The sequence below is a fragment of the Haemaphysalis longicornis genome, unplaced genomic scaffold (assembly GCF_048455015.1).
Source record: "Haemaphysalis longicornis isolate Haplotype H1 unplaced genomic scaffold, Haemaphysalis longicornis Haplotype H1 scaffold_13, whole genome shotgun sequence".
Taxonomy (NCBI): Eukaryota; Metazoa; Arthropoda; class Arachnida; order Ixodida; family Ixodidae; genus Haemaphysalis; species Haemaphysalis longicornis.
Window position 1 is genome coordinate 101,599,225 of NW_027526233.1, and position 249,534 is coordinate 101,848,758.

General features: G+C 48.3%; 3 protein-coding genes, 1 long non-coding RNA gene, 2 other non-coding genes and 1 pseudogene across 13 annotated transcripts; 5 read left to right on the top strand and 2 right to left on the bottom strand.

Moving 5' to 3' along the window:
• Positions 1 to 810: 810 nt before the first annotated feature.
• Positions 811 to 106,289, top strand: LOC144164439 (uncharacterized). Of its 3 annotated transcripts, none has more exons than XM_077694973.1 (4): positions 811 to 861; positions 86,746 to 86,925; positions 93,414 to 93,499; positions 104,166 to 106,289. In XM_077694973.1, the coding sequence occupies exon 4, from the start codon at positions 104,181 to 104,183 to the stop codon at positions 106,266 to 106,268; it is 2,088 nt and encodes a 695-aa protein (XP_077551099.1). In that variant the 5' UTR covers positions 811 to 861; positions 86,746 to 86,925; positions 93,414 to 93,499; positions 104,166 to 104,180; the 3' UTR covers positions 106,269 to 106,289. The 3 variants fall into 3 exon arrangements, with proteins under 3 accessions (XP_077551099.1, XP_077551098.1, XP_077551100.1); XM_077694972.1 differs by lacking the exon at positions 811 to 861 and adding an exon at positions 82,245 to 82,460; XM_077694974.1 differs by lacking the exons at positions 811 to 861; positions 86,746 to 86,925 and adding an exon at positions 82,245 to 82,460.
• LOC144163972 (uncharacterized) lies at positions 49,415 to 51,482 on the top strand (annotated as a pseudogene).
• LOC144164163 (uncharacterized) lies at positions 75,356 to 79,690 on the bottom strand. The gene is made up of 5 exons (XR_013321089.1): positions 79,452 to 79,690; positions 78,057 to 78,116; positions 75,717 to 75,785; positions 75,616 to 75,663; positions 75,356 to 75,533 (listed from the first exon to the last, which is right to left on the bottom strand). It is a non-coding gene; the product is annotated as an uncharacterized LOC144164163 (long non-coding RNA).
• A 6,795-nt stretch (positions 106,290 to 113,084) lies between the features above and the next one.
• Positions 113,085 to 116,771, bottom strand: LOC144164440 (uncharacterized). Its single transcript, XM_077694975.1, has 3 exons — positions 116,359 to 116,771; positions 115,766 to 115,888; positions 113,085 to 114,246 (listed from the first exon to the last, which is right to left on the bottom strand). The coding sequence occupies exons 2-3, from the start codon at positions 115,779 to 115,781 to the stop codon at positions 113,513 to 113,515; spliced, it is 750 nt and encodes a 249-aa protein (XP_077551101.1). The 5' UTR covers positions 115,782 to 115,888; positions 116,359 to 116,771; the 3' UTR covers positions 113,085 to 113,512.
• A 144-nt stretch (positions 116,772 to 116,915) lies between these two features.
• On the top strand, positions 116,916 to 116,999 carry Trnal-cag (transfer RNA leucine (anticodon CAG)). Its single transcript has one exon. It is a non-coding gene; the product is annotated as a tRNA-Leu (tRNA).
• A 3,306-nt stretch (positions 117,000 to 120,305) lies between these two features.
• On the top strand, positions 120,306 to 237,880 carry LOC144164441 (kinesin light chain-like). Of its 6 annotated transcripts, none has more exons than XM_077694977.1 (12): positions 120,306 to 120,665; positions 183,705 to 183,984; positions 187,303 to 187,570; positions 191,186 to 191,519; positions 193,875 to 194,148; positions 197,054 to 197,361; positions 200,836 to 200,944; positions 204,613 to 204,771; positions 215,985 to 216,038; positions 221,381 to 221,520; positions 230,308 to 230,353; positions 235,477 to 237,880. In XM_077694977.1, the coding sequence occupies exons 2-12, from the start codon at positions 183,730 to 183,732 to the stop codon at positions 235,555 to 235,557; spliced, it is 2,028 nt and encodes a 675-aa protein (XP_077551103.1). In that variant the 5' UTR covers positions 120,306 to 120,665; positions 183,705 to 183,729; the 3' UTR covers positions 235,558 to 237,880. The 6 variants fall into 6 exon arrangements, with proteins under 6 accessions (XP_077551103.1, XP_077551102.1, XP_077551106.1 ...); XM_077694976.1 differs by lacking the exon at positions 120,306 to 120,665 and adding an exon at positions 176,960 to 177,217; XM_077694978.1 differs by lacking the exons at positions 120,306 to 120,665; positions 215,985 to 216,038 and adding an exon at positions 176,962 to 177,217.
• Positions 158,151 to 158,315, top strand: LOC144164457 (U1 spliceosomal RNA). Its single transcript, XR_013321205.1, has one exon. It is a non-coding gene; the product is annotated as a U1 spliceosomal RNA (small nuclear RNA).
• Positions 237,881 to 249,534: the final 11,654 nt, after the last annotated feature.

Consider the following 249,534-nt stretch of genomic DNA (forward strand, 5'->3'; position numbering starts at 1 on the left):
TTTACTAAATCATTGAATTCCTACCTTCGCTTTGAACGCCACGCAGACATAGCCCAGCCGGTGCGGAACTGATGCCGAGACTGAGGAAACACGCACGGGCAAAGTAGCGTGTGTGTTTTTGTGTGTATCGTGTGTAAACTCAGTGTTTTCATATATCAGTCTTTCAACGTCTCGCATCGTCACTTGACACCCCATCGGTGTAGCTGTGAAAAAGTGAAGCAATTAGTAAGGCGCAGCTTGTGCGCCGGCGGCTGGTCCTTGCTACGCAACGAGTGACCTTCAAAAATGTGGCGTAGTCTATTTTTCGCTCTAAAAGCACCTTGCAAAGCATTGTGACTTCATTACAGTACTTCGTGCGGCGACCGCGAATGTCTCACGGTGCTTCCTCTTCTGCTCCACTCAGGGTATTGACTTTCGCGAATACTAAGCAATAGATTAGCATGGGTTACGCAATGCAGCCGCAATATACTTTTCCATGAATGTATTTCACCGAACACTTATAGAACACTCGGGGTTACGGAATGGCCACCGAGAGATAATACTAGAAGTATGAAAGGCAATAAATTCATAAAAGGATAATTCTAGGACATTTGGTGACAAAAAGAATCAATTGTAAAGCCATGGCGCACGCCTATTCAACGAACGCCTCCGCTTGACGCCAGACGAGTACGCTTGTCCTGAGATGATTGCTCGAGGTCCTCCTTCCCACTTCCGCCGCGAAGGTCGCCCACGCGTAGGTGGGACAGTAACACGGCGTTTATCGGGAAGCTATCGCACGTATACCAGCCGTTTCCTGCCACGTCCCATGCTCGCCGCAAACCAAGCCGTTGCTGCAAGCTGACGGCGCATCGCTCTTGAGAGGTATGTTCTTGCCATGCGACGGAAAACTCCCTAGGGGCGGATACAGCTGTGTACCGAAGTGGGAAGTCTGAAACAGAACTGGTGTTCCATTTAACTTTCTTCTATAGTTAGTTTCTCGATAAATATACATCTTTGAGACACAACGAGGCTTTTGTGCCTTCCTGTGCCCAGTCGCACGCAGGATCTTTCTAAGCCGCACAGCGCCAGTGTGGGCCGCAAAATATGACTACCGGAATTGCGATATGTCTGCTGTCTATCACGGCGTTGCTTTTAGGGCGAGAATCATTTTGTTGGATTTGTACCCGTGCCACAGGCACACGAAAAATGAAATTAAGTGTTAATGGCTTAAGTTTCAATGTCATTAATTCGCTGCTGCACTCAAAATGTAATGTCATCCGCTTTAATGTCATTTTTGGTTAAGGGAGTTCCGCACAACTCATTTACCTTTACGAAAGCCTCAAATCTGCCTACTCTCGGTCGCGATGAGGACCAAATAAAACCAACGAAACGCTCAGCACCAGAGTGTTGACGGGGAAGCGTAGAGGCACTCCGAAATAAGACGATTTTTTGTGCGCTTTTGGAGGCGAATAGACCAAGTGCATTAAAACAGCGGCAAAAGGCAAAACATCGTGTTACGTCGTCGTGTAAAATTTTTCCGATTTGACTACCGCTGGCAGGCGACGGCAGCTGCTGAAGTCACTTTTAGAAATTAATGGCTCACACCATTTTTAAGAAAACACAAATTTTTGTAACGTTTTCTTTCACATAAAACATTTTTAAGCCTTGTAAGACATTTTTCTGTACGTTAAAGGTGTTGTGCCACCAAATTTTAAGTCTTTAAAAAGCCTCCTGTAGGCTTTCTCTGTATGCAAGGACCCTCAACACGAAGTGCCGGGTACAGCAAGCGCTTAATATATATTTTCATTCGCTTCTAAAAAGTACCTAAAAGCTCTTCTGGAAATCGGGACCCCTCGCTAGCACCACTAACCATGACGTCAGTGAATTGCCAGCATAACAAAGTTTGTGACGTCACACCACGTGAGCGACTCGAGCGACGTCAACGTGAACTCCAGTTACCACAGTTTGTTTGGTCGCTTGGTCGTATCAGACATATCCCCAGTGCACTTCCTTTCCTTTTCACCCGAATCACCTAGTAGTAGTAGCAGACACACTAGGCCGACACGACGGCGACGACAGCGCGACGGCGACGCCGACGAGCCGCCAAACGATCGCCCAACTGCTGAATTGCCAGACCGCGTTGTCACACTACGCCGACGGCGACACAAACACGTCGGCCGGTGGAAAGTCGCCGTAGTTTGACAGACTCGCCGACCGAAGACGCCAACAAAACCGGTCGCCCGACTGGTCGCGCAACGCGTCGCCGGGAATCGACTGAGAAGCGAAAACTGCGTCCCGCAACATTCGTGCCGCAATGAATGTGGCTCTATTTTGTTAGTTTCTGGAGTGTAATAAACTCAGTAAAGTCCATGAAGCTCATACAACTCAACACTAGCGCTAATGCGATCCGTATTTGGCGTTCGACGCTTCGGACGTAGTTAAATTTCGCCTCTCCGTCTTCTCGGCGAACTGATGGAGACGAAATAGTGATGTTCTTTTGATGCGCGAGCCGAGAGGACGATCTCGACTCGCTCCGATGACCGACGACCGATCCTTGGAGCGGGTGGAGGATGAGGACTGCCTTCCTTGCTGGATATTAGGTTTATTTACACTATTTACATTACTCCAAGTTTACATCAGATCAGAGTGGCGGTTACATTGTCACTCTGACAGCAGCAGCCTGTTCGGCCGAGATCTATACTGAACTAGATCCCCTCTCGACCGACCCCGAGAAAACCCAACACTCCGGTTTTGATAGCAAACACCCCGCCTCCAAAAAGGGGGCGTACAAGAAAGAGAGAAAAACCCTTGAAACAATTATTAGAAACCCATTGATTGGCCACAGGGACCAGCCAATCACGCATGTGTCCCCACCTGCGGTCACGTGACCCAACCCTCTCTCTTATGCACTCAAAGTGCGTTTCCCACGCACGCTGTTGCACCCGGCCAGCAAATGCAGGACATCTGCGGCCTAAACTGGACCAACCATTACGTTCAGCGGGCGGCATCCGCTAAAAGCCAAGCCGAGGGCTTGGAGCGGTATTCGCGCGGCTGACCTCCCTCCGCGCGACGCCTCCCGCGACGCCGTGCGTCGGCACGCGCGGCGGGACAATGAGGGTTGCTAATCGCCTCCCAGACGAAGGGCGCCGCCGCCTGCCGCCAGTCCCACCGGAAGACGCGCTTCAGGTCCACTCGGTCGTCTCCGAGGCGATTGACCCGTCAACGACCAACGCCGCCGCCGGAGTCGAATATTCTCCAAACTTACACCGCGCGCGCTTTCAACAGTAAGAGATACGACAATCTGGCTTCCCGTCAGCTTGTTATGACGAACGACCCAGCCACCTCCGACGCGACAGAGATACTCAGGCTAAACGCCCCCGTCCTTTGACACACAAAAGGACGGGCCCAACACACGCTCTCCGCGTCTCCGAACTTGGCGTCCGTGCGGCTACATGAAAGGGACACGGGAAAGCAGCTACCAGCGGAGGCGACGCGGATACATAAGCCCCCGGCGGCCTTAATTAATTACATGCGGAGCCCGAACTTAACACCTCCGCACTAAGAATGTTGTCCGTACACTAGCTGTACGTACAACATTAACTCTCCTGCACGTTATGTCTTACTGCAGAGCCAGAACTAAAAAAACACACTCAAGCCGTTACACGAGTACACTACAACGCGAGTACAATACAACATACAACACAATACAACAATCCAAAATTACCCCGGCACAGACCAACCTAACCAGCACAACGCGCCGGCCAACTGCACCAGAATCGGATACAACACGGCATGCTTAGTGCCCTGGCCTGGCCGTACCTTCCGCAACCTCAAACAATAAACGAAAGCGCTCATCTACCGGGCCCGTGAGAACAAACTCGTGAAACCCTCTACCATTAAAGGCAACCAACCCCACGAAGGGTGTAAATGTTCAAACTTGACAACTGAATGAATGACACCATCCACTCTTAAACGTTAAGCGCATGCAGGAACATTCTTTCACTCTAAGGAAAGAAAAAAAACACCCGAACAAAACCCAAACGCACAAAATGAGGCTAGTCCTGTACAAATAAAAAAAACGTTTAAGGAAGTTCAGCGTCTCTTCACGCACTTGCGGACGCCGGTTCTTTCGTAATGCGACACAGATTGTTCGTCCCGGTTGCGGTCCACTTGCTGTCCACATGCGATTCACTGAAAGTTCATTTTTCAGCACTTCAGACACTCGTTCGCCCACAAGCGCCACAAGGGGGCCCTACTTGCACATTCCATGGCCCACCATGACCACATGCCAACGAGCACAAATAAAGAAAGGCACTCGCCATTGTACCCAGAGGTAAACTCCCTACCGTGCTGTAACAGCGGCTCTAGTCCTCAAGAAGACAGCGTTCTGCCAAGCTGGCCTACTCGCAAATCACACGCCTTACGACAGCTGAACACAACCAAACACATGCACAAACACACAAAAAAAAACTAACAAGGGGAGAACGACAGTACAGGTAAAACTAACAGTAATCCTCATCTGAGCGATCCCTGCACACCTAGAGAAAAAAAATACGCTAACAACTAAGTGTGCGACAAACAACACTGAACCATTCCTGTCTAGCACTGCACACTATTCAGCACAAACGCCCCTTTCCACGGCGGCACACACCGACCGTCGCACGGAAGCCGATTCCGTTTCATACGCCACCAGCTGATTCTACACAAACCCTGGTTCGGCACGCGGCGCCCTGTGCTCCCGGGAGAAAAGGAACGTCCTACGCGGCGGTAACGCGTTGTCGCACCTGCGCCGCCACACCTGCCCCCGCCTTCCGCGTTCTTGGGCCCGTCGGAATCGACCTACGCGCAAGACGCCGCGGGCCGCCTGCACCTTCATGCTTTGCGCACGGAAGCTCAACAATTAGGCACGCCGTTCCGCTGCCCTTGCATGCCCCTTGTGCTGCCTCGGCGACAGACGCCTGTTCATTGTCCGCCTCCACAGAAAGAAGTTCGGCAGCTAAGACATCTGCCTCGCGAGATTCTACGATCTCATCTGTAGCAGTGGGAACGCTACCGTGTTGCTCAACAACTGGGGTGGCTTCGGCCCCCTCCACAGCATTCCCACTCTCCTTATCCCGTGGCGTCCGAAGTGCCTACGAAGGAACGAACACTGTAAAAACATTGGTGTCGTCGTCGAGTCTACCAATCCTGCGAAGCTTCGCTTTTTCGTAAGCGATCTCCGCTCGCCCTTCGGCTAATTGAGCGCTAAGCTCTTCAGCTGTCCATTCGGACCAGCTACCCACGCCCCTGCTACCCGCTAGCCTTGCTTTTTCGAAAGCGTGCTGCGCATTCTTGAGGGCTATCTCCGCTCTCAACTCCTCAATCTCGAGCATAATGGCACTAACCTTTCGGTGCCGCGACATCCCGTTAGCATAGTGGCCATGGTGAACCCGGAGAAAACAAATCAGGGCCCACCTGCGCTCACTCCGAGTTCGGCCGGGTCGCAGTGTCGCTGATGCAGCAGCTCGTGGACCCGATGCGCCGCTCTCGTCGCTGGGATGGGGCCGTGCTCCCTGGGCCGGAGCCCACGAGGCCTCCCGCTGAGGTGTCGCCCCGTTGAACCACGGCTCACGCCGCCCCGGGCCGGAGCCCACGAGCTTTCCGCTGAGGTGGCGCCCCGTTGCACCACGGCTTACGCCACCCTGGGCCTGAGCCCACGAGGCCTCCCGCTGAGGTGTCGCCCCGTTGAACCACGGCTCACGCCGCCCCGGGCCGGAGCCCACGAGCCTCCCTCTGAGGTGTTGCCCCGTTGAACCACGGCTTACGCCACCTTGGGCCGGAGCTCACGAGGCCTCCCGCTGAGGTGTTGCCCCGTTAAACCACGGCTTACGCCGCCCTAGGGCCGGAGCCCACGAGCCTCCCGCTGAGGTTTCGCCCCGTTGAACCACGGCTTACGCCACCCTGGGCCCGAGCCCACGAGGCTTCCCGCTGAGGTGTTGCCCCGTTGAACCACGGCTTACGCCACCCTGGGCCGGAGCCCACGAGGCCTCCCGCTGGGGTGTCGCCCCGTTGAAACACGGCTGACGCCGCCCCGGGCCCGAGCCCACGACGCCTCCCACTGAGGTGTTGCCCCGTTGAACCACGGCTTACGCCACCCTGGACCGGGGCCCACGAGGCCTCCCGCTGAGGTGTCGCCCCGTTGAACCACGGCTGACGCCGCCCCGGGCCCGAGCCCACGAGGCCTCCCGCTGAGGTGTCGCCCCGGAGCCCACGAGGCCTCCCGCTGAGGTGTTGCCCCGCTGAACCACGGCTGACGCCGCCCCGGGCCCGAGCCCACGAGGCCTCCTGCTGAGGTGTTGCCCCGTTGAACCACGGCTAACGCCACCCTGGCCGGAGCCCACGAAGTCTGCCGCTGAGGTGCGCCCCGTTGAACCACGGCTCACGCCGTCGTGGGCCGGAGCTCACGAGCCTCCCGCTGAGGTGTCGCCCCGTTGAACCACGGCTTACGCCACCCTGGGCCGGAGCCCACGAGGCTTCCCGCTGGGGTGTCGCCCCGTTGAACCACGGCTGACGCTGCCCCGGGCCCGAGCCCATGAGGCCTCCCGCTGAGGTGTTGCCCCGTTGAACCACGGCTTACGCCACCCTGGGCCGGAGCCCACGAGGCCTCCCGCTGAGGTGTCACCCCGTTGAACCATGGCTAACGCCACCCCGGGCCCGAGCCCACGAGGCCTCCCGCTGAGGTGTCGCCCCGGAGCCCACGAGGCCTCCCGCTGAGGTGTCGTCCCGTTGAACCACGGCTTATGCCGCCCTGGGCTGGAGCTCACGAGGCCTCCCGCTGAGGTGTCGCCCCGTTGCCGTTGAATCGCGGCTGCTGCCGCACTGAGCCGGAGCTCCCGAGGCCTCCCGCTGAGGTGCCGCCTCGGCAATGCTTGGAGTCGGGCTCGTTGTTGGTCGGGGCCGAACCTTGCGTCGAAGGAGTCTCTCCGGAATGCCCCACCAGCTCCAGCCCATGGTCGTGGTCATCCTGTCTACTGCGCCAGTTAAATTTCGCCTCTGCATCTTCTCGGCGAGCTGATGGAGACGAAATAGTGATGTTCTTTTGATGCGCGAGCCGAGAGGACGATCTCGACTCGCTCCGATGACCGACGACCGATGCTTGGAGCGGGTGAGGGATGAGGACTGCTTTCCTTGCTGGATATTAGGTTTATTTACACTATTTACATTACTCCAAGTTTACATCAGATCAGAGTGACGGTTACATTGTCACTCTGAAAGCAGCAGCCTGTTCGGCCGAGATCTATACTGACCTAGATCCCCTCTCTACCGACCCCGAGAAAACCCAACACTCCGGTTTTGATAACAAAAACCCCGCCTCCAAAAAGGGGGCGTACAAGAAAGAGAGAAAAACCCTTTAAACAATTATTAGAAACCCATTGATTTGCCACAGGAACCAGCCAATCACGCATGTGTACCCACCTGCGGTCACGTGACCCAACCCTCTCTCTTATGCACTCAAAGTGCATTTCCCCCGCACGCTGTTGCACCCGGCCAGCAAATACAGGACATCGGCGGCTTAAGTGGACCAACCATTACGTTCAGCGGGCGGCATCCGCTAAAAGCCAAGCCGAGGATTTGGAGCAGTATTCGCGCGGCGGACCTCCCTCCGCGCGACGCCTCCCGCGACGCCGTGCGTCTGCACGCGCGACGGGACAATGAGGGTTGCTAATCGCCTCCCAGACGAAGGGCGCCGCCGCCTGCCGCCAGTCCCACCGGAAGACGCGCTTCAGGTCCACTCGGTCGTCTCCGAGGCGATTGACCCGTCAACGACCAACGCCGCCACCGGAGTCGAATATTCTCCAAACTTACACCGCGCGTATTTCAACACTAAGGGATACGACAATCTGGCATCCCTTCAGCTTGTTATGATGAACGACCCAGCCACCTCCGACGCGACAGAGATACTCAGGCTAAACGCCCCCGTCCTTTGACACACAAAAGGACGGGCACAACACACGCTCTCCGCGTCTCCGAACTTGGCGTCCGTGCGGCTACATGAAAGGGACACGGGAAAGCAGCTACCAGCAGAGGCGAAGCGGATACATGAGCCTCCGGCGGCCTTACTTAATTACATGCGGAGCCCGAACTTAACAGCCGTGCTCTTCGGCAACGCCGCTACCCCTGAACTGCAAACTGCATATGCGTGTGCGATCGGCTCACCTGTAGAAAATATAAGGTCAGTTTTGTGCAGAAGAAGAGATACGTAGGGTAATTTGGGTAATAAGAGATCAATATCGGCCAGCGTTTTTCACGTAAAACGTAAAACCATAGTATGGCAAGCACTGTTCCTACAGTGCAAAATAGGCTTGGCAGCCGGGCACACTTATTTTTGTGAGCGCTTTCGCGAAGGAGCAGAGTTGATGGCGACAAGCTATTGTGGGGGCTTCGCGGAACCTTGATGCGCAAGCGCTATTTAAAAAATTCCCCGCATTTCCCCGAGGGGAAGGATGTGAAAGTGCGAATGCACGAGTTGAATTTGCGCGGTTCGGTAATGTTCGCGAAAGAGAGATCACACACACACACACAACTACAAAGAAAGAGAGATGCATTTATTCACAGACACCTATTTGTGTTGTCGTTGTACTTGATTGCTAGAGCGGATCTCAGCTTTGAAATTTCGTGTCAGTACTCCTTTAAGCAGGTGCATTAGCCCTTCTCACGCCCAATTCTTGGCCAATCCCCCACGTGGGTATGTGCCATGTCAGCGGCCAGGCAGCGCGCGCCCATCTCCCCCCCGTTGCCAAGGAAGACGAGGAGATTCCTGGCCAATCCCCTACGTTTGTATGTGCTATGTCAGCGGCCAGGCTGCGCGCGCCCATCTCCACGTGCGCGGACATCGCCGGTGGACGCAGGTTCAGGGTCGCTTAAGAAGTGCATTGCACTTAAAAATTTCAGTTTCCCAGCCAGGAATTCTGTACACTAGCTAGTAAACACCGACGTACTACTCGAAGGATGTGTCTCCATCTATTACACCGGCTATTTCGAGACGCCGTACCATTTGTCCGGTGGTGCAGTGGTCTCGCGCGTCGCGCCCGTTCGGTCAGCGTTGCGGGTTCGATTCACGGCGTTGGAAGATTTTTTTTTAATGCAGAGCATTTCAGTAACTCACGATGTCACCCGCGTTGACGTCCGTAGTCGTAGTCCGCACCCCTCCCCCTACACTATATAAAAAAAAATACTATCCGGCGCCTGGTTTCGATCCCTCGACCCTGCGGGCGGAACGCAATGTACATGGTGCTCTACCCACTGCGCCACAAAGCCGACACAGAATGGGAGGCTACGAACACGCCTTATATCCTTGACTCATTCAAACTACGTCAAAAAGCTGCTGATACAACGCATTCACTACCACCAACTCCCCAAACACTAAACGTTAACGCAATACACCCACCCCCTATGCGACGCATTTACTCGAGTCCCCCTGGCGGGGAGATGGGCCCGATTTTTTTGCGGTTTTTTAAGGGGCATGGTTTGCATATCCAATTGCACTTCCATGGTTTGCGCATCCATAATTTTCATTTGTCTGCATCCGAGGATGCAGACAAATAGTCTGTGACGGAGCTGTCGCGGCTTGACATGACGAGTCGGCGTGTTTACTTCCGTGGTGAAGCACGTGTGTGCGGGAGCAGACGCCCCAGTAGAGTCGCAGCGTACCGCAACGCCGCATGGTATATACACGTGGCAGAGCGTCCTCCCAACACTGTGACGTCACTGCTTGAATCGGCGCCCAGAAACCGAAACCGAATCCTGTTCACATGAATCGTGCAATAATACATTTTTTACTCAGGATATGTGCATGTGAGAACACGTATCATGCTTTCTAAAGAAATATAAAACGTTTGCAACAAAGAATGCACAAGCAACCAATTTGTTGGCACAACACCTTTAAGCCCTTCTAAAATATGACTGCATTTCTCTTTTTGGTCATGATCACCATCATACCTAACATTTAATGCCTTTCATTTTTGCGTGTAGCACGGCCCACCCAGTTAATGTCATTTGGTATCTTAAGGCCTGAAACAGTTAATGTCATTTTTCGTATGCGTGTTGCACAGGTATTAGTTGTTCCAGTAATTTCCCCTCTTTGCACGTGGTCATTTCTGCCCGGCAGAAAGCTGCATTTCTTTAGTCGCATTTAAAAAGAATGTTCTGTCCCTATAACAATAATGCAAATGCTATCGCTAACTTCAAACAAAATTTCCAGGTAATATGGAAAACATGACGCAGCGCCTACTCCCCAGCCACTTTCTGGCAAATTTTCTATGACGTCACGTAATCTTGCTTGTGCGATCGGGCAAACAAGATTCCGTGACGGTGGCCGCCGACCAAAGGCATAGCCAAGAGACATGACTAGGAGATTATGAAGCCCCTAGTTGCCGTTTGGTAGCATCACTTTTATGCTAATGTGTGTAGTTAACACGGTGATAATTATTCTTTTAGTGGTAACCCATAATGCGTCACTACTGCCAATACTACGTCACTGTACTGCGACTTTTCAAATTTTTTACCTTTCTTGCGTGTTTTTTATTTGGTTAAAAAATGAAGGAAGCTCGCACTAACGCGTAAGACTTGAAGGTAGCGAAGCTCTACGCAATCTTCACTACCATAACGAAGTTTTAAGTCCGCGATTGCAGCCGAGTTGAGTTTTCGTTTCTGCAGCGACACTTACTCCATCGTTGTTGCTTTACAAGTGTGAGCTACTTTCATTTTTTTAGGTGAGAATCATTGGACATCACATTTGAATACACTATGACGTGTATTTCTCGTTTCGAGGGAGTGTTGCCAGGATTTCAGCGAACGCTGGAGATTTTTTTTTTCATTTTGGCCACTATTGGTCAGTATCCCTACGGGGGTGTTTGGCTTGTCAAACGCACGAACACAAGAGCGCTGGGATTTTTTTTTAGTTTTTTAACTGATGGGTGGTCGCCGCAGTCTTGGCCAATCTCTCTAGGTGGGTGCTCTTCGCTTGACAAACGTGCGCTGGGGGCGCTGGGCGGTCGCCCCAAGGCCCGCGCTTACGTGCGCGCGCTCGGCAATTTCTTGGTAGTTTTAACTGCGGACACGAATAATTGAGATTTGCTAAACAGCTTCGCTGTTAAAAAACGCCCTTAATAGTTGGAATGGAGCTAAGTCAGTTAGCAAAGACTACTTCCTTCGAAATGGACACAGCTGCATTTTGTCTTCATGACAGCTTAATGGAAAGGGAATCCTCCCAAGTATCAGTTCTAGCTACATTGTACAGTTTCGCCCCTGAAATCCACTATTTGACTATTCACAAAGTCCTAGATCCTTAGGCCATGTGCATGTCCTCCAGATTAACGAGTGTTTTGTGCGCAGTACAACTGCAACTTGGCGTTTTCTTTTCGGCCCTCTGACTTAAATCATATCGTGAAAACAACGAACAAAAAGGCTAGAGAATATCGTTCCTACTTTGCGGCCCTCACTGGCTGACGTCGGTGAAAAAAAATGATGCCGTGTGTGACACACTGAGGTGGACCAACTACAATTATATGCAACACCATGTGTTTAACGTTCTCGCCCGCCCGCCCGCCCGCCGCGTACTGCCGGCCGCGGTGTTTCAGTGGCCAAAAAGTTGCGTTGCTGCGCCCAAGGACGCGGTTTAGATTCCTGCCCCTGGGGACGGTCTTGTGAGGGAGGCGACTAACGAAAACGGTCGTCTGTCCAAACTTAGCGCACGTGAAAGGTCGCCAAATGATCTAAATAATTCTCTTCACCTTTGGTATAGGGTGTATTCACAGGGCCTTGGACCGCGCGGCGGAGCTACCTGCGCGGCGGCGGCGACGCCATACTTGAGGTTGCACTCCGCCGCGCGGGCAGCGCGTTTCCCGACGCGAAACGTTGTTTGCGGCGTGGTGCTGGCAAGAACGTTCGTGTGGACGGTGTTTTTTCTGCGTGATTCGTGGGTTTGCGAATGCCTCGTCGTAACGAGTAGCTAGCATTGTTCTCGCTTCGAAAATTCGATCTGCGCTGGACTCCTACAACCGCAGACCCGAAGCAGGCCGCACGACAAAATTAAAGCGCCGTGTTTTTTTTTTTCTTATGCTGTTTCGAAGCGACGGCTAGGGCAGTGCTTGAAGGCTGTCTGTCTTCATTCGACGAATTCCCAAAGAAGTTATCGATAATATGGCTAATCAGTACCGAATCTGTTGAAGCCCGTTTCATTCAGGTGGGCCCCAGGACGATGGGCGTCGGAGCTTTCACCTCGCCCCTCGTCACATGTTTGAAACATTCGCACGCTTAAAATGTTCACAAATTAATGTAGCCGGCGTACTTTATGGATGAGACGAACCATACTGGGCTCCCAGCCTCAACATGGGCTACTTCGAGTGTTGAGGTGAACGCACGCGTACATGCAATTTCGCTTCCCAGGTAATTGCGGGCATCCAAATTGATGCAATTCTTCTTCGGCGCCTTCGACTGTTCTCTAATGACCAAGCGCGCGTTACGTGATCGGGCACTAAAGCTTGACGATGGGTCTGACTACTTCAAAAACAGCGTAGAGACTAACGTTAATGTATGCAGGGACAAACTAGAGCAGCCTTTATCACTTGCCTCTGCGCTGATTTCGAAGTAGCAAGACTTGTTCTGCTTATAATTTCTGCTTTGTCTTTACCGAAAGAAAAAAGACTTGAAATTCATCAGTGGGATCTTTGTCACCGCCACCATACGTCATTTTATCACGTACTTACCCCGCGATGGTTTCCACCCAGACCCTGTGCGTAATCGTTCCGCTTCATTAGGAGCTCAAATGGACGACCTTTGTGCTTTCAACGCACAGAACACTGTCGCCAGAGAACCTCGCCGTCTCTCATACTCCTCAAGAAGCGCGCAACATGCCTGGGTGGCACGGTAAAACCAGCTCCTCATCTCACACGCCACCACATCAAATATCCTCGCAGCCTTGGGTGAAGAAATTTTCTAACTCGTGCCACGGTCGCTTCAAGCAACGGAGCAAATAAGGAAATCGGCGCACGGGAATGACATGTACCCCAATCGAGATAGCGCGAAATCGCCAAAACGGACAGGGCTATGCACGCCGCTGTCCGCGCCTGTCAAACCATCGGACAGTTGCATTCGTCGCGCGAAATCATACCGTCTTCAAGCACTGCCCTGGCCTTCGCTTCGAAACAACAACAACAACAAAAACGGCGCGCTTGCTTTCGTCATTCGGCCTGCTTCGGGTCTGCGGTTGCAGGAGACGTGAACAGCGCATCCGTAATTTCGCAGCGAAAACAATGCTGGCTACTCGTTACGACGAGGCATTCTCAAACACACGAATCACACAGAGAAAAACACCGTCCACACGAACGTTCTTGCCAGCAGCGCGCCGCAAACAACGTTTCGCGTCGGGAAACGCGCTGCCCGCGCGGCGGAGTGCAACCTCAAGTATGGCGTCGCCGCCGCCGCGCAGGTAGCGCCGCCGCGCGGTCCAAGGCCCTGTGAATACACCCTATACAGCACGCCCCGTAACCCATCTATACCGAAAAAATTGAATTTGAAATGGACGTCAGTTATGATGTGCGCAAAATGAAGTCGTTTCCTCGTAACAGCTTGAAAAAACTACGGTCATTCTTACCTATGGTGACCTAATAAACGGCCATTTGCCCTTTTAAAGGGGCCGTAAAGGCAAAAAGCAGGTCTGCATCATTCAAAAGATTGCGCCGTTAGAATAACACTGACACCACTTTCAACGCAAACTTTACTGAAATAAGCTATGTCATTAGGAAAAAAGCGAATGACCATGCGATCCGCTCGCTCATTTCCCACACTAGATCCAATGACGTATTATGGGCAGCTCGTTGCAACGGGCTGAGGGCGACAAAATCCAACACAAATTTAAAAGGGTATATAAGTTTGCATAACGAGATATTTGCGCTTAAATTTCTGTAATTTTTTTTTTCATAGCAGTAAGAATGTAGGGGTAAACAAAAGTTACGAAGGAACACAAAAACATGCAAGCACGCAGTAAATGTTGGTTCTTTGTTGTTGATGCTGATCTGCGTTGGTGTCTGATGGTTGCGGCACTGATGACAAAACGACGATGGTTGATGGAGGGTTTTTCAAAACTGTTTATATACACGGAAGACATATACAGAATATTTACTGACTGAGGATAGACAAAACAAAGTAAGAAGTAAAGTGAGTCTTAGTCAACTTAAACTTTGTGCTCGCGGCGAGTAATGATGGGTACTTGGTCTTCATCTTACCTTTATATAAGATCTCCCAGAGGCAAGAACAGCCCCGTAGAGTATAGGCGCTGAGTGGACGTATTAATTGGAACGTTGAGGGCGGTCTTATACAGTGTATGAAGTGCAACCTCAATCTGATGTCTTTGGTGACAAGTCAGAGAAAGATATGGAATTGTATAAAGAAGTTTACTTAAAGCTAAGGCATGTACTAGCTGCCTAACTTGACCCTCATGTAGCCCCGCGTGCTTGTTGACAATGCGGCGCACTAAATGGGTAAGCTGATGGCAAACTTTAACTGTAAAGACCGGCAAATGGCGCGTCTTTCTAGCACAAAACAAGGACACTGGATCCTTCACCAAGTTGCTCTCAAGCCTATTGACTTGCCTGTCATCACCCCTCCTGCGCCGCTCCCAGATAACCTCAGGATAGCTCCCATCCCAAAGAACGTTGCAGCTGATACCAATCCAGGGAGACGATGTGCCCGCGTTGTCAATCATGTCCATCCAATTGATTCTACGATAGTCTACACGGATGCATCACGGACGCACGTCGGAGCAGCCGCATATTCCATCGCAAGTGGCAATGAAGTAGTGACACACACCCTTGGTCCTTTCACTAATCCCCCACCTACAGCGACTCTAGAGACTCTCCCAATAATCACCAGTATCCAGGACCTCTCATTACGGCCCCCTAACCCCTCAGGATATACCATATACACTGATTCAATGCAAGCTATTCGCGCCATTCACATGGGTAGGATTCCTGAAGAACTGCAGTATGATCTACGCAAAGCCTTAACAAAGCTACGTCCCCACACTGTCACACTGAGGTGGATTCCTGGTCACGCTGGAATCCCAGGCAATGAGGTTGTGCATAACCTCGCCCGCGAACTTCTGCACCGGGCGCCTGGGATTCCCTGGCCTTATCCACCGACGTGGGACACTACTCTCCACTACAAACAAGAAATAAAGCTTCACTACAAGAACATCAGAGAAACTCTTCGTACACTTCCTGTTCCAGACAAATCTCTAACAACCACGCAACTACGCATTCTTCGACGCGTACAGTTAAATACCATCCTTACACCTGCTCGTTCCTTCCTCTATCGTATCCGACACTCACCAGCATGTCCCAATTGTCCCGAACCATACGCTAATTTAGAACACTGCATTTTCGCCTGCCCCATTGCAATTCAATCCCCACATTTTCCCCACCCACCTCCTTCAACGTGGCGGACTTGGCTAGCCTCGGACCAGCTCTCGGACCAGTTGGCGTTGGTGAACCTGGCCCGGGACATTCTCGACGCTTAATGTTGCGTTTGAATAAAGTTTTTTCCTCCTCCTCTTACCTTTATATGTGTAATACAGTGAAATCAGCCGAGCATAAATTCTGACTGCATTGTGAAGTTTCACCCCTGAAATGCCCTATCTGACTGCTCACGATGTTATGGTGTATTAGTTAATCTGTAATAGTCGGTAGAAGACAACAGGGCATGCGCCGCTCGCGGCCACAGCATCTACTACCGTGACGGCGGCACACTGCTTTGCGAAGTGTCTGCATGGTATTTGATGCATCAAAACTGGCATTTGTTTCAATGCTCTGGTTAATATCTACTTTTTTGTATGTTCACGACACTTATAGAGGCTCAACTAGTTGTTTAACTACACTAAATATTTTTATGTCCTTATGGGTGCTGAAACAGTGTACTCAATATTCAAGCACACAAATTTCCCCCCGCCACCCTAACATGAGGGCGCTACTGAATAATGGGTGTAAGCAAGTTTGTCAGGTGCCGCAACAACAGCTATTAAAAGTCTGGTACAGAATTTACAGCCGATTGGGGTTTTAACACAACACCCTATTGCTTGGGTATTAAAACAAACATGCTAGAATGTGCAAAATTGTGCACAAGCGTGTTGAATGTTCAAATTACACACCGTACTATGTTACTTCGGTGAGTGTATTCCAACGTTTTATTTCCATGTTTTTGTATACAAGAGGAAAAAAGGTCTGAAATGCCTCTTGTACCCCTATAAATGAAATTATGCAAGCCATTGATGACTCAAACCAAAAATAAAATTTGCGTAACAATTTTTTCTTGTATTATATTATTCAGTGACAGTGTTGAAGCGAAGCTACGCAGTCTTTGAATGGGGGTTTCGCATTTTATTATAAACAAACAAGCACCGAATAGTTTTTAAAATCATTTATCCAAATATAGCTGCAGGAAGGAAAAAAGAAACACGAAGAAAAACTAAACAGTACAATCGAAACTGAAGGCGTTTGCGATGAAATCCTTCTTTGCCAAACCCAAACTTAAGCGTCGGTGAAACCGACGAGGAAACAGAAAAAAAAATCATCCCTTGCCTATTACTAGGGCTTCTGGTTTTCGGAGTAAATTCTTCGTAAAATCCGTAGGGTGTTTGGGGGCGTTTATTTTTTAGAGACATTCCGTGTTTTTCGCAGTTTATACGTTGTAAATATCCCATTCTCCGAAATTTAGATTTCACTACGCTTTATTTTAAATACTCCAAATCACAGGTGAAACAACATCTGAACACGAACACCTCTGAACGCTCGGAGCAAATTTTTATTGTCTCAACGTTTTGAATGACCGACGCACATTAGTACAATCTTGACTGGTTGATTGATTGATTGTAGGGTTTAACGCACCGACGCAACGCAGGCGATGAGGCGGGCCGTAGTGGCGGGCTCCAGGTTAATTTTGACGACCTGGGGATCATTAACATGCACCGAAATCTCGTACACACGGGTGTTCTTGCTTTTCGCCTCCGTAAGAAAAGCGACCGCCGTGGCCGTAATCGAACCCGCGTCCTCTTGTTCAGCAGCACAACGCCTTAGCGACTGAGCCACCGTAGCAGGTCACGAACAGTTTAACACGAAACATGTACGTGTTTCCTATTACAACCTCAGAGCTTGTTTTAAAAATTAGCAGTGTCTCAGCTCGACTATGCCAGGATATACACCATTTTCTTTGCTAGAGGTGGGCGCCGCCATTGGCTTTTTCTGACCAGACACTAGCGCCGTCTATGAAGCGACTGCCGAAACCGCCGCACTGGGCCGTGGCCTCCGCGATCGGCTAACGGCGGCTCGCCGTTGCTCCGGCTAGGGTGCCACCCTACTCCGGCCGTTCCAATCATAGAGTTTCTCACTAGCTTATGGTTCCAATCACCCGGAGAGAGCGTAATTCCGAAGAGGCTGTTTCGCCGTTTTCCGCCGCACCGCGGCGCGCGTAGCCTAAGGTCGTTTTCGCTGGCGCGGGCGGGTGCAGAGCACGAAAACTCGGCCTTTGCAGTCTGTGTGCGACGTTTAATAAAAAAGTTACCGCACACCAATGCAGGTGAAAGGTAGTAGTAGTTACTGGTGCCAAGGGTAGTTACTGGTGCTTTGAATTTTTTACGTAGACTATGCCCGGGGTGATGCATAAGTGAATTCATTGCACAGCAGTATTCTTTTTTGTAGTCACGCATGGTTCCAAAACACAACACGTTTTCCGGTTTTGTTTCTAAAAATCTCGTACATGTTGTTTGGAACGCACGGAACGCATATTCCGTGCGTTCCAAGCAAGAACCAAATTATGGGAATTCAACCGACCGAAATCCAACCATTAGTAAACACGAAAATACCCCCTATGTCGTTTCCTTTTTTCTCCTTTAAACGTGCGGTCTTTGACAGATAAAGTAGATGACATGGCAACACTACTTGAAACGTTTGGCGTAACTTTTACCGCGATACTATTAACAGAGACGTCGTATACTTAAGCATCTGTTCAGTGTATACTGTCCAAATGGCTATCGGTATTTCTTCCGCAATAGGCAGGGTAAACGTGCTGGCGCCGTTTATTGGCATGCATGCTTGCATATGCAAACGTACAGAGAGACTTCCAGTCTACCATAAATGGACGTGGTCTAAGTAATGTAATAAAAATCTTTACCCGAGTTACGATTGTTATAGTTCTCCACTTGATGTGTTTATTCACTAATATCCCGAACAACTTACTTACAGCCGATGTTGTGCATACAGATATTAGTGATCAGCTTAACTGCTCACCGAAAAAAATATTTCCCTTAATATGTCATGACCACAAATTAGCAAATCTAGAAATTCAGAAACAGTCTTTCGAAAAAATACGTATGTAGAGTCGAAGGCATCGCGGAATATAATGACTTTTTCACTCACGGCCAATAATTTGGTAGCGTGATTGCAGTAGGTACTTGAAACCCCTAAGCATATTAAATAAAACACAAAAATATGATTGATTCGTACCCGTGGAAGCCTAACACATTATTTGACTATCGTAGTCGCCTGCCTATAAACAATACACGAGAGCTTATCGGTATTACGCTGTTTTCGCGCACGCACGCACGCACACACGCACACACACACACACACACACACACACGCGCGCGCGCACGCACGCACGCACACACACACACACACAACGGATACCCAGAGCGTTCGAAACAACTTAAAAGGCAAAAAAAGCATATTTTCGCGCAGCGATATCGCGCGAAAATGATGTAACAGCGAAAAAAGCACGCTGGCATTCACTCTGCCCGAGATGACAGAACCCTTCTCGGCATTCGCCTTTGAAGCAAACGACCACTAAAGCTGCGTGCAAAGGCAATCGTGGGTGTTAAACAACGTACGTTAAACAACTTTGTACTTGTGGGATCGAGTCAAAATACATAGGCCATAAATTCAAGTTTTCTATCCCGAAGACGCGACAACGAAGGCTGATTTACAACTCAAAGCGCAGGCAGCGTAGGCCAGACGAGCCTGGCTTCATGATGATGATGATTAGTGGCTTTCCCTTTGAATCGGGGCGTCGGTTGTCAGCAATCGACTTGCCTGTTTTATTACGTTTACATGCCCTACTCCCAGGTTAACCTATAGATTTGCTTCCTCCCTCCCATTTCTCCCTCTTTTCTGTTTTAAACTCCTCGCCCCCACCCCCCTTTTTTCTCCCCTCGCTGTTCTAAATTCTCGTCCGCATGATTACTCAACCTGCGTACCCATCCCTTCCCTGCTTTTCCTCCACCACCACTCCAGTCGCCTCTTCGCCACCTCTATGGCCTTGAAGTTGAGGTTCCCCCTCGCCCCAAATCCCAAAGCCTCCGCCAGCGTCGTTTCCCCCTCACCCCACGGTGGCCGTATCTCTGTGCAGCTCCTGACAATATGTTCTATAGTTTCTCGATCACTGCCGCAGCATGCACACGTTTCATCCTGCTGCCTGTAGCTACCCGTGTATGCCCGGGTTCTCAGGCACCCTGCCCGTGCCTCGAAGAGCAACGCACTGCCTCTCGTATTGCCATAGAATCCCTCCTTCTTAATTTCCCGTTTCTCTGTCCTATAAGTCTCCAGGGTTTTTTTCGCTTCCATTCTCTCTGCCCACTTCGTCGTCTCTGCTGCCTTTACCTGCTTTTTAACTGTTGTGTAAACCCCGCTTTCCCCTACCGACTTTCCGTACCGCTTGGTCAGCTGTCTGGTCCTCCGTCTCCACCGCGTGTCCACGCTCCTCAAATACAGGTACTTAAACACCCTCGCGGCCCATCTTTCGTCCTCCATGTCACGAAGTCGCTCCTCAAACTTTATCTTGCTCTGCGCCTCCCTCGCCTCGAAAGACGACCAGCCCATATCCCCTTGTACCGCTTCATTTGTAGTTTTGCTGTGGGCCCCTAGGGCCAATCTGCCTACCGCCCTCTGATTTACTTCCAGGCCCACTTGGGTCTCTGACTTCATGCACAGAACCGAATTAGCGAAAGTTAATCCTGGTACCATGACCCCTTTCCAGACTCCCCTTACCACCTCGTATTTGCTGTATCCCCAGAGGGCTCTATGCTTGATTATAGCCGCGTTCCGTCTTCCTTTCGTCTTAAGGTGAGCCTCATGCGCCTGCGTGTAATCTTCGCTGTTGTTCAGCCATACTCCTAAATATTTATACTCTTTCACCAATGGTATTTCTACTTGCTGCACTGATACTGTTTTGTGCTCCTCGCCGTCATTAGGCTAACCTTACCTTAGGCTAACCTTAGGCTAACAGCGCCGCCTCGCGGCGTGTGTAGGAGTTAGCCAAATTACACCGCTCCCCTTGCTTCCGCGCCGAATGGGACGGCCGGAGCAACGGCGCGCCGCCGGCAGCAAATCGCGGAGGCCACGGCTGGGCTGTTAAAGGGACCCAGAAAAGCCTTCTGTAAAAGTTACAAAAGGCCTGTATTGTCACGTAGCACCAATATAGCGATGCAATGCCGTTGGAATTATTGATCTACATTCAGTATTAGCTGCGCCAGAAGCAATTAAATGCACCTCTCCCCACTTGCCGATCGACTCCTCCTCCCTCTCTGCCTCCTTCAAAGCAGCTAGCTACATTCCTGCGCCTAGGCTCGCGTCAATCACTGCGGACCCGCCTTTGCCGCTCTGCCTTGGGATCGCGCAGGAAGGAGGAAGAGCAGCCGGAAGCCAATGACAGTGACGCCGCCGGCGGCCGACCTTGCCGGCGAATGGGCGAATCGGGGGGCGCCTTCGCCGTTTCGTCAGCAGCGATCGCCGTTGCGTCACCCGCGGTCGCCGTTGCGTCACCCGCGGTCGGCTCGCTGCGGCGTCGCGCTCATCGGCTGAGAAAGGCGATCTTCAAAACTTGTTTACAAATTATCTGTACAATGTATGGGGCTCCCACTTGGCTCAAAAATCCCCCGTTATGTGTTCTACGACCTGAATGCATTTGATTGCCACCTTCATAAAGCTTTTCGGGGTCCCTTTAAGTGCTCCGTTCTTTACGTGCGGACCCGTGCTAAGGTACCTTACCCATGCATTACCGAATGAACCGTAATGGTTTGGTGTTAAGTCAGCGGTCGCAGTGCTTGTGTGGGTGTGTGTTCTGTTTTGTTTTCGTCATCTGCGGACGGATTTTAGGTCCTAATTTGCTGCCAGAGCGGAAAATGCCGACCCCGGCTGTGCGAGCAGCAGTAGCACTGGTGGTGGTGGGGCCGGTGGTGCTCCGCAGTTTCGCGATGCAAACGTACCCGGATGGCACCGACTGTCATAGAAATCGATATCGGGGAGTAAATACGTGTTTTCAATACCACCATGCTTGTTATGTTCACCGATTAGTCATGTTTACGGAAGCGCCGACGTCGAATGCGGAGCGCGCACAGCATATGTGGTTCACGCTGATCCGCGCTCGCGATGGACTTTCGACGAAGCGATTGCTACGCTGTTGACATTGCAATATGCAATATAATCTTTCTTAAAGGGACACTGAAGTGAATTTTTCAAGCTCCCGTTTTTGCTTGCACTGCGTAGACTGGCTCAAATTAGCACACTTTTCATCGTTTATCCGGTTGACTAATCGATAATTATTTTACAAAGCGCGAAAGAAGAAAAACTACCATGCGCGGTTTGCGGCGGCCGCACCAACTAAGCTGTGACGTTGGGAGGAGGGGGCACCGTGATTGGACGGTGCCCAAGGTAAGCAATCAAACAAGTTTCGGTTTCGTTTCTGTAAAACAACATGTTTGACATCCGATGGCATCGTTGGATGGGCATTCTCAATATCACAGTAATCGTAGTACCGCGCTTCTGCCATGTTGTCGACTGTAAAATGCATAAGATAAGCCTCCCAGGACGACTTGGAATCGTAGCATTCATTGGCTGAGCCCTACGCCGTGCATGAACGCCCTCCGCGTCCCCGCAGACGCTCAAATGCATGCGCTTTCCCCCCTTATTTGGAGCTTGCTTCACTCATGCCTGTATCGTAAAAAGCGTGTTCGCACCAGTCCAAGGGTCTGTTGATTCTGGCCTGGGCCCACTGCCTGCATGCAATCGGTGCATATGGCAACAGCACGCCAACGAGAACTCGCTAGCGCACCAGTGCCAGCCTGCGCGAGTTCTGTGGACTAGTTCATGGAGCAATGAACGTTGCGGCCCCAAAAAAGGTGAACCCAGTATAGAAAACATCGGCGAGAAACGAAAAAGTGAACTTATAAAAAGAAGCATGTACGCGCGGGGATTCGAACTTTGGAAAGGCAACACAATTCGGGTGACATACCTAGCGCTCCAGACCACTAGACCACGGGGGCTTTTTTTTCTTTATTGCTAGACCACGGGGGCGGCGATGCTGATGATGGAAAGGGAAGCATTTTTTTTTTTTGCGCTGGGCGAACAAGCACAGCGGTCAGCAGCACGACTACGCATCTGCGAACGCTTTTCCGTCTACGAAATGCAATTGCTAGACGTGAGCTATTGTGGAAACTCGGGGGACGCTTGCTGCACGAGCGCAATACAACGGATAGTCACCTAAGCTGCTTGAAATACTAAAACTAAATAAAGTGTAAACTGGTTATACATTATATAGCTTATATTTCCATCATCGGCATCGGCGACCACGGCGACCACGGGTCTAGCAATTGCATTTCGTAGACGGAAAAGCGTTCGCAGATGCGTAGTCGTGCTGGTGACCGCTGTGCTTGTTCGCCCAGCGCAAAAAAGTGCTTCCCGCACCCTAGTTTTACGCTGTACGATAAAAATATCAGTTGATTTTATTTCCTTAGTACCTATATTGACTTCGCTGACTCATCTACCCCTTCAAGAGGCCTTATATTTTCCTACGGGGGTACCAGTCAGCGAAGCGTCGCATGTGCTCTTGGGCAGCGCTTGTGTGAAGCGACCTTGACTTGGAGCTAGATACAGTGTACAAACTAACGAAGTAAAGAAAGGCACATTCGTCCATTCTCAAACGTGTTGTGGTTTAGTTTCAACTGATCGAGCGAATTGCGACGACCCGTCGGCGGCCGGCGGACTAAACGCGTGGCCGACTGACTCTGTCTGAAGGCCGGGGAGCCGTGCAGATAGCTCAGCCAATTGCGAGCTCGGCTCCTCTCGACGTCACACGAAAACGCCACAGAAAATGGGCGAGCGTAAAGAGAGGAGGACAGCATTTTCGAATTGATTTTTCTACTAAATAAATTCGCGTAAACGCGCTCAGAGTGGTCGAAACAGGGCCTAGGGACTCCGGACTATAATTTGCGCTCGTAATCCCCGCATTGTTTACAAATCACTTCAGTGTCCCTTTAACTGGACTCATGATGGTTACTGACGAAACGAAATTAAATGGGCGGAAAAATAACACGACCGCACAACCAGTCAAATTACTATTCGAAGGGTCAGTAGAAGGATCGACATTTGGGTGAGTTCATATTGTTTGATCATGATCGTGATCATGATTGTTCTAACTCTGCGCAGCGCCTGTGGCCTGTCGCTCGGAGCCCACCTTTGTGAAACCGCTGCTTCACAAATGCTTTACGCGACCAGCAGTGACTGTTTTGTAATTGTAGTACTTCAGATTCCGTGACAACTCAAAAGAATTAGAAGCTTTTCCGTGGACCGCGTTGTGAACAGGTTGAGCTATTTTCGAAATGAAGCGTTCACGTATCTCGAGCTGCGTTTCCACATTTGGCTGCCTGCTTATCCTGCTATCGACCAGCAGTGTGCTTTCATATCGTTTGGCAGGGTAATGCGTTGGCCTGAAAAAAAGTAAACAATACACCGTGATTTTAAAGGTTTGATTAGATGAAAAGGGGATTGTTTAATGCCAATCGAATATAATGACCAAACGATATATGGTATTTTTAATTGACTATACAAAGAACCAGAAGTTATTGTAATGTATTGTATCGGCGCTCGTGAAAGATCCCCGGGCGCCTCATCACCTATGAAGCGTCGGCGCGATAAATCAATCAATTAATTTATCAACCAATCAATCAATGTTGCATGTATTGTAAAGGATAAAGTTACTTCTAACATTTCAGGGGGTTCCGTTCCCTGTCGCAGCAAGTGCGTGTGATTAATGGATTTTGTTCCGTCTACTTTCCGTCCAAGTGCACCCAACAAACTCTAGAGTTGCTCGTTGGTACAAAGTCGTTGCGATTTATCAACGGCGTCCACCGATATCTCAACTCGGTGTCCGTTGGGAAGCGATGCAGCAAAAACACGCCGCAACCGCATTGCATTTTCTCCAGGTAGTGTCAGGCAGATACGCGCTGTCGGCGACTTTTTCTCGCTTTCTCTGGTTGTTCGATAACCCAGCACCCCACAGTGCTGACCAAGCGACGTTTGCGCCTTGAACGGCATCGCAGCATTGGCTAAAAGAGTTAAAAATTCTGCAAAAACTAAGCACACGGTGCGAAACACTCCTGAATTACGCAGCGGAGGACACCGCGCCGAGCAATGTTAGCAGCTCAGCGCGCACAGGCAACGCTGGTCGACCGCCGAGAGAACTGGTTTCCGAGTATATTTTCCTCCTTTCCCGGCTGCTTATGGAAAATGGTGTATACGAAGCGTGAGCAAAGGTTCAGCAATCCAATCCAATACAATTCAATCCAGTTCAGTCTAATCCAATCCAGTCCGGTCCAGTCCAGTCGAGTCACTGCTCCTCGCGCATGCGCAGCACGGCTCTCCAGGAGCCACGCGAAACGGCTACCAAGCGGCTCCGGCACAGAGTCAGACTTGGCTACTGCGCAACGGAGGCGCACAGCTGGGCACGCACCGTCTGCCGCGATTATGACGTCACTCCTCTGGAATGCGCAGACCGGCGAATGTGCAGACTACAGTGATTCTAGTTCACTATAGTGCAGACCCAATTCTCTGCACATCCGTACTCCAATCGGATTGGATTGGATACAATCCAATTTAATCCAATCCAAATCCGATCAAATAAAATCCAAGCCAATCCAATGCTCCCCGCGCTTGCGCAGCACGGTCCTTCAGGGTCCACGCGAAACTGCTCAACCTCGGCCAATGTAGCTCACGCTACAGTACACGCTAGCATACTTCACGAAATTTTTGTCGCTGGTGGAAGCCTGCTCCTTTCGATTTGTCATTCTCAGCATATAAAGAGGAGGAGGAGGAAAAAAGCGAAATGCGCTTTCAACCTTTGCTCTAGAAATACGTAGAGCAAGAAGCCTCAGCGTGCGGCGAGAAAGCACTGGCCGCTGCTCAGTGTGGACTCTCCAAAACCAAGGGGGGTTAACAATGTTACCAACTTCATCGCGCTGGCAGTTTGCAAAATCTTACATGAGCTGGCGAGATACTGTTGGCCCTTGGTGAAGTTTATACCGGCTAAACGGACCGATGTTTAAATGACCCCTTTCTTGAATATGCCGTTCTGATAACGAGCGCAAAACTGTCGCATTTTTCGTTTTAAAGGAAACATTGTGAGTGTGAACCGCACTTGAGAAACCCAAAAATAATTAAAAAGCAGGTATACGGCACGTGATGTCGTAGAAGCTTTTTTATCCAATCAAATCAGGGTAGATAATTCCCTTATTTAGATAAGTGTACTGGTCTTGAAAGAGGATAAATGAGCCTCCTTGACCAGTGGCCCTTCGTACTTGTAACTGAAAAGTGCGAACGGCTAGGGGTGTCTTGCCGGACATCCCGAAGGCCGAACTTCGATCGTCATTTTTTGCCATTGTTTGCTCTGAGATCGGTGTTCATAGGATAAACCCGAATTGTTTAAAATTTCACCGGCAAGCGTTTTTCGGATATTTCGGGATTCATCCGAAAACCAGGGGCTCTACTCAGTACGTACATCGCGACAAAAATACTCCCCCCTCACCCTTTTTCTTATACGCCTCGAGCTTCGCGATCGCTGCGCCGCCTGCCGCCGCTTCTCCGCGGCGTTGACGGGATTTGCGCTGCGTGACTGATAGGGGCTCGTGCAGTGTTTTGGTTCTATTTCGCTTCTTTTCGCCTTTCCGCGCCCTAAAAAAACTTGTTACGGTGACGACTACAGGCAAAGAGTACGTTTAGGTCACTTAAAAAGCAGCTGCGTCTTCGTAGAGTATACGATCGCCTGCAAGAGCTACCCGGGGACGCGGTTCTGCGCGCTTCGTCGCCGCTCTTCCGGGCGTCGGCAACGGCAGCAACATATCACCCATGTCACCTCCAAAACATCAGGCACAAATGGATTCTACTGACGCCTCGTTTAGACCTGATACTGGCACAATGAGAGGTTGGCTTCATTTTGCAGCGTGGAAAACGAACGCGGCTTCGTTTCGCATATATACGCTGCAGCAAAATATGTTTCGCTGATGTGATTACCCAATCCCGGACAATAATTTATGCCTTTTATAAGAATATAAACCATACGAAAATGTAAAGTATATTCCAAGCCTGTGCGTCGTTAAACATGTGCCCACAAACGACATATAGCAAAAACCAAGGAAATGAAACCACAGAAAAATAAATGCTGTGCCAATGCGGAATTTAGAAACATAATAGCTCTAACGGAAATGAAAAAAAAAATAAAAACAGTGCGGCTTCTGGCATGCTAAAGACGTTCGTCTAAACTTAAGCCAGGTAGGTTTCACTAGACCAACTATACGCGAAATGCACTGCTATTTCGCGAGAAATCGGTGAGGGGGCGGGGAGGGGGACGCCGTGTACAAATGCGGAGCGGAATCAAGCAATGAACGTTTTAGTAATCCCACACATAAATCTCGCGTTCACTTTCCTTTTGTTTTTCTACTTCAACAAAGAGCTGATCGTACGGCGGACGCAGTTTTGGAAGTATACAGGGTAGGCTGTTCAACAAGCGATGAAATGTGTCGTTGGAAGAGTGTGGTATGTGATAAGGCCCTCTGATTTCAGTTTCTGGTTTATTCTGCAGGCTCCCTGTGCCATATGACGATATTTCGAAGAAGCATTTAGTCGCGGACGCGGATTATATTGTAAGCCTGTCTCCGCGCTGCTCGCAGAGGATATATGTAGCAAATGAAGTTCTGCGGGCGCGCACCTCACGACAAGACGACTCTGTCGTGTGCTGATCCCCGAGTATAATTATGCATTATCCATCGTACTTTTGTTGAATATTCCCGAAATTAACACAGGCTGGCTTGTAAGGTGGTGATCATATCTGAGGTATAATATTGGCAAACGTAACTGGTGTGCTGTCAGGTATGAGTGCTCCGCTGATTATGTATGCGCACAAAACCGATTTAAATCGTAGTGTATAGCCGTAGCATGAACATCTGAGGAACCGGTGGTTATGGAGACATGGCTATTGAATTCAGGTCAGTGTAACTACAATCGGCTCCATCATACTCGGGTTCCGCGACGCTGGCCTGTGGCACACACCTGGCGCTTATACACACCGAAAATACAACACTAAGATCGCGTCGGAAACAATTACTTTCTCGTAAACACACCCCATTTGCGAACAGGGCGACTGCTCCACACAAACATGAATTTCAAACGCCCACAAACGGTAAATCTCAGTCGTGAATGTGTCGTAAAAGCAGCGGCGGCACTGGGGAGCGGGGCGCGGACTCCCGCGCCTGCTTTCGAAACGGGCCGCTAGGGGGATTTCAGTGGCGCCCCTACAGGCCGCGCTCGAGGCGTATACAGCCTCCCAAGGACCACAACATAACCTTGAACTGTGACATCACTATCACCATTCCCTCGTTTTCTGTTCCACCCCTGCCCCACCAGCGCAGTCATGCCCCCTTATCACAGTAGTCATTCTCTCCACGCAGTTAAGCAACCACATAGCAACCATCATCATCATCATCATCACCAGCCTATCTATGCCCACTGCAGGGCAAAGGCATATCCCATTATTCTCCAATTACCCCGGTCCTGAGCCAACTGTGACCAATTTATCCCTGCAAACTTCTTGATCTCATCCGCCCATCTAACTTTCTGCCGCCCCCTGCTATGCTTGCCTTCTCTAGGGATCCACTCTGTTACCCTTAATGACCAACGGTTATCTTGCCTGCGCATTACATGCCCTGCCAACGTTCATTTCTTCTTAATTTCTACTAGTATGTCCTTAGCACGCGTTTGTTCCCTGACCCAGTCCGCTCTCTTCTTGTCCCTTAATGTTACACCTATCATTTTCCGCTCCATTGCCCGCTGAGTCGTTCTCAATTTAAGTTGAACCCTCTTAGTGAGCCTCCAAGTTTCTGCCCCGCAGGTGAGTACCGGTAAGATGCAGCTGTCATACACTTTCTTCTTCAGCGACAATGATAGGCTGCTATTCATTATCTGAGAATGTCTGCCATATGCACCCCACCCCATTCTGATCTTTCTAATTATCTTTGCCTCATGGTTGGGATCCGGGGTCACAACTTGGCCTGAGTAGACATATTCGCTTACCACTTCCACTACCTCGCCCCCTATCCCAAACTGCTGTGCTGTCCCGATGTTATTCATCATTACTTTAGTTTTCTGCATATTAATTTTCAGGCCCACGGTTCTACTCTGTTCGCCAGTGTGGAAAGCATGCTTTGCAATTCGTCCCCCGAGTTACTTAGCAAGGCAACGTCATTAGCAAATCTGAGGTTACTGAGGTATTCTCCATTAACCCTTACTCCCACCTGTTCCCAATCCAATGTTCTAAATACTTCTTGTAAACATGATGTGAATAACATTGGAGAGATTGTGTCTCCTTGTCTGACGCCCTTCCTTATAGGTATTTTACTGCGCTCCTTATGGAGGATGATGGTAGCTGTAAACCCATTGTAGATATTCTCTAGTATTTTTACATAATGCTCATCTACCGCCTGGTTCCGTAATGCCTGAATAACTGCTAGGGTTTCGACCGAGTCAAATGCTTTCTCAGAATCTATGAAGGCTATATATAGGGGTTCAGAATACTCAGAGCACTTCTCTTTCACCTGATTGATCGTGTGAATATGGTCCATTGTTAATAACTTTTACGGAACCCTGCTTGTTCTTTAGGTTGTCTGAAATCTAAGGTTGCAGAAATTTTGTTAGCGATTACCTTGGTAAGTACCTTGTAGACGACTGACAGTAAGCTGATCGGCCTGTAATTTTTCAGGTCCTTCATGCCACCTTTCTTATGGATTAGGATGATGTTCGCGTTCTTCCAAGATTCCGGTACCATTGCGGTCATTAGGCATTGCGTATACAGGTTTGCCAGTTTTTCAAGTACAATTTCTCCGCCATCCTTCAAGAGGTCTGCTGTTATCTGATCCTCACCAGGTGCTTTGCCCCCTTTCATTTCTTTCAAAGCCTTCCTTACTTCTTCGGTCGTTACTGGTGGGATGTCTATCTCCAGTGAACTACTGTCTCGTTCGGCATTATCCTGTATGTCCCGGCTACTGTACAGATCCCTATAGAACTCCTCGGCCACTGTGACTATTTTATCCCTATTTGTGATGACATTGCCTTTCTTATCCTTAAGTGCATACATCTGATTTTTCCCCACGCCAAGACGTTTCTTCACTGCTTTCAGGCTACCTCCGTTCTTTACAGCGTATTCGATCCTCTCCAAATAATACTTCCGTTTGTCAGCTGTCTTACGCTTATTGATTAACTTCGAGAGCTCCGCTAGTTGTATTCTGTCAGCTGCGATAGAGATTGTCATGGTTTGTCGTTTTCTGATTAGATCTTTCGTCTCCTGTGAAGGTTTACCAGTATCGTGTCTAGCCATAGTGCCCCCGACTTCTACTGCACACTCCGTGATAATGCGTGTAAGGTTGTCGCTGGCTTCCTGTGTCGTAAGCTCGGCTTCCTCGGTAAGAGCTGAGTATCGGTTCTGCAGCGGGATCCTGAATTATTCTACTTTACGCCTTACTGTTAGCTCATTAATCGGCTCCTTTCGTACTAGCTTGTTATGGTCCGTATACTGAAATCTAGCTTAATTCGAGATCTTACCATACGATGATCACTACACCTTGCCCTTCCAAGCAATTCCACATCCTTCACAATGTCAGGATTATCACATAATATGAAGTCTATTTCATTTTTATGGTCCCCATTCGGGCTCCTCCACGTCCACTTCCGGCTCTCCCGTTTACAGACGACGGTATTCATTATGCGTAGGTTATTCCGTTCTGCAAACTCAACTAGTAGGTCCCCCCTGCTATTTCTACACCCCAGACCATAGTTGCAAACTGCCTTGTCTCAAGCCTGATGCTTGCCTACTTTAGCATTGGAATCTCCCATAACTACGGTATACTGTGTTTTTACTTCAGCCATTGCTGATTCCACATCTTCATAGAAGCGTTCGACTACCTGGTCGTCATGTCTGGATGTGGGGGCATAGCCCTGTACCACCTTGTGCTTGTACCCTTAATGAGCCCAATTACAAGACCTGCTACCCTTTAGTTAATGCTATAGTATTTTTCTATGTTGCCAGCTATGCTTTTATTGACTAGAAATCCCACGCTCAGTTCTCTTCTGTCCTCTAGACCACGGTAACATAGAACGTGTCCATTTTTCAGCACCGTAAAGGCTTCACCTGTTCTCCTAACCTCACTAAGCCCTATGACATTCCATTTGATGCCCTTTAATTCCTCGAACAACACCTCTAGACTCGCTTCACTAGATAAGGTTCTCGTGTTAAACGTTGCCAGGTTCAGATTCCAATGGGGGCCTGTCCGGGTCCAGGTATTCTTAGCAACCCCTGCTGCGTCACAGGTCTGACCGCCGCCGTGGTCAGTTGTTTCGCAGCCACTGGAGACTGAGGGCTGTGGGTTAATTGGCGTATTCATGGGAGGTATCAACCACAATCTTATTACATTATTATTGTTAGAGATCGTGTGCGATTAGTACAAATCCAATAAACAGTAAACGGTCTCTGCTGCGCAAAAAACACTAGAGAACAAGGCAGTTATGGAAAAAAAAAGGGGGGGGGATAGAAACAAGACATCGGACGCCAAATAAACAGAGTTCTGCTGCAATTACTTACACTAAAACACAAAGGAGTACTGGTAAACATTATAATTGAGCCATCTGCAGCTTTTTTCTCGTTCAAATCGAGCGCTAAAAATGTTTTGTTTTTGTGAAGTTTGCTTTTGTGCTCGTCAACTTAACACATTTGACATTCATTATTGTAATACCCACAGTAAATAAGAAAATTGACCGATGTTTTTTTTTTTAGTAAAAGTTGTATTTATTTCTACAGTTACTATTTTAATTAGTTTACGAAAATCAGTTTCAACGGCCGAAACCGTGATGATTACGGCGATTACGGCTTGGGTACAGTGCCTAGAATATACTGGCTAGTGTGCTGAGGGCGGGCGCGGAGGTGGCCCCGACCGTGATGACTGGCGGCGGCGCCCGCTTGAGGCGCTGCTGTGCGAGAGGGTGCATGTGCGCGCCGTCCGCGCAGCGTTCCGCGTGCTCCCCAAGCGCTGGGAAGCTTCAAGTTAGCCGAGTAGCGCGAAGCGGGCGTTTACTTTTTTCGTGTGTTTGGAGCGTTCGTTACAAAACGCCATGCTATATAAGAACTACGTGAGTACTTTTAGAATGCACGCATTTTGCTAAACCCAATGTAGATAAATGTGTGGCGTAAACTTCGCCGTCTCCTCCCGCCCTAAAAAAACTTTACTTGTCAGTAACCACCCAACCAATTTTTTATTTACTTTGCTTCTGAGAGCAGAAATATCACAGGAAGTTTGAAACCCCTTACCACATGGCCTGCATTCTGCCAGAGATGAAGTGAAAACAAAATAGTAATGGCAAGTATGTCAAGCAAATAACCGGACACTAAAGCAACGTTTGAGATTCTGCGCTGCGCTGCTTATTCTGGGCTGGTGACGTTAGTTTGCGACACTCTCTCAATCAAAGGAGATAAGATAACATGTGCGGCAATATCTGAGGTGAAATAGAAAACATTATGGCAGCGACATTTAAAGCGACACTAATTCGATTTGTTTAAAATGAACATGGATATTTGAAATGTCTCCAAAGGCTGCAGTCGTTGCCGAAGACATAATTAACAACCTACAATTCACCTATTGCGGCATTAAATAACTACACAGAACATGAATTATATTTCAGAACTCCTGTCGTAATGACAATAATATTGCCGTTCGAAGTCTCAAAGCAGCTATTGTGCTTCACCAGGCAGTAAATTAAAAACATTGTTATATCTGCTACTTTAAATTATCTTTCACAAAGGGCCTGACCAACAATATAAACCACGATTTATTACACGTTAACCAATTCCAGAAGTTTCCTCGTGATTCAACTAACCTACTTAGCAGGTAGCTCAGTGTGATGTTAAGAACTGAAGCACTGTGTTCAATGCAGCATGTAGAGGCTGGTGTATGCCAAAACAGGTCAACTATTTAACCTGTTTGTCTTTTTGCATCCTAAAAAACAAGCTTTTTCAACCAAAGCCTTTTTTTCACACCACTGTTTAAGTGCTCTGTCTCAATGAGTCGGGCCACTGGCAAGTGTATGAATTAGATCTAGGCAATCTGGAAACTATAAAAATGACAAAAAATATGAAAACAAAAATCTGTGCAAATGTGCAATAAATTTACTGCAGACATGAAACGAAGTACTTTATTTACAGAACACTGAACACAATAATTGAAAATAGAACATTAAAAAAAACCTCCGTCAGGCACAGATGGCCTGACGGAGGTCCTCAGCCCTCTAAACACTCAGCAACGTAAATTTCAGCACTCTTGTCTATGCATGCAATCGCACAGAGCAAATAGTTCTTACAAATATGGGAATATGAAAAAAATTATAAAGCAATTAGGAAGGGAGTATGAGAAATGTTGTGAGCAAAAAAAAAAGAACAACAAAGAATTACAGCACAATTGAGAGAACTCTCTGTCGTCGGAAAATAAACAAAAATAAATATATTTGTCTACGCATACATATACACACTTATACATAGTTCTACACAGAAAGAGACGCGCTCAACTACTAACTGCAAGGCAAAGAACGGTAATATGAAAAAAGTGTGGGTATCTCGAACAAACAAATTAGGTATACTCAAGGAAGGAGTCAAATGAGAACTATACACACTTCACACTACTGGCAGCGTTTCAACTTTAGGTGTTTTTGTCGCTGCCTTTGACCTTCTCTTTCCTTGTTCAGGCCCTTAACATAAAACCAATCGGGCTGGAAGCTTTTCGAGGACATCTCAAGTCTTCTGGCGGCGTTCTCATTGATGTAACGTTTAATCCAGGCCCGCCTTCACTTGCTAGTTGCGTGCGTGCGTGCGTGTGCGTGCGTGCGTGTGCGTGTGCGTGTGCGTGTGCGTGTGCGTGTGCGTGTGCGCGTGCGTGCGTGCGTGCGTGTGTGTGTGTGTGTGTGTGTGTGTGTGTGTGTGTGTGTGCGCGTGCGTGCGTGCGTGCGTGCGTGCGTGCGCGCGCGCGCAAGCAATACATTACTTAAACCATTGTAGCAACTTCGTTCAAATGTCGTACACCGAAGTATCCTCGCAGTTTGCTGTAAAGATTGGAACTGCTTTTCCCCAGTTCGAGGAGCCTGCAGGCACTGGACATGGAAATTGCAAAAAGTATCCGTCTGAGTCTGGCTGGCACATATTTTCCGATAAGCTTGGGCAGTTTATTTCATATGCGAGCAACGAAGGCTGCTCTTCTGTGACAGACATGGCGAAACTTCAAATCCGTGAAAACTTTGAAGGTTCATTCCCAGATGTTTATGTTGCTGTTGCATTTTTTTGTGCTTGTCGGTAATGAATTTCACTTGCGAAGGTCATTCAGCCAGCTGAAATTGATCAAAAACCGCTTTTATCAGTGGTGACTGACAGCTGCCTCGGCGATTTGTCGCTGCTCAGCGTGGGGACAGAGATTCTTAAAAGCGTCAATGGTGAGGATATCATCATCAAACTAGCAAGTGAAACGGAAACGCTTGTAGGAACGTGCAGAACTTTTTATCTATTCCTAAAACACGAATAAAAACAGAAAGCATGCTAATACGTACACATGCCCGATGTCAAGGTTGGATTTCGTCGAAACGCGCGTAAGGTATAGAAAATTTTGTTTATTTATTTAGTCATTTAAGAGGAAAAGAGCCGCATGCAATAGGAATGTGTTTTTTTTCTGTTATAAATATATATAGTGCCTGCAAAAATGTAAATCTGTTACCTGTTTAACAGTGAACTATGTTTCATTATTAAAATATTTTTGTGATGTTCGTATCCATCTCATTTCCTGAAAGCGCCACTTTTTCTAACAGATTTAGCTCCCCGCAGGTTCAGAATATTTTATTAATAAACCATTCAAATTAAATTTCCCGCTCAGTCGGCATATACCATATACTGCCTTAGGAGAGCTTAAATTTGGGTTTCTGGATGAAATCACAAAATAGCCAGGCGATTGGTAGCTCATTTACAGTAAGGATGGGCGAACAGTTTCTGAAAAAGGACTACCTGTTTACTTCGGCAGTGCTTACACGCCGCCGACCAAAGCGTGGGCTGCCGAATACGCCGCCGCGACAGAGGAGCTTGGCGGCTTTCATGCACCCTCTCGCCGAGCAGCGCCCCTTGCGGCCTCTGAGCGCAGTCATCGCAGGCGGAGCCACCCTCTCCCGTAGAGAATGCGCGCGCTCCGCACACTAGCCAGTATATTCCAGGCACTACAGAGCCAGAGCCTTCGAGTTCGGTCAGGGGGAGGAGCCTGTCGAGCTGTGACGTAACGATTACGAAAAGCATCACGCAAAACTGCTGTCATATCGCCATATTTACGCACAACGTCATCAAAAATTGTTTGTTCCGCCATTATTACGCCGCGCCCATAGAGAAAGCATGCCTCCGCCTCCCCCATAGAGAAAGCTCCTGGAGCGCAGCGTAAACATGGCGGCGGCCAGGTGTGTCACGAAGCCCGCTCGACGCCGCCGCAAGAAAACGAAGCGGTGAGAAGTTAATTGCGCGCCGGTAACCGATGCCTGCCGTTAATAATCAGCGCCTAGGCTACTAACCTAAGTGCGAAAAGTACTACCGGTCTCTGTAGGTGATAATTTATGTTTTCGCGAGCTCAGTATGGGCCGAAGTGTTCATCAGGAATACTTTATCCAGTGACTGGGGCTGCTATTCAAGACCGTTTTGCTCGGCTTTGTTAGACCAGGTGTTAGGTCAGAAGGTTTTGAAGGTGAAAAAAAAGCATTTGCGCGTGGAAACCAGTGTTTGGAAGTAGCACCGTGTATCCGGCCCGGGCGGCCCGGCTTCGAATCGTGCAACCGCACCAGCTGTGGAGTCGTTCAGCTGATGCAGAGCCTTCTATACTACTAGAAGGCTCTGAGAGCTGATGCTGCAAAAAGAGGCGCCTGGTGCGTGGGCTTGCTTTGTGGGGAAGAAATTGTGTTAAATGGTTACGCAGTGAACCAGTTAAGCACTGCGCTCGTAGCGTTTAAGTAATAATGCTTGGGTTCATTACGTATGCAGTTCAAATAATTTACTCACGAAACGTTCGGTGACCTGCGCGCACGTAACATTCAGGCCGTATTCGTGGTATCTGCTTGATTGCGGTAAGTTGATCATCGCAAAGTGTAGTTTGCGCCCAAACTATCGGTTGGGCCATAGTGAAGTACCTGCCTAAGCGTGCACTTGTAAATAGGAGTGCAAACGTTTTCGCGCAGAATTTCAAATGTTTTGGAAGTTACCTGTGAAACAGACGAAGCCCATGTGGGATTTTTAAGTTATCGTTGTCGACAGTATGTAGTATGCACAATTATTTTGGTAGTTCGTGTGAATGGCAAGCTGGGGTAATTTTTTTCGTTTACATTTAGTTCCGCTTGCTGTGGGTCTTGTTTTGCATGCAATAAAAATGTGTACCTTTGCTGCAGTGTTCGTATTCTTCTATATTCAATTGGTAGTTGCTGCAAAAGGTCTTAGTTATATAGATACATACGAGAAAACAACTAGTGTGTGTAAGACGATTCGTATGCCTTGCAAACATATTTGCCTTCCAAGTGCACACGTTCCGGCATTATTTTTTGGCAATGAGCTCGGCGCGAAGGGCCGTAAGTGTAGGCCTTGCAAAAGCCCACACGAAAGCGTTTTTTTTAGCACAGGCTTTTAAAATCTATCAATCTATGCTTACCTGAGATGGAACATGATGAGGTGCGTCTGCTGAAAAATATAAGTGGTGGTACAGGTCGAATGCAATCGGTGATTGCGTAGGCTTCAGAGCACGTTTTGATACGCCACCACCTAGAGCATTGTCGTAGCATGCCTGGAGATGTTGCACTTGTCCGCATAAGCAGTTAGATGGGATGATGATTACGTTGGCAGCCTCGAATTGCTGCTTTCAACAAAGAAAGGGGGGTCATTGCAAAAGAAGTGCCTTGAAAAAGTAATGTATGAACATCTTTTATTAAGGTGGGTTTTTCGTCCAGAAGCTTGTCCACTTTATCTTTGCAACAGCGACTGCAACATTAATGGCACACAGTTCTCATTGCCGTAAAGTTGTCCCAATTTGTTCCCAAGTAATTCAATTTTTGTTTTACAGATTGCGTTCTCATGAACACAGTGCATACGGGATAATTTTGCACACTGCCATTCCCACACGGATTACGAATGTTAGCCATGATGACATGTAGGCGCATTGATGTGAAACTGCAACAGCGTGTGGGAATATAGCTTTCGGTATCAACGTGTGTGCCCGTCAAGTTAGCATAACCGATGAAATGATGCCATGAAACGGAGTAGTCACAAGCATGCCTTCCATTTAACTGTGCATTTTTTATTATGCTTATCTGTTAATAAATCACATTTTGGTGACTATGCACTCGCAAACCCTGCAGAAGGAGTTTGAGAGGTAGGCATTAGTTAATTTTAAGTGGTTCTTGATCCGAATTACTATTTATGACCATAACATACGGGGTTGTGTGGATTGTCAAGTTCTGCATGGGCTCCACCACCTAAAGCTAGTGCAAACGAAATTGCGAACATGATGGCATACACGTGCAGCAAACGAAATAACATGTTTAGAGAACTCGCACATTGCAAATGCAATGCAGTTACGCTGAATTGTGTTACTCTTGCTTGTGCGTTTAGTGCACAACATTATCATCTAAGAACGCACAAATTCTCCTCCAAGGAGGCGAGGCACAATCTGTTATTTTATGCAAGCAAAGAATTGTTCATTTTCATTAACACGTATTCATGTACAAAGGTCGTTTTATAAGAAATTAAGATGAGCAATTAGAAGTGTTATCAATATTGCAATTTTTATCAGCTTCAATCTACAAGATGCTTTCTTTCCTTATAAGTTGATTTAAAAGCAAGGTTTTTATTTCCGTGGCATATTTCTTAGTCTGCACAAATGTTGGGATGTCATGGGTAAGACACTAGTCGAGGCAGAAATTGTATAAGCTGTTTTTTCAAGTGGGGCTGGATATATTGGGACAGGCAAAAGCTTGGGTCAATGCTTGTCACCGCTGGCTGCAAAGTAAGCTGATTCACTTGGCGATGTGAGACCACTCTTGGGGCACATGTAATATTCAGGAGAGGGTATGCCAGATTGAACTTCTTATTCTCCAGTTTCGCAGAGGATTCCACCATATACACAAGCTTATTTTAACTTTTTACTGTGGCCAGATCTGAGATGCCAACAGAATAGAACACTACATGGGGCCAAGGGCACCCATGGAGTGAAGGACATTCACACGGAAGCTTTGTTGTAATGTTTTATTTGCAGAGGTCACAAATGAAACATAAACTGAGAAAAACCGAAAGAAGCACGTGAGTTACATGCACGAATGTAGAATGCAGGCAGTACTAAATTAAATTACTCAATAACTACAAGAATTAATAGGACATCAATTCACCTAAAATCATTCCACAGGCATACGACAGACACTAGCTTGTATATTAATAACAGGTGTCTTGCTCCATCACAAACACTATATTTTTTTATGCGAAAACTATGCAAAACACAGTATTTAAAAAGTTTCAACAGGATTTAAATCCAGCATGCCTGTACTGGATGCTGCTAGACCATGGAAAGTGCCCCTCACCTTCTCTCTACACTTTTTGTGCACTTTGAGAAAGGGCGCCCCTTTGTTACATACGTTGCATACACAGAAGGGCTCATGGCAGCAGTGCATGTTTAAGTAAAGTGGAGCAATTCAGAAGCAGTGAAACTTGCCTAGCGAATAATGTCCTAGTATAAATGCAGCTGTTGTATGAAGTCCCAGCAGCAGTCCACACGCTTTCTAGCATACCTATTGTGTGCACCTCTGTATCCCTCAAATACACACATTCAGCAGTTCACATATGCAATCCATCTCCAGTCACAACGTGGTGCTAAAATAGCCTGCAATACAAAGTGACTTACCTGGAGATACTCCTGCAGTTGTCATGCATACGCACAAGTGAGTCAGGAACCAATTTTTTTTAGAAATACAGTTTACTGTAGCACACTGTAGTCACACTTAATGCACATTAGGTGCTTGACACACAAAAGCAGCATATATAAGTGGCTACACAAATTACTAATGTGTAGTCATGGACAAATGAAACACAATCACGAAAATATGAACCAGAACACACAACGCGATTTTCTTTCCATTGCACTGATATAGATGTGTGGCATAATTACGGTAACAAAGTTGGGTACTGTGGCTTTCCAAATTTGCCATTAGTGCGGCATTAATTACCATACAAGAATAGTGTTTTTTAGGTTTACATGTTCTGGTTCACATTTTTGTGTTCACATTTCACTGGCCCATCAGTGTGCACATAAACACTCAGATGGGCTTTGGAAATGCATTAAAAACTCACCACTCAATAAGAATAAAGAACATAAACAACCATGCACTACAGCAGTATACAGGGCAAGTGCTCAACAAGTAAGTGCTTCAGATTAGATGCTAACAACAAAATGCAGGAACCAGGGTGCTAAAGATACCAAGTTACCCAAAATGGTGAACTTACAACTGCACACTAGAAGTAAGCAAAAAAAAATTACCCACCTTTGCAATTGAGATGTGAAGACTGAGGAAACAGCGGAGCTGGTGGTCTTCTCCATGCAAATTGAGTAAAATCAAAGCCCAAAATCGATATTGCCGAAGTCGTAAGGCGAAGTCCCGAATACACCCTCCTAAAGTTCAAAATCTAAACTACCACAGCCCACTTCAGCTCAGCCAAAGTCCAAAGCTAACAGCCATGTTACATCCCCTAAACAAATGCTGTGTACTGCGACTGTGATGACAGTGCAATTAAATAGACTCCAGCTTCATAACACAAGGGACTTAGTTGCAATTCCCACCAAAGAAACGTTTTTTTTTGTGCCCCCACACCTGCTCCTGGGCTCCTTGTCTCCTCGCCACTACCCCTCATACTTCTTGGGCTAGCATCTCCCTGTCTCCACTTTGCTGCGCCAAGTTTTGTGCCAATCATCCGCACGGACAGAGGTCAAGCTTACACAGCTCCACAGCTACGTCTCACAAAAAACCTGATGGTCATATTCACATAAAAGAGAGTGGCCTGCAATAAACAAGTCATACCATTTGTATGATGCCATAAAAATAGGTGGCATGGCTCACTAAGCTAGAATGGACACAACACAGGGAATGAAGCCAGTGAACATGGAAATAGCTGGCAGCCACAGCTGTGGTAGGTCTTGTTATTCATACACCATATATGCACTGCAGATGTGACCATGGATGTGGGTGCGATCGACGTGTGACCTACAACTTTGCATGTGGGCAATGCAACTTCGAGGCAGTAAGGTCTCGCCACTGAACAGATTAACCGTAGCACTTAGCATCAAAGCGTGCAAGATAGCCCCTTTGCTGCCCTGGATAAGCTCTCCACACAACTAGCACAAGGGCAAGCATGCTGATATGGGAAAATTCCAGCAACAGCACGACGCAAAGGCAACCTGATCCAGTGACAGCTTTACTTATGACAAAAGGTACTAAGATACACAGCAAGTGGAGGGTTAGACATGCCAGCAATATCTGAAGTTCATTCCAGTTGCCCATCAATGGTTGGCAAACACAAAAAGAACCTTTGCTATTTATATGGAAACCATTACTAAACCCAAAACAGACATCAATGTGCTACCGCTAACCGCCAAGAGCCTCTCCACATCCAAAAAACATGCAAAGAGCTGGTGCTTCCATTAAAAAAGTCGTCTTTGCACCGATCAGCCACGACCCGGAGGCCTGCTGCCTTGCTTCCCCTGCTGCAACATTTAGTGACAAGAAACTCGCGATGGCGACGAGGGGCCGACCAGGCAAGCAGTGAGGATGCCAAGGCAAGTAAGACTCAAGATTCGCTCACCGCTGTCTCGCCCCAAACCAGCTGGCACCACAGCTCTGCGGGGCCGAACTGCATACCTTCTTGAGGACAGCCACACCACTACTGGCGCATGTACCGTTTTTCTCAAGGGTAGCAGAACTACCCACACTCAACTTACATGCACTGACATTGCCAATGCAATGACAACGACCGCAACTTCCACTTCGACACAGGCACACCACATGATCCACAATGTCTGGGATGAACCCTAGCGCTACTGAACATTACAGTGGTCAGCTGGCCGTTGTACGCTCAGTGGGAATTCCTTTGAGGATTTATTATTTTTTTGGCAGCATTAGCTGAAATGCAAAAATAAAGTGGTATTCAATTTCAATTAGTGCTACATTACCCACTGTCTCCAAACTTGAAATCTGGAATGAAGATGTTATACCAAAGCTAAATAATTTGGATTCGGTTACAATACACGACCTTGCCAAAAAATTTTGGTGAAAGCAGAGAATGCTGCGTCGCAGTGAGACATGATACCAGACCGTACTTGGGCTTCTCCCAACCTTCGAGGTATTTGGAAGACTACATCAGACACACTCAGAAGTGACCACCTGCCACTATGAATAACACCTCAAGCATTGCAATTGATACTAGAGAAACAACAGATCAATTTCGAAAAATGGGATAAGTTTCGCACCATCCTAAATGAAACAGATCCTGCAGATCCTATCTACACACGCATTGGTATTGCTCTGCGGGAAGCCATAAAATTGGTCACAGTCGAAGACTACACATCGGTGACATTTACAACTGCATTACAACTACCCGACCTACATTTGCTAAATCTATGGACAGCCGTCTGCAAGCGTTCGTTCCAGCAATTTCGCAAAGGAGGGCACACCCCTGCTTCGATCGCGCCTTAACCAAGCAACTGCAAGCGCACGTCAGTACTCCTTGCAGCTCTCCCAGGATAACTGGAATCGGAACTGCACCGCCTTCAATGCACAGACCAGGCACGGCAAAGTGTGGACGACATTTCCTTGCACGCAGGGCAAAAAAGAACAAAACGGCGGGCCAGAACATCTTTGACTGGGCATCACAGAGAGCAAAGTTGCGATCCAGGCTGGCCAACTTATTTCCACAACTCCCACTTGGGGTGAAGCCAAGAGCGCCCGTTCTCGCACGCATGACGCCTACAGAAATGAACACCAGTCTAAATGACCCATTTAGAATGGCTGCACTTAGATCAGCTTTTCAGAAAACCAAAACAATGAGCGCTCCTGGTCCAGATGAGATCACTTATGCGGCCCTTTGCAAGTTGCCTGAAGCGCACAAGGAGCAACTTTTCGACTGGCTTAATGCTATCTGGGAATCTTCTGTGCTGCCTAATGAGTTCCGACATTCCAACATTGTGGGTAAAGCGACCACATGTCCCGATTTAGGCGGGACACGTCCAGGTTTAGCCGCTGTGGTCCCGCTGCCCCGCAGCCTGCTTATAGGACGGTCTTCGGCCAGAGATATGGAAAACGGGTATCAAGCTCAGTGCCACTAATGAGAAGCTGGAGGAATGAAACAGCCAAAAGAAACCGTCTGAGCAAATTCAATAAAAGAGAACACACGACAGGAGTAGGCAAGAAATTGTTGTGTTTCTTGCTTAGTCCCAATGCCTGAGCTGTTTTCTTGAAGTTACAGTGTACCAACAAACCGTTCAGTACACCCTTCTATGTTTGATGAACGGCAGGTGGACGCGCCTCAGTACTTATTTACTTATTCAGACAATAACGTATCGTTGCTCGTCGAACAAAGGCTGAGAGAACTACAAAACACTCACTTTAATCGTGGACGATACCCATTCCAAAGCCTGGGAAGCCACTCACGGAAATAGAGAATCGGAGACCCATTTTTGGATTTGTAATATGATGAAAGTTATGTAGAGACTGGTTCTAGCAAGAATTCAGTGGCAACAGCCGAACTGCACCCATGTCAAACGGGGTTCCGGAGGCACCTTTCTACTCTAGACAGCTTAACAGTGCTGTCCAAAGATGTTATAACTAACACCCCATCATGTGACCCCCGTCTAGAGGTAAAACGCCCGTGTGTACGAGATTTCGGCGCACGTTAAAGATCCCCAGGTGGTCTAAATTAATCCGGAGCCCTCCACTACGGCGCGCCTCATCGCCTGCGTTGCGTCGGCGCGTTAAACCCTACAATCAATCAATCAACCGTCTAGAGGTAGCCATCGATGTTAAAAAAGCATTTCACTCAGTATTTCATGAGGCAGTTATCAAAGACGCACGCAGCTAAGGACTGGATGGAAAGCCATGCGCCTTTGTGCAAGATTTACTGCGAGACCGCCACTATCAAGTACGTGTTGGTGACACACTAGCCCCCAAAACAGCAAACTGGGTCGGAGCACCTCAAGGTTCAGTCTTATCGCCAACGCTGTTTAATGTCGTCATGGCTGACCTTCCGCCACTCCTGGACGAGATTGACGGCTTACATTGCACGATGTATGGAGATGACATCATGCTTTGGCCGAAGGTGGGCTCGATAGGTGAACAAGAACAAGCAATGCAGCAATGTGTAAACACAGTCTCTCTTTCTTAGCCGAGGTAAGAATCGCTCCATCTCCACAGAAGAGTGTTTTTTTAGTAGTGGCAAACGGCTACAAAAACAGAACATAAAGAGCCCGTTTTAAGCACACCATGAATGGAGTACAAATCCAAGAGTGACCTACTGTCTGTATTCTCGGTTTTGCCATAGACGAGGAAAGGGAACCACCACGTAGCTCAAGAAATTGACCGCTACGTGGAAAAGCACCCTAACCCTGATTCGGTGGGTTACTTCAAAACAGTGGGGTTGGGATGAACGCGTTCTTTGCATTTTGGTAAATGGCTTGTTGGTTTCAAAGGCGGCGTACGGGTATACCTTTTATACTCACAAAAAAAACCAACGAGAGTTGACCGTGAAGACATGCGACTTGTGTCGGGTCTTCCTCGCTTTGCAATTCTTTATAATCTCCACCTTCACTCAGGGATGAACACCGTAGAAGACAGAGCTGAAAGCTTGGAAGCCTCACAACTACTATGATTCGTAAGCATTCAAGCTGGCAGGGCCATTCTTCGTCACATTGGCCACTCGCTGGACACAAAGCCTCCAATCTACCAACCACCTGAACCATGGGAACAAATAGCCATCGTTGACCACCGGCCCATGCCCAAAAACACAAGCACAGCACATCCGACATGCCACCAATGAGCAGCAACGACACACCTGAAAGAGCTCCAGCATACCGGCCAAGATGAAGGGGTGCGCAGGATTTACACTGACGCAGCTCTTCAAGATGATCAGGTCGCCATAGCATGGTACTGCGACCAGACCAAAACTAAAGTAGCCAAGACTCTCCGCGGTACCCCATCTGTGACGGAAGCAGAACTGAGGGACTTACTACTAGCGACGGAAGAAGTGCACAGAGGTGACGGCACAATCCCCACCGAGGCACCAACCACTTTCCTGCTCTATAAGGACTCCAAGAAAGCCGTGAGAGAACGCGGAAAAAATAACACACGCAGTCGGACGGCCGCAAGAATTCGTGCAGTCGCAAGAGACCTTCGACAAGTCGGCCGCACAATTGCAATTTGCTGGGTCCCTGGCCTTAATGGGATACCGGGCAACAGGAGGCACACAAGGCAGCACGGTAGATTCTTTCGAACCCCAATAACAGCCAAAAGCCTCCGTCGCGATTGACAGACATCTTCCCCGCTCGCCAAGCGTCGACACCTCCATTTTTGGAGCTTCTGCCCGACGAATTGGAAAAGGAAGGGAATGACGAAGAGTATGACTATGAGGAAGCTATTGCCAAAGCACATGCTGAGCGACATGCAGTGCTTCGACTTTGTCTACCTGAAGACCTGAAGAGGATGACCCTATTCCATCCCGTTATAACTGGTGGGCAAGTCACACTTCAACGTATTCGGACGAACACTGCTGTAACGCCGCACATCATAGCCCGCTTTCGTCAACACCCCGACTCACCTGACAGCCAACAAGTCGCCGACCTTAACCACCTGCTATGGAGCTGCCCTGCCTTGAAGCACCAGAGAAACCAAGCACATGCTCTCATTCCTCCACAAGTCAGGCCACAACCACAGCAGGAGTGGACCCATCCAGAAGGGTCTACAGAACACAGGAAGGTGGTCCTCGGTTCTTTTCGCGTATACGTTCGAGAAGCCGTTGTACAGGTCCACATTTAGTCGGGACACTTCCTTCCCCCATCTCCCCCTCCGGTGATGACAAAGGTCAAGGCACATATCGTAATTAGGCTTAATAAATACATATTACAACAACACAGAATGCTGAATTAAACACCGCCTGCTTTTGCCAGCAAGATCATTTCTTACACATTGCACAGCTTGCTGCAAGAAAGGAGTGTGGCCCAGAGTCAAAGTTCACTAAAAGGCCTAGGTAATCGTCAAACTTGGCTATCAGTTGACCAGTTCACAGATGAGAATTTCAGACGCAAGTTTTAGTGAGACATAAACGTGCCTCACTACCAAGCAAGCAAATGGAGCCTGTTAGAAGGAGCCGCACGAACTTCTCAACAGCCGTGGAGTTTGGGGAAACACAAACGCCTCCTGTGGCCTTGAACGTAGTGCAAGGTCCCGAAGAAATACACACTAATGCACCACTGCATGAGGTCGAGTACATGTTTGTCGCATACTTCACGAAATGTACAGTGTTGCCTGAACTCGCTGAAACTGCACCGGCACATGCATACTTACTACCTACCACCAGCATGTACTGTTTCAAGTATCTCCACTCACCATAATAGCCCAGAAACCACCGCACGCCTGAAGCCTGGTCACGCAAACATTCCGACATACAGGCAGAACACGTCTCAGTGAGGAAGTCATGGGCCTAGAGCCACCCATAAATTAAATTTCAGCAATGTTATGCCCCCATTGAAAATTATTCACCAAAGTGAAATACACCCACAAACCTGCAATCTGCTGACACGTACAGGTGGCGCCTAACACTGCACACAACCCACGGAGCAAGAAGGTTCACTAAGGGGAAAATTGGAAGGCGGTGTTTTCACCTCAGAGATGTGCACCGCAAGCGCAGAACACACGAAAACCTGCAGTCTAACCATCTGGATGATTATGAACACTCTGCTGTTTGTGTCGCCGTTACAATGCTCTGCATCACGGAAGCTGTGATGCAGGTTGAAGCACCGCTGGAGGTACAAGAAATGGCTGCATCTGACGACTGTATGGAAGGATTGACGGCAATCACTGCAAACCTAAATGGTAGGAAGGCAAACGCGTTCGTCCCCACATAGTAAAACGTGACAAGCCTGCCTGACCTCACGACCTCACGAAGGGTTCAGCAACTGCCTGTGCAATGCAGCACCATCACTGGTGCTATGTGTGCATGCACACCAACACCACAGCTAATGGTTGATTCCAGCTACTAGGCCACAAAACCAAATAATGGCCTACTAATCAACGTTCACTGACAAACAGGACCTGCTATAGAAATCGACGGAAGTTGAGAAAAAAAAAAGAAGCGAAGACTTCTCGAATGTGCACTGTCACTGCCAGAGTGAGCAAGCACCATTGCACAAGTGAGCAAGAAGCGATCACCGAGATGTCACTGGGGTAATCTGAACAGAAGGCGACACCAATACAGGATAATACAGTAAATGTGTCTGATGACCTCAACAAAAAACCAAAAGAAATCGTTTTGCCCTTGTCATGGTCCATTTGCGAGGCACAGAAACAGACATTGCACCACCAAGCAAAGCAACAGCATGGCGAGGTGCTCGAAAAAAATTCCTTTGTGCTTGCCACCTACATGTACATAATGAGCACCACAAAGGGGAGCTGCAACTCAACGTAGGAAGACGCACCAGAGAAGCACATCAGAACATAACACCAGGAGTAGCCCAAGCAGCCGCCTAAGGTCCCAAAACTACGTAAAAAGAATGGCTACAAGTCTGCAGTGCCAGCCCATGATCAAGATGTGCAGCCAGGAAAACAAATGTCAAACTACCAGCAAGTTCGGTGTGGGCATGCAGTTTGTGCTGATACTAGTTAGTTGCAGATGCGCATATTGTGATGTGCTGAGTGCATTGCATCCCTTGCTGGGATATCTGCTATCGGTATTGCCATCACACTACCACTGCCACTAAAGCTGTTATTCCTGTACCTGTCAGCCACGAACCAGAACCAAGCTGTCTCTCTCCTCCTGCAATAACAGCAAGTTTCAGTGATGTGCATTCAATAAAATTTGTTTCCCGTGATTGTAGTGCCCCCCACCACATGCAGCCGACTTGTGACTATGGGGCTCTCCAATTAACTTCCTCGCACTTGCCCCAGACACTCAGCGGGTAGTCCAAGGGATCCCCACATCGCAGGAATATCGTCGAAAAATCAGTGCCAGATTGATTCTCAGGGAGTCGCCCGTGAAACCAAGATGGATAATCGAAGAGTCCCAGTAAGTAAACGATTCCGACAACTGTGAAAAGCTGTGCACAGCACGACGTGGCAATCTCCATATACGGAACAGGAGTGGACGCGTGCATGTGAGAAGAAATTGTGTTGAAGGGAAACAGCATTCTCACACTTAAGTGGTCTATCTGCTTTCCCCAGTTGGAGACTTCGATGGCATCGGCTGGATAAACCCATCAGCTGAATAAACCCAACCAGGAGCGCGCAGAAATGAGGTGCCAGCACAAGGCACTGCAATTAAGCACCCGAATGTACCGGCCGAGATGAGCAGGGGAAAAGAGAGTGACCAAATATAAAGATGACAACCAGCGCTCAGCTCCTCTGAGTAATGATAATTAGTGGACGTCATTGCAAACATATGAGCAATGCATACCTGTGAAGTTTTGTATTGTTATAAACACCTGTTCTTGTTTTTTAGTTAGCAGTTGTAAGTTTATTGCTTGGGTTCCTTCATGTCTTGTAGCCCTTGTTCCTTTATTGTGCACTTTTATATGTAGACACTGATATGCAGTAGCAGCTAAATAGATAAAACTTGTGATACTACAGATATCGTGTCAACAATAACAAAAGCACATTGTAGCAATACAACAACAGACGGCATAGCGTTTCCATTCAAGCATGCATCAACATACAGTCGCCGCTACATACAGTTACATGAAGCACGTAACAGCACGAAGCACGTCATACATGATTAACCCCGCACAAGCATATGCACTGTTCATGTCCCTGGAACATAGCAAGAACACAACTGTTGCAATGAAATGTTTTGTTGGTCTAGTTGGTGCATTATGAATAATGAAATTTGCACTAACTGGACATGCAAGAAAGCAGTTGTGAGGTGTGTGTCTTCCTTTCTCTGTACGTCCAGTTAGCGCATATTTCGTAATTCATAATTTTCGCAGTGCACTTAGTGCGGTAAAACATGCATGCTGGCATCCTAGCAGGCACTTGTTGCTATCATTGCTCACGTTGCACATGGACTTGCTCATGCATGCAACCACAACAAAGCTGACAGGACAATGTAGCGCAGCATCCATGCAGTGATTGCATCCTGAACTATGTGCAGGACAGTGAGATCACCATTCCAATTTCTTTGCTGGCAACATGCTGCTCTTTGGTGCATGGGCCAAGGTATCAAGCGCACACAATTGATTGGCATAACGTGTTCTGAAGTGTGAATTTCGCTACTGTACGCGTGACTGCCCAAACCTTAGACTGATCTTGGATATGGTACGGCTAGGAAAGAAGCACACTGATAAAGGAACCATGAAGACTTACAATTTAGCTCCAGTCCAAAGGGTGTCATGCCAGAAGAACAATCATGTCAATACAGAAGGAAAAATCAAGTACATTCATTCCGTGTTGAGGGAAACACGAAATTGGAGGTGATTCCCTAACTCCTCCCATTTTCAACTTCCATTACTGGCTGGCAGAGGTTTGCTAGTAGAGTTTTTTGGTTTTGCAGCAGATATGAAGGGAGAAATGGCTTTGTTGGAATAGTTGTGAACTGAAGCCAATATTCAGTGCTTCGTAATAAAGGAACTGAAATCTGCAATATCTAAAGCATTCATTACTAACTATAGCTTGTAGAAAAATGAAAGGCTCGTCTAAAAGGCTTTGCAATTTTCTATGACATCAAAAGTGCAGAAGCTGTTTCCGCAGCTTTCAGCTTCATTTATGCTACCACATATTTTGCATCGGGTAAACTTTCACCTCATGCAGCCTTTAAGCAATAGTACATTGCAGGTACTCATTATGTCGAGTTGAGATTAGCATATGTGTCGTTAAAAAAACCACAAGCATTACTTTCTTTCATGTTCTCGTCAGTTCTTAACGAAACTTTTCAGCTCTCGTGTAATGGCAGCATCCCTGCCTTGAGCTAGCTTATGGGTCCCTTTTCCCAGTGCTAGCAGCCCATAAACACGCACGCACATTATAGGTTCCACAAAAAAACAAGTTTTGAGGGAAGGGCATGGTAAGAATAATATGAAGATATAAAAACAGTTGATGAGGAAGTAAAAGCACATGCCTGTAACAGACTGAAGTGGACAACACCACATGCGCAGGGAGGGCGAGAAGCTTCAAAAAGGTCACAGTGCAAACGCCTTCGCCTCAGAAAAACCATTGGCTCGCTGTCTGGAAGTGCGAAGCTAGTCCACTTTATTGTTTTTTTACGTCCCGTAATGAAGACAACAGGAAGCAAAGCAAGTAAAAAAAAAGATCAAAACAGGGGACTGAGCTAGTATGTCAGTATGCAGCTGAGCTCTCTTGTCTAGGAAGTGTGGACTAGGGCAGCAGGAGTGCAACAAAGTTGTCAAGACGCAAAAACAGAAGTACAGAAAGAGAAAAAGAGACACTTCATTTCGCTCCCTGAAAAAGTGGCCGCACCGAAGGTGCCATAGTCAACACCAGGGTCATAGCCAGAAATTTTTTTCGGGAGGGGGGGCCTCCCGGTCCAGACCTCATCACGAACAAAGCCCTCAAGAATCTAGAAGATCGATCTATCGAGAAACTAACGGCGTACTACAACAAATTCTGGAAAACCGGCTCACTACCACCACAATGAAAGAAGGCCAAGATGATACTCATCCCCAAACCGGGGAAACGGCCGAGCACGGACAACCTCCACCCAATATCGCTCACGTCCTGCGTGGGCAAGGTGCTGGAGCACGTCCTGCTAAACAGGTGGCAAGAGTACCTCGAAAGAGAGGGGCTGTATCCCGAGACGATCATCGGCTTTCGACAACACCTTAGCACACAGGACGCCATGATCCAACTCAAGCATCAAATCATAGACGAGACACCAAAGACACCACGGCAGTACTCGGCCTCGACCTGCAAAGTGCTTTTGATAAAGTCAAACACTCCGCCATCCTAAAGCAAGTGTCCCAACTCAATATGGGCGAGAGAACGTATAACTTCGTCAAGGACTTCCTCACAGGCAGGACAGCGGAACTTAGGGCCGGCGACCTGAAGGCGAAGGAGAAACGCCTAGGTAGCACAGGAACGCCTCAAGGCTCAGTCATTTCACCACTGCTGTTCAACCTCGTGATGATCGCAGTAGCCGAAAGCCTGAGCAGAATCAACGAGGTCAAGTACACGATCTATGCAGACGACATCACGCTGTGGGTAGACTGAGGCAGCGATGCTCACATAGAGTCTACGCTGCAAACAGCCGTCGATACAATCGAAGGCTGCCTCAAAGGCACCGGACTCAAATGCTCACCAAACAAGTCGGAGCTTTTGTTGTACGTACCGATCAGAAACCGCAGAGTCAAAGACCAAAGGGAACACGAGAAGATCAAGATCAAGACCAGCGACGGGACAACGATACCGATAGTGAACAAGATCAGAGTGCTGGGGATGACAATAGAGTCACACGGCAGGAACGGTGACACGATCACCCGACTCACCAGGAAAGCGGCGAACGCGACCAGACTTCTTAAACGCGTTTCTACAAGGAAAGGAGGAATGAGAGAAGAAAATCTAACTAGGCTCATACACTCGTTTGTGATCTGCCACATAGCCTACGTGGCGGCATTCCACAAACGGAGGAAGAGCGAGAAAAACAAGATCGACGCACTGATACGCAGAGCCTACAAGATGGCAATGGGACGCCTGCTCCAGCTAGGAGCCCATAACACCTTGGACGAAATTGCCGAAGCACAAAGGACCGCTCAGCTTAAGAGGCTGTCAACCACCAAAGCAGGCAGAACGATCTTGAACAACCTCGGCATAGGCTTCCACGAGCAACAAGGGGCGAAAAGCTCGATTCCCGATGACGTACGACGAAACCTCAGAGTAGATCTTATTCCAAAGAATGTACACCCAGAGTTCAACAAAGGCAGAAGAAGAGCGAGAGCCAAAGCGCAAACAGACATACACGCCAGCGACACCAAGGCCAGATACGTGGACGCGGCAGAGTATGCCGGCCGCAACTATTTCGCCGTCGCCGTGGTCGACGCCGACGGAAACACCCGCACAGCAGCGAGCACGTTATGCACTCAATCCGAAGAGGCCGAGGAGATAGCAATCACTCTGGCCATCGCAGACCGGGATTGCCAGACCGTGCTGAGCGACTCCAGACAGGCTGTAAGGAACTTTTCCAAGGGCAGAATCGCACCGACGGCAGTCCGCATACTACAAGAAGTGAAAGGAAACAAGAAGGTACGCATCAAGTGGTTCCCGGCGCCAGTGGGCGAGGCGTCGAAAAGAAACGCAAACCGCAACGAAACGGCACACGCTAAGGCGCGAGCACTAACCGACCGCGCCCACGGCGACCGTCCGCTATGGTTTAGTACACGAGACAGGATCACTAACTACAACGAGATAACCAAGGCCTTCCGTCTGACCCGAAGACTTCTCCCACCGCCCTGCACGGGGCTAAACAGGTCGCAGGCCGTTGTATTCAGGCAACTACAAACGGGCACGCTGCCGAGCCCGGCACTGCTTCACAGAATGTATCCTCAGTCACACCCGAACAACAAGTGCAAGACATGCCGCAGGGAGACGGCCACCTTTGCACACATGTTGTGGGATTGCATCAAGAATCCAGACGAGGCTAAATCAGGATGCATACCGCCGCGACTAGAGGCCGCGACGATGAGCAACAACCAAGAAGAACAACCATGGGCCGTCCAGCAGGCCCTCGAGGCGCTGGCGAGGCAGGAACCCGGGGAGCCGGCAACGGCCAGCGGGGATCCGTGCCGCACGCCCGCCACGAGGACGACGTAGGCCCAGTCTACGCGCGAAAGCGCGCACTGCAGGCATCAATAAAGTTTTTCCAATCCAATCAGGGGGGGGGGGTTGAATATTGGGAAGGGGTAGTTTTGCTGAAAGCAACACTTCGTAGTGCTTACATGCTGCCTGGAAACGATCTCGGCGGGGGGGGGGGGGGGGGGGGGGGGGGGGTTGAATCCTGTGAATCCCCCCATCTGGCTATGGCCCTGGTCAACACCCTCTAGATAAGAAAGCCCAGCTGCATACTTAAATGCCCCAGAGTACCCAGTTTTGACCATGTTTATAAGCCTGTTATGTTCCTTTTTCTGTTATGAAACGTAATGATTGCCTGAATGACTTCGTTTGGGAATAGGACTGAGACCTTGTAGCGTTATTGCGAGATGACAGAAGGGTGGCCGAAATCTCAAAAGTCTCATGAAACCTATTTTCAGCGCTTGTTGTCAAATTTTATCTCTATGAGCGAAACAAAGGGCAGAGTTGGCCCAATTATGACCGAGATAAGAGGCGAGCTTCAAAAACACCCTCCCCTTGACGTATGCCCGCACGTCACCCAGGCGATGCGGGAAAGCCCTTTACCACGAGCGGATAATGGTGGTGCATGTCTTGGAACCACAGAATAGTTACAAAATTAATTCGAAATTTTATAACACTGCTAACCAACTTGAAGCTGATTCAAGTTTTTCATTATCTACTTCGATATACAGAAGCTTCAGTTATCAGCACACACCTACTGGCTGATGCTGACAGCACAAAATGATAATGAGAACACTCTTGTGACATTTCAGCTACAGCGCATACTACTTAAAAAAGGTGCTATTTTGTGTAAATAGAGAGGTCAACAAATGGCCATAGTGAATTACACCAAAGAAATCTACATAAATTGGGGGCACATATTTCCAGCAACTTTATACTCTGCAGTCACGTTACGGCTTCTCTTGGGGGCCTGTCGCAACAGTGCACTAGCGCTACAAGTAAACAAATTGCGAATAAACCGCACCCGATGCTCCCTCACAAGAAACGACTAATTTTTTATGGCTCTCTAGTTATTCAATTCTAGTCAGTTGCATCGTCCAAAATGAGATAAAAATCCGTAGCTTCGATGTAGCACGGCACATGTTTATGTCATGCTCAAATTCAATGGTGTGCATTCCTTGATGGTATCAATGTTTCCAAACTACAGTTTTTCCATCACAGCTTCGAATCACTGCCCTGGCCGTTAACTTTGGACTACCCCCTTCCCGTTGTGGCGCAAAGCCCTGGCAATACTGTATTAGGTCACACGTGAGGGGGGTAATTTGGAACCGGCCCCTTTAAAGCACTAACTACTGAACAATCGCAGCCATGCTTTCCATTTAGAAAAAAGAATTGTTTCAAGGTATGACCATTAAATGTTTTGAATGAATCAGTGTGCCATTTGGGCTTCATGGTACCTATCTCGTTTCTTTTTGTTCTGCTGTCAGGTACTGCAGAACCACTGTTATCACCAATCAGTGTGTGGATGATATGCAAATGCAGACAGTTTCACAGCATATGTGAAAAGGCATGGTCACAGCAACACAATTTCATCTGTAAACTAGTAAACAATGCAAACAGTAACAGCTAACACACAATACAGGGATGGCTACCGAACAGTTGGTGCCACTACAAATCTTTTTTAGTAAAACCTGCACGTAAGAACCACCCCACAAATTTCTTGACTTCCCTTTGTCTTCTTTTAGTTGGTCAGGCATCCTTATGTTTACGCGCTCGTCACGTACGTCTGCTTGTACATGATGACCTCGTAAACAAGCTTTTTCAACACTTTGCCAAACCAAGCAACATATGCGTAAGAGGCATTAATTTCATGGCAACTAAATAAAAAACAATTAAATGCAAAACATTTTCGATGAAATCCTAGGGTGTATACCAACTTTCCAGGGAATCAGTGCTAACCTAAAAAGCAGTTTAAAATCCCTGAGGATTGCAGTGCATTGTTCAGAAATAACTGAGGAAGCTCAAGGGTAACTAGGTGATGATGTCGGGCTGCAATAAAGCAGTGTCAGCCTAAGTATATCAAGACCATCTACAGGAGGCAAAGAAGCACTTTGTCGGGATACACCAAGTCCCCAGATGATGATGAAGATGATTGCAGATTTCTTGTGGTGCAAGGCCACCTAGGGCGATGAGCGGCAAAATATACTTGCTCACACATAGGGATAAGTGGAAATCAAATCACACCTCTACCCAACAGCATGCTTACCCAGATTGAATATGCTGCTTCTTGATGAAAAAGTGTCTACGAAGTGGCACATATCCATAAAGGTCACTCACCATGCCTTGAAACTTTGACCAAGTGGCCTCCCAGCAATGGCACTTTGCACACCAGGAGTGCAGGCTTCACAGTGTGCCTGCATCTGAGTTGGGTGTGCAACATGGCAAGACTAAACATGCTAAGTTATGTGGACAGGACTTTGAAGGCAGATTTCCAGGATCCTTCAATAACGTGAAAGCTATAAGCAAGATAGGTCGAATAAATAGAAGCCACTGCGACTAGATGTAATCCTGCATCACATGTTCCCAAGTCTCATGGCAGCCTGATTCTCATGGTAAACCAAAAGTTGGCTCAACAATTGTCACCATTTACATGCAATAAATAACCCGCCAACACAATGACAATGTGCATGCTTAATACGACTACTCGAGCAAAACTGGTAATGCTGGTGGCACTTGCAAAACACACCACGGTTTACGAGCTCCGGAGCATGTGTGACACACTTAACGTCATGAAGTGTGCGCACCTAGGCAAAAAAAAGTACAATGAGGACGACCTAAACCAAGGATTTGGATACCGGAAGGGTTAGTCGGCCACACAACCGAAAAAGACACCAAAAAGAACTGCAAATATGGGCCACCCAGACAAGCGGTACTGTGCTCGTGAAAAGCGTATGAACGAACCTTGACACCACAGGGAAAGCAAGGTTCCACAATAGCCAACCTCCATATGGACAACAGTGGTGCTGGTTAGTCAAGGGAACAGAAGGGCTTGGATTAGTCGCCTGTACGGAAAATTTTTCTCATGAAGACAGTTGCAGAAATAGCAGTTAAAGGGGTGCACGTTATCCACGCGGCTTGACTTGAAGAAAGGCTTCTGGCAATTCAGAATGCCCGAAAGAATGCAGATGTACCGTGTGTTCGCACTCCAGGGCTGGCACACGCCTCTGCTTGTTGCAGTTGGGAAAGTGTGAGAACCTTAGGCATTGCAGAGAGTCATTACTGATATCTTAGAAATCTTGCCAACATCACCAAAGGAGGACATTCTAATATATACACTACAACTCAGCAACTCGACATAACAACCAGTAGAGTACTACGAAGGCTTTGTGAAGTGGTCGCCGAACTAAAACTTTGGTGTGCAACTACACAAGCCTCATTATCCGGAGCCATGCACTCAAAGACTAAGGGCCAGAACATGCACAAAAAAAAAGGTTGAAGCAACGAAAGAATCAAGAGGTGCCCACGATGGCCCCTTTTTGTAATTCTGCAGTGTCCACAAACGTTCTGGCCAACCTGGCAGAATGACCAGAACAAGAAGATGTGCCGTGATTGTGATTGGAACAAAAAAAAAACACCGCACTAGGCACCAGCAACAAAGGACTCCATGGAAGCAGCAATTATGCAATACTAGCTGCAAAGCCTGCTTGCTTATTTGGCACACGAAAAAAAGTCATGCCCATCAGGAAAACTGCTTCCATCTCAAGTCAAAGAAACTACATTGTGAATGGAATGAACGCATTACCATCCTCTTCAAACCATCGGGCTGTACACAAACAGGTGGCGTATTATTTTGCTGTGGGCCCGTCTTCGGGATATCACAGCTGGCATACAATGCCAGATTTTCCACTTCGTGTTTTGGCAGCATTCGACAGCGCACAGTGGCCTGGGAACACCACCTGTGCAAGCTGTGTTTGGGTAAGAACTTTTTCACCAGCTTGACCTTTACGGCCGAAACTTCTGAGGGGAAACGAAATAACCAACATCAAGCGTGCACTGTTCAAGTCACCTCAATGTTTGAACGAAAATGAAAGGGCGATCCTTCGTCGAATACATTCAAGACACATTCAGATTGGGTTCTAGGCGATCCCTACGTCGCATGCGTATGCGCTCATGTCTTGTAAACTGTTCTAGTGGAGATGTGTGTCGCCATGCGGATCGCATTGGGCAAACTACAAATCAAGCACAGTGCTCCTTGTAACAACCAACAAAGTGGGGCTTTACTGACAGCCCTTTTCAGTCATTCTAGGTGCCGCAACCAATCCAAGATATGCCTCATGCAGTCCTTACACAGGTTAACCTCCAGAGGTCAGATGTACGTGCATTCTTCTGTTCATACCCCTTCTGCTGCCCGTTGCGTAAACCGTTCTGCTTCACCAGTGCATGGGTGAAAGAGGATCACAGGTGAAACAAACATATTACCTCTCGCAAGTTCCATCCTGCGCGGTTGTAGATGAAAAATATTTTTGCGCGCTACCATTAACTATGGCTGTGTAAACATACCAATCCATGACACAAATGCGGCATCTGAGTTTCTAGTTTACAAGCTGTACGAGGCTGTGTACAAACGTAGTGTCCACTCATACCCTGGGTAGGAAAAGTGCATGGGGATTCGGCCTGAACTTTCCCAGGGGAGGATGCAGAAAAATAAGTAGTAGAATAGAGACGAAGTACAACAGCAGGTTGGAACGGCGGCATACTGTCTCTGTCTTCTCTTCGCCCGACCATTTATAACATTTGGTGCCAAAATTTCGACGTGGTAATGACTGACTTCTATGAACGATTCGAAGGGCCTGTCTCTCAGCTACTTTGACACTTTGCGCAGCGAGTGGGGGGGAAATTGTTTCTCAAAGTGGTCCTGGAACTTCATTGGCGGGGTGCCGATCAGCTGCAGCCTGCCACACAATAGAGTATATCGAGAGCAAGCTCTCTCTGTGAAGGGCCACAAATGCGAGCTTTACAAATGACGTCTGCTCTTCAATCTGCGCTGGATGTGAAGGCATTGCCAAGCTGACTGGCTAGCATGATTGCACCGTGGCTAACCATGACGAGCTGTCAAAGATCAACGAGGCGCTCGAGGATTTTGTTAAGGTGGATGTACTTGACATTGAGTTTCAAGCATCCGAGCTGCACAATGGTTGGACCTTCGACACTTTGCTGCAAATACAGCACAAGGTAAACTTTCCAGAACGAACTGCCCAAATGCCCGACAAGGACCACCCATCAATCAAGTCAGCTGCAGATAGGAACGTGTGTCTGCCACCTTGAAACCTCGACTTCCACAGCTAGACATACCCATAATTCGAGGTGAGCTGCAGCTCTGAACAGGCTTTTGGGAGCAGTTTGAGCAGACTATTCACAACAATAGTGCCCTTATGCCATTGTCAAAATTTTATCTACACCGTGACGAGACGGGGAAGGTGGCACGCTTGGCAACCACAGTGTTTTAAGCCACTACTAAGGAAGTTCTCAAGCTGCGGTATGAGAAAGAAAATACAATCCAGCAACACCACCTGACTGCATCATATTCTAATTTATGGGGGCTCAAGAGCCTCTACAATGCGGCTTGTCAAACATCTGCTGCTTCACCTCTCTGAACATGCCGTGTCATGACTTCCCTGGCATGCGGGTGGATACACTGCAGCATGTGCTCTCACACAACATCGAGTTGGCTTTCGCAAAAGAGAAACAGCATTGCGCTAAACTTCTCACCAGCTGACAACTCACCTCCAGCCAATCGATCGGCAGTGGCAGCTAAGTCGGATGATGAGCTGAACGAACTCCTGCCCTGTGGGAGGATAGAGCTACCGTCGCAACAGTGCTGCGGGGCGCCACAACGGCAGTTCAATGACAGCCAACTAGAGAAGCAATGAAGTGACCTCCCGATGGCTTCGGTATCGCACGTCCATGACTGTAAAGACCGCTTTTTTTGCCGCTCCCAAAAGCATGGCATGCGCTCGTGCACCACTGACATCTCTCTGACCACTAAGAAAGAGCACCTCCGGAAAAAGAGAAGATGGTTTAGGGTGTTTGTTCTGAGTTCACCAAGGCAGAGACTGCAGGGTCACATTAGGTTGTGGATCGTGTAGTGGGAGGCGTGCAACTAGCATGTGGGACCCTTTGTTTCAGAAGAGCAATGCAATGGATAATGCGCCAGCTGCTACGGTCTGCGTATTGACAACGGCTGGAGCGTCTCGACAGAAGCAAGAGCAAACATTTGTGCTAAAGACAACAGGGTGTGCCTGCAGATGTTCTGTGCATGGCGCAGTCATGATGGGAGGAGTTGACTGGTTCAAGGTATGCTCGAAGGAGGAAGTCAGCAATAGTTAGTTCGTTAGTGATGACGGCGTAACCAACATGCGTCTGAAGGCTGTGAACGAGACCACTATCCTATTAAACGCATTCAGCAGTGCTTCTACAGTGTGTGCACAGAAATGAAAAGTCGTTCAAGTCCCCTGCCGATGCAAGCACGCTGCAGATGCTCACACTATTGAAGCAACAGTGGTGCCTACCATCTGTATCTGCACCATTTGGTGATACATCACTTGTGTACTCTCTGCAAATCCAGGCCATGGTCTTTGCTGATGATTAGAGACTGGCAGGCACAGATTCACAGCCCATACTAAGTCTCCTCGCTTGATCTGACCATTTTTGGTGCTTACTCATGTGAGAAGTTATTCGGAGCACTGAAGTTGAGACTCGCAGCAGTGAACACCATGATCAGGTGGACACTGCAAGACCTGCTCGACAGAAAGCGTTCCTAGAATGTGAAACTGGTATTATGGTCTGCGTATTGCAAGCGAACAGTGCTGTAAAAGTCGAATTGGAGTACTTGCAAACAACACAAGGTAGGGAGTTAGAGTCAATGCATTCACCCAATGTGACTGGTAGTAAGCCTCTGGTAGGGGAGAAATTAAGTGGCTGAAATAGTGAGGTTATGTCCGCAAAACTTGTGCCCACGCATCCAGACATGCTTTCTGCAGATCGTGCATGCAGATCCTGAACAGTTGCCACCAAATGCAATTGTACGGCCTTACAGACAAAACTAACGCGCACTTTCAAACGAGGCTACAAGGACTTCAAATTCACCACCTCCTGTCGTGAATGAGCCACAGATCCCCTGTAAGCCCTGCAATCTCAAAAAATGCCGACCAGCTAAGTAGAAACATCTGACTTCCCGAGCAATGAACCAGCCACCAGGAAATTGGCTGGCCATACCGAAGGAGACAAGCAGATGCCAGAGAGTATTGAAATTTCGTCCTTGCTACTGAAAGTCACTGTTCAGCTGCACGGAACGCTCGGCTCGACGAAAGAGCTGCATCAATGTTGAAAGAGTTGCATCACTGTTCAGGCGAAGGTGGGCACCATAACCGCCCCAAAGTAATTTCAGTCCAGTCTTCGGAGAGCATCAAGAAAGTCAATGTACGCCGTATGCATGGTGACACATTCGACTCAGAAGAGTGATGTGACTGCAAACCAGCATCGAAGTACCACAATGAGTTTCATCATGTGAGAAGCAACTCTGGAGAGAGGGAATATTCATTTCAAGTGACACCCACATTGTTGTGAGGCGACCATGACAGAAACAAAACAACTGAAGTGCGAGACGAGAAATATCAACACACACTTGTACCCGCAGACACCAAGACAAAAATCTGTGCAAGGAGCCGTGCAAGACTGCCTGCAGGCTTCACACATGCAAGCTTGTGTTGGGGGAAAAGTTGAATAAGACTGCATCTATGAAACCAGCCAAAATTTTCTACTGAAATGACGATGTAACAGAAATGGGCAAAAACGCCTGGGCCACTTACAGTCAGAGAGGTCTGGACATCTGCACCTCCCCAGGGGGAAAATGAAACAGAGGGAAAAAGAGAAGGAGCATCAGCAGCCAAGAACAGCGGCTTCCTGTTTGTCTTCTGTTCGACCAACCATGTTTACCATTCTGATCATTACCCGCCGCGGTGGCTCAGTGGCTAAGGCATTACGCTGATGAACACAAAGTCGCGGGTTAAATTCCCGGCCGTGGCGGCCGCTTTTCTGATGGAGGCGAAAAGCAAAAACGCCCGTGTGTACGAGATTTCGGTGCACGTTAAAGATCCCCAGGTGGTCAAAATTTATCCAGAGCCCTCCACTACAGCGCCCCTCATCGCCTGCGTTGCGTCGGCGCGTTAAACCCTACAATCAATCAATCAATCAATCATTCTGATCCAACTGCGTTAGAGAGGTCCCGAGAAAGCTTACGCAAACAGAGTTACTGTGCATTGAGCACGTCTAGCGAATCCGTGGGGCAGCCATTGATTTGCTGCTCTGCGCTCCTTCCAACCTAGCAGTTGATATTTCTTTTCCGGTTTGCTCCTTTGCAAACAAGTGCAACCGTGCGTGAATGAATCGAGCAATTAGTTTTTCCTTGATGTGGTGACAATCTGGAAGGCACACGGTGCTGGCTGCCTGCTTAAGGGGGGACGTGGCTTTCAAAATCAACTTTTTTATTTCTTTGTGGATTTTGATGAAAATTGGCACAGCAACTGGAAATGCTTCCGTGATAACACCATAAAAATTTCAAACTAATATTTTGAAAACTTTTTTATGTATTAAATTTTCTTTCTGTTCCGCTTGTACCGAGCTTGAGCGGCTTATAAAACACGATAGAAAACTTGTTCGAAGTGCTTTGCATTCCCAAATGAATGGACGAGGTCGTGACAGTTTTAGAATTTTTTTTTACAACACAATGTTTTTTGGTTTTCATTTTTTTAGAGGTTAATGTGCAATAGGCATGTTGACTGTGAACGATTATTCGAATAAAAAAATCACAAAAAACAAATCTGGAAAACCAAGAGTGTCACGACCTGAACTGTTTATCAAGGAATGTAATGCAAGAAACGAAATTAAAATAGACCCAGTGGTCACAAAAAAATCCCTGGTACAAGCGACGGAGGTGGCAAAAAAAACTGTTTTGAGAAAACGGCTTCCGAAGTTGCAACATAGGTTTCACTTATCAAAAGTCGTCATGGTTGTAGCCTTTCATGTCCTTTTGAACATGGGGCTTCTGAAATGCCTTGCCTTGAAATTGGAGTGCCTTTTACAGCCTTTTTCTTTCCAGAAAACATCATTTTCAGCTCCTCCGTGAAGAGTACATACCCCACTTTGCAGACCAAACGAAGGGGGAGATGGGTTTCAATGGGCTTTCAATGAAAAGTAGGTTAGCTGGTTGGCTGTATCGCACTGAACAGCCTCCTTTTGCAGTGTTGTCACCATGGCAACAAGTTGAGCATTTTTTTTACTTAAATTTGAACATTTTTGGCTTTTTTTTATGTTTTATCATCTTGCCTGGCACAGCAACTTAGTACTCATACGTGCAGAGGTGTTCATTGCCAAAAGTTTGCATACCACAAGGATGAAAATGAGCTACTTTTGAAGCTTGGTAGAGTATTCTGCATAACTCCCAACTTCAATGCAAGAACATATTTTTTTAATACTTTTGACATTCAAGGCATCCAATATTTCTAGCAGCAAAGCCAGTATGCCCTAAGCAATGGTATCAATAATTTCCCTAAAAAATCACTGTTAAATGCTGCGACAGTAACGTACATTTTTAATGCAGAAAACATATTTTTATTCCTATATTACTAACTCAAACCTGTTTGCATGAAAATTACAAGTGCACGGGAAACGTTGCGCAATACGGGCGATATGGCTCGCGCGCATCGCAGCGCACGCTTACCGCGACATATCTAACTTTAATTATACCTGATATGGCTGGTCAGGTCGCTTTTAAGATTAAATCTAACGTCGCAGGCATTAATTACAACTACTGGCGTTCAATCGTAACCGGTTGCCCAGTCATGTGCTGCTCCAATGCGCGTCGGCTATGCCGTGCGCGCCAGCGCGTTTGACGCGTCGACCGTTTCTTTTTCAAGGCTAGCGAGTCCACAGTCAAAACACAGCAATAACTAAGCGTGTAAACATCGCAAACCCGACTAAAAGTTCACTTCACGAACCGCTATCGCAAGCGCGCACACCGCGTCACCCTCCGGGGTCTGGCGACGGTAGAGTCACGCGCACCACGAAGCGTTCGATGACCTCCTCCTTTCGAGCCACACAACTTCCCGTAATCTGGCTCGCGATCTCAGGCATTCCCATCGCGATAATGTGCGTGTTGAATACCACAGATTGAACAGAAACTCGGCCGAGCGAAGCGGCGAAAATGAACTCAATGCGCTCGCTACGCAGCTCGGGCGGCCGCCATCTTGCGTTGCGCCCGTGACATCCAATCAGGAGGGTCGTTGTTCTGAGCCCCGACCGGAGGCCCAACAGCGCTTCAGCATCTATTTCTAGCTTCGTTTGTGCGTCGTTTCTTTTCTGCCGTTTGTGCGTTTGTGAATGAACGAAGATAAAAGAGACGAGCGGAACCGGAAAGACGATCGCTCGGCCGATCTAACCATATCAAAATGGCCGCGCCCGGTGGCACCGTTGCGGAGATAGAGCGCTCCGAAAATTGCCGTTTTTTCGGCCTTTTGCGCTGATAGTTTGTCACCGCGCCTGACAAAAGTATTTTTTTATGCCACTTTGCGACGCTTTTCAGCGTAAAAACTTTGCAGACGCATAGAATAGGAAACATAGAAGCCGAATATGCGGGTTTCAAAAAAACGATGTTTTGGTCATTTTTCCGAAGTTGAAAGCCGCGTCCCCCCTTAATCAGGGATGCTAATTTGTCACTAATTTGGCTCTGGTGCACCAGTGTCGGAATTTTTGCCAAGAACACAGTCTCGCAGATTTCCATCAGTTTGACAGCCTTCTCTGATGGGTGTGTTAGGCTGCCTTGCTTGTACTCTTTCAAGACCACCAGGCCTCCGTCACGATCTTGCTGCGACGTCTGCGACGTCTGCACTGCTTGGGCACAAGTTTCACAGGTGAGGTTATTCTTGAGTACTCGCGAAACTAAATATCCCGCATAGTATTCAAATGACGCAGCTTCAGATGCTTCATGGTTTAAGCGCACTTCGTTGCAATCTGCTTCCCCTTGTGTTGGTGTGCAAGGGCTCTGGGTGTAGTCTGACAGGTCGCCCAAATAAAAGCTGTCCTCGTCATCTGCATACGATGAGTGCTTCGAGTGCCTGAGGTATTGTGCCAGTGTGATTATCCGCAGCGCGGACTTAAACTCGCACGGAGTCGGGATGGAATTTCTTTGCCTCACAGTTGAAAAAAAATTCTCAAGGCTGTCTTGAGTGAACCGCGAGGTCAAAATGAAGCGGTAGCCTTCTTCATTTAGGAGCCTGTGCTGAATCTGCAGCATTGAGGTTGTTGACATGATGATGCCTGCCTGAACTGGTTTGAATGAGCCCCCCCCAATTTGTGCGGTTTCGATCATGTGTTTAAACGTGTTCAAAAAATCTACAGCATCTGCGTGCTTCGTCGCGTCCAGCAAACTCAAAGCCATGGTGGGGCTCCTGCTGCTCATCAGGTCAAACCAACGGTTCACCTGATCAAGGAACCACGCGGTCGTCAGCACCTCCTTGTCCCAGCCATGCACCTCCACCATGTAACGCAGTGCACTGGCGGTGGAATGGCTGAACACGGCCAGGCTGTTGCACACCTGCAGAACACAGAGCCCAGGGGGAGAAAGAAGTCACGGTCACCACGGCTTGTGTTTCTCAGTTGCAAGGGAAGTGGTCAATTTAATCATGGTACACCTTTCTCACTTGCCTTCATCCGTTCAAACTGGTTCTGCGCCAGGAGCTCAGGTTTTAGTTTTGGAGCTAGTTTGAATGTTTGGTTTTTTTGTTGATTAATCAATTTTTCTATGGGGGCCAGAGACACAGTTTCTGAAGGCAACCCATTGGCTTGAGCAACTGCTTTTGAAAGAGTGATTGTCTGGTTGCGAAGAAGGTGGCCGCATAAATTTTTGATGACGTGAGGCACGTCAGCAAAAACTGCAATTTTTTTGCTCCTATCACTAGGGTGGGGAAATTCATTGCGGACTCTGGAGAGCCTCCCAGCATGTACGCCAAGGTGCTTCCAGAGGTTTCGGTTGCCAGACCCCATATCAGTAGTAAGTGCCACAACATCTAGGCCAATTGAGTGGCACCGTTCCAAAATCTCCGTTACACATCTGCCAACGTCGACCCCACTGAAGGAATTGCCTGCAAAGAAAGACATTCAAGAAGCACCTTTAATTGCGGTGCTCACTGCCCATTAGTACAGCTGCCTCTAGTCAATTGGCACTTAGTTAATCACATCTCTATACTTTGTTAAATGGAATTTGCAGGTTAGATTGGGACGTGAGGCTTTGTACTTTGACTAAAAGTACTTTTCATAGCCTGACCCAACTTTACAAGTCACAGCAGAGGTAAAAAAATGACAGTCAACTGAGGATTTTGCTAAAATGTTTCCTGACATGCACGCCAGAGTAGACCTGTGGAACTACTACTAACCTGTGTAGTGGTAGCCAACCACCTGCTTCCACCTCGATGAGACGCCTCCCAGCATGAAGACCAAGGCGTGCGTGGCAATACTTTTGGCAGGAGCCCCAGGCACTGCAAGAGTAGCGTACCCACGCACTGACCCCGTGCTAGTATCGTACTCCAACTTCGGCACTATGGACATCTCGTCCAGCATAAGAACGCATTGACGTTCCTTCTCTGCTAAATGGGGGACCTTCGACTCCAGCAGCGCGAACACCTCTTGAAGGACACCCAGCTCGAACTTGATGTCTGTAAAAAGCAAAATAATGTGAGCACATGTGCAACAGCTGCCAGCAATTCAACATGCAGCCACATTGCCTTGTGTTCGACGCCTGAGTGTGCGCGCAGATGGTAGGGGCTGGCCCTGCGACAACAACAGGTCGTAACCTGTCTCACCACAGGCAAAGTGAAGCTGCAGGGCTTGTTTAATAGTGGCAGCAGACCACTTAGAGCCCCTGTTGGTGCTCCTGGAGAGGGCGCGGATCTGATCGGGCCGAAACACCTTGTGCAGGCCCTCGCTCAGTGCCTGGCTGTAGGCTTCAGCTTTCTTCTTCTCCCTCTGGAGACGCTGAACTTGCACCTCCAGTTCATGAATCCGCGCTAGTAAGCGCTGCTGCACATCAGGGGGGAGCTGCAGCAGGTCAAACTGGCGGGTTAGGTAATATATGGGGAACCCTTGTGTACTTTTTTCTGTCAGATAGTGCTAATAGTCAGTATACTGGCTGGTACGCGGTACAACTTATTTTTTTGCAAAAAAAAAAAAGACAACCTCTAAGTGCGGAGAAGTAAGGTGATAACCTGTGTTATTATTACGGAAAAATGGTACGTAGTTGCTAGCTAAGTTGTTTGCTTTCACACACGACTCTTATTACTGCCGCAGTGGGGATATCAAACCAAAAACAAATAGGGTTGTTTAATGCAGAAGGCAAAACTCTGGTGGAATTATGAGTTGCCTGTGCCCATTCATCTGAAATTGCAAATGCTTCATTGCAGGTTCGCAGTTAAACAGTGGAATTTGGTTACACTGGTTCGTAACGAGGCTTATGATAGTGGCCATAAAGACAAAGCAATAGTGTGCATTTTGAAGGAACTAGTGTCTCGAAGCCCACTTAGCTGTATTTAAGTCCCAAAGAAGGTTTTTTAAAAAACAAGAAAATATGGCAAATATTAAAACACTAACATTTCAGCCTCGAGCTGTGTACTGTGAGCCGCAGGGTTGCAATGCGGACCAAAACTAAAACCAGCAGTAATCAGTGTGGTGTGCTAGCACTCAATTGATACGATCAACCAGAACTAGGGGTCCACACTGCAATTGCCCAGCCATGTTTAGAGCCCCTTACTTTTTGCGGTGGAACATTTCAAATTCTGCGATTCTAGATTGGGAATCTGCAAAATTCTGCGACAACATTGAAACGGCATAAGGTACATGTAACAGTTCATTTATTACGTAGACAGTTCAGTCTACTAACATGCTAGATTTTATATACAACTGAAAGCTGTTGTGGCCAAGCATCTGGTGATGCTTTGTGCTTTCTTCACCAAGAGAATAGCATGATGTCACCATAGCGATTGAACGACTTTTCTACGTGAACAGAGTTGATCGGCACCGACAGGTATTTAAGGGCAATGGAAGAAAGTGTTGGACTCAGGTGTTCCATCCTAGCCCAGAAAGCCAGGACATCAAAATCTCCACCTGGTGGCTTTTCTTGTTTAAAAAGAAATGGTGCTAAGTCCCTGTCACTAGACTTGAGGTCTTGGGCAGACTTCAGGTACACTTGCCATTCAGCAGCTAGGGCTTTTATAAATCCAGGAACGGCCCCAAAATTTGATCTTTACTCTCAGAGACACCCAACTTACTAGGGATCCAAGCACCTCACACTCTTGAACTTCCAAGTGTAAGAGTTCTCCAAGTATACTAGCGCCTTGCTAGCCGCTTTTCTCATTGCACCCTTCATTTGTTTTTATAATCTGACGGGCCTTGTCGTGTGCAATGTTCTCTTTCTGTGGCTATGGCTAAGCCCCTTGGTTCAGGTGGAGGCTGCGCCAACTAGACACTTTTATTATTTGATAAGGCAGGAATACGCAGATGCAAATTTAAATTTTCAACAGTAAATACGTTGCAGACAATTAATGGAAACCATTTTGCTATTACTAATGGAAAATACCACTTTTCCGCCACATTTCACCAAATATATCGTTTTGGGGACGTAGTACCACACTTTTGACGTTTTTTTTTCTTGGACTTCCGCGAAAACACTTTAATTCTGCGATTTTTCGCGGAATTGCGGAATCGCAAAATGCTAGGGGCTCTAGCCATGTTTCTTGGCAGCGACACTTGTCGGCAGCTGCCAATGGCACAAACAAGTAAAGCTGTGGACTGGGCTAGTTGGTAATTCACAGTGATCAAATGTAGCACAGCAGGAGCACATGGGACGGAAAGAATACACACGGACGCGTGCCCTGTTCTGTGAGGTCACAGAAAGCACCAGAAAGTGGGTAAGGTGCTACCACCCCTTTATTTTTTTTCTTCGATACCTAAAGTATTTGTCTCCAATTAGCGTCAACATTTGCATCCCTGTTACCATGACGAAGAGTCTTCTTAAACAACCAACCATATTTTGTCTTCATGATGCCTTTAAAGCTTGCATAGAGACAGTAAGCACAGGCTGCTACAAGGCTGAGGTATAGAAGTGAAGTGATGACCAGGGTGTGGGGAAAACCTGATGTGTAGTCCGCGGAAAGATCAGCCATGCACTGCCAAAGCCCTCATGGGCACGAAACTCCTACAGCCGTGTGATAGGTCATGCTGCCATGTGATTGATTGATTGATTGATTGTGGGGTTTAACGTGCCGGCGCAACGCAGGCGATGAGGCGCGCCGTAGTGGAGGGCTCCGGATTAATTTTGACCACCTGGGGATCTTTGATATGCGCCGAAATCTCGTACACACGGGTGTTTTTGCTTTTCGCCTTCATCAGAAAAGCGGCCGCCGCAGCCGGGAATCGAACCCGCGACCTCGTGCTCAGCAGCACACATGCTGCCATGTAGATTGGTGTGGCCTGCCTTGTAGGGCATGTCATCTTGGTGCTTGGTTTGGCTACATAGTCTCATCCATTACCTTCTCTTGGAACAGTAACACAATTTGACTGTAGAGCATCTGATGTGTGCAAATCAAGGCTTGCTTGTTTTGTGTCGTATTCTGGTATAATTCCAATCAGTGTCGCGTCACGGTGGACGTTTTGAAATGAACAAACCTCGCAAATCCACCCCCCGCTGTCAGGTGCGTTGAGCAGGAGGGTAATGGGTTGTTATGTGATACTTTTGACTTCTGCATGCACGCGCAAATAATGCATACACACTGCCTCGTACCAATGTGAATAGGGAAATGCTGATAACTGTACATGCCTTGCCGCTGTTAAACTTTTTCTCACACTTTAACTCGGGCTTTGAAAATGATCATAGTGATCGGCAGGTGTTTGTACGCCCCCTCCCCATCAGAAGGTTTTGGACACCACAAAAAAAAAAAAAAAAAAAGATTTCACATCCACGGACGCCAGGGATTTATACCCCCTCCCCCAACAGGCCCACAACACCCCCGTGAAGATTTCGAGACTGCCCCAAAGTAAAAAAATTCTGTATAAACCCCTGGGGACTGGCCTGTGATTTCTACTTGCTTCGCAGGCGTTTGTATGCTTCGCTTGAATGTAAGTTTACCATGCATCGGGCAAGATGTTAAAATACTATGCATACTCCAAAAATAAAATCTGCAAGCCAATTTAACAGCGCCATTGTTCCTTTGCCCAGTTATGCCATATAATTACCTACCTTAATGTGTACACTTCTATAGAACTATGGACCACTACGGTCAGCTGTTCTTTCATACAGCATTACGAAGGCCTCAAGCAGTATCGACATTTTTTAACCTGGAAACAATAAACAAAACCAGTGGGGGAGGGCTACCAAAGGTGCTTTAAGTTTCTCTAGTCCTGTTTCACTGCCACTAAATCTCCAAGGAAACAACCATGTTCCATTACACTTTCACGAGAACACACCCCACAGTATTACACAAGCCAAGAAGCATACATACTTCTGTTTATATTTGGCGTATGCCTAACTGCCACAGAATAGGACGCGTGGCAACTTTGTTATTAGCTAACAATGAAACTTAAAATGCCAGCACTGTGCTTAGCCATTACAGATAAGAGGGAAAAGGTGCTATTAAACCAAACTTAAGGGGGAACACTGCTCTTAAAGCAGCTTTCTATGCTTGTTAAGTGAACTCTGTGAAACTTGTCTGTCTTGCTGCTTCTTCCTCACTGATTTCAAATATACCATTACCTTTTCAGATGGTCAATTAGTTCCCGCGATAATTAGAGATAATTAGTCATTCTTGGACGAATACTACACTGGAAAGTGTTAGTCATAAAACTGTAATCTTTATGTTTCCCAATACTATGAACCCTGGTGAGTGGAATGAGCGAATCAGTTTTTTGATGCACCACTTTGAGCTAATTTTACAGCTCATTAAACCTTGGGTGCACCAGTGCAAAGGAAACATTTCAAATGCCCATTTCAAATACCAAAGTTCAGTGGTCCTGTTAAATTGGTTCTACCTCGTGCATCAAAAATACTGATACGCTTATTGCTACTCACCAGGGTCATAGTATTGGAAAATATGAAGCTTATTGTTATGGCTAACACTGCTTCGCCTATTGCTCCTCCAGAAATGACCAATTATCTCTAATTATCTTGGTAAATAAATTGGATGAATAAAAAAATAATGCCATATTTAAAATCAGCGGAAAAAAAAACAGCAACACTCACAAGTTTCCCATAGTGTACTTAAACATTTAAAGAAATTGTTTTAATTTAAGCGCCATGTCCCCCCTGAAAACCTCCGTGACATTCCAGGCAATTTTTTGGAAATCGGCTGTGAAGGGCTCCTGTGCTTTTTTGTTTCATTCCTAGTGTTGGCACACTAAGGCTGCACGCATATAATATAAACCTATTCCACAAGAGCTACAACATTCCAGTTGCCTTGTGTGCCGGTCTGCATTGCACATACAATTTCAGAAGTTCCAATGCCCAAGAGGTGGACACAAAGGAGATACACTAAAAAAAGTCTGCATAGGAGATACACGCACAAAATCTGCATACAAATTGTTTTGGCAAGAAGCTACCTGCTGACATGTAATAGTGACAGTAAGCAATAATGACAAGAACCCTGGCTTTAAAGGGACACTGAAGTGATATGTAAACATTGCGGAATTACTTGCGCAAATTGTAGTCCGGGGTCCCCAGTCCATGTTACGACCACTCTGGGCGCGTTTACGCGCTTTTATTTAGTAGAAAACTTAATTCGAAAATGCTGTCCTCCTCTCTTTACGCTCGCCCATTTTCTGTGGCGTTTTCGTGTGACGTCGAGAGGAGCCGAGCTCGCAATTGGCTGAGCTATCTGCACGGCTCCCCGGCCTTCAGACAGAGTCAGTCGGCCCAGCGTTTCGTCCGCCGGCCGCCGACGGGTCGTCGCAATTCGTTCGCTCAGTTGAAACGAAGCCAGGGCCAGGACACGTTTGTGAATGGAAGAATGGGCCTTTCTTTACTTGGTTAGTTTGTACACTGTATCTAGCTCCAAGTCAAGGTCGCTTCACACAAGCGCACATGCGACGCTTCGCTGACTGGTACGCCCGTAGGAAAATATAAGGCCTCTTGAAGGCGGGAGAAGAGTCAGCGAAGTCAATATAGATACTAAGGAAATAAAATCAACTGATATTTTTACCGTACAGCGTAAAAATAGGGTGCGGGAAGCCTGCGAGAAGCCCGGAATAAGCACGTGAATAGTAGGCAGCAATAGGAGTGCTGTTACGTGCATGCAAGGAAGTTAAGCACGCTTGGTGTGCGTGAATATATACATTTGCCAATTTTTTTATCCATTTCCATTTTCAGGAAGATGCCGCGGGTTTACTAGAGGGAGCATCCCGACAGAGCTCAAACATCGAACAATTTGATCGTGTACGCTGTGAGATTGGTGTGCGATGAAAAGAAAAGTATAAGAGACGTAGCAGAAGCTTTTGAAATATCAAAATCATCGCTTGGCCGAGCAGTGAAGATGTACAGAGAATGCGGTGACACAATTGGCATCATGTTCAAGTCCAATTTGGTCTGCGGAATGGTTTTCACAACAGAAGATGAAGTACTCTTGAAAGAATATTTGCTGGAAGCAAGCAAAATGCATTATGGGCTTACGAGAATGCAAGTTCGTCCACTGGTGTACAAGTTTGCAACAGCCTTAAACCGGAAGTGCCCGGCGTAATGGGAACAGAACAAGGTAGCTGGAAGAGACTGGTTTATGGGCTTTATGGACCGCCATCCCGAGCTATCGCTTCGATCGCCAGAAGAGACCAGTCTGGGTCGGGCAACAAGCTTCAATAAGAACAACGTCGATGCTTTCCTTTCAAACCTGAAAAGTGTCTACGACCGATACAAGCTAACTCCGGACCGCATCTACAATTGTGATGAAACGGGCTTCACAACTGCACACAACCCACCAAAGGTAGTAGCGGCACGTGGAGAAAAGCAAATCGCTCAGGTTACATCCGCAGAACGCGGTGAACTGGTGACTGTTTTGTGCACTGTTAATGCCATCGGAAACACCCTGCCACCAGTGTTCATTTTTCCACGCGTGAGGTTTAAAGATTTTCTTCTGAACGGCGCCCCGGCAGGAAGCCTCGGCTTGGCAAGCAACTCGGGATGGATGTCCAGCGAACTGTTTTTGTTGGCATTAGAGCACACTGTGAGACATACGAAGTGCTCGAAGGAGGAATCAATTCTCTTAATTCTCGACAATCATGAAAGCCATGTGAGCATCAACACCATCAACAAGGCCAAAGAGAGCGGAGTCATCCTGCTGACCTTTCCCCCACACTGTAGCCACCGCCTGCAGCCACTTGATGTGTCCGTGTACGGACCATTTAAATCTCGGTACAACGCTGCTTGCAATGATTGGCTCATAAATAACCCCGGGAAGACCATCTCCATCCACAATGTTGCACAACTAGTTGGATCCGCCTACGTATTAACGGTTACACAAAAGAACATAATCTCGGGCTTTCAGAAAACTGGAATTTGGCCTTTCAATAGCGAGCCCTTCACTTCGGATCACTACATGATGTCATCAGTCACTGACAGACCCGTAACGTCTGTAAGCGGAGAGGTGTCACGACAGACGGCCACCATCACCGAGAATACGGACAGGGCAAGTCGACTGGAAAGTGATTTGAACTTTGAGACAAACGGCCATGGAGCTCGCAACGTCTCTACAGACGTCTTCCCACCTACTGTCGCCAACGCAGCCTCGATGTCAACTGCATCTCCAAGCCGGATTCTTCCAAGCGACCTAAGGCCCTACCCTAAGGCTGCACCGCGTAAGACAGGGCAAAAAGGAAGGAAGAAAGGTAGGACAAAAGTCCTTACGGATACACCCGAGAAGCATGCAGTTGAACAAGAAGCTGCAGAGAGGCTGGCACGACAGAGTCTGAAAAAAAGAGCGCTATCACAGCTAAGACTGTCGCCACTACCCGCCCAAAAAAGAAACGGCGACTTCAGATGGAGTTCAGTTCTTCAAGTGAAGACGACACTGTTGCCGTTGCATTTGATGATTCATGACATGTCGGGTTCCGATAATGAGAGGCGGGATATTTCTGAGGCCGATTGCCCAAACGAAACTTTTCAAGTGACAAAAGGCGATTTTGTCCTTGTCAGATTTGGTAAGAAAAAATCTGACGTTTATTACACGGGTAGAGTCGAAAGTAGTGGCAATATTGACGTCAGTGTCCAGTTCCTTCGAAAGAAAGACAGCTCAAAGTTTTACTTTCCTCCGCAGAAATATATGGGGACTGTGCAAACGACGGATATTGTGATGAAGCTGCCAGCGCCAAAAACTATTGGGGGAACGAAGCGCCTGCAAGCTTACTTCAAGTTTGATGTGGAACTATCGGCTTTTAATGTCCGCTGAAGGCGTTGGGACCGATACTTTACTGGCGTCCCATTCCTCCCAAAGGATGTCCCACTCCACCCGAAGCGACGGGTGGAATGGGACAGATTTTAGCTGTTAGAAACTATTTTTTTGCAGTTGCGCTAGAAGTGGCAGTAACCCATGTTTCTCAGAATTTGCGCAGCTTGTTTCGACTTGTACTATAATCCACCAACCATCTTTTTGCGTTCAAAATAAACAAAACTAAAAATGCATTTGTGAAAAGTGTCCCATTCCACCCGACTCTCCCCTATATACCTTATATTACCGTGGTCGGTGCAGCCCGTCTCGTGGCCGAGTTGTCTAAGGCTGCAGGTATGTCGCCGCCGAGTGTTTTGCAAGTCACGAGTTCGAGTCCCCGCGGGTACGTGCTTTTTTTTTTTTTTTTTTGTAAGTTAACTTTTTTGTTTTCTGCCGATGTTTTCTACATTGAGTTCACCTTTGTTTGGGCCGCAACGTTCATGGCTCCACGAACTAGTTCACAGAACGCGCGCAGGCTGGCACTGGCGCGCTAGCGAGTTCTCGTTGGCGTGCTGTCCATAAGCACCGACTGCTTGCGGGCAGTGGGCACAGGCCAGAATGAACAGACCCTTGGCCTGGTGGCCTGGTGCGAACACGTATTTTACGGTACAGGCATGAGTGAGGCAAGCTCCAAATAGGGGGGGGGGGGGGGGGAAGCACATGACATTTGTGCGTCTGCGGGTACGCGGAGGGCGTCCATGCACTGCGTCGGCCTCGGCTAGTGAATGCTACGATTCCAAGCCGTCCTGGGAGGCTTATCTTTATGCATTTTTACAGCTGACAATATGGCAGAAGCGCGGTACGATGATTACTGAGTTATTGAGAATGCCCATCCAACAACGCCACAGGTTGTGTTTTACAGAACCGAAACCGAAACTTGTTTGGTTGCTCACATTGGGCATCGTCCAATCACGGTCCCGCTCCTCCCAACGTCACAGCTTTAGTTGGTGCGGCCGCCGCAAACCGCGCATGGTAGTTTTTCTTCTTTGGCGCTTTGTAAAATAATTACCGATTTGTCAACCGGATAAACGATGAAAAGTGGGCTAATTTGAGCCAGTCTACGCAGTGCAAGCAAAAACGGGAGCTTGACAAATTCACTTCAGTGTCCCTTTAACATGCAACAATAGCAGCACAACAGGAAGCAACAAGGAACTGCATTAAGCGACACTTCAAATTCACCGTTAAAAAAAAGGCAATCTAACGAGTATGGTTAGGCTGAATCAATAAGTATTTCAAACTGCTTAGTAATTCCCGTGCTGCACGAGTGTCAGACCTTTGAGCCAAAAGTCATTTCACTCAAATGACCCCTGCAAGCTGCACATGACATTTTCCAAAGGCCTTTGGTTGAAGTGCCGTTTCAGTCAAAGGAACAGCACCAATGACCATTAACGTTCTCACATATTCTTGAAACGCAAACGCTCGTACTTGTGGGTGTAGTTTACTGCATCCTGCAATTACGAACATTTATCAACGAGCAAACCGTGGTATTTAAACCGCGCGATTTTCATAGCTTTTTATTTCTTTTCGCTCTCGAGCACTTTCTCTATGGCACCAAAGTAACTTGGTACTCTCAACCCCCGTAGTGCGAAAAAAGAAAAACGAATGCCTCTTCACGAAAGTTTTGTGCACACTTGTACATTGTCGTTGGTTTGATCACTAATAATTCTTTTTCCAGCCGTATGAACTCTAAAATTTCATTTTAGTCAAGAATTAGGCGTGGCACCAGTGGCAGCACCCAAAAACGGCTGTCGAATACGGATACTTTCAACTGCCTTAAAGAATTGTCGTGCAGATAGGCAGAACACCAGTTCAAATAGCATTCGAGGTTCCGAAGGCCATGCAGTTGAGATTTTCATTGAAACGCTTATGTAGCTTAGGCATAAGGCACCATACAAGAACACATCATTCCTGCGCTTGCACAGATGGTTGTGGGCTGTGGACCTGGCAAAGCAGCACTTGCACTTTGCATCACAGTACCATCATTTTTGTACATGTGGAAAGTACGATGTAATAGCATAACATAATATAATGAAAAGTACCTAAGCACTATAGCATGTACCGCGCACCTGCACTTTCGGTCCATGAATAAAACAAATCCCCACACATTGGCCGCACATTTTTTTTTTTTTTCAGAAAGGTCTGACCCAAGGTAATAACGTAACATGGCGCTATTGTAGACACCAAAAAAAAGTTCATATATTTGTCACATTCAATACTTTCCCTTTGCTGAAAACTCTAGCTGAGCTGCCCAAAATTTTTTCTCAGGCTGTTACTGTTGTTGAGCTGTGTGAAATGCAGCATGTGAAAATGCTGAAATGTGAAATTTTGTGAAAATGCAGCATGTGTGGATACATCTGGTGTCATTGCTTTTTTGGAGAGTAAACACCTCTACAAAACTAAAAAATGAACGGCCACATTGCACATGTTCATTAGTATTGTTATCGACAAGTTTCAAATAAAGCCTGTGGGCTTTCCAAGCATTAGCCTCCTCATACAGTGCACACCTCACTTGTTTATAACGAGTTCAACTTCAACTAGTTAATAACTTCTCACAAAAAATGTCGGTCGAATTATTAGGTTACGGCTTCGGAATGAAACACATTTTCGTCAAATTCTTTTCAACCGAGTTGAAATACGGCTCTAAATATGAAACCTGTGCTATAGACAAGTGTGTTGCCCTCTGTATACCTGCAGGGTCCTTAAACTGACACTAAGGGTTCATGAACTTTCCGCTTCAACTTAAAGATCAGACGTTCCACAATAGTATTGCCCTTTCTTTGGCAACCAATGATGGTGTTTGGCAAGGAATAAATAATTTAAGCAGCCCTTTCTCTGTCACTCCCCTTCCTCTTTTTGCGACACTCAGGAGCACATCATAAAGTGCTCACAGAAAGCTGAGGCCCTGGTTTCATTTTTACGCACTTCTATCCTTAATCCTGAGAGCCTGTTTTCTTTACATTTTTGCCGCAAATACTGCATGTCAACCAGACACGGGGCATTTTTTGGCTGCCTTTTTCCTATGAAGGAGGCAAAGCAAGTTGGGCATCAAGCCCTGTGTTTATAGCGACTTTCCAAGGATGCACTGGGAGTAGGTGGGGAAATTTATGCACCATTGGTAAAATCAAAATGCAACCATGCACTTTCTCGCTTCAAGCAGACTGCACTAACAATCATTGTTTTTGCAAGTCGCCATGCTTTTGGCGCTTACTCTCCCACTGTTCAGGAGCACAGGATATTTACTGTACCAAAGGCTGTGCAATGCTTTTACTTCTCTGTAACCACACTGAGCAGCAAGATGGAAGAACCGAACATTTGTTCACGTTAAAGCAAGTGCCCCACCTTGGCACGTATTTATTGTGCAGTAAATGTACGTGGCTACGCGGCACCTGGCGCTATGTTAAGTGCGGCTCAATATAAGCAGTGTACATACCAAATCTGTCTCGGAGGGAGAGGTGTCCATGGTTTCCGGCTCGCCCACACTCCAGGTTCCATGTGTGTCAGGCTGCAGTGCAGTAATATAATGGCTCAGAGGCTATGCAGTAAACAAGCAAACTAAGAACCTTTCAAGCACTGTGAGAACCCACCTCCAACAAGGTGGACGTGGACAGCTGCGGATCCTCGCCCGCTTCACACTGCAAACAAATCCTGCTTAGAAGAGTACAACAGACAAGTGCCTTCTATGTACCATGGCAGAGCCCATGTCTGTGCGCACAGGTAGCGAGGTGGTCACGGGTGTTTCAGCATGCCTTGAAGCCTGCAAAGAGTGTTTCCTTGGAGGCTGCGCAATTACGAAGCAGACTGGTATCCTCTTCATCACTGCCTTGCTCTAGCAGTCCAGCTGTCATGACCTCCTCTGCACTCAATGATGCATCTGACTGCAGATCAACAGTGCTAAACAATGCTGAAAAACAATGTTACAAACTCATTTCGCTAAAAATAGCACCTACTGATCCACATATCCACTGGCCTGCATAACTACAGCCGCGGCTGAAGATTCTCTGAACTAAAGATGACTGCACACCACACAAACGACAGTCCCAACCATTTTGAGAGACTTAGAGCTCTATTGGCACTCAAGTAGCACTTCAGCAGTATATTGGTCATAGGATCCACTAGATGACCACTAGAAATGCTTCTGCACAAGATCCGGGAGTGCAGCTTTGTCATTACCACACCTTTTCGTACTCCTCTCCCTTGTGCACAGTGATTTGTGCCTGTGCAACTACCTATGTGCCTCAGCTGCCTTTTATGCCACAGCGATTCTCAATTTCACGAAGCTACCAGCTCACCTACTACCATAGCACAGGGACTCAATAAAAACAGATGCAGGCCCAATCTCATGAACTGTGCTAACCACAGCATTCCACTCTACGATATGCAACGAAACCAGCACGCATATCATGCCAGGGCCGGTGGAGACATCTATGAATTGTGAACTGGCCATCAAGTGCACAGACAGGCCCTGGAGCCTCTGCAAAAAGGCAGTTGCAGCTAATGAAGCACGCCAATAACCTTGAGGTCACAGCTAACCCTCAAGGCACAGCTCACACACACCTCATTTTGTGAAGTCGCAAAAAGCAAACATGCGTTACCAATAGGGGTAGCTGCTTCATCGATTACTCTTCTTGTTAATTGATTATAGCTTTAGTCACAATAACATATTTTAACCCGTTAACCAGCTCACCTAATGTAAGCTAGTAAACCAGATATCTAGCCAGCCAAACTTGATTGTTTTATTGTGGGGTTTAACGCGCTGACGCAATGCAGGTGATGAGGTGCGCCATAGTGGAGGGCTCCGGATTAATTTTGACCACCTGGGGGGCTTCAACGTGCGTCGAAATCTCGTACACACGGGCGATTTCGCTTGCCGCCTCCATCAGAAAAGCGGCCGCCGCGGCCGGGAATCGAACCCGCGACATCGTGCTCAGCAGCGCAACGCCTTAACCACTGAGCCACCACGGCGGGTAAGCCAGCCAAACTCTGTGTACACAGAGGGCATTGCCTCAGGCCATTGGCTTATACAGCAACAACCCACTCTTATAAAACCACGGAAAGGACAATGAAGAGAGGTGCCAGGCCAACGTCTACAAGGATTACTTCCAGCTAAAAAAAATTTGGATCCAATCCACACTGTGAAGGTGGTTGGACTGCGAAGCTGTAAACAATACCCACAATGGTCACTCATGCGACGTCACTTGAACTCTCACAATTGGCTCTACAAAGGGTGAAACCAGAGACAAGTGACACGCACTACTAACGAGACTTTCTATTACTGCACAACGTCCATGACTGCTCTAGGTTGTTGTTCTTTTGGCTTCACCTTCCTGTGCTCTGCCCAAGGTAGCCTGGAAGGCACTGGAGGGGGTGCTACACCGGTCTCCCCTTTTAGCTTTCAAAGCGTGGGGACGTCACTGCATGATTTCTGTGCTGTTGCGTAATTATGCACTCGGGGTAGCTTACACATCCGCAATCTTTACTGTTACTGCCAGTCCCCGTGGGTAGGTATGTGCCTGCTGTCAGTGAGTATGTGGCCACCTTCGTACAGATGATAGTTTTCTGCTGGCATCGCCACGAAAATGTGCTTGACAGGTGGAGGTATACTGTTTCGCATCAATGTGTTTTTTTGCCACATCTGTACCATGCTGGGGTCTTATTAGCTCGCCTGCACAGATATGATTACCCACATGCATGCATAAAAATATATTACACCTCCGACCTCAATGCTCCGTGCCTGCTGGTGTTAAGGGCTGTTGAGGTGGGGAAAGCTGAAGGGACTCCTTCACATTGCTTTTTGCAATAAATGCGTTTACTCTCTCTCTCTCTCTCCCTCCAACTTTCATCAAAAACAATAAAGCGGCTTTGTACTTGACATCTCGAGGTATCCTTTTCAATAGTTCAAAAAACACCATCATCGGATTACCTGATCAATTATTGAAGTAATTCTTGCAGGTTAATTTGATTAAAAATTTATATATTTAATGCCACGCCCTCGTTAGCAATGATAAAGTGATACATTTGTACTTACTCCATCAGTGTCGAAACAAGCCTCCATCAATGGTGGTGTGGGCAGTGTGACACCGGTACGCTGCGCCACACACAAAAAAGTGCATCTTTACAGGTCATGCGCATACACAAAAAAAGACAGGAAACATCACGGAAAACAGAGCAGAACACTATGATGAAAACCACTTGGCTGCTGCCACAGAACAGTTGACAATATTTCACAGGTGCTGGTGCCTTGTGCAGCTCTGAAAAGAAGTCTTAAAAGCACACAATAAAATCAGTGAACATATACCACGTTTGGTCTGTTGTGTATTCCCTGCTGTGTGCTCAGCGCAGCTGCTCTTGCCTGCAAAGGATCATTTAAAAGCAAAATAATGCTTACTTTGCAGCTAAATTCTAGCAGCAAACTTCATCTCACACTACACATTTTTCTCAGAGTAGTTATGTGATAACGTCACACTCATAGGCAGACTCAAACACGTAAGTGCACGTGGAAGCACTCTGCAGACGGGCTGCCTAGAGAGCTGAATGTGAGAGGGAGGACTAATGGACAACCAGGGCTTAAAAACACGAGAACATCACAGCAGAAAGGCGGACAACCTGTGGAGCCAGAAGGGCTGATCTCACCAAAACAACTTCGAATTCACTTTGCCCACAACCAGGGCTCACGTCCCTTTGGTGCTAAACCGTAAACAAAAATAAACTGCAAACCAAGACTTAGCCAGCAATTTTGAAGGAAGTGAAAAAAATGAACCCGGGCTATTTTTTCTCGAGTATGCTAAAGCCAAACTAAAAATATATATACATTTATAACAGCTACTGATTTATGAAGATTCACTTTGAACATGTGTTACTTTAAGAGGATGGGCATGGTACTCTCCTTATGTCACTTCCTTCCATAATCCCTTAGGCATATGTCCCCTGCTTGACCGCAACCTTTAACATTCTACTTTCGGTAGAGACATGCACATAGGTTGCCGCTTGTCATATGCTTGAAGAAATACGCAAGAGCAGTATCGCTCGTACAGCCCGCATACAATATTAAGCAGTGGCTTTGCTCTTCCCAGGCACAGCAATCACTCCAGCCAGTTTAGGCAAACACAGGACACAAGCTTGCTCCACTGTGCATCAAGGAGAACATATGTACACCGTACAGCAGCAAACTTGTTGTGTCTCAAAGAAAGTGCACACTCATAGACAGCATAAACAAAGAAGTGCTTTTCTGTGGGAAACAAAAAGAAAAAGTGGGAGACAACTACAAACAAAGACCAGAAGACTCAAATGTTGCACAGTTTTACGAAACATGCCCTTTTACCAATTCGTACTAATCCGGGCACCGTGACAGCCTTGGCATACAATGCTGCAGTTTTTACTTGCACAGATGCTTCAAAAAGCGACAAGAAAACTTTGGGCTCACCATCACAGGGCTGGCGGACGGGTCAACCAGGTGTTCAGGTTGAGGTGCCCCTTGTGTGCTGCTACTCGGGGCCAAGTCAGGCGATTCGGGCCACAGCAATGCACCCCGCGGTGGAGCACGGATTCGTTCACCAAGCTGCGGGCAAAAAGTGCATTAACGGCTTACAAATGCGACAAACTTCAAGGGTCCACTTGCAGCAGGCCTTCACTGCGACCCTGAAATAAAGCAGAAGGAGGAAATCGAAATGGGACTGGGCATACCATGCCACCACTGGCAAAGCTGTTTGAGGATTCGGCCACCGCATCTCCATCAGGTGGTTTGAACCAGGGCCTTTCAGTCTGTGAACAAGTCTTACTGATTAGATACATATATATGTGACAGCAAAGGCCTCCCACCTCACGAGTGCTTTTTTGCAAGCTAAGACTGACCTGAGGACCTGGTTGTTCAAATTGATGTACATGTAGTGCTGCAAGAATGGTACACTGTCTGAAATACGTTTTCGGCTAGAAATGCACATTTCCGCTGTGTATCGCACTGCATACCTGTGGCATGTGCTTGCGAAGGTGATGTACGCGTACCCACAGCCTGCGTTATTCTCGTGTGCTTGCGCTTCCATCGGAACACTGTTGGCACAGATGTGCTCTTCAGTTTCCTCCAGCCGTCCGCCCTGTGCAGCTCGAAGTCGGACTCAAGGAAGTGTTCCTGCGCATAAATCAGCCAGAAGGTTTTGCATTGACAAGCTCGCAAAAAATGGCTTGTCACGGGCTTATACCACACTTTTTAAAAGGTACTGACTACAGTGGCGGGGCCCCGTCCAGAGGAAACAACTCGCGTTGAGAGCAGTCTCTCTTGATTTTTACCCAACCGGCCAAACCGCTACCGCTCACTGACTAGCCAGAATCAGCGATAATTACTAATCATTATTAACAATTACACATGGTCGGACTAACTCTAGCTCTATCCGAACGGATCTCCAATCCGCCACCTGACGCCCGCTTCACAATATTTCAGCGAGAGCAGTCAGTCTTGATTTTTACCTAACCGGCCAAACCGTTTCCACTCACTGACTAGTCAGAGTCACTGTTAATTATTAATCACTGGTAATAATTACAGGAGATCGGGCGTAACTGGCGATGGCTACGTCGGCCTTGGCTCCAGTGAGCGTGAGCGAGAGCGGAATTCGGCCGCTTGAGTAAAAACCAAGACCGACTGCTCTCACCGCGTGAATTCTTTTGCTGTTACAAAACGCTAACCACACGGCCACACACGGCCACACACACACACACACACACACACACAAAACGGTACCAATCGAACCACGCATTACAACGTCCGTAGTAAGCGGCAGAACCAATACAATACACCAAATCCGAGAACGAATAACGGCGGCTAATCGGCTGGTTTTGCTTTTGTTATATTGAGGGGGCCCCGTCACTGTAGCGATTCTTTTAAAGTGACGGGACCCCGTCACTGTAGTGCAGATTTTAAAGCGACGGGCCCCGTCACTGTAGTCAGCACCTTTTAAAAAGTAAAACTCCTGCCATTCAGAGATGGTCAGCCATGCATGCAAAATAATAAAAAAAAACGCGCTGACAGTGTCGACACATCGTTCCAGAACAGGAAGCGTGCAGCGAATTCCCTTTTTTTTTCGATTTTGGGAAGCGTGTGTACAGTGCTCAGCGATTGAAACGCGATACTCGGAGCGCGTGGCTGCCGGTGCTTGTTGCGCCACAGGTGAGCGCTTGTGAAAGCGAGCTGACGCATTGTGGTATACGGTGAGGGTGAGAGCGTTCGTGACGCATGCTGACTGCATCCGGGGGACAGCCCTTCAGTGTGTGGTTCTTGGTGGTGCCATAGGGGTGCTACATGCCATGGCTTCAACACGCTGCGCCTGCGTGCCGCGCCGCTCCGCGCAAAGCTGGGCGAGCTGGCACCGCGCGCGTTATGAAGAATGTGAATGCGCGTTTATCGCGATGTGTTATCGTGGCGCGCTCAGCACGCAGGCGCAGCGTTTTGAAGCCATGACATGTAGCACCCCTATGACGCCGCCAAGAACCACACACTGCAGGGCTGTCTCCCGGATGCACTAAGCATGCGTCACGAACGCTCTCACCCTCACCGTATACCACAATGCGTCAGCTCGCTTTCAGAAGCGTTCACCTGTGGCGCAACAAGCACCGGCAGCCACGCGCTCCGAGTATCGCGTTTCAATCGCTGAGCACTGTACGTGGGGTAGTTCATACACGCGGGGTCTTGCTTCAAGCGCACGCACATGCTCGATTTTACTCAGTAACTTTTGCGCAACACATCGCTTCCCAGCTACGCACTCACCTCGCACAGCTCCGCACGATTTCCGGGTGTCCAGTCCTTACGGCTGATGTTTTGAAGCCATAGCCGTCGTCTCACGGGGTCTTTCGGGAGCTTAAACAGTCGGTAACCACTGCGGCTGCTATTACTGCAGCCTTCCACGCAGCAGCCACCCATTTCAAGCGCACTGTAGCAACGCGGCAATCGCTCAGCGGAGTGTCAAAACAACGCGCCACTCGGCTTGCTTTCCGCACGCAAGTGAAAGCACTGATAAGACGCGCGCTGCGACGTAGAGCCTCAGGTGATACGCGTGCGGTTTGTTTGGGCTATTTTTAGACATGGCCGTCGCTGCACCGTTGCTGGGGCCCGTTGCTATGAAAGACGTCTCGCTTCACGAGCGTGACGTCACCGCTATTCGTGTTGCGTGCGTGCTCGCAGAAATACATTAGCTATAGCTTGGGGCGGCTGTTCTGTGGGGCGGCGCGGCGGCGGTAACGAGCATGATTACATTCGAGTGAATGGAGTCGGGTGCAGTGCGGTTTCTGTGGTTGCTGTTAAACATGCGTACTTCTTATGATTAATTGTGCTTGTCGTCGTCTTCCGTTATGTCAGTCGTGTTTGACTTCGCGGTGAAGTATTTGAGAGCAACTTTAGGCGCTTGCCCCTGAATGCCGCTGACTCTTCTGCGTCGTTTCCTCTCAGGTAAGCAAGCGGTTTCGTCACGTTTGCCGCCTTTCGTGTCACTTTGGGTATGGTTTATAAACTGAACTGCTTAGGCTGAGCCTGAAGAGTTCGTCTCTAGAAAGGCGATGTGCTGCTTGCATTGAGCGCTAAACACAGTGGTGCTAGATCTCGTAATGTTTCCGCGTTACGCTGCACTATACTGAGCTGCTTCATAGATCGTTAATGAGGTCCACGTCGTACTGTACTTTATTAGAACACGGGCGGCTACTCTGCGCTGCGCCGCATGCACTCCAAGTAGCGGCAGCGTTTACAGCTTCGGTAATCGCCGCTGTCATTTGTGCCGTGTTGAAAATGTCGAGGGAGAATCGCGTGCGAGTGAACGTGCGCGCCTCGCAAGCTTCGTTGCTGCTGCGGCAGGCCACCTCACCATGTGGACGATTGCCGCTGTATGCGGGCATTTATTTTAGCTTAATTTTGCGTTGCCCGAGTTGTTACATTTGTGTACCCAATCATCTCAATTCCTTCATAGTGTGGCGATCGTGTGTCGTCCTGTTTGAGTTCTCTGGACGGTCGGAGCACATCACGACCCCCCATTCAACCAGAGAAAAGCCACAAGCATTGTCAACAGTGTTTGCCCGACAGAATGGAAGTGTTCAGACAGTTTTGATATCACAGTTGGCTATCATAGCTGAACAGTGTTCGAACACTTAAATGCGCAAGTACTCTCCCCATACTAATGATTAACATACTAATCAATGACATACTAATTACATCCTAACATACGATACTAATAACAATCACTCTCAATGATTACAGATGGTCGACCGTCAAACGAACCGCCAAGCTCGACCACGCCCGCCTCACAACAAGCAGCGAGAGCAGTCTTTCGTGATATTTACCAAGCCAAACGAACCGCTTCCTCCCATTGACTAGCCAGAATAACCGTTAATTAGTAATCACCATTACAAACTACAGATGATCGGAACTCTGGCGGTGGATACGTCGACCTTGGCTCTAGTTAGCATCAGTGGAGCGGCCGGTTGAGTGCAAAATCAAGACTGACTGCTCTCACCGCGTCAATTCTAAAGTTGTCACGAAGTTAGCTGTTACGAAATGCTGGCACAACCACGAAAAAAAAAAAGCATGTCCGGGGGGAATCGAATGTGGTACAATAGTGCCATTATCCGAGGCGCAACCTCTACACCAATTCTGAAGAGTGAGCATAGAGTCTAATCAGCCGGTTTTGCTTTCGTCCGGACGGAACTGTACAAATTTCACGCTGGCTCTGTCTGTACGGAACGCTAAGCTGTCAGTTGTATTCTGTCTGGATGGAAGGATAACCCGCAGCAGTTCATTTTATCTGGATGGAACTTAAGCACTTGTATATCGTTCTGTCTGGACGGAATGGTAGCCACACCCTTTTGGAAAAATGAAAATTTCGCCCAAAATCTTTAATGTGGACTGATCAGTTAATCACCATGCATCTGAATTTCCTGGTGTTAGTAATGCGCACGGTACAGCCATATTTTTCACATACTAACACGTCATTTCCTACATGGCTTAGTCGGATAAATCCTCACCAGTCATTCTGTTTTGTTTTATGCAGGCTGTGTTCCTACAACAACCTTGCAAAAAAACTTGTCAGCCAGTTTTGCGTGTGTATCATGAGAATTTACAATCCTTACAGTCCACGTTCCCAGCTAGTTACATAACTGATTGTGCAGTCTAAAGAGGCCATATTAGGGTTCGGAAGGCTGCAATTTTACGCGTGCTATTGCTGTACTACTATTAAAGGAACATTCTTTGGCAAAAAATGTTTAGAAGTGTGATGTGTTAGCTCCGTTATCCTTAACTTAACGTGCTAATTACAAGGCATGAGGCTGTTGATTCTAGGAGCTGACCAGCTCAGAGCAAGACCACCCAAAGACACCTGTAGAGGCCCTTGTTGCTCCAAGGTACGGTCAGTCATTCACTGGCTGTATCCACTTAGCAATACATCACAACTTTTTTTTCAAGGAGCCAACATGCATGCCTTGCCTGCTGCTAATGGGGCGTGTTCTTATTCCTTCTTGCATCCACCATATTCAAGTCCTGCCGTTAATTTTGGAATGGCAGAACCCAGCATTCGCGGGCAAGATAAGGGAGCTTGAACACAACCCACTCGCCCACGATGAGTTTTAAAAGATCTCCACCAGCGACTGCCAGTCCGTTTGCGTTTACTGCATGTGGCTAACACGCATCTCTGTGGCTGGTTCAATGGAACTTTATGCTTAGCATGGCTAAGGTTTAACATCACCGCAGTTATTTGGCTACCGTTTTCACTAGACGATCCCCAGCGCAATTTTTGACCGCACTGTCTTCCTGTTTCATGTACCTCTTTGGTTTTGTCATTGGTTTCATTCGGGGAAGTGACAAAAAGCTATTTCGGCGTACATTGTGTCACATGGGTCATATGGGATGGTGCTTACGGCTATTATGCGTGAAAGACTGGGTGATCCTATAAACTCTGCTAAGCTTTTGTGACAAATGCGGGAAGTTGGCATTGTTCTCTACAATGACACGCCTCGTCGGAGAGTCATTCACAAAGAGGAATGGCAAGGATAGGAAGCCACTTTATGCACTAGCATCTGCACCCCCCTAGCTGAAGGCACTGATTGGTTGCAGCATTCGATGACAACCAGTAACGGCAGCACTCTGCCTTTGCTGTGGGAAGAGGTATAATACATGGGAGATATTGTCATGAATGTGTACTTTAGTGATTCTGCACTTGATATTGCAACTTTTGAAGCCGTACTTGAAGGACGTTTTTTTTTTTTTGAATAGTACTTTAGTGATTGTGATATAAAACCACAGCTTTTGTGGCTGCATTTAGGGCCCCTTTAAAGTGACTGAAAGTGAGTTGTAAGCATTGCCTAAAAACCGTAGCAGAGGAGGGTATCCATGAAACAGAAATTCTAATGAGTTTTTCTGTCCCAAGTACGTGTGTTGTAACGAGGAGAGTGCCGTTTACAGCATTTTCCTCATTTAACATCTGTTCTGCCGATTTCACATGGCTGAACGTTGTCTAAGAAGCATAGTTCATGTTACGAGTCTTTCTGCCCCACTTACATGTGTTTTAAACAAAAGAAGTGCCATTTAAAGGTGACACCTCCTTTCCTGCTGATTTCTGATGCCTGGTTGTGAAGTTTGCGGGGATAACTTGAGCAGGTTGCTCACATCTCTAACCTATATGTGTGCTTGAGCAGTCAAGAGGTGATGTTAGCAGTGAAGTAGCTGGAGGTAGGGTTGCCACCTGCCCGGTTTTGGACCGGCCCGACCGGTTTTTTAGACAGCGGGCCGGTTGCTGGCCCATACGTAAGGCCGTCATTGGCCGGTTTTTTGGCCCTTGTGCTGTGATTATCTCCGTTTTGGTGTTTTATAAGCATCAATTCAACAACTAAGACGATAAATATGTGTCGGCAAGCTGCGCAAAGACGCGCGAGCAGAGAAAATACGCGGGCGAGCGCGCTGCCTGAGATGAAGGGGGACTTAAGATAGGAACAAAACGACGAAATGCTGCCGCCGCGATCAGAAATTGCGGTTACTTTTCAGTAAAGCACATAGAGAGCAATAACCAAGCTCGCAATCACTTTCAGTACACATTAATTTGATTTCTCTCTTTGAAAACGCGACAATGAATGGCGCCGCATGCCAAATACATGGCGTCTTTTTTAAACACAAATTAAATATTCTATATACCACGCCCCTCCCCCCCCCCCCCTCCCCGAAGGGCCGGTTTTTTTCTTGGGGAAAGGTGGCAACCCTAGCTGGAGGTAGAAGTTTTAAGGATGAGATATGTATCACGAAACACATTGCCTACAGTATAGTTGTGTGCTGATTACATACAATCATTGTTCTCATTCTTAGAGTAGCAAAACTGAGGTAACTCTACCAATTGTTCTGCATTGCTGCATTTTATTATGCTTGTACAAACAGTAGAACTTAAGGGGTTCAGCTGGTTGCAAACGGGGAAATAACAAGTTCTCAGTGGCTAAGGCATTCTGCTGCTGAGCACGAGGTTGCGGGTTCGATTCCCGGCCATTGCGGCCGCTTTTCTGATGGAGGCGAGAAGCAAAAGCGCCCGTGTGTAGGAGATTTCGGCGCACGCTAAAGATCCCCAGGTGGTCAAAGTTAATGCGGAGCCCTCCACTACGGCGCGCCTCATTGCCTGCGTTGCGTCGGCGCGTTAAACCCTACAATCAATCAATAAAATAAACAATAGTACAAAATCATCTGCTAAATAAAAATATCGTCACAATCGCAGGATGCCAACGGTCCACCTACCAACTTGGGTCCTGCGTTGTTCCTGCTGGCTGGAGCGGCACATGAACCATTTTCAAGCTGCTCAAAGTTGGTGATCAAGTGCTGCTCCAAGTGCTGGATGCGACAGAGGGACCTTCTCTTTCGAGGCCACAATTTCGCATGCTCAGCAGTTGATTTACTCGTAAGGAATTTTAAATATTTATCACCCTAGAGGGCACGTTATTTTCCTCTTGGGTGGAATGTGGCTGCAATCAGGTTATTTGTGACGAAAAGTAGTGAAACATGTTATCAGAGTCGTTTAGGCCTTGATAAAGTTGCCTGATTCTTAATTGGCATGGTTTTATGCAGCTGACTATTTCTCAAATATGCAACATTTCTTAAAATCTGTGAAAAAAAAAGTAGTATAAAAGTTGTAATTAGTACTACAGCACAGGAAAGCTACGCCAATGTTAGTTTTAAGAGTCCCTTATTTTCACATCTTTGTTTGGCTGGTGCGCAATAAAACAACACTAACTGAAAATTTTTCTAAGTAAAACGAAATACTTGTCACTAGTACACCGCCTCAGTAAATGCTATCTGGTCTGCAAATTTAAGACGAGTCAAAGAAATCCCATGAAAGAGTCGGGAAATAGACAACTTGTAACTTGCTAGAATAAGCCAGTTAAACAATTCCTCAATGACTACAACGTGATGCCTCAGGCTGGTTAGTTGGGGTTGAGTGGGCTTACACACCCATCTTGTGGGGAAACACATGAGCTCTTAACTTATGAATTACCGGGGATACATAGTGGCTAGGCATTAGTCATGTTTTTTACTAGGTTGCCTTGATGAATACAGTCTTCTATAGCAGTGTGTTAGGTTTCTCTGCCACATGATTCCTTTGTTTTTCGGGATATTGTGGAGTTTCCACTAACTTCTTGCTCTATTTCTTTGATGGAAACAAATACAATACTCCAATCAAGGGCTTTATCCTAAGCCTTTTAATTTTTTGGAACCTACTTGGCTCCTCATCAGGGGTGTCTAGGTTTGACCAACAGCCGCAATTATGTGAACAGGGTTTTTTTTTATTTATTTATTTATTTTTTTTTTTTTTTCTGCTGCTGCAGCGGGTTGGAGGCTGCGGACACAAATAGGGGAAGGGGCACCTACATATCTGTTCATCTTTCCCCTGCTTGCTTGGGTTTGCGCTGATTCAAGGAAGACCCTTTTGAGTAATCCGTTTCTCGGTGTCAGTCATCTTCATCTACCCAAAGTCAATGTGGGGGTCTGCTTTCTCGCAGTGTTAATCTAATGCACTTGTATTTCTGACTTTGCGCGTCGTTTTGGCGCTGCCAAAGTTTTTTTGCAAAGTTTGGGGTTTTGCCGACGGAATGGGTGGGTTATTACGCATGAGGAATTTTGTAAATGACCCTTTGCACTTTTTCTTTAATTAGAGCGAGTCATTTTGGCCATGGCATCAGTCATGCAAGAGTTGACGTGTGTGTGGGTGAAGAGAATGCCTTCCTTTTTGAAAACACCTGATATTGTCTGGCTTGCACTTTTGCCACACAGTAGGCAGGTGCAGATGGGTAAAGGAGGTTGGAGGGGAGACGGTGGAGGCTGGGGGAAAGGTTTTTGACCAGCAGCGTTGAAGGAGTTACATTTTCTGTTTGTAGCTAGATCGGTGGAGACAGCTTCTGACGCAGCGGATAAAATTGGTGGTGTAGCTGTTTGGGGGGGGGGGGGGGATATTGGCAATAGGTTTTCCTTCGTTCTTTTTTCTATCTTTTTCGGTTGAGCATACAATTCTTGCCGTACATCACAAAAACTAAAGCTACAGAATCGTAGCGGAAAACTGGGTGGTAGCAATTAAATTGAAAAGACAGTCCTCTCTTCCTTTGGTTTCTGCATGCAATAGGCTCAGTTAACTTCCTGGTGCACCTCAACTCAGCTGAGCCAGCAATTTAAACTGCGTTAGAACGGTGGTTTAGGCTAGTTGGTGCATACTGAAATTCAAAACAGCACAAAAATGGCGGGACAAGGAAAGTGCCTTGGGTCATCGTTTCCTTGTCCCGTCTTTTTGCGCTATTTTGAATTTCAGCAATTTAATCCACCATGATAAGAATGACTGGCAATGCCTTGCTGCTCCTAGTCTTCACAAAAGGACATCCTAATCAACTGAGCTCACCATGTATAGAGGAATAACCGACATCGGATGCTGCATCCAATTTAAGTCATGCCACGCAATTTCACACAACAACGCTTGTATAGTTTTAGCTCTTCTATGCGTGGCAAGCAACGCTGCATGCTCAACAAAATACATGACAGGAAAAAGACTTGTACCGCAGACCTAAGGGAAAATGGCTACACCAGCTACTTCATTCACCACATCAAGTGCCGTGTTCGCTGATTGGGTGGCGACCAAGGAATTTTCACTGCTTCAGCACTGCCAGTCAACAATCCTTCCCCTACCCCTATCGTCTCTCCCTTCACCTCCCTCGCCTAATGACCCACCTGCATCGTCCTACACGTTGAAGGAGCAAGTGAAATGATATGAATTCTCATATGAAGGTCTCCCCATTGGCCACATGCCTGTGTAGTTGTGGTATCAGACTCCTGTCAGGCGCGACGACCAAAAGAGCACTCGCCAAAGGAATAAGCAGAAGAGGACATCTACAAAATTTCTCATGCACAATGCCCACTAATAACATTGGCAAAACCTGGAACTTGCCAGAGACTCCAACAGCATCTACACAATGTATGCAAAGCCTGACAGAGCTTAGCAAGGCGTGATCTTTCCGTTAAAACAAACGGTTAATCAGCCTTTAGTGTCTCTTTAAGTCAGTAGTAGGCTTTCTTTTCAGCTGTGTAGCTTTTGTGCGCATTTGTTGGGCTGTGCAATGCGGGGAAAAGTCTGGACGCGGGGAAAAGTCTGGACACGTGTATCTTTAGCTTCTGATTGTACGTATGCATTTTGTTTCGCGTAACACAGGCATTGTAAATTTAATTGAAGTTTCTGGATGTAATTTTGTCTCAGCCTAAACTGCTCTTTAGATGCTGGTAACCATGGTATTGCAGAGCTTTTCACCATGAAGGATTGTAATAAAGGCGACTCCATCTGTGTTAAAGGAGCCATGAAGAGAAAACACAAGTTTGGTTCATTCGAAAGATTGCCTCGTTAGAACCATAACGACACCACTTATAATGCAAACTTCGCTCAAATAAGCTACATAATTAGGAAAAAAGGAAATGACCATGCGACCCACCAGCTCATTTTCCGCAACAGAACCTATGATGTCACTCGAGAATGCTCTGCGATTGGCAGAGGCCGGCAAAAGCAAACGCATGTTATGCAGGGCTTACAGTTTGCATAGCGAGCTAAATGCTCGTGTAACATGCTGCACATTCTTTTTATGACAAAGAACGGTGGAGTAAACGGTTGAAGTTCTGAACGAACAAGCAAGCGTGTGCGCCAATGAGTACGAAACTACCGCCGGCCGAGCTCGACATCTCGCCGTCGCGCAGACGAATTTTCGGGTTCGAGGCTCTTAGGGGCCAACAAACCGTTCCTGCTTGGTATCTTAATACCTTGACAGGAGGTTGGCCGTCATATCGCCAGCCAGCAAAGGTAAAAATAGAAACGAGGGGAGTAAGGAACAGCAAGAAGCGACGAGATAGTGCCAGTCGTCGCAGAAGTTTCGAATGGTGTTGGCTTGCTGCTGTCGTTACGAGCTCGTTTCCAGTTTACAACCACTGAAAACTTCAGTTTGTTCGAGTACTTTACAATGAAATTTCGTTGCTGCGTTTTGAAATGCCCATGTAGTACGGGCAAATCGTCGAGGGAGTGCGACATCCCCGCCGGTGAGATCTTTCATGTGCTGCCCAACGACGAACCTCGGCGAAGCAAGTGGCTACGTTTTGTGAACTTTGCAAACGGAGGAGAAAGAGAGCTAAAGGAAGTACGAGTGTGCTCGCTTCATTTCCGAGGAAGTGATTACGGCAGGGACCCTTACGTTAGCTCACTCCTGGGACATGCTGGCGCTCGTCGCCGACTTCGTCAAATCGCTCTGACCTTGGGGAAAAAAATGCCGTAAACACCGCGCATTGACGCTCGTATCTTTCTGGTCGAAGCAGAGAGCTCGTGCGAACAGCTTTCCATACACGACACCGGCCAACTGGCATAAGCAATACTGCTACTGAAATTGAACTATTATTAACCGTAATAAAAATACGGCGCATACGTACCAGTCTGTATTTGTCCGTCGCGACGGGGCTGACGAGGCAGCGGTGCCGACGGCAGGGCGTTCGTCTGTTTTGGCTATCGCGGAATGGTCGCTTTCCCGTCCACCGCGTATCCCACAACTCTTGCCGCTCGTGCACTTAGAAGCATTGAGTGTTGAAGTGGTGTGAGGTAGTTAAATGCAAGCCCGAGCTCCTCGGTGAGAGTTTTGTTCTCGGATCAGGCGATTCCATGACTAGGGCTGCGGGTGCATTAGGTTTTACTAGTGGGCATCCTCGATTTACCAGTCCGGGACGGTCCGCAGGCAGCCCGAGGACTGCGTTCGGACTGAGAGCCCCATAGGAATACATAGGAAAATCGAGTGCCGGATCGCGTCTCGGGCAGTCCGTGGACGATCCGGGACTGATAATCGAAGAGGCCCAGTATTTTTAAAATGGCCGCCGTCTCGGTCGACTCCCGCGTGTGGGTGCTGTATGGAGTCGACATACTAAGTATCTGTTTCATGGACCGGCTTGTATGACGCCATTGTTCACGTCACGGAATGTGCAATTTTAGCGGGAGATTTAAAATTTTGGCTTAAATTGCCTTATTTCTCAGTGAATAAAGCATCATTTGCTTCCGGGAAAGCGCTTGGGGTACTATGAAACACCTAATCTTTCGAATAAAACAAACTTTTGTTTTCTCTTCATGGCTCCTTTAAAGCGTAACTTGTGGCTATTAAGTTCACGCTTGAAAAACGACACGGGTTTTTTATAGTTCCACTTTTCAAACCTGAAATTTCAAGTCATTGCTTTTCCTCGAGAACAGAATGATGGTGCTAGTCTTACTGCAATCCTTTACTTGTGCACAGTTCAGCATTACCATCTTTAATTGCCAATTTTTTCTATGAAGTTTGAATGAATTTAAGATACGAGGTATACAGAAAAACAAATGTCATAGGTACGGTCCTAACCAGAGCATACACATGCACCGAAGTTTTTGTCATAACAATAATAAAGTTTTTTAGTGAGGGCTGTCTACCTTCATTGAGCTGCTTTGTGCATTGATGCCTGTCTTATATATGTAGTCATAAATTTCTGTTATCAACGGTTTTTTCACACTGAACCATATATTTTTATATGATGTCACTGAGTATTTCTGCAACTGTTTTCTAGTCATCAATTGAAATTTTTTGTGGTTGGTTTTCGCCAACCAAATCATAGCTTCTTTAATGGTCACGGTATTTTTGTGTGTGCCTGAAGGGTTGCCTCATTGAGTGTTTGAACTATGTAGTTTCTAAAGGCGCTACTTTGCTTCGAAGTTGAATGTCGGCCTAGTACGGTGATTCTTTGGTTTTATTTACACTAGCCGCGGTGGCTCAGTGGCTAAGGCGTTCCGCTGCCGAGCACGAGGTCACGTGTTCGATTCCCGGCCGCGGAGGCCGCTTATCTGATGGAGGCGAAAAGCGAACACGCCCGTGTGTGCGAGATTTCGGCGCACGTTAAAGATCCCCAGGTGGTCAAAAATAATGCGGAGCCCTCCACGGCGCGCCTCATCGCCGGCGCTGCGTCGGCGCATTAAACCCTACAATCAACATCAACAATTCTTTGGTTTGCTGCTGACTTTCATTCAAGGCCTTATTTTTTATATTACCATTTAAAATTAAAAACCAACCAATTTGATGTCGTTTCAATCTTCTCACATGCTTTATACTTCCCATTTTTCAACTTTCTGGGAGGATTAAGTAACCACAGTTTTAGAAGTGGTTAAGCACAAAAACGATTTTTTGGCCATGAAGGTTCCCTGTAGCATTGATATAAGTGCTTTCTGCTCTGTTTGAAGCCAAGACTACATTACCAGCTTTAACCCTTTGAGTGTCCAAATTTTTTGCGAAATGTGACCCCCAGGGTCGATTTTTTTTTTTTACTGCTGGTTGGAATTCTTCGGACGAATCTAATCCGAGAAAAAATGGTCATTTTTTTAGGGTGACCATAAAGTGACAAAAAAATCATTGGTGTTGTTGCATATGGGTGGTTCATTCATGAGTAAAACAAGAAAAATTTTTTAAAAGTTTCACTGGTACAAGAAGTGGGACTAGCGCCCGGAGGACGAAATGGAAACTAGCCGGATGCACAAGCGATAACCGGAACGTGCGAGTTGTAAAGCATAAAAAAAAGGAAAGAGCCACTGGTGCAAGAAAGAAATTTTACGTATTTCTGCAGCACATGCCAAGTGAGAGAAATTTAATGAACAGAAAATGCGCACTTTTTTAAACATACAAGTGATTACGTACATGTACTTCATTGTCTCTAAAAGGGTTAATGAGGTCGTCTTTTGTAGATGTGAAGTTTGAATATATATTTGTTTGCATTGCTTGACTATTTTGAAGGAATTGTTTTCTCATTTTCTTTCAACCCTGTTTCAAAATCCCACTTAATGAAGGCACTTTTCTCTGTTTTATTTTTTTGCAGGACCAGAAAGGGTGCTCATCCTCGGTTCTTGCTGAAGTAGCAGTGCCGGTACTTCACATGTGAGCTCTGAACACACAGTAATTACGGTATGAAACATTCTACCAGTATAAGCTTGCTTTGTAGATGTCATTGCAGATGTCAAAGCTCTCGACAGTGTAGCACAAAGGCTGGTGTAGTGCTCTTGTAGACTAAAGTTTTGTGGCTTTAACGGTTAAGATTATTTTAAATTGCAGGCCAGATACTAATAAGAATAGCTGTTTAAATCAGCGGCCATTTTCCTGGTAGAGGCAGAAAGTGAAAATGCCCATGTGTCGAGATATCAGCACTCATTAAAAGCACAGGGTAAAACGAAATTAAAAAAAAAAACTGCCTTTTTTTTTCTTTGCAATTAGGGAAGTTCATTTCCTTATGCACAATTTCCATAATTATACTTTTCATAGAAAGTCGTATTTCGGGCTCAAAAACAGTTTTTCGGTAAGTAGAATTTGCTCCATGTTAGTTGTCATTTTTCCCACCAAGAAAGTTCCAGCTCATAATCGAAACGCTTTTCTGGAACCAGCCTAAGAAATTGCTTGACAACCACCGCATAGCCGAGTTTTCAGCAAAGTCAATTCAATGATGCTTTCTTTTGTTTTTTCACATTGGGCTTTGGAGCCGCACACCAAAAAATGCCTTTGTTGGGTCAATATTGCAACATTTGATGCCATTCTTTCATTCAATGATACTAACAACACACGAGCGAGCATTTTGAAATCAGTCGGATGGAACCCTTAGCACAACACCACCATAAAGTGGCTGAAAGAGGGTGACCCCAAGCAAAGATACTTTGCGAACAGAGCTGCACAGCAGTTCCCAAAATAGGCAATGAAGGACAGACGAGAGGCTGGAAAGCAACAAAATGGCTTCGACTGGGATTATGAAGCTCGTGCTTAGTCGTGCTCGTGGTATTTGTGGGAAAAAAAGTTTTGTTTTTCACCCTTTTTCTTACTTTTAAACTCAATTATCTCGAAACAATGTTTTTTAAGCAGTTTTTTTGTTACACAATTTTGAATATGCAATAAAGGCGAAATTTGTACAGGAAGAAAAAAAAACTCATAAAAAATTTAATTTAGTCTGATTTTAATAATGCTGGTGCAGTTACAAGAGCCTCAAATTTTAAAGAAAATTATGTATGCATTATGTAGATGCATTTACTAAATGCCAAGAAAAATGTACCTCAAAATGACCAAAAATGCATGAGAATTATAGGGCTTACCCTGTGCCCTTAAATGTCCCCAAGGTGTCAGAGGTAATCCATATCCCTCCCCTCTGGGGCACTTCATATCCCATGTATAACTTTGTTCTGTAAAACCAGCTAAAAATTTGTGAGAAGTAAATTGACTATAATATTTCTAAATGAAGGTGTGTTGATTTTAAGCTGTCGTATTTATACTAAAATATTGTTAACAGTTATATAGCTACCGAAGGTTTGACAGATAATTTTTTTCTCTTGGCTATGCGCCTTCTTAACCATAAGAAAACTGTCAAGAAGAGCTGGGCAGACCCAAATAGTATGAAAAGTAGCAAATAATAAAGCTGCTGATAATAGAAAAAATGCTGAATGTTTTACAGAGACTCTTTAGCTTACTGCAGTTCTTGTAAGCTGTAAAAAGACGAAATGTCCATGAAGCACATCGTAATACTAGCTGAAGCTAATAGACACTGACTGTTGGCTTGTCATTTGCAACACTGACAGATGACCCCACGTCCACTGGCACAGACATGATGCAAGGCACCATGTACAAGCTAGGCTCATGATAAAATAATGCTTTAAAAACAGTGGCATCAAATTTCAAATGCGAGCTTCCCCACGGAGCTCACATGCATTGCTAGGTGATGTTTACAGTTCTTGCTATTGCTATGTGGAGTTATTTAGTCTAAGTGTTTCTTCATAACCTTTGTTGTACCACCAAACCTTGCAAGTCTTGTACCTCATCAATATTTTTTCATGAAGCAAAAAAAAAGAAAGCGATGCTTGGACAAAAATTGGAAAAATAAATGGCAGTGAGGTGCCAACCTTTATGAGCAGATTAAAGCTGCAGCATGAAGGGAAGTACTTTTTTTTGCGCTTGGTCCATCCTCCGTGTTGAGCTTTCTTGCTCAGCTCAAAAGTAAGGCACTAAACGTTGCGGGATTTGAAATTTGATGCAATACTGAGAGCCAACGGTTTCAAGGCTCAAAGAACTTTCGTGCGGCTTATGTGTTGCACACCATCTTGCTTTCGCTGCATGACATAAAATTTCGTAGCAGCCATGCACATGGGTGGCTGCTACAAAGATTTTGGTGTGGTCACCTTGGCAAACTTGGCCAGTGGCGTTGCTGAGTAAACTTGCACCCGTGGCCCAGAAAATTTGTCACCCCCTCACATATGTGAAACAATTAATAATGAAAGCCCGTGCTTCCAGAAGCTCATTCGCTGCCTTGAGCAGTCTTTCAGTAGCTATGCGAAAGATGCGTTGCTGCCGGCGCAGCTTATCTATTCGAGACTTACTGTCCGTCGTCACCGTACGGTCTGGGCCAGCCATGCCGACCTCCGGCTGAGGGCGGGGATGATCAGCAGAAACAGCAGTCAACGGAACGGGGTTCTGGGTACCTCAAGCCGGAGGGGACGTCGGTGGTCTCCTTCGTCGTGTGCGGTCATTCTCCCGGGTTTAACGGCACCAAAAAATATTACGGAAGAACGAGAGAACCGAGACCTGGGCCATGGCTGCCCTTAGCGGGGACGACAGCTTTACTCGCACAGGAAAATCTACACGATGGTGGTGATTGTGATGATGACTGGCGCATAGCCAGTGGGAGATTCAACATCCTCCTGGCCCGCAACGTTCGTATCTCTCCTTATGCATAAACGCTTTACCACACACCGAATGTTCTATCTGTTCAGCAGCTTCACCAGCTGGCGCTGTGTCTCAAACACGTTCTTGCGATGCAGTCTCTCGTAGCGCTGCTTCATGCCTCGTGACGATTCTCGCTCAGTGAGTCCCGCAGTCCATCCAAAATCTTGAGCAGCAGGTGGGCTTCTCGTAGCAGTATGCATGGAGGCGCGGCTTTGCCATGTCTTGGACACCTCTGAGCTGCGGCACAAGTCAAACATGCGTATCCGATACACGCCGCCTTCAAGTAAGGAAAGCTTTTCTTCTTTGGCGCCTTAGGAAACAAAGGTTTTCACTGCCGCGCTATGGCTCTGCTGCCTCGTATGGCGACCGGAGCCAAACGGTGGCGAGAAATTTGACTGGATGCTCGACCTTCAGCTTACCTCGGAGCCTGCCGTGAAGCTCGCTGTGTATAGCGACGCCTTCTTCGGTGTGCGGCTCAGCAGCTGCAAACAACGAATGCTTCTTTCGTTGGCCTGCGCGAACGCGTGGCGAAACAGCTTCTCTTATTCCCCACTCCCATCTCCGCACGACTTGCAAGCGACCATTGATCTGCTTGCGAGCAAAGATGCCACAATTTACGAGATAGACCAGGCAATTATCGATATCCTTGACCATGAGGAAGTCGAGCGCGAATACTTCGAGGCCTTGGCGTACCGAGGAAGTATATGCCATGCCCTCAACCGGCTCCACAATGCCTTGAAGGTCTTAAAGGCATCCGGCATGATAGGCACCACCGACGCCACTCCTAACAGGCCAAATGTCCCTTGACCACTGACCATTGTGGCCAACAGCGTTCTCCCGACAACCCATCGAGGTGACTCTCTCGTCCACTCACGGGCAGCGACCTTGCCAATTGTATTGCAAAAGGTCAAGGATGCAACATTTAACGCTGAGACACGTGAATGGCAAGGGTCTGGGAATCATTTCGAGTCGGCAACCCATGAACAAAGGGATTTTTCTGACATCGACAGCGCGAGGCCAGGAGGTCCGTCGAAAGTTAACATCTCCATGAAGGTGGTGCAAGAAGACGATCTGGTGGTGCAAGAAGACAATGCGACGTGCGACGCGGGGAAGCGATTCTTGTTCCTACCAGAGAAGAAGAAGACTATCAACAATTTTCCCTGTAACGTCGCGCAAGTCTCCGTACAGGAACAAGCCGTCGTCGCAGCGCAGGATGCTCCATACCAAAAGGCTGAACACACGAACTTGCAGGTGCGACCCAACACCGAGGCAGCATCGAGTATCTCAACAAAAGGCAAGGGTGAAGACCGTGAGGATACGCGTGCAACAGACAAGGACGACTCGGCTGCTTCCGTCCAAATGGAAGACGAAAAACATGCATTTAAGGACGGGAAAGAAGGGCTAGATACTCCGCAGTTTGGGTTTGAGAACGTCTTTGTTCCCGAATTCATGAAGGGTGCATCCTTATCGGAACTACTTAAGACCCGACCAGCTCCTACCGTTGAAGTAGTTGAAAAGGCTGCAGTCACGAGTGAATCGCAGTCGTTTGATCGAACTGAAATTGAAACGGCAGAAGAAACCATGCTGTTCACTGCTTGTCAGTGGCAAGAAACCGCGAGATGTGGTCAAGAAGCAGTGAAGCCGCATAGTACTCTGACACCCAGCACGAAAGCACGCTTCTCAGAAGTAGAAAGGACTGAAAGGAAAACTCGAGGCAGCCGACATACTGGTTGAAGAAGACCACTCTACGGCTACACCAAAAATTTGAGGATTGCCCGACACCATCTTTACTACAGTTTATACAAACCTACGGGACTGAAAACACTTGAGGGAGCTATTCGCCCAGGTTGGTTGTCATACGCTACGCCTTGGCGCCACCAGGGTGTGCTGAAGGCTGCGCGATGGTGCATGCATCGATGGAAACAGAAGAGGTGACAAATTCGAAGACCGCTTCGCAAGGGCTGACTACGGACCGAAAACAAAAGTGTTAGGATTGTGGATTCAGTGTTCAACCATCGATTATCTTGGGCGCGGAAGGATGTTAAATCTCCCGCTGGGTATGCGCTGTTCACCATAATCATCATGAAAGCACCCCTGTCATAAAAGTGATCGTCCCTGCTAAGGGCAGCCATGGCCCAGGTCTCGGTTCTCTCGTTCTTCCGTTAATAATATCTACACGAGCTTGGTTTAGAGAACCCCTCTCGCCGACGGAGGTACAAAGGACGAATTTGAGCGAATTAGGCATCGATAAAAATATGAACAGTAAAGAGCACTGTAATGTGTCGCTCGTGACCATGAAAACACCGTTAGCAGCTGAGAAGTGGCCAAGAGATACTTGCGGAAGCAGAGGGTGTAATGCGCCAAACCAGAGCGAGGTAGGGGCAAAGTGAGGGCTGATACGCGGCAGCGTGAAAGCACCACATCGTGCAGTCGATACCAAGCGAATCGATGCTTGCAAGAGTACCGATTCGCTTGGTATCGACTGTGTGAGAGGAAGTCTCAGGCCTCGTCAGGCAACGACACTAAGGTGGTTGCCAGAGACATTTGGAGGAGGAGGAGGAAATACTTTTATTCGAATTTCTGAATGGCCCAGAGGGCGGCCCAGGGGAGTGGTTCCTTAGGAGTCTTAGTGGTTCCTTCTTCACTGGAGCCCATCCGCACTGCCTATGCACTCAGTCCACCAGCTGAAGCTGGGTAGTCAGAGAGGGGCTGGACAGCAGCATCTCCCATTGCTCTTGTTGGGTAGTTGACGGAAAGAAAGGAGGGTGCTGAGGGCTAAAGTAGCACACCCCGATTACGGGGCGGAGTGTTCCTACTTCTGAGCAAAATGTAAAGCTTTGCAGCCCACTCTGCCAACTAAATCGTGCAGAGGTCACGCTGACTTGGAGGAGCGTGGCCAGCAATGATAGGGAGGGCTGTTTAGTTAAAGGCAACACGTGCAAGGCAACTGCTCGCTTCATACAAATAAATTTTCGCGTGTTTAGGAACACACCTTAAAGGGGCACTGACACAAAAAGTTTGCATCTTGTTTTTTTTGTTGCGATAAGTAGCTAGTGACCTACTTATAACCTGTAGAAACCTCATTTGCTTCAGCGTGCAATGGTTGTTTAATTAGAGGCATTTTCAATGCGGCCAGTCGCAGTTTCGGTTTCAGCGAGTGCCGCGAAACGATGTATTTTGTGGATTTTATGTGAACAAAGCTGACCACGTGACCGTCGGAGGGATATCACAGAGCAGAGCCGCCGTAGCACTGTCGAATCCGCATCGACGGCAGTTTCTGCGAATGCCCCCACGTACTGATCTCGTGAGGCGCTTAATTAAAAAGCGACCGTGGATGTGACACAGCCGCTGCGAGTGCAAATGCTACCGCGGCTAAAGAACGACGCGCGACGCTCGAGATGGTGGGTGGCAAGACGCGCGCTGGGAGCAGCCGGCCGGTCTGCCTACAGGTCCGCCTACAGATGTGTTCGGCTTAGCACTGCGGCGGATATTCGAGTGCCGCTCTCGTAAGCGGTGCAGATGACAATTTTTAATGCAACCCGCCATCGCATCATTAACTCCTTTCTCATGCAAGCCACCATGGTCGGGACTTGGGGACAATTTCGTGCAGCGGTAACAAGCTACCACTCGAGCTACCTGCGCCGGCCTGGGCCACTTCGCGGCCGTGGCCGCCGCCTGCACAGCGACCGTGCGGCTAGCTCAGTGGGCTTTTCGTGCCTCCGGCGCGTTTTCGCATCCCATGGTAATAAACAGTAATAGAAACAGAGTGCCTGGAATCGCTGTAGAACTTCGGTCGCGGCCAGCTGCCCGATTAGCTGACGAAATCACGGCGCCTCCGCCGCCAACGATCGGGTCGTTCGTTCTCGAGAGCAGAAGCTCCGCCCTCCGGCCCTCCGATTGGAGTGGCGAGCCGGGTGAGCCGACGAAAAACGCCGGCAGTGCGGAAGCGGCAAACACAAACTCGTGACGTTCTTTATTTACATAATATCCTTGGGATGTCGATTGCGCGTGGTCCTCTCCTGGCTGCTCGGTTGAGTTTCGCACACTTTAAAATTGATTTTAAATATGTTCTAGGCGGTGTTCGCCGCTGATATTTTGCAGATGATGTATATGTGTTCCCACCAATCTATCTCCGAAGTTATCTCGCCTTCAAAATTTTGTGTCAGTGCCCCTTTAAACAAATGAAGCTTGAAGGACCACAGGCGGAGCCCGGTGAAGGAAGGCTGGGGGAGAAGTAGAAGTTGTCCCAGAAATCAAACAAAAGTCGGACTGGCTTAAAAAAGCCATTTCCAAATATTGTGCAGGAAAAGTGGTTTACAATGCGAAAGCAAATGACTGCCCCAGAAATTCAGAAAGGACGTTTGCGCCTACTGGTTCGTCACTAAAGGCAGCCTCTGTGGGAGCAACTGCATGCTGGAAACTTATTTTAGATGAGCATTTCAGTACCTTTGAAATAGATACATTGTCCACTCTGGTTATCAATTGTTATTTGGTTTCTGAGAATGGGAGCAGATAGAAAGAGGACTTTTAACGGGGAAAGAGGCGACTGGCCGTACCCGAGTCGTCTGTCGTCGTCTGAGGCGATGCTGTCGTCATTTCCTTTGGTAAGTTATAACAAATTACATCGCACATCTGCAAATAATTTAATTGAAATTTGGTTCTTTGTAAATGAACCTAGTATAAAATTTGGGGTTCAGACTTACCAGTGAAGCAGCCACTAGCCAATGGAGGAAATCCGAATCGAAGAAGGTTGCGAATCGATAAAAAAGGAATTCGTGAGTATAATATCACATTCATACGGGCCCGAGTGTATCGGCGCCATGCGCTGGCTCACAGCCGCGGCCATCCCGCTATGTTGGTGGCAGTGATTTCATTCACGTTGTCGTGAATTCGACTAGTCTACGAAGACAGATTCTAGATAGATGAATCAACCTTTTCCCAGTAACGGAGGAAGTAAAATTGCCCTCTCCAGCCAAAAGTACTAACCAAGAACCAGACATTTTTGGAACCAGCTCGGTTCCCCCCTCAGGGGGGACTGGGGTCATGCTGTAGCGCCGGTCACTCACAATGTGCTTCGCTGTGGAGCGCGGTGCCTGCGTGTACACAAGTGGTTGGGTTTGGAGGGGAGGATGTATTCTTTGCAGCTCGCTAAACACGTGCGACTTAAGTAGCAGTCTTTTTCTCCACTTGGTCACGCTTTTGGAATGTTTCATCGAAGTGTCTTCTGCGGTCTGATGTTTCGTAGTACTGGGCGACAGTTTTGCAGCCGGACGTCGCTGTTGCACTGCCAGACTCGTTCCAGTAGATTTTTCCTCTCCTTTTCCTCTCTCGTATTTCTTTTTTTCCTTTTCCTCTCATGACGAGGGGCACTCAGCACAAAGATCTTGTATACGGCACCGGGCGTCCGGTCCTTTGTTGCACAGTCTTTGACATTATCTTTCTGGTACCAGTCAAAAAGCACTCGGCAGAATGCTTCGCCTGGCAGAGAAACTGCCCCTCTCGCCCACCTCAGTTATCGTATGACCCCAGGCACTGTCGTACATCTCGTAAGAATGCATCTATAGTTACCGACCCAGTGCGCAGCCGAATGCAAATTCTGTTATCGATTAGGCACGCTCCGCCATATCATTGTGGACTGCAAGAAAAACCCCGACCTGCCACCCCTTCCGAATGCCCTTTCCCCTTATTAGGGTGGGGGGGATACTGCTAACTAGCGGTCACATGGAGGACCAAGCACTCTGTAACCCGAGCTTCGACACCGCGGTCAACACGTGGCTTCCTGAACTAAGGATCCACCCCTACATTCGCAGCACAATAAATGTTTCGTCTCTCACTCCCGACCATCTTTGGAGATGGGCAACACTCAGCGGATCAAATGGCTAATGTTTGAAAAAAGGGGGGGGGGGGGGGGGGGGGGGGTACTAGGTGTTTGTTTTTGTTTTGCAGTTAATTTTGTTGCCCTGTCCTTTTTTTTTTTAACTAGGCCACTACCTTTAAAAATGCACCTACCAAAGTAAAATATTTAGGTCATCTGCTTGAAATATTGGTTCACTTAAAACTCCATGCTCCCCCCCCCCCCCCGCCTCTGAAACCACGATAAAATAGAATAGAATGAGCGCACGGCTATCCGCTTCATTTATGTGCGCAACACAGAAAACACGTAAATACTCGTTTTTTTGCTTTTAACTTACAGGAGAATGAAATAAAAAAACGTAGAATTACCTGATTAACAGTTAGGCAAATACAATAAATGCCTACATAACTGTTCTATTTCTTGCATAATTTGTTTGACACGCTACTCGTTCGTTTTCTTTTTCTTTTTTTCTTTCTTTTTTTCCCCCTTAAATGCATGGGGCTGCATGAGATATGCCCCTTCCATATATTGCCATCTATGTGCAATTGCCATGCACTGACTTCGTCAATGGGCACAATGAACGAAAGAAAACGACTTAAAAAATATCAGCTATCAACACCTCATTTCAGATCCTTTGCAATTGCTTCAATTGCAAATTAGTTGGTTAGGGCAACTGTTCAAGGTCTCTGGTGCAACCAAGGGAAATCGCGACGGCTTAACTGTCTCCCCCATTCTTGGACACCTTAGCTGCTCCCCCTTCCCCTTGTGCTCCCCTCCAACACAGACTTAATCTGTACAGTCAGCCTCTCCGCACCAACCTTCATTTAATGTCACTTACTTTCATTTCGTTTTAATTCTTTGTCCCCACTTCCTCAAGATACAATCTCCTTCAAATTTTGTTTTTCAAGTCATTTTCACCTTGGTTTCCTTCTGGATATATGATAAGCGGACTGAGGTACACGGTCTACGGCACGTTACCGCAAAGTCGCCAGAAAAGGCTAAACATTTAACATGAAGTAACAAAAAAAAATGGGCGAGTTGGTAAGGGTTTATAGTGAAATAAAGTGCAAAAAACAACCAGGAGGAACAATCGCCAATATAGTGGAACGAATCAGTGCTCCGTCCCGTTGCATTTGTTCCTCCTGGTGTTGTCGTCATTTCTTCGCACTTCGTTTCACCATTTACCATGTGCCCATACACATCATCTCATGTACGCAAAAAACAAAAACAGAACAAAACAAAGCCACGTGGAAAGCCGCCGAAGACACACGACCAGAGTCTTGTTGGCCCTGATGCCTCCCTCCATACTCTTCTCGTTTGCTGCCCTAAGAGTGGCCCTGGACGTGATGAAGGTGCTCTGTTAGCCCCACTGTCGCCCCATTGAAAAACAGGCTTGCTCGCTACACCCCTCCGAGCCTCGCAGTCATACCAGTTGCACCCCCTCTGGAGGAGTCGTTCCTTGTTCGCCTCCGCTCACATCCTCGACTCCCCCGACATTCCTGGATGCCAAAATTCTCCTCGCTTTCTTCCATTATACCAGGAAGCAAATCTGAATAGGTTGGTGGGGACGTAAATTGAACAGTCGTGTTCCAGTTTTCAACATACGCATTACACGTTAGAGGGGCACCCCCCTCTCTGTACCGAAGGGCTGGTACCCGGGGCCCTGTCTAAGCTGTCTTCGCAAATGTCGTAACTGAAAGGGACAACACCGATTGTTGTGATGCCCCTGGCGGTGCCCTGTTTTGTGTCCGATGCCAATACAGGTGGTGACACAGCCATTGGTGCGGAATGAGTGGATCTTTAAGCCGATCACTCGCTGGACGCACTAACTTTGCACAAACGTTTATTAAGCGGTTTCGTCTATAGCTTCGCTAAACTCAACGGGCTAGGCAACCTTTGTCGGTTGCATTTTTTCTTCCTGCTATGTACTTACCGAATTTCGCAGCTTATTTAAAGCCGAAATGATGTAACCTGTTCCTTCATATTTCTTGGCTTGTCTTAAAAATTTTGTCTCTCTTGCAGGCGCAGCACACCGCCATGGACGACGGGGCCAGTCCCTTCGACGTGGGATACTTGGCGGGGGCGTTCGAACCATCGAGGCTCCAGGAGCTATCATCAAGGTTGAGTGACGTTCTCAGAAATGCCAAAGTGGACGTGGCAGCGTCGGGAACCATGCTGCCTGCGCGGGGGAGCAACCGCGACGACATGATTGAAGCATGCAACACAGTGCTCGACCCAATCGGCATCGAGCTACGAGAGCTCGAACCTAGGCGCTTCGGCCTCAGAACACCACAGATTGAAGGTGATGATGATGGTGAACGTCAAGAGCGCAACGACCCTGCATCACTGGACGCAGCCCTCCTGGCATCCTGGTTACTGCGGTTCGGGCACGTAGAGTCACTCCACATCCAAACCCCGAACAACCTGCCTCCGTTCTTCGCAGGCGTCCTCAGGGCCACTCTGCCGTTTTGCTCCAAGAAACTACGGGCCCTGAAGTTGAGAGGGTACGGCTTCTTTTCCGAGGGCTTTGTTGAGGACGTCCTACATGGCGCCGCCTCTACGGAGGCATTGCAGAGCCTGCAGCTGATGTATGTTCAATTGACAGACATGGCCACAAAGTCACTGGCCTCTTTGCTGCAGGCGAGCTCTCAGACAATTACACATCTCTCTTTTGGGCCTGACAGCATCAGTGGAGCCGGCGCAATTACCGCGTGTATCAAGCAGTGCTCCAAGTTGAAGGATTTGGACCTGTGGTGTTTTCCGCCCAACGACGAGGAAGGGCTGGAGTTCTTCGAAGAGTACATCAAAGTGACGGACACTCTGGAAAGGCTCTCAATGATGAACGTTGCCCAAAATATATTGGCACGTCTGCTAAAAGCTCTGTCGGCAAACAAGACAGTGAAGACTGCCAAGTTCATTGTCGGAGGTGAAAAGTGCTCTGACGTGTTTGACGAAGTTGTAAGCGTGCTCAGAAATAACACAGTTCTCAGAAAGCTAAAACTAAACGGCCTCGAGGCAGAATCGTCGGAATGCATGGCTCGCGTGTTCGAAGCCGTCAAGGTGAATGTGACACTTGAAAGCTTCACGATAGGAATCGTCGACCCCGTTGCCGAAGAGAACGGGGGAGAACTAGCCTTATCTAGCCTCTTGGAAGCCATTGAAGCCAACAAAGCACTGCGCAGTTTGTGCTTGCAGGGAGGGATTATGTCGAACAAGACACTGAGAAGAATAGCAAAATCTCTGACGGCCAACCCTACACTGAAAATCCTGCGCATCTTTCCACCCAGTCTAGAAGACAAAGAGGACACCGAAGGCTTCTGGGAGGATGTACGGGATAGCTGCAACCGACTGGATGTTCAGTGGTGGAACAGTGCTGGTCTAAACCAGTTAGCCCTCGCTCTTCCGCAGAGCAAGGTGGACAAGCTGTTCTTGAACTGGACCTTCGGAATGTGGAACCCTCCTCTGGTAGAGGTCATGCGGGGGCTTCAGGCCAACCAAACCATTACACGCCTACACCTGCACAACATTGACTGTTACGACGATGCCGATATGGAAGCCCTTGCCGAGTATGTAAGCAAAACAAAGGTCCTCAAGAAACTGACCATGATCTACGAGATCTTGTACCCAGAGGTCGGCATACCACTCATTGACGCACTTGGTGAGAACACGAGCATAAACTGCGTAGACTTTGGAAAGTTTGACATGGACCTCGAAGCGTGCAAGCACTTTGGCGCCATGCTCGCGAAGAACCGCACACTCCACTGGCTACGACAGAGTGAAGAGTACGCCAGTCCAGACGCACTAGCACTTGTTGCGGAAGGCATGGAGCAGAACTGCACCTTGCTGCAGCTCGACCTTGCTTTCAAGCCTCCAAGTCCCGCGCTGTCCCGAATTGCACGTGCTGTGGCGGCTAACGAGCGTCGGCTTAACCGGGCCGTGGATTTTGTGCTGGACACTGCGGAGCAAGGAGAAATTAGTGTGTGCGAGGAAGCGTTCCGTCTGCTTTGCCAAAAAGACTCTCTCGTGGACCAGCTGATTAAGATGACAGGCCAGCCAGCGGCCAATGTTTTAAGTCTCATTGAGTCTGCTAAAGGTAAACTTATGCGGTCAGTCAGTGGCAAATAAAGTTGTTGGAGTAAACTGGGAGCCAGTTGCTGGTTGTTGTCAAGTAACTTGCTGCAAGGGTGGTTTTCTAACATGTGAAGCATGTCTCGGTGAACTGTATTTTGGTGTTCTTGTGAGAAGTTGCGTCATTTCTCAAATACCTAGCCTACTTGTTTTTGTTTGCCGCCTTGGAGAAAATTGACGAAGGGTGCAGAAACTTTTAAGCTGGATAGAGCGAAATAAGGATGGAGTTCAGTAGAGTGAGGTGACTTGGTGGTGCTGTGGTGACACAAAATAGCATCATGAACATGACAATGTCGCATAACAGGAACTGCGTGACTGGTGCAGTCAGCACTAAGCCAACAAGAATAGTGGCGCAATAAATTTAAACCAATTTAAGCTCCCAGGAAACAGTGTTGCAAATTATGTTTCCAACAAAGGGTCTGGGAACAAATCCTGCCGGGTACCTTTAGCGACCGTCGGTGAACTGTGAAATCATGGGCTGTAAGCCGCCTACTGTGACATGCCACAGCAAGAAGTGTGGATAAAAAATTGGCTGGCGATTACGGTACTCCCTAATGCGATATTTGGGCGCAGCTGTTTAGCTGTTTTGGCAGTGCAAAGTATGTTGAGGCAAAGAATTACAGACGGACATAGTTGTATGGTTACAGAAAAGTTGTATTTGCAGTGGCTCGCGAAGCACATGCACTGGTTGCCTTGCTCATTGTTCATACCTCACTCGAGGTTCTGGCATCGGCAGTGCTGAGCGTCCGCTCGGGCAGCTCGTTTGGCTGCAGCGGCTGACGACGCAGTTCCAGCAGTTGTGTCGCTCATTGTTTACTAACAACTGGCTGAGAGCGCATGTGCATGTTCCACAACAGCCGCTGCAGATGTGCACGACCGGCTGCCTCATTTGCAGTTCAGCACTCACCCCCGATGGCCGCACTGCGCTGAGGTAGCACTCACTCGTGGGTTCTCTACGGCAGCTATGGTGAGCCTCTGCGTCAGCGGTGCAGAGTGCGTCTCGGGAAGGGACCGCACATCGTCACGGGCATGCCCTCCTCACGCCCCCCAACCACCAGCTTAAAGCGTCGCTGTTAAAGGCCCCAGGTTGGCTTTGCACTAACTTCACCTGTAGAGATGAGCAGAAAATTTAAATGAAAACTCAACCACTTTTGAATAACGTTTTGTAGAAGTGCATCATATGTCAATTGTATAATGGAAGAAACAAATTAGCCTTGCGCATAGGTTCCAGTTGAGACCCCCACACAAATATTTGCAAAAAACTCCTTGTAGAGCTTGAGCTTGACGATGTGCTGAGTGAAGTACCTGCAGCACACAAGTTTTGCGACATGGAAGACATTACAAACCTGTGCTCGGGCAAACACAAAGTTCTCTCCCCATCTACTATGCCTGCGAGGCTCGCTTGCCTTTTTTGAGAGTCAGTTACCAATGCAGCGCGGTGTTTCGTATTTGATGCAAAGGCACACCGAGGTATTTAGGTACGCCGCCAGCGCAGGACAAAATTTGTTGTTCCTTTATTCTTGGCAGGTACTATCGGCGTCAAATGAAACGCGAACACGAAAAAATGAGGCTGAAGGAAGAACGTGGCACCTAGCTTGAAGGGACATTAAGGCTTAATGCAATTTTGTTTTAACTGAAAGATCATTGTGTTGTAGTTCGTTCGGCCTTTGTTCGATGAGCAATGCTGCGTTACTTGCTGAATAATAAGGAAACAAGTACTGAAGCACGTCCACGCACCGTTTGTCAAATACAGAAGAGTGCACTGAACGGTTTGTTGGTACACTGTAACTTCAAGAAAACAGCTCAGACATTGGGACTAAGCAAGAAACACGCAACAGTTTCTTGCTTAGTCCCGTCATGGGCGCTTCTTTGCTGAAGTTCCTTAAACGGTTTCTTTTGACCCTTCCATTCCTCCAGCTTTTCATTAGTGACACTGGGCTTGATACCCATTTTCCAGATTTCCTGCCGAAAGCGGCACAAAACACCGTCCCAGAAGCAGGGCACGGGACAGCGGGACCACAGCCGCAAAACCGGGACGTGTCCCGCCTAAATCTAGTGAAGTCTGGTCACTTTAGGCAAAACTGAAAAATACTGTTTGTAGAGTTTATGTAATGGCTTGCTATCGGTATGTTTGGAGATCCACTTTTCCCAACTTTGTTTTTGTAACTGAGCCATGCGTCATTTTGGCTTGCGTGGAAAGAAATCGCGCTATTTGTGTGTTCAGGTTCGTATTTTCGTGTTCGCGTTTCATTTGACGCCTATAGCACACGCTTGAGGGATTGGCCAGGAATCCGGAGCTTCGAAGGGCAATGCACCCTCTGCACAAACCTCGCAAAACTATTAATTGGAAGCACAAAAGTTGTAGAATAGTGCGTGTTGCGTGAGACCTGAAGGTGAGTGCACGTGAGTAAGACGGGTGCACACCAGCTGCACACGATGCTGATTCTAGCGTAGCTGAGGCATTTGCCAATCTGCTTGCTGCCTCAACTCCCGCCGTAAGACGCAGAAACGAGAGCGACAAAAAGAACATACCATGGAGGAGAAAACAAGGCCGTCAAAGTAATTTGTACCAAAGAAACGGAATCGAAGAAAGCGATGAAAAGATGTTTCAGCACAGAAGTTGTGAATAACATTTGCCAGGCTTTCACCTTTCAAAGGAGCCATGGAGACGAAATGCAAATTCAATTCATTCGAATGATTGCCTTGCTAAAATAGCATTGACCACAAACTTCACTCAAAGGAGCTATATTAGGGGAAAAACAGAACGGCCATGCCATGTCTAAGCTGCTTTCTTGCAATGAACATGTGACGTATTGTGGACGGCCCGTCATGATTGACTGAGGCCGAGAAAATTGAACGCAGAATAAGCAAAGATTATGAGCTTGCCGAATTAGCTATTTACACTAAAATTAAATGCACATTCCTTTTATACAAGTAAGAACGGTGCGGTAAACAATGAAAGTTATGAACGAACGCGTAAACGTAGCAGCACCGATGCATACCGCGCGCACTACGCTGGTTATAGCTGCACAGCAGCCCGGTGCGTTGTTGTTTTACACGACGCTGACAAATTCGCATCAACGACATTGTTTTGCGTGACCCGGTTCATCGAGCATCCCCAATGTTTCGCGAAATGATTGCTATCAACCTTAACAAAAAAGAACCAGGTACAAATCCCGTCAAAAGCAGAACGAGTGTGAACAGTGGTCTTGAGTTGTATTGTGGTGCCATCTAGGGTACGGGTGGTAAACAAGGCAATAACAGAAGTTCCACAGTGCGCTGCAGCCCTAGTCAACATACGAACATTCTTTCAGCTACCTGTCCTGAATACGTTATCGCTGACATCACGGAACACACAAACTAAATGGGAGAATTTAATTGTAGCTTAAATTGTTTCAATTCTCAGTGAATAAACCCCCGCTTGATGCCGGACAAGCCCTGGGGGAACTCTAAACACCTAATAAGCAAGCGTACTTAAGTGCCTGGTCGGAATGTTAAGATTCTCAATAAGGGTCATCTGCACCAGCAACAAAATTCGCAACTAGGCAACACATCGGATAGTTGGTGTGTGGCATTGCATGCATCTGGGTGGGCTGGAAGCGTGTCATCTCCTGCATGACCAGGCGGCGCATCACCCTCCCCCTTCAAGCGTTACCACTTGCATTCATCGCAGTGAAACGACTTTCAATCTTACTCGTGAGAATATATATATACCTTAACTTTGAAGAGTCACATCGCGGCTGTAAGAACAATTAGATAAACGCCTCAATAAGTACAGGTCCACTTGCTCCCTGTCTTCCAAAGACCAAAGATAGTGACCCATACACATAGCCACGGTGTAAGCATACCTGCCAGGTTCACCGCGACGGCATTAGGGAGATCTGTCACGGGAAGGGAGGGGGATTAGAAGTAACGCAGTGGAATATTTTACTTGCATTTTTAACTTAGTTACAACAGAGAAGGTACTGAACTGTGTCGTCCAAAGTACTAACAACCTACACCACTGGTCACTTGCTGAATCTTCAACGTTGCCGACGCCGCCCTTTGCAAGAAGTCGTACGAATTACTGCCGCAGCTAACAATGTCTGCATCTGCGACACTTCGCCAAAAGAACGTGACCGAGGCTTACCAGACATGGATGGTCGGAACAGGGTGTGATTTTTGCCGCCCTGATGAACTGCCTCTCTCATTCAGCGCTGCTGGTGTACTGAGTGGTGCAACTTATGCACACGGCCGACTACGCTTTTCAATCTCTTCGCTGATAACGATGTCATGTAGTGTAGGATTGCATTGCATTGTCCGGTAGCTCCGGCGAAATGAGAGAGATTTGGAGAAAGAAAAACTTGGAGAAAGATTTAGCAAAACACGGGTAGTTTTCGGAAGATTTTTGTTTTGCTCATACAATCGTACAAAACCATCGAAATTCGGGAGTCTCCCGAATAATTCGGGAAACCTGACGGGTATGTGCAAGAAATACTAGGTGTTGACACTGCGCCCGGCAGCACGACCAGATCTTGTTCGCCGGCCCGCTGTGCTTCTCTTGAGCGCAGACAGATGGCACCGTGACAGGAGGGCCTGTCCAGTCACGCAGCTACGCTGGCCGCAGTGCCGGTGTTGCGGTATCGTTCGGTAGAGCAGCATGTACTTGTGCTTTGTTAAGTGCAGCAATGAACACGAGAGTTGAAACTGGTGTCAGTACCGAATAATGTTGATTCGGGTTTCACTTGCAGGGACCGCATGCATGGGCGCAATGGCAGAGAGGACGTTTCCCAGAGATTGTTTCGAGCTTGTTGTTAAAATGTGTTCATTTCAATTTTAAAAGATGATAGTCACTCTTGGGCTTCTTATAAACACTAACATTTCGGTCTGTCTTCTGTCTCTAGATTCAGCCACCCAGCCAAAAGACAAAAACGAGATGTTTACACGTGCAGAACATAAGGTCACATCCTTCAATGCAGTAAAACATAAAGGAAAGAACCTCAGGCATGTTTCAAGTGAAACATCGATACATAACTGATACTAGCACTATTTTTTGATTGAAAATAGACATGATGCACTCTGCGCTCAAAACAATATTTCAACCGCAGTCTCTGTGGACTCCATACAAGGCGGTATACGGAGTTGTGAAATGTTATAACAGCAAAACATCTGTATGCACGGTACTGTCCGCCACAAGGACTGTGAAAGCTATCTCGAAGCTGAGGAGTCAGCTAGGAGCAATAAAAGGTGAACTGTATTGCTGTGCCTGGAAAACCAAACGTTCCTGACTTTTTCTGCACCAGCAACTTGCTTTCTTGGCGTAACTAGTAGGCTGAATGCTGCTACAGTAAATATCACTAACTTATTTGCACCCACGGCAGAAAGTGTTGGGGCCTACCAATGAAAACTGCGTTCTCAATTTGCGTTTAACAAATGAACCAGATAAAGTTCCGCGCACGGCCGTCATACCTGGAATCGGCGGCCATGAAGCTGCTGCCTACCCAATGAACTGAAGGTGCAAAGTAGTAAATTAATTTGAGCGAATTCAATTAGCAGAAGCGAAGTAAATTAGTCTGCATCCTATTTGTGGCTGCGTTGTCCAGTTTAAATCGCTGCACTCAAATATCTGACTGTGTAGCAAATGGCTGGTGTCTCAATTCATATGCACTGGGCAGCAAAGAGAACACACTACTATACACTGAACACGGCGGACTCACGAGCTACTGCAACCGCAGTCTACTAATTTGCAGCGCATTATGGTGCTGTGCCAGCCTTTAACATTTTGAATTTTCCTTGTTTGATTTTATATAGGCTTTTTAGTGCGACACAATCAGTTAACACAAGAGGTCGAAAATCAAGTGTTGTCACAGCCAAGACACTGCACACAACATGGCCAACATTACCACTTAAAGGAGTACTGACACGAAATTTCAAAGCTGAGATAACTATGTAAAACGCTTCCTTTTTATCAGGAGATATCTCCCAGCAAGTTTCAACAGCAACCGTTCAGCGAAACATATTTAAAATCCATTTTAATCTTCGCCCGCACGAGAAAGCCCAAAGCGGGCCGACGTGACATCATCTGCTACGTGCCCCAAACTGCCGACGTCCGGGCTCCCGTGACGAAGCCGACGCGCTGGCTGTGGTTGGCGCACGCTGCTCGGGCGGTGTACACTCATGGTTCTGGGACTGACGTCATGCTGCCCGGGCCTGTGGGGACGGCGAAAACCTCGGCCGGTCTGGGCGCGCGCGTGCGCTCGCTCGCGCTTCCAGAGAGGCAGCAATACGGCAAGAAAGGTGACGCCATGTGATACATGCTGTCATGGCGGCCGTTCGGCGTTTTTTTGTCGAAACCGAAACTGGCACGAATAAACGACGCCGTAAATGAATGTTAACGCTGCGCTTGACCGTCTAATCTGTCATTCTATGATTAGTGGGCTGGTAGGCACGCATAGCAGCGAAAAAAACGTAACATAAAAATTTCGTGTCAGTACTCCTTTAAAAAAGAAAGAACTTTTTGAAATACACTGACATACAGGACATACTCTAATGCCAATTGGCCATGGAAGTTTGCTTCTGCCACGGAAAGTAATTACATGGAACAGCATGGGAGGAACGTGACTATCTGGATATATAATACAAGTGTTCGGTATCCGTAATTAAAAAGCCATAACCCCCCCTCCCCTTGTCGAAATTTCTACTATAGTTTGCGCTCGTTCAATAAACTTCGTCAAGTAGTCAATGTCCGATTATGCCTGATGTGTTCCCTCCCCCTCTTAATGTTTCTAGCTGCCCCTTAAAGGTATCTGTACAAAGAGCACACGAAACAGGTACTGGACATCAATGGCCATTTACGAAGAGAAGGCACCATGACAGCGGGGAATTACGAGTGACATATGCATGTGCTTGCATCTGTATGACTGGTGACCCATCAGAATTTCCACCTTTCTGCAATGCAGTAGCACATATTCAAGATAGCACTCTGTGCTGGTGGGCAACCCTGGAACACGAGATGCTTGTGAAGGACACAGGATGCCGCTGTCCGCCACAGTCCCCACTTACAGTCACACTTCCCGCACTTGTTTGGTGAGGCGACGATGTGATGACAAACTTGGAAATCTTTGCCTGGAGCCGGACATTGTTGTAGGAAAAAAACAGGCTCTGTCCCTGAGCTCCCCAACCCTTGGCGTGAGACACAACCCTTCTCCGTGATGATCCGCCAGAAGGGGCTCGCTGCCCTCGGACCTTCCCCTCGTGCTGCACTACTGGGGGCGAAGTTTGTGCTTCTTCTCGTGCGTCTCCTGCTGGCGTTGCCGAGCGAAGGTCTGGGGGCAGAAGCGACACCGGAAGGTCTCCCTTGTGTGGCTGTTAATATGTCTTGCCAGGTGGCTGCTCTGGGTGAACGCCATGGGGCACAGGTAACAGTGATATGGGCGCTCCCCCGTGTGGGTGCGCTGGTGGGTGACCAGGCAGCCCGACGTTACAAAGGCCTTGTCACACTGGCTGCACTGGAAGGGGCGCTCGCCAGTGTGGGTGCGCCGGTGGGCAACCAGGTGGCCCGACTCCACAAAGGCCTTGTCACACTGACTGCACTGGAAGGGGCGCTCGCCCGTGTGGGTGCGCACGTGGTTGACCAGGCAGCCCGACGTTACAAAGGCCTTGTCACACTGGCTGCACTGGAAGGGGCGCTCGCCCGTGTGGGTGCGCACGTGTTTGACCAGGCAGCCCGACGTTACAAAGGCCTTGTCACACTGGCTGCACTGGAAGGGGCGCTCGCCGGTGTGGGTGCGCCGGTGGGTGACCAGGTGGCCCGACTCCACAAAGGCCTTGTCACACTGGCTGCACTGGAAGGGGCGCTCACCCGTGTGGGTGCGCACGTGCCTCTTGAGGCTGCCCGAGGACGGCGCCACGTAGCTGCACTGCTGGCAACAGAACAGCCGATGGCTCGGTGGGAGGCCATGCTGTAGCGTGCGGCCATTCGGGGAGGCGGAAGGACCTGCGGCAGAAACGGAGGGGAAGAATTGAGAGCCCTTCCACCGATGAACACAGTGGGACCGCGTCAGCAGAGAGGTGGAAGGAGAAAGAACCAGCACGAAGGAGGAGCAGGCGTTTCCACTGGTGCCAGGCGAGCCTCTCTGCTCAGGCCTAACGTGCCTCAGTGTTGCCTAGCAATGCAGATTGGCCCTTGTCTTTCTTGGCTCAGCAGTCTTTCCCTGAGGCGGCTTCGAAAATCTCGAAATCACAGTTTGTTCAACAACGGCGTTAAATCTCTTCCAATATCGCTTTTTGTGATGAAATGTGCCAAGTTCGCGACTACCCAAAAATTCTAAAAATTCTACGCATATTCAACAGGTTCTTTCTAAGCAAGTTCAAGGGGCCCTGCAACACTTTTTCCAACTTTTTTTTGAAATCTTAAATGCTTGCACAATGCAGTCACCCAACACACCCAGTACTTAGATTAGTAGGTCGCAAAGTACCCCAGCCAAAAATTACTGCTCATGCCCATGAGATGATTTAGAAACTTGCTAAAAAAGATCATTCTCTCTTTCCCCGTCTTGACGTTCTTCGACCACCCAAATTACGTCATTAGGGCCATGTAGCGGATGTTGGCCCGGTTTTCTTTCAGTTGTGGCAATAAACGCTTTTGGATAGCCACTTAAAAAAAGCCACAAAAACAAAGCAGAAACGGAAGGCGTATATGGTGCGACGAGCAAATCATGCAGTGCCACTCCATGCTGGCGATAGCTGTAGCTTTCGCAGTGCTTCCAGACGCGAAGAAAAGAGTGAAAGCGTTTATCGAAAGTGTTGCAGGGTCCCTTTCATGTCACCTCATTGAGCTGTTGTCAGCCTCTACACTCAACTCCAAATACAACCACCCCGTCACAACTAGAACAAAAAAAAAAGAGAGAAACACTTCGGAATAGTCGGGAACAATACAGTGGGGTTTAACCGGGGCCACCATGGTTGCTCTACTAGTTCCACTGTACTGAGAATCTCGGCAGTATTCACCAAGTTCGGTGCAGATAAAACGCCCAGTTATCAGGTTATTCGACAGCCTAAGGCGAGGGAAAGTAGCAGGAAATAAAAACAAGCTATCACCTCCACGTGAACTGCTTCTCAACTGCAAAGCACGCCGCACAATGAAGTGAAAACACTCATTTTTGCACCAGGATGACAACTGTGGTTTCAGCATTGACACAAAATTTTTAAACCTGAAAACTGAACAGCTGAGCACATCAGACATCTACGACCACAGCTGCAACAGGTGGCAAATAAAGGGCATTGAACGAGGATGACCAACAACAGGAAACAACACTGCAGTCTTTAACAAACGAGTGTAAGCTGAAGCAATGACACGTGCAGCACTTAACCTCGTAACCAAAATGTTGCTAGAACGGTCACTTGTGATGCAACAACTAGATTCCAAGCAGAGCTGCAACATTCCTTGCTAGCAAGTGGTACGGCTGAGCTGAGTCACATGGTAGGGCTAGAGGTGCCCGCTGAGAGGAGGCGACCTGACGGCTCGGTCATGCGTCATAAACTCGAAGATCACGGCCACGTCAGAACGCAGTCGGCGGTCATCTTGACTGCGATCTTTTCGTCCCAGGAGATCAGGAGTTCGCCGGCGAGGCCGATGCCTGCAAATATGAAGCACAACACCAAGCCGCTTCAGCACAACACCAAGTCACAAAGCTTATTCTACAAGCAGCTGGTGCTGGCCATGGCTGCGTTCACGACGCTTCGTAAGAGACTTCCCGCTTTCGACATTTGACACTTGCAACAAGCAGCTCAATACAGGATTTGCGCTGCGCGCGCTTTCTTTAGGAGCTTGACGTCAACTAGTCGCTTCTCCGTGCTGCTAGACCGGAAATGGCGCTGGAGAGATTGCCAGGAATACGGTATAATAACTGTACAAGCAGACCAGTGCATACTTCGCAAACCAAGCGTCAAAATAGGCAAGTGAGCCACGGCGATTGGAAAGATCGTCAGTGGTGCCAGCACCGCCGTTCCTGCGTCACCACCGACGTCCAAGTGAAGGACACGGAGCACCGACACTTTGGACAAACGTTTGCTTAACAGCGCATTATGGTTGTCACTTGCGGGTTACCTAATGAGCCACACGGTCGGCACATACAACGCTGGGAGCGAGAACAACTTCATTCGTTGGCTTCCGGACCTCAGTCAAACCTCCCTCCGTTATCTTTGTCGATTTCTCCATTCATGTTAAGTAACAAGCACGGAATGAAAGACTCAATGCTGGCGGCGGCCAAGAATGACACCGTTATTCTCACAAATGCGCATGCATCTTCAGCGCTAAGGTGCGCAGGAACTTTTCATTTCTAAAGGTACTCGACCAGCAAATTTCGCACGCAAAAAAAGAATAAATCGGGAGCGAGCCGCGATATGTCAAAACAAACGGTTGGGCGCCGCCAGAGTTGATGTCATCGTGATACGACTTTTAAAACCAGAACTACAGAATGCCAAGATTATACGAATATGTAAGAATTCAATATAAATGCATCAATATAAAATTATATGCGTCAGTATTTCTTTTTTGCTACTCGACCAGTACCGAAGCAAAAGGCTGCCCCATGGGCTGCCCAAAAAGCCCACCTTTATGTGCATTAACCTCAAGTGTGCTATAATTGGCTTCGTCCGCGTCCTGTCAGGATGGCCGAGCGGTCCAAGGCGCTGCGTTCAGGTCGCAGTCCGGTCTTCCGGGCGTGGGTTCGAATCCCACTTCTGACATCATATTTTTTTCTTTTCTAGAAGTATTATCTCGCATACATATTTTCCCGTCAAGCCAAGCATACTTTCGAGGGGCTGGTCTTCGTACAAACGCATTGCTTCCAATGTTTGCTTCCAATGCAAGCAGATCCTTCTGGCATTTGGGTTCTCTGCCACAGGCTGAATGTGGTAGCATCGTTTATTTTTTACCTACTCCCATGCGGCCACGTGCAATCCGAGTAATCGAGTTTATTCCATACCCTTACTGGTACGTCCCAAAATGCCCGTGTGTTGTGGTTTTGGGCGCACGCTAAATATCCCCCCAGGTGGTTAAAAACAATTCTGAGCCCACCACCACGGCCGCTGGATGAGAGCGCACGCAAGGTGCGGCCTGCCGCGTCGCCCGGATTTCAACGGGCGAGGGCGTGAGTGGCGGTGGTTACGTTTGCCGCCGCTTGACTCCCTCGCGGCGCTAGCGTTCGGGGACTGGTTTCGGGACGGAGCGGGGCGGTCCCCGTAGGCGAGCGCTTGCACCGACTGAGAGAGACAGCCAGCGCACGGGTTTTAAAGATGTGGTTGTCCTTCCTGGGCTACTCAACCGCGAAAACTGTCTGTCCGCATGTATGTAAGTGTGCCAGTCTGTCGCTCGATCCAGCCGCCCGGCCGTGACTGAAGCAGCCAGAAGCTAAAATAATTCTTGAATGAGATATAGGCCATACATTTTAAATCTAACAAATCTATAAAGATGCTCCATATTCGACAACATTGTTAAAAAAAGATAATATTCAACAAAAAGATAATAACCACCGGTTAGCTTTGTACAAAGCGTCTCACACACAGCACGTAAACCGCGTTGCACAGTTTAAAGCCGCAAGTTCATTAGTTACAGTTCAAGCGGCAGGTATTTGGTGGGACTTTATTCGTCCGAAATTTCAAAAATGTCACCTTTTCTCAGGAAACGCGGTGTCGACACACAGGAGAGCGATGAATATTTGCCGGCGACAGATTAAAGCTTGCCTAAAGACACTTCTTTGCAAAAACATGTTGGCCGGGTGGAATGCGCACCTCATAAAACGAGGACAGGCGATAGGATGGTCGAAAAAGGATTTGAAAAGACTAGACATTTTGCTATGCGTGTCTTTTTTTTTTTTTATACTCTTATACTGGCCCGATCATGTCTTGCCGCGCATAGAGATTTGGGTTGTTTTATTTTCGCAGGCACGACAATGCCTTTAAACGCGCTATGAAAACTTGATTACAGCTCGAGGTTGTATAGAAAGAAAAATAAATGCACCGTGCTGTGTTCAAGAAACAGTGCGTACGCGGTCCACGTTGCTAAGCATTTTTCAAACTTTGCGACGAGAACAAGCGCTATATCCTCCGTTATTTCACCGCCGATTTAAACCCATACGCATTTATCCCTGAAGCTAACGGCCGGGCTCCTGGAGCAGCACCAGTATGCGCTCAAATTAGCGCGCTCTAAAAACGTTGCGCTAGTTTTGATCTGTGAACATACTGCGCTTCAATTCGAATTAATTTTCGTAGCGTAAGAAAATTTTCACATACGTTATTATTACGTCAGCTTTCTTTTTTGAGTACCCTAGCATAATCTCTACGTAATGCAACAAGTGCAATGCCTTGTATCTGCACAAATAATGTGTAATTCACGCTGTTAGAACAATTAATAATTATAATATTCAAGATGTACAATTGTTGGTTTAAAATAGCAAAGAAAACAAGAAAACGTGAAGTGGAAAAGCGGTGTTCGAATGCTTACGCATTATTAGGCAATTTTTGGAATTTCTGTACAATTTCGCTTTTTTCTTTCGTGTCCGGGCAAAAATTTAGCTTGCCAAGCTCGCCAAATATTTTTTTTAAGTTTTTTGTCGACCCGGAAATCCCATCTGCTCTCCTTAATTTTTTTAGAGGCTACAGGGAAGAAGTAAAAATATCAGGTAGAAACTGGAATCGCTTTTCATTCAACTGTATATATATATATTATCAAAATAAAAAAGGGCCGACATGATATTAGTATTACTTCATAACTAAATAACGTGTAATCAAGTCATATGGGCCGTGAGATTAATACGAATTGGGGCGTTTTATTTAGTGCACGAGGAAAAACCTACATAAAAGTTGGTTACGTCTTAAACATTGAGAAGTGTTGGCACTCATAAATAACAAGCGCCGCCACAAAAACATTGTTTCTGCTTGTCGGGAATTTTAATATATTCTCTGCAGTCGCAGCTTGCAGACAAAACGTAAATCTCTGCCGTGCGTGAGGTCACAAAGAGCATGCCGGGCGACGTGAGACACAACGACACAGCAATGCAAGACAGAAGGCACACTATCAACGCGTAATGCTGCTGCTGTGAATGGAATTTAACTTCCACCTTGACCAAATTAAGCTCGGCCGCCGCTAATCGTGTTTGTCTTTTAACAGGCGTAACATTAGTGCTGGTAAATGCCTTATGCGGAGCGTGGAACGCCGATGATAAGCCCACACTTCGAAATAAGCGGCCCAAAAGCCGGCGTCCCGCGGGCTGCGCTCACCGCAACCAGTCCCGGAACGGTGGCGCCGCCGCGGCAGCGATGGGTACTAGGCACCCTCACGCCGGTTTGGGAGCACGCGGCAGGCCGCACGTCAGTGCGCCTCTCATCCAGCGGCCGTGCCACCACTACGGCGCACCTCATAGCCATTGTGTAGCTTGGGCGCGCTAAGCCTCCAAAGGACCGCAGGCCTTGTCAAGAGTCATTTTATTTTTGCTCTGAACGCGCGATTGGTACTTAGGAGCGCTACTGGATCATTCCAAAACCAACTTGCGATACACTTAACGCGCATACTTAATTCACTTTTCAAAACATTTTTTTTTGTCACTTTAATGATGCAGTCGCCTATGAAGTGTTTCTGCGTGCGTGCGCGTTGAATTCCTATCGGTTTTGCATTTAATACCTGCGCTACAGGGCCGCTTCAAAGGCCCTCCGAAAGCCGTTGGGCCGTTTGTCTATCTGTAGCCGCATTGTCATTACACGGGGCGAACTTGTAAGCGAGCGTTTGGCGCGTAGCACAGGCATAATTCGTTAAAAGTGCAGCTGAAATATTAAGATATTCGCCACATGTCTGCTCCGCTACGTCCGGCCACTTTTGCCTCCAGCAAACTCGCGTGCCCTTTGCAGCGCACACGGAAAAACAGCATCACGCGGCTTTGCTCTTGAAAAACTCACGAAGAGCGAGCGATTTTTGTCGAGGTTCAACGCCCCCTGAATCTGCTTTCTCCAACGCCTCGAAGATGGCGCTACCCGTATCACCTCTCCGCTCATTCCATCGGGCTTCGTCGGCCGGCGACGTCAGAGCCTGCGGGCCGCCATCTTGTCAGAGGCCCGAGAATTCCTCGCCGTCGTCGCTGCGATGGTCTCGGCTCCGAAGTACAGGTGCAGCGCTGTTCGCCCTCGCCGATCGTAAAGAGGAGGCACAAACTGAGTCGCCCCCAAAAGTGTGTCCAGCGTGGTTTCGTGCGGGTGTGTGTGTGTGTGCGTGCAACGCCGTGCATTTCAACTCGTTCACCGTGGAACAGATCGACGCCGCTGTGGATTGCCGTGGTGGAGACCGTGTGAAAGGCCTTTAGGCTTACCCCTCGACTTCGGCCCGCTGTCATCGTGACGCCGCCGGCACCGTGAGGGAAGCCGGTGAGTACGCTCGTAGAGCGCCCCGATGGGTCGCCCGTTTGACCGTGTCTCGGTGGGTGGGAGGCTATGAGCTCCTGGTCGTGGCCGCGCGGCGATCACGGCGAGCAACAGAGTGCACGTTTGGCCGTCCAACTCTCCGAACAGCCGGTACGGCTCGGATGTTTTAGCACGGTTTGTGCGCTGCGGGATTGTGTCCCTTTTCGTGCGGTTTCTGTTCCGAAGTGTCGTTGAGGGCAGATCGCGGTGCCTTCGATCGCGCAAGCGCGTTGGGCGAGGTTATGACTCACGCGTCGTCGTGCGACTGGAACTAATGAGAACGTGCGTGAAAGAAAAAAGGAAGCACGCGTACCGCGTCAGCGGACAGCACGTTACGAGTCCACACAACCACGTAGCAGCCTCGACCATGGGGGGGGTTCCTGAAACTCGCGATTCGCAGCTTATGCAGGCATCGACGTCTCCTGAGCCGGCTTTTGTTGTAGCTTATTTCTTGGAGCGGTGGCATTGTTCTTCGCTTTTTCCCTCGCCCGTCGAGTTGTTCTTTCGAACTGGTCTTTCCTGGGGAGGCTGGTCGTGTTCGGGTGACCGATTTCTTCGCGCGCTGCGCTTTGAGGCGAGGTGGCCCTTGGAGCCATTGATCTCAAATCGACGAGGTGCTTGGGCTCGACGCAGCTAACAGCTGACGCCGGGGCGGTGCCCCTAGCATGGTCTGGCCCGTGAGGAAAAGAAAGTTCCTGCTAAACTGCCGCTTCGTCGGTATTACTATTGACGCGTCAAGAAGCGCAGTTAACAGCTTCGATGTAGCCCGCGCCGTCTGCGAAACCTTTACCGAGGTAGCAAATACCGTCGCCGTGCTCTCGTCTGCCATCTTGTTCGTGACGACTCGGACCGAGTGTTTGTTTGCTTGCGGCACACGCACTTGACGTTCAGAAGTTGGTCCAGAAATGATTTATACTAAGGTTTGGAATCGGGGCCTTCGTAAAGGAAATGATAACGAAGTAGTATTCAAATGCTAAATGCTCTCAAAACGTCAAACTCCTACTCGTTGCCACTTCAACCCGTTCGACGAGCATTCTATTCGGTAGAGTATGGAGCTTTACGGTCTGTTTTTTCTTTTGTTTTAGTCTGTTTACTTTACTTTTTCTGAAACTCGTCCACTGTAATGCTCGGGATTCGTTGTGACATGTGCAGCCAAGTTCACAAGAGAAACCACGAAGTGCTGTGTTGATTGAACCAAGACCGTGTCTCTGAAAAGGCACTTCATGTGTCTCTTGTTTGGATTAACATTTTGCAATGTCCCGTAATTTGTTTGTGCGTATGTTTGAGGGGAGGGGGGTAATGTAGTTTTCCCCTAGTCTTTAAATACCTTTGTCTATCTCGGGGAGCAGAATTGCGCCTTTATCATCTTTTTGGTGCTCCTTGGTAACATGAGCATCATCATACCGTGACACTGAAGAACTGGTCATCATCATAGCGTGTCCGGATTATGAACATTCGTTTTGATGTATGAATGGACAAAATGTCTGTCTGGAGACCAGCGCACGACAACTTTATGGTGAAACAACCTTCTGCAACTTGTATATTGGCCCGCAAAGAGCTATGCAGTTGTGCTCAAATGGCTTTGGTAACCGTTAAGGGAAATGTGTGTGTGCTTTTTTCTCTCACTGTGTGTACAGCTTGTGTGCTCCATGTGCACTGGCTGAAATTGTGGTCTTTTCCTATGATAGTGACGGCTTGGTGGCTACCCTTTGCAATGGGAGACACTCCTGGGTTCACATAACCGCCCAAGCTACCTAGCCTCAAAAGTTTTCATTGTTCTTTATTCTCAACGGGCACATATTCGCCATTCCTCTTGTGAACACTTTGCAATGTCAGCAGGGTTCAGTGTGTTGGTACTGGCCGTCTGTTCCGACGGCACTCCGATTCGTGGGGTCACACATGCCGTCTTGGTGAAGGGGGTAGGTGGTAAGAACGTATTGTCAGGTATCCATACAGCCATGGGGAGGGGTAGAAACAGCCTTTACTAGGTTGTAAACGTTCTCCAGGAAATGGTGTGCTTGTGGTAAACACACAGGCTCAAAGATGCCTTCACCACTGCCTTTTGCACCCACTTTTCTGTGTAATGTGTTGGTATCTCTGATGCACTTACAGGGAGTTCTTTTGATGGTGAAGTGTCACCCGTTAAGACGGTATAACGATGCTAGCATGAAATGATGCTAATCGGTGTTAATTTTTTCTCATCCGTATTTGAGCTTTGAGACTGAAGTGAGGCCTACATCCGAACTCGTGACTAAGCGAGTTCCTTGTTTTGTTAGTGTAGCAAGCTCGTCTAAGTGTATTTAAAATGCGCCAACGATGAATTGCTGTGAGTTCGGCTGTTGTGAAGCTGCCATATTTAGGGTGTTTGAAATCATCATAGTTTGGCCTAACTTGTTTCTTTTTTTGAATGTTTGGCAGTATTTTGCAGCGATAAGGTAATTTTGCAACACAGCTATCATGCGAAAAGATGTATTAAATCATAACAAGTCAGAGGCTAATGCTATGAGTGGCGAAAACGCTGCGCCGTCTCTAAGTGGTTTTCATAACAGCGTGATAGCATTTGAGGTAGGCTAGGTAAGCATGGCTGGTGTTTCTTCACTGGACAATGGAGGGTCGAAATCAGCTCAAGTCCAGCTGTGGTTAGTTTCAGCACAGGCTGCACTGTTCACACAGTATAGGCTAATAACGCAACAAAACGGCCTTCTAGGTTTTAGGCCATGTTACCCGTGACTCCAGGCTTTCGATTTCTACCCAACGGCCTTCGGTGAATGTACTAACTGTCCAAGTTTTGGTTTTGGCTGTCCACTCAAGCATGTCGTAGAGCTGTTGTGCATCCTGTTTGGTGGTTGAACAGTTCACAATCTGCTCCATCAAACACTTCTTACTCTGTGATGCGAGCGGTCGTTCCCTTCGAACAAAATTGTAATGGGTAAGAGCGGCCTGGTTTTGGAAATAAAGCGGTACGTTGTTTTTGTGGATCTTTTACAAAACATAGCATGATGCTAAGGTGTTTTCCTGCAGTTGGGGGGGGTGTCAAGCATTGCGTATAAAAACAGCTCCCTGTTGACATTGATTGTTGTAATCTCACGATGCCTGCCAAGGTTTACAGCAGCCCAGATAAAGCTCTGCGATAACAGATGTGCCGGTCAAGTTTCAAGTGGTCACTCCCCCCTCCCTGCATGTGACTTGTGCAGCCGAATCCGAATCCAGCAACCGAATCCATGAACTGGAACACACTGAAAAGACCAAAAATCTGGGTGGGGGGAGACTTGTGTCTTTACCTTTTTTGTCCCCTTTTTTTTTTGGCAAAATGGGGTGGAGTGCATTCGGCAGGCATTCTCAGATAATGAATGGCAGCCTACCATTGTCCCTAAAGAAGAAAGTGTATGACAGCTGCATCTTACCAATACTCACCTCGGGGGAAGAAACTTGTGGGCTCACTAAGAGGGTTCAACTTATATTGTGGACGATTCAGCGAGCAATGGAGCGGAAGGTGATAGGTGTAACATTAAGGGACAAGAGGAGAGCGGAGTGGGTCAGGTAACAAACGCGTGTTAAGGACATATCAGTAGAAATTAAGAAGAAGAAATGGATGTGGGCAGGGCATGTAATGCGAAGGCAAGATAACCGTTGGTCATTGAGGGCAACAGAGTGGATCCCTAGAGAAGGCAAGCGTGGCAGGGGGCGGCAGAAGGTTAGATGGGCACATGAGATCAAGAAGCTTGGTGGTGGGATGAATTGGTCGGAGTTAGCACAGGACCGGGATAATTGGAGATCCATGGGAAAGGCAATTGCCCTGCAGTGGGCGTGATAGGCTGATGATGATGATATTGACTACCCCCTTCCACTATAACGTTTTCTTTCTCTTTCTATACCTTTTTCTTTCTGTGATGGGACTACTAACCCTCAAGTTGTGTTGTGGGGGCAAGCCGGGTAAGGGGCTCCTGAGAGTTGCTGTTGAATGCTTTTTGAAGCCTGTGTTACAGTTGGCATTTTACATGAGCAGAAAAACAAGCGCAAAGTGCCATGGTGCTGCCTTTGCTTATCAGCGGACAATCCTGAAACTGGTACCATGAAAGATGCTGTAATCCATCATTAGCAGCAGTATTATGCTGGGCATTCTTCATGTGTACCTTGTATTTTTTGGAAGAGCAGGAACTCCTAAGCCATTAAAAAAAAAGAATACACAAATTTTGGTGTTTCTGCTCCTTCCACATTGTGGCTTGCTCTAGGATTGTTACCCCGGGGGTGAATCCGCAAATTGGTGGGGCTGGTGGGTCAACTGCATTTCCATTGCTCGCCACGGTGGCCGAAGGTTGAAGCGCGAGGTCTCAGGTTCAACGACCGGCTGCAACGAATGCTCCTGGGATGGAGGCTAAAATTAAAAGCACTTGCTTCCATGGGAAGAGTTTTGTTTCATTCGATACCTCTCCCCCCCCCCCTGGTGGTCTAAATTAGTCAGTAGCACCGTGCAGTGTTTTTTGTGTCCCATGTGTTGCCTCGACACGTCAAATCTTTATTTCCAATGTTTCAGTGGCACCTTCATTAGACACAAAACTTTAAAGGCCGAGTCTTTTCAAATATGTCAAATGGCGGTGAAACCTGAAATGTTTGTTTTATCATTCAGTCAACCATTCGGTGTTTTGTGGTAGGCAGCAAACGTCATTCACCAAAATGACGTGGTATACTTCTATGCCATCAGATGTATACCGATCACTTTTTTTAAAAAAAAAAAAGAATCATGAGGTCACCTAAGTACTTTTTATGGGGTTGTGATTGCGAAACCATTTGTGGGCGATTTTTAAATCTGACCTCTATCATCATCACTCAACTTTAGACTGTTTTGTTGTCTTTTTCCGCATGTCGACACTCTTCTTATCCCCTCCCTTCTGTTTCCCCACTCAGGTCGTAGGCCTTTCGTTTTATAATCAAGTTTATTCTAATCATTTTTTCTGTGTCATCACGCGTAGTTTCCTCAATCATTGGTTTTTTATGTTTGGGGTGGCTCGACCCGACATTTCTTTTGAAGCAAAGCTTTCTGGGTGTCACTGATGGCGTTTGTCGCATCAAAAGCACACTGCACAAAAGGAGGCGACTTTCTCTAACCAGCATGATGAGAGGTGGGTGAAGTGAAAAAAAAAAAAAAAGACGCTTCCTGTGGTTGGAATTGAACCTGGGTCCCTCACGTCATGAAGCCAACATACAGTAGAATCTCGATAAACAGAATTGCCGCTTAAACGGAACAGTTGCCTGGAATTTGGTTGGTTTTGTATTCAGACAACGTAAAAAAACTCTCGGTAATCGGAACTCAAATTTCCCCATCACCGTGTAAACGGAACCAGAAATGGGACTTGTGAAATCCACTGGCATGAGAATCAGCTTTTTACGGTTCCGGCTGTTTCGTTCTTGTTTTTTTTTTTTCTTCCTCCATGCTTTTTTAGCCTTGTTCGCCTCGTAAGCCTCGTCTCGTAAGTGGTTAGCCATGTTAGCGCAACGAATGCGACATCGCAGTTCTTGTTCCAGTCGTTCGGTCTCGATTCTAGACGCCGAGGCTACAGGGCTCACCTCCTGTCGCCTCGTTCGTGCCATCGTGGGGCTATCCGTCCTTCATTACCACGTTGCCATCTTCTAAATTCGGTGGCTCGTAAGTACTCGCGAAGTTGAGGCCTCTAGCCTCCGTGAAGATGCAGTTGCAAGGACTCAAACAAAAATAATTGACGCATTTTGTAGTGCACGGCGAGTCATTGCTGCCAAATCAACTTTGTGAATGCTGTTCCTGCGCTTTTTGTAGTTTTCTTGCTTTCTGAAAACTCTCAGCTACAGTCACTTTCTAGTGGTTAGAGTTCCATGAAATGCCCTTAGAAGTGTGTACGCACATAAATTTGCACCTTTGCACATGTCTCTCAGTAAACGGAACTCCTGCTAAACGGAACTAATTTTTCCGGTCCCTTGAAGTTCCGTTTATCAAGAGTCTACTGTATGTGTTTTGTTTGAGAAGAGTTGTTAGCATTTTTTTCTTATTCATTGTTCGTTTTTAGAATTAAGCAAAAAAGCAGCTGCGAGCACACCTACACGCCTTGACTGAGACAAAGCACCCAATTTGGTCGGGTGACGGCACATGGACACACATGTGGTTGCAGCGATGTCGGTTAGAGAGAAAAGTATTTGGTCTTCCAGAAGCAATTTTGTGTTCAATCAGCAGTACACAATTGCACTTTTCAGTCCTGCTGCTTTGTAATAAGAAAGGGTTGAATATAGCTGGCCTGAAAATTCAAGTCACGCTACCACACTAGTTCCAAACGGTCTCTTTGCTGGTGTAGACCAGGTTCAAGAGCAAGATGCGAGCTGTCACCTTCATGTTTCAGTTTGGAGAATACCTGCTGCACAGGCCTGAAAATGGGGGGTGTTGTAGAAGCATTGGAAAGAAACGGTGTTCGCTTTCTTACTCCCCTTTCAGTTAAGGATAAAGGTCTTGCAGACTCGATATGCCCCCATTATCTCGTCTCTGTGAAAACGGGCTGTACGTGTTTGTGTGCTCTATTTGTGACCTCGAGGCGGAACTCGTCTTTCGCTTGCACCGGAGTGAGAAATGCGTGGCTGATAATGCAGCGGCAGATTTTATTGTTTGGGGTTATCCCACCGGGGGCCCTACAGTGAACCTTTGTGCATTGTGTGCGATGATGCAAGTGACCTTTTTCCATCTCTTGAGGCAGACAAAGGGAGACACTGATTCACGTTCACTCGTGCATCCGACTTTAGTCTGACGTGTGTCATTTGGAGGACCTCTGATCTCCTCTCTTACGGAAAGTAAGATGTTTAGTACTAGAGCTTGTCATTACAATTTGTACGATAATTATCCACCCACAGGATTCAAGGTTGGCTGCTATGAGAGCAAGAGAGGCCCTGTTATGATTTAAAGGCTAAAGGGCGGTGGCAGCAATAGTTTTCCGGAGTTTTAACTTGTCCTGTAAGGTTAAAGTGACCATATTCCTAGGACCCCAAAGCGGGACAGGGGGTGGGTTGTAAGGAAGGACGTGGGACGCTAAATGTCTCAATGCAATTTTGTTTTAACTGAAAGACCATTCGTTTCGTAGTTCTCTTGGCCTTTCTTCGACGAGCAAAAATGAGTTATTTGCTGAATAAGTAAATAAGTACTGAAGCACGTCCACTCAGCTCTCGTCAAATGCAGAACGGTGTACTGAAGGGTTTATTGGTACACTGTAACTTCAAGAAAACAGCTCAGACATTGGGACTAAGCAAGAAACAATAGTTTCCCGCTTAGTCCTGTCGTGTGCACTTTTTTTTTTTTGAAGTTCCTCAAACGGTTTCTTTTGGCTATTTCATTCCTCCAGCTTTTCATTAGTGACACTGGGCTCGATACCCGTTTTCCGTATTTCCGGCCGAAGTCGGGACAAAACGCCGTCCCACAAGCCGGCTGCGGGACAGCGGGACCCCGTCTGGTCACTTTATGTAAGGTACACAACTTCTTCAAAGAAGTGGCTTCCTCCCCTCGGCTTGTGCCTGTTCGTGCTGTTTTTGTCCTGTGTGTTTCAAATGTTAACAGGGTACGAACTAGCCCATTGTGAAGGCGAAGCAGTTGGATTGCCCTATGGCATGTACAGAGTGGTATAAGTACGCGGTGAGATTGTGCGCCTCTCGAAATGCTGGCACTCGTTAATATGACACAAACGTGCATTAACGTTCCAGGAAGACCTCCGTTCCCTTTTCGAAATATTCGGCTCTTTCAGGGCTTCGACTTGCCCTGCGTACAGGTACCAAGTGGCCTTCGTAGTCTGCACAGAGCTTTCTAAACACTGGTCTTGGGAAGGAAGAATCGGTCAAGGCGACCACAGCTCCCTGAGCGCACTGGCCGAGAAGGAACCTTGACGGTTAGCTTTCGGCGCAGTCATAAAGGCCGTGTCGCAAACTGGCGCGATGGTGCGTCGCGGTCGTAACCGCTGGCGCGCGCCCCCGCTCTTGTGCGGACTTCCGGCGGGCTTTCATTCATCGTGCTGGGCCCGCCTCCTGTAGTGCATACAGCCCTCGGGCCCGAACTGAACGTTGGCAGCTCCCCGTCCCTTGCGTTCTTTCTGGCGGCGGGGTGGCCTTGGGCTCACGCTCCGACGACTCGCGACAAATCCCATTGTGCTTGGGGAGCGAGGGGGACCGCTCCGAGGGTTCCGGCAATCGCCGCTGCCTTGCTGGCGCGTCGGCTTTTTCCAGTTTCTTTTTTCTCTCTTTTGTCGTCTTTTGGTTGTGTGTTGTGCGCGTGGGTCCTGCTGCTCTACAGGTGAACCAGCTTCGCTTGACTTCCTGGAAAAGCAAGGGGAAGGCTGAAAGAAGGAACGGAGGTACAAAAAAAGAAAAAAAAGTGCGCGGCCGGTTGCGTCAGAGTCGCCACATTCAGCGCACGCGTTTCCGTTTCAGAACTTCAGAACGTGCACGGCAGACGAATGAATGCGAGATGTGCAACATAGAGAGAAAACGTCACTTTCATGAAATATACACTCATTGCGTACCCTTGCACCCTTCATTATTTTTATCAGATAGTCCCATGTTTTCTTACAGAAGAGTCTTTAATTACCTTGCCGATGTTGACTTCTTAAAGTACATATCATACTCCCCATGATCTCACTTGGCCTCATGTTCTGTCACAAAACAATGGCGGTATCGTGGGGTTTTTAACACCTTGCATGCCAACATTTCTTGCTTTTAATTATGGCCCTATACACCAACTTCCATAGTTTAATTTAATGTAGTGGATTTTTTACAGATTCCATTTTAATATCGCCTCATAGCATCCCACCATTGTCATGGCGCTCTTTGCCCTGGTCGGCCTTGCGCCATAAAACCCTAAATCATCATGATCAGACGAATGTGTGGCGATGTGTTGTGAGTGCCGTAAAGTTCCGAGAGCGCGCCCTTCCCCGAAACATCGCCCACTGCCCTTTCTGGGTGAAATATTCCCTTTATTGAGGGACTCTGACTTTGCTAAAAGACCTCAAAGATCGCCCGCCCCTAAAATCGCGCTAACGTCGACGCCTTCGAAAGCCCGGGGTGCTGAGCCCTCCGCGAAAACGTCCCGCAGCCGCGAACACCGCCGATGACTGGATTTTGAACGAAAGCGACACGACCTGCCCGGCTTTTTTATTTCATATCTACTCATTTTTTGTTGGCGGTGCGGCCACTTTTTTGCGATTCTTTGCACCTGACCCCAAAGTAGGCCCATCCTGTATTTTAACACGAAAGTGTTTTATTCCCGGTTACACCAAGATTTCGCTTACGTCATATCCGTCACTCAAGTGACGCCAGTACAACGAAGCAGGTAGCCTGTAAAGGGTGCACCTCTGCACACAGGGTGTTCTTGCGGGGAAGCAACCTTTAGTACTAAATAGTGCGTTGTACTCGGGGTTTGTTCGTTTTCACGTGTTATATTTTAACGCGAAAGTGTTTTATGCCGCGATACCCGAAGATTTCCCTGACGTCATATTCGTCACGGAAATGACGCCGGTGCACCTTTGCCGAAGCGACCCGCAAGCAGGACGTCGATCGCCAAGCACACCCACAAGACAGCCGCCGACCCGCAAATCATGCTCAGCGGCAGATTTCGCTGCACATATTACTTTCGTGTTTTACCGATTCTTATGGCAGAGGAATCAACCACAGCCTTTTACTTGGATATCTGTCTAGTTTGTTTGGGTGTTCTTTCGGAGCTTTACGGTAATTGCCTCCTGGAGGTGTCGTGACTGGCCGTTGCCGATTTAAACCCGAGTGTTTTGTTCGATGCCCGTTTAAAAACGTCTCCGGAAAAGCTTTGTTGTGGTGGCGCCGTTGAACGTATCTGCATGGGTGCACAGACCATTAGGCAGACAATCGCGGGGTGAGAAGCTCTTGAGAGAAGCCAATTGTGATGCCAGCTGTGTGCCTCCTTGGAGATATATTAATTGCCGAGCGTTACGGCGGTGGCGCATTGTCCGCCCCCCTTTCTTTCGCGGAGTGGATTTTCCCGCCACCGAGTCTGCTGCCGTTTTCTCATTGTTTTGGGCCCCCGTTTCCATTGTTGTTGTCCTTGCGTGTGTTCTTTTGTTTCCCGGGCGAAAGTGCGGGCGTCTGGTTTCTTTTTACTACATCAACACGCTCCGCGTCTAGGCAATACACACCGCAGCAGTCTCTGTTGCATAACCTGCCTCGTCTTGCAGAGCTCTGTTCTGTTGGTAAGATGATTTGTTCAGTTACAAGTTACCCCGCTGTAAAGTGTTGCCAACAATACAGAGACACACGGAGGGCGGTTTCTTTAGAGTAGGAAAGAAAAAAAAAAACGTAGGGGGAATGAGTTGAGACCAGGAGGTTGTCTGCCGAAGCTCCATCGAAGTTGACATGCAACACTCCGTTATGTGACGCGCAGTGTTGGTTTGAGAACAAAGCCTCTCACCAGTGGCGCCACCGGCAAGAATAACCCTAAAATCAAGAGAGAGAGAGAGAGAGAGAGAGAGAGAGAGAGAGAGAGAGAGAGAGAGAGAGAGAGAGAGAGAGAGAGAGAGAGAATTTATCGTATATTTTCACGGCGAAGTTTTGCCTCTCGTCAAAGGGTACAGGTCTCGCCGGGGGTTAGGGAAAGGGGGGGCAGTAAAATAGCAGGATATATACTCAACTTCGCCGATAAAAAAAGCAGAGGTTGTATAAAGACTTTCTACAGTAGGCTATGTACGTATTAGGGGAAGTTCGGAGTATGTACAGCAGACTATATACACACACATGCACGCACGCGGTTCTTCGGCTTCGACAGTTCATGGGCGGGTGTTGAGACCCGCTTCCTGGAGGCACGATATCCTATGAGCAAGCATTATTTCGTTTTCTTAATCTCATTTTCTTTTCTTTTTTGCATAATAATATACCGATGTGGAGTGTGGACAGCGTGGGCAAAAAAAAAAAAGCCGGAATGCGAAAGGGTCAAGGGAAAGCCACCGCTGATAAAATTTCGCGGGGTGTCCTGACACAAAATCACGCCAAAAAACCTCCTCACTTTAGAAAGAGAGAGCATTTGCTCGTTACGTGCAAAATGTAGATCGGTAAAATGAGGGACAATATATTTTGCGCGTCAACTCAAAGGGCACCGTCCGGCATTTCGCGCGTTTGCCGCTTGCTGGAACGACTAATGAATGCGGAAATCGTTCTGTGCTACAAAACACGAGCTCTGTTATCTATTCGGCTGATTTCTCAAAAAGGCAGCCGTACATATGCATTTTCCTGGAAATCATAGGCAGGTGTTTATTTTTTTTTATTATGTTTATTGATTTATGTGTATTTATTTTTTTATTATTGATTGGTAGTGGAGTGCTGCTAGCGAAGTAATAAGTTCGGCAGAGTTGAGTGCAACGAGTTGGTCACGTTGTAGCGTCGTACAAACAACGACCCCGGTGAAAAAAAAAAAAGGGGGGGGGGGGGGACGACGCTGTAGGCTGATTGGCGTTTGAAAACACCGCACTTCAGCTGGACACCGCAATTCAGCTCTTGAACGAGGAGTTCATATAGGCAAAACCTTTTCCGAACTAATAAATGGGGAAGCGTACTCCGGAATTGTCAATATTGATGAAAAAAAAAAAAACATTAGGCGTATATCTGAGTCAAAGCATCACAGAACCACTGTTAACCGTAGTATTCTTTTAATGAAAATAAGTGTGTGCTTGATATTTGGGATAGCAAATATAGAACAAGCGGTGAAGACAACATTGAAAAGAAAATACAAAAAATAAGCGCTCGCTTGGGCCTGGTGTCAGTGTTTCAAGTTCAACAGTAGCGAAAGGTGCGAGTAGCGTAAGATGGTGCGAGTAGCGCAACGCGGGAAAACTGAACCTACTTGAGCAAACCTCCATCGTATTTATCGTGGAAGGAGTGAGACTGGAGGGGAAGAGAATGAGAGAGAGAGAGAGAGAGAGAAACTTTATTACTTGCAGTAAGTTTAAGGGGTCGGGGTGGCCGCAGGCTCCAGCCTGGCGGCGACTAGCGTAGCCCTGTCCACGAGGGAGAGTTGTTTCCCTAGGAAAGAGACGTTTACGGAGCAGAGGCGACAGGAGAGTATCGTCTTTCGACGACATTTGCAGCGAATGGAGCAGATACGCGGCCTTTTCTTCTTTTTTTAGTTTCTTTGTCTCCAGAGTCGCCTATCCTCGGCGTGGTTGTGGGCGTTAGCTGTAGCGCACTCGCGGGCGGTTGTCGCTGCTTCGCAATCCACGCGTCGCGTCGCAGTGGGGGACGCAGCTGGTCGGTACGCGATGCCCCCCCTCCATCTGACCGCGATGCCTACACTCTCCCTCTCTCTCCGGCCAGCCCTGGCTATAAATTATGGTTGTACGCGCTGGGCCGGCGTCGCTCGCATCCCCCCCGGACGGAACGCGTTCATCTCGACGAGCTGTCGGCCGGATAGAGGTCAGAGGCAAGCCGTATTGCGGAGAAGCGGCGTCCGCGTTGGTATCGGCAAACAAAATACGAAGAAATATCCGGGCTGCAGTGCCGTTTAGTGGGCCGCCATCGGCGGCCATTATCTCGCGATGGCACCGACCTTTGTAAGGCACTGCGGTGCCAGTGCGCGGAGCGATGAGTTTAATGGGGCGATGGCGACAAAATGCAAGTTTTGGCTCATTAAAAACGCGCCTTTGTACCGATAGCAGCTTTATCACGAAGTTCAAGCAAAACAGTCAAGATACTGAAGAAAACATATGAAGCATTGGCGACTCCACAGTGACATTTTGGCTACTGTTTTATGACGTCACATAACGTTGTTTGTGTGATTGGCGGCTACCAACCTGAGTGACTACCAAAAAAAAAAACATGACTTGCGGTTGCCTTTAGATACGTTCGATCGTATCACTTGCACGGCTAAGGCCAGGTTCAGACTGTTGCCGCAATGTTGTAATAACTTTAAAGGATGACGTCACTTCACGTCTCAGCCAATCGAACTGCGTGACATGCCGTTTTTTTTACGGCCACAGATCACGATATGGCTTTGACGTCGGTATAGTCCGAACATAGCGTAACGTGCAGTTAACGCATTAAAAACTCTTTTTTTTTTTGGACCAGATTACATCAGTCACGTCCAGGACACGCAATTTGAAAGTTTGTCAATATGTCGCGTTTTCTTTTCTTGAAAAAAAAATGCCCTTTCTTGGCCTTCACGGAGGTGAGCGAGTTGGCAGTCCAGTACTTTCAAATTGAAGAGAGCGTTATCATCTTCGTGGCTGCTTTAAGGGAGTGCCACGACGGAATAAAGGTTCGGTTTATTCGCAGCACTACCACGCAGCGGGTTAGAGTAGCGTATATTTAAGGTAACCTGAAAAGTGGGTAGCAAGGAAAGGAGATGAAAAGAGTGCCGACTCCACAGATACTTTTTTATCTTTTCCCCCTGTGACGTCACAGGCAGTGATTCGTAGTTCGTCTGGTTGGCGGCCGCCGACAAAACGTGCTGTCAAGAAGCACGATTGGGAAGTCGAGTGGTAACGCGAATTAACGAGCGTATCGCGGTCGAAAAAGACAAGAAAAATTTCTGTAGTTTTGTCCTATTTTCGCGTGTCGTATGTCGTCTTGTCGTGTTGTGATTCTGGAGTTCTGACGCGGGTCGTATTCATGCCCGGATTTTGATGTTAGTTGGGCGGAATTCCTGTCTTGTCGTGATCCTGATGTTCCGTCAGTAGTGTACATGGTTAGAATGTTGTTGCCCATTGTGAAGAGTAGCGTAAAATGGCAGTTCTGTTGTGACTACAGGAATGTCTGCCGTTAAGAAAATTGACTCTGTCGTTACGACAGATGTGTGTGTCCTAACCACAGATGGCTTTGCCGTAGCAACAGGAATTCTTGTTACGTTTTTGTGGTATTCCTGTTGTGATTTTAGACTGGGATTACTCTACCTTTGCTGGCAGTGACGTCACTCTTAGCGCTAAGGGGTAATTTGGAAATCTCAGTGTTGGCGATAGTATCCTTTGGTGCCGGAATGGAGTATGTGTGTGGTTTTACCGGGGTTTCCCCTGTAGGTACTCTAAAACTACAATCACGAGGTAGGAACGTTTGAGACGTTCGCAAAAATATATATATATTAAAGCCGTTCCACTCAATGTAACAGCTGTCGGAAGTGCAGAGCAGTGATTCGCCATAATGGGCTGTGGCGCCCTTATCTGCTCACTGCTACCACGCAGTGAAATTCAAATTTCCCGCCTTCGCTGTGCTCGCGCTCCCTCTGCCTGAAATGCTGCGCCATCGGGAGTTCTGTTCTTTTTGTGCTTGCTTTTCCTCCCGCACTTGCCGGCGTTGTTGCACTGCCACTTTTTTTTTTTTTTCGCTTACTATCGTAAACACCAATCCAACGGGCGCTCCCGACTAAATGAACGCGGGCGCTGGCGGTTTATTACGTTTATGTTGCCTGAAATGTACCTGTAGTTTTCTTCGCGCTATAAACAACGGGGAGATGTAGTACAAGCGCCAGTGGCTCACGAGTTTGGAATGCTTATGCCTACGTAAACCGCTTGCCTTTCGAAGCCTCTGGGTTACGCCGCGACGTCGGAACGCCGTGTGGTTCACTTGCGTCCAGCGAGCGAGCTACGACGACAAGGCGAGCCCCTAAAAGAAAAGGAGATGAGGGCGACGCTCCCTCTTCTACCTTGTCTCGTCGTTGGTCTCTACAAGGTGCATGACCACAGCTTCGATGATCCTCGAAAGAGGTATATCCCTAATTACGTTTGTGACCGATAATGTGTATAGTACAGCGGCTTTGGCTTAGCCCCAACGAGCTTCTTGACCCGTAACAGCATGTATGGAACACTTCCTGCGCCTTGTGTACTACTCCGTCTTCGGCGCACAGCCGAGAAGGCGGTCAGTGCGCTTGCGGTGCGCGTCTAATGCCAGCTCAAGCAGCGGGATAAGCCCTAACCCTCGCTTGCCAATGCCGCACAATGCAGTTGCTTGTGTTTCCTGGCGTGTGCGTGAAGCGTGTCGGCATTAGGGCGTGAAGCGGGGGGAATCTTACGCAAACGCCGGCCGTCTGAGCCAAGAATGCTGCAGCGTGTGCGCTGTGTGCCGGGTAGTCTGGCCGCGCATTCGCCGTCTCGGTGAACCAACCCTCTGTACCCTGCTCGGGCAGCGAGGAAATATGCGGAGCGGAAACGCCGCTGCATGTGCCAACCGGCGAGCACCCGAAATTCATTTCTCGGCCGATTGATTGTCATTGTCAGGGCAGCATTTCCCTGTACGCGGAAGGTTGCCGCCTAACAGAGCGTGGAATAAACGACGGTCAGAGACTTGCGGCAGGTTCAGCACTGCAGGTGACTCCGTTTAGATGAAATCACGAGTAATTGCTCATAATCAGAAGGATGCTCTGTAGGGCGGTGCGAGGCATTTTGTTGCCAACCTCGTTATCTAGACGGTGAGCGTTTGGCAGTTCGGTGCCCTTTGGCAGTGGTAATATGTTCGCTGCTTCTCCCTTACCCCCCTCCGTTGTCCCTCGTGCCTTGAGCGCACACTGAGCGGTATGACTCGGCCGCCCCCCCGCGGGCTTTCTGCTCGGCCCGAGCAGTCGGCACTGCCGAGAAAGCTGCTGATTGAGGTGGCGGCGGCCGCTTTTGATCTCTGTGTGGACCGAGCTGGCGGCCCATGCTTGGCTTGCCATGTGGACCGAACGCGGGTGGTGGCTGTGCGGGGCGAATTTACGCACGCTCTTCTCGCTAGCTGTCTATCGGCTGCCTCTTGTATCTGTCGAATTGGGCGTGCGAGATCCTAACGGCCGCGCACTCATCGAAACGGTACTGCATCTTGCGCCTTTCTTGTCCCCTCCACCCCCCACGCCCTTTTTTTTTTTTTACATCTCTGGGCGTCTGGTCAGCAGTGGTTGCTTCTCGCTCCCTCTCCGGCCTTACCTCAGCCGCTCTTTCGGCTTCTCGGATTCTTCCCGTCCCATGTCCAGTTCCTCGCACCTTCCAATCCTCTCGACCCCGTTTCTGTGCCGGGCAGGCAGGCTGACCTGGCGCGGTGGCATTGTAGCGTCGATGTTGCTTCTGGACACGCTGGCTGGAGGGCTGCTCTAACGGATTCTTTTTCCTCTTCCATTTCCTCCTCTCCATCTTACCCTGCAGTGCAGTCAACTTCCTCGTTGTGCGCGTCCAGCCACGGAGCTTTTGTGTGAAGCCGCACGAAGAATGCGAGGATGCATTCGGAGGGGGCGCAGGGGTTCTATTTTTTGGTTGTGCGTTCGCCGCATTTCAGGGAACCGCGCATCGATATGCAGTGCATGACTTGACATCGGGGAGGGGGGCTGTAATTCGTCTGCCATTGTTTTTTTTTTTTTTTTTTTGACTTCTTCAAATGTGTCGTCGCCAGCCTCCTAAGTACGACGTATGCTTGTTTGCGCAGTTGTTTTGCCCAGTTCCTGGGTGTGGGGTGAAGGGAGACGGGGTCTGTACAGCAGTGTACGTAATCCTGGAGTCCCCTCTATGTGCCTGGTATGTATGCGGGCGCGGGTGGGTTGCGTGAAAGTCGAAACGAGGCCAGTCGGCGGCATCGTCACTGTCTCACGCAGTCGGCGGACGCCCGAGCTCTGTCGGAGGGAAAAGCACCTTGGTAGGCAAAAACCTGGTTGTGTAACTAGTACTACTACGTATTCTCGGCGTCGGGTACCAGTCGGCGGCATCGTCACTGTGTCACGCAGTTTGCGGACACCCAAGCTCTGTCGGAGGGGAAATAACGTTAATAGGCAGAAACCTGGTTGTGTAACTACTACTACGTATTCTCGGCGTCGTGTACACTTCTCATTGTGGATTCACTTTCATGCTTTGAATATGGCCCACTTGTCGGTTCCTCGTGTACAGCCGTGGACGGTGAGAACGGCAACACGGTCATGTGGCCCGGGTTCGTGATTGGAAAACCTGGACGTTTGGCGCACTCCCAGTAGCACCATCCACTGGTTCTCTTGGAACCCTATTTCTATTATTTGGAGTGACTGCCAAACAAGCTTCGTTGTTCGGTTTTTCACGCTAACCACCTTAATTGAAGCCCCAGTGCCTGTATTTCTTTTTTTTTTTTTTTTTGCGTGAGACCGACATTTTTTTTTTGCCTGCAACACCTTTTTGTAGGTCATTTATAAGCATTCTTGTCGAAAATAAGCTTACTTTAAATCGGTGTCTCTTAGGTAGGTTTGGCCTACCACCACGTTTATTAATTCTAGTACGTCACGAAAACGAAGCGAACTTAGGATGCGTCTAGGCGGCAGGGTTTCCTAATTCGACCACATCGAACAAGCCGCGAAAAAAGATTGATTGATTAATTTATTGATTGATTGATTGTTTGATTGTAGGGTTTAACGCGCCGACGCAGCACAGGCGATGAGGCGCACCGTCGTGGAGGGCTCCGGATTATTTTCCACCACCTGGGGATCTTAACGTGCGCCGAAATCTCGTGCACACGGGCGTTTTTGCTTTTCGCCTCCATCGGAAAAGCGGCCGCCGCGGCCGGGAATCGAACCCGCGTACCAGCGCAAAAGAAGCCGGGACATAAGAAGGATGAACGAACCAGCCCAACTTGCCGCTCTTCTTCATTTACAGGTGCTGCGGCGCATGGAGGACCTTTTCCTGCGAAAGTCATTAACGGGCGCAGTGTAATTCTAACGCAGCACTCTGTTGCCATAACTTGGCCAGGCACCAATCGTATTATGTAGCGAGGAATCGTAGGTTGTGTGTTTTCTGCTCCATATTTTCAAAGCGAAGCCTTCTGTGCTTCTTGCGAATGCCCGTTGGGTGGCTTTCTGGCCTACTATCACTGTCCGGCCTGTAAAGAGCGCTTCACTGCCCAAGGGTTGTCACGGCGGTGAAGCGTGCCTTAGTAGTAACAGTGCGAAGCAGGGACCCCCACTACTCGCGCTGGCCCTACTCGATCTGCGGGGTATGTCTTGTGTAAGGATGTAGGGATCCTTATTGGTTGGACATGAAGCGCCTAATTGTCTCAGGGCGTGACGTTGGAGGGTGATCATGATGACCGAATGCTGGCTTTAATTGTTTCGAGTTTGCGCTTCAACTGTGCATAAAATTCGTGTGCCGCTTGAACGGTGCATCTATATGAAAGCGCCTTGCGTGAATAGGTATTTTTTAACAACAAGAAATATTTTATTCAGACATATAAATGATGGTGGTTGTGCGGAAGCCGCGCAATGTTAACTCCCTAGACGAATGAAACCCCGACGGAATTTAATAAATGTAGGCAGAAAAAACACTGCGTGCGATTTGGTGTACTTCGTTTTTGTTGTTGTGAACTGCTGGCCCTTTCCGTCTAGTGATGCGGAGCACAAAGTTGGTATCAGCGCCACCGAGTGTATTCAATGTGTACTTGAGGTGTGTCGCTGTTGTTGTAGCGACCGCTGGAGGGAACGATAGCTGGGTTGCCGTCTTCATTTTTTTTTCCTGGTTTGTCTAAAGGGGGATAATTATTTTGACGCGGAAAATGTCTCGGTCCGTGCGGTTACGTCGCAGGGCGAAAGTAAAACGCGATGTATATTTACAGCAGTACGCGTGCTGAGCCGCAATCACCTTGGCGAAGAAGGCCGTTATTGCGTCGGTTCCAGCTTTCCAGCCTCGAGCGCAGTTTGTTCACCCCCCCGTAGGCGTCGCCGGGCCTTCATTAGCGTCTGCTATCTCCACTTCCTCGTCATGGAGCCGCGGGGCGGCTGATCTTCCAAATGTCCCGCTTGAATTAATTTTCTGCGTGACGATAAAAAAAGGGGCGTTAGCATGACAACCGTGATCTGAAGTTAGAATTCATTGCGGCTGTTATCATTTTCCTTAGCTCAAAGCTGAAACGGCGAAAAATGCAAGGCGTGGTTTGCCACAAGAAAAAAATTAGCAGTGGCTTAGCTCGGCTATGCCAGGATATACGTAGCGCGAGCTAAGGTTCAGCACCCGTACTCCAATTGGATTGGATTTCAATCCAGCACAATCCAATTTAATCCAATCCAAATCAAATGCAATCCAAGCCGATCCGATCCAAACCAATCCGGTGCTTCTCGCGCTTGCGCAGAACGGCCCTTCACGGCACACGCGAAACCGCTCAACCTTGGCCAGTGTAGCTTACGCTACAAAAAAAAAAAAAAATGCCCAAAGCCCTTACCCATGCGGGGTTGTTTGCCCGATAGGAATGGCTGATTGATTCCTCGCTTACTATGCTGCCTTGCTCATCGATGCACTCGGCTGTTTCCCCGGAAATGTATGTCCACGGTCATTTCGTTTTCTTTTTCGCTGGTCCCTCTATATTGGAGGAAATGTTAGAATTGTCTCTCCAGAACGGTCTCTATGAAGCTGTTTTTTTTTATTCGTGATTGGCGCAGCCCTACATGGGTCCCTTATTCTGTGACAAACGCGTGACTGGCCTTCTAATGTGGCAAGAAGTACAGATGTGTACTTTGATAACTTTTATTTTCATACCTCTTCCCTGTTCCCACTCTTCCCCATCCCACCCAGGGTTTTATTACCTCCTCCAATAAACGCCCAATCAATCAATCAATCAATCAATCAATCAATCAATCAATCAATCAATCAATCAATCAATCAGTCAATCAATCAATCAATCAACCTTATCGAGCGGTGTGGTGTTCAGGAAACCGTCGTGCCGACCTCAATTTCACCCTCCGCGTAGAAGAGAGAAGCATCAGCGTCTCTCTCTCTCTCTCTCCTTCTCTCCTTTTCTATTCAGTTTTTGAGTGGTGTAGCAGCGCACTTCCTTCCGGGCGTTAGTACTTTTAAAAAAATGGAAATAGTTGAGCTCCTTTTTTTTCCTTGTTCTGTGGTGGTGTGTATACATGTTTATTATGCGCACGTCAGTGCACCCTCCCTTCTGGGGGGTGTGCAGCGAATATGCGTCGGGTCTTCCCGTTACCTGACGGAGCTGGCTAAACAAAAAAAAAAAAGAAAAGGAGCGCTGCTCGAGGAAAGAAACGGGGCCGCGGGCAGCAAAGTCGTCTCATGTTTCTCCTCCACTCATACCGTGACGACGCCTCCCCCGCGAACACACACACACGCACGCCTCACCGTGTACTTCCTCTCGTCTCGCTGCCAAAAACCTCTGGGCCACACACATACACACACGCGCCCGCAAGGTGGAGGACCTGGTGGACCTCCCTCCCTTCATCCTCCTCATCCTCCATCTTCATGCAGCGCCGCGAGCCGTTGCCGCACGTGTCAGGCGCACTCTTCTGCGGTGTCCCCTTTCGAGATCGTTCGCGCCGAATCGCCCCAATGCGCCCATTGTTGGCCCCCGCAGACGTCGTCGCCGCCGGCACCGCTTCTTCCAGGAGACTGGCGGGCCACTCGCTTCTCCGGGTCGGCTGGCCACGCTCGGCAGCAGGACGCCGAGGATAGAAGAGGATAGACTGCGACGAGGAACGAGACCGTGAATGAATCGGATTTGCGTGTGCCGTGCTCCTGTTTGATCCGCGCGGTGTGTTCGGTCCATCGCACAACCCCGATGAGCTTGCCTGGGCGCCTCGTCTAGTTCGTGGAGTCGTGGACGAAGGAAAGTTATTTGCGTGTGTGTGACGCTTATATTCCTTCGTGGTCTCACTCGTGTGTCGATTCCTCCTGTGAATCGTGGTATGATCGTGCTCCCTGGGGCGTATCAATAGAGTGTGGTTGATTACGTTTCTTCGTTGTCGTTGATCCGAGAAGATCGATGACAATCCGTAAGCGGTAACGTCGTGTGCATCCGTGGCTTACCGACTTCGCTCGGCGAGGTGTGCGGTCAAGCCGGTCGGCCTTCGCCTTTCTTGTTATCGTTCATTCATTCATTCATTCATTCATTCATTCATTCATTTGGGAGGTTGTGCATCGGTTGCAACTGCGTCCCGGCTTCGCACTGCTGGAGAATTTGCCCACGTGCATACCGGAACGTTCGTGCGTCTTTTGGAATTCTGCGCAAGCTGTGCGCCCACTGAACGGTGCCGCATTCGTAAACCTACGTGTCGAGGTAAACTACTCCGACACGACTTGAAAGCGACTCTGTTTCGTTGCTGTAGGCGCTCCCTTTCCTAGTCAGTGTCCGCTCTACTCGTATGTAACAAGGCGTGCGTCTTGATGGAGCTACTTTCGCCGTCGGAACATTGTGTCTGTGTGCACAAGGCTTGAGGCTAGACCTCACGTCGGCTGCTTGGTCGCGCCACGTCGTCTTAGGCTACACGGTGGCCGGTCGGTGCTTGTCAATCCAGCCGTCACACGGCTGTCAGGTCAAAGTCTTGCCTTCGCCGCCGTCGGCCCTTCGGGGCGAACAGGGAGAACGCGGCGGCGCCCGACGACAGCGGCGATTGGCTGACAGCTCTTCCGGCATCCATTCGGGGGCCGGGTCCCTTCCGCCGTTCACCCATTTTTTTTTCTCTCCTGACATTCCGTTTGTTTCGGACCGGTCGCCATTTTTCTTTTTTTGACTCCGGCCAGTTTGAGAACGTTGTCTGCAGCGTTCCTCGTGACGGGTGTGCGTTTCCGACGCGGCCTTTTTGTCGTGCGGCCTAGTTTTTGTGACCACTGGGCGTCAGAAAGTCGTCTGATCTGTTTCTACCGTGCCGTGGTCCGTCCAGCACCTCGCGGATTCCATCGACTCCGTGCGTGTGACGTGTGTGAGGTCTACTAAAGAGGGATGTTTTCGCAGCGGGTCCGTGGTTCTGGGCGCTGACCCCGTTCTCGTGCCGTCCCACGTGGCAACGTCGTCGTCGTCGTGGCCGCCGCCTCCTCCGTTGGTGGTCCTCGCGTAGCGGTGGCCGCCACTACCGCGTTCCTTCTGCGCGTAACGCGGCGGGTGCATCGTGTCCTCGAGAGTGTGGTGTCGGTGTGCGGACGCGTGCCGCTGGGCCCCGTCGGAGTGGCCATGAAGAAGCTGTTCGCCGCCATGGGGGCCTCGTTCCGGAAGTGAGTTTGGGGAAGTTTCTCCTCGCCCTGGTGTCTGCGTGTTGGTGGTGGTGCGAACAGTGATGGTATGGTGTGTGTGTGTGTGTGTGAAAGGGGGGGGGGGATGCACACGTTTCGAAGAATACTCGAAGAATGAGTATGCAGCCGTGTCGCGAAAACCTAGTGGGAGATTATCTCTTTACTCCCGTGCCCCACTGATCCTAATAGCAGAACTGTGAACTGCCATGAGAGTGAACGTAAAGGCAAAAAACATGTGTAGCTTGTTGGAGAGGCTGCTGTGTTTGATTAATGACGCTGCCGATGTTAAGTCTTCCAGCAGTTACTCTAGATAGCGGGGAAAACAGGTCATGTGCATGATCTGTATAAAGTTATTTTTTATTCTATTCTGATTGGGACTAAACACCAGCCACTTTCTCGCCCAGCCCTTGTGATGTCTCAAGGACCTTTTAGGCTATTGGCGGTCTCTGGCAGCGCTCCGTTTGGTCATGCTTTCGTTGAATAAGTCGTCGCGGCGTAACGGCCAACCGAGAAATTACCAGTGAAAAGAAATAATAGCACTGATAATGTTCTCTGGTTATCGGTTTTATTAACGAACGTAAGGTACTGCGTACGCTGACTATACATTTGAACTGCGAAAACCTTTGAGCTTTGAATGTAATAGTCCGTCCCGTTGCTCTTTTAAAAGGATATAGCTTCGTCTTTCAAGACACAGGGGAAAGCGGAAGCTGCGAGTTTGTTCCCTGTTGTCCTTTAAACAAAGTTGGAATATTTTTTTTATTTCGTTTTTCCTGGATGCGGGCGTTCTCTGCTACCGAACATTCGAGCGCAAAATCGTCTTTCAGAGCGAATCACTGCATGCGCCATGCGGTTCCGCCGTAGCCGCGTGCGATAAAATGCTGCTCGAGAACTGCAACGACGGCCTCGCTGGCTCGTGAGCTGGGGCGGGCAGCCGTAATTTGCGGCTGTCGACTACGCCGTGCTGCTCCGTTTACTTTTGATCGCGCCTTATGCGCCGGCGGGACATATGTACTGGATTGATAGCGCGTGCGACTGTATATCACCCCTCACATTTTTCTCCTGGTCAGGGTTCGAAAGCGTGTTCTGAGGAAAATACTACAGATGATCCACTCTTCTCGCAAAACTCGCGTCTCCGAAGGAATCGCGCAGGATATCTTCATCCCTTGCGAGTAGGGAGGTTTACAGAACTCACCGTTACCCGCCGCGGTGGCTCAGTGGCTAAGGCGTTGCGCTGCTGAGCACGAGGTCGCGGGTTCGATTTCCGGCCGCGGCGGCCGCTTTTCTGATTGAGGCGAAAAGCAAAAGCGCCCGTGTGTACGAGATTTCGTCGCACGTTCATGATCTCCAGGTGGTCAAAATTAATCCATAGGAGCCCTCCACTACGGCGCGCCTCATCGCCTGAGATCAGAACTCGCCGTTTGTCAGGAGTGGGTACAACAGCGCTGCTACTTGTGCATAGCGAGCTCTCGTTACCTTCGAATCGTTCGTTGGCCGCTTTCCCGTACGCGGCAGGCCATACAGGAAACAACGGTGCATAGCATTCCGGTGGAGCTTTTCGGTAGCGAATGCTCTGTGAGTTGATCGACACCCGCATTATATCCACGCACGCACTTGTCGGTCAAACGGTGCAAAAAGCGAAGGGAGGAAAATCGTACCCGTGTGATGCGACGCGTGTAGCGGCGGAACGCTAATGGCACGCGCGGTATGCGCGCGCAGCCTGGCGTAACGCTGGTGCGTGCATTGTCACGGTCACGCCGCTGTGACGCCACGAAGGAACTGATACTGGATGGCTCGCGTTTCGCGCTACCATGCCGCGCACGATGTAGTTACTGTGCCGTTATTACGGAACCAGAAGTGCGGAAAGACGGATAACTAAAGGATGGAGAAACAGGGGAGAAATTTCGCTGCTAATGGAGAATTCCCTTGAGAGGACAGGAGCAACGGCCTGGTGAAGTGTAGAGTTCACAGAAGTGTAGACAGAACAGTTGGGAGCAGGGCCACTCCACCTGCCAATGGAATACGGCACGCACCCGCACCCGGACAGCAGGTGGGAAAGGGGAGAACGACGAGCGAGGAGGCCTTTCAGCGATCTCACCACGCTGGCAAGCTGAACTACTCTTCGTCTCAGTAGCTTGACTCCGTCTTTGTAACATATGCCTCCACCTTCGGCCTTTGTTCCGGCATTGAAAACAGGTGGCAAACGCTGCTGCGTCACTCCGTCCTCATCGTCGCTGCTGCTGTTGCTGTTGCTTGAACTTAATTCTGACGTTGAGCTCCAGCAGCTCTCGCTGCTGTCGTTCCATAGTTCGTCAAGCGCTTCGGCAAGGCGACGCCGCTTTGCTGCCTCCGTCTCTGGTGCGTCTGACTGCCAGAACCTACCTCAACGACGTCAAGATCGTTGGAGCCCGAGCACCAAACACGCTTGACTGCCACCATCGCCTCCGTATACTACCGCGCTCGCCGGGCGAGAGTCGGTTTATCGGAGGTGGTCTTTATTTGCCGGCCGGGTGTATCAATCGGGCATTGCGGTTAGGTGTCATGTGTGGAGGTTTCCAGTTACGACACCGCGAGTCCTAAATGCTTTGACATGTATGTTAAAAAAAAAAAAAAAAAAAAACCTTCCCTTCCTAAAGAATTTTGAGAAGAGAGCGAAAGCTAATTGTGCGTCCAGTCGACCGCGAAGCCTTGAAAGACCCAAATCGCAAACGAAGAACGGACCCATGCGACGATTTTTTTGCGCACCAAGTAAACGCACCTACGAATCATGTAAATTGTACAGCGATGCGTGGTTTATGAGATAAAGGTATGCTACTGTACTCCTTCTTCGCGATCGAGGCGTGTATTGTTTTATCTAGAACAGGTCCTGTTTCGCGATTTTCAAGTACTACCGGTTTGGCACAACGGAAGCCCGTGTCACGCACTGGCTGTGTGTCCGGAGGTCTTATCCGAAGCCTTTCGTTCGCCCAACCGGTTCGGAATGCATGAGATTTTCGACAAGGCGGCATGGGTTCCACAGAGAAAGCTTCCGCTTTCAAAAGCTATCGCTTAAATTTTTTTTAAATCCAGAGCATTTCAGTAACTCACGATGTCACCCGCGTTGTCCCGTCGTAGTCCGCACCGTCGTTGTCCGCACCCCTCCCCCTACACTATATAAAATAAAATACTATCCGGCGCCAGGCTTCGATCCCTCGACCCTGCGGGCGGAACGCAATGTACATGGTGCTCTACCCACTGCGCCACAAAGCCGACACGGAATGGGACGCTACGAACGCGCCTTATACACTCTTAGGCAAAAAGGACTAAAATAGGGACTAAAGTACAGCCGTTAGTCTTCGCGGGCGACCGTTCATCTTCAAGGGGAGTATCTGCGGCAGAGTACGTGCCGTGTGCATAAATTCGGACTAACTGTTCGTCCCCGCCGATCTATAAGGAGTAACGGGAAGACGAAACGCATGCAGTTAGTCTCTTTGCTGCGTCGTTAATCCCCTAATGGCGTCGTCGTTGCCCTTTCGCGCATATGTCTGCGAACAGTTTCACATTTCCAAAACACAAGGCATTGCAGTCACTGGGTGCTTTAGATGGGGCCACGGGAGAAAATATTGATGTTAGTTATAAGAAAATCGCCTAGGGTTAGTAGAGCGGCGGGTAATGGCAAGGAGCGGCGAAGCGCGATTGTTATACGCTTCTCGGCGAGGTATGTTGATACGCTGTGTTGCATACGATTCGTGCGAGATAATAACGGCCAATGAAAGCTTTCAAGCGCCTTAACAGTAACTCAAAAATTAGTGACAAGAGCAAAAGTGTATTCCTGACCGTAATGAATATGTATATGTTTAACAGACTAGAAAAAACGCATGTTGCTGATGACAACTGCAAAACAAAAATGCTCGCTACAGGTGAGCGTCTCGAAGTTATCTTTTATACTCGGTACATAATTGCCTTGGGCACCAAAGCTATGACAATGCTGCAACTGCTGTAAAACCCGCTTGCATTTCACAGTCGCAATCGTCTAGCGACGCGAATTTGAAGAATTCAGGCTAAGCAACACCGAATTCGCTTTCGCCGATGCAGGAAAATATGGCATGTTTCCTTATTCTGACACTCACACAGACGACACCTTTCACATACGCTACATAGAGCACTTAACATATGTTTCGAACACTAAGAAAGCACTCAGCTTGCGCTAAGTTGTGCGGAAACAAATGAGTCGTCCGATCGCCCAGCTACCTATCTCAACTAGGCGACGACGAGTTGATTGTTATTTACGGAAAAACTATGGTTGTGAGGCTCTACTTCGAATGGAACTGAGCAATAGTCCCTAAACCTAGCAAAGCGCTAAGCGCAAGGCGCCAAACGCGGTCATGTTCGCTTGCACAGATAGAAAATCGGGCACCAGTTGCAATGGATCTGTTGCGTTATGCACAGAACTACAGTACACTTGAATATTATCTGCCGCCAGAACCACCCGGCGGCGTGGCCCAGCGGTTAGCGCGCCCGGTTCCTAGTGTGTAATTCCGGGCGTCAGGGGTTCGATCCCTGCCGGTGCTGGAGTTTTTTTCTTTTTTCTGCCCTCTACGCAGTTCGTCCTTGGGGAGTATCGGAACGGACCATCCGAGTGGGGGACTAACCGTTCGTCCCCTCGCAGTTAGTCCCCAAAGGGACTAATGATTGTGGCAGAGGCCGTTAGTCCCCGAAAGGACGAACTTTTAGTCCTTTTTGCCTAAGAGTGTATGGTTGACTCATTCAAATTACTGCTGATGAGCGCTCTCTCGTCAGCAGTTGCAACAAGTGCAACAACATTAACGTAACGCAAACTACTTAACGTCGTGCGCCCCCGGAAATGCTCTGCATTTGATCGTGCCCCTCGCGAGGGGGATGTTTCTTCGAGTGCATTTTTTTCTTTTTGCCATGTTCTGCGGTCGACTCTTGCGCATTGCAATTCTCCTGGTGGCTAACAAAGTGAACGGCGCGGTCCTCCGCCCTATGCCGGCGGAGCGCGCGTGCGCCGGCTCGCGTACGCGCTTGCGAGATCTCTGCTATCGCGACGCGGAGTGGTTTGCGCAGCTCGAAGAAGGATTGAGACGATTGGGTTCTGCTCTGGGCTTTGTCAGTATGTTGGTGTGTGTGTGTGTGGCGCTGATAATGGCCGCCGCGCTCGTGTGCCGACGTGCAACCTTGCGGACGCAAGAGATTGTACCTCGCCGCCAACATGTGACTCCACCGTGTAGAGCTAATGCATCCATTTTGTGTGTGTGTGTATCTATCTATATATATCTATGGGGATTGTTTCCCGTCGCTTTTTCTTCGACGTGTGAAATGCTTGTTCGTTTTCCGAGTGCGGAGTAGCGCGCGCCCGGAGGAAGTGGTTCTGAAACAGTGAGTTTTTGTTCGCCTGCGAGACGCGACGGTTTTGTTGCCTTTTGTAGCTTCTGTGTGTTCTGACTACGCTTAAACACTTTCTCAAATTGTCGCTGTAATTGCTCGATGACAACGCGAGGGCGTTTCGCTTTGTTACGACCGAATCCCTGCGAAACGTAGGCAAGGTATTAGAAACGCTGCAGCAACTGTATGGGTGCCGTTCTATTCGCTCTTTCCAGCGACGCTAGTGACGCCGCGCGGAATTTGTGCGAAGCCGGGAGACGGTGATCGGCGGACCGGTCGGTCCGGCGCAGGCGGCCGACGGCATCCGAGCGGGCTCGCAGAAGCGAAAGGAAAATAGAAATCGCAAATATCGTAATCGGCAATTCCGTATAAATAATCGGAAAATATAGGCTGAACGAGTGTTCGTATTCTCTAAACTTTCTTGAAGCTATAGAAGCTGCAGGTAAACGAACAAAGAGTTTTGGGACTCATCGGTGTCGGCTACGGAGAAAAACAGAAGTCTTTCGGACCCACGCGTGCGTAGGTGTGACCATCATTATTCTGTACTTAATTACGGCTGCCACATTTAATAGTTATTTGCTGAGAGGACTCCTATTTTGTAGGCTTTTTCTATAACCTTGTGATCGTCGTTTTCGGGTACTAAAAAAATAATTACATTTACTGCCGCATAATGTGTCAGCCGATCTTCGCTTATCTGTTGTTAAATTGGCCCAATTCCACTGCTTTCAAACATAAGTAGCAAAGGCTGTCCAATCCGCTTGCTTTTGCACGCAAACAAATTAAACAAATTAAAAGCACGTACACGAACGCGAGAAGCGAATGTGGGGATGCGTTTATTGATTAATGGCTGAATATATAAATAATTTTGTCGGAGCAAGATGTTTTAGAAATGAAAATATTGTAAATGGGTCTGGTAGGTCAGATGCGAGCTCTTGAGTGCATTTGGTAGCTCCCGTTTTCGTTTTGGTAATAAGCATCGACGCACATAAAATCTTACCCGCCGTCAAGTCAACATAACGTAATTTCAGCCAGGAGATTCCTCTTAAATTATCACAAGCCAGAAGCGCACCTGTAAAGCACTGCCTGTATTTTAACAGTATACACTTCAATGTCACACGCCAGTGTATGCTACCTGCGCGCATAAATACGTGGGCGCACAATAATTATTTTTTTCATATAATGCTAACGCGTTCGTTTGTATACAACTTGATATGACGTAATGGGTGCGTCGTCTTCGCCGTTTTACTGCTCAATGTCATAACTAGGTTTTACTACACCCAAGCAAAACACCGCAATACGCACATATCGCCCGCGCATGGTGCGCACGGGCTTCTGCATGCTTTGTTTGTACACACGGAAACGAACACGCCTAAAGTAAAACGTACACTGCGATGACGTACACTCCAATAATGTTCCAAAACTTAGCGTTGCACATTCTGTACCAGGTTCTTTGCCCAATGATGTGGGGTTGTTTTCACACCACTTCCGTGCGGCCGAGCCATGCGCAGCGGATTGCCTCGCACACAGCGCTTTTCCCACCGCAGCGGACACCCTGAAACAAATCGAATGTTGTCTCGCGATCAGCAACGTATGCATGCATTTATTTTTCAAGAAAGTAGTCGTTTCAAGCGGAGCAATGGGCTTTCAGGCCGCTACTGATGCTGGCACGCATGTTGCTACCGGGGCCCGATCACCGTCTCGTCCGCCTCCCAAGAAGCGGCGTTTGATGTGGGCCGTGGCATGCTCGTTTTGGGATTCGCGGTACCATCTGTGAACGTCCCTATCTCTCTCATATCGCGCATGTCAGTCAGTGTTCGTAGTTCAGTGTATGTCAGTGCATGTCAGTGTTCGTAGCTAAATGTTTGTACAGTCAAAACTCCATCCAACGAAATCCGATCTAACGAACAAACTGGTATTCCCCCGCAGGAGCCTTTGAAGTCGAACTAACGAAGTGGATTCAGATTGATTGGTTGTGGTGTTTAACGCGCCGACGCAACGCAGGCGATGAGGCACGCCGTAGTGGAGGGCTCCGGATTAATTTTGACCACCTGGGGATCTTTAACGTGCGCCGAAACCTCGTGCACGCGGGCGTTTTTGCTTTTCGCCTCCATCAGAAAAGCGGTCGCCGCGGCCGGGAATCGAACACGCGACCTCGTGCTCAGCAGCAGAATGCCTTAGCCACTGAGCCACCGCGGCGGGTGAAGTGGATTTAGCTCCATTACCGATTTAACGAGGTATTTTGAGAAAGAGCACTTTTCGAATGTGTTTCGTCAGAACGCGATGAAGATTATTGCGACCCGCAAAAGAGAGAGAGAGAGAGAGAGAGAGAGAGAGAGAGAGAGAGAGAGAGAGAGAGAGAGAGAGAGAGAGAGAGAGAGAGAGAGAGAGAAATCAAGGTATCTAGTTTTGTTTTTGCGGAGCTCTACGAGATAAACTCAGTAGTCCCGGTTCTCAATCGTTCCATCAGAACCCCTACTGTTTTATTTTCATTTCCACCGTGCACTTCTAGGCGCATTGCTAAATTATCGCAGGGGGGCGCCGCGGCCGCCGCATTTACAATGTCATGGTAGCTTCTGGTATGCGCCTCCGTTTAGACGTAGAATTTATGGAATCAACTGCTTGTAAAATGAGTCTCGATTTTACGAAGATCTCGTTTTAACGAAACGAATTGTAGTTCCCGGTGACTTCGTTAGATAGATAGAATTTTAACTGTACTTTCTTTTTATGTGAATTTGTCGAAAATGTTAAAGGAGCGGTTCACAGACGGGCTGCTTTCTCATACTACGCGTTGAGAGAACGCGCCTATTTTCGATTTGTTCGACTCGGCATATCGCCGGCCGCAGTGGCGGTTCGTTGTACTCCCGACTGCGAACGGCGTAGCAGTCGCGACGGGTACAGAAGACCGCGCAGCGTCCTCCCTGTATCCTGCTTTCTTTCTTTCTTTCTTTCTTTTTCCCCACTCTCAGCGTGGTCGTCAATGCGGATGAACCGGCGCCACCGATCTTCCTCGAAATTCAAACTTGTCTCGTGTTTCCCATGCAGCGCGTATATCCTGAACGGGAACTGGTTCGTCCGAGTTGGTTTCTTGGCGCGTAACTGGTAACACCCGCCGCTACTCTCCTTCCTGTACACGCACCAACCGCTCGCGCGGTCGTAGGCCAGTCTTCGTTGAGCTCGCGCATCGAGCATGCATTTCCAGTAGCCGCGGCTCCTACTCGAACGCTGTGCTGTTGATAGAGTTTTAGCAGTCCGTCTGTTCCGTCGTGTACGTAGTTACCGTGATTACCGGGACCTGATTGCGCATGCGCGCGCGGAAGGGCGAGGAAGCTCACCCCACCGTGGCGAATGCACAGACATGGCTAATTCCGGCCCGCGGAACTAATCCCCCTACCGCGACGCGCCCAGACGGGTTCCGGTTAACAAGGTAACTACGTACACGACGGAACAGACGGACTGCTAAAACTCTGTATGGAAACGATGCAAGAGGATAAAAGAAAAAAATTGGCCGCGTATCTGCTCGTTTCGCTGCAAATGACGTCAAAAGACGATAGTCTTTATCGGCTTTTCCGAAGTAAATCCCTCCCTTCGCTGTCCCGCTCACCTCTCATGTTGTTCCTCTTGCGTCGCGCTCCTCCCAAGGTAAAGGCGGCAAATGTTTGCTTAAATCATTTTAAATTTTGCGCGTTCTACTGCTCCAAACCGGGTGTCTCGATGCGAACGCTGCCGTACGGCGAAGACGCGCGTTAATCGAGACGCCCTACTTCAACGTTTATAGAACCGCGTTTCCCTACTCCACGTGCGTTGCAAGCAGAACGTGGAAACTATCTAGTGGAACCTTGCGTAACTGTTGCCGGTTGATTTCTTAAAATGGCGCCAGAAGCTATAGTGGCGCGGGCGACAGCAGGCGACGGCGGAGTGAATTCTTTTTCTGCAGTTGATGAAGTATTTAATTTCGCAAAAGTCAAGCATGTTTGATTTTTTTATAATGGAACACTGCAAATATCACTTCTGTATTGATTTGTTGTCTCATATTTCCGTAACGTCTTGTTCTTCTTCAACAATGTTGACAAGTATGAACATTACAGCGGACCAAGACGGGTAGATTTAGCTGTGACTATATAAGACTATTGCGCAGGCATTGTTTTGTTTTGGCCGGGTGGCTGAATCGAGTCACAGACGGACAGACATACAGACAGACCAAAATTTATGGGTTTAAGTAGCCCAAGAAAGACTATCGTCTTTAAAACGAAGGGTTCGGCGCTGTTTCGTCGGTGCTTCCGCTTGCCGGAATTGTTGAGGGGAGTTTCTTTACATGCGCTTTAGTGCTCGCCCTTAATACGTCACTTTTGCCCATACGGCATTACTGCGGAGTGAAATTTGAAAGTTTTTCAGCATTGGTTTGGTTTTCTGCTTTGTTAAATAAGTGTCTTTTTCGCGGCTGCAACGGATCGGAGTGAATTTCCAGAGGCTGGTTCTTTCAACTCGACCAAAGTTCTGTTTTGTCTTCGTGGCGCGTTTAAAATAAAAACGGGTTTGGGGAGGATTCATACTCACTCGATCCGAAATTGCGAAATGTATGCATATCTAATTCACGGTTGACGCCTAATTGTGACCTGTACAAAATCAGTACCGCTTCAATGGTGGAAAAAAAGAAAATTTTGCAGTCAATTTTTTTTTTTGCTTTCACACTCAGGAATCTAGAGAGCGCAAGTAGTGCAAGTAGTTCATGAACCGGTTATTCGTGGAGGCTAGTAAAATAAGAGCAAACCGATAAGCACAATGAACACCCACCCCAAGAAAGACAAGCACGCGCGGTTCTTCCCGTTGAATGTAATGACTCGTTGGATCTAGTGACGCATTGGATCTCTTGACTCGTTAGATCTGGTGACGCGTTTAATGTAGTACTCATGTATCTTTGACTCGTTGGATATATTGACTCATGAATTTCTTGACATGGGTCTCTTGACTCGTTGGATAATGTAACTAGGGCATCACGTGACTTAGTGGATGTCCTGACTCGTTGGATCTAGTGGTTATAGCGTTGGGGAGGGGAGGTGGAGGGGTCGCTCATTCTTGGGGTCGTGCACGTGCTGCTAGAATCCCGGATTCGAGGGCGAGCGACCGGTCCACGCTGTTGCTGCTTATCATCATCATCATCATAATCGTAATCATCATGAGCCTGTTTGTGTCCACTGCAGGACGAAAGCCTGTCCCAAATATTTCCAGCCACGCCTATTGAGTGTCAGCTTAGTCCATGTCTCCCCCCCCCCCCCCCCCCAAATTTTCGGAGCTCATATCGCCAACGAGTTCTCGGCCGACCCCTAGTGCGTTTGCGGTCTAATGGCAGCCGGTCTTATAGTTACTGCTCATAGGTATATCTATTTGTTCAGGGTACAAGTTATATGGCGTCATACCGTACGGGCCCATATAGTTGCAAAATGGGCGGAGCGGTTCTGCTCCCCACGCGTGGTGCTGCTGCAGGTGCCGCGCGCGCCCGTGTGGAGAGGAACAAAAACAGAAAAGCGGACACAGATGGCCGGGCTGGACGTCACGTTTCCGCCATCGAACGCCGCCGCACGGTCGCTGCGCATCGTGGTCGTCGTGAATCCGCCTTTCGGTCGTGCGGCTGCAGCCGAGCCTCAGCCACCTCGGTGTGCGTGGACCGCGTTTTTGTTTACGGCGAAGCGAACGGGGCTCACCTGTGCGGGCCGTGTTCCACTCTGTTTCGGTTACGTCGGTAGCTACCCATCTTGTCAGAAGTTGGTCTATTCACGCTGCTTTCCACTAAACTGCGCGCCGCATCTGGAGTGCACTGCCCTGTACTCCCTCCCCTCCTCTCGATCGTGGCTAAGGCGTTGTGCAGCTGAGCTCAAGGATACGGGTTCGATTCCCGGCCGAAGTGGCTGGTTTTCTGATGGAGGCGGAAAGCGAAAACACCCCCGCGCGTTCGAGGTTTCGGCGCACGTTAATAGAGGTACCCAGATGATCAAAATTAATCCGGAGCCTTCTACTACGCTAGCCCGGGGGTTGCTTCGGCACAGTAAAGGCCACAATCAATCGATCGATCAACCTATCAATCAATCAATCAATCAATCAATCAATCAATCAATCAATCAATCAATCAATCAATCAATCAATCGATCGATTTCTGTCCGTCGAGCGGGCGCCGTTTCTGTATTTCCGTGAAGCTTTGGGTATGTGCTTGCCGGAGAAGCGAAATGTGTGAGAGGAAACGGGACGGGAATTTGAATTTGAGGAGCGTATAAGTTAAAATCGCGCCCTGTTTGGCGAATTTGGCCATGGTTCGCCCGCTGCAGCTGCTGCTTTCACACGATTACGACGAACTGCCTCGAAGGCGTGTTTTTCCTTTTACGGCGTTGCATGAAGGATGTCGGCTGCTCGTCAGTGCGTGCCTTCTATTTGTCATTTTGAACTGCTCAGAAGAGCTCCGCAGTGGCTCCGTTTTTTTTTTGTTATTGTTGTTCATGTGATTTGTTTTTGTTTTTGTTGTTTTTGTTTACTGCGGCTGTTCAAGTTTAAGCACAAACAGGGGCGAGAACTGCGCCGACGGCTTCGGCCGCCGCGTGTCGAGCACGACGTTTCGTGAGCGTCCTTTCTCAGACGTCCCGTGGCGCTTCTGCAGGGTGCAGATGTGCGGGCAGTGAAAATCGGGCGCGCAGTCTCTTCGTGCTGACCTGGCGCGCTAATCCGCGCGCAAATCTCTTCTTCCCTCCTCCGCCGCCCTTTGCATCCTGGAATAAAGAAAGGATGCGGTTCGCGTGCTCTGAGAGGAAACAGGTGATGCGCGGCGTGTTTCACCGCTCGGCACCCGCCCTCGCGCGAGTCGCAGCTTCCTCCTCCGTCCAGAGCTCTCGGGGTTCGGCCGACGCCTTCTAGGCGAGAAGTCTTAACTCTCGCTTTATCGCAGTCGGATAATCGGTAAGCTTTTTCCAACTTATGGGATGGCGCGGATCAAATGGACAGCGGAAGTCACTGGGTGTGTGCTGCAACTTTTGAATCGCGCGTTTAAAAGAAAATACGGTTCGGGTGGCTTTCGTCGCACCTCGGAGGCGTTGCCTGGTGGTTCGGCGGCCGCCGAGACGGGCCTGCCTGCCTGCCTGCCTGCTGCGAGAGGGTGCAATGGCCTCTTGCCTCGCATGGCGGGCGCGTCTCTTCCTCCAGGCGAGAAGACGAGGAACGGCTGGAGGAAGGGGGAGGAGAAGGAAGGCTATTGGAGTTGCGGGAAAGTTGCTTTCTCTTGTTTGACTCGGTTGGGCCGTCCTAATTGTCGCCCTTGTTTTGTTTTTCTGTTTTTTTTCCTCATGACGTCGTTTGGCGTAATTACCATTACGCCGTTCCACGACCGAGTCCTGCCCGACCCTTTGCTTTGTGAACGACACCCCGTGAGCTTGCCGATTAGAGGGGTGGCTGGCAAGTTGCTGGAGCACAAAATGTGCGTAATTTCACGCCGCCGAGTATTCCAAAAATAAACAGGCGAAACGACAGAAAAGGTTGGCCCCTTCATCGTCGCCAGCAGCTTGTCTGTCTGTGCAGCGGCTGCATCCAGCGTTATTTATACACGACTTGTACGTAATCCCGCACGTTAAACGTTTTCTAGACCGTTTACGTCTTTACCGAGCACCGCCTGGTGAGTGCTTATCTGTTTTGAGAAGTGTAGACAACTTTTTTAGATGTCTGCTGTCGCGATTATCGACGTGTCCGCCATGACATCATCCTGTGGTGCGCGTGATCCTCAGAGTTGTGTCTGTGCTTGCTTCCGAAGGACCGTGCTTGTTTGTCTTCAGATGTGGAGCAATTTCTTAGGTAGCGGGAACATATTGTGATAAGGATGGCGCAAGAAAGGTGGTGTGTGAAGAGGTATCTACGAACTGTAAGCAGTCCAGGAAAGAGGAGTCGCGGTAAGGAAAGGCAAGCCGGCTGTGGTTAATAATGATGGCGATGATTTTCCTTGGTGAATGGCCCGTACCCAAATGGGGGTTCTGCCAAACATCAGGTGTATGAAAGATGTCGTTATATTTACGGGTTCCTGTAAATAGGAAAATTAAAGCGATCGAAAATCTTTTTTGAAAGTATAATCCAATGTTAGAGAGAGAGAGAGAGAGAGAGAGAGAGAGAGAGAGAGAGAGAGAGAGAGAGAGAGAGAGAGAGAGAGAGAGCACAAGTACTGCGGACTGACACAAGGAAAGTCTACTGTGCGTTCAAAACTTTCTCACTGCGTTCGTGTGACGGGGCTGGGCAGTGTCCTGCTATAAAAAGTGTGCGCGTTTGTTTTCCTTTTGCACCGTGCGGTGATGAAAAGAACAATGAGCACCCAGCGGACGGTAAGCGCGACGTGTCTCGGCACTTCAGCGCCGCGAAAGGGCGCCGCTTACGTCAAGCGCCCTCGCAAATGGCGTGGGGGTCGGGGATCCTCACTCCGGCGTAATTACCTCGACACTTCATCACGTTCAGGTGAGAACGCCAGCGTGCCTGTAAAGAAGAACCTCTCTTCTGGCGAGACGGATGACTCGCTCGGTGACCTCGGGGTCGGACTGGCGGAACGTTTAGTGGGGCACTTGCTGTCCTTGTGGCGCAAACTAAATACTCGCTGGTCACTACCGTCCTTGCTTTGTTTTTGTTCGGGTTGTTACTGGCGCACGGACGGGAAACCTTTTGAGCGGCGTCTTCTTTGCGGGCCAAGGGCAGTGACTGTACTCTACTGCGTCTTTTAGGCGCGAAGCACCTTAAGACCTCGGCGTCCGTGTACAGTGTTGCGCATGCGCGAGGAGCATTGGATTGGATTGGGTTGTATCGGATTGGATTAAAATTATATGTACTGTACAAACGCGTTGTCACTCATTTACATGCGCGAGTGGGCAATGCCACAGGTGATTTGCGGTAAGAACGATCCCCAGTGCTTCGCCCACTCGTCATAATTCACTTCGTGGAGATGCGTGAAATTTTTTTTTTCTTTCCTGACTTGGTAGCGGTACGACTCCCTTCTTGTTTCACGCAGTGCCTATAAAAGACAGATTTCAAGAGGTCGAAGGATGACACTGCGCGTTTGTGCGGTGAAGTTACGGTTTTGTGCCAGCTTTAAAATCGTAGTAAGCCTCCCGTCTCCGTCCACTCTCTCTGGGCCGAGCAAGGCCGTGTGCGTCCGATTATTCTTACAGTACGCGGGACATGGATATAGGCCTTGAAGGAAGACGTACACCCGGCGCTGCTATGGCCTGTGGCAATGGACCTTTTTCCAGTAGCGCAGCCCTCTATCGGCGGTCGCCCGAACCACACTTGGGGGATCATAGAAGAACACGCCCCCTTTTTTTTTTCTGCCAGCCCTGCGCAGTTGAGGAAGCCGTCCCAGGCGCCACGCGTGGTTTTTGTGGCGGAGAAAATTTTCGACGGCAGCCGTAGCGCCTACCTGTCAGCCGCTTTCAGGGCTCAGGCTTTCAGCTGAGTCAGCGTTCGCAAACGGCTAATCCAACATGGCGTCGTTTTGTTTACGTTTTGCCCCCCAGTAATGGCGGATCGGTCGCTGGGGGCGAGAGTAGCGCATGCTCAGAACGCTACTGGAAAAAAGTCCATTATACGTCGGGCTCAACCGTTGTAATTATTTGTCCAGACGCTGTCGGTGGCGGCGGTTTGCAGCGCAAATGTCTCGCGGTAAACTAAAAGCTCGCGTGCGTGTACGCATCGCAGTGGTTCGCAGGGGGCCCTTGTGGGAATCATCCGGGTACCTCCTTCGGGTGCTCGCGGTCACCTTCGTCGGGGAAAATAAGAGAGTGAATAGTACCCTCGTCCTCTTTTTCGTGTGGCGTGTTCAAGGAGGGGGTGGTTGTCTCGTTGGCGGTCGCGTTCCACTTGGGAAGTTTCGTGAGCTGTCCGTGCACTGAGTACCCCTTGCGCGTGCGGAGTGCCCAAAGTGCGGTCGGCACGCACGCCGGCGGCCCTGCCGTGCGTTTCGTCGCTCTTGGCACACGAGCTTCGACGAGCTGTCGTGCTGTTTCGGGGAGCGGGAGCGCTAGTTTTAAAGCCCGCACGTATTCCCCCCGGAGGGTCGTCAGGTGGCCTCGGACAATTGGGTCACAGCTGCTTGTGGCGCGCGCTTTGAGCGTAACGGAGACGTACCTCACTTACCTGAAATCGGGGGTTGCGGTGGTCATGATGGCTGGCCCCCCGAGTGGAGGCTCTCCATTGCACTGCGGAGCGGCTAAAACTCGCCTCTGCCTCAAATTGAGGCAGCAGGGATTTATAATTTTTGGTAGTGGGGGGCAGGCGTTCGCGCCGTCCCCCTTCCCTAAAAAATAAAAAAAAAATCCCGTCGAAGTTGAACTTTTTTTTTTTTTTCAACTATCGGCGCCACTACCGAAGCGTGCGCTTCGTGTCTTGCTCGATATCACGACCACGTGGGTCTATGTCTCGTTTGGGAACACCCGCGTGTTCGAGGTTTCGGCGCTTGTTAAAGATCCCCAGGGGGTCAAAATTAATCCGTAGCCCTCCACTACGGCGCGCCTCGTCGCCTGCGTTGCGTCGGCGCGTTAAATCCTATAATCTTTATGTCTCGTTTGGACGTGGCTTTTCGTTGTAGGTGTCGCACGTGAGTTCTCCAGCGAAAGGGGTTACTGCTTTCTTCCACAAAAAGCGCGTGACAGTGTCGGTTCGTCGTGCGAGTTGTGTACGTCATATTGCCCTTGATTGCTACGTAATCGGTCAGCCTGGTTCGAAAGCGCAACTAATTTCGCGGTCCTATTTTAGAGTGAATGTTTGGAGTGAATTTAGAGTATGGTAGTGAATAAAGTAAGGCGCCGTATCTACCCTGCGGTGAGAGTTACGGGGTAGAAGTAGTCAACCGCTCTCTGTACAGGTGCCGTCATAAAGTAACAAGGATTTGTGAACATCACAAAATATTTGCCCTACTGGCTTTATGGCAGCCATTACTGGATTACAGGAAGGTTATTCTAATAGGGAGGACTCCCTTAAACGCACACCAATACAGCCAGACAGTTTGGGGAAGAAGCAATTTCAATAAATTTTCTAGATCGTGTTCTAATTACTTTTTAAGGTTCCTGTACGTGGGACGGTGTCTACGCACCGTAAATAACTGCGGAACTTCCAAAATCATCTAGTTAATTGCACTGGGCGTGTTCGTGGCCCTCGTGCATATAGTGAAGCTCTTGGATTTACAGTCTCGGACTCACCGCGGATAGTCCGCGGTTGGTCCGAGGATTCTCCGAAGCGATAGGGATGAATGGGAAAATTGAACGCCGGACCTCTTCTCGGGGAGTTGCGCACTTGAATTTGGGACCGCGATGTTTGCGTGCAAGAAGGCAGAACCGCGCGTGCGTGTCTCCTGCTTGACGTGGTCGTTCGCGCGTGTGTGTGCACCGGTGGCCTTGGCGAGCCGTCGTCGTCCTCCGGCGGCCCCTCCCTCCCGTGTGTCGCGGATGACGAGTCCGCGCCCCGTCACCTTGCGCATTGGCCGAGACTGCGCGGCTCCACGATCGCTTCAAACGGCCGCCCGAATGGCGGAACGCAGCGGCGGCGGCGGCGGCGGCGTCGAAGGGTGAGGACTGGAGGATGCGCGCTTTGGGCACTTTGGGGCCTGTTTCGCTCAAACCTCGTGGTTGTTTGCACTGACCCTTGCGCGTGGTTCGTATAAAGCCCGTTCTACATGGAGCGAATTTCGCCTGCGAATCCGCTGGAACGAACATTCGCACTTGCGAAGTTCGCAATGGCTGGAATTGTCGTCTACATGGGGCCTGCGAACGCCGCGATTTTCGCATTTCAGATGCGCCTTGTTTGCAGACTGAATTAAGATTGCCACCAGCTAAGGTTGTTGTGATTTTAACAAGGGTGGTTTTATTTTGCTTTCTTGGCAAGTTGTTTCTGCCTGGTTTGCGGTAAATATGTTTATTTGCGGTTTTATATAAGAATCGCCAATTCTTTATCAATATACGCACACACAGCAGAAAAGACAAACGTTTTAGTGTGCCCTCGCTTTTGTCGCGCTCATACAAGCAACGCCATCTGGTTTCCAAGCGTGCAAGTGGTGCCGAGCTGTGCTCCTATTGGCCGCAGGTCCGGCCCCTCTACGCCGCACACGCCGCACGAGCGGCGTTTGCTTGACCGCTTCAAATGTTTGGCCCTTTGCCGCAGCAACGAAAAAAGGTGGTTTTGCCGCACGAGCGGCGCCGCATCAGCGAATTCGCAGGCGAAATCGCTCCATGTAGTACGGGCTTATCACAGAATCGAAGACCCTTCTTGCCTGTTAACATTCGTATGGGACTTTATGACAGACGGGCTTAAAAAACAACCGGGCACCAATACGGAAAACTTCAGAACTAGATAATATCAATGTTCACAACAGCCTGAATTACTTATTTTAGAGATATGTCACTTCAGTACTAAAAAAAGTAGTACGCGCTTGCTGGACACCTAGCGCCGTCTAGTGAAAACGGGATAAACCAAAATGCGTTTCTTGTTGTTTTTTTATCTCAGCAGGGAAGTGAAATACAGTGGACTCCCGTAAAGACGAACTCGGTTAATGCGAACACTGTGGCTAAGACTACATTACAGCATTTTTGCTGTCTTGTAACGTCCACAATGCAAAAAAAAAAAAAAAAAAAGCCTCCGCTTCAGACGAATTTCCGATAATACGAACACATTTTTACGGCCCCTTCGAGTTCGTTTTTTAACGCGAGTCTACTGCATTTTTAATGGAAGCAAACTAGGCCGTTAGGAACATTTTCATGCTTCAGCAAAACGTTTTGTAACGGTACACGATGCTTTTTAAGCACGTGCGTCGTAAATTAGAAAATTCCGTAAGAATGTGATCAGGCCGTTGATAAAGATAACGGTTAGAACGCGAAGCGTTCTCCCATGCAACCTGACTAAAATTCAGCGTCCAGAATCCGAACTGCTTCGATCGTGTGGGAATGGCGAAATCATATAGAAGTCGTCCAATTCGTAACGCGAGGGACCCTGGTTCGATTCCGACCGCGGGAAGCGTTTTTTTTTTTTTTTTTTTTTTTTCACCTTCTTGGGGCGCTTGATGTGCCGGCAAGGCTTATCGTTATCATCGTTTTGGGAAACCCATTGTGTGAATGAAGTTGGCTCTCCTGCAGTGCGTTTTCGTGACGGGATGGTCGCCATCACTGAGGCATGAAACCTGCGCTAAAATGTTCACATGCACCGCCGTACAGATGGCTAACCAGCGAAACTAACGTGCGGCGGGTGCTTGCCATTGCCACGTTGACGCAGCCCATTATTGCTTTGGCTGTTGTTCGTCGCGCACGAACGGGAGTTTTCTGCGTACACGGGACCGCCGGATTATCCTTTCGCCGAGACGTGTTAAGTAAGCTTCACTTTAAAACGAAGTTTGGGTAGCCGCAGAAGCTCGTTCGCAGTTCCGCCCTATTTTGCCGGCAGTGTTTGGAACGCGGCCGCTATTTTGACGGCAGTCTGCCGCTGCCGTCTGCAGCTGGTCCGCGACAGCTGTGTGACGTCTCGCGGCGCGCCCCATTAAGGTCTTGAAGGCTCGCATCTTGAAGGAGCAGCAGCTGGCCGCAGTGCGTGCTGTTGTCGCCCTAATAATAAGCGCTGCCCGATGTTTTTTCTCGGAGGAGTGAATGACCCATCAATTGGGGTCCGAGGGAACTTGGAACGCCTCGTTGCTGTTTCGATTTTATTCATTCTTTGAAAAGTTGGGCGCAGTTTCTCGTGCATGGTTTCGAGGCGTATTTTTACTTCATTTGCGCACTTTTAACCGCTTGCCTTCAGCTGTCTTTTGAAAGTCCGCATTTTGAACCAAATGGGAAAGACGGGCGCGTATGTGAACCGTTCTGCTGCTGAGCACGAGGTCGCGGGTTCGATTTCCGGCCTCGGCGGCCGCTTTTCTGGTGGAGGCGGTAAGCGAAAACGCCCGGGTGTGTACGAGATTTTGGCGCACGTTAAAGATCCCCAGGGGGTCAAAATTAATTCGTAGGAGCCCTCCACTACCGCGCGGCTCATCACCTGCCTTGCGTCGGCACGCTAAACCCTACAATCAATCAGTGAATCAACCAATCAATTAATCAGTCAATCAACCAACCAATCAGTCAATCAATTAATCAGTCAATCAATCAATCGATCAATCAATCAATCAATCAATCAATCAATCAATCGATCAATGAGTCACTCAATCGTGTGGGTATGTGTGTGTGCGCATGCGTGCGTGCGAATGGGCGGGTGGTTGGGTGAGTTTTCTCTCGTATAGTACCGCTGTAAAGGTTGTCCTTACCTTTTCCATCTTGTTTTTATCCGCGTCCCGCTATCCAGTGGCAGTTCTCCCTTAGCCGGGCTCCTTAGAATGAAAGCTAACTGGCCTGGTCGTCTGTGCCATTGGGGAAGGTCGCTTGAAACCACGGGCCTGGTACCAGAGACGCCTGCGTGGTCTATACGGTGTTGGTGCCGTTTTTGTTTCTTTTCTTTTCACACCAGTGTTATTTGCGTGTGGCTTTTCGGCATGGCCAATCGGGCCTGCTGAAAACGCCATTATCGCCTAGCGTGGCTATTAAATAGGAGCCGTGGTGACCAAATATGGTAATCAGTTTGAAAGAAGTGCTCCTTGGTGACTCGTTCGGTTCTGTCGGTCGCCATCCATGTGTTCATCTCGCCACGTAATTTCTGATTTATTTATTTATTTATTTATTTATTTATTTATTTATTTATTTATTTATTTATTTATTTATTTATTTATTTATTTATTTATTTATTTATTGCGGATTTTATCGCTCGTAGGCTTCCACCACCAGGGTTGGAGAAAAGCACACACACTGGCCTTCCCCTGAGGGGAGGGTGTGTCCGGCACAGTTCTTGATGGTACATTACGGTTGGTGGGGCAAGATGGATGCGCACCGGTGTTCATTTGTGACTTACCCACAGGGTTTTATAGCCTTCTCTCTGCAATAAAGTCATTCATTCATTCATTCCACCAGGGTATCTTTGTTAACGTGCGCTGAAATGTCCACACACCGAGGACGTTTTCACATTTCGCCTCCTCCATCAGAGAAGCAGTCACCGTGGCCGGAATCGAACCCGCGTCCTTGGGCTCAGCCGCACAATGCCTTAGCCACTGAGCCACCACCGGGGCGAGTTCCGCGCAATTCCATCGGTTCACACTCGGCAGTCCGTCACGACTTGCGTTCATTGCGACGAATCTCCTGCTTCTTGAGTGATCTCTCTCTCTCTCTCTCTCTCTCTCTCTCTCTCTCTCTCTCTCTCTCTCTCTCAACTCCGTCGTGCTTCATGAAGCACCTGTCTGGTGTCAAACGTCTTCGTCGTTCCGCGCTATTTTTCTTTTTTTTTTTTTCCTCCTACCACGAACTTCGGCCAACTCGCCGAACCGTCCGTTCTGCTGCTGTGAAGTGTTCACGGACTCCTCTGGGCGCCACGGCCGGCGCGTGACATGAAAGAGTCGATGAGTCCCCTCTCTCGCTAATACATTTTTAACAAGGGAGCTGTTCTGGGGTTGGCCCTGAAAACAGTGCGTTCTGGTATCGTGTCACGCTCTCCTCGAGCAGGTTTCCCTCCGCGCGAAAACCGGTTGCCAGTATATATATAAAAAAAAATCATTGAAAAATGAAACAATGTCCTGGTGTCTCCGTATTTCGATATAAGGCGGCCTATATTGCCCCTGTGATAATGTCGTGCCAGAATTACATTTCTGTTTGGGGGTGAAGGCCACTTCCAGGAGGTCGGTGTATACTCGGTCTTGGTGAGGTGGCTTTCTTACATTGCCCGTTGCGCCGTAAAGCATGTCTATCCTTTAAAGGAGCCATGAAGACAAAATACAAGTTGGGTTTATTAGAAAGACTGCTTGGTCCCGATAACAATGATACCAATATCATCGCAATCTTCGAACAGATAACCGAGATTTTAAAGAAAACGTGTGAAGCAGCCGCGACCCCCTAGCCAATTTCCCGCAACTTTTCTATGACGTCACGGAACCTTGTTTGTGCGATTGGCGGCCGCCTAACTGACCTGTCGCGACGACACATGACTGGAAGTCTGTAATAGGGCCTCTAGTTCCATTTAACCGCATCACTTGAATGCTAACGTACTGAAAATTGTTTTATTGTTGGCCGGTATGACGTCATTCTTGCTCATAACATGTCACTGTGGCGCAAAATTTTAAAGTTTTAGATGCGACTGCATCTCATTCACTCGCCTTGTCCCTCCATACGGCGTTTTCCGTCCACACCCCTCCCCCTACACTATAAAAAAAATAATAGTTAGCGGCGGCCGGTTTGGATCCCACGACCCTGTGGGCGGAACGCGAGGTACATGGTGCTCTTCCTACTGCGCCAGAAAACCGAGACAGAATCAAATGTGCGAACGCGCGTTATATCCTTGACTCATTCAAACTACGTCAAGAAGCTGCTGATACAACGCATGATGGGGCAATGATTAACACTTGCAATAAAAGAAAAGAAGCTCCCACTTACAGCAACAATGATGGAGTAAAGGTCGTTGCGACAGCGAAGCCCTAAGCACACCACTTTGAGAGATTGACCAACATTGGCCAATGAAACAATAACCATACGCGTTCCCGACACGTTCCACGCGATTTCAGAATCAATCCAACGGAAACACCAAGTGAACCCCACGATGCGTCGCATCTACACAGGGTTCCCCTCGCGGGCAGGTGGGCGCAATTTTTAAGTACTTCTTGCTTTTTTTTTTTCGTTAAAAAACATCTTTTGTGGTTGTAATGGAGCTTAGTGAGATACTGAATCCTAGTTCTTTCAAATTGAACGAAGTTGCATTTTCTCTTCATGGCTCCTTTAAAACCGCCACTACCCTTCCCTGTACTGGATTGTACGAGGGTGAACTCCCCGTTGAGTTCAAATATATCCCCAGTTCTTTTGTCTTCCCACCTTTCTTAATAAATCACCACCATTACTCTGTTGTGTTTCCGCGAGAGCGTGTAGCACTACTGACGATCGACAGCTGTGTACCCGGAGGCTCCCGACTTCAAAAAAAAAAACACTAGTTGCGCAACGTCGTCGGCTCGTCACGTGATAAGAGAGCGGATTGACTCGGAGAATGGGTTGCGTGTATTCGGTGGTTCAGTTGTCAATCACTACAGGGGAGGAATGGACCCCGAGATTTGTTTTCTTGCTTCCTTGTCTGATCGTTCATGAAACCGAGGTGGATGAGATTTAGGGTGTAATGACGACGTGCATGTTGTCGAACTGTGCATGTTTACTCCCCTGTATAGTAATTGCAAGCGCCGTCCACTTGTGCCTTCGTGTTTCCTTATGGTTCGGGTCCATTGCTTTTAAAACGAGCGCGTATTCGAAGGCCGGTCTTTCAGAAGGAAGTATTGGTTTGTAGCAAACAGAGGTAAGAGGGGTCCCCTGTTCCCGTGCTTCTAGTTTGTCTTTTTGCCCCACGGGTAATATAACAATCAAGCGTTTTCAGATTGTGTCTCGCTGTTCTTAACGTATACGGTGACCAGCGGTGTATTGCAAATCGGTACGCCCCTTTCGCGTCCCAGTTTCGGGCGATGTCCAACTTTGCGCTTTAATGGTCCTCCCTTTCCTCCAGACCGATTGCCGGACACGAGTGCGCGCAGTTGATTCGATCCGCCGGGGCGGTCCGGTTTCGATTGTACAGTGCCCCCGTAAACCGAAGAGTAAAAACGTAAATTCTTGTTTTTCAATTACGTCGTACCCCCTTCCTCCTCTTCCTGCTTTTTTCTGCTGCTTCAGAGAGGCATTCCGTGTAGGCGGATGAGGAGGCCGTGCTCCCAATCGGAGGCGCAGTGCCAGCAGCGTCAGACTTCGCACAGCCGTTGTTCCCGCCGTGCATTTCGAAGCGTCCATGAGGAACTTGACTCGGTTGTCTTCTTCTTTATTCTCTCCTCCGACGATCCTCCGTTTCCTCTCCGCTGCCTGCTGTGGCCCGTTTTTTTCGGGCGCCTTATTCTCTGCCCGCGTTGTAACTGCGGCATAAGCGGACACGCGCATCGCAGGTGACCCACATCGGCCGTCCCTGTTTTCTTTTTTTTCGTCCCGGCGTTCTTCTTTTGCGCAGTCTCTGTGGTGGGACTTCTGACCGTTGGTTGCTTCCTCCTCATCCATGGGAAACAGAAATACGAATTGCGGTGAGGTCTTTTTGGGGGGGTTCGAGCTATTTTTTTGCGTCACCGTTTCGGGCGTCTTCGCTCGGCGCTGTTGTAGTCCGAAGTTTATTTCGCTGGACGTTGGCGTTCCTTGTCTGTACACCGACCATATTTTCGCGCGTATAAGCCGCACCAAAAATTCGAGGATATCGGTGGCAAAGTAGGAGTGCGGATAATACGCGTTTTTTTTCCTTTGGTGCAGCTTCACGGCAATGCGCGTTGTGCCGTGAAGCTCCTCCGCAGTAACACTGACTAAGCCTTCCACGGAGGGCGATTCCCGGTGAGATGGTGCAGAAAAAAAGCTTCAAAAAATGCTGCATCACAAACAACATGGATGGAACCGAAGATCACTCCGTACAAGTGACAGCTGCTGCTCAAGTGGTGATTCTAGCGAGAGCAGTGACACTAAGTGAATTGTGACTTTCGCCTTGCAATAAGTGTATTCTACTTGCTCAATATACGCTTTTTTGGCCAGCATAGTATGTGATGTGTTGCTTGAGCAGCAGCTTTGGTGCAACCTTTCCTGTACCAAATGTGCGGGCAATACGCGAGGATTTTTTTTCCTCTTTTCCGGCGGACTGAAAGTGGGTACGCGGATCATATGCAGGGGCGGGTTATACGCGCGAAAATACGGTATTTGAGAACCTTGCCCCATTTTCCCCCTTACAAATTCCTTCCCCCTCTTGTATTGGCGATTGATAAATGATCGTTCTGGTTGAGTGAATGCGGCAGGGGCTTGGGAATGAGTAGAGCGTGCCGTAAAGTTTGTTACAATACACACTAGAGACGGATCTGGCGGCAGCGTCCATGCGGATCGCATCAAGCCCGTCTGTGTCCTCGTGGGACGCCATCACGCTGCACGCTCGCCTTGGCTTCGTCATTGCGTTGGATTGAAACGTTTTAGTGGCCGTGCAATCAAACACAGTGCCACAAAAAGGCGAAGTAGAGTGTGTAATTCTATAAGTGTAAGCTGATCCGTTTAACGCTAACGAAAAAGGAACAATTAAAGCGAATTCCTTTTACTCAGAGTCTGCCGGAACGGTTGTCTCTGCTCAGTGCTTTATAAAGGATGTCATCACATATCAATGCATAGCGAAGAAAGTGAATTCAAGAAAACGCTTATGAATCCAAATGCCATGCCAAGCCCCAGCCGGAAGCTGTACTCTTCGCGTAATCTTCCACGCCGACATGAATTCCCTGGCGCAGTTTCCTGTCTGTATATTTAGTTAGGAACTCTGTGGAGCGCGACGTTTGGAGAATCGTTTTGTTCACTCAATTTAAAGGGGCCCGGAACGTGCGGTTTAATCGTGGGCTTTCCGGCACCTCTTCGGGGTGAATCGACCTCGATGAGCCTCTCCTTGTGTGGAGCTTACCAAACTTCCTTCGGGTCTTCATTCGTGAATTGGGACCGCCCTTCATCCTGCAGAACTCATTTGATACTCCGACAATGAAGAAGTGCTCGTATCATGCCTGACCTCACGTCATCGCTGTAAACCCTACCGCCTACCCTCTCCCCTTCGCCGTACACAAACTGTTTGTCCTCTCTCATTCATAGAGGAGGAGGGGGTAAACTTTATTTAGCCAAGCTCTGTTACGGGGATGTGGTGGCCGCTGGCTTTAGCCTGGCGGCGACAATGGCGGCCCGGGTCTGATGTATACTAGAGGTAAATCTGGCACCACTCTCTGGAGAAGCCGCGCTTCAGCGAGCGGTCCGTCATGTACCGGGCAGACACGTTCCACTTGTCCTGACTCCTTGGCGCAGCTCAAGAACAGGCTGAAGAGTTGCCTCTGGCTGCAAAAAAGCAACATTATTACTGTAAAACAATATTCAGATTTTTTTTGTTATTATAAAATTTAAGCTCCAAGAAGATGTATTTGCCAGTGATTATTTAGAAGCTTAATGCACGATGAACAAAAAAAAAAAACGATGTTACTCTTTTTTTGTTGCTTTTGGCTTCGAGACAAAAATGGGGCCTATGGCTAGCTAAGCCAAGTAGGCGAGGAACGTCGCTAGCAGCAATGGCGCCGCCCACGGCGGCCCGCGATTGCAGCGACAGATTTCCCTATAGTATATATTAGTATGAAGCTCAATGCTCTCACCAATAAAAAGTATACTACTGTGCTAGCGCGACTTCCTTTGGGACGATGTGATTAATTAAACGGAGTAGCGCATCCTCGGAGCCGTTATCGTCTTGAAGTACGGACAGTTTGAGGTGCGGCTTTCGCGTGTGCACCGTGCACGAGGCAAATCTCGGTCGCTTTTATTGCATTTCTGGAACGCAGCAAACAGTTCCGATTTCGCTGATGCGCAAAAAGCAGTTTGGCTTCTTTCGCTTATTCTTCGATGTGTATTTATTTCAGGCTATACTACGTGCAATCGCATTTTGTTGCGTAATGGATCCGCGCTCCGCGTGTTCCCATTTCGTTTTCTTTCTGCGCTCGGAGACGTCCTTTCGGGACGCTGGATATAAACCGCGGCGCCTTTATCTTATCGCTCTGAGTATTTGTATGGTCTGCCTTCGCAGGTGTCCCTGTTTGCGCACGCGCGCATGCAAATCGACTTGGCGGGCGTGCTGGCGTTCTCTTTCTCTTTTAACAACTGCTATCGGGAGGGACATCAGTGGTCTGATTTCCCTACGTAGATGGTCTGTGCGCCTATTCGAATGTCGCTGCATGCATGCGCGTGTAATAATACACGTGCCGCTCCGGTAAATCGGGAATTTTTGAGGGAACGTTTTCTGTTTTGCTTTTCATATTGAACGTCGCCAGATTTGTAGGCCTAAACCGAACTCCGGTTAAAGTAGACACATTTCCGCCTTATTGGCACAGAATAACGAGGCGGAGTCCTGCTTACCCAACACTGCATTTGTGATATAAGATGACCTGTTTTTTTTTTTTCCTTACCGTGTTCTTCGCCTCCTTTTAGAAGCGTGTACGGGCATGGCGATTGCGGAGATTTTGAGGTAATCCGAACGGCGACGCGGTCGCATTTGGCGCAGGGCGTTCTTCTTTGCGGCTTTTTTTTTTTTTGTGTGTGTGCGTCGTTTTTTGTTTCCGTTTTCCCGTGGCGTCGTCGTCGTCGACGACGTTGTGTAAAATCCCCTCCTCCCCCCTCGGTATCCCCCGTCGTCGCGACCTTTAAAATTGTCCGCTGGCTTGTGCTGCAGTGTGGCTCATATAACGCCGGCATGCAACGGTTCTTCTAGCGTTCCTTTTTTCATTTGCCGTTGGGAGCATTTGCGCCGAGTCGGACGCTTTATTGTATTTGTTTGTTTTGCTCAGCGGCTACAGTACTTTGCGCTGGCGACCGTTGAGAATGGACGGGTGTAGCGAGTTTTTTTTTTTTTTTTCGTTCGAACGGCTAACGGGTCTTTTCGAAACGCGGACGGCGTTGCATGTGTATACAGACACGAAATGAAGATGATGTCCTCGCCACTGCCCGTGCAGTAAGCGATGCTGACTTGTTTGCAGTTAACTATGGTGAAATAGGGCGCTGAAAAGTCGACTGATGTTATGAGCCCTGGCAAGGCGGGGAAATGGCGGAATTTGAGGCGACCTTGGCAGTGTGCCGTTCCAAAAGAAAATGTAGAACATGAAAATGATGATGACGGAAGGGATAAAGGATGATTATGAAGAAGATGACTACATCATGACGTGTTTTTTTTTTTTTTTTTTTCAATGTGCAGCGCAAAGTCGATATCGGTGCCCTCGTTGCGTGCATAGGGCTTTATTCTACTGAGTAGCGGTGCTTCGGTGTTTTTTAGATGCGTCAACCATGACGAAGAAGAAAACAGAGGGTCGTGAATATTGGTATGCAGTTGATGTCTATTTAAGGGGGATCACCTCTTAACGTTCCTATGGGACTTCTTATTTCATGACCAACGGGCTTAGAAACCATCCTGCACCAATACGAAATGCTTTACAAATACACATCAACGTTCACTACGCGTCCTAGTTATCTTATTTCGGAAATAGGTCACTTCCGTACTGAAATAAAAAAAATTAAACTCTCGCTTGCTAGAAAGCTAGAGCCATCTTGTAAAAACTGCATAAACTAAAATGTGTTTCTTGATTTAATTTTTATTTCAGTAAAGAAATGACATATTTCTAAAATAGACAAACTAGGCAGCTAGGGACATTTTCATGTATTCGTAAAAGTTTTTTTTTTAATCGGTACCCGATGCTGTTTAAGCCCGTGGGTAATGAACTAGCGAGTTCCATAGGAATGTGATCAGGTGAGTTCCTCTTAATTGTCTTGCGAGGACTGTTCACCGCTGGTGAAACCAGGGCGCACGCGCTTTGGCCGTGCCCATACAAATGGCTGGTAGTGGCTCGGAGCTTGCATGAGAGGCGGGGCTCATGACATGGTACCGGCTCACTGCGTGTCGGTTGCTCGTTTTAATAATTTCACTCGAAACGACAAAATACATAAGCCACAAAAACAAAGTAGACTGTGTCAAACGAGTGGGATCGTGTAGGGCGCAACGCATTGTCACGTTTTGCTTCGGAGGCAAGCCAGTCCTTTCGCTATGCATTGCCGACAGGCATTTTGTCGATGAGCGCTGCTACAGAGCAGATATGGCCAGTACGGGCAAATTTGCGCGGCCAACAAGAAAAGAGTAACGGTTTTTGGTCTGTGGGCATCCACCGTGCCATTTACTAGTATATACAAGGTGAATGCTGCCTGTGCAAAACTGGGACGACTGCTCTGAAGGGCGCCGTGCCGAAAGGAAAGTCCAGCAATCCTTCAGCTGTGTATTATAGTCCGAGGACACGCGAGGTGCAAAGAGCGCAGCAGCGAACGAGGGCTTCCTTGCCGACGAAAGAGTTGGCGCGCCAGTGAAAAATAAGGCTGCCGCCGTAAAGGTTTCAGGAAGAATGAAACGAAGGTGGTTTATTGTGTGACCGTGTCCCAGATAGCCTCGTGGTTGCGCGCTGTACAGGCGGTATGTGGCTCAATATAGTATACGACCTAGGTAGACGCTGTTGAGGTCATTCTTGTGCCCCGAAAGCGTGGAGTTGGTTGCGGTGGCAGTGCTGCCGCGCCACGTCAGGTGTGGATGATGCACCTCTCTGTTTTGAATCACGCGATATTATAGTGGCGCGTGCAAGGCGAAGAAGAGTTGGTTTCCTCTATAAATCGTTTAATACTATCACGTCGATGATAACGTGCCGTGAACGCACTGACAACTACGCTTTTATGGCTGGCGCAATTACGTCACTACTATCCAAATTACGTCACTGTAGCGTGAAATGTGAAAATTTTGTCATGATTTTTTTGTTGTTTTTAAAAAAAAACATTTTTGGTGCTGAGATGGAGTTCAGTGCGTTGCCAGAGGCTGGTTCTTTCAAATTGAGCAAAGTTTTTTTTTTTTCTTTCCGTGGCCCCTGATTTAATGTATTCGGAGCTCGCGTTCACGTCTGCGCGTGGCATGACCACCGCCGCGGATGTTTCGCATATCAGATGCGAGTCCCCGTTCGCCGAGGAGCAACTGTTCGTTACGACGACTAGCTACCCCGCTGTTCATCCTAGCACATAACGTCGGCGGATCGCTCCTGTTTGCGCCAGTCTTTGGTGTTAGTAAGTAGCAACTTGCACACAGTAACCTACTAAGACCGTCGGTTCTTCCTTACGTAACGCCCGTAGCGTTGAGCGCACTGGCTCGCATGCGAAGAGCCCTCAATATCACTCCTGCCTCGACCGCTGTTTCGTCTCGCCTTCAGAGAGAGAGAGAGAGAGAGAGAGAGAGAGAGAGAGAGAGAGAGAGAGAGAGAGAGAGAGAGAGAGAGAGAGAGAGAGAGAGTGTGTGTTGTGTTGTGGTGTGTTGTGTTGTGTTGTGTTGATTGAACGTGTAATATTTACAAGCCGAAATTCTGCCAAGCCGAAATTCTGCCTCGTCGTTAAATAGACGGCATTCCGCATATGGACGAGAAACTGCAGCTATGGAAAGCTATGAAAATGCATTCTTGGCGCCTCCTGCCCAAAACTTGTGTCGTTTCCCCACTCTTCGTGCCTGAACTAGAGTGTACTAGTACACTCTACCTGAACAGGCTACCAGTCGGCCGCGTGGAGTCAGCATTGTATGCATAGTTGTCGTCGCGACTCGTGCGCCGTGGTGTAAAACAAAGCCCGCTGCGTCTGCCGTTCGTCGGCGTATCAGCTTTCTCGTTCTTCCGCGCCGCGCTCGATAAAATGCACGTTCCTCTCTGCTTCGAACCAGCGAGGAGGATGCCGGTATGTGGTACGCCGGCCAGACGGCGGAACTAGGTCTGCGCGCCGCCCGTCTCCCGTTGTAGGGGTCCCTTCTTGCGACACTGTCGATGTGTAACGCGTCGTCTGCTGCGCCGTCTGCGACCGGACTGCGAGGCGCGGGTTGTCCCTACCCTACTCGTTCATTGCGGTCACGTCTGCGCGGACTGTGCGGTATGGCGGTCCGCCGACGCGATTATGCGGCCGCGGGGCGTCGAGATCTACTTTGCCCTGGCGAGGCGGCTTAGTAGATCGTCGACGTCAAGCAGCTGTTGCGCCATTTTTATTCTTTGGCGAGTTGAGCGGGAGACGACAACGAGACAAGAAACAAATGTACCAGGTGAATCTGTTTCGGCGTACGCAACACGTCGGGGACTTACGGGAAGTTTGACGGTGTTGCAAAAATGTTAAAAAGGAGACGGCTACTCGCGGTTGGCGCTGTTCCGTACGAGCGGCCAATCGCGAGCGCGTATTTTCAGTGAAGTCCGATTCTGGACAGAAGTTCCTAATTCGTGTTCACTTCAGGGCACTCGCGAAGCACTTTTGGTACATTTGGATGCACGCCACCTATGATGTATACATTTCTGTAGCTGCAACCAAAATGCTTCGCGAATGCGGTTATTCGTGTGGGCTTATACCGAGTCGCCCACGCAGCGTGCAGACGCACTCGACGAAAGACTCGAAGCTCAAAGGACGCGGCGCGTACGCGTCGTGCCCCGGATTTTGGAAAAGCCCAAAAGCTTCACCGAAGGAAAAAAAGAAAAAGGAATACCGGGACCATCGTCTGGTCAGGACGTATATGCGTGCCACGCCTTTTGCGAAGCGACCACGACGGTGGAAGTATGGTGGTTAGCCACCACGGTCGCAATGCGAGGAATTTGTTTTTGTGTTTGGTGTTTCCCTACTGCAATAAAAACGCTGTTCTGTACGCAGACCGTATTCACGGCTGCCTGTTGTGAGGTGCATTGTTTAATACTGCCTCGCTTTATGCATAAGAACGAGTGGTACCACTCGTAAACGAAAACGGCTGTTTTCGTGTTTTTTTTTTTGCTTTCAAACTTTGTTATTCACCGCGTAATAAAGAGATGGAGCAAGTTTCCGTTTTTTTTATCTCTGCATTATTGAAATCTTAAATAAACCCTGCCCTTTAAAAGGTTCACCAGGGGATGGGCAAATGTAAAATTATCGTGTCAATGGCGCCACTTCGTAACCCTAAAAAACGAAGATCAATTGGGTCCTTTTAGTGCTAGAGTAATGGACGGCCAATAATGTTCTAATGCTCTTAGAAGAAAGTCCGCAAAAAAAATAAAACTAAAACTGCAAACACTTAAGTGTGTAGCATGATATGATGGGGCGCTCGGAAATGAACGGGGAAAAACCGCCAGTGGTAGCCTATTTAATTTGTGTGGCAAATCCCTACGCCCTACCGCGAAATTCAAACGACATTTTTCTGCCACACCTTATATTGTAGCTTGTCAGTCTTTGTTAAGATTTTCTAGGCTATGCCAAAAGCGCATAGGTCACGAAAAATTCGGAGTAGAAGCTTGGCTCCTTAGCGCGGCTAAAACGTTTTATAACAGAAAGCTAGAGAGCTTTCTTACTGTCTTGGAAATAATTAGGTCGGAATTAAACGTTTAGCTTCTCCTTCGAGTTGCTTTTGGCCCGCTAACCCTTGCTGTGTCCTGGAAAGTTTTGACGCAGACTGTGCATGCAGTTGATGGGCCCCTTGAATCATGTCGGCGTGAAGCGGCGGTTATGTTGGTGAACTCTATAAAGGTTACTTGTAAGCTCGTAAAGACAGGTTTGGCCTTTGAGACGAGTTGCGAATTGTGGTTCAGATTTCTGAAAGTACGGTACCACCGCCTTTGGGCCCTGAAATCAGCTTTAAATCATCCCACGTCTAATTGTTGTAATGTGTATTTATTGATCTTAATTACACTCCGTGCCTTGACTGTTGTCATCAAGATTTCGCTTGTAATGCGAGAATGCCTGAGCGTAAATTCGGCTGCCCGCTAGATGGTGTGGGTTGTGTGAATAGACACAGACGATGATGTCAACCATGGATGTCAACGCTTTCTCCATTGGTGTTTCCCCGGTAGAAAATACGCGCCCTTGGGGAGCTTGCGCCATCTATCGAGTAGCCTGCAAGGCAGTTCATGGGCTTTGCTTCGCGGGCGCTTAATTATAAGGCCAGTGAAGCCAACATTTCACAAATAGCTCTTGACTTCGCTGTTTTATTTTTGCCTTCTTTTGGGGTGCCGACAAATGTTGGCCATGCTGTTGGTTTTAGGCAAGCAGGGAAAGGCAACCTAATTTTCGCCGTGGACAATATTTAAAAAAATGTGCTACTGGTGCGCCCCTCAGGCTCATAAAAAATTAAAAAAATAATTGTCGTGGACGCAGTGAACGCAAAAAGCCTGCTGGCTGTTTCTACAAATTGTGGCTGCCCGCCGTGCGAGCGATACCGGCGTTCTTTCTTGCGTGCCGAAACGGTGTGTTTTATATTCGGGGCTGGTGGCGGAGGTTGTTCGCTGGCTGTGTTGCCAGTGCGCGTGTGTATTTATATTGCGTTTGAAACTACAGCGTTGGGCTTTCTCGTGCGTTCCGTGAGGGAAACGGCAGGAAGCGGGTGCTTCGCTCCTTCCTCTAGCGTTACGTAAAGGCCTCGCCGAGTGAGTCGCTCGCTTCCGCTGTCGTGGTCGCCCAAGCGTGCTTTCCTTGTTGGAAAAAAAGAACGCACGCCGCGCTAGTTTTGTCTCCTCTGAGAGCGCTTTTCTTCTTCTTTTCTGTCGACCGCGCTGAGTGAGCTCGTGTAGGTTCGCGATAGGAGTTTTACGTCAAAAGCCTTCAGCTAACGGGAATTCAGCCTTACTGAAGCGCGCTTGAAGTGAGAACGTATGTCGCGACTGCAAAGTTTCGCTGATTTCGTTTCTGTGTTTCAAATATTTTGAAGGCGGTATATAGTCTTTATTGGGCTACCTAAAGGGAGTAGATACGCGGGCAACTTTCGAGCTTTCCACTGTTCTTCGGAACGCTGGAGCTGCGAATGGGGCGACGGGAATCGGTCCCTGTTGGTTTTCGTTTGGAGAAGCACCTTATACAGGGTGTTGCAACGATAAGTGGAACACTTTAAAAATTTTTCCTGAGCGATCCGCCGCTCTGTTCACGCTCAAACTTCACACAAAGGTCGCATTTTGTGGTCTATTTTGTTTGACACCGGGAACAACAACGGTACTTACCTGTTTATTCTGAAAATAAATGAAAACGATTTTCGCCTATGGGAAAATGGCGGCGATTTGGACGTGCGAGCCCGAAAACCGGGTTTTCTGATCGTCTGCTGCACCATTTGGCTCCGTACGTGAATCCCAAACGTGCGTTTCACTCTGCAGGTGGTTCCGTCGTTCCAACATCAACTTGCGCTGGCTCGCACGTTCAAATCAGCGGCCATTTTCCCATAGGCGAAATTTAAATCGTTTTCATTTATTTTCAGAATAAACAGGTAAGTACCGTTGTTGTTCCCGGTGTCAAACAAAATAGACCACAAAATGCGACCTTTGTGTGAAGTTTGAGCGCGAACAGAGCGGCGGATCGCTCAGGAAAAATTTTTAAAGTGTTCCACTTATCGTTGCAACACCCTGTATAGAGGCGCTGCTAGGTGGTTGCTTGAACACTGGGGCCAATTATATGGACACTTATGTGCAGTCCTTCTAAAATCAACTTCACGGCAGAGGCAATCTCAAGGACAGCGTCGTATGCGTGCGAATTTATCAAGACCATTTCGGTGACAGTAGTGTTAGATGCGACGTTTGTCAGCGAGTGCGCCGCGGGGCGCTTGACTGGACCGAAATCGCAGCTTCCCTTTTTATAAGCCCATATTCAGTCAAACTACCCCTTTCGTCGTGCTCTGGAAGTGATTGCGCCCATTTACGCCGAGGGTCTTGGGTCGTTTCAGCGGCATTTGTCGGTCGTCCCGTGGGGTGGGTGGGGTGCCGTCGTTACACCGGAACCTCCTCTATCCATTCAGCTTGACACATCCAGCGCGCTCCCGATGTTCAAGCTGCCATCTCACCGTCGATTTAGCGATTCCCCCCCCCCCCTTCCCCCCGATTTGGACCCGTGGCGCGGTCAAGCGACGCTGCTCTTGACGACGGGTCTGACCTCGGATGACTCATCGCCGCGCGTCTGCCCGCCGCTTCGATCCGGCTTCGTGGCCCCCGTGGCGCCACTGCCCGCGTCCGCTGCGCTGAAGATGAAACAATCGGCGTCGCCCCTGGAGCCTCTAAAAAAAGAAGACCAAGAAGTCGAGGATTCGAACGGGGCCGGCCCGTTCGCGACTAATCGATAGGCCCGCCACCGGCCGGCGGACGTCACTGGCGACCGAAGCGCCACCGCTGCAACGCCGGCGCCGCCATCTTTGCCGGTTCGCCGTTTTTCGCAGCAGACGAACTGGGGCTCAAAGCAGAAGACGCGTCCCTTGCGTGACCTCCGTTCTTCGCGGCCGACCGGCACCTCGTGTGTGTGCGTGCGTGTCTGTCTGTGTCTGTGTGAGTGTTCGGTGATGACGAACTTGCGATGAGCTGGACGTCCGCCGGCCGTCCCGTCGTTGAGTCGGTCGTTCGCCGGTTGTCGTGCCTTCATCTCCGTCCGTCCGTCGGATTTTCTGTACCTTCTTCTTCTTTGGTGCTCGACGTCGGCGTCGTCTGCTATCCTTCCCCAAGGCAGCATCTGCTGCGTGTGATGCTTTCGCAGCGATGTCTCAGGCCCTGAAAGAGTACAGGCTGTGAGTTTCGCTTCTCTCTATCCGAGTTGCACTGAAAGCACGCGTGCAACGCGTGCAGTGCGGCTTTCTCGGTAGTGCACGTGTTTGCCTAACTGAGAAGCAAATGATCCACCATTAGTGACCTATAGTTGTCATTCATTCATTCGTTTATCTTTAAGCGTGGATGGACGAATGACAGATCGCTGTCGCGGAATCGCTTGTATTGCGACGTCGAAATAAGTGTTTGCTGTGGTGGCAGGTCATCTCCGGAGGAGCGCACGCTTGCCCAACAATAGCGCATGCCTCTACGGGCGAGGCCCGCGAAACATTGATGGGAACTTGGTGCCTGCTTTACGACAGTTGATAGGTGTACCCTTTGTGCGGTCAGTTACAGTGCGGATTCTGTTATCGCCCGTTGTTATCGGGAACGCGTGGCATAGACGAGCTCGAGCGATGTCGATTGTTCTATCAGTGCATATTAGAGCTTATAAGCTGTGATCGGGGAATGTGCATTGTCCGTTATTGAGTGCGTATTTATCTGCATTGCTGGAAACGACGTGCATGTCGCTTGACAAAGGTAGCATAAGAGGGGACAAAAATTCCCTTTTGTTTGACAGTTGCGCTGTCACGGTTGTAATATATTTAGTAAGAATTATATAACGCAACGACACTATCGGGGTGTTTGGTTTGGTGGGAAAGTGGCGCTACTTCGGCGGCTTTTTTCTGAAGTGTAGTTCCAGTTCTATGCTGGCCTATTCCTACCGTTCACCTATGTTGAAAATACCAAAAAACGTGGACTAACTAGCGGTGTTATTTATAAGCGTGGTTGTCGGCTACCTAAAACAAATTCAAGTTCAGCAAGGTTTGGATTGCCTTCCGAATTGCCGGAAAAGAGAAACAAACAGCGGAATGTGACACCGAAACGAGCCGACGAATCGCCTTTGTTTATTTTGAAGCCCAACATTACTTTGCCACGCCCTTTTTCCGAACTTTAGTTTTTCTTCGTTCGCAAGTATTGCCGACATGACTGGGGCTCCGTGACGACCTTGAAACACGAGTACGAGCGCTAATGAGCGAGTTCGCGCCTACCTCTCCGTTACCGACCCGCTACCTCTCAAGTGTGACACACCTCTGATCGTCAGTCACACTCGCACGCCACCGTCGGTGTCACGGCCCAGCAATCCCCCCGGAAAAGCCGGTCGCGGCGCAAATGTCAAGCGTCTCGACGTTCGTACCGCATCGGCAGCATCGGCCGTTCATTTCGAAAGGATCGCCTCCAAGGTCAGCCGCCCTGTCGCGGGGTTTCGGCCGGCGGCGTGTTGAGCGTCTACCGCGTTGCCATGGCAACGCGCGGAAGCGACGACTACACGCGTGAGCGCGTCAGCCGCTGACGTCATCGATGCCGGAATTGTGTTGTGTACGGCACCGGTCTCCACGTTTACCGCGTCGTTATATTGATTAGCCGTTTGATGCTGCTTCTTGCTTGGTATTTATTTTTTAGGTGTTAGCGTGTGTGCTGGTACTCTACCGGTCAATTACCGCTTTCTTTCTTTTCTCTCTCTTTTTTTATTTTGTTCTGAGGTGGTTGTACATACAGTTACAAGTGTAGCGCGTTCCCGCAAAGGTAGCTTTTCAAAAAGAAGCAAACAGCCTCATTACGGCCTGTAAATAGGCGTAATGTGCGTCGGATCGCCACCAATGTCGACAATCGCCGATTTTGAACCGAAAAAAAAAAACATTCAGTGTAAACAGCATAGAATTGGTGTTTGGGAGGTTTGGAGGCGTGCTGTAGTGAATTGTTTCAGAATAATTGGAGCAACCGAGGGTTATTTAGCTTGTTTGAAATCTCGCACGCACGCACGGTTTTCCTTTCCGCTCCGCTGCCTTAGCCGTGATCGATGCCCAAGTCAGGTTGCCAAGTTTTAAACCAGATACCAACTAGGCGTCGCCTATTCCTAACGAATAGACAATAAGCAGGACGGATGATATGCTGATGACAATTTCATTGATGGTCCAGTACAATAAAGTGGCGCCATGCGTCGCATATTGACGCGTATACCGTTTAAATGCTTAACAACGTGTGAGTTCGAGCTAGTTGGTAATTTATTGTACGAATTTAAAGCGCAAAAATTCAGATAGGTGACGAACGGGACAAAGACAAGCGCTTGTGTTTGTCCCGTTCGACCCTTGTCAGAATTTTTTAGCTTTAAAGGAGCCATGAAGACAAAATACAAGTTTGGTTCATTAGAAAGGCTGCTTTGTCCGGATAAAAATGATACCGATTTCATCGCAAACTTCCAAAAAATAACGGAGATATTAAAGAAAACGTGTGGAGCTGTGGCGACTCGCTAGCCAGTTTTCGGCAACTTTTTTATGACGTCACAGAATCTTGTTTGGGCGATTGACGGCGGTCGAACTAATCAATCGCGAGGACACATGACTGGACGATTGTAGTGGGGCCGCTAGTTCCGTTTGATCGAATCACTTGAATGCTAATGTGCACCTAACCCACTGAAAATATGCTTTTAGTGCTGGCCCATGTGACGTCACTAGCGCCGATAACACGTCACTGTGGCGCGAAATTTGAAAGTCCGTAAGTATGTATTGCGTTTTCATCGGTTAAAAAACGTATTTCGTGGACGGAATGAAGCTGAGTGAGGTACTAAAGTCTAACTCTTTAAAGTTAAATTAAGTTGTATTTTCTCTTCATGGACCCTTTAAATTCGTACAACGTTTAAATGCAGCAAGCGCGGATTATTTTGTTTAAAAAGAAAGGTCAGACTAGCGGGCCCCTACATTGTTTTCACAGTGGAGAGGGGGGGGGGGGGGGTTAAACCGTTCGTGTAACGAACAAACTGGTTCCCCAGCAGTTTTCACCACGCTGGGAGTGTTCGTGTCTTCTTTGCTTCGCTGTAACGAATGACCCGGTTTAGCGAAGTAATCGGCCAACTTTTCCTGTAGGATCAGTTTTCCTAAGCAGCTCGTCTGGCTAAGTTCCCGGGCGTCCTCATCGATTGGCCTGTCGCGCCACTTCGCTGACCTCCGCCCCCTCCCGACAGTTTGCGCGCCGCTAATCGATCGACGCTCATTTGCATTTAGCGCGCCCTCATTAACGCCCCGTTTAAGCGGCAGGTGGTGAGTGGGGCCGGCGGCGATGGCGTCGCCCTGGATTACTGTCGTCCCCTTTATCGTTATTTATTGGTAGCTACAAATCACGACGGACCTCGTCCTTTCGTTAGCCTTTCATTATCCTTTCCCTATCAGTCGCGGGCACGTTCGCCGCGACGCGTCGGGACATACGGCCTTGGCCGTGGGTTCCTTACCACCTGGCGTCAACAGCATTCGCGGCTGAAATGAAAACCTAAAAAGCGATGATGGTTATAATTTATTCATTTTCTCGCGGTCACGCTCCGCATTAACGAGTGACGGCAGATGTGCTGTTTTTGTGAGGACTCCGTCCGCTTTTGCGCTGGGCATTTGGTGGTTCGTCGCTGCGGTGCATGCGACGAAGAAAGGGATGTTGCTTGGGGTGTCGATGAAGGTAGACGCGCAGGAATTGATAACGCGTGGGCGATTGTAACAGATACGGGCTTTTTGAGTTCGTATACCCGCCTTTCGGTTCAAGCCGCTGTGTGAATTCGCCCGCACGCTTATCCTCCCTTTTTTATTTTTTGTCCCAACAGAAAATGCAGGCCAATGTAGACAGAACCTCGGTCTGACCCGCACGCGTTAGCTGAACCCAAAAAACTGAACTTGGCTTGGAGCGGTGACAACGCCTTCTAGATAAGAAGGCCTCAGAGTTGCACCAGTACCCTCTGATAAAGGGCTGGCCCTGCGCTGAATCAGCAGCCGCAACTAAAAAAACGTCAGCAGGAGGCAACGAAGCTGTACTATCTCGGTTTGAAAGTGTTTTTAGAAGGAGGGGGTGTTTTAAGCGAAGTCTTTCCCCGTGCCTATCGGGCGTTGACAGGGAAGGGGGGGGGGGGGGGGGGGGCTCTCTGTCGGCAGTGTGACGTCCCGCTATGTTTGGCCTCTCCCGTTGACCGGCTTATCGCTGCGCGTCGACGTTTCCCCAACGGGACCGCTCTTCGAGCGCGCTTACAACATCTCAAGGGGCCTGCCCCTCTGCGTTCGGTCGCCCCGAAGCCCACGTGCCTGTCTTGCGTGTGCCGCCGCCATCGGGGACGCGCGATGGGTCTCGGGGGAGATAAGGGCCGGGTCGTCGCGGTGTGACATTTCGTGACCGCGGCGATCGGTCGTGAGTGCGGCGACACCCGATACTGCGGTCCAGCGGCCGTTTGTGGGCGCGGCGCCCCTTGACCGTCAATCTACCCGCCCATGGCGGGAAAAGGTGAAAAAGCGCTTGAACGGATCGGATCCCCCAAAGGATAGAATTATCTCGCTTTTGGACTATCGCGTACCTGCCTTTGGTGTTCGGTAGTTTGTAATGGCTTCGTTGTATCTTACGGACGCCTAGCCGCCGCTTTAAACAGACGGGCCCAGGCGCGCCGGTCGTACCCGTGGAAGATAGATAGACTTTATTGGTCGTGCACACTTTGGTTGATGATCAGATCGTGATTATGGTGGTGGTGGAAGTTAGTCACGTTAACATAGTACGCCACATTTGGCATCAGCACAAACGTTATCACATCACAACATATTTGAACGGGTGCATGTGTCTATACTGAACCAAAAGCTTGTGCCCAACTTGGCTGGTGTGGGTCCACAATATTTGAAATATAATTCAAAATGAAATATGTATACTTTGATTATATAATAACATTCAACATTGTGTATAAGGCTTTCGGCGCTAGCTTTTGCTGACGGTACACATCTGCATGTGCGGAGTTTCACATTACTTACGAAGGTGTTCCGTGAAAATAGAGCACTGACGTAAACGGCGTGTGATAATTTAAGAGTTCAGTGGTTCAATCAAAGCTCTGGAACCCACGTCACTTGCTCAACCAAAAAGCACACTTAACCTTCGGATGGAGTAACACTTTTAGATGGGAAGCGAGCATGTTGGATGGAGGAGGAACTCGGGTGTGTGATATACCAGCCGAAATTAAAAGTGGGCTTAAGCTGCACATGTATAGCTGAGAAGGGACGATTGGTGGACCAGCTGTGTAACGAGGTGACTACTGAGGCAAGTTGGGGTAGACAGCTAGCTTGATGAAGGGACGAGGTAGGGAGACCTGGTGGGAAGGAATAGATTCGGACAGCTCAGGATAGGAGTACAGTCGAGTCCACTTATAACGACACCGTTTATAACAATATATCGGATTAACGATGAGTAGCTATGGCACCATCCTCTTTTGTATGCTTTCCATGTTAAAATAAATTGCTTATTACAATGCTCCGGTGCCACGATATCAGATATAACGATTGAATCTGGTTATATTGTGCACCAAAAGTGCAACAGTGATGACTGTGATGACGCGGTTGCGCAGCCTAGTCAGGTAGTGTCTTTGTAGGAGGCCCAATGCGTGGCACAGTCCCTCGGGGACTTTGTCTCCGCCAAGGACATTTACCTCAGCTAGGTGAAGCACCTATAGGTGATGCTCTTGGAAAAGATTTGCGTAGCTTCACACGCGGCAAACAAAGGTGACCGACCAACTGTGGCTTCTTTTTCGCAAATTAGTAGTGGTACCACCTTGCTGGCATGCGAATAAAATGTTTTGAGCTCTGTTCCGTCTTTTTATTTCGCAACCCGCTTATAACAATTATCGGTTATAACGATGGGATTTCCTTGGCACTTGGATATTGTTGTAAGTGGACTAGACTAGTTGGAAGTCAGACTGTGTAACAACGGTGTTGCCAATGATGATGATGATGATGATGATTACTTTGGATTAGCTCTAAGCTAAGCTCTGTTATTAATGAGTCAAACATGGCTGTGCAATGTCTGCTAGTTCAGATTCCTTTTGTCGCATGGAAGGCAAATCTGTATTTCCCCCAAATAAGGCCTAAATTGAGGACTCACAGTTTGGTCCGGTGCATCATAGAGTTTCATACTAATATATACTAGAGGGAAATCTGGCGCCAATGTCTAGGGAAGCCGCGCTTCAACAAGCGTTCCGTCATGTTTTGGGCAGGCACGTCCCACTTGGCCTTGGCATGGTTCAAGAACAGGCTGGAAAGGTGGCTGTGGCTGTAAAAAAGCAACGATATTACTGTTAAAGATTATTCAAATTTGTTATGTTATTGTACATTTGAAGGTCCAGAAAGATTCATTTTTCATGGATAATCTAGAAGCTTCTTGCAAGATGAACAGAAAGTGATGTTACCCGTTTTTGTTGATTTTGACTTCGAGACAAAAAAGAAGCCACATGGCTAGCTAAGCCAAGTTGGCGAGGAACGTCGCTAGCTGCAATGGCGCCGCTCACAGTGGCCCGAGACTGCAGCGCCAGATTTCCTGCTAGTATGTATTAGTGTGAAACTCTATGCTGTGAATATTTGTAGTTCCCGTCGCTGAATAGTCCCCCCTTCCCCCCCTTTGCTGTTTCAGGAAGAAGATAGAGACGCTGGGCAGGATGACGGCCATGTCGCAGGAGGACATTGTGTCCAGCACCAAGACGGTGATCCAGGGGCTGGAGGCCCTGCGCAACGAGCACAACTCGATCCTGTCGGGGCTGCGCAGCTCGGTGCAGGCGGTGCAGCAGCAGGACTCCAACAAGGCGGCCCTGGTGGTCGAGGAGAAGGCCCTGCTCGTCCACAAGTCCCTCGAGGCCCTCGAGCTGGGCCTGGGCGAGGCGCAGGTCATGGTGGCCCTGGCCTCCCACCTGCAGGTGAGCTGACCCTCCCTCCTCACCTCCTTAACGAAGGCAAACAGGAACGAGCCTTTGGGTAACTCACTTGGCTCCACTTGAGCCACGAAGGACATTTTGTTGGCCAAAAGAACGAAAGAAAAATTACCCCACCTTCCCGTGCGGGGAACCCTGTGGAGATGCGACGCATCTTGGGGGTTCACTTGGTGTTTCTGTTGGGTTGATTCTCTAATTGCGTGAAACGTGTGAGGAACGCATATGATGTATTCTTTTTTTAACACGCGGCGTAACGTTAACGATGACGGCTTTGTGGTCGCTGAAGTGTACGGGTAGTGGATGGTGAAGTAACGGGACCACCGTGCAATTTGCAGCGAAGATCAAGTCTATGCACGTGCCCGAAATCCCAACGCCGGTGCTGGAACGACCGCGGCTATGACGCAACACAATCCAACGCAGTCCACTTTAATCCAATCCAATCCAAATTCAATCCAAGCCGAGCCAATCAAATCCAATCCAATGCCCCTCGCGAGAGAGTGTTCGCTATCGTAGAGGACATGGGGTGAGTGGCGGAGAGCGCAGCTCGCGTGGCGAGGAGAATGGGGAGGGGTGTGGACGGACAACAACAACGCCGTATGGAGGGACAAGGCGAGTGAATGAGATGCAGTCACATCTAATATGAAAGCGCATTCAAATTTCGTGTACACTTGTGCAGTGGAGGAGGAGGGGTGTAGTAGAGGCCAGCACTAAAAACATTGCGGTCGGTGTGCTAACTTTGTGTCAGCATTCAAGTTTAAGAGGTCGAACAGAAGTTGGGGTCGTACTACAATTACCGAGTCATGTTTTTTGGCAGTGGCTTACATTGGTGGCTGCCTACTGCACAAGCAGGCTACTCTGACCATACCTTGGGCAAGTTGAACCAGCTTACTCAAACTTATTCAATTTTTCATAATCACCACTCGCCCAAACTGGAGGCTTAAAACTGAGGAATTCATCTGCGTTCACTGAAACTCGAACTCGCAGCTAGTGCAAGACTCGGAACTCACTTGGGTGCAAAACTCAAAACGGACTCGGAACTCAAATGGACCCTCTCTCTCGGCCTCAAACTCGCTCGGAATCACTCATACCCAATCTCACTCGGGCTCAAACTCATGATGCCACATAAGTCTCACGCTCACTCAAACTCACTCGTGAGTTTGGGACAAAGTGAGGCTGAGTTAGTAGACTCATGAGTGAGTCCGGTGACCTCTGACTTTAACGTCACAGACGTGTCAGCGGAAAGTAACCGGGGAGTCATCACTGTTTCATTCCTCTTAATATCTGAATTATTTGTCCGAAGTTTGCAATAAAATTGTTATTATTGTGATCGGGACAAACCCTTTTAACCAAATGTTTTCGCCGTATGCGACCTTCCAGGGTCGATTTTTTTTATTGCTGATTTAAATTCTTTGTACGAATCTATTTCGAGGAAAAATTGCCGTAGTTTTTATACGGCATCCATGAAGTGACAAAAAAATTATTGGTGTCGTTAAAGACATGTGGTTTATTCATGAGAAACACAAGAAAAATTCTAAAAAAAGGTTCGTGGGCGCAAGAAGCGGGAAGCGCCCGGAGGACGAAACCGAAACTAGCCGCTGTACGCTTGCGCATTGACTAGATGCGCAAGCGATAGCTGGCGCACCGCTGTAGTAAAGCATAAAAGAACAAAACTAGAGGCATCGACGCAAGAAAGAAATTTTATGCATTTCCGCAGTGTAGCAGCACATGCCAAGCGAGAGAAATGATCGAAAAAAAAACGCGCTTTTTAAACGCGCAAGCGATGACGTACATGTATGTCATTGACCCTGAAAGGGTTAATGAACCAAACTTGGTATTTTGTCTTCATGGCTCCTTTAGAGGGCAAGCAGGCAGCGTCTTGTTTCCATCGTACCGAGAAGTGTAAACTGTGAGCTTGAGGCTGTTTTAGGTTGTGTGAAAGGAGGGAGGGAGGTGTGTTTGAGGAGTTACCCCCGCATTTACGAAGGTAATTTAACTATCACTTTCGCCTCGAAACACTTTTCAGCGCCTTACCACATTTCAAGAAACAAACTTGTGAGGAAGGGCACCTTTTCGCGAACTTATTATCATCTCTAAAAGTAAGCCGTAGCTCCCGACCTGCCTTAACCGTTCTGCTTTCACCCTTTTATCCTTTTGCTGTATTTGAAATTGGCAAACATGTTACGTATTTAGCTTTTCAAGGAGTGGGACACAGGGCGAGATGATAAAATAAGACAGTGGGCCATTGGGCGCTGACACTGGAGGTTTTATTACAAAGCACTGCAGGAAAATAGACGGGGGAATGCTGTTTCCCTGGGCATGCTACAGAAATACAGACATCACAAGCGCAGGTGGTCAGGTGGGCTTCTCAAATACGACCGCAACGATGCTACTGTGTGGCAGTGGTGTGACTTCCACACTTTTCTATCTCATCTGATTACCATGCTCAAAAAGCATCTCTGTTCCTGCGAAAATTAGAGTGCACTGGCACGATTCACAGCACCTGGGCAGGCGTTGTTTGTGTCTTGTTCTGCACTCTCTTAGGCACCTGTTTGGCCACTGTTCTTGTGCCACACACTTCCACGTGGCATTGGAATGTGAACAGGAAGCAGAAAAAAGCACAACAGGAGGGGGAGAAAGTGCACAGCTGTTGTACTGGCATGAGTTTGCAGGAAGTGTTCCTGGTGGAACAAATAGTGCGGTTAGCTGCAATTCGCAGAAGTGGTGTGTGGTCACCCTTCAGCTATCTCATCCTTTTTCTTTTTTACCTATTGTAACTTCTGTGATGTTGAACGATTTCGCAAAATTGATGAGGGAGAAAATGGATGAAATACTGCACTTTATTCCTGGACGTGTTTCAGTGAAAACCTGTCTTACGGTGTCTTAAAATGGTACAAAATATGTTTCAGGGTCTCCTGATAGAATTGAAAACCTGTTTAAGGGTCTTTTGAAATGGTTAAAACCTGTTTCAGAACACCTTGAATTGATGAAACTTATGTTTCAGTCCCTTTTTAAATGGGGAAGAACTGTTTCAGGGCCACTTCAAAGGATTGAAAACCTGTTTCAGTCCCGTTTGAAATGTTGAAAAGCTGTTTCAGGGCCCTTAGAGAGGGTGAAAAATTGTTACAGGGCCCCTTGACTGGGTGGAAAACTGTTTCGGGGCCCCTTGAAGCTCCAAGTGAAGTTCATTTCAGGGTGCCATGGTGGGATGCATATATCGCGTTGCAACGAAAAGACACAGCCAGAGTTTTGCATCTTCTCCCCCTCCCTCCCCTCTTCTCCCTCGCACGCACACGCACAACGCAGGCGGTGGAGGCGGAAAAGCAGAAGCTGCGCGCCCAGGTGCGCCGCCTGTGCCAGGAGAATGCGTGGCTGCGGGACGAGCTGGCCAACACGCAGCAGAAGCTGCAGGCCTCGGAGCAGAGCGTGGCCCAGCTCGAGGAGGACAACAAGCAGCTGCAGTTCGTCAACTCGCTCAAGAAGTACGACGACCTCTCGGCCTCCACCACCTCTGTGGCCTCCATGGCCTCCTCGCAGCAGGGGGCACAAGGCGACGACTCCCAGAGGTCACAGGGTGAGAGCAGCACCTGGAGGGGAGAGGGGGTCTCTCTCTCTCTCTTTCTTTATCCCCCTCTCCCTATATTTTAACAGTAGAGCTGCATCACACAGGGGCTCACTAAGAGGGCTCAACTTAAATTGAGGACGACCCAGCGAGCAATGGAAGGGAAGGTGATGGGTGTAACATTAAGGGACATGAAGAGAGCGGAGTGGGTCAGGGAACAAACGCTTGCTGAGGACACATCAGTGGAAATTAGGAATAAGACCTGGACGTGGGCAGGGCATGTACTGTGAAGGCAAGATAACCGGTGGTCATAAAGGGTAACAGAGTGGATCCCTAGAGAAGGCAAGCGTGGCAGGGGGCGGCAGAAATTGAGTTAGATGGGCAGATAAGATCAAGAAGTTTGCGGAGATACATTGGTCGCAGTCAGCGCAGGACCGGGATAATTGGAGAATAACGGGAGAGGCCTTTGCCCTGCAGTGGGCGTAGATAGGCTGCTGGTGATGATGATGATGATGATGCATCAAACAGAGGTAGGGGCAGGTTCCCAGGCCTGATGATGATAGTGTGTGCAGTGGTTCCACAGGGGAAGGTTAATCTCTCTCCTGCTAGGGGTAAGAGGACGGAGAGAGCATCACAACCGCACATGGTACAGATGTCTGCGGCACATCTAGTGGATGTTTAACAACAGCATCTCACGCAAACATCCTACGTACATCAGTGGCACGTCCACTGGACGTTTACCGGCAGCGAACACAACCAGAGGTCCGGCTGACCTCTGTGGCACCTCCACAGGATGTTTGTCGACTGCTTTACCCCTGGCAGGAGGGAGCCTACTGCCGCTGACGTTTGGATGCTGATTCCTTTGTGCGAACCACAGAATTTGCGCGGAAACGACACTGCCATTCTTGGATGAGCGCTCGTTGACGTTCCGAGGCGACACAAGAATTGCAGCTCCGTTGTTTCTCCATGTTTCACATTGCGTGGAACTGGCCTTCATTTTAGGGGAGAAGCCTCTTAGGGGCTGGGGCGGTCGTTGGCGCCTTAATTGTTGTTCGTCTCACGTAGTCACGGTACTAAACCACAGGGAAACTTGTCTACACCTCTCGCTAGAACGTAACACGCACTAAAAAAACAGCGGGACACTCCTTTACGCCTCGCGCTAGGGAGCTTCGTGCTTCAAAGACGAGGCTTTTACAGCCAAGCTGTGTACCTCTACCCCCCCAACGGCTTCATCTCCGTCGGCAAAAACGCCAAGGCGCCAAGAATACACTCATACACTGCATGCTTCGGCCCTGCCCAGGTTTCGCGTTACTGGAGACGGCCCGGGATTTTTTTTTTGAGAGAGATGTCCACTGAACGAATTGTGTATACGATGCACAAGTGGGTTGGCTGCGTACAGGCTTGCGTTTTGGTTCTTCCATATTGCCCCGAACCTTGTCCTTGCGCTTTGTTGAGTCTTGTTGCCAGTGCCTGTATGCGCCCAGCCGTCTTATCTTGTGTAGGCAAAGCACACGTTTCCTTCCGCTTTTTGTCTGTTGCTTTAGCAATCTTGTTTTCATAGGGAAAGGGCATTGCTTTGCAGTCGCTATCTCGGACTTTTATTGCTTATTCAAGGGTGTTTTCGATCTGAGTCTATGTTTCTAGTTGAGGAAGCAGTATGGAAAAGTATGAACACGAACACACTGCCATTCCATTTGCCGACGATCGTCCGTGCACTTCACTCTGTTGACATCCGCTTTGACACCGGTGTATTCTTTGAGTTTACTGTGGAGCTTAGGCTTACTCCAATAAACCTTGTTTACTGGAATATCCATGCGTCGTTCTTGGCTACGTGGCGGTGTGACCTGCCTGCTTTTGCGCAGCGCATGTTTCCATTTATAGGCAGTCAATATTGACACCTCAGCTTCTGTGGACTCTACATTAACATCTTCCAAGCTTAAATTCTAACTGGTGATGAGTAGGTGCTTTGAAGTTTGATATACTGCTAAACTTGTCTGTGCATACCTTAACGAGGTCTTTGATATGGGCTTGACGTGACACGCATGTTTACGGCAGCTTTTTGGTGTTGACACTAAGAACCACTAAGTTGACACTAAGAACCCAATCTCAGAGTCGTAACCCAAGTTCAAGTCGTAACCCAATCTTGCATGCGAAGGATGACAACCAAAATGAATTACTCTGTTGAGAACCTTCATTCTGCTGGCTAGACAATGTTCTTACGTATGACCTTGAATCCACTCCGTAGAAAACCCATTGGCACTAGTCGCTTATTTCTAATGATGCATAGTTCTTATTTCCAGTAGGGGTTCATAGGAAAATCAACTTCCATTTCCTTTTAAGTATTATTGTTGTTGTCAATGCATTGCAGCTTCTGGGTTGCCCATTTAGGAATGTGGGCCACTGAACGCATAGGGGTGGGTTTGAGCTTGGCTGCAGCGGCTTTTTTTCTGGTGGAAGTGCAAAATAGAAACACTCGTGTTTTTAAGAGTTTGGCGCATGTTAAAGATCCCCGGGTGATCGAAATTGTTTTGTAGCCCTCCAGTGTGACACTCTGCCTAGCCAAGGTGCGGCTTAGGTGTTAAACCCTGATCTGCTCACCTGGAAATGGATTGCCCTTTGTTGAGTGTTGTTTCTTGTTACTTGTCACTGCTGTGCCTTAAGTTGGGACGTGGCTCTTAAAATGATATCTTTTAATTTTTAAGTAAACTCTGTGAAACTTGCCAGTCTTGCTGCTTTCTTCTCCAGTGATTTGAAATGTTCCATTATTTTTTGCGTAAGTGAATTAGATCCCAAGATTATAGATAATCAGCCATTTTTGGAGGAACAGTAGACAGAACAGTGTTGGTCAGGAAACTAATCTTTATATTTTCCAATACTGTGAACCATGGTGAATGCAATAAGAGAAGTTTTTTGATGCAGCAGTGCTTAGAACTCATTTCAGAGCTCATTAAACTTTGGTGTTCGAAATGGCCGTTCAAAATTTTCTCTTGCCACTTGTGCCACTAAACACCAAAGTTTTAGTGAACTGTGAAATGAGTTCCAAGTGGGACATCAAAAAAATTGCCTCTCTTATTGCGTTCCTTTCCATTCCTGGAACGCAACTGTCAGTTGAGTTTCAAAAACTTCGTTTCGTGCATGCGGGGGCATACAAATACACATATACGTTCAAGGTGCGGCGTAATTGCAATTGTGAAGCCTGCAATCCGTACCACTGTATCACATGCACGTCGGCTGCTCCCAGCTAAATAGTCAGAGCTAGCTCAAAGTGAACACTTTGAAAACGACGCATCTTGGAATCCCACCCTTGATCTGAAGTGTTCTTGTTGCGTGACAGACCCGACGGACCATGCCGCGGTGGCTCAGTGTCTAAGGCGTTGTGCTGCGGAGCACGAGGTCGCGGGTTCGATTCCCGGCCGCGGCAGCCGCTTTTCTGACGGAGGCGAAAAGCAAAAATGCCCGTGTGTACGAGATTTCGGCGCACGTTAAAGATCCCCAGGTGGTTGAAATTAATCTGGAGCCCTCCACTACGGCGCGCCTCATCGCCTGCGTTGCGTTGGCGCGTTAAACCTTTACAATCAACTCAGTGTTCCGTGACGACTCTCTCCTTTCCCTCTTCAATGCGTGCAGGGGAGAAGCGGGAGGGCGGGGAGCCGCCCCTGGACCTGGGCTTCCCGGACGACGAGGAGAGCGGCCAGGACGCGCTGTCGCCCCCCGGGGGCGGGGGCATGGGGGGCCCCATGGGCTCCTCGGGGGGCGGGGGCGCCGGGGGCGGGTCGGCCGGCTACGAGATCCCCGCCCGGCTGCGCACGCTGCACAACCTGGTGATCCAGTACGCCTCGCAGGGCCGCTACGAGGTGGCCGTGCCGCTCTGCAAGCAGGCCCTGGAGGACCTCGAGAAGACCAGCGGCCACGACCACCCGGACGTCGCCACCATGCTCAACATCCTCGCCCTCGTCTACAGGTCAGCCGGGGAGGGCACTCACTGCCTTCTTCCTTCGCGCTGTTGTTTTGGGTGGCCGGAGGAGGGAAGGGGTGGGGTGGCTGGGCATATGTGTTGTAATGTCTCGCAAGCAGCTGACAGGCGGCCTGAGGAGGTGCCACAGATGTAGGTAGGACCTCTGGTTGTGATGCTGTAGATGGACATCCCATGGACGTCCCGTGAACGTGCCACGGATGTATGTAGGATGTCTGGATGAGACGCTATTGCTAAACATCTACTGGACGTGCCGCAGACATACCTAAGCTTGAAAGGTGGAAACCAGAAAAACCGGTTTTGCCTCCCAAGCCCAATCTTTAAACAGTCGTAACTTCTGCTACAGACCAGATGTAATGGTGATGGTAGTCTTATTGCACACTTCTTGATTTGTGCACAGTTCACTGGTATGTCGTTCAGCTGCATCACTCCAGCAGTTTTCTTACAAACGCTCTCAGAAAATCACATATATAAAAATCTGAATAAATTTGAGTGTAGTCATTTTGCAGAGAAACAAATTTTACATCTACAGTTAGAGTGAAAAACTGCATATGTCCCTCAATTTTCATCCTCATCGGTGAAAAAATAGGCTTTTTTTAATTGAAGACCAGTGTGCCCTCTTAACTCTTTCGCTACCGCAGAAAAATTGACCAATTTTTAGGGGTCCAAGAAAACATTTTTTTCCTGCTAAAAAATTGGTTAGGCACTAATTGCAGGAGCATAAAATGCAGATTATTTAACGGCCTTTCTAATAACACTAGTTTTTTAAAGGCTTTTATATATCATAGTTGTGAAAAAAGTATCAATATCAAAATTTTTGTTAAGTTGTCGAAAAAAATGATAAAAAAGGAGTTGTGTATATCAAACCACCGGTAGTAAAAAAAAAATTAGAATATACATTTTGTCGGGAAACATTTCAAAAACACGCCCTAGAGAAAATGTCGACTTGCGCGGAACAGTTTGTCAGATATAAAAAAAAAATGTTAGCATGCACGGTGCTCGTGTCATGCGGTAAAGTCCAACCTCCAATTCAAAATGTGTAATTTCGGGTGGCTTCCTGGAATAAATGTGGCGGTTTGTCATTATCAGAGGCACCAATTTGCCCCCACATAACGTAAAAACATCTTGTCAATGACTGACTGCATTTACAACGAACACAATATTTGGGACAAGCACGCGATGCGGAAAAAAACATCCATGAAGTTGAAAACGGAATGTCGTGGCTGATGCTTGTTGTCGTTCACGGTCAGTTATCTCTCAAAACATAAAACTGAGCTTTATTATCATCCTCTTACTCGTAATTGTAGCCTTGCTCGCATAAATGAGGTACGATGAGCTAGAATCGTGCCCTGCGTTCTTTGGCCGAGTAACAGTTGCGCGATGAAAAAGGTCAGCACAACGAGTCTCCTCCATTGCAGCGCCACCTAAAATTTTTCAAATGAAACAGTACAAAAACTTCTCGGAGACTCCGTCCGAATAGACAGTTCAACTAAGCAGCAACATTAGACACCCGGATATACTCGCATGGAAACGAATCTGAAGTCGAACAGCTGGCAGTGTAAGGCCAGTTTGAAGTGCTGTCCTCGGCGGAACAGATATCTGGCGACTGGGTGTGATCTTTTGACTTGCATCTGAAGTTCTTATCGCAGAAATCCGGTTAGGGTGGGGGGAAATCAGGAGCGCCGTGCTTTGTTCGAGGATCAGTCGCGGACGCTCCAGGCACCATGGCAGGCAGCCTTGAAGTTGGGTAACTGCGTAGTAGCGCTAAATATGAATTTCGCAATGCAGAAATGAAACCGAAACTGTTGTAAACTGTTTGTGAATGGTCCTGGGGTAAGTAGAACTACCACAGTACTTAGAACAACGTGTGCGAAGGCAATAAAACAACCAGGCACTGCTTGACATTTGCAGCTGATTTCTGGGATTATTACTGTCAGAGCGCGAACCTGACGATTGAAAATCGTTTGCTAGTTCCCCATTCACGCCCTGATAACAAAAAACAAGCGCTGGTGCTGAGTAATTACGAGTGGCACGCATTCTTCGTTGGTAGCAGTGACGCGCGATGACCACGCCCCTTTTCCACACCCAGGTGATTCAAAAACGTGTCAAAAATCACGTTTCCGTTGCAAAAATGAAAACAAAACTGATTTTGAAAGGCCATTTTCTGATCTAACTCCGAACGGCTTTACTTGTTCGAGAAACGACTGGAACGCTATGAAAAGGCGCTCCCAAAGTATCGATCAAATTGATCGATTTTGATAGGTGCGGTAGTGAAAGATTTCAAAGCGTTGTGTGGTTCGTAGCTCGAAAGCAGCCACCGTTGCTTGCCCTAACCGCCACCAGGGACCAGAACAAGTACAAGGAGGCGGCGGCGCTGCTGAACGACGCGCTGGCCATTCGCGAGAAGACGCTGGGCGAGAGCCACCCGGCCGTGGCGGCCACGCTGAACAACCTGGCGGTGCTGTACGGCAAGCGGGGCAAGTACCGCGACGCCGAGCCCCTGTGCAAGCGCGCCCTGGACATCCGCGAGCGCGTCCTGGGCCGCGACCACCCCGACGTGGCCAAGCAGCTCAACAACCTCGCCCTGCTCTGCCAGAACCAGGGCAAGTATGAGGAGGTACGTTCTTCTTCTTTCTTTCGTTCTATCTTCCTAAAGGCCTTCACGGGCATTCCATGGGGGGGATTAACGTAATAACAGCAACAGTCATGGAAGTGCAAGTACAAACACATTCCAGTCAAAAGGCATACAGTAAAACCTCGTTACAAGAGGCACTCAAGGGACCCAGGAATCGTGTCTCTTGTAACCACGGCCTCTTGTACGCGATGCTGCTAACATGGCGAACACAGGGAAACCAACCAAACCGTCCTCATTCAGATGTCTCTTATAACCAAGTGTTTCTTGTGACAGTGTCTCTTGTAACAACGGTACACAGTGTGGAATATGGGGGGGGGTTCTTGGGGGGGCAACGTGGCCAGTACTCTGCCGCAGGCCACCACGCTAGCTCTCCCGGCATGTCAACCACACTGGCCCCCGCACTTACGGCAGCCCAGCGAGGTTCGCTGATACGAGAACACAGTAGACAGTAGCGCTGAAGCACAGCTGTTTACTTGGGACCTCCTCCCAAGGCATGCGAACGCAAGGCTCGACGGGGTTCACGAATCACGCCGTCCGGGTTGGGATTGCGGGAGGGAGGCAGATACTCACGGCGCGTGACAACAACAGTCCCCACCTGTTTTACATGGTCCGCCACGCTGTTCCGCCAATTTTTCCCTGACTGCCCTCCGATCAGACTCTCTCTGTCTTTGGCATGTATATTCGTGCAGCCAGCGCACGGTACGGTGGTGCCATGTCTCGGGGCAGTGGTGAACCAGCGCAGCACTGGACCAGTTTAAGCGCCACGCGTCTCTCCCCGAAGCGCGCACCGGCTTGGGATCGCGGGTTGCAGTTCTCCACGATTCCTACAACAGGAAAGGGGGCAGTAGTCATGAAATTGTAACATGCCTATGTACAAGATCGAAAATGGCACAAACATTGAAAAATGATTTATACGTTGAGGAGTGATTGTAACTCTTTGATGAATGAGTCGTGGCTAATGAGGGTGACAATGTCACCTTCTCTTATGTGCTGCCACCGAGAGTGCTCGGGGATTGTTCTGGAGAGATGGTTGCAGTAAAGTGTCTCACACTTATGAAACAACGATGATTGTTGGAGAGGCTGAATGTTGCAGCACGATTGTGGACGACTTTCTCCAGTGCACTTGCGAGTGCGTGCCAAAGCTTTGGGCGAACGTGCCATTTAAAAACGAGTTTTAAGTCAGCTGCCGCGATGAAATAATTTCTCTTTAGACAACTTGACTTGCAGAGAGCATTTGCTATAAACGTGCAGTATGTTATGTGTTAAGAGGGCAGATTGGTCTTTGGGGCCGAACAACCGTCAAAAAATCGTTTTCTGAAAAATAGCATTTTTGGCATCCAACACTAATTTGCATTCGGTCTGCAAATTTTCTCATCAAAAGGCAGCGTATTTTATTGTAAATAGCGTTTTGAAGTGCAGTCTACAGCTCAGTTCACGCTGAATTCGATGGTAAAATGCACTTTTCTTGCAACGCAAAGTCGCATTTTGCCGATGGATATCTCAGTGCCCAGAGCAGGTACGACTGTAATTTCTTTTGCTTGTGATACGTACGTGTGCAGAGAATACAATGTTGGCAACAGATTTTCAAGTGGAGGCTCTGGAGAATTGTTATTGTGTTCAATTGACACCGCCTGGGATCCATTTCTGGCAGAGCATGGGAGGAGTGAAGTTCAGTGTGTTATGAAACGATCGAAAATAGGTATATCAAGAAAGTTCCTCTAACGTTGTATTCTGTAGTGATTTGTGTGCCTAGCCTCGTGGTAATCGCCATTCTGAATGGAGTGGTTTCTCAGCAAACAACACATTACTGCTCATTGAACCAAAGCAAGAAAGCTACGAAACATGATTTTTCACTTAACCCTTTCAGCCCTGGTGTTTTCAATTGACGCCATCACATAAAACGGAGAATGGAACCAAAACTGCTAGTTTTTTGAGGGAATTGTTTTTCATTGATGCCTATTGCAATCTATATCACTGTTGTTTCATTTTAGTGGAGCTGCTTGCTACAAAGAAGGAGCTCTGGTAAAGACACAATTACGACATTAGACAGTTTTAGTTGAGCGTACGCAGAGAGTTGCGCGCGCACGTGGCGGCAGCGCAGCGCGCGCAGAAAAGTTCTCGCGAAGAACCAGTTTTAGTTGAGCGCACGCAGAAGTTGGTGCGGGAATAATCCAGTACCGCCGAATGCGCGCTTCGTGTGTCATGCAGCGCCACTGAACGCCAGATTGGCGAACGAAACATGTGGTTGTTGGCCCGTGCCAGTCGTAAACCTAGCCACAAGACGCTGTAAACCAGTTTGTGGGGGAGACACTGTTCCTTTGTTCTTTTCGTTCACGGGCAAGAGAGACTGGAAAGAGGACGGGAGGGGCCTCGCGCACGGCCTGCAAAGCCCGCAAAACCCACAACGCAAGAATCCAAAACTTGCGGGCGCACACAAAGCGTGCGGCTCCCGCTTACGTACTCCGCAAGTTCCTTGCGTGCGCTCAACTAAAACTGTCTATTGCGGCTGAAACGAATGGCAGTCCGTCTTTCATTCCCGAGCTTGTAAATCTACAAAGACGTGCTCTACGATGTTAATTTTTTGTTTGTAGGTTCATGTAGTCATGAAGTTGTGGGAAATATGCAAAAGTGACGTGTCTGCTCAACGTAAAATTTTTCATTGCAAGATGTCCTAATTAATTGCTTCATTAATAAATTTGTTATTACTTGCACTTCGAGCTGTATTTCTTGTTTTTAGGGCTGATGGGACCCTAAACTTTAGGAAAACACATGGGAAATATTGCTTTACTTGAAATTAAAATATCAGGCCTGAAAGGGTGTTAAGGGCCCTTTCAGAAACACAGTCTCGCCCTCCTTCCCTGCCTCCCTGTCCCTGTCCTGCTGGCAGGTTGAGCGGTACTACCAGCGGGCGCTGGACATCTACGAGCGCACGCTGGGGCCCGACGACCCGAACGTGGCCAAGACCAAGAACAACCTGGCCTCGGCCTACCTCAAGCAGGGCAAGTACAAGGAGGCCGAGCTGCTCTACAAGCAGGTGCTCACCCGGGCCCACGAGCGCGAGTTCGGCTCCGTCACGGGCGACAACAAGCCCATCTGGCAGCTGGCCGAGGAGCGCGAGGAGAACAAGAGCAGCAGCCGCGACAACGCCCCCTACGGCGAGTACGGGGGCTGGCACAAGGCCGCCAAGGTCGACAGGTGAGCTAAGGGGGGAGTTGCTGCGCTGCCTGTGTTTTTTTAAGTGCAGGGCACTTAAGGGGCGCACCTTGTCGTCATCGCAGTGTCACCCAGAGGCTTCGAAAGCCAAGCAGTTTATGTAGTCATAAGCGTTCGAAACTTGTGAACCGCTGGCACTTGGCAATACATCTCACCGTTGTCTAGCGCAAAGAAAACTGCAGGTACATTTGAGGCAAAATAGACGTAATCAATCGGCAGCGCCTGCGTTCATTTGGTTAGGAACGCTCGCTGGGTTGGTTTTTACGACAGCGAGCAAAAAGAAATGGCAGCGTAACGCCGGCATGTGCGGGAGGATAAGCAAGCTCAAAAAGAACAGAACTTCCGCTGACACAGTTTCAGGCAAGGGGTGCGCGAGCACTGCGAAGGTGGGAAATTTGAATTCATTTGGTGCTAACAGCAAACAGAGAATGGTGCTACAGCCCGTTATGGCGAATCACTGCTCTGCACTTCCGACAGCTGTCACATTGAGTGGAACGGCTTTAATTTTTTACTTTGAGGATGCGTGTTGAGGAGAAGCACACAAAAGAGGAAGACATTTTTCAAGGGGAGACACATGTAAAACAACTTTTATTGTGGAGCAGTATACCTCTAACGAGCCCAGGAAATTTTCGTGTCTGCGTCAGCAGGAAACTCCCAGGCTACTACTGGCTACACAAACCAGCATCCCAGGCTACTACTGGCTAGTGGCTACCCATACAAACTACTGACAGCGCCAGGGATCGCACCTTGCCCCGAATGGAGAAGCGGAACGCGATGGCCCGTCGTCTTGCCGACTAAGTTTTGCCCAAATGGGGAGTTGGGGAGACAGACGGTGGTTTGGATTCAGCGTCTGGGGAGTGGGAGGGCGCTTTTTGGAGGCGACGCATCAAACAAGAGTGAGAGGGAGGCAGAGAGAGAGGTGTAGCCATAGTCGCGCTAGCCACTCTCCTCTTAACCCTTCGAAAGACACTCCTTTTTATTTTCGTTCCGCCGACGCTGCTGCGTTCGGGACGGTGCCCCCGTGAATCCCAGGCACCTGCTGGCAGAGTGTCTGGTTTCACTCTTTGTGGAGCCACGTGTGTGAATTGAAGTGAATCGTTGTGGGTGTCATTTATAGCTTTGCAGTCCAACTATCTTCAGAGCGTGGATTGCAGCCAAATTTTTTTATTATTGTTTGCACTGAAGGGTTGATATTGCAGACAGTGATAGATTGTTTCATGCAGATTTTAAACATGGCAACAGTTTTTGTGCGGCTGTAATAGTTCTTGAGTTGTGTCAGAGACGACAGGAAATTGTTGTGATTTTTGTGGATACATTTACATGTAGCAGATGTTCACAAAAGGCATCTTGCTGTAGTTTACTGGCTCCTTGGATATCGCAGAGTTTCGATATGTCAGTAAAAACTGTGTGTAAGTGCTGGAAACATGCAGAAAAAGTTAACAAAGTCTAGGTAATGTTTTTCGCAACACCCTCAAACAATACCCGGGTGGTTTCCTGATTCTTTCTGTGAGATGTCACACTTTCAAGTAGATAATTTCATTCTGCACGTCATCACGTATATGTGTGCCAAATTTCATTTTTGTAGGTCATCTCTAAGTTTCCAAAAAACTTTCCGCGAAACACGAAAGGTACCAGGAATTCAAAAACGAGAAAATCGAGTTTGAATGTTTGAAACATTTGTATTTGCAGAAATGCAATTATCGTCGCATGAAACTTCACCATAGTCAAGAGAACCTTGTGGTCAAAGCACAGCAAGCGGTCTTTGAGAGTAGTAACTAGTTAGTAGTAACGCATTACCACTGACTAGTTACTTTTTTCAGCAACTTGCAACTGTAACTAGTTACTTTTGCGTTAGAGGTGTTCGTAGGTGTAGCACTGTTACTTTTTACACAGTAACTGCAACAGAAAATGCCGTTACAGTTTCTTTTTAATTTTCTTTGTAAAATTTATCTGTCAGCAACACTGGTTAAGGGCCCACGTGCAGATCGTGCTTTCCACTCTTTCAGCCTTTCTTCTTTGTCATTACCCTTGCCACCCATCACCTTTCTACAGCACAGCTCCCCTCGCAGTTTAGGAGAGGAGGCCGCTAAGAGTTGCACTTGAGTGTGCCCCCTTTCCTCTGCCTAGAGTTTTACAACGTGCAATTTTCTATTTCTACCACGTCCCCACCCTCGTGCGTTTCTGTTGAGTAGACTCTATCATTTGCTTGCATGAGAAGACAAATTGCATGAAAAGGCACTTAATTAAGCGAGAGTCTTTACAAGTAGTTGCGTGGCTGTTGAGGACAGTGAAAAAAAAGCTGGGTCAAGCTGAGTGCATCTCTAGGTGCCGTGACATGCTGAATAAGGAAGGTGGGAAGGCGAAGGGTTGGGGCGATGACGCTTAATAGTGGGCAAAAGTAATGCAGTGTCTTCAATTGTCTGATATGATGACCAATGGAAGGGATGATGTGTTGCCTAGCTCATAAGGGAAATGAGGGAAAGAGTGGCGATTCACACGGTAGTAATACTTCTTGTCACTCTGCTTGAAATGCCTTACGGCTGAAACGTTGCGTAGGCTGGTGCTGGCAAAAGTAGCGCAAGTTGTAGCAGTTTTGTAGGCCTGCAGTTTCAACTTTTTGTTGGCAAAACTCACCTTAAAAGCTACGAGGGCATTTAACAGAGTGCCAAAAACATACTGGAAGTCGCCATGAGAAAGAGGCAAAAGCAATGACAACTAACTGTACATCATTCCACCACCTCTGAGTGGCCCTTGTGATTGCGCGACAGCAATCCGAACCTGAGTTGTTGGGGAGAGATGGCACCCACTGCTTCCTCAGATGGCTACTCGGGATACAGCTGAGATTCGGTCATCCAATTTTCGTTACTTGCAATGCCCAAAGCAAGAGCAGAGTAGCGTTTAATACTGACTGAAATACCCAGCCAAGCTTTACTACGTCTGATGCCCTGTTACCATATTTCTCACCAGTGCTGATCGCGTGTGCTTGCTGTCTAGTTCTGGGCGGTCCCCCGGGTACATAATGGAGCCCTTGGCACATCACGGTGTGTGTGGAAAAAAAAGGGGGGGGAAGGGTGGGGGGGTATTTTGGAATCGAAAACATTATAATTTTTTGGTGAGGGCAGCAGGGTTTCACATCAGAAGTATTCTCATTGGGCTATTAACTGACCAATTTTTTACATGGAGCAGACCGTTGTGTACTTCTGCTTGTCTGCCCTTGTCCATTTTGTGTTGAGCCAAAAAGACTCTTTCCTTCACAACCCTTTTCAAACTAGTAGAAGTACAAATGGGCATGCCCTGATACTCGAGTGTTTTTTTTTTGTTTTTGTTTTTTTTTCATTTGTGATCATGTAGTGTGATCTTCCTTCAGTTGTGCTGCTTTCTCTAGCTTGCGCAAAGACCTTCTCGCCTGTGGCTGACTGAGACGTGCCTTCTCCCCTCTCCTCCCCCTTCCCCCAGCCCGACAGTGGCGACGACCCTGAAGAACCTGGGGGCCCTCTACCGAAGGCAGGGCAAGTACGAGGCGGCCGAGACGCTCGAAGACTGCGCCCTCAGGGCACGCAAGGAGGTGCGTGCGGCTCCCTTTCCCTCTTCTTCTCCCTTGCACACCTTCACCTCGCGTTGATCGTTTCTGGCCTTGGGAAGGGCTCTGAGTTAACTTTGAAAGGGTGCTGTTGCTTGTCAGAGGCTCTAGCGAAGCTGTGTTATTTTTATTTTATTTTTAAGCGCAGAGCACTTTAGGGGCTCGCCTTGTCGCCATAGCTCACTCGCTGGACCCAAGTAGAGCCATACGGCGTTCCGTCGTCACGGCTGTCGTTGTGGTGTAACCCAGAGGCTCTGAAAGCCAAGTGGTTTATGTAGTCAGAACCTCGTGAACCGCTGGTGCTTGTCATACATCTCCCCATTGTCTAGTGAAAAGAAAACTGCAAGTACATCTGAGGCAAACTGTGGATAACTAGCCGACAGCTCCCACGTTCATTTAGTTAGGAACGCCTGTTGGGTTGGTTTTTCCGATAGTGAGCGAAAAACCAGTGGCAGCGCAACGCCGGCATGTGCGAGAGGAAAAGCAAGCACAAAAAGAGCAGAACTCCCGCTGGCGTAGTTTCAGGCAGGGGGGCGCACAAGAACCGCGGAGGCGGGAAATTTGAATTGCATTGGGTGTTAGCGGTGAGCAGATAACGGTGTTACAGCCCATTATGGCAAATCACTGCTTTGCACTTCCGACAGCTTTCACATTGAGTGGAACGGCTTTATTTTATTTTTTTTCCACCCCAAACCGGTTTTTGAAGCGTTTTTGTAGTGGAAGCAATGTCGTCCTGTCAAAAAACTGATGCATTTCCCCATAGCCCAGTTGGCCGACCGAAAAACTCCGATTGCACCTCTGGCCACACGGAGCGTGCATGGAACCGGGCTTCCATCGTGTCAAAACAGTTACTTAAAAATCGTGAAAAAGGAACGCTTCTAGATAAAGAAATACACACGTCGATCATGAAAAGGATGTACAACAGTATAGCTGTATCTCATAAACCACGTATCGGTATACATTTAGACCATTCGTAGATGCATTTACTTAGTGCGCGAAACATCGTCGCATGGGTTCCTCTGTTGCTTGTAATTTGGGTCGATTGGGCGCATACTTAGCCTTTGTTCTTCTCTCAACCTTCTTTATGAAGAGATGGTACATTTTCAGCTGTGCCGGGGAGGGGCTTTCGTTTTACATACCTTGCACCCACTGCAGCGAGAACGGCAGGTTGTGCCAGCCACACTGTCGTCCTGGGAGCTTCATACAAGCAGGAACACATCATGCAGTGACTGGACGGCTGTGCGAAGCTGATAGGGCAATGCTTTGTGTTAGAACTTGCATCAAATCTTTCTAACGGTGGTGACTTGATAGTGATATTTTGCGAAGCATTTATGTGCTTTTAACCAGTGTTCCGCATACTGGAAGCAATGAGTGGGGAAACTTATTCGTATCGCATACGAAGTACACAAGGCTGCAAGCAAAAGCTGCTGCTGAGATTTCTGCTTTTGGCATAAGGGCAACCCATTGAGCTGTGCATAACCATGAAAAAGAAAAAAAAAGAGAAATACAATGTGTCATAGGAACAAAGCAGTTCTCTCGTGGTGATATACAGAAAGTGAACTGGTGAATGCAATTAGGGTTAAGGGCTCATGAAATTCCGGCGTAACAATCAAAGTGATAGGAAGCACTGCAGAGTCATCATGAAGAGAACTCGCTTAGAAAAGGAACAGGAGTCTCCTAGCTAGTCATTTTTTTTTTCTATTTACGCAATATTAAAAGTTGCCACAATAAACAGCAAGGATTTTAGCGCATCGGTTAAACAGAAAAGCCCAACCAGTTGTGGGTGTTCAACAGGAGTAACTAGCATGGAAAACACCGCAGTTTGTAGTGGGAGGAGTCTGAAAAAATGTTTCTGCATGGCGTGGCAGAAAGAAATGTCTACAAGGGTATAAACACTCAATAACTCCTTTTTTCTATTCGATGCTTGGCAGTGACAGAAGTCCCGTTCTCTGCGAATGCTTATGAAGGCTAGCAGTTCTGTGCAAATTTTTTTTTTTTTTTTTTTTTTTTTTTTTTTTTTGCTGGTGATCAACAAACACAGGATTTACCAGTGAAGGTGTATTTTCTACAGCATGTGGAAGGTTTTTCTGAGTAATGCAAATTTTTAAAATGTATACCTTTTTTCGGTTTTGAAATCAAGGGAAAGTACTTGATCCTCAAGGAAAGCAGCATGCATGAACTAGCATTGTAGTTCTTGGGAAACACTAAGATGATTGCAGTAGTTTATACCCACAAGTGTTTCCAATGAGCAGAATAGGTTCTCCTCTGGAGTGTTCAGGACGACAAGCACTCATTTACGGCTTAGATTGCATTTATGTTTCTAACTATATGGAAGGGTTTGCTAAATGATTTGACTTTGTCCTTTGGCACAAGCGGAGTTTTTGAGTGAATACATGGCTTTTGGTGGCGGCGACACGTAGAGCTAGCGCATCAACCCATAAAAATATGCGTAACATCTTTGTAATCTTCTTCCAATGAAGGTGATTCCGATGAGTATGAATATGTTGAGAGTTTTGATGTGAAAAAAGACGCGATGACACTGAATTTAGCAGTTCTATTGCCAATAGGGACATCTGTGAAGCGAGCATTACAAGTGCTTTTCAGCTGCTCTGTCATTGCTTGCTTTGAAATATTTACTGCGCAGTTGCCGTGCTTCCCGATTGAAATAGTCAAAGGTTGATCACCCTGTGCAAGTGAAGAATGACGACACGTTTGTGGCTATGTGCTTTATTGGGGGGGGGGGGGGGGGGGGGGGGCTGTATTTTAGTAGCAACAGGCTGTGGGTTTCCTATACAATGCTCAAAAATAAACTGTACTGCATTGATTTGACTTTTTATATGGTGTAAATATTTTTTCAACATCAAGTAGTTGCTTTGCAGCATTATAAGATTCAAATTCAACAATTTGCACCTTTAGTAAGAAAATTTTGTAAAAAATAATACACTCAACTGGTTACTGTGACTGTGTGTAGGTTAACCAGAGACAGGTTCTTTTGCAACGCCATCCCTAAGGTTCAGACATTGTCCTATATCACTAGTGGTCAGATTTGGTGTAATTTGTTGAATTTATGCCACATCCATGTCTTCTTTTAAAAATTATTTTGAGTTGCCCAGTGCTCTAGCTCTTGTAAAACTATAGAATTTGCTTCACCAACTAGCTGGTCAGCTGATTTTCCTGCTGAAAATCTGCTGATGCTGACTACGTCACTTGCATACATGTTAAAAAGTGAAGGTCCCAAGGCGCCTCCCTGTGGTACCCCGAACGGTGCAAATAGTAGATTGAAGCGGAAGTTGTCAGTATTGACTGTTTCTCTATGACGTTTTATGTAAAATGTGATCAGAGTTGCAGAGTTTTCTCGAGACGCGTTAAAAAGCAAAGGACCCAAGGTGCTCCCTTGTGGTACCCCCAAAGGCACAGGTAGTGGAATTAAGATTTGCAGCGCTCCTTGAAGAACACCCGCAGAGTCAAGCTGCTCAATTAGTAAACAGTGGTCAAAACTCGTGGTTCATGGAGATCCATGAACAGGTCCTAAATTAAGCCTCCTTTCTCGGACCAGTGGCCAACCAAGGATGAAAAGAAAGGCAATAGAGTCAGCTGGCGCTAGGTACCCTGTTCGTGTGACCAAAAGGGTCTGTCGGTTGTGAACTTGGCAGGCTCTAGATCAACGGCACGGCCGCTCCATGCCCTACCTGGACTTCTCCACCCACAAGGACAAGAGGCCCGGCAGCGGCAGCGGGGGCAAGTCCGGCTCACGGCGGGGCTCGCGCGAGTCCCTCGACAGCGTCACCTACGACGGGCAGCCACAGGACGAGGTGAGGACCCCATCCTCTCGCGCGCTCTCTCTCTCCCTTCCCATCGCAAATTGCTTCTTCCTCCCAGGCGAACTGCGGTTTTTATTTTGCCGCTGTAAATCTGATACTTGCCTACTGGTTGTTGGCATGTATGCGTGTTTTCTGCGTGTTGCGAGACAAAACTTGCGCAATGTGATGATAATGTGGCATTGAGCTTGCAAGTTATTGCACAGACTCAGTCTTCTTTTTTAAAGAAAAGACCTCTGTTGCTCACTTGATATATCGCACAAGTGTTCGCCCTAAAGGTCACTTTGAAAATAGTGTAAAGAACTTTCTGACCTCTCCTCTGCCACACATTCTGGAAGCGTTAATTTGATGGTGAAGGGTCGAAACCACTGCCGGAGCAGAACCGCAGTGGTACACTGAGCCCGAGAGTGTGGCGTGTCCAGGAGGCCTGGTGCCGTGCTCTCCCGTGGCCTCCACCGCGCCTTCCCGCGTCTATTTCGGTTTGGTCCCTTGCGCACAGACCCTGACAGCGAACCAGTGTCTCTATCTGTCTTTTTCCCCCCTCTCCCCCCCTCGACGAACGGCAGCGGAGGCAAATCGCCGCTAGCATGTGGGGAACCCCGACGCACCGCATATGGCCTCGCCAGCGCACCAAGCAGTGGCCCCGGAGGCTGAGTCCCTCGGGTGTCTTCTCCTTCTGACTGCCAGCCCTCTTTTTTTCTCGCCTTTTACGACTACCTCCATTCACACGGGGTGCTGGGATTCACCGAGCACCAGAAGCTTTGCGTTTGGGGTCGCTAGTTACAGACATGGACGGGCTGGGAGAGTTTTTTTATACGTTCGCTAGTGCAGTTGGCGACAGGAAGCACCCACTGTGGGGTATGGTGAGATCTTCGATGGGACCATAGCTTTAGTTTTTTTTAGCGAAGGGTGTGAAGGGGTGTCTGTGACGATGTGGCACCTGCTCGTTACGCAGTGTGCCAGCATCCTCGGTGTCGTCTGAAATGGGAACCGTTTTGGTGGTGTCTGTAATGTAATGTGCAAATCTTTCTAGCCAAGCCAACAGGCTTTTTAGGCAGGCAGGTGTGTTGTGGGCAGCTTGCAGCAAGCTTGAAGTCAACCTCTTGAAAGTCAAACTTGTCTACAAGCGTTAAAGGTCTACGAGCGTTAAAGTTGTTCTTTACAGCAACACCATCTATGTGAAGAGTGATGGCTGACAGGTGCTACTTGCTTAGGGAGTCGAAACGTTTTCTGTGCTTTGGAAATGCGTGAATTACATTGTTTTCAACGAACAGGATCTGGAGCTAGGTGTTACAGAGCGTGATTCTCTTTCTGTCTCTTTTTTTTTATATCGTATATTCAGGGGGCGTTTTTGAATGCAGCAAGCGCAGAAGTGCAAAAAAACTCACACGCGCATTCTCAATTGCTGGGTTTGTGAGACTGCGCTCAGCTGTCAAAAGCAACGCAGTGGATGCAGTGCGAGACCTGTCGAAGTGCAAAGAAAAAACGCATTTGCATTCTTGGTAGCAAGGTGTCGGAGCTAGTGCTGCTTCAGGCCACAAGTTCTGGTAGTGGCCAGCTCAATCGTGATTCCGCTTAGTTCCGCAGCGGCTCTAGTCAACTCTTGCCTTTGTGTGGCCTACTTGCCGAGTGTTGGCGCAGAGCTTTGGTGCTCGGTAATCCCAGCATCCCTTTTGTGTATCCCAGCTAGTTTTTTTGTTTCGTTTTTGTTCTTTTTTTTTGTTTTTGTATTCAAGCACAGTGTACGTAGCCTTTGGAAGGCCCCTACTATGCCTTGTATTTAAAACTGTGCTACCAGACTGTGATAGAGCAGTGCAAAGTTCCTAGAGATTTCCTGGTTGAGGGAGGTCACTGCCATTGTCGAGGGGGCCAGTGCAAATTTTTCTGTCCGGAAAGGAGCTCACAGCGTTACACCAACTTGTGCCAACATTTTTAACAACAGGCCTGTCGTTTAACCTCAAGGCTTAAACCTTCTTTTTTTTACTCATTTTTATCGTAACTTTCTTCTTAGCATTTTTACCGGAAAAGAAGAAAAATAAGGCAGGGCCCAGTGCAAGCCTTGTAGCAAAGCTTTGTATATTTAGCACCTTTGTTACCACACACTTAACATTTTTGTTTACTATTTGCGGGAATCTTTCTTCGTTTAGCATGCCAGGTTTTCTAGCATCCTTAAATTTAAGAGCCTACTTGACTGATTTCTTTGTGAGTTTATCGTGCTGAATGTACCTAGATGTTGCTCAAACGAATCCCAACAGGCTTTTAGGCTTGCTTTAATAATTTGCTAATGCAGGCGTTATTTTAATATTTTATACAGCTTGCTTGTACTTGCATTGTGTTGAAGTTATGCAGCTTTTTTTGATTTCTTGCTTTCTGCTTGAGGGTTGTGAAGTGTTCTAAAAGGTTGCCAGGGAGTTTGCATTTTTCTTAGCTTTTTTGTTTTAAACTTACGTTTTACCTTTATGGCAGCAACGTCGTGACCTTGTTGTTTGTGTTCCGAAAAGGCATACGCAGCGGCTGCTGTTGTCAATACTCAAGCATTTATATAATTATTCGGTGCCTCGAGGCATGTTGCTGGGCCGGGTTTACTTATGTTTTTTTGAGATATTTTAGTGGCCACAATAAAATGTTTTTTCAGAGTTATTTTCTGTTTATCTGGTGGTTGCGCTTATCCTATTTGCTTGCCAGCAAAAACGACGAGGGAATTTTAGGAATGCGCTCTAAGTTTCGGGGAACAGTAAAACCTGGGTATGCCACACTAAAGATACGGCTATAGGCAGCTTGCCATCTAGTGGCTTGGATTGAAGATTTAGCTTATTGCGGTAGTTGAAGTGGTAGTTTGGTCTCTGGGCATTGAAAAAAGCACAGTCTATGTAATGTCTGTTGTAACTCTGCAACTGCACATCTCTCAGTAGACCTCTGCAAACAGATGTTTTTTCCAGAGCCTCAGATTAGCACTGTAGTTTGCGCTTATGTTTGTCAGTGACAGTGTTTCAGCTCACAATCGTTGCGTGACACCTTCAGCTTTACAGGTTACCATAGCAGTGGCTAGTGCTACAACGCACCACTTAAGTGTCAGACTGTTCTGGCATCTAACGTAAGGAGTTCGTGAAATTGGGTGTGCATATTCGGTCAAGGCATCATTCCCAGGCCTGAAATTCTGGCTCTGGGAGTGTTTTCCCAGAGCTGATTAGCACTGAAACAGCTGGTAGCACATAAAAAAGCTTTTCTTTTCTTTTTTCTTTTAGTTTTGTTAAGATCAATGTGTGAGGGGCTTTGTTTGACAAGTTCTAAGCCACGAGTGGGCTTGTTTAAGCGCCAACCTCTGAGTCATTCTTTTTTTTCCCCAGAAAGGTTGAACTTAGAACTGAGTACACGGTCTGCACATGTCAGGGGTGACTCTTGCTTTGCGCCAAACACAGTGGTCGGTTTCTGTGGACGCAGAGCTCATTCAAAGGAACATCTTAAGGGGAGTGTATGTCTCTCACTTCGCCGAAAGTTCACCTTCGGCAAGTTTTGCGCAAAGGTCCTTGTGCCTGAGTGTGTGTCTGTGTGGCTGTAAACCAGCTGCTAGCCTGGGGCTTTGCTTTGAGAAGCATTTTTTATTTTATATAGCTCCAGGCTGTTTACGTCAAAGCTTTCGCAAGGAGCCACAGGTGACTTTTTAGACTGAGTGTTATCACCGACTTAGACGGTGATCAGGTAGCGTGGAAGTCGTTGCTTGGAAGTTTGCAAAAGGGGTAATCTTTATAACAGCATTTTGTGGGTCCCAAAGTAATTTTCCCCCAAACCTTGGCACTTTGAAGTAGCAGCAAGGAAAGCCTTTAGAAGCAGGTTATAAAACGTTTTCGCCTGCTGATTGGATTGAGGAACTCTAACCACAACTTTGTCGTCCCTCAAAACGGCGGCCAAAGCTGTCAGTGCAGTTTGATACCGGGCTATGATAAACCCACGCAAGTTCAGTGTGGAGTTGGTTCAATGTGCTGTTGGCCCTGTGCGTCCTGGATGGATAAAAAAACCTCTTCACCAGTTTGCTGCCCCAGAGCAGGTGGACAGTAATCCCAGTAGCAGTGCCAACTCAAAAAGCAAAACCAGTAGCTGGAAAAAGAGTGGCACTGCGGAAAGCTGTGTCAGCTTGCTAAGGCTGCATTGAAGTTCTTGGGCAGCATGGTAGACACCTTAGGAAGCGGTCAAATTAGACGCCTGAAGCAAGAGGAATTGAAACAGTGCTGGAGACACCTCCACAGACAAAAACAGTGTGGAAGACATGTTAACAAAGGCAAAAAGATTTTTAAATGACAAATATATTGTAGTAATACTAGGCAGTTAAACAAGTTGGCAATAGCAAATTACACAAGAAATTTTCATCACAGAACATTTTTTTCCCCAAAATTAGCGTGTATTAGCACTAGCATTTAGTATTAACATTAAGTTAACATTAACATTAAGTTAATATTAACATTAAGCATTTAGTATGCACATTAGAATTAACATTAGCATTTCCAACTGCAGCACTGGCGCCATTTTCGAGTTTAGGCAGCAACGTAGCATGCATTGTTGCTGACTTTGACGTGTCTTGGCAAAGCAGCCTTCTTTTGCCGGCTTTGTTTGGATTGGGATCACGCTTAAAATGCCGAACGATCCACTAAGGCAGCAGCGAAGCCGTCTAACGAGGGAATGGCAATGCAGCCTCTGAAGGCGAAAGGCTGCAATAGAAGTGCTGCAGAAGATACTTTTGAGATGCAGACTGGAGCAGTGTATAGTCCAGATGCCAACTGCAGCAGTTCGGTGCTTCTTGTGGGGTGTTTTGTTGCTGAAAGCTGCGGTGTAGTCCCTGCACCCTTGTTTCCTTGCACTGTGCGCTGCTTCGAAGCTGCTTCCTACTGTGGTAGCGAACGCGCCGGCATTGCCCTCGCAGCAACAACACTGCAGACTTTTCTCTCACCGGTTTTACGGACCGGAACACGGCTCAAACGGGTAGACCGGCCGTTTTCCTCATCAATCATGCATTGGAGAGTCTTCTTCTTCTTCTTCTTTTTTTTTTCTCCCTAAAATAATCTTTGCTGCTGATGCTGCACTGGACGCTTTTGGTGCTTCCGAAAAATGCTTGGTGGCGCCACCCTGGTGAAAGGGAGGGAGTTTGGGTGGGGTGGGAGTGGGAAGGGGGGTTCGTGTCCTCCACACTGAATCTTTCCCTCGCCCACCGTTTTGCTTTGAGTTTCTTCTGCTTGTTTTGCTTTTTTTTTTCTTTTTTGCCACTCAGTTTTGTTCGTTCTTCATTCGTGTGTGTGTGTGCGTGTGCGATTTGTTGTTTCTGTTTTCTTGAGTTGTTGTTCCGTCCTTATCATTTGTTTTCACTCTCTCCCTCTCTCTCCTCCTCCTCTTCCTTTTCACATTTTTTGTTTGCCCTTCATTTACTCGCCACCCTGTCTCTCTCCGCCCTCTTCCCCTTTCCTCCCCGTCTTGTCTCTCCCCTCCCCCTATTCACGTCACTCGCAAACCCCCCACGACCCTCTCTCACAACCTTCTCCTCCACTCCACTCTGTCTGTTGCATACCTGACCACGTTTTTTTTTTTGTTCGTCTCGACCACCTTGGTCCACAATGTCTTTCGTAAACCTTGCCTGAAACGTCCCATCTCTCGCGAAAACCGTGCTGCTTGCCTGAAAAATAATAAATAAAAAACGGAATTTTTTTGTGGCTTGAAAAACGTACTTCCGGAACGCGATTCGTACTGGCTCTAACACTGCAAATGTTTCAACATGATGACCTTGATTTTCTGGGGCTGTTTGTACATACTTGTGTTATAAAAAAAAACACAAAAAACCCTCGAAAATCTGCAAAAACTACCGCACTTGTTCTGGGGGAACCATATACTATGGTAACAAAATGGTTTTTTTCACTGCCCGCTGTCCGATGGCGCAAAACCGATGGACTATATAAAATGTGCCGCAAATACTTTGGATCACCCTTTTGAAATGTTCCATCTACCTGGTGTCAACCACCGGAATAACCCAAAAAAACTGGTCATCTCGTCGCTGGGATCTGTGCTTTCGGAATCCGAATCTACGAAATCTTCATTTTTTTTCCTTGGCTAAACTCAACTTGACCCCAATAAATTTTTTTACAATTTTCACAACCATGGCTTTGTAACTGGCGAATGCTTTGCAACAATGCATTGCACTGCCAAAAACTCTCCACTCCAAACGGCTGCTGCGACAAATAGGCAACCCCAACAGCTAACGCGTCGACTCCACTGACGCCGTCATCAGCTACTTCTGCCGGCGTTGCACAGCGCAGCGACCAGCCGCCGCAAGGGATCAAAACGAAGCTCTTCAATGCGCTCGGATTCCACACTCTCTCGCCTTCGTCGTCGTCTTCGTCCTAATTTTATGCCCCCTCTCTCTTTCTCTCTCTCTCTCTCATGTGGTGGGCTCTGGCTGATGGAAGAGCCAGTTTATCAGAGACCAATGTGCGGACTTGCCTTGTTGGGGGGTGCCGCAGGGCTCTGGCCTGTCTCCTACTGTTTTTATTTTTTTATTTCCCAACTTGGTCTTCGACGGTTGCATGATTTTGTGGCTGTAGCATTGTTAGTGAAGCTCCGTCAGCTATAAGCGGTCTGCTGGAATGACGTGCGACTTGTTAAGGACTCCCGACCCCACTTTGTGTAGCGTCCACTCCCTCTCGTTGCTTATCTGCAACAACTCGACGAACGCAATCGTGGCAGTGAAAGTGAAGTGAAGTGAAAGTTCATAATGTTGAGTGTGGATGGGGGTGAGAAAGGGTGGTTTCATTAACAATCACCCTCCTGCATGGTTAAGAGTCCTTTGGTTATGCTAGGCCCTTGTGTATTTTTTCACGTTTTATCTTGAGTTATGTACAGACTTGGCACGGGCAACATCAGGCTTTGACTTGTCGGTAAGGGCTTTCAAATCTGCCGTATAAATTGTTTGCCCCCTCCCCTTTTCTTGTGTGGCACTTTAATAGGATCTCTTACTTTGCAGGCCTTGTTTCTCCTAGGCTTTCTGCTTTGTTCTCAAGTAGCGTTTTGTACTTTCCATCATCTTGCCGTTCCGGTATCCTTTCTCTGAATGAAATCAAGCATACAAGCTTATACGCAGCATGTTATTTCTTTGAATGAATTTACTGCCAAGCCATGCATGAGTAATTCATTGTTTACGATGCTTTCTTTTTTTTTCTTTTCTTGATGCCGATGGTTCGTTTATATTTCTCTCGTCGCATAGAGATCATTCCTCGTTTACGATCCAGAGCTTTCGTAAGGGTGCAATAAGCAACTGCAGCTGAAAAGTTGTCGCATGTGTCGAGATAAAGTCTTTCAAGGGATTTTCACATTGTATTTTCTTGCTGTGCTGGTTCTCAAGACATTTTTCAAATTTTCCGTGGTGTGTGTTTCAGCCAGGCAGATTTCCCGTTCATTGACCCAATTTCGTATGGCATGTTGCCTGATCATTTTAAAGCCCAGCATTGTGTGCCTGGCATTGGTGAAAGACTCGAAACAGAGGAACTAAACTGAAATGAAATTCTGTGTGAGACGTCAGGTGGGCACGGGAAAGTTCCAAACATACCTTGTTGACGGCTTAGTGGATGGAAATTGTGGACTCATGTCTAAGCGGTTCTCTTTTGACCGCTGTGCTTCTTTTGAAGTCTCAAGGTCTGTTGTCCAGCTGCACTAAATGAACTCTTGCTGCATGTAGGTCTCTGTATGTACGTCCAACACAAAGTATCGGGTACCTCCTGCCTAGCAAAGGTGCCTGGAGGATTTTTTTTTTTTTTTGTCAGGCTGACAGTGAACTGTGATACTAATCGACTCTCCGCACTGTCTGCTTTTGACCGTCGGCTTTTGCAAGTTCGCAGCCTGGTGCAGACGTCCACCCAGTACCACACTCCGGCTTGTGTGGTGTGTGCATGTTTGAAAGGGCGGCACTTGTTGTCGTTTTACTCCGGAGCTGTCTTGATTGTGATGCTGTGCAAGAGGTATTGTGTTCTCAAGAGGCTAGTATGTGTCTAGAGATGCTTGTACGGAGATTGAGTTTTGAGGTCCTTGCATGTGAGCCTGCTGCTCCTTTTGAGCCTTATGTAGTGTAGGTCGTTCCCAGTTGTGCAGTGTCAGGGTTTTTTTTGTACTTTTAACCATCGTGGCAGAGTACTTTTTACTTTGAAGACAGGCCTGCGTTTCTCGAACGCTCGCGTCCTATTATTCCCCTATTTTTTGGCCCAGTATTCCTCCCTGGCGCATCAATTTATTTATTTGCAAAGTTTTATACGAGGCCCCTTGCATCCTATGCTTCCGTTTGTCTGAAAGATTGACGCGTGAAACCACCTCAGTTGCTCGCCAGAGTTCACGGTTGCGACGTACGCAGGTCGTTTTGTGTCGAATGGTTGCGCTTGGAAATTAGGTCACATTTCAGAATGTTCGTTAAATGCGCGGTGTATTGGGGGATATTTTCGGCACTGGGTTGACAGTGGAACGCGTGTCCCGAGAGGTTTATGCATTTTTGGCTTTAACGGCTCGGCCTCGTGTCTGTGGCCTGGTGTTGTGGTGACCACTGTTTTGTTTCTTATTTCGCGTTTTTTTTTAGTGACTTTGCAGACTTTTTATATTTAAACGGGCCCACTTGTGGAAAAAGATTTGATGAACTCTTTGTGAAATGGTGCATACGCTGCCTGATGCTATAATAAAAGTTGCAGCCCCTGTCTTTTTGCCGAGGCAAGTCTTCTTGTGAATGACGGTCATTTAAAATCGCCATGCAGTCTTGCATTGTGCAAGGAGGCAGTAGGCAGTGTTTGAGGGCAAATGTTGGGAGTCACGCACAAACGTTTTGTTCGCGAGCAGCTTCTTACATATTTGCCTTCATGCTTAGCTTGTTACGTATCGATGGAAGCGCTTTTTTAATGCTGAAAGGTTTCGCTTGCCTTCCTGAGTAGAACCTGTGAGGAAATGGGGGAGAAGCGTGACAGCTTGACTGTTTTGGGATCATAACTGTGACAGTTCTCCCTAGTTTGTCATTCAGCAGTCTCTTATGCATTCAAAGGAGATTTGATCAGCTGAACAGACTTTTATTGTTGGTTTTCCTGCCAGCTTGTGAGAGCCTTGTTTGCAGTGAGCTGATATTAGGAAGGAGAGAATGGTACGAGCAAGTCTTTCGAACATGCATCCAAGAATAGGCATATTGCGGATGAAATGTGTCATCGTTCATAGTCCGCGACAGATGGAAGCCTCGCTGTATAGTTCAAAGCTCCTGCACTACACAGCCGTGATTTTTGTTTGAGAGCAATCGCATGCAAGTGCCCGCTTGAAATGGGGTCGTATATTTTACTAAGAAGCTTAACAAACTTCTTGTCACACCTACGAAGCACTCAGCGGCCTTATTTTCACTTGTAGCGGTTTGTCTCCAGTGGAATCTAGTATGCAAAGCCACATTCATAGGCTGATGGTGTAAGACGCCTTGACAAAACGCTGTTGTCTAAGCAGGCATTCTACGGTTTGCAGGAACAGCAGCGTCCTGTTACGTACCTTCTAGGTCGCACTCACTGTGTCGATGTGAACGTGTTAAACCTTGCGCAGCCGTCGTTAACCCTGTGCTTTCAGTGTTTGTAGCGATGCACGGCCTCTCACTACCTCGATCATATCTGCTATGGGCAATCGAAAGGTGTCTTTGCACATCGCAGTTGAAAGAGAGAAATTGTCCCCTCACACGTTTGATTGCTAGAACAAAAAACCTGGGTGTCTGAAAAAATAAAAAGCATGCCCTAAATTAGTTCCTCACGTAGAAAACTTGGAATGTCTCCTGCCATGGATTTGGCTACTTGGTAGACGATCCGTCAACAGCATGCGGACGACACTAACTTGCCACAGCGCAGCCGTTTGGTGGTTGCAATGTGTTAAAGAGACCCTGCAACACTTTTTTCAACTCCTTTCAAAATCTCAAATGCTCGCAGAACGCCACAGTCAACCAAGACATCAAGTATATAGATTAGGGTGTCACAAAGTACCTCAGCCTAAAATTCCTGCTCTATTTATCAGATAACTTAGCTCTATTTATCAGATAACTTAAAGACTTGCTCAGAAGATTTTTCTCTCTTTTCACCACTGGAATCGCATCATTGCAGCGGTGTAGCAGCTATTGGCCGGCTTTTTTTTTTTTTTTTTTTTTTCAGTTGCATCGATGTATGCAGTTGATAGCCAGTTCAAAAAGAAAGCCACAAAAGCAAAGCACGAACGGAAGGCGCATCTGGTGCGACGAGCAAATCACAGGGTGCCGCTCTGTGCCGGCAATAAGTGTAGCTTTCGCAGTGCTTCCAGATATAAAGGAGAGCGTAAAAGCATTTATTAGAAGTGTTGCAGGGTCCCTTTAAGGGGGACGTGGCTCTTACAAGAATTTCTTTTAATTTATATCTGAAGTCGGTGAAACTTGCCAGTCTTGCTGCTTTTCTCCCCACTGAATTCAAATATGCCATTATTTTTTAGTTAGTCCACTAGATCTGAAGATAATTAGATATAATTAGGCATTTTTGGAGGAACAATAGACAAAACAGTGTTGGCCATGGAACTGTAATCTTTACATTTTTCAATACTATGAACCCTGGTGAATGCAATGAGAGAATCGGTTTTTCGATGCACCACTTGGAACTAATTTTACGGCTCATTAAACTTTCGTGGCGCCTGTGCCAAGGAACCATTTCGAATGCCCATTTCAAACGCCAAAGCTTAATGAGCTGTAAAATTAGTTCCAAGCAGTGCATCAAAAAGCCAATTCTCTTATTGCATTCACCAGGGTTCATAGTATTGAAAAATGTAAAGATTACAGTTCTATGGCCAACACTGTTTTGTCTATTGTTCCTCCAAAAATGACAAATTACCTTGGGAACTAATTGACTGACTCAAAAAATAATGGCAAATTTGAATTCAGTGGGAAAAAAAAGCAGCAAGACTGGCGATTTTTGCAGAGTTTCCTTGAAAAATTAAAAGGAACTGTTTCAAGAGCAGTGTCCCCCCTTAATAAAGCTTTTGTTGTGTGTGCTGTAGTTTTTCAACTGCTCGGAGACATTTCGACTGCCCTGCTGTGTGTCTGCCCTCGCTCCATTGTCAGCCTAACGTGCCCTCGTGTGTGTCGCCTCCGCCCCATTCCCTCCTCCCGCCCTCACCCACCCGTTTGTGGCACTGCAGTGACTCGTCCGAATGGGTTTCAGATGCGCGGTGTTATGCTAGGATCGTACGACGAACTCATGGTCGCTGAGAAATTTGTGAGTACCTGCCGACGTTCTTGGCAACGAATGCCGCCGGGTTGGCCCCGCGCCATTTCTCACCAGGACTGTATCTCGACACCTTTTATTTTTTTGTTTTTTTTTCTTTCCCGCACCTGATTATGACGCACACATGCACACGCAGGCGTTTTAGTGGGGCCTTTCTACGGTGCGCAGGGAACGAAGTGCTAAAGGGTTAGGAGGCAGCGAAAGGTGAGGTTGCGTTCGAGCAGTGCGCTCGAAAAGCAGAGTTCAAAAATTGCCCTCTACGGCTAACGGGGAATTTTTTATCCAAAGCTGTTAAACGTGTCAATACGGTCGAGCCCACTTATATCGAACCAATCGGGAAACTGACATCAGTTCGTTATATCTGCTTTTCGCTATATCTGGGCATGTATACAAATGGTAACAGGAAATGAAGTTGTAACATGAAATGAAGATATAGCAACTATTTCCATAAAGCGGGTTTGCTATAAGTGGACACTACTGTACGGAGAACTCTAGCTGGCATTATTTTCAAATCAGTTGCAGCGGCTCGACATAAGATATAGCTTCCTTGTCGCCCTTAGTACAGGGATGCGGCCTGAAATAGCGGGGAGATTCTACAAGTTGGGCTGTCGTTGTTGCAAGCACTGGTAGCAGTGCCCAGCGAAGTGACCTGCGGTAAACGTTGTAACCCCTTGTGCACTGTCATTCTTCCCTGCTGCCTGTAGAAACTCCCCCTGTCTGCACATAGTACAGGCTGCTGTGAGGTCACTTTTGTGAACCTCAAAGCTCCCCTGCATTCACCTGACTGTCACACGACTGCGGATGTTTTTTTCCCCCTCACCCGCCTCACTCATCGTCACGCTTTACGCTTCGCACGTTTTCGTTTTCGATGCTGGCTGCACGAGTTGACCGCTGCTTTTGTGGCCTTGTTGCTCGCAGTTGCCGGCTGGCCATTTTACGGTACATGTCAGGCCTACTGGTTAGTTTGGTCTTGCAGGAGTAGAAAAAGTGACGTTATTACTTGCTTCTGCTGTCTGGAATAGCCTGTAGAGGATGGAGTAATGGAAAAATCATGCTTTACGGGTTTTTACACTTCTGCTCAGTCGTTTAGCGAGGATGGCTTGGTGGGCGAGTTTTGAAGGAGTTAACAGCGCATGTAGACAAGGACACTCAAGAAATAAAAGTCTTTGTTGAGTGTCCTCATCTTTGTGCGCTGTTAACCCCCTTCGAAAGGTCATTCAACCATGTGCACAAAGTTCAGCCGATAGTTCAGTGACTTTTCGTGGCCACTCTTGTTGGCATTGTCTGGTTTGCTCTAGCCGAAGGTGTTTGCATTGCGAACGGAAGTTTTCAATGCCTGTCAATAGTAGAGCTTCAATGCTAATGCAAAATATAGAGATGAGCACGAAGTTTGTCTGAAGTTACTTTGAATGGCAGCTGTGATATCGTTGACACTGAGCTTTCACGGTTGTGGCAGTACTTGACAATTGGCACATGGCCGAAAATGAGAAATCGGGCTGCACCGTTGATGGCAAGAAAGTTGGTGGTCGCGTTTTTCGATGCGCTCGGTCCGAGTGTAGGGTTTCCTTCAGTGGCTATTATCACACGACACGCGTAGACGTGGCAGAGATAGCATAGGGTTTCTATGATTGCTTCAGTCAAAGCTGCTATTGGTAGACTGATGGCTGTCAGCTGAACACCCGCACAACATTTACCTCTGAACACAACCCTTTCCCTGGTGTCGTGTAAAGGTCCGAAATTTTCTTCACAATTTCTAAAAAATGTTTTCAGTTGTAATAGCTGAAATTCAGTAATGATAATGAAGTATCAATAACAAATTTCCAACTGTCTTCACACTCACTGTTTTCACGCATTTGTTCAACGAGACATTATTCTGAGTTTATTACCCGAAACCAGTGCCAGTGAAGGAGACAGAGCGAGCCGATTGAAACGAGCAATTGCTGCTTGAAGCTTCATCCGTCCGCCTGTTTGGTTCCCGCTGCATTTCTGTGGTTGCTTTGTTCTCTTTGAGTTTTGGCGTGCTCAAAAAGCGCTGCTTTACGGTAACCCTGTGCCTTGCGCTAACCTGTTCACAACACTGCCTGCTAGTGCTTGGCGCTGGAGATCATCCCTGACAGTGCAGCCCGTGTGTCTCACTCACCTTTTGCCTGTGCTACCCGAGACTGAGAGGGTAGCCTAAAAGAACGACCCCGCATTGACTACCCAGGCTACAGTTCCCGTATCCAGCCATAAATGCCGAAATTGGGGCTGGGACCCTCTCTCACTTTTCAATGGTCAGGTGGCAGCTTGTCTAAGGCTCATTGGGAGGTGACATTGAACGGCCTTGGTGTCGACACGAATGGTACAAAATCCGTTACAAAAAAATGTGACCCGGGGAGGCCAAAAGTGAAACAAAGCATGCCAGCTATCAATAACAAATGAATAATGATAAGCAAAGTAAATTAGTGATTCAGTACAGAGTGACAGTAATGATTAGTTAGGTGGGACTGAGCTGGATGAAAAATTGATTAGTGATTGATTAGTGATGTTTAGTAGTGTGGGTAAGGTTGTGGTAAGGTGAATGTGAGTGGGTTTAGACATAGCACTGAGATGGTAAGATAGCATGGCTGCTTACTAATGTTTAGTAAGATGGGGAAGAGGGATTAAGGTGGGTTTGAGTGGACGTTGATAAGCACTGAGGCGGTAAAATAGCATGGCTGCTGTCTCAATGGCTAAATGTAAATATAAAATACCCTCACCACCATAGTACAGTTACAACAAGAACTGCCTTCAGTAGATATAATCAGTAGATATAAGTGCCCCGAGAAAAATTTTTTTTATAACAATGCCTTCTGCTGCCTCCCTGGGGCACTTGATGAAATTACATTTTCTATGAACCGTAGAACGGCTTTGCTACAAATTTTTGACATGTATGTGAATGACAAAGCGCAGCGGACCATACGGACCAGACCAAAACGGATTGTTGAAATTCAGTGCAAAATCTGCTGGTCGCTGCTGTAATTTTCTTTGCCAATCTTCAGCCGATTAGTATTGCATGAATTCAGTAGCTTATGATGGCAGGATTCAACCGTAACAGTATTTTGTGGAGAGAGTTCTTGAGCCAAAGTGTACGCCACAAATAAAAGCACAGCCCACCACACTACGACACTTAACTAAGTGTCTCCCCCTTAGCGTAGGGAAGCTATTTTTGCCTTCGTTCTCTTTTGTATCTCCTTCATGAAATGTAAAAGTTACGCTTTTGTGTGAAAGTTTGTCAGTAGAAGGTAACGGTGCGCACAAAATACGCCACATTTGGCATTAATAAACACAATGTTGTAGGTTGCCATCCTAACGAGAGGCTCGATGATGCAAAAATGCCCTGCCTGACTTTTTTTTAACTCTTTCTGCTAATAAAAAAGCAATTTGCAGAGGTCGGAATTTTAAAAAAAGGCACGCAGGTTTCTTTTCCTTATTCACTTGTTTTCAAATCCTGCCAATATGGGGCAGTTTCAGGGGGGCTGTTTTGTCTTCCCGATTTTCACGCTGTAGGCTATGGTGGTGAAAAAAACAGGAAAGTTTCACAACTGATGCACAGGGAAGCGCACCAACCACTTTCATTTGCCATGTGTAAGGATGCAGGTTGAGCTTTCCGTGGCATTTGTTCAAAAGCAAGAGCGTGATTGGCACTTTTGTATTGCTCAAGTTTAGCCATCATCATCATCATTATCACTCATAAGCGTGTTAATTCTCTGGGGGGATGGTAGTCACAGATTACAGTGCAGCCATCTACCGCAGTGGCTCAGTGGCCGCTTTTTAGTTGGAGGTGGGAAGCGAAATGCGTCGAGATTTTGGGGCACGTTAGTAAAGATTTCCAGGTGGTTAGAATTAGTCCAGAGCCCTCCACTACGACGTGCCTCGTAGCCAAGATGTTGCTTCAGCGCTTAAAACCATCCAAACAATTCTTCCGATCAGTACAGCACCCATAAATGCTCAGGTGGTGACAAAAATGGTGAAAGGCGACCAAGATGGTGGAACTTTTTTTTTTTGGAGAGCAGTCTACAGCGAGAGTATTGAAATGCTGACGCCACGCATTTTTTTTTCTCAGTTTGCTCTACTAATGTAGAAGAAAAGTAGCTCCTCAGCTGTCTAGTAACTGGGACAAGTGGGGAATTGCGCGCGCCAAGGTTTGGCAGAGGTTTACAGAGTACATAACTAGGACATGTAATGGCATCTTGACATGTCTACCTATACGTATTTGTAATTCCGTTTTGAAAACTCTGCTCATAATCTCGGTGAATTTTATACCTTGGGCTCTGCGTTTTCGTTAGTCATTGTCCGCATAGGTTTGTTTTATACGTTGTTCCCTACAACAGCCACCAGTTTCTTTTGGCATGTTTCAGTACAGGTTAGAATCGCTGGCACAATTCAGACAGAATGGACAAATGTTAGAATTGGGAAAAAAAGGGCACATTTGTTCGCACATGTTGTTCGGAAAAGCCGAAATTATCCCCGATTGCTGTTTAACTTGGGGTTCACGCGGGCTGCTGACTCTCAGGACCTCAATTATAGTAACACGACTTTTTTTTTTACTGCAGCAGCTTGAAAGTATATGCTTAGACTCTTCACATGGCCACTAAATAAAGTACGAATGTATGCCGAATATGTAACAACTGCTTTGTGTTACCGGCGCTCATAAGAGAAAGTTTCACGCTAGTTTGTCACTTTAAGCTCCATCAGCCCTTCCCGTCAACGTTATTGCTCGGCGGCTGACAAAGCTCAATGCGCATGGCCGGCCGTCCTGGCAGGCGCAGCAGCACGGTTGCCTAATCCCTCTCTGTCGCTCACTACATCGCTATTCGCAAAAAAAGGCAAGCGAAAAGCGGCGTGGCATCTCTCACAACCACGTACGGCGCGACGCCACCGCACCTTGCCTTTTCCTGCGAACGCAGAATTGGACCACTCATTTAACACCTTTCCTCCTCTCCTCCTCCTCCTCCCTGTCTTCTCCCTCTGTCTCTCTCCGTCCCTCTTCTCATCCCCCTCCCCCTTTGTTGGTGTCCGCTTGTGTGTTCCTTTCATCGTGTCTCATGCCCTGGTCGGCACTTCCTCTCTCTCTCTCTCTCTCTGTCTCTGCTCCGCTCTCCTCCTCCTCCCCCGTCCCTTCCCCGTTCTTCTTCTTTTTGTTTTTCCATTCTGCCCCCACCACCGATCCGCGCAACTCCACCACCACCACCACACAACCACACGTTCCCCTGCCTTCCTCCCCCCTCCCCCTCGTCTCCCCCTCCCCCACTACCACCCCCTGGGGGGACGTTGTGAATGTGTGCGTGCGGTGGCGGGGGTGGTCGTCTCAGAGCGGCCGGTTGAAGCGGAGCAGTTCGCTGGGCAAGCTGCGAGCGTCCATTCGGCGAGGCAGCGCGAAGCTCGTGCAGCGGCTCAGGGGCAGCGGCGACCTGCTCGCCGCCCCACACGACGGTGACGACCTGGCCGCACGGTGAGTCTCCTCCTCCTCCTCCTCCTCTGGAGGGAGGAGAGGGGGGCGGGCGGAGGGTGCCACCTCTTCCCACACGCGGGATTCCTTGCGTCCCGGAAAAAGCGCTCTCTTCATTTTTTCGTGCGTGCATCTGTGTGTGTTGACAGAGGCCAAGGGCTTGACGCTGTGCGTATGCAGTGCTGGGCGTTTGATTTCTGGGAAGCTTGTGCTCCGAGTTGAGAAATGTGTCTGAGAGCGCGGGGCGGCGACAAATGTGGTGTCACCTGGTTAGCAAAGTACACGGTAGAGTAAACCTTTGATACAACAAAGACACAAACAATAAATAAGCTAGTGCCCATGTGAAACGATGTATGTTAAATCTCTATGTATCGTCACGTATCCAAGGACGGTGCATGGTTCTTCCAGTAAACAAGGTTTATTGGGGTGTGCCACGCGGCAAACAAGAAGTGAACACAAGCGGTGAAGAAGCGTGAGTGAATGCAATGCTGCGACGATTGCCCTGCAAGCACTTATCTCCCCACGGCATTCGTTCCGCAGCCATCAAACATGATTGTGAACACTGGCATTCATAGAAATACATCCTAGTCTAGTGCCGACAGGACGAAACACTCTCCCTGTTCACATCAGATGTCCTGTGTGGCATAGAAAAGAAAGGGAAGAAAACTTGCTTTGCTTTGGATTCAGATAAGACAGCTGGGCGGGCACATCAACACGCTGTCAACACAACACGTGTAAACCAAACAGAAAGCACGGTTCGCTCCAATATCTTAGCTGTGTTTGTAGATTTTGCGAATGGTTTGGAAGAAATAGATCAACGCATGATGTTTGTTCAGCACATGAAAACAGTTTGTGGCTATGGGCCTGTGGACCGTGGCCATACAACACGGCGCAATCAAGGCACTTGTCCTTGCTAGCCAGAATGGAACTCATGGCGAAAACAAAGTTGCACATGCAAGAAATGGATGATATCGGGGAGGAGTGTTGATTTAGGTAGTGTTACTTGCACTGGTAGTGAAGGCAGCAGTCAAATATATGCCACGAAGCTAAGCCTAGAGTTCTCTGCGGTAGAGCCACGGAGTATTTGACTTTTGATACGGGGGTGTTTGAGAACCGCGCAGCTGTAACGACGAGTGCGCCTGAAAAACGCGATTGTGTGGAGCATTTTGAAGCGGCGTACCGTTCTTGGTTGTCCATGCACTTGATTCTGATGTGGAAAACAATCGGGCTGGCGTGGGAGAAGCATGGGGATTTCTGAAAAATGACGGGGTCGTTTCTGGCGGTGTCACGGTGGAGGACTTCGGTTAGCCGACAGACTGTTGTGTTGTTGCTATTGAGGAAGTGACGGATGATTCCGTCTTACGGGCTTGCAAAAGCACTGAGGGAGGGACACTGACAGCGAGAACAAAGACCCAAGCAACCGCGAAGTGAGGTTTACTGCGCCCCATGATGCCATGCAATAAATATGGGCATATGAACACAGTGCAAAGCCATCTCTGACAACATAAAACACAAGATAGGGTCACAGATTACTTTCAGACAGACTGAAGGGTCTTCTGAATGAATCCTTTAGACTGGCAAGCACATTGGTAATGTATCAGTGCGCTACATGCAGGATTTAGATGCTGTGAAATTTGAAGATATCGAAGGCTATTTTTTACTACTTTTCTTGTATCAAGGATTAACTTGTGCCATAACCTTCCGGAAGGGTTGGACTGGGATCACAATGAGAAAAGGCTGCGTCGTTTCAGTCTCTGGTAAACGAGGCAGGCGTGTGTCGGGACAGTCCGCGTATGGCGTGTGGGCAATTGGCGAGGGCACCTCTGTGGCGCCAGCTTCACTGTACTCACACAACCAGCTCCGTGTGTGACCGGTCCCCGCAGAGAGCTTTAGGCTTAACATCGCGGCAGATATTCGATCGCCACTTGCAATGCTAGCATGGCTGACACTCCCTCATGCAATTTTTACCCACACTACGATTTCTTTCTCGCACGTGTCAGTACGGCTTAGCCGTAAGCGCCATGCTGGGAAAAGGCGACAAACTGTAGCCTGCACTGTTGCCTGCGTGGAGGCAGTGTCAGTGTGCTGGCACTGGCTTCACCATGCACCAGCTGAGTGAATGTGTGGACGACCGCGTTAGGACGGCTGGCATGCGTGTATCATTTTTGTGTGCATAAAGCTCTTCCTTTTTTTCAGCATTTTCATTTTGTGAGCACTATGCGTGACATGCGCTAACTTGAGTAAGCTGTCACGTTGTCTCCAATGTTAGTCGGGAAAAGCTGCAGTTGCTCGGGAGCAATGCTGGGAAACGGCGCATTTAAGGTAGGTTGGGAGCGATGTTGGGAAAAGGCGCATTTGAGGTAGGTTGGGAGTAATGCTGGTCAGGAATAGGGTCACTTAAGTTGGGTCGGGAGCGATGTTAGTCGGGAAAAGGTGTTTTAGGATTGGTCGTGAGTGATGTGGGAAACAGCGCATCTAAGGTAGGTTGGAAATGATGTTGGTCGAGATTGAGAGCAATGTTGGTTGGGATTTGGGTCACTTAAGTTGAGTCGAGAGCGATGTTAGAAAACGGTGCATTTAACGTAGGTCGGGAGTGATGTTGGTCGGGAATAAGGTCACTTAAGTTGGGTTGGGAGTGATATTGGTCGGGAATTAGGGTCACTTAAGTCGGGTCGAGAGCGATGTTGAAAAATGGTGCATTGAAGATAGGTCTGGAGCGATTTTGGTTGGGATTAGGGTCGCTTAAGTTGGGTCGAAAGTGATGTCAGGAAATGGCGCATATCAGGTACGTCAAGAGCGATGGTTGGGAAAAGGTGGATTTAGGTTTGACTCGGGAGCGATGTTGGGAAACGGCGCATTTATAGTAGGTCTGGAGCCGTGTTGGGAAAAGGAGCATTTCAAACAGGTTGGGAGTAATGTTGGTCGTAAAAGGGTCACATAAGTTGAGTAGGGAGCGATGTTAGTCGGGAAACGGTGCTTTTAGGATTGGTCGGGAGTGATGTGGGAAGTGCATTTAAGGTATGTCGGGAGCGATGTTGGTCGAGAATAGGGTCATTTAAGTTGGGTCGAGAGCAATGTTGAGAAACGGCACATTTAAGGTAGGGTCGGGAGGGTTGTTCATCGGGGATAGGATCACTTAAATTGGGTCGAGAGTGATGTGGGAAAATGGCACATTTAAGGTAAGTCGGGAGCAATGTTGGTCGGGAACGATGTTGTTCGGTAATAGGGTGACTTAAGTTGGGTTGAGAGCGATGTTGGTTGAGATTAGGGTCACAGGTTGGGTGAGATCGACGTTGGAAAACGGCACATTTAAGGTTTTTCGGGAGCGCTGTTGATCGGGAATAGGGTCACTGAAGTTGGGTTGGGAGCTATGTTGGGAAACGGCACATTTGAAGGAGCCATTAAGACAAAACACAAGTTTGGTTCATTCAAAAGATTGCCGCGTTAGAATCATACTGACACCACTTTCAACGTAAACTTCGCTCAAATAAGCCATATAATTAGGAAAAAATGGGATGGCTATGCGACCCACTGGCTCATTTCCTGCAACAGAGCCTATATGTCATATGAGCCGAGCTGTGCGATTGGCGGAGGCTGTCAAAAGCAAACGCAAATAAGGCAGAGCTTATAAGCTTGCCGAACGAGCTATTTACGCCTGAATGCAATGCATATCCGTTTTACAGCGGTGTGAATGGTGCGGTAAACAACAAAAGTTACGAAAATACACGTAAACATAGAATACCGATGCGCAGTGTTGTTGGTACTGGGCGCACTATGCTTGTTTCAGCTGCACAGCAGTTCGACGCTTCCGAGTTGTCTTCTTATACGACGTTGGCCGATGCCTTACGTGAACCTGTTTTTCAGGCATGCCCCATGTTTTACGAAGCGATTACTTTCTACCGTAACAAAAACTAGCCAGGTCCAAATACGGTCACAAACAAAGCAACGGCGGAGTGCTGAGCATGCTAGCGCCATCTGGGAGGTTTGACGGCGCAAGGCTGCTGAGCTGAATGGCGCAGTGGAAGTTTGTTTGTTTACACGCCGTTATGACTTCATTGTTGACGTCACCAAAACACACGATTTGGCAGGAGAATCAAAATTTTAACCTAAAGTGATTAATTTCTCAGTGAATACGGCATCATTTGCTGCCGTGCAAGCGCTGGGGACACTATAAAACAAAATCTTTCGAATAAAATAAACTTGTATTTTGTCTTCATGGCTCTTTTAAAGAAGGTTGGTAGGGATGTTGGTCCAGGTATAGGATCACTTTTAAGTTGGGTTGAGAGCAAGATTAGTTGGGATTGGGTCACTTAAGTTGGGCCGAGAGCGATGTAGGAAAATGGTGCATTTAAGGTAGGTCGGGAGCAATGCTAGTCGGGATTAGGGTCTGTTAAGTTGGGTCGAGAGCGATGTTGGGAAACGGCGCATGTGATGTTGGTCAGGAATAGGGTCGCTTAAGTTGGGTTGAGAGCAGTGCTGGGAAACGGCACATTGAAGGTAGGTGGGAGTGATGTTGGACAGAAATAGGGTCACTTAAGTTCGGTTGAGAGCGATGTTGGTTGAGATTAGGGTCACTTAAGTTGGGTCAAGAGTAATTTGGGAAATGTCGCATTAAGGTAGGTCGGGAGTGATGTTGGTCGGGAATAGGGTCAGTTAAGTTTGGTCGAGAGCGATGTTGGGAAATGGCGCATTTAAGGTACGTCGGGAGCAATGTTGGTCAGGAATAGGGTCAGTTAAGTTGGGTTGAGAGCGATGTTGGGAAATGGCACATGTGATGTTGGTCGGGAATAGGGTCGCTTAAGTTGGGTCGAGAGCGATGTTGGGAAATGGCACATGCGATGTTGGTCGGTAATAGGGTCGCTTAAGTTGGGTCGAGAGCAATGCTGGGAAACAGCTCATTGAAGGTAGGTGGGAGTGATGTTGGTCAGAAATAGGGTCACTTAAGTTGGGTTGAGAGCGATGTTGGTCAAAATTAGGGTCACTTAAGTTGGGTCGAGAGTAATGTTGGGAAATGTCGCATTTAAGGTAGGTCGTGAGCGATGTTGGTCGGGAATATGGTCACTTAAGTTGGGTTGGGAGCTATGTTGGGAGTTGGTCGGGAGCTATCTATGTTGGGTAACGGCGCATAGAAGGTTGGTCGGGAGGGATGTTGGTTGCGAATAGTCACTTAAGTTGCGTTGAGAGCGATGTTGGTCGGGATTAGGGTCACTTAAGTTGGTTTGGGAGTGATGTTGGTCAGGAAAAGGTGCACTTCAGGTAGGTCGAGAGCTACCGTAACTAAGCAGAGGGTATTTTTCGGGCCAATAAGTTTTTAACAAGGCACCTTTTCAGCACTGGTCCTTAAATTGGGTTAAGGCTCCGGAGAGTTTCGGAAGGCAGAAATGATAGTACCTAAGTTAGGTTTAGGAATGCGTGGGTGTGCTTCATTTCAGTCTGCCTTTGTTTTCCTCTTGATTGCCCTCTAAGTGGGGGTTTATTCTTCAGGTGCATGAAAGGTGGCTGTTTGGATGTGAGCCGGCATTAGCTGCATTTCATTTTTTGTGTTGTCAATAACAGTTTCCTCGCACCAACAATTCCCCCTCCTAACATGGTTGCTATCACCAGAAATGTTGTGCGCATCGAGTCGTCCGGCCCACCTCTGCATTCTCTGTCCATTTTTCCTCCGGGCAAGTTTCCGGTTGTATGTGACAGTGTCTTCTTGATGCAGCATTCCCACCTATTGAAGCCGCTTGCGATGTCACTTGCATTCGTGTCTCGTTGTACCGCCCTATTGTGCGAATTTTTTTAGGGCCTGCAATAAAGGCTTTGCTCAGCAAGGTGTTGCTGGGATGAAGCTCTTTGACTCTTTAATGGTCACTTTTGTTTATTTCCCTGGTAATACGCTTTTTTGTAGTCACCTTGGGGGGCGGTTCCATATAGAGGGCTCTTAAAGGCCAACTGCACTCAAATTTCACCTCGGCCAAATTTGTTTTTAATGCGTAGTAAGTACCCCCAAATAAGCTGAGACACAAGTGGTAGCCCCGTGAAACGCCTCGTTAATCAGTCAGAAGCGTTTAAAAAGGCTCCGCCGCAGACCACTCTGCACCTGCCGGCGGATCGCGCAAACAGCCATGACGCGCCTGTGACGTTCCAGCCGACGGTGGCGTTTTCCTCTGGCCAGCCACGCAGCGGGAGAACCGGTCGAGCTCTGCTGCCCCGTGCGCGCGTAGAGCTTGCGCGCAGACATTTCTCCCGAACTGGTGACCGTCCGGCCGCTCGCTGGACGGCTGCAACGTCACTGCAATGGCCGCGCTCTCCTCGGTTTTGGTTTCAAAATCACCGATTTTTGCTGGCCGCTTGCGGCGTCCACGTGCGTATTTCAGCTGTTGTATTTTGCATGTTGCTTTCTTTTTAAGCAGACTATACGGAAATAGGGTTTTCAAGAAGTCGAAATTTTGAGTGCAGTTGGCCTTTAAGATGAAAGGAACAGAATTGTGGTCAGAAACGCGAGGCAGGGACAATAATAGTGTTAAGTCATCCATAAGTCATTTGTATAAGTAGACACAATGTGTTCATGACCTTCAAGTCGCTGCCCTGGTTTGTGATGGCAGTAAATCACATGGAAGTCTTGTACACCTTGCTGCGTACACACTAAGCACACTTTAGCAAGGTTTGACTCTCGTAAACAAGTGGGCAATTTTGACCTGAAGCATTGTGAAGCCTCCTAAATGCATCTGATAGATTTGCAGTCAAGGACCAAAGTTCTTGAATCATGAAGGCGGCTCAAGTGTTCAGGATTCTAGATCGCAAATGGAGTGCCTTAGCACTGAATAGTACCCCAAAAACCACTCGAATCGTCTGGCAGTTTAAAAGAACTACACTGGAAGAGGGCTTCGTTCGCTCTGTCTGCGTGTTTGGTTCCTTTCGAAAGCAGCTCTTTAAGCGCGCATTTCGCATCGCAGGAGTTCCAGCAGCTCACAGTCAGTTGACCCAGCAGAACCTATACGCCGATAATATACGCTTGTACTGTGTGGGTGCGCATGTTTGTATGTGTTTGTGCACGTGTGTGTGTGTAACTTTACATAGTAACCTTTGACAGGTACCATTAAAAAGTAGCTCGGGAATGGGCTGTTTGTTGGAAATCTGCAGGGCAATGTTAAGACATCACAGTTGTTAGCGCAAAAAGACCAAGCACCTGACCTTCAATGCTTGTAGCTGATAGCCGCTGGTGTGGCCAGTGGGATGTCCCACACTGTCGGCAATGCCTGTGCCGTTACAACCTACCTTGCAGATAAAGCTAATGCCAAAGGTCGGACATCAGTAGCAGCTGTGACGTCTGGTCACTGTGTTGATGTGGTAGCTGCTACGTCGAGAGAAAAAATGTTTCATCACTTCCCTGACCACGAGTCTGGGAAGCGAAGTCGTTACGTTGTGTGCGCTATTTTGAGCCATTGATACATTTCTGATTTTGGGTTTGCTCGCAGCGTAATTCTTTCGAGTACACCAGAAGTCATCATCATGTTTGATATATGTGTATGCCAACAATTTCGCGTGGCTGCCATACAGCTGCGTAGTACGTTAGCACCGTGCTTGACTGACTGCGTAGTACGTTAGCACCGTGCTTGACTGACTGTCGGGACGTGCTACTCACCGACCGGCACTGCCGCATTTGAAGTGGTGCGGCCATTTCCTAATAACCCCACCCATACTCGTTTCCGTGGTGGTGGCATGTTTTTGGTGTGGAGAAAAGTCTGCAGTGGTCTTGCGAGGGCAGTGCCTGTGTATTGAGGTGGAATGCAGGGTCTCTTGTATACCTACTGTACTAACAACTCTTTCCACACTAACCAATTCTCCTTCTACTTTTTCCCACCCGCCGCGGTGGCTCAGTGGCTAAGGCGTTGCGCTGCTGAGCACAAGGTCGCGGGTTCGATTCCCGGCCGCGGCGGCCGCTTTTCTGATGGAGGCGAAAAGCAAAAACGCCCGTGTGTACGAGATTTCGGCGCACGATAAAGATCCCCAGGTGGTCAAAATTAATCCGGAGCCCTCCACTACAGCGCGCCTCATCGCCTGCGTTGCGTCGGCGCGTTAAACCCCACAATCAATCAATCAATCAATTCTACTTTTTCCCTTTGGGCCTGGCATTGGACTCGAATGTGTATGCGCTGAATGTGCGAGTTTTGGCCGTGCCACTAACAAGCCTGAGCAGCCCCCTCCTCCTATGAGTGGGGAGAGGGGATGTTTCCGTACATGTGGTGTTCCTTGGCTTCAAACGCTCTTTTCTGCCATTTCTGAAACAATGAACGTGTGCGAAGTGTTGCTGCATAATGTGGCCTATTTGTTACAAGCCTGAACGACTTAGAGAAAAAAAAAAAAAAAAAGGCTGGAGTGATTTGAGAAGCTGCGATCTTCATTATTACTGGCCAGCATGTCTCTACAGCAGTCCACGGAACTACGGTTGTAAGAAATCTGAGTGGCGGTTTAAGTGTGTTTCCAAAACACATCTGAGTTAAGCTCAGATGCTGGAGCCGAAGTGTACCTACTATAACAGTGGGACTTTCTTGTCTTCTTGTGCAAGTGTGTTGCTATAAAACAAAACATTTTCTGACTTTTCGCCTAATGTATCTTTCGGTCAAAAATCATCAAAATCAACCCATGTAGAACTGTGTAGTTGGTGTAGCTTTCGCCAAAGGGTGCCCTTAAGGCAGTGGGAACTGTAGGAAGTGCCTAAGTTCTTGAGGGCATCTTGTTATTAACGAGCTCTCATCTGACGTCCTTAACTGACCCCATCTCCTTAACCTTTTCTCTGTCCAGAATGAAGCGCGCCAGTTCCATGTGCGCCCTTAGCACCGACGCCCAGGTAAGTGTGGCGCTGTTTCTTCTCTGGACCTGTGCTCTCTTTCTAAAAATTTTGCTCATAAAAGAAGGCCCCGTGTTTTTTCTACGTTATTCTGATGAAAGGAAAAAAAACTGCATGAAGTTCCAGAAGCACACCGTTTAATTAGAATGTGGCTGTATATAACTGAAACCACGTGACCTCGTCTCCCCGCCGGTGAAGGACATTTAAAAATCCTCCCCGCAGCAAAAAAACGAAACTCAGAAGCCAGACTGATCGAATACTTCCTACTTTACCATTTGGACGGTGTTTGCAGTTGTGGGGATCCTAGCGCCCGAGGCCATTGCGCGATCACTGGGTTTGTGGCGTTGCGCGGTGTTTTTCCCCTCTCTCCCCGAAATTCCGGCTCGTCTTGGCGCCACTGCGTAGAGCCGAGCCGTCTCTCAAACTCTTGCGTGAGGTGAAGCCTGCAGAGACCGTTGCGGCGATAAAACACTGTCACGCAGCGGGCGCTCCGCCCTTGTAGCGGAGCTAACCTCACCTCATTGGTCCGTTTGAACGAGGCCCGAACCCGACTCTCGCTTGGACGGGAACGCGCGCCCTGCGCGGGGGTCCGTTCGGGGAGACGCTTCCAGGACGCCGAAGGCGTTGGCCGAAGGTATGTGACGCTTTCTTTACCAGCCGGCTGCAACTCTGTTGCGCTGGCGAAAGCCCACCAGCCCTTCCGGCTGCGGCCCGTGCCTAAGGCTGCTCCTGTTGTCCCTACGCTTGCATACAGTAAGGCCGTACCTACCACGTGACGAACACGCCGTGCGGTACGCGCCTGTGAGCGAATGGGCCCCGTCTCACTCGCTGCTGCGAGCCGATCCGGCCAGCACAGCGATGCGCGCGCGCTCGACGTGCGTGCACCCCGGAATTTGCCCTGACAGAAGAGCTCACTGGCTCTGCGCCGACGAAACGTGCGCACTTGCGCGTGGCGCCCCATCGCCCCTTTCACCTAACGGGAAGTACGTACCTGTACTGTAAATTGTGTAATTGGTACTGTAAAATATGTGATTAGAACGTCAGTATAAAATAAACGTCTTCCCTCCGTACCTTGGGCATATTCCTTTGTCGCCCCTTTCTCCACCTGCCCAACAGAGGCGGTGTTAAGTTGGCGCGACGGCGTTTCAGTATCGTGACCGTGCTCAACTAGCTCGAACCCACGGTGGTTCCTCGCAGTGTGCATGAATGTCTGCCTTGTGCAATGCTAGGGTTATGCATATTGCGAGGTAGAGAGACCACAAACTGGCGCCCATTTGGCGCTAGAGCACAGTGGCTCTGCGCGGTGATGACAAGGCACCCACGCTTATCCAGGCTTCCGTCGGCCAGCTCATCACCTCAGTGATCATAGCACACTAAACGGCAGGCGCTTTCGCCCCCGTGCTGACTTCACTTCTCTCAGTCTCAGTCAGCGCGGCCGCCCCGGCCGCCCCAGCCCAATCTGTGTGGTCAGTTGTCACTCCCCTCCAGCAAAGCTGCGCAGTCTTGACGAAAGAGCGAATGCCGAAAAGCGGCGGCTGGGTCGGTCGCGGGAGTGCCCTTCGAGGACTGTCTTTGGCTTTCGCGCGCAGCCAGGGTCGAGAGTTATAGTCTTGTTTTGAAGGTGTCGGATTTCGGCCGTCCGCGGCCCCGGTGTTCGGGGCGAGCAGCGCGTACTGGAGGCCGTTGCGTGAACTGTGTGCAGTTGGGAGAGCAGGCCAGACTTTGGGGGACCATATACTCAATGCCAACGGTAGGTTGTGTTTTCCTGGAAAACGCGGGCCGGGCGTACGCTACGAGTGGGGCGCACCGCGTTGTGGCGAAGGAACTTGGCCCCGGTGGCACGAACACTGTGACGCGCGTGTTGTGGACGCGTTCGTGAGTGCGTTTGGTGTGTGCCTCTGCCGGCTTCAGTCAACCCAAGGTGCCTTCCGCGAGTGGTTTTTGCTTCGCCCGGTGCGCCCGCCGTCACGTGGTGTCTCGTCGGTGTGGTGGAGGGTCCGCAGGTGCCCGCTTCTTGAACTCTACGATTCGTGAACTTGACCGGGCCCTGGACAGCTGCGCTGATTCGGGGGGACCAACAATATGTACCCCCCCTGTGCACCGCCTGCGGCAGGCGAACGTAGCCGGGCTGCCCTGCGCCGACGAGAACGGGACTGGCGGCCAGTTGCGAGCTGCGGAAGAGGTGCCCTCTCCAGATGCGGACAATATGGTAGTGTCATCGGAACTGCACCATGCATCATCGGCACCACGGCTGTCGTCCGGCCGCTGCCTCGCTCGCGCTGGGCGGCAGCCACCACCCGCGCCGCTCGTCGCGCTTTGGCGGGGCACCCATCGGGTGCCACGCGAGGTCTACACCTGAGCAGCGCCCTCGCGGTCATCATACCTGCCGGCTGGCTGCTCAAGCCGCATGTCCTCCTGGCTGGTACCCCCCCCCCCCCCCCCCCCCCCTTCACGGAGCTGCTGTCTCGACGCTACGGTGAGGTCGTTCCGGCACTGGTGCCCACCATCTTCCTTTTCTTGATTGACCACAACGGACGTTCCCCCTAGAAAACTTTCGTGCTCCCCAACCGCGGAACTTTGCACAAGCCCCGCGGAACTGAGTCTCCTGAATTTGTATAAATATTATTTTCGTAGCTCAGCGTAGTTTCTAGCATGCCTGTGCCTTCTCTTTTGCGCTAATTCTTTGTCGTCGTAGTGTGTTTCTTTCTTTTTTTTGTAATCCTATGTTGCATAGTGTCGTCCTGCATGTATATATTATTACCCTTATTGTTATTATTATAGTATCGCATTGATTGTAATTGTATATTTCAATAGCTTCATTTTGTGCATGCATGTGGAACCAATTACTATGTATTATGTATCTCAGTGTCGCGTGTAGTTTTCCGGTATGTATCATTTGTGCTGGAGGGGGGGGGGGGGGGTAGTGTTGTTAGTGTAGTTTGTAAATATTTTGTATGGGCTGGGGACTGAGACTGCCCTGTGCATGCATTCTTTTCTACTCTTTGCCGTCTTTTGCATGCCTGGGCGATGGCCGGTCAACTCTTCTCAGACCGGCGAGGGCATTTAAGGAGAGGGGAGTGTGGGGATCCTAGCGCCCGAGGCCATTGCGCGATCACTGGGTTTGTGGCGTTGCGCGGTGTTTTTCCCCTCTCTCCCCGAAATTCCGGCTCGTCTTGGCGCCACTGCGTAGAGCCGAGCCGTCTCTCAAACTCTTGCGTGAGGTGAAGCCTGCAGAGACCGTTGCGGCGATAAAACACTGTCACGCAGCGGGCGCTCCGCCCTTGTAGCGGAGCTAACCTCACCTCATTGGTCCGTTTGAACGAGGCCCGAACCCGACTCTCGCTTGGACGCGAACGCGCGCCCTGCGCGGGGGTCCGTTCGGGGAGACGCTTCCAGGACGCCGAAGGCGTTGGCCGAAGGTATGTGACGCTTTCTTTACCAGCCGGCTGCAACTCTGTTGCGCTGGCGAAAGCCCACCAGCCCTTCCGGCTGCGGCCCGTGCCTAAGGCTGCTCCTGTTGTCCCTACGCTTGCATACAGTAAGGCCGTACCTACCACGTGACGAACACGCCGTGCGGTACGCGCCTGTGAGCGAATGGGCCCCGTCTCACTCGCTGCTGCGAGCCGATCCGGCCAGCACAGCGATGCGCGCGCGCTCGACGTGCGTGCACCCCGGAATTTGCCCTGACAGAAGAGCTCACTGGCTCTGCGCCGACGAAACGTGCGCACTTGCGCGTGGCGCCCCATCGCCCCTTTCACCTAACGGGAAGTACGTACCTGTACTGTAAATTGTGTAATTGGTACTGTAAAATATGTGATTAGAACGTCAGTGTAAAATAAACGTCTTCCCTCCGTACCCTGGGCATATTCCTTTGTCGCCCCTTTCTCCACCTGCCCAACAGAGGCGGTGTAAAGTTGGCGCGACGGCGTTTCAGTATCGTGAGCGTGCTCAACTAGCTCGAACCCGCGGTGGTTCCTCGCAGTGTGCGTGAATGCCTGCCTTGTGCAATGCTAGGGTTATGCATATTGCGAGGTAGAGAGACCACACAGTCCAGAAGCGCTCGGAGAGCGCCAAGATTTGAATTTGTATTCATCGATAACATGCTATCGATGGGAATAGGCGCGGTCACGAAAGTGTTTGTTTGTTTGTTTGTTTTCTTGTTTGTTTGTTTTCTTCGAAAGATTTCATGCTTTGTAGTGTCCCCAGCGCTTGCACGGCAGCAAATGATGCTGTATTCACTGAGGAATTAATCAGTTTAGGCTAAAAGTTTGATTCTCCCTCCAAATCGTTTGTTTTAGTGACGTCTGCAATGAAGTCATAACGGCACGTATACAAACAAACTTCCAATGCGCCGTTCGGCTCTGCAGCCTTGCTTGCAGTCCCAGATGGCACTAGCATACTCAGCACTCTGCGGTTGCTTTGTTTTTGTCCGTATTTACACCGGACTTGTTTTTGTTGCGGTAAAAAGTAATCGCTTCATGAAACATGGCGTATGCTTGACAAGCAGGGTCACGTAAGGAAATGTTGCTTACGCCAATCGGCGTAAGCAACGTTTTTTTGTGTAAGCAACAATGCCGTTGCAAAAACAATCGGCATCGTATTAGGCAACTCCAAAGTGTCGGACTGCTGTGCAGCTAAAACAATCATAGTGCGCCCAGTACCAACAGCAGTACGCATCGTACTTCTATTTTTACGTGTGCTTTCATAACTTCCACTGTTTGTCCCGCCATTCTTGGGGCTTTAAAAAGAACGTGCCCTAAATTTAAGCGCAAATAGCTCGTTCGGCAAGCTTATAAGCCCTGCCTAATTTGCGTTTGCTTTTGCCGGCCTCCACCAATTGCAGAGCTGTCTGGTATGACATCATAGGTTCTGTTGCGGGAAATAAGCTGGTGGGTCACATGGCCATTCCCTTTTTTCCTAATTATGTAGCTTATTTTAGCGAATTTTACGTTAAAAGGGGTGTCAGTATGATTCTAACGAGGAAATCTTTTGAATGAACCAAACTTTTGTTTTGTCTTCATGGCTCCTTTAACGCCGACGTGTGACATCTCGCTTTGCCAGCCAAGATGTCACGTCCTTTCTCTTAATCTTTGCCCCCCTCTCCCGTTCTTCTGTTATTGCAGGCCAAGAGCAACCTGCTAAACATGCGCCCGCGCACGGCCAGCTCTGACCAGCTTCGCTCCGCCAGCAAGGGAGACCTCTAGTGCACTCATCACGCAGCAGCAAGGGAGCGGAGAGCTTGGGTGGAGACGGGGGAGAGGCGACAATGGGACGAGCTGTTTCTCACCCCACAACGCACACCGCTTTGGCCGACGAAGAGAAGAGGACGGCCCGAGTGCGGAGATGGCGCCACACTCGAAGATGCAGCCAGACACTGTACTTATATACACGGAGGACCACACATGTTTGTTCTGCGCAAGCACTCGCCCCCCTTCCCGGTGGTGTTTCCCCAGTGCGACCCTAGTGCAGTGCAAGATGCCCCTTCTCCACTGCTCCTCTCCCGCTCAATGTAGGCGTGAACACAGCTTGCCAGCACCGACGCCCCCTGTGGGCTTTTGCACCCGTCGTAGTTTTGCGTTGTGTGCGCTGACATTCCAGAACGGTGCGAGAAGTGCTCGGTTCGTGCGGTGATGCACAGTCGCTTTCAAATTCTTTCGCGGCGCACTGCTGCCGTTGGCTGGGAGCGAAATTTCACGCTTTTCTCTGCTGCTTTTTTTGCCGGTTTGTTTGGTGGACCCAAAGATTCGAAATGTTCGCGGTAGATAGCGTACCCCTTGCATGATCTTTGCACTGCATTGCTGAGACTTTGCCCATGATGAGTTTTATTGAACTGAAATTCCAGAGGGGGTGTAGTTATTGTTAGACAAGCGGGACTTCCTTCTGGATTAACATTCTGTGAGAATGGTCTTGGCTAAAATCCTGTTTTTTTTTTTTACAAATTGACGGAGGGACTTTGTGTATAGCCGACTATGGGCAAACAGTGTTCAGTGAAATAGCGATAACCATTTGGCAATAATGCTGGCTTCACACTACTATTTCTCTAGACGTAGCAGCGAAAGTTTTAGCTGTAGTCGAAACTTTTATGCAGCCATGAAATTTTTAGCGCATGAGCTATTTGCCGTCTTGTTTTTCGCGCGAGACTTTAATCGGAAGGAACACACCTGACGCCACTCACGCTGAATGCATCTCAATCAAATTGCGCATTCATTGTTGTGCCACCCAAACGCTCTGCAATTTGTCACCGCAGTTATAGATAGACATTAAAATCACCTTTACGTTCTTAGGGAGAGAAACTTAGTCGCACAAGTTCAGACTTGTGTGTGCCCGTTCCCGACATTGTGCTTTCTAACGATGAGCAGCTTGTGAAGAGAGGAATGGATGCAGAAATGGATTTAATGTAGGCAACATTCCGGTTTGCACTGTGCACTTCTATTGCTTCATCCGGGTAGAAAATAATGTAAGAAAGGTTCCGTATTCAGTACCCACACAGGCAGAGCTTGCAGACCAAACCAGGTTCTGAGTCAGTGTCTCAAGCCACTGAGAGGGATATTTGTGCGGTGCCCTTTACAAATGCATTGCATTTCAAAATGATAGTCTTACGGCACTCTATTCTTCACAGTGGGGGTGTGAAGATTGCAGGCTGCACATGCTTTACCGTGAAAGCGTGTTGTATGTCTTGCTGCGTGCTTTGTTTCATTGAATTTGAGCGTACGGATGACGATGGCGCGTTGTGAGCATAAAGTACCGCTGTAACATTCTTGGCAGCTGATGATAACTGGGGTATCCACTTCCGGGGAACTTAGGAACGTGCTCCTTACATGCTTGTTGCATTCACCGCAATTGTGTGAACACGTAAAGCTTGCGCAAGTTTCCGCCGCTCTGTAGATAAATGAACTTTGTGCTGATTCAATTAGCACTGGAGATCGCACTGCGTTGAGTTAACTGTCAACACTTTTATTTTTCTATTGCTTTTACACTACGTCGTGTACTTCCTCGGCAATGTGCGCAACATTTTGTAGCTACTCGTACGAGTGTAGGAAAGCGGAAATGAATTGCACACGGCTGAAGATTGTGCAAGCACTGCTGCTGCTTCTTGAATGTTGATTTTGTGTAACATTCCTTCGCTACTTCTGGCATGGGGGAAAATAAACTGCAGCCTCTCTATAGACTGCGCGGAGTAGCATGTAATGCCCTTGAAAAGGGCGTGATGGTTCTGCGCTGCTGCTTGGTTCCTATACGATAAAATATGCTCCCAGTCGTCGGCGAGATTTTTTCGAAGGAAAGAGACGCGAGGGCGGTTTTTGTACGTCTTCTTTTTTGTTGTTATTTATTTTGTTAACACCCTCCGTTTTACCGTATTGACGATCGCTGCATGTGCAGTCGTCGCATGGACGCGTTGCGTGCAGCTGTGTGTGTGTGCGAGTATAAATCCCACGCGTGCGACTTGCGCCTGCATGAGCTTTCTTTTTGAGTGTGTGCTCGCGCATTTGTACATGAATAAAAAAGGAAGAGCGTGCGCTACGGAAACGTCTGTGTCCACTGTTCTTTACAGCAGAGTTACTCAATATACGCTAGTTGCGAACGTCCCCACGGGCCTTGTTTGTCAAAAACCAATCTGCAGTTGATCCCCTCCCCATGCTCTCCAGATGAAGAGTGTCGCTTACTTTCCTGGCACAACTGGAGCAGGCAATCGGCTGATATAGAAGAGACAATAGAACAGAAACTGAAGTTGAGGCCATTGCTTGCCAGATGTACTAAAACCTTGTAAGCATGTGTTGCTTGTCCAGCAGTACAGCCATGCATTATACTCTGTTTTTGCTTCAAACTGTGAAGGAGTCACTCTGGGCATCATTCAGCAAGTGTGGTCTGAAAACTTGTTTTTTTATTACACTGTAGGCCGCTAGATTTTGGTGGTCCTTGAGTCCTAGTTAGTCAGCCTTGGCCCTGGAGCACCTGTAATGGCCTACCACTGTCAGATTGTTCCTGGTTGTGCAGAGATTTTTATGCTGTAGCCATTTCTCTATTCCTCATCCACATTAGCAGCCGCGCTGGCTCAGTGCGGCTAAGGCGTTGCGCCGCTGGGCCCAAGGACGCGGATTCGATTCTTGGCCACAGCGGCTGCTTTTCATGTGAAGGCGAAAAGCAAAAACGCTTGCTTGTCAAGAGTGCAGCGCATGTTAAAGATCCACACCAGGTGGCGAAAATTAATCCAGAGCCCTGCACTACAGCGCGGCTCGTAGCACAGGCATAGATTTGACACATTAACTCCTATAATTTGAAAACTTTTGATGCCTCATCCACGGACGCTGGACTGAAGAGAAGTCTAGCCTGCCAAGTGCGCTTCTCTCCCGGTGACAGCGTCAGTTTCTTTGGTGTAAGGTAAGTGAAACGGAGCGCGGCGCTGGCTGGCCACAGAAAGTGCTTCAATTTAGTCTTGGGTCCCGGAGTAAAAGAACGCTTGTAATTGGTAGCATCGCAAGTTTTAAAATTGTGCAATAATTCGCGAGAAGGGTGGCATGAGGGGGCAATGAAGACTAAAGTTTGTTTTATTCAAAAGGCTTCGTGTTTTATAGTACCTTTAGCGCTTGTCCGGCAGCTAATGATGTTTTGTTCGCTGTGAAATTAGCAATTCATCCCGAAATTACAATTCTGCTGCATCGTATTTCGTGACGTCGGCAATGACGTATTGAGCGCAAGTACCTAAGCAAAAGTATGTTGACTATGGCTGCCCCCAACGGCAAGACGTCTTTCGTCTTTTGTTGTCTTGGTTACCATCTGCATTCCTAATGCGCCCAAAGACCGGTGTTGACACTTTTTTTTTCTGACCGGACTTGTACCTAGCTTATATATTTTGTTATGATTGATAGCAATATTGTTTCGTAAAACATTGCTTATGACTTGCCATCAGTTAAGTTGCAGTGTCACTTCTGCCACAAGTATGTGGGACAAGCCCAACGTGCCTGACGGCTTTGCAGCACTGGCCAGCATATAGTGCGTTCTGTACGCACTAGTGCTTCTACGTTTACGTGTTCACTCGAAACTTCCTTTGTTTATCCAATCACACTTACTGCTTTAAAAAGGATTAGCACTAATGTTAAGCGCAAAGAGCTCGTTCTGCATGCTTAAAGGAGCCATGAAGACAAAATACAAGTTGGGTTTATTAGAAAGACTGCTTAGTCCCGATAACAATGATACCAATATCATCGCAGTCTTCGAACAAATAACGGAGATGTGAAAGAAAACGTGTGAAGCAGTCGCGACCCCCTAGCCAATTTCCCGCAACTTTTCTATGACATCACGGTACCTTGTTTGTGCGATTGGCGGCCGCCTAACTGACCTGTCGCGACGAGACATGACTGGACGTCGGTAATGTGGCCTCTAGTTTTCCATTTTATCGCATCACTTGAATGCTGACGTGCAATTAACGCACTGAAAATTATGTTTTATTGTTGGCCCGTATAATGTCATTCTTGCTCATAACACGTCACTGTGGTGCAAAATTTGAAAGTTTTTAAATACTTCTTGCTTTTTTTTCGTTAAAAAAACATCTTTTGTGGCTGTAATGGAGCTGAGTGAGATACTGAATCCTAGTTCTTTCAAATTAAACCAAGTTGTATCTTCTCTTCATGGCTCCTTTAAAAGCTCGATTTTATTTAATGCCCACGGTGCCACGAAGGCATCAAAGTGAGATGGGTTACGAACCAAAAAAAGAATAAAAAATACGGCAGGATCACTTCACAACGAAAGAAGGCAATCACTCGTATGGAACCGAGAAAAATACGGCCATCGGCAGTCTCAGCCGAAACATAATGACGGCAGGCGACACATATTGGTAGTGCGGCCCAGCCGCGGGAATGCACAGCTGCGATGAGATTAGAGAATTCCCTTCATTGCTGCCGTGAAGTCGACCAGTTTCGTCTGCTACGCTACTGAACAAATTTCATGCATGCGTTTTCTGTGATATACATTATCTGGAAACCTTTTGTCGCATTAGGCCTTACAAAGCATCAAGGCTTACAAAGTATAAAACGAGGCTGTTCACAAAAATACAGTTCATTTCGTCACTCAAAGCGCCGCTGATCCAGTGAACCACTTCCAAACGTATGCGGGTTCCTAAAAGTAATTTCCGGGTAAGAGAAATCGGATAAAAAACTCCGTTCTAGCAGAAGGATCCATTGTGCAGTGGACGACGCTGGGCCGCACAGCTGCAGCGAATATCACTCTCGAGCACGTTCTATCTCAAGCAGCCTTCCAATCTCGTGGCTGGTCCACGCCACCAATATGTCGTCTGCTGTTCTGTTTCAGCTTAGGCTGTCCATGATTGTACAATTTTATACTACAGCAGCTTAAAACTGGACCAACAGTTTTTGTAGCCCAACGCAGCATGGAAATTCTTTCGCGCATACAGAGGTCAGCAGGGAATAAAACATAATAGAAAAGTACATACTACTGCCACTCACGATAAACCTGTCAGTCAACATTATTTCCCCCTTTAATTTGCATTGGAATTGGTCGACCTCACCCAATCGTAACAAACGGCCCATAATTCGTCATAAGTTCGTGCGGAAAAGCAGCTGGTGAGAAGCATGCGTCTGCTCTGCTTGAAGTTTATTTAAAACAAAAAGAGATGCATATTTGTATTTTACAATAAGCCATATAATGTAGAATGACCAAAGTTTAATTCAAAAGTGGTCTCAGTGTTATCTTAATGAGGCAATCTTTCGAATGAATCAAACTTGCAGTTTGTATTCATGGCCCATTCAATATAAAATGGCATACTAACCATTATTCGTAAAGTATGTAGATGCAGCGCTGCATTTGTTTTCCTCTTGGCACAACATGGCAGAATGGACCACTGGGCGAATTATTCTTCAAATATTTCCCCATAACTCCTGATGTAATGTGTGCGTCAAAGGTTGCGAAAAACTATGTCGAACTGTACTTGTATTGTGATTTTTCGCACGGTGCTTGGTGATCGAGGGCGCAAATGGAAAACTGATATACAGTAATAGCTGGCCATTACCCCCGGCCATCATGCCGCGTTGCGCCATTGCCGGGGGTGAAAGAGTCTGGCGGCTTGTCCTGCCACAGGCGGTTGCAAGTTGAGCGTCCATCGTGGCTGTGGAAGGCACCATGTGAATTCGTGTTCCCTGGTGGCGCCGGGCACCTACCGGTAAAATAGGTACAAGCGACTCCCCGGCCTGGCGCTCGGCCCTTGTGTGGGACTACAACGCTTGGGAAGTTCACCCGGCTTGCACGGGAAATCGCCCCTATGGAATGGGGCGGCTGCAAAATCGCAGGAACTTTTTTTTTTTTATTCAATTACATAAATCAATTTCGATATGTGACAAGTTGTGTATTTCACTTGCGGGTATGTGTTGCAGTTTACACGAATAAACCGAATGTTTGTAAAGTTTTACTTGCCGGAATTCACTTAGAAGATACACGACAGCGATGGTAGACTTTTTCTCATAATGGTTGCTTCGTGGGTTTCTTTTGTGGGGGACTTCGTCCGCGCACCCACGCTTTCATGTTTAACGTATTCAGTCTAAGCAAAAAAAGTACAACGCCCAGCCACGCAAGCCTCTCGTAGTCACTTGAAACGAACGGAGCTCCTCTGGTAATCCAATTAGCCATATCTAGAGTTCCTCTATATAGCTCCCGTATATAGCTCCCTGCGGGAGCTATATACAGGAACTCTAGCCATATCGTGAAGTTCACACCACCTAGCAACGTTCTTCGGAAACACAGATGTTGGCCCGTGGCCTCCGCGATCGGCTACCGGCGGCGCGCCGTTGCTCCGGCCGTTCCAATCGCCCGGAGAGAGCGTAATTCCGAAGAGGCCGTTTCGCCGTTTTCCGCCGCACCGCCGCGCCCGTAGCCTAAGGTCGTTTTCCCTGGCTCGGGTGGGTGCAGAGGACGAAAACTCGGCCTTCGCAGCCTGTGTGCGACGTTTAATAAAAAAGTTACCGCACACAAATGCAGGTAAAGGTAGAAGTAGTTACTGGTGCCATTAGGGTAGTTACTGGGGCTTTGAATTTTTGACGTAGACTATGCCCGGGGTGATGCATACTAGTGAATTCATTGCACAGCAGTATTCTTTTTGTAGTCACGAATGGTTCCAAAACACAACACGTTTTCCGGTTTTATTTCTGAAAATCTCGTACATGTTGTTTGGAACGCACGGAACGCATATTCCGTGCGTTCCAAGCAAGAACCAAATTATGGGAATTCAACCGACCGAAATCCAACCATTAGTAAACACGAAAATACCCCCTATGTCGTTTCCTTTTTTCTCCTTTAAACGTGCGGTCTTTGACAGCTAAAGTAGATGACATGGCAACACTACTTGAAACGTTTGGCGTAACTTTTACCGCGATACTATTAACAGAGACGTCGTATACTTCAGCATCTGAAGTGTATACTGTCCAAACGGCTATCGGTATTTCTTCCGCAAGAGGCAGGGTAAACGTGCTGGTGCTAAGGTCCCTAAAATTACTAAGGTAGCGCCATCTTTAGATCTCGCCGCCTTTCGCCCTCGCCCGGGCTCCTCTCTTACTTCGTTTTTTGCCATTTTCTTTTTCGCCGGCGAACGCCGCGCGCCATTGGCCAAGGGAAAAGTCACGTGGTTTTGTTTTTTTTGCTCCGCCGCCGGGTCGCCTCGCCGATGCCTCGCCGGCTGGGACATTGCGCAACGCCGCCGCTGCGACGCCATTGCTGGCTTCCGAGCCACCGTCGCCACCGTGCTTCAGTACCGGCTTTATCGTAGGCGCCAGCTAATAGCAAAGTAAGAATTAGCTGCTCGTTTCGAAAAAATGTCGCACCGGTGTCGTTTTAGGTTGCTTCTCGGTGTCGATGTGTTGTGCCTTAGGCAGCGCGAATATCGTCAGGCAGGGCACAAGACTTCGTTATTCCGTCCGGGAAACGCGACGCAGAAAGGAGAAAAGTTTGGTTGCATAGATTTGAACGGGCATACTTCAGGCCGACGCTACCATCACTCTTTTGCGAGGTAAGTTTCTGAATGCTTGTTCTTGCTCTGTTAAATTCTGCGCGAGCTTGAGCGGTCACTTACGAAGAAATGCGTATTCCCTTCGCGACCGTCGTCCACGCTTTGTTCTGAGTAGGCATTGCGCGCAGCGCCGAGTTCGTCCCGTCGTAAGCTTTGGTTTGGATAAGGCCGTGTATTTGTCATGTGCGCGCTTAACTTCCAGCATCAATATCAGCGGCGTAGCATGTTCAGTCAGTTGTCGTAAGGTTTTTGTGACGCGAGAATTGTTCACCTGAATTCATGCTTGTTTTGGCCGACGGCAGCTTGCGTCTGACCATGTATCGTGTGCGTTCCGAGTGCGTGTACGCTCTTTTTGGCGTGAAGTCATGTTTTGTGTGTTAGCTACCCGGGTGGTAGTATAATTCCGTTGTTATGACATCGGAGTGATTTGCTGCGTAATATGGGCTTGGTCGGTGCGGCGCAAATTGAGGCTGTTGCGAGAAAAAAAAATTGCGGCTAGGTAAAACAATTTAAGGTCAGCTAATATAGTGACCGCGCCGTTGACGTACGTTTGATGCGCAATTTCTGTTATCGCTTTATTAAATTCGCGCACGTTTGAATGAGCACTTCAAATGCATATTCGCACCGTAACGGCTGTACGCCCTTTCTTCCGTGTATGCACAGAGGAACGTTAATTACGACTTACGTTTGCATTACACGCGATGCCGTACATTTGCAGTGTGCGCGCTTACTTCATCTTAGTAGTCAATGGCGCAGCGTATTCAGTCATTGCGATTTGAACCAAAACACAACTGGGCGACTATATTATTTTCAGCAGACGTATTTTTGTCCAGCAAACACGCTTGCTAAACGGGTTTAGTGTAGCGAGTTGAGCGGACGCGGCACTGAGCAGATGCGCGAACACGAATTTGACCATGCTACGGTAGAACAGTCACTAACTCCCTTCTGCAATGCATTATTGCCTATATTTGCGGAGTGTTTGTGGCGCATCTCAAACTCGGTGGCGACATTTTTTTCCCTTCTCAATAGGATTATTTCACGGATCAATTTGAGCAACGGATATTGGAGAAGCTTGGCGTTAAAAAAACTAAACCCAAATGCCACTCCCAACATTTTTTTCTCACGGGAAGCCACGTCAGCAGCACAAGCCACCTGCACGACGTCATTACGGACGTTTGTTCCAATAAAATATCTATTTGCTGGCACCAATTCATTTTTGTGATTTATTGTTTTCTCTTGATAATCATCGTGACATTGGTCCTCTTTCGAATTTCTTTCGGGTGTATCCCTGTGTTAGTGCAATGTACAAATCTGCCAGAATATATCCCAGCACAAAACAATTCTGTCCAGGCGCCTCCATTAATAACGGCTGTAAACGACCGCGCCCGGTGAAAAAACGTATTGCATGATTAATTAACTCTAGACGGGGCTCTAGAAATCCTATCCTCTAGAAATTAACGTGGCTCTAGAAATCCTATAAATGCTACCAAAGAGCGATTTCGGCGCGAAAACAAGAGCAAACTGCAGCGAGCGCCCTGAAGCGTAGCGAGGGCGTCTGCTCTCAAGTGGCCAACAAATATGGCGGCCCCGCCGCGGAGTTAAAGGGACGGCGGCGCCGCGGGTGAGGGGAGAGAAAAAAGAGGAGGGCCGCGGAGAAGGAGGGAGCAGTTGGCGCTACCTTAGTTCTTTCAGGGACCTTAGCTGGTGCCGTTTATTGGCATGCATGCTTGCATATACGAACGTACAGAGATATTTCCAGTCTACCATACATGGATGTGGTCTAAGTAATGTTATAAAAATCTTTACCCGAGTTACGATTGGTATAGTTCTTCACTTGATGTGTTTATTCACTATATCCCGAACAACTTACTTACAGCCGATGTTGTGCATACAGATATTAGTGATCAGCTTAACTGCTCACCGAAAAAAATAATGCCCTTAATATGTCATGGCAACAAATTAGCAAATCTAGAAATTCAGAAACAGTCTTTCGAGAAAATACATATGTAGAGTCGATAGCGATATGAAAGGCATCGCGGAATATCATGACCTTTTCACTCACGGCAAATAATTTGGTAGCGTGATTGCAGTAGGTTCTTGAAACCCCTAAGCATATTAAATAAAACACAAAAATATGATTGATTCGTACCCGTGGAAGCCTAACAGATTATTTGAGTATCGTAGTCGCCTGCCTAACAATACACGAGAGCTTATCGGTATTACGCTGTTTTCGCGCACGCACGCACGCACACACACGCACGCGCACACACACACACACACACACAAACACACACACACACACAACGGATACCCAGAGCGTTCGAAACAACTTAAAAGGCAAAAAAAGCATATTTTCCCGCAGCGATATCGCGCGAAAATGATGTAACAGCGAAAAAAGAATTCAGCACGCTGGCATTCACTCTGCCCGAGATGACAGAACCCTTCTTGGCATTCGCCTTTCAAGCAAACGACCACTAAAGCTGCGTGCGAAGGCAATCGTGGGTGTTAAACAACGTACGTTAAACAACTTTCGAGTCAAAACACATAGACCATATATTAAAGTTTTCTATCCCGAAGACGCGACAACGAAGGCTGATTTACAACTCAAAGCGCAGGAAGCGTCGGCCAGACGAGTCTCGCTTCATGATGATGATGATGATGATTAGTGGCTTTCCCTTTGAATCGGGGCGTCGGTTGTCAGCAACCGACTTGCCTGTTTTATTACGTTTACATGCCCTACTCCCAGGTTAACCTATAGATTTGCTTCCTCCCTCCCATCTCTCCCTCTTTTCTGTTTTAAACTCATCGCCCCCACCCCCCTTTTTTCTCCCCTCGCTGTTCTAAATTCTCGTCCGCGTGATTACTCCACCTGCGTACCCATCCCTTCCCTGCTTTTCTTCCACCACCACTCCAGTCGCCTCTTCGTCACCTCTATGGCCTTGAAGTTGAGGTTCCCCCTCGCCCCAAATCCCAAGGCCTCCGCCAGCGTCGTTTCCCCCTCACCCCGCGGTGGCCGTATCTCTGTGCAGCTCCTGACAATATGGTCTATAGTTTCCCGATCACTGCCGCAGCATGCACACGTTTCAGTTTCATCCTGCTGCCTGTAGCTACCCGTGTATGCCCGGGTTCTCAGGCACCCTGCCCGTGCCTCGAAGAGCAACGCACTGCCTCTCGTATTGCCATAGAATCCCTCCTTAATTTGCCGTTTCTCTGTCCTATAAGTCTCCATGGTTTTTTTCGCTTCCATTCTCTCTGCCCACTTCGTCGTCTCTGCTTCCTTTACCTGCTTTTTAACTGTTGTGTAAACCCCGCTTTCCCCTACCGACTTTCCGTACCGCTTGGTCAGCTGTCTGGTCCTCCGTCTCCACCGCGTGTCCACGCTCCTCAAATACAGGTACTTAAACACCCTCGCGGCCCATTTTTCGTCCTCCATGTCACGAAGTCGTTCCTCAAACTTTATCTTGCTCTGCGCCTCCCTCGCCTCGATAGACGACCAGCCCATATCCCCTTGTACCGCTTCATAATTGTAGTTTTACTGGCCCCTAGGGCCAATCTGCCTACCGCCCTCTGATTTACTTCCAGGCCCGCTTGGGTCTCTGACTTCATGCACAGAACCGAATTAGCGAAAGTTAATCCTGGTACCATGACCCCTTTCCAGACTCCCCTTACCACCTCGTATTTGCTGCATCCCCAGAGGGCTCTATGCTTCATTATAGCCGCGTTACGTCTTCCTTTCGTCTTAAGGTGAGCCTCATGCGCCTGCGTGTAATCTTCGCTATTGTTCAGCCATAACCCTAAATATTTATACTCTTTCACCAATGGTATTTCTACTTGCTGCACTGATACTGTTTTGTGCTCCTCGCCGTCATTAAAGACCATGATCCCTGATTTTTCTCTGCTAAAGGATAGCCCTAGGTGCGTCGCTTCTTCACCGCATATATCCATCAAGCCCTGCATACTTATCTGATTGTGCGCCATCAACAATATGTCGTCTGCATACATTAGTCCCGGAACCCGTTGTTCCACCACCTGCCCGTTTTTCATGTAGGATAAGTCGAACCCCATCGTGCTGACTTCTAGCTTCCTTTATAACCCCGTCATGTAGATCATGAACAGCAGCGGAGAGAGAGGACATCCTTGTTTCAGACCCTTGTAGGTGTATACAGGCCTATTGTATGTTTCCCCCTCCCACACTATTTGCACTTGGTTCTCCCGGTATAGCTCCCTGAGTAAGCTAATGAATTCTGCCCCAGCTCCCTCGTCCTCCAGGATGCTCCAAAGCCGCTCCCTGTCTACATTATCATAAGCCGCTTTAATGTCCAGAAAGGCTAACCACAAAGGTCGGTTTTGCATCTTCGCCACCTCTATGCATTGGCTTACCACGAATAAGTTGTCGTCTAGTCTTCTGTCCTTTCGAACCCCATTTTGAAGCTCCCCTAATATCCTATTTTCTTCCACCCACTGCTCTAGTTCGAACTTCACTGCCTGCATTGCTAACCTGTACAGCACTGACGTGACGGTTACTGGCCTATACGAGCTTGGGTTTGTCCTGACTCCTTTGCCCTTGTACACTAAGTTCATCCTGCTCATTTGCCACGCGGCCGGTATTGCCTTTTCTTCTATCCTTGTTCTGATGGCTTGCAGTAGCTTTCCCTTGCTCTTTGGTCCTAACTGGTTAATCAACTCCATCGGTATCCCATCCGTGCCTGCCGCAGTATTCTTGGGGACCTTTTCCTCTGCTCTTTTCCATTTCAGCTTGTCCCCATCTATCTCCAGACATTTCGGCCTACCCGCCGCAACATCTCTGTGTCGCTGCGGAGCCTCTTCATCCACCTTACCGAACTTCTCCGTGATGATTTTGTGCAGGTATGCTAATGCTTCCTCTCCCTTGAGCATCTGCCCCTGCTCGTTTTCTATAGCACCGCCTTCTGTGGGACTCGTACGTTTCCCTAATGCCTGCACATGGTTCCAAAACCTTTTCGGCGCGTCTCTACCCCTTCCTCGTATTTGCGCTACCCATCGCTCGCTGTCCCCCTTTATTTTCGCCTGCACTAATTGCTGCACTTCCTGTTTCATTTTCTTATACTGCTCCCATTTTAGGTCCACCTCCTCCTTATGTCTCCCCATCCTCTTGGCCTGCCTGTGCTCTCTAGACGCCTGTTTACGCCTCTCTATCGCCGCCTTTATTTCTTTGTTCCACCAGCTTTTGGGTGTTTTTTTTCCTCTCCATCGATTGGCCCCCTCTGCCTTGACTATTTTTTCCTGCATAGTCTTGATGAGCCTTTCATATTCCGACTCTTCTCCAGGATTTCTTTCTATGTCCGCCTCTATGCTTTTGGCTATATCCGCAATTTGTTTGCTGTTTAACTTTGTGCGCTGCCCCGGTCGACCCGTTTTTTCGCCCCCCAGTTTCCCAAAACTCAGGTTTATGCGCTTGTGGTCACTGCCCAGACTGTGGCCCCCTTCCTCATCTATGGACATGCCATCCAACCATTCATAAAGTCCCTCTGAAATAAGGCAGTAGTCAATACTCGACTGTCTCCTACCACACTCCCACGTTATTTGACCCTCGCATTTTTGTTCCCTATTTACTATGATCAGCTTCTGGTACTCACACATATCTAGCATTAGATTTCCGTTGAAGTCGGTGTACCCGTCTAGATCTTCAATGTGGGCGTTCATGTCCCCTACCAATAGTACCTCCCCAGAACGCTTCAAATCTTCGATGTCCTTTTTCAGACACGCCACCAGTTTTTCGTTTTGTTCTTTGCTATCCTTACCCGTCCACAGGTAAGACACCCCTAAAGCCATCTCTCTACCCTCCACTATCCCTTTCATCCACACATGTTCTTTACAGTCAACCTTAGGCTAACGGCGCCGCCTCGCGGCGTGTGTCCGAGTTAGCAAAATTACACAGCTCCCCTTGCTTCCGCGCCGAATGGGACGGCCGGAGCAACGGCGCGCCGCCGGCAGCAAATCGCGGAGGCCACGGTTGGCCATCCAAAATATTAAAATTTTCGAGCCCTCTTGTGGGTTTGGAGGTTTCTTTGAGGGTCGTATTTGCAATGCACCGCTTGTCGTGTGTTTTCCGTAATTCCGTCCTGTCCAGAATTTGGACGATTTGTACATTTTCATTATAAATTCTCACGCTGACTATAGGACTCTTTCTATT

What these genes read in the sequence shown, in the direction of transcription:
- LOC144164439 (XM_077694973.1), top strand. Translation starts at nt 104,181, where the DNA reads ATGGACGACGGGGCCAGTCCCTTCGACGTGGGATACTTGGCGGGGGCG.
- LOC144164441 (XM_077694976.1), top strand. Translation starts at nt 177,189, where the DNA reads ATGTCTCAGGCCCTGAAAGAGTACAGGCT. An exon ending in GCCCTGAAAGAGTACAGGCT is followed by an intron (nt 177,218 to 183,704) that starts GTGAGTTTCGCT and finishes TTGCTGTTTCAG; the next exon opens with GAAGAAGATAGAGACGCTGG. An exon ending in TCATGGTCGCTGAGAAATTT is followed by an intron (nt 216,039 to 221,380) that starts GTGAGTACCTGC and finishes TGGTCGTCTCAG; the next exon opens with AGCGGCCGGTTGAAGCGGAG.